Here is a 213587-nt window from a genome sequence, read left to right on the forward strand (position 1 = left end):
ATATTATATATAAATATATATATATATATATATATATATATATATTTGTCAATAATATTTTTATTAACTGTACCAATACTTTTATTGATTGTACTAATATTTTTATAGATACGGTTGTACTTTCACTATTTTACAAAAAAAATTAAAAAAATTAAAAAAAACATTAACTATTTTGCTAGAAGAACTTAAATCATTGACTATTATTATAACAAAATAGTAAGATATTAAGTAAGTAAGCCACCAAAATTTGAAGATTTGCTAGATATATAGTTAATTTTTGTAAATTTTAAGTAAATAGCTATTATGGTGATGTGGTATTGCTTAAACATTTTTAGCATTCCATTTATATCCTTAGAGTCAGATGGTTTATTTACAATTATTAACGATTATTACAACTATTAACGTTTTTCTGACTTTATTAATAAAATCTCGTGGTTATTTACTTAAAATTTATCAAAAATTGATTATATGGCGAAACTTGAATTTTCATATGACTATATATAATTTACTGCACCCTTATTATAATCAATTAATTCCAAATTATTATATTTGTATATGTATATATATATATATATATATATATATAAAATTTGCCCTACGCTTTTCTTTCTATTTGCACTGATTTCTCACATCAATTCCTACACGCCTAGGGTTAGCATCGCACATCAATGGCTGGCTCTCCCCTTGTGTCCTCAATTTTTTTCCCACCCTTGGCCTATGATACTCTCAAGGCCTATTTTGCACTCTAAAGATACTTGGTATTTTCTAAAAATACCATGTCTCCATCAAAGCACAGATAAGTTCTCTCAATTTAGCAATATTGTGGCTCTCTCTTTTATTTTACTTTCTCTCGCTACACACTTTATTTCTCTTACTTTCGAGACGAGTCTTAGACCCTTCACTTCACTTTGTTTATTGGACTAATATTGAGCGTCGAGTTAGAACATGAGATTCTACTATAATTTGATCCATATACGATCAATCCGATCTTAAATCAAACTGTACGGGCTCGATCTAAAATCAGACATTGGCAAAATATATATCCAATTATTGACACTATATGGATCCATCGACAAAAAAACTACACAGGAAAAAAAAAGCTAAAAACAAAAATAAAGCGACGTGGAGTGTGGACAATGTGATACTATTAATTTCATTTTGTATGTACTGAGCTGATTATGGAAGGTTCACGAACGAACGTAATGTAAATTACGTCAGCAGAAGGGTTGCAAAATGTACCTTACTAACAATCATTGTTTTTGTCCTAATTTAATTTTTCAAATATTTGCCCTTTTTATCTCGTATTTGATTGGACAAATGCATTGAATCACGTGGCATATTTCTTTCACGCATTTTTCGTGAGCTTTAAGGTATTTTTTTTTAATAAAAAAAAAAAAGTCGAGGTTAAAAGGCACCAAGTGTATTATAAATATACATTAGCCAGATTAGATACGGTGTTTATATTTTCTTCAAACTAGTTATTCTAGTCAAAGCATTCACACGTGTGGTTAGGTACTTGGACCATTGGATCAAATATATATATATATATATATATATATATATATATATATATATATATATATATATATATATTTGAAGAAGAAGAAGATCAAATATATTCTCCCATTGTTTTAAACATATACAATGGAAGATTCGAAAGTATGATAGAATATGTGTGCACGAGGGTTAATCCACTAAACCAATATAAATAAATATATTGTTGTGGTGCGGTTGAAATATTAAGGCTTTATAATTATGAGTCAATATAGCATATATAGTCTTTTTAATCGCAGTAATATCCAATGTACCGGTGCATTAACCGACACAGTCTAATCAACGTTTCATTAATGGGTCAAATTACGATTCTCTTTGTCTTAGCTAAGCCAATATTCTTTTTTTGCTCCTTGGTCTAAATATAAAAAGTGACGTGGAAAACAAAAAGCTTAGGCAAAGCAAAACCACATATTTTAAAATTGGTAATGTTCACTCGATCATGTACACAATTTTTTTGAATAAAATTATTGACCTAAATTAGCCTAAAAAGAAAGAGAGAGTGCAAAACTTCCAACGAACTTATAAATTATATTTATATGTGGAAAATTCTAAAGTACTTTCGAAACGAAGCACATTTAAAGTTGAACAATAAGAGAAATGAATGAACCCAATTAATTTCGATAAAAAAAAAAAAAGAATGAACCCAATTAATTGCTTTAAATATATTATTCTGAAAATAGTACATGTAGTTCCTGAGTCCTGACAGAAAGTGCTATATCATTTATATAATATGAGCCTAATTTTTAAAACGTCCATGTTGGAAAGAGATTGATCTTTTTGCGAATGATGTGTACAGGTTCACGCACATATCAGAGACGTATTTTAATGGGAGTTAGCCATCGTATCAGAATTCACATATTTTTTGTTTTAATTTATCTATAAAAAAACATTTACATAATTTTGATTTTGATTCATTATATTGTAATAATATAATTTTAGAGGGTTAAAAGTGACACAAAATATAATATATTCTTTATGGCCGGTTCTTGTATTTTGCTAATTGAAATGAATAATTTTTTTTTATTAAAACCAGTGAATAGTCATTTGTCAATAATTTGTCCATATTTGTTAATTAATTTATATACATAAGCAGATATTCTGCATACAATGAATAATTTTATATGCAAACTTTGATTATTTTGTAAAAAAAAGGAAAGTATGAATTATTTCATTAAAAATTTAAAATTACATTAACTATTTTGCTAATTAAATGGTTTGAAATGACTTTTTTACGTAATTTTGTATGGTCCACATAATAATATTATATACGACGGACAATTAAAGGAGAGGGGGAGATTTGACATTTTGTTTTCCTTTGAGATGGGGCAAGATAATTCTATAAGCTCTTTTTTTTTCGGGAGTTCGAGCTAATAATACAAAGGAGTTTTTGAAGAAACATAATGCAAGGATATTAGACATTAGTTTTGAATTTTCACATTGGACAAATTTCTTTTTCATTTTAGATTTTTGGATTTTTCCACTTTAATGTATTTATGATTTGTCTTTTGTAGTAGCGACACATACTATTGATGAAGAAAATAAAATAGAAAATAACTAGATTTTTGGAGGTGGAGTTAGAGAGAGAAATAAAGCAATACTGTCCACTATACAATCTTGCCAATAAAACAATAATGACAGTGCAAGTTGATATAAAAAGTATAAAGGACCTGACTGGATACTTGGAACCAATTTATTATTGCGAACGAGTAACTATATACTTAAGCTATTCATCATAGCAGAGTTACTGTCCATGTCACACTGGTGCACGAGCACTCTTTTGGTGCGTTTATAGTAAATAAAATGGTTAATATATAAGAGAAGAAATAACCAAAGGTTACTTAAAAAGAATATGCATAATTTAAATTCGTGTTCTATTTTTAAAATTATTGCTAGACTACTAAATCCGAATACGGAAAGTGTTTTTTTTATTAGCAGAGAGTTTTTTTACGGGTATAATATTTATAAATACATACATCAAACTCCTTTCAATCTAGAATCGAATGATAATATATCGTGTGTGAGCTTTCGGTTAACAAAAAGACAAAAATACAATACTGAATTTAGAGCAATTCCATGACTCATTCAAAAACTCTCGAAAGTTGATGGATGAAACCATACTCTTGAGAATCACCGGTCTCGAGAAAAGACGTTCAAGTACCTGTACGACTAAAATTCTTGCATAAAAACTTGAAAGATGCCTATTCCATTGTCATGACCAAAACCCACGCCCAAAAAAAAAAAAAAACCTCGAACAACACAAAAAGAAAACAATATTAATATTAACATAAGCACAAAACAATAACTCCGCCTTTCTACATCCCCTACCTTGACCATAACCATAACCATCGCACTCGTACCCACCTATGTCATCCACTTCCGTCACAATTGACGCCTATTGAGGAAGGAAGAGGAAAAGTCAAACTAGTCTTGATACTTACGTGTGGAGACACTCGACGAGCCATACATCGATGTACGATTAAAATTCTCATCACATGGATGGAGTAATTCATGGACATCCAGCTGCTCAACCGCACCTCTACTACTCAGATATGTCGAAATCTTAAAGGCAGCGAAACTACCTATCATTGCAGAGCCTAGTTCCACGAAAGAGGCCTCAGTGCCGATGAATGCCGAAAAGGTGGAAGGATAAGAAACGTCGAGGAGAAACGGAAAGAGAAATCCATTTGCAATTTCTCTCAGGTCTAGGGGCACGCCTAAGGCCAAGACCAGACGATGTCTTTAAATGCCCCAAGAAAAGGTGGCAACACCGATGGCTAAAACCCTACATATAGAAAAGGATGAGACAGCTAAGGTTTTCAGATAATTTATCTAATACGAAAAGCAAGTATATTATGAACACATAAATTTAGAAAAATTCTTCATGAAATGTGGTTGCATCATTTCAAAATTCAAACATATGTATTTCATAAAAATAATGAGTACCTGATTGTTGAAGTGTAAAGCCTAATTGTTCGTCATGACTATAAAGACACTACGACAATGGTGCGTGGATCGACCTGGGATTGGAAGGGGTGGTAAACGTCTTTGCCAGGGACCGTAGAGGCCAGAGTCCCTTGGACGAAAATTATAATGTTAAGGGGCCGTTTGGTTTAGTTTTCTAAACTCGTTTTCTGTTTTTAAATTCTGTTTTATGATTCTAATTTTTAAATTTTAAAAACAGATTTAGAATTACGTTTCAAAATATTTTAAATGTTGTTTGGTTATGTTTTCCATTCAATTGTATAGAGATAAAATAGAAAACAATTTTTCATTGTTTTCTGTTTTCTAAACAAATTTCAAAAAAACAGAAACATGATTCTAAATCTGTTTTCTGAATTTATAACCAAACAGGTTTTCTAAAACTGTTTTCTAGAATTTAGAATCAGAAAACAGAAAACGGTTTTGGAAAAGTTAACCAAACGGCCCCTAAGTGTTTTAGTAAATGGTATTTTGAAAATTTCAAACTTGTCTGTTAGCTCTAGATCTTTTTTCTTTGAATATTGAGTGTGTCTTAGTAATTATTAGAGCGCAAGTAAGGATTGTAAACACATTTATTATATTTGGGTATCAGTAAATTTTGCAACGGTAAAGTGAAAGTATTAAGGCATATATACTAATGTGTGTTTGATTTTGTTATTTGTATTTTAATTGATTTTTTAATTAGATCGTATTTGAGGCTCAAATCTGAGCATGTTCATTATCCGAAGAGTATTTTAACATGCATTATTAAAAAGGCATATATACTAATGTGCCTTGGTCAAGCTTTAGTTTAGTCGTACCATTTCCGAACCTCCCGTAACAATAATACGTACTCCATCTCCATAACGGACATAATAATTCACAATAAAAAAACCGTGGCTTTTAGAAGAAGAAAAAAATACAGTATAAATGAAATAAATTTTATAATATTTTCGTATGCTTGAAAGTTGAAACTATATATGTTTTATTTTAATATACATATAATTCAATTTTACGCTTAAGAGAAATGTAAGTAATGGTCAGGTTCTAATAAGTGGTCTAGAATCTAAATGGTCCTCAGCTAAACATATTATAATACAAGCGTTATGGTCAAGGATTTGGACGTCACTACTGACACAATCAAGGTCAAAATTTGCGAATGAATTTTCTTGAGACCAATTACCAAATTCTCAAAATCAAAAAGTGAGATAGTCAGCATCAAGTGGAATTCAACAAAATATTAAAAAGTTACGTAGCAAAGAAAAAATGTGTATAAACTAAAATATAAATGATAATGTTGGTTTGACGTGGACTCTAAAAGCACTTAAGATAGATATATCTTATAATTTGATTAAAAAAGATGATATATCTTATAATTAACTTATTAAGTTATAAACTTATAATTAAAGATGCGCTGGCATAGCTGTAAAAATTCAAAATAGCCACGTAACAATTTAGGAAGTGGCATATCATATGATTAAACCCACAAGCAAAAATATGTTGGGAATTGATTTTTTTTATTATATATTTTGAAACATGATTCATCAACGTGATTTCAATTTTCACCTAAGAATTTGGACGTCACCACTGACATAATCACAAGTCACACGTCCGTTTTCCTAATTTTACTTTTTTAGATGCAATTTTTTTTTTTTTAAGAATGAAAATTGTATTATTGATAAAAAGCAAATACATATATTCGTAGTAGAGATAAATTCTTAAAGCAACTCCAACCATAACACTATATTTAGTGTTAATTTAATACAATTTTTGTGTTGATTTAGCATCAAATTTTTTTCTAACTCCAATCACAACACCAAATTTCACACTAAAATACTATTCATCATTATTATATTATTAAAATTATACAATTTCTTTATTGATAAATATTTTAATAAATAATTATAATGTTTATATTTTTTAATTAAGTGATTAAAATTATTTATTACTTACCAATATTTAACAAAAACTGAAATAAATAAAATTATGTTATTGTTTTATTTTTTATTTTATTTTGTGTGTTTAATTTAAACTTTTTAATCTATGTTTAAATTTTTATGTATTGTTATTTTGTTTTAATGTATTTTTGTAGTCAATTTATGAATTTTGGTGTTTTATAAATTTATAAATATATATTTATGAATTTTGGTATTTTTAATGTATTTTTGTAGTCAATTTTTGTTTTATAAATATATATATGTATAAATAAGTTAAAAAAAAACAAATAATTTGTCGTGTGAACAGTGCCACGCCAAATTTGGCGCGGCACTGTACAACACTGCAAATTTGGTGTTGGTTTTGCAGTGCGGTTGGAGGAAAAAAAACGGCATATTTTGTGTTTTAGAGTGTGGTTGAAGATGACCTTACAAAATGTTGAAACCGAAAGAACACAAAGTAATATGTAGAGATAATTAAAAATCCTAAGAAGTAAACAGTAACAGAGATAACATAATGCATCTAACGGGATTACTCCTTCGCCCTCCAAAGAAGAGAACTAATTTTTGTTACAGACTAAAGGTTCCACATCGAAGACCATAACGTCAACAAGTTCTTTTTCCAGCTTGCAATTATTACGTTTTCCTCTTGTACCCTTGTACTTCCTATGGGAACGAGCAAGTTTGACTTGACCTGGTTTGTTACCAGACGTAGCAACCCCGGTCAACAAACGACGTTTATTTGTGGACAAGTCGACGAGCAGCGGCACAGGTCCAAAGATTGGGACCGGAATATGGTGATTATTTTCAAGAACCATAACTTGTTCCTTGGGATTTTAAATCCGAGTGGGAGGCAGTGTGGGTAATAGGCTGGTCTACGAGGTCCAGAAGCAGACAGAGCATCAATTGTAAAAACGGACTTATTGAGATGAAAAATTACACAGACTAAGCCACTTTAAACATGGAAATTGCAATCTAACTAACGTTTCACCTAAGTTTCAAACATAGCCACAGTTGATTACGTAGCTTTTATTAGTCATTTAGCAAAGTACATGTTTATCCTTTGTTTAAACGTCGACTGAATATCACATGTTGCCAACATTTGACCGCCGTTAAATATTGAAACTTTAATATGCGTTGTAACCAACGTCTCACAATCAGATCTCATTCTCTCTCTCTCTCTCTCGTCACTCCGACCACGACCACCATCACTTCTTTATCTTTTCACTCCGACCACCACCGGTGCAGACCACCAGACCACTGCTCGCAACTCTCTCCGTCCACCATCAGCGCAGACCACCAGACCGTCGTGCTCTTTCTTTCGCGCGAGACCACAGATCTGCGCGACCACCTAGATCTGCCATAATCGCCTCATCTCCCTCCGCCGTGTATCGAGACCGCCAAAATCGTCTATTTATTTTGGTTTATTTTTGTTTATTTATCACGCGCTATATGAATTTATTCCATCATATTTTTATTTCTTGTTTTGTAGGTCATTAGTTGTTGTGATTTGATGGATTTGATTTTATTGACTTTCTCTTTCAATGCACACAATATATATCCTTAATTAGGGAATACTTATGTTTTTATTTTTTATTTTGAACATATGAAAAATGTTTATAATGGGCATAAAAAATTATAATTGTAACCGTCCTAAAATTTGAAAAATACATACGATTCACAAGTTATTTATTTTAATAAATATTTAATTTATTTCATATATTATATTCATTATTTGAAAAATGCATAATTTATAAATAAAAATTAATAAAAATTTACTGACGATTCATAAGTTACTTATTTTAATAAATATTTAATTTGTTTCTTATATTATATTCATTAATGATTTTCCATCAAATATTCAAATTTGAATTCAAGCGTGTACTAAGTCTGATGACGTTGTTGACTTTCTTATTAGTAGGACTCAAACGTTGGCTACTGTTTTATTTTCACTAATTTAAACCACACAAGTGTATATTCGATATTTCATAATCATAAATTTCAGTAAATGGCTAGATTACAAAATTTACTAAACGTGGGCTAGATCTTAAAAATCACGTTTCGAAATGACTACGTTCCTAGTTTGCCCTATTAATATTAAGCCCAAGTTTGGAATCTCTTGCCAAAACGCAATTGATGCATAAAGTCTCTTCTAAACAGGAGATAACGCCATAATTAGCGGCAATTTCAACACCAGAAATAGGGGCCTTGACTTGAGGAATTTGCAATCCCAAGAACGGCGATGAGATAAGACTCGGAGAGAGAGGTGTTGAGGCGTGAATATCGGCGTTTCGGAGCGAATCTTTCAAGGATGACCCGCTCGTTTTGGATCGCGGAGATGTCGATGGATTTTGGATGCAAAGATCTCGGCGAAGAGGGAATCTCCGTGACTGGACCGTCATCATGGAATTGAAACTTCGGAGAGTGAGCAATCGGCAAGACAGGCCGGTCAAAATAGGAATTGCGTGCAGACTCCGCACGGAGCCAGGGTCCAAAGCTTTGCTTGGATTTCTGTTGGAGTCGAGAACAGTGATTGCTAGAGCAGAGCAAGAGGCGAGGTTGTGGCAGACTCCGGACAGAGCTAGGGTCCGAGAGCTTTGCTTGGATTTTCGTTGGAGTCGAGAACAGTGATTGCTAGAGCAGAGCAAGATGAGAGGTTGTGGCCAATGATTCCGCAACCGTAGTAGAGAAGAGGTCATTTTTTGAATTTGAAAGAAATCCAAAATAATTTCCCTGCTATTAGAATGTAACAGCCGTGGCAAATTGGTTATAAGAGGTTTAGCTCAAGTTTAAACCTGAAGAAATCATTTGGGATGAAACAAAAGAATTGTCCCATTTGAGTTCAGCAATATCGCCTCCTGAGCAGGCAATTCTGATGATGTTCTTCTCGGTTTGGGCTTGGAGCGAAATGCCGTAGAAGTGTGTCTAGAGATTGACTGTGGTAAAAGCGGAATTTCTCCACTGTTTTGAGTCAGGCGATGGCTCGAGGAGGAGGTTGTCACCGTTAAAGCACCATGGGTCTTTCTCGATGAGGCATGCACACTGTTTTGGGTCAGAGAATTCGAAACCAATGAAGCTCCATCAGATTTGTCGAGAAGTTTTCGAATACCATGGAAATTCACTCCACTATAATCGGGAGATGATTGTGATGATCAGCTTGAAGGTGCCAATATGCGGAGCGATGACTTTTTCCCATCGTTGTTGAGGAGTGAGGATGCGATGCAGAGCGATGTCCGTCATCACGGAGGATGTCGTCTCAATCAACCACGTCCATGTTGAGGGAGGTTGTTTGGTCAACGAGGAGACTGACACCAAAATGGGACGGGAGGGAATAAGGTTCATTTTTTTTAGGGTTTTTCGTGAAAAAAATGGTCACATAGACGGCATTTTTTTTGGGTAATCATATATACTAGAGTAATATTAGTTTGGTGTTATATAATATTAGTTTATATTATGCAACCCTTAATACTCATTTGTAAACTAACGCCTACCTAAGTTACATGTCCGGTTATTATACAAATATTACATTAATGTATAGGAAAATTTTATTTCGCAGGTAATTTTTTTTTTTTTTACATTTTGTTTTCTTTATGAATTATCTGTTATCAACAAAGCCGTTTCTTCGTTGATATAAACGATTTACTCGCCGTTTTAGCTTTGATTAGTTTCGAAAACTAGTTACATGTCAATTTGTTAATCAAATTTAAAACAAATTTAACGAGCTTCATAAGTTGGAAAATAGCCAGATATTCATTCTGTTGAGACATAATAAATTTAAGGTTCTTTCTTTAGTTTTTATTCTTTTTTTTTTAATAATTCAGTATTTATTCTCTTTTGGACAATGTCGATAAAAATATATTTGCTATTTTTATAAGTATTTTCACAAGTAATGTGCGCACCCAAAGTATTATAAATTACATTCAGTTTCTCAGATATATGTGCATTGTTACATTTTTCTTTGCATCAAGATATTCATATCTACATATACATTATATACATTTATTGATCGGTCCAAATTGACCAAACCATGCTTGTGTTGAATCTTGACTGTTGTTAACACCTTCTCCATCTTGATCATAATCTACCAAGAACGGATCAACGAAACGAATCAATTGTCTGCCTCCGATAAAATTATGAAGGTGTAAGCTAATAATGTAAACTCAATATTATTCACATAATTGAACCAAAATAGATAGTAAGAAATTTATAAAGAATTTGTTGCAACTAGTAATTCATGCTCTTCTATAATTCTAACTCAACTTTCATTTTATTGAAAAAAACTCACTAGCTCGCAAAAAATCAAATTAAAAAAAAATTAATTAAATTAATTATTTAGTTAATTTAATTACGGGTTGGTGGACTATTTTTGTTAATAAAATGAAATTTGAGCTAATTTTTAAAAGTAGGACGTGCTATTCGACTATTAATTTAATTGTCCCAAAATTTATTCTTATATATATATATATATATATATATATATATATATATATATATATATATATATAGTGCTAGTTTGACATTACTGATTTTTTTTAATAACAATTTGATTGTTGCTTGTAAATTAAAGTGCTTTTAAAAATGCGTTATGCAAATAAAATATTGTTTTAAAAAAAAAAAGAGCACCGATATTTATCGTCGCGCGCTGTTAATATTGATGCAGATGAATCAAACTACCATGTTAACATTGTTAAGTGGAATCAACATGTATTAGTCTCATTGGCGCTCCGATGAATATCGTTTTTCTTACAATATAAAAAAGAGTAATTGTTATTAAAATAAATGTGTCTATAATGTATAAATAAATATCTAACTCCTCTCTCCTAAGGTTATTCACCAAAGTTAAGGCATAGTTCACCCACACTACTGCAATACCTCTCTCCTACTGGGATGGAAAATCAAATTGTGTATCACAATTATAATATTTTTGTATTTAATTTAATTGGTATTCCAAACAAATCGTAAAAATTTAAATTTTCATTTTTACCTACCATTTTCCTACAAGATATTTGTTGCTTCGACAAATATAAATACATAATACATTTCACATGTGTTTACCAATGCATTGGAGGCAATTTTATTCCTTATTATTAGATCGTTGACAGATTTATATGGATACAACTAAATTATTCGGTTTGTAATGTAAATTCCAAGGACGTCAAATAAACTAAGAATGAGTAAGTGTTATGGTCCATAAGAGACTTTTGTAATGAATATATATGAACATCGTTGTTGATTTTCCGTGCTTCTTTTATTATGCTTTGGAAACAAAGGGAAAAAAAACATTTAATGAATCAAGCCACATACAGTATAAGAATTGATCTGTAATTGATAAGTGAAATTTGAATGCCAAAGGCATTTTATGTTTTAAAAAAATATTCAATGCGCTATATTAGGAAAACTATAGTAGGCCCTACTTTAGCGATATATAGCGTTGTTATGTTATAAATATCCAACTGAAATTAAACTCGTCATGGTTTAATTTATTGCAAAATCAAATGGTTTCAACGAATTAAAGTTTAATTGAATTACTTATCCCTTATGAGAGATTCCCTATCTATATGCGTGTATAAAAAAAATAAAAAAAAATTCTAAGTTGTTATTTTTTTTTTAAATGACGACAAAAAATCTAATGTCCCACGCCACAAGTCCGCCATCCCGACACCAACAACGTCTTCAAATATCCTCAGTTCAATGCCGACACGATCCTCATCAACGTTTAGACACAACTGTTTGCCACCAACAGAATTGTTGCGGGTTCGGCGCCATACTTCGCACAAACACAGGTGTTGTCATGGCCTCCCACATTGCCTTGACTCATGCTCTCCTCGCTCCCGACATCGTTGAAGCTAAAGCTATCCTAGAAGATGTCAAGCTCGCTCAGAATCTCCAACTACAACATGTGTCTGTATTATCCGATTGCCTCTCTGTCACTCAACTCATCTCGGCCACCGATTCTCCTACAACAGAACTAGGCCTTCTTATTGATGAGATTCGCCACCTTTGCAATGGTTTCTCGAGTTTTTCGATTTCTCACTGCCTTCGAAACTGCAATAACTCAACGCATTTGCTTGCTAAATTTGCTTTGCCCTTTAATCATTCTGCTACCAGTTGGTTATCTGATGTCCCTCCTTCTATTGTAAAGGCCAATTTGGCTGAAAAACCTTTATTTGATTAATGAAATCAGTTTCCCATAAAAAAAAAAGTACTCAAATTTTAAAAGTTGTGGAAAAAATATCAAAAGTCAATATTTTGTCTCTCCGTTACAATTCCCGGTATTAAATTAGATGATATAACACATATCATCATCTGGTAACTTTGACAATTATAGTAAATTAATCATTAATTTTAATTATATTAATTTTTAATTAAAGAAAAACTATACCTCTCATTTCTTCTTCATCGTGAAATCCACCAATCCTTCATTTCACAGTCTCGTCAACTGGATTTTTCCACCGGCAACCACCATCTTTCACGCAAACTTTCTCTAGCTTCACGTTGGGACGTCTGATATCTAGTAGAATCTCGAACAATGTAAAAAAAAAGTCAAAAACATAATAAAAACAGGGCATGTAGAGGTTCGGAGCTCGGCGAGGTGAGTAGTTGCAGGTTGTGGTTTTGTCTTCATCTCCGGTGATGATCAGGAGACCACTCCCGGTAAGCCATGCCTCTTCGTAGCTCCTCCGTCAAGCGACATTACAACCACCCTTTGCCGCCCAGAACAACAACCAACTACCGACAAGCATGAGTTTTGATTCGATCGGAAAAATTCTTAGTCGTGGGTCTGGTGATTTTTTTGTTTTGTTTTAGACGTGGGTTTATATTTATACGAGAGAGAGGGGTTTTTTTTTTGTTTTTTTTAATTTATATATATATATATATATATATAATTCAAAATTACCATATGATGACACATGTCATAACATCTAATTTAACACCAGGGGTTGTAACCGAGAGACAAAATATTGACCTTGGGTATTTTTTCAACAACTTTTTAAATTCGGGTACTTAAGTGTTATAAATCGTAAATTTCGCCACTATTTTCTCTTTATTTTTCGTGATGAGTTTTCATATTTATATTTCTCTGGGTAAATTATTTTAGAAATGATCTCCTTTTTCGAGGGGTATGTGGTATGGATGTTTTATGAGCTTGTTTAAGCTACTATTTGAAAGTAGGATGTGCTATTCGACTATTGATTTAATTGTCCCAAAATTTATTCATATATATATATATATATATATTGTGCTAGTTTGACATTATTGTTTTTTAATAACAATTTAATTGTTGCTTGTAAATAAAAGTGCTTTTAAATTTGCGCTTTTTTTTTTAAATGCTTTTAAATTTGCGTTGTGTTAATAAAATATTGTTTTTTAAAAAAAGCACACCGATATTTATCGCCACGCGTTGATAATATTGACGCAGATGAATCAAACTACCATGTGTAAATGGGATCGACATGTATTAGTCTCATTAGCACGTCGATGAATATCGTTTTTCTTAGAATATAAAAAGAGTATTAATTATTAAAATAAATGTGTCTATAATGTATAAAAAAAAATATCTAACTCATCTCTCCTAAGGTTATTCACCAAAGTTACGGCATAGTTCACCACTTTCTTTTATTATGCCTGGGAAACAAAAGGGAAAAAACATGTAATGAATCAAGCGACGTACAGTATAAGAATTGATCTGTAATTGATAAGTGAAATTTGAATACCAAAGGCATCATTTTATGTTTTAAAAAAATATTCAATGCGCTATGTTAGGAAAACTATAATAGGCCCTACTTTAGCGATAAATAGTGTTGTTATGTCATAAATATGCAATTGAAATTAAACTCGTCATAGTTTAATTTATTGCAAAATCAAATGGTTTCAACAAATTAAAGTTTAGTTGAATTACTTATCCGGTTATCCCTTATGAGAGATTCGCTAACTATTTAAAAAAAATTATAAGTTATTATTATTATTTTTTTTTAAATGACCACAAAAAATCTCATGTTTACGGTTTGTAACACTTAAGTACTCAAATTTTAAAAGTTGTAGAAAAAATATCAAAAGTCAATATTTTGTCCCTCCGATACAATTCTCATTATTAAATTAGATGATATAACACGTATCATCTGGTAACTTTGACAATTATTATAAATTAATAATTAATTTTAATTATATTTAATTTTTAATTAAAGAAAACTATATCTCTCCTTTCTTCTTCATCGTGAAATCCACCAATCCTCCATTTTACAGTCTCGTCAATTGGATTTTTCCACCGGCAACCACCGTCTTTCAACGCAAACTTTCTCTAGCTTCACGTTGGGATTTCTGATATCTACTAGAATCTCGAACAGTGTAAAAAAAAAAGTCAAAAAACATAATAAAAACAGGGCATGCGGAGGTTCGGAGCTCGACGAGGTGAGTAGTTGCAGGTTGTGGTTTTGCCTTCATCTCCGTGGTGATGATCAGGAGACCCCTCTAGGTAAGCCATGCCTCTTCATAGCTCCTCCGTCAAGCGACATTACAACCACCCTCTGCCGCCCAAAATCACAACCAACTACCGACAAGCATGAGTTTTGATTCGATCGGAAAAATTCTTAGTCGTGAGTCTGGTGATTTTTTTTGTTTTGTTTTAGACGTGAGTTTATATTTATATGAGAGAGAGAGAGGTTTTTTAGTTTTTTTTTTTAACTTTTATATATATTTTTAATTCAAAGTTACCACATGATGATACATGTCATAACATCTAATTTAACATCGGGAGTTATAACGGAGAGATAAAATATTTACCTCGGATATTTTTTTCAACAATTTTTTAAGTTCGGGTACTTAAGTGTTACAAACCGCAAATTTTGTCGCTAGTTTCTCTTTAATTTTCGTGATGAGTTTTCATATTTATATTTCTCTTAGTAAATTATTTTAGAAATGATCTCCTTTTTCGAGGGGTACGTGGTATGGATGTTTTATGAGCTTGTTTGACATGAAAATTGTTATATTAAGTTAGAAATGATTGAAATTTGAATAATATATATGTGTATTTTTTCTCTTTCAAACAAATAGCCTTTGAAAGCAAATAAAGGATATAATTTTTCAGCAGCAACAACAGGATCACAGCGGGTGTTTTGACAAGGAGTAATATGAAATTTTAAGAAAATAAAAATAGCCCCAATGTACTAATTAATATCATTGTCCAGATATGTAATCAACTAAATTGATAAAGATAAAATCGGCTTATTGACAAAATTCAAAATTTATTGTTAAATGAAATCGAAAAAAAGAGTAGTATTTATTTATTTATTTGAAGTGTATTTCTATTTCAAAAAGGTAATCTAGCAACGAAGTCAATTTCAAACATGGTTTTAAAGATATAACCAACGTTTGGTAAATTTTGTAATCTAGCCATTTACAGAAATAAACGGTTAGAAAATATCGAAAATACCCTTATGTAACATAAATCATAGAAACCAAATACTAGCCAACGTTTCAGCCAGCCGAAGTTTATCGTGCGTAAAATAAACGGAAATTAACTGAAATTAACAAAGCAGCGGAGATTAACAAAAAATTAGAAAGAAATAAACGCTCAATAACCAACTTTGCCAAATATAAATTTTTTTAAAAATTCTAAAAATATACACGTGTATTAACTTTGAAAATTCGTATTGAAAATTTGATCGGTTTGTGAATAACACCGTATTAAATGCGTATTAAAGGAAATGAAAGAAATATCAATTGATAACACCATCGACAACTTCAAACTGGTGGGCATTGATCGGCTCTACCTTGACATATGTAAATTTACCATAATTAACAGAAATTAACAAAGCAGCGGAGATTAACAAAAAATTAAAAAGAAATAAACGCTCAATAACAAACTTTGCCAAATATATAATTTTTTTTAAAAATTCTAAATATATACACGTGTATTAACTTCGAAAATTTTGATTGATCAAACGTGGGCTACAAGTTTTGTAAGGAAATTATAGTAGATGATATTATAGTAATTAACATCTTACATAATTAAGACACGTCATCATTTTTTGCTAGAGTGAAAATTTGGACGAAACGTTGGCTAGATTACAATTTCAACGTTTCAGGTGGCTTAGTTCCACTAATTTTTCATTTCAAAATACACAGATAACACATATTTTTGTCAATATTTTTTAATATCATGTTCTATCTCTTTATAATTTGATATTTGTGTAACCAGAGGGTTTAATCGAGTGCAAGCGTTTGTAGCCTCCACGGTGGTAGAACCGTAGAGCAATAAATACGAAATTAAATCATGGCCTTGATTTCAAAGGGAAGAAAGAGTCAGTTTCTGAGGCTGTGTTATTTAGCGACGGCTGAGAGAGCGACGTTTACTGACAAAGACCGGATATTCTCTCTCTCTCTCTCTCGTCGATCAACGCTGTGCTGTGAACGGTATATATGAATCATCAATAATCATATTTGCTGAAAATGATTATCGGCTACCAAGCTAAGCTAACTAGTAAAGCTGCTCCTATTATTAATTATTAGAGATAATCAATATTAGAAAAAAAAAAAAAAAAAAAAAACACCAACTTGGCCAACGAGTAGGCCCATCCATTTCTTAGCGTGACGTCACTTTTCTTACATCACTTTTTGAAAGTCTTCGATGACCTGGCGGCCTCTCACTCTCTCTCTCTCTCTCTCTCTCATCCACGAATTACCCTTTGACTCACGTGCCAATCTCTTCTTAGTTTTTTATGAACCCCATAACAGAACAGAACGACCCAAAAGAGAAAAGAAGAAAGAAAGAAAGAAAAACACTGTACATGTTTCAATCTACAAACGCACACACATATATATACACAAACATACACAATATATAGTTCATCCTCATTACAACATCTCCAAATCACAAACCCAAATTTTAGCACTACTTAATACACAAACTCTGTCAATGGACTATTCTTCATCTAATTCCGCTACTTCTTCTTCCTATTATCCAAACAACTACTATTACTCACCGGAAGACCAAATCTCCTCCGATCAATTCTCGTCCGGCTCTTGGGACACAACCGCCAACGTGCTCGACGAAACGCCGCTCCCTTTCGACGAGAACGATTCCGAGGAGATGCTCCTCTACGGCGTCGTCTCGGCGGCGGCCGACTCCGGCGCGGCGGCGGAGGTCTCCTACAGAGGCGTTCGGAAGCGGCCGTGGGGGAAATTCGCGGCGGAGATTAGGGACTCCACCAGGAACGGCGTTAGGGTTTGGCTCGGGACCTTCGACACGGCCGAGGCGGCGGCGATGGCGTACGATCAGGCGGCGTTCGCAATGCGAGGCTCGCTCGCCGTTCTCAATTTCCCGGCGGAAGAAGTCCGGCGGTCTCTCCGGGAGATGGATTGCCGATTCGACGACGGAACTTCGCCGGTGCTGACACTGAAGAAGACTCATTCGCTGAAGAGGAAATCCAATTCCAAGAAGATGAAGAAAGAGTCCACAGCCCAACACGCCAGCTATAGTAATGATAATAATATGGAAATGGATGATGATAATAATGTGGTGGTTTTGGAAGATTTAGGATCCGATTATCTCGAAGAGCTTCTCAGAATATCGGAGACCAGTCACACCCACAGTAGTACTGTTCATAACCCGCACAATTATGATTATAGTTATCAATATAATTATTCTAGTGTCTGGTAAAAATAAAAAAAAATTAAATACACTGTTTTTTTTGTTTTTTTACGGTTTTTATTTTATTTTATTTTAATGTGAGATGCTGGGAGATCTGTGTACGCCGACAAGTTGACGATCCTTTTTGTTTATTTGTGTAAAATATATATCAAATTCCAACATAATGAAATGATCAATATTTTATGAACTATTTGTTGTGGTGTTTGTGGGGCATGGTTTGTTATCATATTTATTAGGAACAATTTTATGTCCATATCAAAATAATTAATCACCGCGCATCGACGATGATTCCATTGAGGATAAGACTTCGACAATGGCGTAATATAGAAATATATTCATATAATATTGTCCACTACATGAAAAGCCAAAAAAGACCGTACGTGAATATCCCCATTGGATCTCGAAATTAATAATTTATGTCATTCAATGATTCAAGTCCCAAATATTTCATAACCTTAGTTACTTAGTAAAAACAGTTTTAAGTTTCACGATACTTTTGCTAAATAAATTTGAATGCTTTATTTGGTATAAAGGGGTTGATTCAGGCCGCATATCGTATTTTAATCGAAAAGGTTTAGTTGTGTTGTAACAGCTTTTTGCCATTAAAATTCAGTTGGGATATAATATATAGTCTATTTAATGATTTAAAGTTTTAAACCATAACAAGGTACAAATATTGTAACATTAAATATCTAAATATCTATTCATCGAGATATTTAAAAGTTTACATAGACTGTATATTATTTTTTAATGAAACTACTAAAAGCAACTGGCTAAATTAGATATTAATATACGAGACCGCAGACTGATATTAGAGAGCGTATATGACTTGATTTGTTTGAATATAATTGTTGCATCTTATAGATACTCATGCAATTATATACAACCATGCAAAAGTGTAAATTTTCACTTATATTTCATTTGAATTTGATTTTTCTGTATTATCGATAGCTAGATGTCATTCAACTTCATAGTTTTTAGCAGCAAAAAAGTCGGAGTAGCATAATACACCGTTTTAAATCAGCCAATCAGGAGAAAATATGAATCGGACGGTTTCAAGTCCTATCAAAAGTTTGAGATTTTCAAGTCATCCTAAATTGACTGACCTCAAGAAGGACTAAACAAATTTATTTTATTTTCTTCAAAGGGAACAATAATGAGCATATATAAAACCAGAAAATTTAATTAGATAGTGATAGAATACACTTCCACTATTCGTGTATAAATGCTTCCACGTACGACCTAATAGTTTGTTTGCATTCGTCAAGTGGGCATATAAATAATAATTGATATATCGCTCATTTATGGACGAAAGATACTCTGTGTTCGTTTTTTAAGAACTGGGACGTATTTTGAATGGAAAATAAAATTTGAAGGTCCAAAAATGCTGAATGAATAATGCTTGGTCAAATACTTATCCACCTCTTATTAATTAGTCGACACCTAAATTAGAATTTAACAGTGTGATATATATCACAAATTTCGTATGCGACCCATATCAATAATCTATTAGCTATATATAATACCCAGACTTTATTTCTTGTAGCCTCTTGTAAATCTAACCTAACGACTTTAAATGAGAGTTAGAACTAAGAAGAACCAGATTTTGTCAATCCCAAATCAGAAGTAATTATAATGTGATTTAGTGAATCATTCTGACGTTGGGAATATGATGTGTTGTCGCTTCTGTTTGGTCGATGTATTATTTGTCGTTTTCTTGTAGTTGCCAAGATATACGGCTAAGCATTATTGGTGATACCAAAAATAGAGTTCTAAACCCTTCGGCGATTTCTATAGGCTAATTAACTAGAGAATCCTCTTTACAGTTCCTAGCGACCATACCTAATTTGGCGTAGATATTTTTGTTTTTCAAGGCGTTACCAATAATAGATAAAAAAAAATATCCAACTTGAATTTTCACCATCTAAAATGTATTAAGTAGCCATTATCCAAAATTTAAATGTATTATGTAGCCATTAAAAAAAATTAAGACTTAAAAAATTCATATACTAATCTAATAATGAAATACACAACATCATCTCTCTTCCTACTCCTAGTTTCTCTTTTCGAATGAGAGCAATTGTAATTTGTTAGGTGGTGTTAATTTCTCTTTTTAGTTGTAGCGAAACAAAACCTAGCTAATAAATTACAGCAATTGGGATCGATTTTTGGGGTTTCTATACTCATGAAAACCTTAAAAAAAAATAAAAAAAAAACTTAACCGTTATTGGCAAATATCACGAATTCAATGCAAAGAATAGTCGAGGAACAAAGACAAAAAAAAATTCTATATATACATTATAAACTCTCACTAAATATACAGCACCAAGAAGTTTTATTTGTACCTATTCTAGTATCTATATTGAGGAAAATAATGAATAAAGCATGATAATAAAAATAAATATTACAAGAATAACGACACATTCTAATCTAATACGGACAAATGACTCAAAGAAGGAGGTAACTTATTGTAAGAGCCAGTCTTTTAGAAGAACAAAGGCGATCCCTTTGAGTGAGAGAGAGAGAGAGAGAGAAGAGAGAGAGAGAGAGAGAGAGAGAGAGAGAGAGTAAATTAGCTAAAAGCACTTGAATAAAATCAAATATAAATTTTAAAACTTATTTCATAATTGATGCATTGAAAGCTGGGATATTTTGCAATAGTATGGTTTTAAAGGGGTCTAGTCGGTGCGAATCTAAAATAAATCACTTTAACATATAAAAGACGACAAAATAGTCACTGTTCCTGCTAAAACGCTATTTGAGGTATGGATAATCTTATAGTTAGCTAGGTGTATTTAACTTTGTATTAGTTCTATATACTCTATAATGCTTCGTTTGCATATTTCCTTTCTCAAGAGAGTTCTCTCTAGAGTCTAGAGTACTTTTTGTGTAAAAATATCTTGTGGTTAGCTTGTGGCGAGTGTATCCAAATAACTTCATCTCACAGATCCGGTTTTATCTGAAAATAGAGCTTATTAAGGCTCGTGCATTCATTAACAAATAGTCCCTATTAAGTTTGGAAATTGATTTTCGGCCCGATTCACGAGTCCCGAACGATCCACTCACGTGATGACACGTGGCAACAAACTGCCACGTGTCATCACGTGAGTGGATCGTTCAGGCTCGTGAATCGGGCCGAATAGCATCAGCGATTAAGTTTAGTATGAGAGACAGTATACATTGAAGTGAGGAAGATTTCATTGAACAAGATGTGGTGGATCTTGGTCTAGGATTAGTTTTTCCATCTTCGTTCATCGAAGACGCTGAAGACTCTTGCTATATAAGATCATTTAATCCGACCCAATTGTGTTCGTTTTACAATTCCTATTGATTTCTTGCATTCCAAGGTATCGCTGATTCGCCGTTTTGATTTTGTACTTCTTGTTGCTTGGATGTTTTGTTAAGTTCAGTGCGACTCTAACATGATTAATTGGAGGCTTTGCCGATTATCAGTTTCTTCTGTGGACATTTTAGTGAGAATCAGTTGTTTGACTTTTTAACATTAAATAACAACAACTTGGGAGAATATCTTAAGCAGAGCCTCTCGTTAGAATAGCGAGGAAAGCGGATATGAAGGAGACCATTTGGACCAAGTTATAATAGCCATGCGTTGAAGCACCTCCATATCACAGTATTTTACATGAATATTCATGTGGATATCAAGAAAATCATTCAATTCAAAGGAGTTACCACATTTGTAACCCAACACAAAGAAAAAACCAAGACGTCGTAGTGCTCAAAATGAAAAACAGGAAAATTTAAGATCTAAAAAAAAAAAAAAAAACAATAACCACGCCGCCGCTCATAAGACACCTTGCACAGCTTGCACACAAGACAATAGTAAAAATCAATATTATTGAGAAGAACCTTCGTACCGAGTCGGATATTCGTTTAACAAGGTTCCTGCAGCGGCGACAGAGGATGGCGCTGAGGTGGCGAAGGGTCGATGCAGCGGTGGTATGCTCTGAGATGGTGGAGGAGGTCACTGAGGTAATGAAGGAGGTTGCTGAGGTGGCGGAGGAGGTCGCTGAGGTGGCGGAGGAGGAGGTTGCTGAGGTTGCGAACGACATCGCTGCGGTGGCGGAGGAGGGCGCTGAGGTGGCGGAGGAGGTCGCTGAGGTGGCCGAGGAGGGCACTGCGGTGGTGGAGGAGGGTGCTGAGGTGGCGGAGGAGGTCGCTGAGGTCGTGGAGGAGGTTGCTGCGGTGGCGGAGGAGGGCGCTGAGGTGGCGGAGGAGAGAAATATCGGTATCCACGAAAGTTGGACTGAGGGGGCGGAGGCGGGGACAGAAAACGGCGGCGCTTTGGCAGAATTCTGATTTTGTTGGAGAAGAAGAGGGATGGGATTTGTTGATGATCAATATGACCATTAACTTCTGAAGCTTTTTTGGCCACCTGTAGTACTAGAGTTTTTGAGTGACATTGCGGTGATGAAATTGAAAACAGTGAGTAGATCAAAAGGAGACATATAAGCAAGTTGGAATTCACATAAACCATTTGGCTTCTTTTGGTTATGATTGTAATGCTTGTACTGGGGCTCTATTTATATAATATTGAGCTTGTTTATATACTGTGTAGTGGACCTAGTGGTATGTATAAAAACTTAAGAACAAGTTGTAAAAAGGAAACTGTGGCGTTAATCTAATATGATATGATAATTTGTTTGCACATGGCTGTGCAGGAAAATTAAATGCTTGATATTATAGTAATCGAGTATAAATAATAAGCAGGGTTAAAATCGGTGACATGAAGCTTCGCAGAAGTACATACAACCAGTTGTGCACAGATAAACCTTTTTTCTTTTAATAAAGCAAAAAAAAATATATATATATATATATATATAGTACATAGTTGCAAATATAGTACTTTGTAAGGTTTTCTAAATGGACTATTTTATAAGCTATCTAACGCCTATTCGTTTGCGAAAAAACTGGTATCACCTCGATTCGTTCTACAAACACAGCCGTAGGTCTTTGCGAACCACCTTTGTTGTCTTTCTTCTTTCCGTTCAGTCATCATCTGCTTTAAAAAATATATTAAAACTGGAAATTTTGACTAAATTTTGTAAAAATAATTGTATTGCATGTACATACCTGCTTTTAGTGATAAGTGATTAATCTTGTTCTTAGAGATTTGAGAAACGAGCTCGTGAGTTCAAGATACTAGTGAATGAAACACTATTACACCTCCAATTATCTGCAAACCAAGCACACCATTTTAGATACTAGTGAATGAAAGAATCAAATAACAACAAAAGATTAGAGAGACCTGCGCTCTGAAATGTCGTGTTATGGGCATCTTCTTTGAAGCTTCCGAACTGCGGCGAACACTAACATCTCAGTATAAAAAGGATAGAACTGTGTACTTTGTTCACTTTAAGAATATGCAACTTCTTAAGATATCATTCCTTTGTATGTCGCACGACCAGACAAGAAAAATAAACATCATTTTCTGCTAGTGAGTATATAAAACAAACTATCAGTACCCATAATGCAGAACAAATTTAAATAAAGTAATAACCTGCAACTGAATATATCTCATCCTCTTCAGATTTTAAACCTATTGAGTATATAATTATCCTCTTCTTTATTAACATATATATGATAATTAAATAGAAATAAAAAAATCTTGATAGTTTAGAAGAAATAAGTTACGGATTTATTCAATTTTCCTAACAAACAAAGAGACCACTAGAACTGGGAATTTTAAAGAAAGGGATAATTTCTAAAATTTAAAACAGCCTTGGTATAAAACTGAGACTCTGAGATACAAAAATCTGGACAGACCATAGAACTAGGTATTAAGTTAAGGAAATCCTTAAAAATCCAAGATAGTCGAACAATGAAGAGTAGAAAGCACACGAAACAAGAAAAGTACCTGATTTTCTCTTTAAGGTAGCACCGTGATCACTCTATCCATTGAGCTTCTTAGCTGATGCTGAACCCCTAAGCCATGAATTTCGGGTAAATTTATAAAAACTAAGCCAAAAACAGGGCAAAAAGAGAAAGAAATTGCTATTGGAGAAATTCAAACGCGAGATTCCGGCGACGGAGTTCTGGTGGTTGATGAGACAGAGGGGGATCGGCTGGGCAGGGGACCCACGTCGCGACGGCGGACTCGTATCATATGAAACCCTAACCCTAAAACACCGACATTTCTACTATTGGGAATAATATCAGAAAGAACAAAAAAAAAAAAAAACAATATCTTAGTGTCTCAGTCTCCGCACGAGCAAAATTTCTTCAGTCTTCCGCTCGCCGGAACACCGCTAGGCCGGCGCGGTTCTTCCTGGCGCCACCGCCACTGATACCAAACAGAGGCTGTACTCTACCGATGGGTAAACTCGCGCCGTCGAGCTTCTGAGATGGATCGGCGGCGAGATTCCGGCGACGGCGACGTGTCTTCCCGGCGGGACGAGCTGGCGAGTGCGACGGTGGAGTCGAAACCTAGATCAGGACTTTGGACGAAACCCTAAAAAAAATCACAACTGAGAAAAAGCGGGTGTGTTTTGCGCGAGGCGGCCGAGCCCTGTTTATATATGTGGTGTTGGAAATATTACCGTTGCATTTGCGATTCATGCGTTTCGATCAACATTGGGTGTTTTAATCGGACGACTATAAAGATATCAGAAACCATCATGATTCGCATGATCTTGATGAGATATGGGAGATATATTGAGTTTAGTTTTCCGAAATTACTTGCTTGCTTCTAAATTATTTACTAAAATAGAAAACAAAAGCTCAGTTGCTTCCCCCATTTTGTCCGGCAATTATAAATTCATCAATAGCAACGGTCGTAGAAGATTTTTATTACTTGGATTGGAGACCAAGTTTTAGATAAATTTGGAATAAGGGGGTATTATAAATCGTAAAAGACAATTTTTTACAGTATGAATCGAGAGTTGTTTTATGATGAGATTTGTATATTAATAATACAAAATTGAGAGTGAATATATGATGAGATTTGTGTTTGGGATTATTCCTATTCTATGACTTGTACCATGATTTTGGACCAAAATCTACTAAACTCAAATAAATCCTAAACTATGACATAATGAAATGAGTAATTACATATATAGTCATAGTTTAGGATTTATTTGAGTTTAGTAGATTTTGGTCCAAAATCTTGGTACAAGTCATAGAATAAGAATAATTCCTTTGTGTTTTGCTTTCTTAAACAATTCAGTATTTCTGTTTATTTTTTTTTACACAAATGGTAGAAGTATCATGCACACAGATGATCGTATATCTAAGGTCTAAGTAATTTACTATAAAAATAAATTTGGCTATTATTTTTAAATATGTTAATTATATATGACGATTTCGTGATATCTCTCCATTTTTAATAGAGTATTATTAATGATGACATAGATAATATATACCTAAAGCTATATTCCCCTTCTTATTGCCATCTAACACATCGTTGATGGAGATAAATAATTTTGTTCTGATTTTTTCATTTTATAAATCTTGTATTATCTTTCTTGTCTCTCTCTCCCATGAATAATATAGAACGTACTATATATCTATCTTTTCTCGAGGAGAAATTATATTGCCTATATACTCAATAATGTACCAAGTAATTTGCTAAAAAAAATAATGTAAGAAAAAACAAAATCAGATTGAGGGTTGTTCAAATATAACTTATCATTGAATTTAGACCAAAATACATTTTATCTTCAATAATTCATTTTTTTCAACTTTATTTTTAAGTTCAGTCTTTTTTTTATAAATCTCTGTTGATACGTTGTTTTGTTGGCTTTATTTTTTAGTGCAAGTTGTATGGAAAGATGTCGGTTGTTATGTCTTCACTTCTGGTTTGACATCTTTCCTCCTGTATGAAGACCCTTTTTCAGGCAAGTTTCCAGTTTGCTCAGATTGCTTCGCTGGTGTCTTATTGCTGAGTTATTGCCTCGCTACTGTCTTCATTACAAGATATATGCCTCGCTGGTGACTTCATTGCAAGATTTCTCTCGATGCTATCTTCATTGCACGATATTCACCTTGATGGAGTCTTTACTTTGTGATATTCGCTTCAGGCCAGGTAAGGAAACCCGAGATATCTTCCAGGATTGTAAAACTGCTATAAAAGCCGTGTGCTCTCCCTTAGCAGCCTCGACACTCTTGATCAAACACTCAGAGCTCTTAGACGTGCAAGACCGGCGGACTGGGAGGCTGTGTGTTTTGGTTATAAGTGGTGTGTTCTCTCAAACACTATTCCACAAAGATTGAGTGATTGTGAGAGTTGGGTTTTGTGTTTCTCGTGATTGAAGGTTCACGTACTGCTGAAGACTGAAGGTCATCCGAGCCAGGAGGTTGCTCGAAGAGTGGAATTGAGACGGAGCTCAAATTCAGGGGGAGTCCCTGTCTAGGTGATCACTGATAGTAATAGTCTCTAGGTTTTATTGATTTGTTGATTGTAATCAGATATAAACCTTGTGTGTACTATTGACTACAAGATAGTGAAAATTCTTTCCACTGGCACCGTGCCCCCAGATGTAGGTGTGTTTCACCGAACTGGGTAACCATATCGTGTGTACTTTGTTTACTGCACTGTTTTGTTGTTTATCCATATCTGTGTTCAAGCAAGTTGTCAGACACATTGTCAACACATTGTGTGCGACATCTTGCATTTGCAACTAATCAGAATTTCAATCTCCATATCATCTATCTTATACTTCCAAAAATCCAATAACCACATATTTAAAATCATTTTCAAGCTAAAGTTTGATTTTTCCCGGATATTTTGGACGCATGCTGAATATTACTGAAAAGGAAAAGACATTGAATTTTATCAGATTTAATCGGACTTTTGGTGTTGAAAATAGCGGTATAGAACGAATAAAAAAGAAAGATAGATAGATGAGAGAAATAACTGAGACTAAGAATATAGAGTTGAAAATAAATAAAAATAAAATAAATTAAATGAAGTAAAATGATATTTTGGTCTAAATTGCATGTAATAGAAACGAGTATGTCGGGATAGACTACCCTCGAAAAATTTTATCAAAATATTATTGTCTCTGTAATCCTATTAAGACACGACGTAGTAATCGTTATAAGCCCCCATTGTAATAGACATAATTCCCAACTCAAATTATGTAGGAAAACAGAGCGAAGGCTACGCTATATTTTTGTCGTGGGAATTAGTTTTTTGTTTTTTTGTTTTGGCTCGAAGTGGGAATTATAAATTTGTGCAAAGGCTTGGCAATTCGCAACTCAAAAATATATGGCAGCCTTCGTTCGGCTCTTAAAATACTCTTCTTAGTCTTAGGTCTTAACTGGGTGTATATTGTAAATTGAATTTTTGGTGTTTCTGTTAAACTATTTAGCGAAAGTCAACTACTGGGTGGATATATAGGAAACCGTTGACTCAGTTCAGTTTTGACACTCAATAGTATACGCATAAGTCATTCAAATTTCAATTCAAAGGAGCAAGCAAATGAATACATGGCAAACGTGAAAAAAACAAAAAACACTCATTAATCAAATACTACTTTGTAGGAAGACATGAGATTATTATACAAAGCACACCATAATTAAGATCGATATATGCATGTATTATTCACAAGACCCTCCTTTTAAATATTTTTATTTAATCGGAGGAGAGCCTTGAGGCGAAGAGCTCTGATTTTGTTGGAGAAGAAGAGACATGGAATATGTTGATTATGATCAATATGATGATCGACATTTGAAGCCTCTGCCACGTGTACTATTAGAGTTCTCGGATCGTATTGCGTTGATGACATTGAAAACAGTGCGTAGATCAAAAGGAGACTAATTAGCAAGCTGGGATTTACACCACCAACCATTTTTTTTTCTTTTCCTTATGATGATGTGAGGCTTTATATAACGAGTTTATGAGCCGTGTGTACGAAACAACACGTAGCAAATATAATTATCGGTGTTGATAATATAATATGATAGTATTGTTGTTTACGCGTGATTAAGAACGTTGATTAGTGTTGAGTATTGACTATTGGTTATAGGTAAGCGGGTTAAAATCGATGACATGAAGCTTCCGGAAAAAGTATTTTTTTTTTCCTTTTGAGAAAACAAAGAAAAAAAACTCAGAAAGTAAATATATTTGACTGGGAAAAAACGTATATGTGCCTTTCAAAACAGCATATTTGATTAACTCTTGTTGTTTTATTCAATTCCCGACTTCCTTTGAGAGATATATAGACATTTGAAGTTTTGAAGAAAATGAAAAAAAAAAAAAAAACAAAAAAAAACAAAATGAAATGAAAAAACTAATTGAGAAGAGAGATAGGGAGGTGAGAGAGTGACAAAATTGGAAACGAGTGACAGATTTACAAGTCTTGATTGCTACATAAAAGTTGATGCTATAACATTGAGCATGGTGGCCAAGAAAATCAATTTATTGTTTATGTAGCGAACTTTTTATATTTTTTTAAGGTCTTATTTATCACTAACATGTTTACTTTCCATTGTGACTGGTGTATTTGGGTTTAAGACCTTGTGACCTCTACGTTGTATTAAATTTGTATATCCACTGTTTGAGTCTCCAACAATTACTACAATAATTACGTATTCGAATTGACCTATTGCAACGAGATTCTTCAATATCATATTAAGAATAGCTAAAATTTTCAAGCAGATGAGGATAAAAATACGTGAACAAAATAACTAAAGAAACTTGAGTACTAATTAGACTCATTAATACACTAAATAATTTATTTAAAAAAAAGGCTTGATATTTCAAAAGTTATGAACTTTTGAACCATATTTTATAGATCAAAATATCATTATTTTAAAAACTTCATTTTCTTATTTGAAACTCTATTTTCTCTCAATTTTTGATCACTCTCATTTTAACTCTCTATTTCACTTCCAAATGTCAAATGATCACATTTAAAATACTAAAAATTACCTTTTTTTTAATCTTCATACTTTAGGCATGTCTTACAAACTGCTATTGTTGATGTCGAAAACTCAAAAACCACAAATATTATATAAAATATATTTATTTGATTTATTTAATGGGTCTCAGAAGACTTCGTATAAGAAACAAACGATATTAAAAGAAATATTAATACTAAATAATAATAAAAAGTAATCTTTTATTTATATCTGCTGTTTACAAAGGGCGAATTGCCGAACTCAAATGGACTAACTCAACAAATGACCGAGAGAATTTGAATAATAAATAATTATGTTACGTGAGCTTGTGTGTGAAAAATGAATACAACACTTATTATTTATGAGCGAAAAAAAGGATCGTCTCTTGGGCACGTGTCGATCAGCTCGTCCTCGCCACGTCGCGGACTGGTCAAGTCTTAGATCTGATCTTCTCGGCGAGATTGCGAGTTGACCACGACTTCATCAGCACGGACGAACTGGATGACTTCTCTGTGAACTGGGCTTGGACCTTCTCTCATTGAGGCGGACTGGATCATTTATTGGGCCTTTGGTCGAACCGAAGCCCAATAAATAATAAAAAATTATTTTTATACCCCACTTAAAAGATTTTACCCTCCGAAAATTTATCAAAATATTTCCGTCCTTATAACCTTATAAAACCGTCTATAATGTGCCGTTGTAATAGTCTCTATTGTGGTCATAGGCATAATTTGTAATAGGAATTGTGGATTAATTTTGTGCGTGCTTTATCGATAATAGAAGCAAAATGTGAAAGCCTTCTCATTCTCACACTAGTGATCACTAGCTGGAGAGATTCCTGAAACTCAAAAGTATACCCTAGTCTTCTTTGGAGTATTTTTTACAATATTTATGTCGCCACAATTTTTTTTATTTTTGAGATCATCGCCGATCATCTAGATTTATCTTTCAAGAAAGAAATACATGCAAAAAATAAAAATAAAAAACACTCATTTACGTACTACTTTATTGGAACACATATGAGATTATCCACGCATTACACAAAACAGACCGCATAGAGACAACGCAATAGCCAAGGTCGAGATGTATTATTCAGAGCCTTCATACCGAGTCGAGTTGGATATATATATATATATATATATATATATATATATATATATATATATATATATATATTTAATAAGGCGGCGGAGGAGAGCACGGTGGCGGAGTACGCTGCGGCGGCGGCGGCGAGAAACCAATGGGAAAGTTGGATCTAGGCGGCGGCGGTGGAGACCGAACACGGCGGCGCTTTGGAAGAATTCTGATCTTGTTGGAGAAGAAGAGAGATGGGATCATTTGCTGATGATCACCAATATGGGCATCGACTTCTGAACCTTTGGCCACGTGTACTACTAGATTTCTTGAAGCTGAGCCGTATGGCAGTGATGAAAACATTGAGAAGATCAAAAGGAGACTAATTAGCAAGTTGGGATTAATTACATGACCCATATTTTATTTTTCTTGTGATCTATTGTAATGCTTGTTGTTGTACTGAGGCTATACATATATATATTCTTGAGTTTGTGTAGCTGTGTGAAGTAGTAGTGTGTATATATTAACAACTTGTATAGGATAATAGCTGGCGCTAATATAATATGATATTTCTGTTTACGCGTGATCGTGTAGTTGTATATATATATAATATATATAAAGTGATTCCGGTATTGACTATGGAACATATTAGTTAACTTGTTAGGTAAGCGGGTAAAAATCCATGAACATGAAGCTTCGCAGAAGGATATGACGAGTGGGTTTAGCGAAAAACCTTGTCTTTTGAGAGCAAAACAAGTTGAAGGAATATAAAAATATGTCAGCGTTTTTGAGATTTGATTTCTAAGGAACGTACCCACTGAAAAAACATTGACCATTTAGACAAGTGCGTAATAGTTGTAGTCTTGGGCAATTTTTTATTATTAAATTTGTAAGAATGTATAGCTGGTAAAGATAAGATTTCATTATTTCATAACCTTAACACGGTTGGCTGAATGTTGAAAGGCGTATCTAAAAAATGAGAACTTCTTTTTTAAAAAAAAATGAATGGTTTGCAATCCTCGAATTAAGAAGGAATTAAAAACAATTGAGAACTCTCACTCAAAGATGTGGTACCAAATGACCAAAACTTGCCCATAATAAAATATAAAAATATAATATTTATTTCTTGTCCTCCTTCTCGGCCTCTTGAGCCCTCTTGAGCCTCGCACCAAAGTGGCGCTGGTTGGTGCGCTCGAGCCTGAGCTTGTCGTAAGCCTTGAACGACTTCATTTCCGCCGTGATCTTCACGAGCTCAACGCTCGGCTTCTCGGCCACGATCGGCATGAACTCACCGTGGACCTGCGTGGCGTTGCCCAGTTCCTCCGCACCAGAATCGCCCGCCTTTACCAAAAAAATGTATACAAATTAGAAAGGAAAAAAAAAAAAAAAAAAAAAAAACAGCAAAGAATGAAAATGAATCAATCAAGACGACGATATCTTTTATTTTATTTTCTATTTTTTTTTACCTTGGTTTTACGGGCCCGCCTAGGGAAGACGACCAGCTTGGCCTTGTAAGTCTTGAGCCTCTGCACGTTGCTTTGGAGTCCCTCCAGAGACCGATTCCTTCTTCGGTGGTCCACCGATATGCCTATGGTCGGTGCAAGCTTCTTCGGAATTCCAGCTGCCTGAAACATGCCAAAAATTGTTCGAGTTTTTTTTTTTTTTTTTTTAATAGTCGCTGTTATCCAAACTTTGCCTGACTAAGCCCACGAGGCACTGGAAGTTCGATCCGGAGACTTCCAAGCATCTCAACATTCATCCTTACCGGAAGACCCGGGGTGCGACAAAAAAAGCCGATAGGATTTTCTGTTTTTCACCTACGGCTTTCCTGTCTAGCATTTCCAATTCTAACCTATATTCTCAACAAATCTCGCAATGGAAATCAAAGACATTCTCTAGTTCGGAAATCCTTCCCAATTCACCTAATCGGGGCTTTTCTGGTCTCACAATAGAAATCAAAGACATTCTCTAGTTCGGAAATCACTCTCTATTCACCAAATCGAAGTTCTGAAATCACTCTCTATTCACCAAATCGATGCTTTTCTTGTCCCACAATCGAAATCAAAGAAATTCTCTAGTTCTGAAATCATTCCCATATCAGCAAAAATCGAGGTTTTTATCGTCTCGCAGTGGAAATCAAAAGAAAATATTCTATAGTTCTGAAAATCGAGGCTTTTGTCGTCCCGCAATGGAAATCAAATTAGTTCGGAAATCATCCCCAATTCATCTGATCGATGTTTTTCTCGTCTCTCTCGCAATGGAAAACGAAAGACAATATTCTCTAGTTTGGAAAATGAATGAATTACCTTCAACTCCTCGAGGGAAAATCCGCGGCCGTCTCTGAGTTTCATGTTGTACTTCAAAGTCTGTCCGTGGACCACCGGCCGGAGAGCCCCCGCGGTGGGTCTCGGGAAGACTTTCACGGCCTTCTTCTGCCGAGCTGAAGAAGATTAAGAAGAGAAAAACATAGCATTAATATATAATTAATCACAGAAGATCGGCGAAAGTGTCAGTCACCGATTCTTCTACGGGTCTTCCTGGCGGGCTGATCGAACCAGGTCTTGACGTAGTTTTGCCAGTGCTTCTTGAAGTGCCCGTTTGGGATCACGTTGTTGTGCTTCACCATGGCTAATTACCTTTAACCCTATCCAATTACAATCACATTAATATCATTCAAATGATTACAGTCCATTGTGAAAACTTATCACCGTTGTTAACATTTTCAGATACGCTATAACCTCATTTGCAACGAGAAGAACTAACCTCTCGCATCAATATAATTAAAGGAAAGTAAATAGAGAAAATTTCAGAACCGTATGGATTGAGGTTGACGAAATTGATGATGTGAAAGTAGAGATTGAGACGAAGATCGATGCTAACCTGAGATCCGAGTGTCGCAGCGCCGATTAGTTGGAGAGCAGAGAGAGAGATATATATATCGCCAAAACCCTAACTCCTCTCCTTGTCTCGCACTACCTTAGATCACTGCCACGTGTTTAATAGATTTGCCGCGTTTTTATTTTTCATTTTAAGATTTCATATTTTACTTCATAACGTTTTTTTTTTTTCTTGCACTATCAGGGAAAACAATTAATGTATTTATTTTCATCATACTTATCACATCAAAATTAACTATTTTAATTCATTCTTGAAATCTAACGTTTCAACTCGTGTAATTTTCTTTTAATTGTCACACCTACATGTATTTTGATACACACAAATAAAACAAAATTAATTATAAAAAAAGATAGCTTGTTAAACACTCTATGACCTACACCTGAACGGTATTGGACAAATTGCTAAAACAGAATGTATTTCGGATTCGGAACACTTGAACTTCGTTTCTATGGCATAAACAACTTGATTTATGCCACTTATTTTACACATTTTCACAACTGTTCTCAATCTTGAAAGAATCAAATGGGTCCACACACAACATAGACTAGCTTACTGATCTTTCCAAAGTAAATGAAACAAATCAACAGAAGATAGTTGTCCTTCAAAAGCCTTTGTGTGGTTTCTATACAAAGTACATCACCCATGAAGAGTCTATTTCCAGTATCAAGATTGCTTTAGTCCTCTCAACGCCATCGCAAAAATCTGAAGGAAACAAAAAAAACCGAAGAAAAAAAAATTAGTTCAAGCACCATGAAGATACAACACTGTCTTAGAAATTATCCCATTGCTGATAAAAAATAAAAAAATAAAATAAAAGTCCTACACTTGTCCACTTAAAAAACTTGTTCGAATCCAGATCAACAGGAGTGTACCTTCGAAGGTGCATCGGACCGAGGTCTTGAATCTGGACACGGAGGTCGAGCATCGCCGCTGGTTTCCACGTCCACATTTCGACTTCGTTTCTCTTCACTCTCTGACGTAGAAGCGTTCAGACTAACTCCTTCACCGAATTCGGAGGCCAATTTTCCGTTTTCTTCTATTGATTCGCCCATCGTCTGTGTTGTTCTGACCGGACCGGGCGTACTAGTCTGCTCGGTTTGGGAGGTTAGGTTTTGGTCCTTCTTCGAGAACTGAGTCGCCGCAGCTCGTGCCCCGGCTATGGCAGCGTCTAGACTTGAAGACGTGTGAACTTCTGATCCTTTCGATTTGGGAAAGTGCACGGCAACGGAACCAGGCTTCAGCGAGAACCGATCTCTTGGGTCCGGAATCGGAAATTTCACGACTAATGGACATTTCACCGCCGATAGACCTCTAATCGCAGCCTCGTATACCTAACATCAATTTTTAAGCCTCAATAATGAAAAAAAAGAGGGAGCTTTATCGATCAAGAAAACACCTTTTTCTCCAAGTTGTACACGCGTTGATATCCACGCATCTCGAATGGAATCAGCAATTTCTAAAGTTATCCGAAAGAAAGACAGGAAAACGCTTTAGCCATAGTCATACACACTGAGTTGTGGGTAAATCAAGATTCATCAAGAAAGTCTTTGTCGTACCTGAGGTTGCTCACAAAGCCAACAGAAATCAGTCAAAGCTTCGAGCCTCACCTGCGTCGGAGATTAAACTAACAATTAACAACAACAACAACAACACAGAAAGAATAATTAGCAAATATAATCGATAACGCCTTTTTTACCCCTTCGGGAACCATCTCCCAACTGGCAAGCTCTTCGCGTTTAAGACAGCCGACTATTTCAACACAACCTGAATCATCAACCAGGATTAATTATTCTCTCGGATTCGAAAAACTATTGAAGCTTTATATAGAAGTTCATGGTTAGATAAACCAAAGATTTTGCATCGTCGGTTTTGAGTACTACCTAAAAGCCTGGAAACAGGATAGTGATCGGGGAACTTGAGATCGGTAACTCCGTTGATGGCGTAAATCTCTCTGTAGAAATCTTCCATGGCCTTGATCGTTTCCTCGTCCGGGACTTTACTAGCAGCGTGAATCCACAAACGCCCTTCGCTCAAACCAAACACGCGTCACACGCACGCTCAATCAAAATTCGCAAAATCGACGAAAAGGGGTTTCAAATTTGAGTTTTAGGGTTCGTAAAGCTCGAAGCTTTTCAGTGGAAGCGAAGTCAACCAAATAAAGAATGAAAGAAAAATGTGGACGGAGAGAGATCGCGGGATTTTTCGACTGACCTTGAATCGGAGAAGGCCAAGAGCGACCCTCGATTCGCTTGATGCCATGGACGAGAAGAGAAGCCCAAGGCTGGTGCATAGTCAGGCATGGGTTCGTGTAATTCCCTTTCCAGTTCCTCTGATTCATTATGATGATGATTCTCTGCGCTACTCAGATCATTCGTTGATTCACTCTCTTTTTCTTTTTTTTCGTTTACTCAGACTCTTCTGTATTTTCTTTCCCCACGAGTAGAAGCAAAAACAAAAGCCTGGTTAAAGTTCAGAAAAAAAAAATAATAAAAAATAAAAAAAAGCCTAGTTAAAGTCAGTTCGGTGGTTTGATTCGGTAATATGGCTCGATTGAGATCTGACGGTTAGATTTTATGCTAAAATTATCAAGACAACGTTCAGACAAAGCAGTAATCTAGACTAGGGGCTAATGTGCAAACAAAAAAAGTTTAAGAGAGTTGATTTGTTAATTGATGAGGTAAAAAAAATGAAAAAATGAGCAAAAAAAAATAAATTGAGTGAGAGATTGGCTGTGATTTCGTGACAACATTTAGCGAATAATTTCAGTGGTAGTGATAGGTATGTGAGACCATATTTTAACTAACAAATTTTTTAATCTAGCCCAAATTTGATTATATTAGAAAAATAACTCATCTAGTCGAAGTTAATTAAATTAACTATTCAATTATTAATTAATTGAATAATTAATTTAATTAACTTCGTCATGTTGAGCTATTTTTTTAATAAAATGAAACTTTGGTTATTTTTAAAAAGATGGTAAATTATTAGGTTACTGACTAATTGTCCCGAAAATTTAAGTATTTTAGTAGTAACATTTAAATTTTTGTATTTAGTGTAATTTGTATATCAAAGTGTTACACTAAATTTAATATAAAAATTACACTAAATATTTAAGCATTATTAAAATATAATCAATCAATTTTATAAGAGTTAAAGTGTATATATATATATATATATATATATATATATATATATATTTAGAAGACATATTTTTCATTTTTAATAACTCAATTTTTACATCATACATCATATCATGAATTACGTTGAACATTTAAGCATAAATTACAAGATATAATATTCAAACATCAATATTACGTTCATAGGGATTGAACCCTCATCATCTCGCAGATGTCACCTCACAGGCATGAGGTCTTACCACTCTAGCTAAGCCATTGAAGGTATTTTTTATAAGACATATTATTAGTAAATAATTATATTCAATTAATTAAGCTAAAAATATATTATAATAATACTCTCTTTGGTAATATCATCGGAGATAAGTTAAAAATTATTGTAAAAATCACAGTTTAAAATCTCGTGCGAGTTCTGACGTTTATAATTCGCAAAATTATTTGTTTCTCGCGATATCTCGCAGTGTTTTTCGCATTTTGACTGACCACAATTTCTCGTCCGGTTGAAGTTGCAAACTGAAAAAAATCACCCAAAATCAAAACTTATCCTCATATTCAGACGAGAAAAAAGCTTTGCAAATCTGACTTTTTCTATCACAAGATGTGCTTAAATCTCTCATCTTCCCACGCGAGACTTTCATTTTCCATCGCTTATTTGTTCAACTTTGCCCAAATCTCGTGCAATTTCGTCTATCCCGCAAGTTAAGTTTACAAATCTGGGTTTTGAATGATTTTTTTAGATAGATTTCGAGTTTTCTTGTTTCCTTTCCGTGTGTATGACTCAAAATGTGTTTAAACAATGGAAAGTTTCTTTTTGGTAATACGAGGAAGATAGAAAGTTTACAGATCTGGTAAATGTAATATGAGAAAGATAGATTTTTTTTAAATGAGGAAGATAGAAAGGAAAGATGCGTGTGGATTCCAAATTGGAAAACGGAAGCTAGTTGTTTCATTTTTTAATGATTTTTTTTACACGTTTGGGAAGTGGGAACATAGATTTGGGTTTTAGAGAAAAAAGAAAATAAAAAAATTAATAAAATTTTGCGTGCAACTTTTGTGACCATGAGATGAAAAGTGGAAGTGTTGCTAGGGTGAAGATTCACATTGCCGCTGCAGATAATCGAAGAAGTATAAATGTGTGATAAGTGACCTCCAGAAATAAAGGAGGTGATGAGAGAGTGTCTTCTCGTCGTATCCGATACGAAAAAGTCCAAAAGTAATTTTGGAGCGTATCTTCGATCCAAAACCATCAAAGGACTTTGTAGATACGAGTCAGATGAAGATGACGAGGACGATGAGGTCTTAGTCCGATCAACTACGAAGAGAGTGAGATAGCAAGAACTTGTTGAGCAATGGAGGACGGAATGAGAGGAACCCAGTGGATCTTCAGCGGAACCTCGTTTGCAACGATCACATCTCTGGTTCCATCTTATATGACTACATATGCTCACATGATGACTTGCTACGAGTATTTCCAGATGCAAGATCAACAATCTCATACATTTCAGATCCCCAAAAACTCTACATACGAGGAGTGACAGTGACTGTGAACTCTTTTTTATTTTTATTTTTACTATGCTCTGATTCGTATTACATTTATTATATTTTGTGTGGTTTGTGGAGAACTCTCTATTATATGTGTCGTTATTTGTTTTTTTTATTTAGATATCGTAGTGACTTTGTTTGAGAACTCTCTATTATATGCATATTGGTTTGTACTTTGTACTCTATTTAAAACTACGTGTGAAATGTTGAAAACTCTATTTTTAAATTTATTTATGTGTATACTAAATTCTAGCCTAAATCCTAATTGAAAAGTTGCTCAAATATCCCGCGGATTTATTTATTTATTTATTTTGCGATGTACCTCACGAGATGCGGTTTACCATGCAGTACGAGATAGCCCGAAGGTTAATCAAATACCGTGAAATATCATGATACGAGACGAGATATCTCCAAAAATTAAAAGTACGGTTGGACTGCGAGATGCGAAATTTCAATCATTGGTAAAAACTACGTTATATTTATATGTAAAAAATCACATTGTTATTAGGTTAATAATCCATTAATTCATCTTATTTTTTAAAAATAGCAAAAAATTAATTTTATTAAGAAAATAGTCCACAAAATTACAAAATTGACTAGTTACAATAAATTATTCGATTTTTATTGTGAATTAGTGACTTGGAATGAATATATAATTAAGTATATTTTTTTCCCGTGATGTGTAGAGTTGCTCTCTAACCGCAAAATAAACACACACAAACTGACTTCACACGTAAACAAATATTTTCTTTTCTTTTTCATGACAATTGACTTTTCTTTCTTCGATTAATGGGGTCCTACTTGCTTATCACACTCGAAAGTCTTACAAAAAAAAAAAACTTTAGGGGTTTAATTTTCATTACTATACTGTCTAAATTTTATATAATTTAACATTAAACAGAGAAGATTAGAAAACATATATTTATTAGTTTTATATGAATGAATAGTTTAAAATCTTTAGGAGACCTTCTTCACTAACATTTTCTTTAATGAATAGGAAACGTTCATTAATCATCTTGGGTCTTGCAACTTCTTTTTTAAAAGAAATCTCAATAATTTATTTGTTTAAAGAGGCTCAGCTGAGTAATGTCCACTTTTTTTTTTTTTTTTTCCTTCTTCTTTGAATTGAACTCCCAAAAAAAAAAATAACCAACCACACGTATTCGTCTCATTGCTCAAAACGACTTCGTTTTTACAAAAGACGACGAAAAGTCACACCTTTGGCTCTCTCATACTCTTCTTCCTCTTGCCCTTCCTCTTCTTCGTCTCTGTCTCTCAGTCTCACCCAATAAAGCCGTTGACTTTCAAGTCTTTCTCGTCGCCGCGAGAGACCTAAATAACGAATGGACCAATCGCTTTTAGACGACATAATCAAACGGCTTTTGGAAGTCCGTTTTCGACCGGGAAAGCAGGTTCAGTTGTCGGAATCGGAGATCAAACAGCTCTGCGTACACTCCAAGGAGATTTTCTTGCGACAACCCATTCTCTTGGAACTTGACGCACCTGTCAAGATTTGCGGTATCGTTCTAATTCACAACTATTTCCGTCCATTCGAACACCTATATTTGCTAATTTGAGGAACTAGGTTTTTCTTTTCGTGGATGACTGAAATCGGATTCTTTTTAAGCTCCGACGAGACGAACGGAAGATCGCTCTTTAAATATTTTGTATTATTGGGGTTGATTGTGATCAGTATGTTCCATTTCTTCACCTACAGAATTTCTGAGTAAATCTGATTATCTGATTCAGCCACATCAAGTTCAAGATAATTTATTCCTCCGCTCGGATACCTAAAATTGCTAAAATTGACGAACTAGGTTTTCAATTTTCCTGAATTCCTGAACTCGGCTTCTTTGCAAAGCTCAGATAAGATGAATGAAATGTCCCGCGCTTTGAAGTTTAGTCTGATCATCATCATCATCAGCATCATGTTTTAACTTTAATTTTAGTCTATGAATATGATGATCACAAGTCCGAATTGTTCGATTTCTGGTTTTGTAGGTGACATACACGGGCAATACTCGGACCTTTTGAGGCTGTTCGAGTTCGGGGGATTCCCGCCGAAATCCAACTACTTGTTCTTGGGCGACTATGTGGACCGAGGCAAGCAGAGCCTAGAGACGATATGCCTTCTCTTGGCTTACAAGATAAAGCACCCGGAGAATTTCTTCCTCCTTAGGGGAAACCACGAGTGCGCTTCCATAAACCGAATATACGGATTCTACGACGAGTGCAAAAGAAGATTCAACGTGAGGCTCTGGAAGACCTTCACCGAGTGCTTCAACTGCCTCCCCGTCGCGGCCCTCATCGACGAGAAGATTCTCTGCATGCACGGAGGCCTCTCTCCGAACCTCGAAACCTTGGACCAGATTCGGAGTCTCCAACGGCCCACCGACGTGCCCGTCACGGGCCTCCTCTGCGACCTTCTCTGGTCCGACCCGAGCAAAGACGTCAAGGGCTGGGGCGTCAATGACCGGGGAGTCTCCTACACTTTCGGCGCTGACAAGGTCATCGAGTTCCTTCAGAAGCACGACTTGGATCTCGTATGCCGTGCTCACCAGGTTGACCCTCTCGTTGAACTTTTTACAGATCGGTGGTTTGTTTGTTTTTTTTTTGTTTTTTTTCTTTCTAAAAACAGTGATTGCATTTTCGGTTTTACGGAAATGCCCGGGGGCTGATGAGAATGTCAATGAAAATTTAACGAACGACGACATGTTTTGTTCTCTTTTTTAAGAAGAACGCCGGATTTCTCTTTTCTTTTCTTTTTTCTCCGGAATTTAAGCTATGTCTTATTGTTTTTTAAAGAGAAAATGAATCTAATACTTTTTCGAGTAACCCCCGAAAACGGTGTGCCAGAGAAATTTCATCGGCTTTTCCTGGTTTTTTTAATCCTTGGTTTAAAGTACCCATAAGTAGTCCAAGACACCTAACTTTTGTTTTCAAGCCCATAATTGTTTAGATGAGAGCCAAGGTTTAATACCTTTAGTTTCCTTGCCCCAAAGATTGTGGCTTTGGCAGGTGGATAAAAAAAATTATAGAAAAAATACTCAGGATTGTTGCTACACGGAGTCACAGTATTTTGCACTGATTACAGTGGACGGGGTTTAGATTTTTAGTTGATTTTTGCCTCCTGGCTAATAATCAGTTGTTAAAAGTCGAAAGTTACATTTTTCATTATGATTTGAATTTTCAGGTTGTGGAAGACGGATACGAGTTCTTTGCAGACAGACAGCTCGTGACAATATTTTCGGCTCCCAATTACTGCGGCGAGTTTGATAACTCGGGTGCCATGATGAGCGTGGACAGAACTCTGATGTGCTCTTTTCAAATACTCAAAGCGGCGACGTGGGATAGGAAAATGCTGCAAAGTTTTGGGGAGGGCTCAGTTTTAAATATTCCTGAAAACTCTTCTTCCGCGACCACTATATTCAGCAGCACTAGTACCACAAAACCCGGAAACAGTGTACGTCAAAAAACCCGTACTCCAACGTGATACCCTTTAATCTTTGTAAGAGTAAAGCCAAAAAAAAAAAAAAAAAACATTTGGCCTACTTTTGACTTTATTGTTTCTTTCTTGATTCTCAGTCTTTCCTCGGTGCCAAGGTGTGAGTTATCTGGGTTCGGGGAGGGTTAGAGGATGTACTATCAGCCCAGTCGGTGCACGGAACCGTTTCAGGTTTAAGACTAATGTTTAAGCTCATTAAGCATTAATATTCACTTGTAATATTTACAGTTGTAAAATTCGAAAGGAAAATCGTGTTTAGGCGAAGAAATGCAAGAACAAAGTTCGTTTCCCGATATATTGAGGATGAATGATGAAGGTGTCCACTGTATTCAGTTTTGTACCTTCTCTGTACACTACTAGCTGCTATGATATATTATTTCTATCACCTTACTTTGAGACATGAAAAAAAATGTCAAAAAATCTAGTTGAATGTTTTGCTCTCCTTAATCAAGATAAATAGTTGTTATTTATCATTGGGTGGTGTGAGAAAATGATTTTACACATGATCTTTAGTTGCCATATCTTCTGATCATATATCTATTATGAACTTTTTTGCTGTTTAGTATGCTCTAATTTGATTTTTAAAGTAGTGAACTTAATTAGGTATGGACCTATATGGAGAAGCTATCAGGTTTCTAGATATTACTGTTGTTCTTCGAATTTGTTGTATAAAACAGATAAGTATATTTCAGATATGATTCAGTGGACGAAAATCCTTCTGGCCATACAAAGTTAGAATCTTGTCTCCAGAAAGTCAAAAGCTTAGATGTGCAAATAAAAGATGATGGAGGTTTTACAGGAAGTGGTGGAGTGTTACATATAAGATAATGGATTTCATATTCTGAACCCAACTCGCTGACAAAGTTGTCTTATATTGGGATTTGACATCAATCCTGTGCTATTGACACCATTATTGCTCATGGCCCCATGAAAAAAGGCTTAATTTTTGCATTGCATGCAAGTTGTCTCTGAATTATTGTGGTGGCTTTCACTTTGACCACTTTTATTTTTTTATTTTTTTATTTTTTTTAACATCAAAATTGTATGATGTACTTATTTTGTTATTTCATTTTTATTTAAAATCAGAAATGAAAAGTTAGACTTATAGTTGAAATATATGGTCTGGTCTAGCCTATAGCCTTATTTCGATCAGGTGATGATTTAAATCAAGGGGAAAACGTTACACCGCAAGAGTACCCTATATATACATATATATAGGTAAATATATATATATATATATATATATATATATATATGTGTGTGTGTGTGTGTGTGTGTGTGTGTATTGGCTTGAACCTTCGCTAAACCTAGGCATATAAGAAATAATTCTCATGGGATTCTGTTGCGTTCTGCTCGGAACGGAGTATTCCGGTTCCTTGAAAAGTGGCGGAAGGAAATTTCCGCTATGTCCGTCATTGCTTTGGTCTTGCCAGAATTTCGGCCACTTTTTAAAAACAAAACACTTTCTTTCAGTGGTCCGGGAATTTCGGCAAGTACTAAACAAATTTCTTGTTTCGCTTGCCAAAGTTTAATCTCAAGCTTTTTTTTTTTTTTTTTTTTTTTTTACTTCCAAGGGTTTTCTTGTACAGGAGTCATTCAATCTTCTCTTTGAACATTTTTACTTTTTGATAGCGCATTTTGCAGAGCCAAGAAGATGCTATGGAATCTTGATATCCCGTGGCACTTGATAATCCAGTGGTGATTTGGTTGATGATCGTGAGAATTACGGGATTTAAAAAATGTTGAAATAAAGAGCCGAGGGTGACGAAGTGATAAGCCTCTTTCATTGACCGCCCGATACTCCCTTCCGGAAAATTCAAAATTTTGGTAATTCTTCGAAGAGTTCAAAAATTTAAGACTCTGGTGTTATAAGAAACCTTTTTGATGTCCCAGTGCATTACGAAGAGATTACAAGATTTTAGTGGTTGTTTGGCTGATAATCATAATCATTATGATCCACACTCTCTTTGGCCAATTTCGCCTCCCGGCCTTGATGCTAAGAGCAACTCCGAGTGGTGAATGATAATTTGAGTTGCACGTTATATCGTGGCCAACTTAGAGTATCAAAGTTATTATTCTTAAAAGAAAGTATCAAAGTTATTAAGGTAATAGTGTTCACTAATGGCACTATTAATAATAGCACTATCGCCCTACCAATTCTTTATTTTTATAAATGAAATACATGAAGAGATTTGTAAGTAAGTAGCCACTTAATGGGGGTTCCATTAAAATAATAACTAAGATTTGAGTTATATTTAGCAATTAGTCAAAAAAAAAATCAAAGTACCTAAAATACCTCAACGAGACGCTCTACGATGTTGATGTGTCCACAAAATCTTGGCCTATTTCTTGTAACAGAGTTCGGAAGTGACAAACTCTAACGCAGTCCAAAGAGAAGGAGACGACGATGGAATCCAGCCACCGCCATCATTGATGTCAGTGGGGAAGTTGGTCGACGGTTATCTATCGGAAATCGCCGCCGATCGATTTCGAGGGTTTTAGTTTGGCCTAAGTCTCATCGAGGATCGATTTCTCCATCGTCGTTGTGAGCTTCACCGATTCAAAGATGTTGCATAGCCTCTTGACATTCCCTCTGCATCGGAACACTCCTCGGCGAACCCCTCTCACCCCGATGAAGGCAATCGGAGTAGTCTCCTCCGTCCACAGCAACGACAGAAACAGTTAATCTGATAATGGCATCGTACGACATCGTACGTCATTGTATGTCACGATGGTCAAAATGGTATTTTTGTCCAAAAATAAAGATAAAAATAAATTTTTATATATTTTTGAAGTAAGATGTCTAATTTTGATATTTTATTTATTTTTAGGTCAAAATTTCACTTTTGTAACGGGTAAGCGTGCATCTTTTAGAATTTGGAGTTGCTACATCTTTATTTACTTATAAAAATACTATCACCCTTTTTAGTCACTACGAGTTTGTTGGTTAGTTTTTTTTTGTTTTTTTTTTTTTGTTTTAGCAATGCTTAAATATGCTATAAAAACCTAGTAAGTGATAGCTGTACGATTAGAAAACCCGTCGCTCCCAATTGCTCGCCTTCTCCCACCGTATCGCACCGTCTCATCGTCACGACCACCAGGTGATGTTCAAACTCTTTGTTTCAGTTAAATTTTTATTTTATTTTCTTGACGTGTTGATTAGTATTGCTTGAATTCCCTATTTCATTGCGAAAATATATAATTGATGTGTTTTTAGTTTATGTAATTTGAAATCGTCCAAAATTCAAATTCCGTTTTTGGCAAAGGCTAATCAAGATATACCAGGTAGAGCATTCTAGATTTTAGGGCTTAGATGATGGTTTTTGTTCGTGTATTTGGATTTTGGGGGATTTTGTCCTGGGTTTTGACTTAGAAGTTTAGGGTTGCGTTTTTCTTTGTTGAAACTGAATAAAAGTAAATGAAAAAGAAATAGTCTTTATAACAAGTCCAAATCTACAAAGTGGTGTTCAAGCAAGGTCATTTTCCAGACCTAAAACGTACGTTACTGAGGCGTTTTCCGGGCGTTTTACCGTTTCCACGCCTCAGTAAGTACTTTTTTAACGTTTTTTAAAACCTTGATGATAATAGTTGATACTTTTTTGCTATGTTTGACGGTGAATTGCTGTCAAACAATTAGAAGCAATGTTATGAATCACTTACTAGCCACCACTCATTCTATTTAGACCTGCCTTTTTTTGTTCATTTTAGTATTTTTGTTTTAATAGTAATAGCTTGTAGTTATGGAGGATATCATTATCATGTTCATGTGAATGGTCAGTGCCCTTTTTTGATATTTTTTCATCATTCTAGTTTTTCAATTTTATTTCCTAATTTTTTTAACTCTGCGTTTTAAAGTAATTTGTATTGAGAAGAACTATTTTACAACCAAACAAGACGAGTTATCAGTTTTTTTGCTTGATGAAAACTGTTTCTTGAAAAACCATGGCCTAGTACTCATTGTTCTCCGAAAAATACTTAAAATGTATTTTTGTGTCTATTTACAAAACATTTTACTTAAAAGTTAAAACAAGAAACAGAGCCTTAGAAGTTTAACTCCTTTCCTTGGATGTCTTCGGATCTGTTAGAAAATTTGTAGGAAAAAATTAAGCAAATTTACATAGTGAAGACTCTTCAGACTCATTTGTTTTTCTATATTCAAAACATATCTTTTAAAACAAGAAGCATAGCCTCAGTTATTATACTCTTGTTTGCTTGCATGTCATTGGGTTTATACATGTGAGATTCTCAGCTGGGTATTGATTTCCTCAACATTCCGAAAGGATATCGAAATCTCAAATTAAGCTATGATATCAAATTTCAAGTTGAGATTCTCTGCTGGGTTTATACATGTGTGTTTTGCGAAATTATTGATAATTGTTTGACGATCTGTTCTTTTGAACCAGAACCTCAAAAAAAAAAAAAAATGAACTCGGTGATAAGGCAAGCCTCGAGCGTAATGAGACGATCGAGCTGCGAAGCGTTCCAGCAGCGGAGAGGTATACGAGTAAGGGTGACAAATGGGAACGTTGACCAAGCCCTGAGGCTTCTTCAGCGCAAAATGCAGAGCAGTGGAATCGAGAGGCTGATCCGGGACGTGCCGACCCACCACATCAAGAACTCGGAGAAACGAGTCTTGGCCCGAAAGACACTCGAGGCCCGAATCCGCTCCCAGGAGATCGCCCGCAAGATGAAGACCATTCTCATCCACAAAGTCAGGTAACCGCAAAATCATCGACCCGGAAAGATCTCTTAGATATATATGGATCGTCTCAATCGTTCAAAATGGACTTGGTTTCGAATTTTTTCAAACAAATTCCGAAATAACTTGGGGTTGTCCCTTTCAAGGACGGAGCTCGACTCCAAACTTGGGGGCAAAGTGAAAAGAATATTTCAGGGGGGCTAATTTATAAATTTTTAGGGTAAAAATAAGTGAAAAAAATTAAATTTGGGTAAATAATGTTTTTTTTATGGGGGGGGGGGGCTTGACACATTGGTGAACCTTTGTTGCTTCCATCGCTGGTCCCGCGGTTTATGTGTTTAAATCATCCATTTATTCAGAGTCAAAATATCCAGCGTCAATGTAACAATACCTGGTATTATATAGTTTCTACTTTCTAGATCAGTGTTGTATTGAGTGTGCTTAAAGAAAGGTAGAAGTGAGGGTTCTCGTTGTGAATGTTTTGTGCTAGTCGAGCTTGGAAATGGTAGTTCAGTGACTCTTTAAGAAGCTGTTTTTTTTTTTGGGATCTTTTTCTTTTTCTGATTTGTTTTACATTTCGTGGTTTTGGAAAAAAAAAAAAAAAAAAAAACTGCAGGGGTCTTTGAGGTTTGATGTGGATGTGTTTTTGCTGATGGGAGACAGAGACCATGCTTTCTTTAGAGTAAAAGATAAACTTGATTTGTAGTCTTTCTATTTGTATTTTTTTTTTCTTTTTTTCGAATTTATAATCAAGCTCTTTTCAGGGATCTGTGATTTTTGTAATGAATACGACACGTCAGCTGCAAATTGAACACGCTGATAATATAGAGACTGAATAATTGACTAAAACAAGCCGATAATATGCTGACAACTGTAACGCCGATTTATTGCTTCTTCAGACTTCTCTGTGACTTTTCATCGTTCATGCCTGTTCATTTCTTCCCTTCTCTCTCTCTCTCTCTCTCTCTCTCTCTCTCTCTCTCTCTCTCTCCAACAATCCAACCAAACCATCAAATATCTACCGCTAGCACCACTCCATCTCAAGCTTTGATTTCAATTCGAGATCGAGTACAGTCGGTCTGTACCACAGTCCAAAGTAACATCGTTCTGACTCGACCGGGCCTCCATCGACCGGATCTCGAGCTGCCACCACGCAGGTTTTGGTTCATCTCCTTACTCTGTTGGTTCCTCCGCCAAGATGTCTCAGCTCGCCGCTCTTGGTACCTCTTTTCATTTTCGCCGAATAATTTCTTTGATTCATAATTGATTGTAATTTTGAACTGCGATTTCTCGTTGCTCATTGTGGCTATCATTTTTGGAAGCGAATTTCGTAATCCCTATTTATCAATTCTTGATTTGTTTGTTTATCGCGAGTTTTTTTTTTTTTTTTTTTTTCTTCTTTTGGGAGAGCTCGCCTTTCCATGGCTCATTTGTCGTTAACAGACGATACCGATTAAGAAGGCACATTTAGCAACGCGTTGTTGATGTCCATTTGAGCTAAACACCATCCTTTAGCAGCTGTTATTGCCGGGAGCATCTTAACAGTTACCAATTTTGCAACCGCAGAAAAGGTTTCCGTGTAATCCAAGCCTTCTTTTTGTGTGTACCCCTTTTCCATTAGGCGAGCTTTCCTTCTTGCCAAGGTCTCATCAGAATGGAATTTCTTCTTGTAGAGCCATCGACATCCCATTGCTTTCTTGTCTTTATACCATGTCTTGTGTCTTGCATAGCATCCAACTCATCGTCCATTATTGCTATCAATTCTCTGTGTTTCACAGTTTCATGATAAAATTCTGGTTCAAAGGCAGAAGAGAGAGCAAGAATAAGAGAATTGTAGGTTGGATTCAAATTGTCATATGATAAGACTTGACAAAGATGGTCGGGAGAAGTTAGAGATTTAGAGGATGTCGTTACTGTGTGAACCAAATCACGGTGATAATCTAGGGAGTTTTAGATGGCCTCTTGGACTTCCGAACTTCAATAATTTATTGATTAGAATTGTTGATAGGCACAAAGTCTTGTGGATTGATAATAGGCACACAGTTTTGTGAAGTGGATGTTTGTGGTTCTTTTTCCATCATATCAACAACTAACTCTTCTCTATGATGTTCTTCTGTATTAGTGGCATGATGTGATCATTCCTGTTGTTATCATTCATGTTGTTATTAGTGTAACCATGTACATCACTAGCATCATCAAAGTTAGTGAACTTAGGAAGAACAATGTCGCTGAAGGGTTAAGAAGAGTAAGAGTGAGAGTTAGTGTTGTTAGTAGAAGATTATGGAAAAATAAGCTCGTGAAACACTACGTCTCTAGAGATAGATACTTCTTGACTGCTAAGATCAAGAAGCTTGTACCTTTTGACACCATGAGGATAACCGATGAAGGTACATTTTCGTGCTCGAGAATCAAACTTTGACATATTGCCCTTTAAAGTACATGCAAAGGCTTAACAGCCAAAAACCCTCAAGTATGTGTAATCAACCTCTTTATCAAACGGAACGACGTAAGGAATTTTATGATACGAGAACAAGAGGAGTTCTGCTAACATTCAACAGGTGAGAGTGAAATAAGAGTCCTGCCAACATTCAACAGGTATTGGTATTTTCTCCCCACAACAACATTTTGTTGTAGAGTTTCAACGCAAGAATATTGGTGAATTAAAAAAATAACGGTTTAAAATTTTGGACACCTAGATTAATTATTTTGAAATACTGGAAAAATGGATTCACTCAAAGCATTAAGGGTATATTAGTCTTTTTACACTATATGCTGTTATAATGCACTAACTTATGAAACCTTTGCTATTTTGCCAAATACTTAGTTTGAATTAGCTATTTCGGACAAAAAAATACATATGATTAAAAAAAAATTAACGGTTTAAAATTTTGGACACCTATATTAATTATTTTGAAATAGTAAAAAAATGGGTTCATTCAAAGCATTAAGGGTATTTTAGTCTTTTTACACTATATGTTGCTATAATGCACTAACTTATGAAACCTTTGTTAGTTTGCTAAATACTTAGTTTGAATTAGCTATTTTGGACAAAAAAATCCATGTGATTAAGAATGTATATATTTCATATTTTTTTTATTCCAGCATAACTTTATTAAGAAAAGTAATTCGTATTCGTGTTAAGATCCGTGTTAAGAACTTAAGATATACAGATTACTTTTTAACTAGTATGATTAAATTCGTTCGAAACTTCAATGCATGAAGATGTGCAACAATATATATATATATATATATATATATATATATATATATATATATATATATCCTATTCAGTTTTTTTTTTTTAATTTTAAAAAAACTGCCGCATATAATGAGTAAGGGCAAATAAGTAACAAAAAAACTATATATATATATATTGTTGCACATCTTCATGCATTGAAGTTTCGAACGAATTTAATCATAATGAAACCGACGAGATTATGAACTCACCGTGAAGAGGAGCGGAGATGATGTCCGACGATGATGCGCGAGTATTTCACTGACGGCGAAGAGCAACGAAGAAGAAAGAAATATAGAAGAAAGAGTCGCGAAAGAAAAGAGACGAGAGAAAATGGTGAAGCCTACAATGAAACTGTACAAACCCAAACGAACGATGACAAAGTAAAAATAAAAATAAAACGATTTGTATTCAAAGGGAGGTGTGAACAGTTATTTCGGATTTCGGATTGGTGGATCCTTATGAACAGTGATTTCGGATTTGCACTTATTATATTTTAATAGATATATATATATATATATATATATATATATTAAAGATGTCAGGTTCGACATGTGCACCGAATTTATGATTTCAATCTTTCACTAAAGTCAAGCAAACAAAAAAGTCTAAGTTTGACTGCGTGCTTAGAGGTGCGTATTGTGCAGAGAGTTCTAGAGAAGCAAGAAAGTGGTCCAAAGCCGGACCGTACGGTATGCGATAACTTATCGTTCTTAACCACATGTCTGTGTATAATATGATATGTTCTCGATACCAATCTACGGCTATATCTCAACTGCTTTGATCTGCAAATCCACTGATCACTTCTTTTCGCTATAACGTGGACGTGGGACTCTTTCAAAACTTTTAGGAAATTACACCATTTGAGACGTTGATCATATAAGCTAACAATTCTTTTTATTTTGTCTAGAAACATTAATCAAAGTGTTAATTAAGGATATGTACTGTGATTTCGCCAACAACTATGTGTATGCTTTCTGTTGCTTTAGGAGTTTAGCTTGATAGTTTTAAACAATTGATTAACATAATTTTATCGTCGGTGACTTGACATGTATAAGAGGTTTTTTTATCAAAGCAAGCTAAGACTTCGGATCTTTGGATTGATTATATATATATTGTAGAGTTGAATTTAAAAAGAAAGAAAAAAATTATAATATGTTAATTTAATCTTAAAATCAATCATTTTTAACAGTTTAGTTCTTTACGAAACTGAATATATATTTCAAATAAATAAAAAAATATTTATCATAAAATAAAATAAAAACTGTAGCTGTCTGTATGATTTAGCTGTCGATTCGCCTTTAAAAGAATGTGTGGTAGCACCCAAGTTCATGAAAACATGATAGATATTCCTTTTCGTATATTCTCTTTTTTGGTTGAATTGAATTAAACAGTATCAAGCTATCACGTGGAGATGGTCATTTTAGTTGGTGGGTTACCTATGAATATTAAATATATTCAATTTCTTGGGGCAAAAGAAAGAATATTATTATTATTAGCTTCTTCTTCGTTTTCTTTTTCTTTTTTTCTTGAAAGAAGGAATATTATTCCTTCATGAAACATGAGATGTGATGAAAGGCAAATCACATGACTGGGTTGAGATTTCACATGACTGGTGCTTATAGCACAATATATAAACCTTAAAAGCAGGACTACTTTTTATGTATTATAATTTATAATGACGTCTAATAGTAATAATTAAATAAAGCATTTATTGAAAAATATCAGCTAGATCAGTCAGCACAGAAGATATGAAAAAAATTAGTGAATAGTTCCGTGCTTCATGTGGGTTAGTAATCGGCATTCAATTTACAATGTAATTCCATTTGTTATAAAAAAAATATGTTTGAAATTGAAATTAAGTTTGTGATAATTAGTTTGATTTAATGTTAATCTCACATATATTTTGATGGAGAAATCTTGAATTCAAGTCTCATGAGTTACAAAAATGCATACCCACCTGTTACAAGTGGATGATTTATCTTCTTCTAACTTAATGTCTCTGTATTAAATAATGTAATTTTAGTCAATAGTGATACATGCGCTTGCACTGTTAATATATAATGTAATCTTGGCAACTTTTTAAAAAAAAATTGAAATTAATTATGATCTTTTATAATGGACCAGCTACCATACAAAAATTCTTTAAATAATTTAATGTCTTCAAATTGATACTTGGTAAAAAAGAAAGGAAAAAAAAAATTATTTACGGTTAACACTAATATAGACTGTGTTATAGGGATTTTCTTTTGTTACTTTGGGTTAATATGAAAGATAGCAAGATCACTGATTTTCACTCCACCGAAGTTGTCTCTCCTCCGCTTAGAATCCATAGATGACCTACTCCATTATTCACAAGGAAAAAAAACATAGCTTAGAATCAATCAAATTAAAGATCACTTGAACCAAAATAAAATTTACAGTTAATTTTACTTACGAAGAGCTTGTTCAGCGGAGAGCCTTCTAGAAGGATCTCGAAAGATCACCTTCATCATCAATCCTTTGTCGACGAACACAGACCTGAAAACTCTCGTCGAAAACTTAAGATTCCCTCATATCATTGCCTAAAAGATCTTCGTAACAGAATCATTGTAGAAAGGAGGGAATCCGGCGAGCATCATGTAGACAATCACGCCGGCGCTTCAAACATCGACCTTCTCGTCGTAGTCTCTCCCAAGAATCACCTCTGGCGCGACATAGTACGGCGTTCCATGTCTACCAATCTCTATTTTGTTATAAAAATCATATTATTAATGTTTAATTAATTTTTAAAAAATTTAAATCCTATTTAATCTGAGGTTGTCACGTGTATTTTTGTCAAATTTAACTAACTTTATGTAACGGTGCAACTGAAACCCAATATTAGTTATTTTTATCTCGAAAAAAATAAGTATTTAAATGTATGTTTATGAAAATATTAAGTATTTATAACGCTATTTCCTGTCAATAATAATATTAGCTAACATTTTTTACTTTGCTCTGAAATAATAATCAAAGAATTAATTATATATTGTGATTTTACCAACAACTATATGTATGCTCTTGATGCTTAGACTTTAGAGTTTAGCTTTATCGTTTTAAACAATTGTTTGAATTTTCTGTTTGATATAGTTTTCTCGTTAGTGACTTGACATGTATAAGAGTTTTTAACTAGGCAAACTAGGACTTATTCTGGTCTTTGGATATGTGCATTTGAATTTAGATAAACTTTAATTTACATAGAAGTTAATTTAATCTTAAAATTAATCATTCTCGATTTAGTTCCATATGAAAGTTAATAGATTTTTTAAAAATTAATAAATACATGTGATGTATTTTTATAAATAATTTACGTATATTGTCTATATCATAAAAAAATAAAAAAAATAAAAAACTGTAACTGTCTGTATGATTTAGTTGTCCATTCGAATTTGTTGTAGCAACCAAGTTCACGAAACATGAAATATTCCTTTCAAATATTCCTTACAATATCAAGCTATCACGTGGGGATAGTCATTTAAATTAGTGGTTATACTATTATTAATAACTTATTGGGGCGAAAGAAATAATAATATTATTGTTGTTATTTTTGCTTTAAAGAAAGAATATTATTCATTCATGAAACATGAGATGCAATGAAACCAAGTCACATGACCGGCGGGTACGTCGAGATTTCACATGACTGGTGACTTATAGCCGAATATTAAAATCTCAAACGAAGGACTACTTTTTATGTATTAAAAACTCATTTTATGATGACATCTAGTATATAAATAAAAATTTTGTGGAAAAATATCAGCTAGATTAGTCAGCAACATCTATTTAACATTACATCATTTGCTAGTTTTCCTATTTTCTCTTCTTCAGATGATCCCGACAAAAAGGGAAAATAAAATGACATGAATGCGTAAAAGTCTACCCCTCTCCACAAGTTACTATTTTTTTTTCTTTCCTAAACGCGCTTTACTTTTTCTTTATTTCCGTCTTTTTTTTTTCTTGTTGAGAAACCATTTACAAACTAATTTAAGTCAAACTTGGAGTTTAAAATGTTGTTGGGAAGCCAATTAAAATCAATTTCAGAATCAATAATTTAGGAGGTGTTCTGCACAAGACTCGACTTTTTGTTATTAAAAAAAAAGACTTTTTTCCTTCTAGAAGTATTTTTTTGTAGAAGTATATTCTTGACGAATATAAGTATATAACGGCCGAATCAACAATATTCCAATAATTGTAAAAACCTTGTCATCGTTAAATTAAATTCGATTTGTTAAAAAATTATATTTTAAATTTAAACTGAAAATTCAATGTCTTCGAATTGATAAATATAGACCCTTTTTTCTCTTCTGTAAAAGGCTATTAAACCTTATTTCCTCAAAAATTAAACATACGTGTTTAAACAAATTCTCAAATATTCTGCTATACTAAATGTAATGTGTTTGTCTAATGGACCCTTGTATTTAATACTGTAAATTATAAGTTCCCAATATATCCAATTTTGAAATACATAAAGGCCACCACGTCTCCTGCAAAGAGATGCTAATGGGAATCACTTTTGTCGCTTTGCAAAGCAAGACAAATACAGTGAAAGTGATTTTTATTTTTCTTATAATTCGTACCTAAAATAAATGAAAAAGACTACTCTCGCGTTCATAGGCTCATAGCTGGCTTTTCAAAAAGTCGGAACATGCAAACAAATTCTGCTGAAATATGGCGAAGACATTTGTCACTTTATTAGACAGCAAGTTTTGAGAAAACGACAAAAATAAAATATCAAATAATTAGAGCTACCAAGCAATTAGACGTGTTTGTTAGGCTCAGTAGTCAGTATATAAAATGCATTGTACGTGGTCATCTTGTAAACAAACTTCTTTTCAATTTCGATAAAATATATATATATATATATATATCTATATTTTTTATTTGGACTAATGTTGAGCATCAAATGGTGAATTAGGGAGAACTCTAACGCTGCATAGCCTCAATTTTTTATTTTTATTTTACACCCGATAAATACAAATACGCAATGGGTTCAACAATAAGTGAAGAATAGATATGAGAAATTGTCTCATTTGCCATCAATTTCATAATATTTTTTCACTTTTCACCAAAAGACTAATTTGGTCCAAAATGTCACCATCTATGTCAACAATGTTGACATTTATTTTTGCATTTCACTATTAGATGTCAACATTGTTGACATAGATGATGGTATTTTGGGCCAAATTAATCTTTTGGTGGAAAGTGGAAAAATGTTATGAAACTGATGACAAATGAGACAATTTCTCAATAGATATCTCATTAATGCTCATGACATCTTGGATCCATTATTTAAATATGACATGTACGTACTTTTGAGCATCTTGGACGACAAACGATTTAGACGAAAGACGACGATTTTAATTGATTTTTTTTTAGGAAAAGAAAAATTCGTGGGAAATTTAGTTAAAAAGTTAGACTAATAAAGAATAGTTTTTTTTTTATTACTTTGAATGATATTATTGTGTTCAAAACATATAAAATAGTCCTATATAGTATAAACCAGATTTTATACATTTTGATTATTGTTGATGTCAGAAAAAAGATACAATATTTGTCTCGATGATTACTCAACATATACTGATTAGACCTGACAATCTCGTAAGTAAAAAAGATCAAATTGTTCTTATATTATACGAATCTCAATACAAGAAGCAACTGTTACAAGAGATTCAATTTAAAAGTGAAAATAACAATAGAAAATTGTACGGCCTAAGTGTTGTTTGTGAAAATGAGAGTCTAGTCCTCCTCCATTGAGGTATTGTGCTTTTTATAAATGGGATCAAGTGTGAACGTGAGTTGATCAGATCCACGTCCTGAGTGGTTATCCCATAATTGCTATGATTGTATTGTATAACTGCCTGGATAACTGTTAGTAGGTTATCTTGACGGTTATCGATGCTTACGTGGCCAATGTAAGCTTTTGTTCGACTAGTCTTTCATTATACCGAGAGTTTCTCCATCATTCATAATTTTGCTGGTCGAAATTCGGATGTTAGCTTATACTCCTGCTCGTTCTTCACATTGTTACACCTCAAATTACATCTTGTTCGGTGTTTGGTGACTATTCGGTGGTATAAAATTCCAATCTATAAATCCAATTTGATACTTTATCATTCATATCTCATAATCTATGAAGTTCGTCTTGCTAATTGATTAGTCAAGTAATCAAATTCCAATCTATAAATCCAATTTGATACTTTATCATTCATATCTCATAATCTATGAAGTTCGTCTTGCTAGTTGATAAGTCAAGTTCTGCCAACAATCAAGGTCATTACTACGAGTCTATGACTGCGTTCAAACTTCAAATTGAGAAGGGAAAAAAAAATGAATCAGTATTAAACTATAAACTTCTAAGTTCCAACACCCACATTCTAGAAGCATAATTTAAGGACGGCCTAACAAAATAAAACAATGTGACAATGCGTTAGCTTATTAATTATTAGGCGAAGTATAGAAACCCCATTTAACTTATCAAACTAAGCTGACTCCATCACATGGGACCAATTTGACTATCCAACCACTTGTCCTAACAGTAGATAACTTATCAACAAAAAAATCTCTAGCCAACTGTATTCCACTAAAATATATTTATCCCTTATTATTATGATTATTTTGCAACTCCCACTATCATTTTGTTGCCCTACAAAAACCAAGCATTAAAGAGCTTATATTTTTATAAGCTATGCTGCTACAACATGCTACATACATGTCAATCTCTAAAAATATCATACCATATAACAGTGACAGTGAGGCTCCTTAAAAAAACAGTTAAACTACATTATTAATATGTCTATGTGCATTCTTGGTTCTAGCTATTTTTTTACCCAAAAAGTTCCAAGTTTTAACCGCTCTCTTTGGATTTCGAGCTTGGACCTACCAAATAATAAATTAGTGGCAGAGAGTGTAGCCCATTTCAACTACAACGCAATAATAGAGGTAGTTGGTTTTCATTTTAATTCAGCATAGTTTTGATTGCAGATTTTACTTTAAACAAAAATAAAATCCAATAAAAAAATTTGGGGTCCTCAAGATACGGATAATGGGTCGATTCATATGTCAAATGGACAACAAACTCACATGGTGGTGGTTTCTCAGGTAGGGACATCTCTAAGTCTAACACAGTTAAACCATTTACAACCATAACAAAGTTCATAAGCTTATCCAAATCATGAATTATCAATGTTTCAAATTGGTGATCAGTGTGTATAACAACCGTGTGAAAGTGAATGACATGTGGGAGGCAACAAACTTGGTGTGTGCTTTCCGTGTGATTTATTAACCGCACAAAAAAAACGCCTTTCAATACATGTTAAAACAGTGACAGATTTTCACACTGTTTTCGGTTTGAAACAAAGAAACTGTTTGAGAGCATCTCTTTGATTAATTGGGAGAGAAATGTGTAATAGTGGGCCATGGTTAGCTTAAGACTTAAGGCAAATTCGTTTCCCAAAGCATATTTTGATAAGAGAGTTTTCAATGTGTGAAATAAATATAAGAGAATATATATCATTATCAAAGGCATATGCTTCTATGAATATCCAAAATCTCTAATATTTGGCAGAAGTGAATTGCAAGTCAAAGCATCAGGAAAGAATTCACGCAAACTATTCCCAAAAAACATGGGCATATACAGGAAAAAAGAAAAGATCTACCAGAACTAAAGAGCATATCCATATAATATTCTCAGCATTTTCATTTACAAAAACATACTGATTTATTTATTATTAGAAAAGAAAAAGGAAAAACAGCAACATCTAATTCTTTTCTTTCCTCGCTTCCTAATGTCTCTTCAGAGGCCGGGAAAGACAAGACTCCATCTTTCTCACACAACCGTATATCTACAATCTCTAGAGTTTCTCAACTAAAAAACAAACTCAGAAATAAAAATAAAATAAAAACACCCTTCGAAAGAGCTTCACGTGCCATGAAAGTGACTCTTCTTGCATTCGTGTCTTCTTCAGAACTCTTCTTCATGGCTGTGCTCTTGAAATGAAAACTGGGCTTCTTTCTACCAAGACCATCAAAGAAAATGGTACTTGGTAAAAAAGAGAAGAAAAAAAAAACTATTTACGGTTAAAACTAGTATGGACTGTTCTTGGATTTTCTTTTGTTACATTGGGTTAATATGAAACATAACAAGATCACTGATTCACTCCACCGAAGCTGTCTCTCCTCCGCTTAGTATCCATGGATGACCTACATTATTCACAGGAAAAAACAGAGTTTAGAATCAATCAAATTAAAGATCAGTTGAGAAAAAGAAAAAAAAAACTCCATGCATGAATCAAGATAAAATTAAAAAGTTCATTTCACTTACGGAGAGCCTGTTCAGCGGAGAGCCTTCTAGAAGGATCGCGACAGATCATCTTCCTCATCAGATCCTTCGCCGACGAAGACACAGACCTGAAAACTCTCGTCGGAAACCTAAGGTTCCCTCTGATCACCGCCTCGAAGATCTCCGCCGCGGAATCGCCGTAGAAAGGAGGGAATCCAGCGAGCATCGTGTAGAGAATCACGCCGGCGCTCCAAACGTCGACCTTCTCGTTGTATTCCCTTCCGAGAATCACCTCCGGCGCGACATAGTACGGCGTTCCGACGACGCCGCCGACACTTCCGTCGTCGCCGAGCCACTCCGCCGAGCCAAAATCTGCGAGCTTGAGATTCTCTCGCGAATCGAACAAAACATTATCGGGCTTCAGATCGCGATGAACCACGCCGGCGCGGTGGCAGTGCGCGAGCGCCGATAGAAGCTGCCTCATCACCGTCGCGGCTTCCGACTCGGAGAGACTCCGATCGGCGATCCGATCGTAGAGAGTCACCTGAGAACAGAGCTCGAGGACGACGGCGAGAGAGTCTTCATCGTCGAACACGTCAAGAACTCGTAGGACATTTGGGTGATTGGCGAGGAGAGCCATGATCTTCGGCTCGCGATCCAGGCAAGCGCGCTCAAGATCGTCGGAGAGCACGCGCTTGTCGATCACCTTGACCGCCACGAACTCCGACAAGGCGGGGCTGAAGGCCCGGTGGACCGTTCCGAACCGGCCTCGGCCGATCTCCTCGAACACCTGGTACGATTTCTTCAGAGCGTCGCACATTTTTCCTCTAGGGTTTCAAATTTTGGGGGTTTTCGATTTTAAGGGCTTATTATTAGGTTTATCTCTGTGTGTATAAAATATAAATAGAGAGAGAGAGAGAGTAGTTGTGTTTGTTTTTGGGTCTGTATGAGAAAGAGGTTACAGGAAGGAGAGAGAGAGATGTGAGGCTATTTATAAACGAGGAAAGTAATAATAAAATTCCAATAGTAATTGGAATATTCGCTTGTGAGATAGCCAGTAATGATTCTCCACGTTACATGTCACGGAGAAAATTACGGGTTTTATGGTTTCTGTTTTTCGTTTAATACCTTTTTTTCTTTCAATTTGATCCTCCACGTTATTTCTCACGGAGTAAACGACGGGTGTTATGGTTTCTGTTTCTCTTTTCTTTTTCTCTTTTTATTTTTATTTTTATTTTTTTTATATAGTTTATTACCTTCCTTTGTTTGAGTTTGACTCATAATAGACAGGACTTCATTTTGTGTATGGCTTAAGTTAAAACAAGCAAGTTCATATTAATTTGGTTTATGCAGATAATTAAATTATTTATATCAAATCTCTTTCTTCAAAATCAGTAATTATAAGGATTACGTTATTAGTGTGTGTGATTGTGATACTAGAGCATTGTCGTATATAGTCTCTCAAAATATATGGATTTGTTTCACATTAATATCCCAATACGAATTCAACGAGGTCATAAAAACTGCACTAAATGCGTATTAATGTTTCCATTTTGCTTTTACGTATAAGGTAGTTTTATTTATTAATTATCAATGACGAATTGGATGCATTAAACTCTTTAGCATCACCTAAATTGTTTTTAGTAGGATGTTCCGGTGTGCAAGTGTACGTAACCGGCCAATTACTTTAGCATTTATTTAATAAATAATTATCTTAGGTTAGGTTCTATTTCACATCAATTGGGGCAGAGGTGAGTCTTCATTTACAATTATTCATTTGTATTCCGAAATAAGAAAAATGTATATACCTAATTTTAAGGAGGATTTATTAATACTATTAATTTTAAGAAGGATTAAATCATAAGCTTATTAGGAAAATTCTGAATAGGCGCTTATAGCTAAATAGCCTCCTATAAATATACAGTTTTGGATATGGCCAACATTCTGTTAATTTTGGGTAAATGGCCAACCCAATTTATTTACACGTACAAATATACCAAAATGTCCTCATAACCGTTCCCGCCCATACAGCCTACAAAATAAATTAATTAAATCAATATTTCGGCTAATAACTACCGCAGTTATCATTGCCATAATTACGCTCTCCCTTAATTAATACCAAAGATACACAAATATTCTCTCTTATTCAACCACGAATTCAAAACGAAATCCCAAAAAAAAAAAAAAGAGCAGAACCAGAAGAACCAGAGACCGGCGTGGTGGATCCGAAACTGCAATTTCCTAACTTTTCACAGAACGAACACACACAAAAAAAGCCCCAAAATCCCCCGACAATGGCGGTTGCGAATCTCCGTAGAATCGCCGCCCAAATACACCGCCTCCCGCCCCTCTCCGTCCACTCGCAGTTCGTGATCTCCCGGTCCTCGGCCACCGCGGCGTCTCCGGCGTCGTCTTCGAGGAGAACTCGGACCGGATCGTGAAGCCCTTCGCGATCGATCCGGAAGGAAAGAAAAGAAAGGTGATTGGGCTCTCCGGCCACACGCTGCTCAAGGCGCTGATCGACGCGGAGCTGATAGACCCGGCTTCGCACCGGCTGGAGGAAATCGACGCTTGCTCGGCCGAGTGTGAGGTCAGCATCGCTCAGGAGTGGCTCGAAAAGCTACCTCCGAGGACCTACGACGAGGAATACATCCTCAAGCGAAACGCCAGGCCTGAGACCTTTACGAAGCACTCCAGGCTCGGATGCCAGGTCATCCTCACTCCGGAGCTTCAAGGTATGGTCGTCGCGGTCCCTGAAGCCAAGCCCTGGGATATCCCATAAGGTTTTTTTTTTTTTTTTTTTTTTTTTTTTTTTTTTTTTTTTTTTTTTTGTAATCATCTCCTTCGCGTTTGTTTATTGTTGCTTTTTTCTGTGAATTTTCTCAAAATAATTTGTCTTGGTCTTTTGTGGAACCTTCGAAATACACTATTGAGATTTTGGTATAATGATACTGGATGGAATGGCTTCTGTGTAAGACTTTGGAATCAATTTAATGTTATTTTTGTGTTTGGAAGTTGATATAAATTTGGCCTGATCTTTTGTGGAAATATTGGTGTTATGAGACTGGAATGGCTTCTACGTATGATATGTTTATGTTTGGAAGTTGGCTTTTTGTTTTTTTTTTTTACTTTTTCTTGTATACGCTTATATCTGTGAAACTAGTCATGTTAATGGACAATAAATACTAAATTCATTTACAGGTTATTTGTACTGTAAATAAGCTGACAAATCAATTAACGTGAAAATTTCCATTTACACGTCCAGAGTTTCAGGGAATCATTACCATTAATGCCGATATACACAGACCAAAACACACGTCCAGCATAACTAAAATGCAATAACTGCTTTCCAAAAAAAGTTTATTCCGAAAATAAAAACCATTTCGGTACATTTCAAATTTCAAATTAAAACTGCCTCAATTTAAAAATGAATGCGCAATTAATAAGGGCAATTCAGTAACAAAAAAGCAGTTAATTTTCTGCCACGTAGGCGCAATGGCCATTTACAAAAAATTAACCAAACGTTGGCTAAAACACAATTGCCACTGTTTTTAAGGCTTATCTGACCAATTATTTGTTAATAAATTTAGAAGGCCGGACCAAACGAAAATTCATATAGTAAATATCCGCGGAGCTAATATTTATAATTGAATTATCCATAACTCAGTAATTACGATGGTCTCGTGGAGCAATGTCCAAGCATATATATCAAAACTCAATAAAGATATATTTGAGTGATTCATCGTAATCTGTTTTAATTTGAAAAAAAAAATCGCGGGAATGGAATGTACTGTTACGTGGTTAAATTTCTTTATTCAAAAATTAAAAACATTGGGTATGTCAAGGACTTTTATTCAAGTCTAAACTTTAATAGATATATCACAATTAATATGCTTTGCTATAGAAACGTCCAAAACATATGGCGGCTATTTGACATAATAGAGAGTCAGGTTATAAACTTTATGCTATATATATTATAAATGTATTTATCACAGAGTTATCCAATACAATACTCATCATCACTTACCCAAGCTTGCTTGGGCCAAGTGGTAACATCACTCTCCTCCCAAGGAGAAAACGCGGGATCAAATTCCGCCGGACGCAATGTCCACATTTAATTAATTCTGGGGTGTGTTTGTATGGTTTTAGAAATAGATATTTATATTTGTCCAGCCCCCCATATTTATAAATATCCGATCTTGTATCTTTGGCTACTTATAAAGCCCTCCCTAAAAAAAAAAAAAATACTCATCATCACTTTATTACTGTAACTTCTCAATTATCATGAACCTATTGAGTTTAGGAATGACAGTTTAATCCGAAACCCGTTAATCCGTCGGGTATCCGAGCTAAATGGGTTGAGTGATACCCACTCAAATGGGTTAACGGGTAATACTCGTTATTATTTTTAGTGGGTACGGGTCGGGTGGCGGAAATAACATACCCGATCCACTAACCCGTTAATCCGACCCATAAACATTAAAAAAAACCCTAGAATTTTGATATAACTTATACGTACTCCCGCACATATAATTTCAGCTTTTATACTACTATATAACCTATGTAGTAGTGACAATTTTTTCTCATAATATGAGTCAATTTTTTTATTAAAAAAAGCGGGTTAACGGGCTAACGGGTGCATATTTTTGGCACCCCTCATCCGGCGGGTATACCCGTTACCCGTCCCGTTTAAATAGACGGGTTAACGGGTATGGGCTAACGGATATTTTTTTTGACGGGTACGGGTATGATAATGGTGTACCCGCTAAAACCTGTACCGTTGTCATTCCTAATTGAGTTATTGTTCGATTATAACGTCTCGGACCTGCTATTTATTTATTAAGTTTATGCAATGTAATTAGTCGTTTCCAAATAAATCATAAAAATTTATTAAAAAAACAAACTTGCTGGGTAATATTACTAGTCATTTCTCATGCAACAGTGGTAGGTTTATTAACAACCATACACATAACGCTACCATCTTATGGTTATTAACTTATTATGCTTATTAGATTATTTTATTTACATCTCATGACACCAATACAATTGGCTGTTTTTTTTTCTTCCATATTAACAAGCTAACTAACGATCTTTAAAAAACGTTAAAATTAAAAAAAATATATATATTAGGAGATGAGAAGGCAAACTTGTATTGTTACATGTTCAGTACACCTTTCGACTGTTAATATTTAATCGGGTGAGTATATTATATTGTATCATATCATATCATATTATATGTCATGATTGTAAAGTGTTTTGTCTGTGAGAAATAATTGTTGAAGATAGGTGTCCAAATTGCAGAGAAGCTTGATGAGTGAGTCAAGTGAAGTGAATGGCTTCAAATTAATTATGTTATCAGTGTGCGACTGAATAAAATGGTTAATGCTGTGGACCAACCATAGTATTACTATTGCATGCAATTATTTGTCCTAAGCGAAAATGACAGTATTTGTGTCTGTCTCAATCCCTCGTGACACGCTATATATAATTTGTTTTGAATTTGATCAAAAGGTTTAATTAATCACTAATGTTAATTAGTAGAGCCGTTTTAGCCTTTGATTTTGGTTCAAGTTGTGATTGGAATTTGGAATCATGAATCCTTTAAAAAAAAGTTTCCTTTTGGTGGGCCACTATTATTTCACAACTTGCCACGCTTGTCTCTCACCGTACACTATTAAATTCTCTTCTTCTTTTTTTTTTTTTTTTGTAAAAACCTATGATGCTATGATTTTTTTTAATACCTTTAAAATATAGCTTTCTCATTTTCTTTTGAGAAATTGACTCCACTACCGTTATTTTGATAAGTTTTTTTTTATTTCCCAAAAAAAAAATGACCAAAAATTTTACTTAACCATTTATACAAATATAATTTTATCATCAATATATAATTGATGTCAATAATTTATGTTAATTGTTGATATCTATGTTAATAAATAAAGAACTCAAAACTTACAAATGTCAACAATATATGTCCCGATAGTTATGTAATTTCTATTTTCTTTTTCCGTGGATTTATTTTGTAAGGTAGTAGTACGACATGAGTATCTTGATACTTGATTGAATTTAAGTGGCAACGGAACCAACTGATACTGTGGCAATAAAGTAAATAAGAAAGTTAGGAGATTTGATTCTTTTTGGAGCCTTGCGTTTGGAATAAATACTTAATTTTATTAAATTTTAGTTAGTGGGTTCTTTTTCATCCTTTTTTTTTTCTAAATACTTTTAAACTCGCCGGACAGTGCAAAGGTACAGATGTAGGACAATCACTTTATGGACATAAAGTTGGTTTATTGAGCATAAGAATTGTTCTAACTTTACCTAAAAATACTACTATTGGTTTTGCAATTTGATCAAACGAAATTTGTGGTTTTGCTTAGAGCAGATCGTAACAATCATTATATATATATATATATATATATATATATATATATATATATATATATATATATATATAAAGAATAGGTTGACCTAGACAGAAAATATAATTTTATTTTTTTAATGAAAAAGAAAAAAAAAATTAGACTTTAAACACAAATATTATTCATGCGAATTTTTTTTGTAATCATAATGAAAAAAAATATCTTCAAAAAATTTTATATTCAATTTTTCAAACTTAAATATTCATGTATATATCTTCATATATTTTTTTCTTTCAGATTAAAATATATTAATTATTTTACTCCAAAATATACTGTTAGTGAAAAAGATAAGATCAAACATTAACCTTATAATAACTATAAATGCTAAATTTGTTACTTTTTTAAAAAAGATAAGGAATGGTACGGGATAAACTTCAAAAAGAAAAAAGCTAAAGAATTTGTACTGAAAAATGCCGAAGTATATACCTAACAAAAGCCTCGTACTGTTACACCAAACTTAATCAATGAATCAACAATTTGTACACATCATTATTGGCCATGTGATGTTGCCAAAAAAGGAATAATAGTAGGGCATATAACAGGTCATTAGTCAATCAATGCTTGTGTTGCTTTTTCAAGAGGATAAACTTGCATGTCATTCTATAAAACGAAACATGCAACACTAACTCAAAAATCATAACGGTGAGTGGAATGAAACCTTGGTCCGAGCGATATTCGGGAAAGAGGATGTCGATGCTATTCTTGCTATCCTCTCTAGTCGCGGAGGGGCAACCGATATTCTTCGATGGCACTTCTCCGACAACGGGGAGTACACGGTTAAAAGCGGCTATTGGCAAGCTTGTAATGCATTGCCGAGAGCGAGCCCCTCTTCGCCCTCGTCCTCGTCAAAGTGGTGGGACTTTCTTTGAAGGCTCTCGATTCCCCCAAAAATTAAGCTCTTTATATGGAGAGTGTGTAAAGGGTGGATCCCGGCGAAAACTATCCTCCACCGTCGAAAGATCTCCGAAGATTATCGCTGCCCTATTTGCCTCGGAACCCTGGAGACGATCATTCATGCCTTATGGGAGTGTAGGTGGGTCAAAAAAGTGTGGGCTCTCACTAGCTTCGAAGATATCATAAAAACCTACCAAGGGGAGGACGTGGTGGGAACCTTTGCCAACATCTCGGAAGACGTCAAGGTTAGTAATTTTGAATTCCTTATGGTTTTGGTGTGGGAGATTTGGAATCATAGGAACAAAATTACCTCTGGGAATGCGAAATGGTCCCCCGAAGCGCTTGTGGAGTGGGCCGGGGGCTATCTTGACGGTTATAGGAATGCTAACAAAGCTCGGCGTGGCCTCCCCCGAAGCCCGGTATGCACGCGATTAGTGTTGACGCTGCGATTGACGGCACAAGGGGACGCTATGGTATCGGCTGCGTAATTAGAGACCACCAGGGTAGGGTGGTGGCCTCGGAGGTCTCGGTTAGCCACTGTGGGCTCTCGCTGGTGCTTGCAGAGGCAGCGGCTATTCGGCATGGACTTGTTTGTGCGGGTGATTTGGGACTCGGGAGGGTGGTGGTCCAATCCGATTGCCTTCAAGTTGTGAATGCTCTTAACAAGGGAGGTCCTCCACCGACGGAGCTTGGTACGATTTTAGAAGACATCAAGGTGAACTCGTTTTCTTTTGTTGAGACTAGTTTTATCTTTATTCCTCGCTCTTGTAATGGTGTTGCTCATAATTTGGCAAAATATGCTCTTATTATTGATTCGGAGGCGCGGTGGTCGGGGTTTGTCCCGCCTTGTGCCGTCCGTGGTGTCCATAATGATTGTGTCAATTTGTAATCACGGTATTCCTCCGCCATATGTGAGGGCTTTAATTTATTCCCCGTGGTCCCGCCCACGTTTTATAAAAAAAAACACTATAGATTACAACTTCTTGTTTATATGATCGCTTAAACATTTTAGTTGTTTTGTTAAAGTAGTTAACGTTATTGATTATACATACACATATATGTATATATATATGTAGAAGTTTATTGGAAAAACAACCAAATAACATATATCTAGATAGGCAAAAACAAAAATTATAGTTGAGCTAAAACCAATATTTAATGGTTCAAATGTTAAAAAAATAAAATAAAAGGGATTAGGAAAAATAAAAAAATTTGACAAGAAATAATATATAATTTTTTTTAGTATCAGTTACGAATATCATAAAAAAATATATATGAAAACATCAATATTTTAATTTGGTTACATACATATAAAAAATTATAAAAACAAAAAACCAACCTTAAATGCATGAAAGTAAACGACGAAACATTTTTTATAACAAAAAAAAAAATAGTGTACATATATATGAGAGAGCATGTTTAATGCTTTCTTTGTGTGTGTGTGTGTGTGTGTTAGTAATATATTAAGAGATGCTTTCTGAGTAGAATCACACACGCCCCTGCATATTGCTATATTATTAGGAAATCAACTATGATGAAGAAGTATATATATATTGGAAATGTGTGTGTGACACGCACTTGATAGTGTTGTAGAGCATGCCAAATCAGAAGTCACCTTCAAGGTATTTTTGGTTAAGCCATTATATTATTGCCCAAACTTTGAATTTAGGTAGTTAACTTTCAAAATTCAGGTAAGAACTGCTTAATTAATAGTATTTTGAGAATGTTTATTTTATGTATGACGTACGAGTCACCAAACACATACTATAAGAAAATCGAACCATCAAACCTAAATAATTGCAATATTTAAATTTTAAGTAGTAGAATAATACTACGACTTTAATTTATTAATATATGGTGAATATGATCAATATTCATAAAATAAGTAAGAGATTTTTGGTGGTAGGTAGTTTGATTTAATGGTAATCTCACACATATCTCGGTTGAGAGGTCTTAAGTTCAAGACTCACGAGATGTAAAAATACATGTTTTCTTTAATTATCATAAACTATGTAATATTAGTCAATAATGTCATCTACGTTTATCTCTGCTATTATATTATGTGATAAAAAAAATCATTTTTCAACATTATTAGAAAGCGTTAGCTCGGTTGAGAAGACCTTAGTAATATAATAGACACGTATATATTTAGCTCGACCAATTAAGTAATAGTCAAGTAATTATGTAAGAAATAAAGAATTGATTTGAAAATTGATACGTGTAGTTTCTGTTAGGTTTTAGTTTGTCTTTTTCATGATTTCATCCATAAATAAATAACTAGTACATAACATATAGATGCACTGACTAACGAAGCATTATATTATAATACGGGAATATAATAATAATTGGATCAATAAAAACGAAGAGTGTTTGTGTTTTTATTTCGTTGCTTAATGGACATGAAATATGCAATATGATAGAGGTATAACTGCCAATCGCATGCAGTTACGTCAGGTTAAGAGTTATATATTATACGAGCATCAGGTATTAATCCTAGGTTTCGGTCACTCTAATTCTTGATTAACAAGTCATCTTAGATTCATTATGTTCATAATTCTTCTGTTAAAAAAATAAAGATTCTTCTGCCAACATCCAAATTGTTTAATCTAACCAAACCGACCACTTATCATTTGAAAAAGATAATATATAAACAATATCAAATATGCTATGTTCCATAGGAAAAATTGTTTGCGAAGTATAGTAACGTTTAAACCCTTTAAAAATAGTTTTTTTTTTTTCAAACTATTTAATTTAATATTTTTTTTCTTATATATGTTAGTAAACAAATTAAATAACACAAAAAATAAACTATTTTTTTACAATTTGAAAAACATTATTGTTTAATAAAAACTTAGATACGTTATTCTTGCAATAAGTTTTCAAAAAACTTTAGATACGTTATTCTTGCGATAAGTTTTTAAAAAACACTACCATAAGCAATTTCCTCTATTTCTATTCCATATATGACAGAGACAAGCAAAATAAACCGCGCGTTGCGGACTAATTGAATTTTTGAACATATTATTTGATGTGTTTTGGTATTAATAGATTAAGATATATTCAACATATTATTATTAAGTTTTATATTACTATTATATGAAATATGCTTTTATTATTTTATAACTTTTTTTTACATCACAAATATCAAATGGAAAAGCTATTTTTTTTAAATATATCCCTGTTTTTTTCTTAATTAAATTCTATTTACATTACAATTTTGTCACTTTTAAATAATATGCAAATTCCAAATTACAAATTTAACTCAATTCATAAATATGGAATGTAATTAGGAAAAATCAAATTTTTTACTACTGTATTTTCTCAAAATTGAAATATTTGAAGACTATCTCAAAATATAAATTCTCAATTTCATAAAAGTATAAGATAATGCATAGATTTTCAATGTTAATTTATCAAGTCTAGCTAAGCTAGTATTTTGTTTTTTTTTTAAGACATAGCTCTCTTTGTTATGTTTTTAATTTTTTTTTCTATGAATTTTAGTTTTCAAAATGTTTCGAGAACCCATTAAATTTAGGTCCATATATTCGAGCCAGTGTTTTTAACCACAAAAGTGAAGAAACGACATTTATCATTTACAAACGACGATCCTCGTCGAATTTTATATCAAAATACGAACCGTTGGATATTTTGATTTGGACGGTTAGAATAGCAGCAGTGTAAATATTTTAGAAGTATAAATAAAAAAAAAAACACACTTCTCTTCCACACGACTCTCTCTCTTTCTCTCTCCAAACGTCCAAATATAGATTTGTTTTCTAAAATCGGTTGGTTCGGTTTTGATTTCTGTCGAGGTTGGCATCGTGATTCAGCGAAGGAGAAGAAATAATGGCTGATCGTTCTTATCGTCGCCGGAATTTCAGTGAGGTAAACCTCACGTTCTCTCTTCTTCGTTATCCCTTATGCGTTCTTCTTCCTTGTTCTTTTTTTTTTCCCCTGGAATCTTGTTTGATTTCCGTGTTGGACTCTGTTTTGGTGTGTGTGAAGGCTCGCCGTGAGTCCAATGAAGAGGAAAATTGGAACACCGCACCGAGGAGTATTTCGGCCGGAGATTTTGCTTCCTCGTCGGAGCTGTCGAGGCTCATTGTCATTCTGTGAGGAGGCACAAAGTCGAGCGCCGCGCTGGAGTTCGTTCTAGGTAGCTCTTGAGTCCATCTTCGTTTTTCATTGAGTTTCACTCTGGATTTCTAGGGTTGAGATCTGATTTGGGGCTTATTGAATCTTGAAGCTCAACGTAATCTGAGGAAGGAGACGTGGCTGTGTAGTTGTGTTCATTGGAATTAACGTGAAGCCGACGATTTGGGCCCGTGTATACATCCTCACGTCAAGGTAAGAAAAAAATTCTTGATTTGCTTAGTTGTGGGTCCGAGATGTGATGTTGAGATTTCTGAAGTCGAACTTGAATATGCTTTGCTTGATGAGTGAGAATGTATTCTGATTTGAATGAGACTCAGAGTTGTGTTGCTGGGTTTGATTTGATTCTTGGTGTTGGTTGAAAATCAGAGATGAAATTCCATCATCGTATCTTCATTTCTTATTTCTTATGATTTGTTTTCATTCGTATTTTTATTTATCAGACGAACTAAAATGCAAATTTGAGCAAGAGGAGAACGGTGAGAAGACTCGAGCGACTCAAATGTAGCTATGTTTTTATAGGTATCAAAGATCAGAAGAACGGGTGAGGTGCGTTGAAACGAAGGGCATATATGTAAAGCAATTTTAGGATGGTTCTGAAGAGCTTCTGGGAAATCGAGAAATAAAAGTTTCAAAAATATTTGGCTGGGAAAATTGGTTCAAGAGGAAGACTTCTCTAGAAGAATCCAAAGTCCAATCAATGACATCATTTTTATTTTCGTAAAATTATAATAAAGTGACAAATATGTAGTATACGAGCTAATATACCCGCGCGTTGCCGCGGGTTATATTTGTTAAAAAAATATAAGCATAATTGAAGACAAATCATTTTAAGAAAGAATACATAAATAGTCTGAATATATAGAAGAGCGCGATGACGATGAAAACTGAATATATAAAAGTTTAAAAGAAATGCATAAATTATTCCAAAACACTCTACTACGATGCGAAAGCGAACAAAATGAATTTTCTCATCTTAGAATAAGATTCCCTAAAATTTTAACTTCTAGTTTTTCTATTTAAAAGTTAAGTTATTGCTAGTTTAGTTGTACAAATGTTTTCTTTTTTTATTAACCAAAACATTTATTGTTCTTTGGAATTTGTGTGCAAGAATATTCTGTTTTATTTTCACTTGCTTTTTTTTGAAGTTTTAAGGATTTATCATTTTCTACATCTCAGGTTGAAGTGAAGAAAGCCAGAAAAGAAAAGTGTGGGCCTATATGAGATTGCATCGTATAGGTTTGGCTTAGAGAGGTATGCTATTTCAAAACTGCTTAAGATGTGACCTACCAGATTTTAATGGGTCTTTTAGAACATAAGATGTGACCTAGCAGATTTTAATGGGTCTTTTAGAACAGTTACCAAAAAATGTACCAAGATAATTATTTAGTAAGATTTTACGTCCAACAAAAGTCAACTGTTTTCACTGATGCTTAGTAAGTACACACACACATACATACACACATCTGGTACTGTTGCGAAGTTGATAAAATCATATACATATAGATATACTAATATATGTGATTTATCAAAAAACATGTTCGTCATACTGTTGTGAAGTTGTTACCCCATCTGGTACATCATATCAGTGTTATGAGGTCTTTGTAGTCCTGGAAATACATAACATCTAATAAATCAACAAAGCCTCGAAACTAAATTATGTATAGGAAGTTGATAAAATTAACCAGTACTAAATCATACTCAAGTAAAAAATTTGAATGACAAACATTAATTGTCATTCAAATAAATCAAATAGATTGTTTATTTATTGTCAACCCAGTTTGATTCTCCTTAAGAAATTATGTAATTAAAAAAAAAAACAGAAAGAAAAACAAAGCATGGAAGTTTGAAGTTGACAAATGAAGGACGCGAAGGGGTTTTTTTTTTTTTTTTTGTAGGTTCTTTATTTGGTAGAAATATATTAACAGTGGTACAGACCACGTATTTGTAAGCAGTTTTTATATGATATACAAAGATAATTTTATAAAAGAACAAATATTTAAACTAAAGGAAAAATACCTTACTGGAGTGTGCGAAATGGTTGGGTTTGCGTCATTTGCTGCTGCTTGTGACGTACAAAATTTGTTGAGCAGTTGTAGAGATATGTACATATATGTTTATGTATCACTGTGTAGCCAAAAAGAGTATAATACATGCGCCAAAGTATCATCGCCTTAACTTCTTTTGCTCTTTTTCTTCTTCTTCTTCACTGCATGTTAATATTAGAATAAAAAAAAATTCAACCAAATATATTAAATTCTAGTAATATACCTGAAGAGTTTCCGTTTTATAGATGTCGATGATGTTGCTAATTTCTCAACACTGTAGTAGGGAAAAAATCTATTACATCAAAGATTTGTAATTTGGTTAAAAAATAATATGAGAGATTTTATTACCTCAAACTTCTTTGTATTGGTTTTGGAGTTTTGGGGACCAAAGTTGGAGTGGTCAAAGATGGGCCAACAACTTTTTCCATAAGGTTGTCTTCAAATATTTTCGAAACAATGATAGTCATTGTTGCTGCGTGTTTTTTAAAATAAACTTCGAAGATTTTTTGCACTCCTTTCAGTTGTTCGATTGCCGGTGGAATTACTGCTTGGTCAGTGTAACCTTCGTCAAAAATGAGCACAGAACATGGTTTTTTAATTAAAATTTGTGCAGTTCGTCCGAATATGGTGACTTTTGTTTCTCCACTATCATCTTCAATTTGAGTATTAAGCCTATACCTGCAACATAAATAGCACAGTTTAAATCATAATGGTTAATAAGAAAGTGATTTGTTGTTTAAATAGGCAAAGATGAATAAGTAAACGTAAATTTTCAATAAAAAAAAATTATTTTATTTCAGTAAGGAGGATGGGAAATCGTTTTGAATGAATTTAAGTATATGAATAAATTATTTGTTAAGTAAAGAGGGAGAAAAATAGTGCCTGCATATTTTGGCTGATGTTTCCAAAATATCCTGATTTTGCTCTAATGTCCAATATTTCCAAAAAAAAAATTGCTAGTCTTTGTATTTCATTTTATCAATAAAAGGAGATTTAATAGAAATTTGTGGTAAACATCATGTGAATCGGTATCGTATAGATACTCGAAAGTTAAAAAAAAAAAACTTGCAGTGATAAAAAAAAAGTATCGAACAGTTGGGTAGGAAAGATCTGGTGTAATTAATAGTAATAATAATTGAGTATATTTAGGGGAAAAAATATTACCATGGTATTGGGAGAGTTGAAAGATGTCCATGATCATCACACCAACCCTAAACCCAAACCCGTATAAAGACTTACGGCTTGTCTTGTAGAAGGTTGGCTATTGAAGATATTTTCAAGAAAAGGTATGGCTATTTTTTTTGGTTTTTTTTTTTTTTTTGGATTTTTTTTATCTGTACGTGAAAGATAAGATTTATATTTAACAAATGGAGGATTGAACTTAGTGAAGATTTACACAGGAGCATGATTGAGCAGAGATTTTTTTTATTGAATAAGGAAAGAACTGTATTTTAAAAAAAAGGTAATTGATTTGTGTTGGCGGTTGATGAACTTGAGTATAGAACAGTGATGATTTTATTGTATTTTTTCTTTTTCTGTGCGGTAAATATGCGTGGAAATGAGAACAGGTCTATTTATAGGCCTTTCAGATTGTATATTCGTGTAGATGAGGATGTCAATTTGCTCCAGTACGTATCTTACATGTGTAGTCATTGAGAATATCAATTTCCAGGTCCTAGAAACCGGAAGAGTATTTGGACATCGAGAAACACTTAAAATTACTTGCTCTTTAAGTTAACCGATTACCTTTATATTTTTTTTTCTTTAAAGACTTGCATTTTTGCTGTTGTATAACATCAAAACCAGTATTTTTAGCCGACTTACTTTGACTATAAAGACAAAGATATATAATAGATAAAGAACGAAAAATCAGAATGATAAAAGATAAATATTGGAAGCATCAAACCATCATCCCAATTAATAGGGAAATGACAAAAAAAACCATGTTTTAAAAAATACATACTTGTTTTCTTTATTGTTTAACAATACAAAATGGGAATAAATGGAAATAATATAGGCAAAATAGTAATTCAAGTTTGCAAACGCCCAATTAATAGGGAAATGACTATAGAAACCATGTTTTAAAAATACATATTTGTTTTCTTTATTGTTTAACAATACAAAATGAGAATAAATGAAAATAATATAGGCAAAATAGTAATTCAAGTTTGCAAACGCTACTTTAGTTGAATATAGAATGTTAGAGTTACTGTAGACTTAACAGTATTATGAGAGCAACATATTATTTAATAATGAGAGCAACATAATTTATAAATTTATACATGAATATATTAAATTAGTTAATATCAATAATAAACATATAGTCGAATGAATTATAATATATATGTATTCAAATAGTGAAACTATATATTATTTATCTGTGACATAAAAATATATATATATATATGGAACCTATGACTTGATTCATTCCAATGAAAATGAGCTACTTTGAAGTAATTTTTTTTTTTACTGATTAACGGAGAAAGTACTTTCTTGAATCCATAAAATAACATTGCTCCAATTAATACATACTCAAATAAAAAAACTACTAATAATTAAACGGAATTGAAAGCCCAATATTAAGCAAAAAACAGAAGCCCATTTGGTAGAGCCGCATAAAATCTCTGATCTCTCTCTCTCTCTCAATGCCGATTAGGTTTTCTTGGCTTTTTTTCAGTTTCCTTTCTTAGAGTTTCATAAGAGTCGCATAAAATCTCTATCCCTCGCTGATTAGGTTTTATTCTGGGCTTTTTCAGTTGACGCGTTTGTGTTCGGTGAATTGGAAAAGGTAAGATTTTCTTCCTCTCATTTGTTTGCTTCTCTCTGTGTACTTGTTTTCGTCTCTGAATCGAGTTTGTTTTCATTTCTTTGCGATTTCGTTACACCGATCTCATGATCCAAATTATCCAGATCTCAAATCAATTTGGAAGTCTGTCAGGTTCGTTTATATGTTCCTGCTATGAATTATTTTCTTCATTTTTTTCCCGGGGATTAGTAGTGGGTTAAATTTCGGATTTTTTTCCTACGGTTTAGATGTTGTTGACTCTGTTAATCTTGTTGGCTATTCGATCGCTTTGTTAATTTATCACGTTCCCATCCTTCCAGCCCTCGTGGGTGAATGAATCGAAACCATCACACACGAGTTGAATTTGAACAAGTTTTAGGGTCGTGTGTTATATATAAAGGATGTGAAATACATAGTAATGAATTAGTCGCTGTTATAAATCGATGACAAAAATACTACGAGCAGAGGAGATGAATTTCACTATGTCCAAAAACAGGTTACAAGAAGGAATAAGTAAACCGTAGGAAAAAAATTCGAAATTTAACCCACTACTAATTCTCCGGGAAAAAAAATGAGATTTGTTGTACTGCGGGCTTTTCGGGCCCGCGCATAACCGTTCAGGTCACCAACATTAACATGCACAGTCAAGCAAACGAAGGAATTGAATGGCGTGATTGAGCACAGGTATGATCGGAGCCGGGTCGGTTCGGAGCCAAAGAGCGGTGTTGGTTTGGCGTCGGAGTTTCTCGGCGGGCGGTCCGAAATCTAAGAGGGGCGGGAAAGGCGGGGCCAGCGACGGCCCACAAGAGTCGAAGCTGAGCAAAGAGGAAAGGTGTTCGACTGTGGTCGGTGCAAACATACTCAAAGAAGGGACGGACCCGAAAATTCTGCCCGACTCGGAGTACCCGAGCTGGCTCTTCCAACTGCTCGACAAAAGGCCCGCCCTGAGCGAGCTTCGCCGGAAGGACAAAGACTCTCTCTCCTTCGACGAACTCAAGCGCCTCGTCAAGCTCGATACCCGCGCCAGGATCAAGGAGAACAACTTGTCAAAGGCCAAGAACTGAGTCCCTTTTCTGAGCATTCCTTTTCGGTTTATCTTGCTTCTTATTCGTTCATACGGTATTGAGATCGGGAATATGCATCGAGGACACGGAGATAACGATCGCCCCCCCTGGTAATTTGTTGTATTTAAAGCACTGTTCTGGTTTATGGCTTCGCTGGAAAGTAATTCAAGCTTTCATTTTATATGTGCTTTTGTAACGCTTGAAACTTGTGGTCCAAGTAAAAGACCATCGGGGGATTTTTTTTAAGGCTGTATTGTTTGTGCTGGTTTTGAAATGGTTTATTCACTCTGCAATATATTTGTAACCTTCTTAGCTCTCATTATTCATTTTCTGATTCTCATCCACTTGCTCCATAATTCAGTAATCTTATAGTTTTTTTTTTTTTTTTAATAGTATACAGTCCATAATTCAGTAACAATGTAAAAGGAGATACTGTTTCTGCATATGAAATGATATTTTGAACATATCTTTCAGACAGCACGATTTTTTGTCCATGCCGGTCATATTGGATAGATAGCTTTCCCCAATATAATAATTTGATGCCTAGAAAACTGATTGTGAACTAGTTCTTTCTATGCTCGAGAGAACTGAAAAGAAAGTTTGAATTTTGAGACCCCGAAAGACAGGCTTGAATTTTGAGACCCCGAAAGACAGGCGAATGGATAAGTAAATGGTCTAATAGTGGACTTTTGAGTACAAAAGTAGTACTATAAAAATGTGCTCTCTCTCACATTAGTCAAATCAGGATTAGTCTAATAGAAAGGCTATTGAAGTTTTGAAGTAGAAACTCAAGTGGATGTATGTAAGGGTGTAAAGTTTAAGTTGTTTACCATAGATATAGTCTTCTCTGATTAAAGAAAAACTCGTGCTTAGACTTTTTAATTTAAATTGTTTAAATCAATTAGTTTTGTGGCCTAAAATCTAATGTCGGAAAGGCAAGGATTTCGCATATAGCATCTTGTTCAGAAAAGTGGACGTTTTATTTTGGGCAATACTATAATTGAAGATCTTGCTCAAAACACCAAGTCAATATTTGGGTTATCATTATTTCTTGACGTAATCCTTACAATTGCGCCGACATAGATAATCGAGAGAGCCATTTTAGTAATCATGACATAAAAGAAGCACGTGAGAAAAAGAGTAAAAGGTTCAACAAAGTTGAATAAAATACGATGAACCTAAAACCTTTGTTTCTTTGTTCTTTCCATTATAAATACGCTTACGTACAATATATAGTATGCTTTACCTTGTCCCATTAAACAGTAAAAATATAGAAAAATATATATACATTTTGCGTTGTGGCGCATGAAAATTTTGACCACTATGCATCATAAAGTGTCGGATATATATATATATATATATATATATATATATATATATATATATATATATATAAATATGTGTATATTTATGTCATGCGAACAAACTTTTCTTCACTCTTTTTTTCGTTTGTAAGAGAAGCAATTACCTAGAAACTCAACGATGGTAATGGTATACATGACCAAATAATATCGTCACTTGCTTTTCAGCTAAGCATAAAAGTTAAGAGTTGAATATATCACGTCTTGTGCGTGTACACACACACACACGCATATAAAAGAGACGAGAAGTATGGTCTTACAGTTTGAAATGTGGATCCATAAAATGCCATATCTAATGGTCTTGGTGGCTAGATGGGATTGAAATAGAGAGATCATAGGTAAAAAAAGAAAATATTTATAAATAAAAAAATGGTGAGAACGCCTTGTTGTGAGAAGATGGGAGTGAAAAAAGGACCATGGACTCCTGAAGAAGATCACATACTCGTGTCTTACATCCAAAAATATGGCCATGAAAATTGGAGGGCTCTTCCTAAGCAAGCAGGTATGTTATTATAATTTAGACGCTTTCCTTTGTTTCATTTCATACTCGATATATATTCTCTCTTGACATTAGTTAGTAACAAAAAAAAATCCATTTCAATATTTTCGATTAGGCCTTTTGAGGTGTGGTAAAAGTTGTCGGCTTCGGTGGATCAATTACTTGAGACCCGACATCAAACGCGGAAACTTCACCAAAGAAGACGAAGAAGCCATCGTTCATCTTCACCAACTTCTTGGTAATAGGTATGTACAAGATATCTATGTATGTATGTTTATATTTGGTGACCCGAATGCAATTTGGTCGGACCCGAAAAGGCCGTGGTGCGACAATCTGGTTTTTTTTCCCCGAGACTCGGTAGTTGCTTGAGAGAGAGAGGATTGTATAGACTTTCCTAGTTTTCAAATTTCGTCTACAATTTTTTTTTTACTCGAAATCTGTTTTTATTGATTCTTGTACAATTTTTATTGATATGTTTGTATAGTTCTGATTAATTGTGTTGTTTGAGACACAGATGGTCAGCCATAGCAGCGAAGTTACCAGGAAGAACAGACAACGAAATAAAGAACTTTTGGCACACCCACTTGAAGAAGAAGCTTCGACGAACGGTCAATAGTAATCCCATCATGAATGAAGCCATGACTGATCATCATCCCAATCATCTTCATCGTCATGACTCTGTTGCATTGATGTCACATGCAAAAGACGACGATGAACGACAGTCGGAAGATGCCACGTGGGATTCCAAATACTATACTGATCTAGTGATGGAAAATCCGAGGTTGTTGGATGCTAATGATGATCATGATGGAATGTTTTTTGGCGAAAGTAAATTAGCTGTTGATGAAGAAATGGGTTTTTGGTATGACCTGTTTGTTAAATCATCTGGAGAACATTCTTGATCGTCACTGCCTTGGTTTTTGTCGTCATAGTTTGATTATTCTTTTTCTTATATTTTTCATGTGTTAAGAGTTTTTTGTTTTTTTTTTTTCTCTTGGATTCCAAATTTGACTGTTGGATTGGGAAAAGTAAAGCGGGTTGAATTGTAATATTGGAAAATATAGAAATGTAATATTAACCTTTTGACTTTGCGTCTACTTTTCCACCTCTTTTTCTCATGTTTTTTTAATGCGCATAATTCAAATTCGGACAGAAAAAAAAGCCTTAGTAAGTAGTAATAATTTTCCATAAATTAAGTTAAGAATATTAATAATAAAGGACTATGTTGTAGCATTTCCTCGCCGACAAAAAAACGACAACTCATAAAAAAAAAGTCTATTATGTAAAAAAAAAGACTAAGTCAGAATTATACGTCATCTTTATAGCTATTTACCTAAAATTCGCGAAACATTGACTATATAACAATTTCAAACGTTTTAGCTGTTTTTATCTAACTTTAGGCCTACAATGACATTGGGCTTTACATAAACCCAAACTCATTAGTCCCAAAATAAACTCTACCATCAAACGAATAAAGCTCAACATTCCGCCTTTGAGCCCACTCAAAACATCTGTATAGATGCTCGGCGAGGCCCATCAGAAATCGCACTTAGCGAGCTACTCGGTGAGCCTCTCATCAAAGTCCCTTGGCCATCGTACTCGACGAAGCCCCTCGGCCGTCTAGATCAACGGGGCATCTTAAGTTGGCCGCTCGTCACGGCATCTTTGGTCAGTCTTCTTCGACTAGTCTCTCAGCAAGCCATTCTCGTCCATCTTCTCGATAAGGTCCCCACAAAGCTCGAAGCTTTGCGTCCGCTCGAAATGCTTAGTGCTCGTATGCTTGACCTCGGACACTTAAAAGTCTCTAGTCGTCGAGTACACAAACTTCCCGAGTCTTCTTCATGTCAGGCCTCCCCATCTCCAAGCCTTCTATTTGCATATAGGTCCATTTGGTTCCATGACCCTTCAAAGTCTCTCAATCCTTCTCTACTCTTATAAGTATCTCTTTCCACCAAAGTTTGAGATATACTTTTTCAACTTCGCGAAACTTTGTCCCATTTTCACCTTATCTTTCTTTGTAAATTATAGAGACGAGCTTAGATTTACACCCAATCCAACTAATATTGAATCGGAAGATAATCACATACAGCTCAATAACTTAACTCTCTTCTCTTTACTATGGTGGCGGTGGCGTGGAATCAAATTTTTTGGCAAAAGCGACAAAATAAGGAGTCAACGGTCATTTAACCCACGCGTGATCATATGATCTGGCAAATTTTTTAATGCTTACTTGAAAATAGACATAAACACTCAATCACCTTGTATATAATAAGTTAATTATATCTATATGTATAGAAAAAGTGTTTGTATCTCAATAATTAATAGCATATCACGTGTCTTGTATATATAACTTAATTACATAAATATTATTCTTCATTCACATAATCAAACAGTTGATTTTTTTTTTTTTTTTTGGCCCTCTTAATAATTAATTTAGTGAAAAAAGATTTGACCAAAAGTGAGAAACGATCACGATGGGACTCGAACCCATAATCTCCCGCTCCGGAGGCGAGCGCCTTATCCATTAGGCCACGCGACCACTTATGCGTATACTGACAATTGTTTAAAATATAATATAAAAATATTATCCACTATAATTCGTAAAATACCTTTACATTATTAAACCCTCAAAACCCAGACCGTTCTAATTATCCGAGAATCGCAGCGACATAGTTGAAGATCAACAATGGCTTCTTTAGCCATCTCCAATGCCTATCACTTCCCCAACCTGCAGCTTTCTCACACGAACTCTCGTCATAGCTCTTCGCTCACCACTTCACTCCGGTAAACAATCTTCTCTCCAATTACGCTTCTTTTTTGTGTGTATTTACATGTTCATATGTCTGTTGGTGGATAAATAGCAATCGTCAATCTCATTCTCCTTTCTATTGAAATCTATGATTTATCTGTGACCAGATTTCGAATGCCGTTGCGACTGAACGGAAGATTAACTTGCTGCGCAGCTTCAGCTGCTGGAAGTTCTAGTCCCGACAGTGACTTCAATCCATACGATGTTTATCCCTTTATCTTGAGTGAAAAGTGTTCGATACTTGACTGTTTTCATCCAAATTAACCTAGTATTTTTTTTTTTTTTTTTTTTCGGTGTTAGGTTCTTGGGGTTAGTCCGCTTGAGAATTTTGATGCCATAAAATTGAAGTACACAAGAAGGCGAAAGGAAGCCGAAAGGCAGGGCGACGAAGACACTGCCGCTAAAGTGAGTCGTAAAGCCGTTTTTTTAAATATTTTTTTAGTACTGTCTTTTGCTATATATCGTCGGAGATAATGTTCTCGGTTTTGACCTTTCGTGTAGCTAGAGAAGGCGTATGACAAGATCATGATGGCACAGTTGCAAAATCGGAAGAAAGGCGTGACGTTTGGTCAGTTCAAGGTAGGTAAAACCTAGTTGAATTTCGCGGGCTTTCAGTACCGCTTCGGTCTCTTGTATTCGTACCTTGCTTGTTTAGAACATCATGTTGTTATGTAGGTTTCGAAGGATGTGAAGTTTGCTGATAAGCAGCCAATCGTACCATGGGGACCAAGGTTTGTTTCCTTACATCTGAATGATTTCGTGATAGAAGATGTTATCTTATGATTCTACTATATATGCTTGTTTGGTTGCATTTCGTTCTCCCACAGATTCTCCAAGTCCTCTGCGCAAGATATGCAAATCAACCTTGCAATATCAGCTGTCTTTGTAAGAAACGAAGAAGCTATTCATTCTTCGTGTCTATGATCAAATATTGACTTGTTTCACTTTTTACTTTTTATTTTTTCAGGCTGTTTGGATTATCATCATGCGCAGTGCCGAATATAAACCCTTGCAGTTTCTAGGTTTCGCATTCGTTTATCGGTTGTTTGAAAAGCTGAAATCTTTCGAAGCACCTGTATCTCCTACATTTACGGTGAGTAGAATTCCCGCCCTTTGTTAATGTTGGCCCACAGATATAGAAACAGACACTTGGGGGTCAAATTCAATCTAAACCCATTGAGTTTTTCTGTTATGAAACCGAATTGATATTCGCTTCACTACAGGAAGAAGGTGAAGATTCGGGTAGGGGATTGCGGATGGGAAAACGCCTGCTCCGTGCTCTTACACTAGTTTTTGGCTGCATCGCCGTTGCTTCTCTGGTATTACTTACTATCTTGCCCAACTTTTTTTTTGTTTTTTTATTTATCTAGTAATTTATTGTAAGCCATTAAGATATGCCTGCTTTTTGTTTAGCTGCACATTTTCAGTGTGTTAGGAATTCAATTTTGAGGGTATAAATATAATAAGACATATTAGGGGTTAAGTACGTAATACTTCGAAGTTATTTAGCTTAGAAATGGGGATGAAAATGATATGAGAAGTTAGAGAGGAAGAAATTCCCATTTGGGGGGCACGAACCTCTTGAAATTCCGATATCGTACGGTATTTCATTCCGTATGTATTTCAATGGATAAAAAAATAAATAAATAAACATCAGTCATATTACAATGTTCATTGGTGCATAAATATTGATATAAGTCTATTTCTCTCTTGTGATGTATCACTAGTGTTTTTTTTTTTTTTTTTTTTTTTTTTTTGCAGGCATACACAGGTCTTTTGAATTTGATTGAGTTCACAGGTGGTTTCATTCCCGTTTTCCTGTACAATAACCAGGTATTCGCACTCGCTTGGCACAGATTTTTACGATCATAATTTTAGGGTCCTTTGAAAATCGTCCTAATTGTACTAGAAACTCAATATCTTTCAACAATTCGACCCGAGCGATTTGGTTGATTTGGACTTTTTTGGTGTATACGCAGGAACTGTTGATCACCACATCAACGGCTGTCATGCTCTGGATCATGGCGTCCTTTTATCGCTGATGGATCATCGATCGAGTCTCTATCTTTGATATTATCCTGAGATTTTTGTGAAACAAAGGTTTTGCGTGCTCGGCGCTCGTAGGAAGGTTTTTTTGTTTTGTTTTGTAAATGCGATTGGTTGGTTGATCCACATTTTTAATCTAGAAAAGGAGTAGTAATGAACGTTGTTGTCGAGATATTTAAAAAGAATTTGTGACAGGTAATAAATATAGAGAAATATTGTATGCTCATTTTTTTTTCTGATGTATTTTTCTTTTGGGGGATGAAATAAGAAGAATCAACAAAACGACTTTTAAAGAAGTTTAAACTAAAAAAATAATTACGACTTTTGGCTGCTTAACTTTTTTTTAACTGTATTTTGTTCCAAAATATAGATGGAACATGACTAAAAAAATAAGAAATGATGGTTTACCGACCTAAAAGCTATCGGTTATTAAAATTCTAATAATTTCTCATTCATGGTTTACCGACCTAAAAATTATTGACAAATTCAACCGAGTTCTAAAATAGCTTATAGGTCGAGTTTTGGAATAACTTGTATGTCATTAGGCAAACCATAAGAAAAAAAGATTGAAATTTAGACAAATACCAAGATGCGTATAAATTGAAAAGTGTTTCAACTCACAACACTAGTAAAAGAGTAAATCGATAATTTAAAAACAACATTCTTAGAATGAATGAAAGCGTTTGTTGGTATAGAAATTTGCGACTTACCGACCATATAGTAAATTAGGCTTGGATAAGCAAGCAAGTTCAAAAAAATCGAAGATCAAGATCGAAGTAACGATTGACATTAATGAGAGCGTTACGTACGAGATAAACATAAATGCGAGATAGACAGTCAGTGATTCAGATTGTATTGATTCGATTTGTGTATTATATGTAAGGTTGAAAAAGTAATATGAAACTCTAGTCATGGAGTCATCTCTACAATTTATTTATCTGTAATGCGAGCTCGAGCTATTCAATAATATTCATCAAATTCCATTAGCATTTGCTATCTCAAAACTCTTATCAATTGTATTATTATACAATATATTGAATCTCTATAATAAGCTCAATTCAAATTCGATAAGCAAGAATTTGAAACCTATCGTTCATAAATTTAAATCGGTTTTTTATTATTATGAATGTTTGACGAGAGGATTCCCACATCAACATCAATATTCTTAGGATTAAGATTCAAAAATTGGTATGGTAGATAATTGATGAAAAAATTCTTTTTGTGCATACATGTATATTTTATTTATTTTTTAAATTTCTTATAAATGAAATGGTTTATTTATTACTTGGAAAAAAAAATCCACCAAATATTTGGAAGGCAAAAATAAAACAAAGTAATTAAGAATAATTCCACGATAATAATATTTTACAAATGTAATTGTGTTTTGATTTGAAAAGGACCACCACGACACAATAAGAGAGAAAACAACCTCCTCAAAAAAAAAAAAAAAAAAAAAAAAAAAAAAAAAAAAGAGAGAGAAAACAAAAATTAAATCCAATAGCACTGAAGCTGTGTAGCTTAATAGGAATAGAAATAGAGACAGAGACAGAGCGCGAGCGAACCATCTAGGGTTTAACAGCCAAAACTTCGTCACTATTGAATTCCCAAGCTCTTTCACTCTCACCATCGTATCCATGATAAATCTAGGTTTTTCATTTTGCTCGTAGACAAAACCCCTCTTTTTTCATCGTTTTCTTCTTCTTCCTCTTCACATCAGAAGCAGAGACTCGGAGTTACACTAAAAAAAAAAAGAAGCGAAGATGAGGATTATGATTAAGGGCGGTGTTTGGAAGAACACCGAAGATGAGATCTTGAAAGCCGCGGTGATGAAATACGGGAAGAACCAGTGGGCTAGGATTTCTTCGCTTCTCGTTCGCAAATCTGCCAAACAGTGCAAAGCTCGCTGGTACGAGTGGCTCGATCCTTCCATCAAGAAGGTATTTCTTTTGCGCTTTGTCTCTCGAGCTTCTGCTCTTTGTTACTGGGTCTTGTTCAGGTCGAACCATTGTTTTTTTTATATATCCTTTCATTTCGTAAAGGAAGATAATTTATGTTTGGTTTTAGGGTTTTCTGTATTGGAAGCACAATTGCCAAGACTGACTTCTGAAATTTAGTCGTAGAAGTTACACTGTATATATAAGTGCATAAGGCTATGACAAATAAGCTAGAGTTAGCTGGGAAATTTGGCTTATAATAGGTTTGATAAATGTGTTGTATACTGTTTGAGTGTATAGAATGATGATTTTATGCCTGTGAGCTTGTATAGACTGAGTGGACGAGAGAAGAAGATGAGAAACTGCTTCATCTCGCGAAGCTCATGCCCACCCAGTGGAGAACGATTGCTCCGATCGTCGGACGAACCCCATCGCAGTGCCTCGAGCGGTACGAGAAGCTTCTCGACGCGGCCTGCGTCAAGGACGACAATTACGAGCCCGGCGACGACCCGAGAAAGTTGCGGCCCGGGGAGATCGACCCGAACCCCGAATCGAAGCCCGCTCGCCCGGACCCGGTCGACATGGACGAGGACGAGAAGGAGATGCTTTCGGAGGCCCGGGCTCGGCTGGCGAACACGAGGGGAAAGAAGGCGAAGAGGAAAGCGAGGGAGAAACAGCTCGAGGAAGCGAGGAGGCTCGCGTCTCTTCAGAAGAGGAGGGAACTGAAGGCCGCGGGGATCGACAACAGGCATCGGAAGAGGAAGAGGAAGGGAATAGACTACAACGCCGAGATCGCGTTCGAGAAGAGGCCTCCGCCGGGGTTCTTCGACGTCACCGAGGAAGACAGGCCCGTCGAGCAGCCTCAGTTCCCGACCACCATCGAGGAGCTCGAAGGGAAGAGAAGGGCCGATGTGGAGGCGCAGCTGAGGAAACAGGACGTCGCGAAGAACAAGATCTTGGAAAGGCAAGACGCTCCGACGGCGATTCTGCAAGCCAACAAGATGAACGATCCCGAGACGGTCCGGAAGAGGTCGAAGCTGATGCTCCCGGCTCCGCAGATTTCGGACAAAGAGCTGGAAGATATCGCGAAGATGGGTTACGCCAGCGATCTTCTCGCCGGGAGCGATGAGATCTCCGAGGGGAGCGGCGCTACGCGAGCGCTTCTGGCGAATTATTCTCAGACGCCGAAGCCAGGAATGACTCCTTTACGAACCCCGCAAAGAACGCCGTCCGGGAAGGGTGACGCCATCATGATGGAAGCGGAGAATCTAGCTCGGTTGAGGGAATCTCAGACACCGCTTTTGGGCGGAGAGAATCCCGAGTTACATCCTTCGGACTTTTCGGGGGTCACTCCCAAGAAGAGGGAGATTCAGACTCCGAACCCGATGCTGACTCCGTCGGCGACACCGGGAGGAACGCCTGGTCCCACGGGACTTACTCCGAGGATCGGCATGACTCCGACTAGGGACGGTTATTCCTTTGGCATGACCCCGAAGGGCACTCCGATCAGAGACGAGCTTCGTATCAACGAAGATATGGATATACACGACAATGCGAAGTTCGAGCAACGGAGACAAGCTGATTTGAGGAGGAATCTGCGCTCGGGTCTGGGCAATCTACCGCAACCCAAGAACGAGTATCAGGTGGTGATGCAGCCCGTTCCAGAGGATAACGATGAGCCCGATAAACTCATCGAGGAAGATATGTCTGACTTGATGGCCAGAGAAAAAGCTGCCGAAGAAGAACGGGTTCAGGCATTACTCAGGAAAAGATCGAAAGTGCTTCAGAGAGAGCTTCCTAGACCTCCTTCTGCTTCTCTTGAATTGATCAGAAACTCCTTGATGAGATCAGATGGTGACAAGAGCTCCTTTGTTCCACCGACATCGATTGAGCAGGCTGATGAGATGATAAGAAAAGAACTTGTTTCCTTGTTAGAGCACGATAATGCAAAGTATCCACTGGATGAAAAGGCGAATAAAGAGAAAAAGAAAGGTAATAGGCGCTCTGCTAATGGGCCGGTTGTCATTCCTGAGATAGACGATTTTGAAGAAGATGAGATCAAAGAGGTATGTCTATCTTACTCTTTTCTGTTTTTCTATTGCATTTCTTTTCCTTTTTATTTATATATGGTGGTCTCTCTCTCTCTCTCTCTCATGGAAATATATATAGCTGTCTTGCTTTTCTTGTGTGGTGCTATGCGTGGCCATGTTTGGGGATTTTTATGTATTGAAGCAATTGTGCTAGCTTCTTAAAATTGATGAAGTTAAAGAAGCAGGATTGGATTTGTACCAGCATAATTTCATATGCATCAAACTATATAGGAGATAGCCCAAAAACATCACTACCTTTTACCATTCTGCCTTTTATTTTATGATAGTTTCACATGGTTACTTGGTGGGGCCAATTTTTTATTATTAACAACATTTTATGATCTATCAGGCAAATGATCTCATTAAGGAAGAGGCTCACTATCTTCGTGTAGCATTGGGACACGAAGGAGAAGATCTTGATGAGTTTGTTGAGGCGCACAAGACATGCCTCAATGATCTCATGTACTTTCCTACTCGTAGTGCTTACGGTCTATCAAGTGTTGCCGGCAATGCGGAGAAACTCGCTGCGATACAGAGTGAGTTTGAAAATGTGAGAAAAAATGTGGAAGATGATATCAAGAAGGCGGTGAACCTTGAAAAGAAGGTTAAAATTCTCACCGATGGGTATGAGGTATGTTAATCTTCTAAATTGTTTCTGAATCATATCTTCTGTGGTAGTGTTTCGTCGTATGACAGAACAACTTAGTTTTAATAGATAGATCATTATGGACTATGAGGGTATGTACGAGGTCGGAAAACTGAGAATCCATTGTATTTTTCTTGTGTCGTATGAATCTAGGAAAAATTGAATGAAAAATTCGAGGGCAAGTGTATGACTTAAATTAGGATTTCATTTAATGTGTGGAAAACAAAAATCCAAGCACATTTGTATAAGTGGGGGATATTGGTTCTCTCATGTGTCACACGTGACTCTCTCTTCTCACTATCTCCATCCTATTTCCGTAAACAATTCCTCTGACTTCCAAACATAAAGAGAGTTGTTGAATGATCAAGTTGTTGAAACTCGTCTTCCTTTTCCTTTTGCTCATAAGTTATTTATTTCTGGGTTTTGTTCAGGTTGAAACATTGCTTTATAATCTATTTCCTTTCGTAAAGGAAGATATTTTATATTTGGTTTTCTAAGGTTTTATTGTATTGGAAACACAATTGCCAGCTAGGTAGACACTTGGAATTGAGATTTCATTCAATGTGTGAAAAATGAAAATCCAAGCAAATTCACAACAAATGTGGGTGATTTTGGTTTTCCCATGTGTCAAACGTGTCTCTCTAATCCCCCACTATCTCCATCCTCTTTCCCTAAAAATTCATCGACTTCCAAACATAAAATATCAGAGAATTTTGATTTTCCATCGCATTTTCTGTCAATTTCCAAATTCCGGATTCCAAACATGCTCCGAATGAAGAAGGGGATTTTTCTCCCTCGAATAAATGAGCCTAGTTATCTTCATATATTCATGTTTTGGTAGGCCATTGATCTCTACGTTTTTGTTTGTGTGTGCTGTTCAGGTGCGGGCTAAAAAGAGTCTCTGGCCACAAATTGAGGAGACATTAAAGCAGGTGGACACTGCTTCCAAAGAGCTCGAGTGCTTCGAAGCCCTAAAAAGACAAGAGCAATCAGCCTCGACCCATCGCGTAAACAATTTATGGGAAGAAGTTCAGAAGCAGAAGGAGCTCGAGCGAACCCTGCAGAAGCGTTACGGCGATCTCTTGTCGGAGCTTGAAGCGATGAGGCAGCTGATGGATGAGAAAAGAGAGCTAGAAGAAGCCCACAAAAGGCAGGTCGAAGAAACCGAGGCAAAGAGTCGCGAGCTTGTGTTAGCCGAACCAACAGCGAACCAAATCCCTTCGGACGATCCGGAAAGTTCTAAGATCGTCGATCCAATGCTCGAGGATGACACTGCCGTGGGACCCGGCGGTGATGCCACTGCCACAGAGAAGGAGGAAGCGAAACTGGGCACGAACGGGGATGTATTATTACCTGTTGAGACCGATGGTTCAGTCTCTGGGCTTGATAGCTCGGAAAATGCAACAATGGTTGAGGCGGCTCAAGACTCGGCCGAGGCAAAGGAAAACCAGCCAAATGTGAGCAAGCAAGAAACCAGTGCACAAGAAATGAGTGTCGATTCGGAGGAAGTTTCTGGTGGCAACGGGGATGTATAAAAGCTATAAGATCTCTTCTACAAAGACTATAAGCTTGTGAGTCGAGGCATTTGAAACGGACGGTGGCGAGAGCGTTCAACAACGTTCCAATAATTTTTTGCTCGATAGCTGTCCGTGTTTCTGAGAGTTTGATCATTGTTGAAACTGACAATCAGAGTTTGGTTTTATACGGCTGCAAAAATCCCTGTTCAGGGAGATAGATGTTCATTTCAAAGCTGTATGTTGTTTTGTTTTGATCCGAGAGACAAACAAAACTCCCAAGATAAATTCATCATTTTCGTTACTCTGGAATTCAGACTACCAATATGTAACTCTTTTTTTGCTGGATCATCATTCATTATAATTCAAATCGATGTCTAAATTGTCTCAGAAATTCCGGTTTTTCCATTTTAAGGGTAATTTAATTAAATTGTACATCATTTTAGGATATATTCTAAATCAAATTCAGTGTATTTTCACACTTAGTATTCACGAGCCACTGTTAACGTATTATATAAAAAATCAGCCATATATTCCCATTTGGTGTAAAATATCTGCGAGCAACTTTAATAATATGGGAAGCAAAAGTAAGAATTAACAAGGGACTATAAAGGTTCCACTTTCAGAGGTGTGTGGTGTGTCTTATGTGTCAAAAGCTAAAAAAGTTAAATCAGATATCGATGAAGACATGAGTGAGTGGGTTCATATCTGATATAGATAGCAATTCCAAGTAAGCAACAACACAACTAAACACAACAGTACAACACAAAGCCAATTTCAAAATAACTTTTTCTTTTTCCTTCTAGCTTGGTGGATAACGGATAACCACATGCGTAGTCATATATTTCACCCTTGAAATTATAATTGTATATAAACCTTACATTTCCATTCATTTTTATCAAACTCACTCTTCAACTTGCTCTCATTTGATAGGAGGATTTCCATTTCATCAAATATCACCCCACAGTCAGGTATTACCTGTTCACCACTAATGCATTAATTTGTTTGTGTGTGTGGTGACGATAATATGTTCATATGAATGGTTTTCAAAATTAATAAAAACCCTGTTTTCATTGAGACTTTGAGAGTACTATACTACTATTAGTGTTTCATATACTAAAGAATAGTACTTGCGAGTTATGAATCACGATGATGATGATGATGATGATCAAGGAAAAAAATAGTACTCATAAAACGCTTCCTTTACAACCACTACATAATGTCACGTCTAATCTTGTCAGAGAAATTTGGAAAAATAGCCAAAAATAAAAAGCTTCATGTGAAATAGACATGTACCTATAAAGCTCGAGAGAAATAATTGAACGAAAAAAAAAAAATTGGGACATAAGTTTCTTTGACTGACGTGTATATTGTTGAATATTGACAATATCTGTCCTTTAAAAAAAATTGTAATCACGTGTAACAGCCCATGTACTATTAGTATTAATTAAGATGTGCAAATCAAACTTTACATGCAATTAGTATAGATAGTATAGGCAAATTATAATCACAATAATTGCATGCAAAGTTTGATTTGTTGAGTGACACCGCCACTTCAGTTACATTTCATTCTGTTTTTGTCTTTTTTTGGAACTTTTCAGGGCCTTGTCTTTTTTGCATGACCTATTTATTTACCAATAACTCGCCAACTTCTCTCTGCATATTTAATTTTAACATTAATTTATTTTATGTGCTTACAGTGTATTCTTGATTTGAATTTGAAGTGAACCAAAAAGAAGGAAAGATCTTTTTCATCTTCACTCAATCAATACCAGTAAGTCTCTCCTCTCTGGCTTATCTTATTCCTTCGTGATTGAGAATGTTCTTAATTCTGTAGCAGCTGTTATACATTAATACATATGAGTATGTTGTTCTTGTTACCTGGTTGTTCCTCTTTGGTTTTGCATGTATTGATATTGGTGGAGCGATTTGAATTTTATTTTATTTTATTTTATTTTATTTTATTTTTTTACTTTTTCACTCCCTTCTCTGAAAATATTTGAGACTGAAAAACAAGGTCTGAAATTCGGTTCAATAAAATACATTCTAAATTGAATTACATCAGTATCTCAAACTAAAAAAAAAAAAAAAAAATTAAAAATGATTACCGTTACTCTCTCTCTCTCTCACGAACAACAACCACCAGAAGCTTTGAAGGCATTTAATTTCCCTGAAGAATAGCTCAAAGAAAAGGTCACGCGTGTTATTTAGTTTCACTCATAGAAAAACCAAAAAGGTGGCAACAAAATCAGGTCTTTTAAAACACAAGACACACACAAAAAGAAAACCTTCCCTTGAGAACTTGAAATTGGATCAAATAAAGATATAATGAGAGAGTGTGTATCCGAGTCTCAGGGTCGAAAAATGGCGAGAAGAGGAGTGGATCTCCGATCAGACACGGTGACTCAGCCGTCGGAGGCGATGCGGGCGGCGATGGCGGGCGCTGAGGTGGACGACGACGTGCTGGGGCGGGACCCGACAGCTCAGCGGCTGGAGGCTGAGGTGGCGGGTTTGGCGGGAAAAGAGGCGGGGCTTTTCGTGGCTTCGGGGACTATGGGGAACCTGATAAGCGTGCTGGTCCACTGCGAGGTTCGAGGCAGCGAGGTCGTGCTCGGACACGCCTCACACATTCACATCTACGAGAACGGAGGAATCTCCACCCTCGGTGGGGTCCACCCCCGCCCCGTCACCAACAACCCCGACGGGACTATGGACCTCCGTTCCCTTGAGGCCGCGATACGGGACCCGCGCGGCGAGCTCGTGTACCCCACCACCAGGCTCATTTGCTTGGAGAACACGCATGGCAAGTGAGTATTCCTTACAATGTGTTTCTGATGAATTCTTGGTCAAGCCTTTCCCTTCAAATATTTTGTTTTATTTTGGATGAAATAAATTCAAATGAACCCCCCCTTAAAAATTTAAAAAAAAAATATTCAAATGTCAAGCTCCGGTCCAGAAGAAGCATGTATGATGAAATCGTATAATCTCTTGGGCTATGAATGTAAAAAGTGATAAACATTTGGGGTAGAAAATTATAGTTTTGAAAAGTTTACGGAGGCACCCTGGTCCGTAGCTGGCTCCGTCCCCAAATATGTAGACAATGGCGGAGCTTTGCTTCTTTCTTTTGCTGTTGAGACCGACATTATATGATTTTTTTTTCATATGTGCCCCGATAGATGATGTGTTTTCTTACATGCCCCACTTAAAGAATTAATTGATCATTTTTTTCATTATCATATATGCCCCTCCTAGAGTTAACATTCTCACTTCGTGATCGCAAAATGTAGGAATCCTTAACTTTTAAATACCGGTTCTCTTTCCAAATTTGGTCAGATATATTCAAGATCTATGTCTTTTTTTTTTTACGCCATTAGATAGGTTACTCTTCTATGCATTTATGCAGCACCGGCGGAAGAGTTCTGTCAGCAGAGTACACGGACAGAGTGGGAGAGATAGCTCGGAAGCACGGCCTCAAGCTTCATATCGACGGTGCTCGCATTTTCAATGCCTCCGTTGTGAGTACAATAAATTCATCGTCGAATTTGACTACACGGAAACAAAAGGAAGAAAATAAAAATGTTCAACTTATTATGTTGCTATTTCAGGCGCTCGGAGTCCCCGTTCAGAGGCTCGTCCAAGCCGCGGACTCTGTTTCGGTACAAAAAAAATCACCGTTTCAATTTTTTCGACTATCTATTTAATTGGATTTAGGGTCTCTAGTAAATTCCAAGCCTTGAAACTAACTCACCTCACTCTCGAATAACTTGTGATCCAAGATATGTCTGTCGAAAGGCCTTGGAGCTCCGGTTGGAACCGTCATCGTCGGTTCAAAAAGCTTTATCAATAAGGTAATAATAAGCAGAAAAAATACACTATACAAGTAGTGGCAAATCCCGTTTTTTTTTTTCTTTTTTTTTTCGATTCACTCAATGTGTGTGTTTGTGTTCAATTTTTTTTCGATTCACTCAATTCTTTTTCAGGCTCGAAGGCTGAGGAAAACTCTGGGGGGTGGGATGAGACAAGTCGGTGTTCTTTGCGCCGCTGGTTTAATCGCCGTCAAAGAAAATGTCGTGAAACTCGAGGCTGACCACAAAAACGCCAAGTTTCTAGCGGGTTTGTCAGTTGCTTTCTCGCCAAGTTTCTATTTGTTGACTCTTATACTAATCTGAATTTCCTTGCATGAATTTAGATGGATTGAGCAAGGTAAAAGGACTCAGAGTAGACGTTGACTCGGTGGAGACCAACATTGTGAGTGATAGTAATACTATCACTACTAATAATACTAAAACTTGGTTATGAACTCAGGCCAATTCTTTTAATTTCTCTAAACGTTGACCGTGTAATCTTTCAGGTATTCATTGACATAGAAGAGAGCTCCAAGATGACAGCTGAGAGGCTTTGCAAGTATTTAGAGCAACACGGTGTGTTTGTCATGGAAGAGAGCTCATCCAGGTTCGTTTTAAGTATCAAATTTTCAATCATATAATATATTACAAAAATATTAGATTTGACAAAGATATATGGATGCTCTCTCTCTCTCTCTCTCTCAGGGTAAGGGTTGTTCTTCACCACCAAATTTCTTCGGATGACGCTAAGCTCGCGTTGTCGAGCTTTCAGGTGATCAAACCATATCCTGACCCTATATTTTATTTTTTCCATAAATTATGGTCGTTGCTAACATTCCATTGTATTTTACCTTCTGGTTTTTTTTTTTTTTTTTTTTTTTTTTTTGCAGCAAGCAATGATCAATGGAGGCTGTGTTGAGCAGGTTGAGAATGGAAACTATTGAAAAAGTTTGGCTTGATATATATGTTATAAGGATATTGTGGTTATAGACTTGAAAAGCTTTAACTAATGATCCATCAAATCATTTAAAGACGACCAATTGTGCTCACACTGGTTTAATTAAGTATTAGTAATGTAATTTTTAATTAAGCATCTTCGGACATTTCTTCTTATACAAGTTACATGTTCTTTAAGACACATGTCTACATTACTGTAGATCAGTTAAATAAAATGTTGCATTGGCTTACAATGCTGAGAACCACATTTATCATTTTGTTGATTCCGTTCCACAATTCTTACATTTGTAAACTTAATTCCTCAAAAACTTGGTTTATTTTCTTATTCCATACATTCTTTTCTTTACAGTATTTTTTGTTGTTGCTTACGATTTCATTTAGCTTTTCATTTTCTTTTGTATTACGGTTTCATTTAGAATACGGGTAAAATCGACTAAAAATAAAATATAGAGCATTTATAAAAGGTTTAAAAATGTGAAATATTCTACAAATTACCATCTTCAAATAGGGATGTTTGGAATTTCACCTTATTATTTTTCTTTTCAAATAGAGGCTAGTCTCGTAGTGGGTGTAAAAAGGTAAAATTCCATAAATTCTTTGTTTGAAGATTTTGATTCCAATTTTCAAATGTTCAATAAAATATTTCATTATTTGATTTCCAGATAATATTTGAATTCATATTATATGGAATTATTTTTATAATATTTTAAAATAAGTAAACAAAGAACTATTATAATAAGGAAACAGTCCAAATCATAAATAGTCATAGTTGTCATAGTCCCAGTCTATTATAAGAATTAAGAACTATGACCGTTTAAAGTTTTAAACAACTATGACTTCTCATAGTTGTTTAAATGGTCATAGTTTTAGAACTATCACCGAGTAGATCTAAGGAAACAATCCAAATCTATTTGGGCCCATAAATCATGAACACAAATCATGATTCGTAGGAAATTTTGGTCAGATAACATTTGCATTGCATTTAATTTGCATGAACACAAATCATGTATCATAACCGATGAATATCACCAGTACTAAAGAGTTGGACACAATTATCATAAAATATTATTTTAGACATTGTAATCATCATTTTAAGACATATTATCATTATAAAAATCTATGATGATAAAAAAAATATAAGTGAAAATAAATAAAAAGTACAGAACAAGCTTAAGTGACAGTTTTGCTCAACTTTTAGTTATTCAAGTCCAATTCCCTCTATATGTGGTTGAAGACTTTATAAAGCGCACAGTCATAGACTAAGGCAAATATTTTATCCTTATAAGAAACAAAAAAAAAAAAAAAAAAAAAAGCCCTGTAAAGCTGTGCTATATCATGACGTGAAACTAAAAAGATAAACAATAATGAAGACAGCTACTTGAGGGGTTTAGGTTTTTATTTTAAAAGTAAATCAAAAAAAGATGACTCGTACTAGATTGTTATATCGTATAATAGTGTATCCATGTAGCATCAACACTTTAGTTCAACTTCAAACTATGTGACTTATATTCAATCCATTTTGTAACGTGTTACAATGAACATATATTTTCATGTCTAAAGGAAGCCAACATACTATTTTAATATATTTTTGTCACGATACATGCATGCATGTTCACTAATTAAAAAATAAGTATTTCACACACTACCAATAATTCTGACACGTAAGATAATTTACACAACAGAAAATTATGTTAAAAAATATATTGCACAAAATCATTCGGGCTAAGGATATATGCGATAGAATATTTATGTATAAAAACTAATACATTTTTCATACTAATTAATTAAAAAGTAGCCACGAACAGACTCTGTCTATAAATAAAAGTAAAATTTTATGTTTATTCATCGGTTTTCATCGGATTCTAATTTGAGTATCATGTTATTAAGCCTAATATAAATGGACTATAGCAGCCAGAATTCTTGATTATCAACGAAAGAGTTCGAAACCAATTGTAATATTAACGTGCGCTAAGGATTAACATCTTAAAACTCTAAATAACAAGATAATTTATTTAACTTGACGAATATGTTGCCCTATTTAATAAACAAATATTCTCTTATTAAAACACGAACACTAAGATCATTAATGAGATTGTCACTTCATCAAATTTAGATGATTAACTAAGACACAAATGGGTATTTCATTTTTTGTTTAACCTGTTCTTGCAATTTAATCAACTTCAACATCTATGCTTGTTTTTTTGGACAGCGTTAGATAGAAGCGCTCTAAAAGAAGCTGTGATGTGATAATTATAGGTTTCTATATTTAATTTATAGATAAAATTAATTATTTGGCTTTGAGACAGATCATCAAATTATCCTTGCATTAAATTGAGGGTGACATGCATATTTTTTCCACTAAACATATGTGCTTTTTTTAGGCCCCTCAAGAAAATGTTGATTTTTTGTTTTCTATTCTACTCTCTTTAAAGCGTAGCTATAGTAGAAGAACTGTTATTGGGACTGCTTTTCCAATTTGCCAAGAAGTTTGTTATATTATTGAGTACTACTTGTTCTCTTTAATCAGATGTGAGACCCTTTATATGGAGAAATAGTCTGGAAGTAGATTTGGAAGAAAATTTGCCGTGAAGGTTCCCATAATTTGGTGCTTTATGTAGAATCAGAATTTCGTTTTTTTTTTTTTTTTTTGGTTCTAATTGAAACTTTGTGAGTAAATATTTATGTACAGAAAAGAACTCGTGTCCCTTCTTTGTGTCAATGTCAAAACTTTCTATTTTCCATCAAACGAACTTTACTAACTTTAATTCATTTTCTTTTGTAAGATTCCTTAATTTATTTCTTGCCCGTTAATATTTTATAGTGGAAATATGGTCATAATGTCAAGGATAATTGCGGATTAGTCACACTGAACAAGAATAATATCTTTGGCACACTAAGTAGAATATATATAATCTTTATGATATCTAGCACTATCCGCGATGCATTAAAGAAGATTATATATATGACTTACGATGCTTTTGCTTTTATTCTAAAGGGACGATCTTAATCAAATCGTAATTAATTATCACGGTGAGAGAACAAGTGTATATCGTTCAGAATATACAAAATATATATATATATATATATATATATATATATATATATATAAAAATCAATCAAAGAACAAATTGACAAGGATATTTACGTCACAAATTCTACAATATATTTTTATCAAATCAATCAATATATTTGATAATCCAATATCTGTTCAAATAAATGTAACTTGTACTATGAGAGAAAGAAAAAAAAACGATTTTTTCCCCTTTCTCCTATATATCATCACCAATAGTTTACTGTTATGTATGCTTTAAAATCATATGAAGCAAATTAATATCTTATTTCAACTTTTGTTGATTTTAATTTTTCGACAGTCTATAATGCCCTTGTTATTTAAGATATCAATTTAAAGGGAAAAAAAAAACAAAAAAAGGCATTGTCTCTCTCCAAACATAAAACAATCACAACGTCCAAACCCTTATTTCCGTGACTCCCTAATTCACAGAGAGAGAGAGATTTAAATAATTAATAAGGGCATTATAGGGATTTTGAAGTGAACTCGAGTTTAGCTCCGACTATAATGATGAAGTTAAAAATAAAATCAAACCTATTAGCTCCAATGACATTTCTTAAGAAAATGTTTGGAACGTATTTATAATTACGTCACCCAAATGAGATATAACCGGTAACTGCGCCACTCGAATGACATTTCTTCTATACTCGTTTGGAACTTATTTACAACGAAATATGCTCAAAGTCATTTTATGTAATAAACGACAACTTTTGTGCGCGGATGGAACATGCCTCGAGTCGTTTGTGAGCTATTTTCATATATGCCACGTGAATGAGATAAGTTTGAACTCCTCTTTTCTTGGGCCGCACGGATATGATATTCCCAAATTCTATTGTGACTTCATATTGGGCAACATACATTACATTCGATTGGTTTGGTTATATGTGCATACAATGTCTTTTTGCATCAATCGTGATTCATATAAACATATTGAAAATACATTTTCAGTAATCGAACCTATTTTCTTATTTCTCCAAACTCCTCTCTTTGAGACATTACAGGGTTTGAAACATATTTACAATTGCGCTACTCAAATGAGATGTGACCGATAATTACAACTACTACGCCACTCCAAATTGCATTTCTACTGAACTCGTTTCGAACGTATATACATTTGCGTCGCAAGGATGAGATATGCTCGAAGTAGTTTCTTAGTTAAAAATAACATTTTTTTGATGGCGAGGTGAAGAAGATAGGGCGACAAACAAAATGGGGAGGTGGAAGAAATAGGTCGAGGCGACAAGTAAGGTCAAGTGAGGAAGATGGGTAACATAGATGAGGGTGAGGTGGTCGACGGTGCCCAATTGTTGTAGTTGGGGAGATGTAATAGAGAGGGTGGGTGGAAAAAAGGAAATGAGGAAAACAATGAAGACATGGTTTTTTAAAGACTAAGCATGATTGTATTGGGCTCTCGTCGCGACAAAGAATATGTTGTAGCTGTGACGAGAATGCTGGGCTTAACAAAAGATTTATGTAAGTTTAAAGACTCTAAGAGCGAATAATATCATCAGAAAGATCACTAAAAGCTTACCCCGCCAATAATTCAATGTTCTATCTTCTTGAAAATTTAATGGTTCCATCCACCAATATATCCTATTTTCGGAGAGTTCTAATTTTTTTTAAGAAGAGAGAGAGAGAGAGAGAGAGGTTCAAGGGTTTGAACAAAACAACTATTAGATATACAGTGGACTTGACATTTGCCTTATAATCGAGAGTAAATAAGCATATTTAAACCGTGTTGTATATGTGTAATATACAAAATCAACAGTGCAATATTAAAACATTCGCTATTATAAATAATTTCACATTTTTACTATGATTTATTTCTTCTTCTTTTTTTATTTGAATTATATGAACGAATTTCATTACATTTTGTATATCCATAAGTCTATTAACAAAATAAAGAAATAAAAATATAGAAAATGAATGAGACAAGGACACATGTACATTAAAAATGTTAAAAAAAAAATAGTAAAACCAAATCAACGAAATTAAATAATTACGAGTCAAGAACACCAACATATAAAAATATATTTATCTATTATGATTAAAATAGGTTAGCACCGATCAAATACATTAAAAAAAATAATAAATTAGGAAAATAGTCAATTTAAACGTTTGAAATTGCTAAATAGACAACGTTTGGTAAATCTTAGGTAAATAGCCATAAATAATGACGTGATCTAATATATGGAAGCGGATATTTATCTAAGATTTACGTATGTAAATACATGAAAATAAGTATTTACTTAAGATTTAACAAACGTTGCCTATTGAGCAATATGAAACGTTTAAGTTGACTATTTTCTTAATGAATCTTTAATAAAAAAAAAAGTACAAATTTGAAGAGATATATACTGAGTAACGTCCTTAGAAATCAGAGATACTAAGTGGCGCAGTATTAAGAAGAAGAAAAAAAAACGGAAATGCTAAAACCGAAACCGCTCAAGAAATACCAATATTATATTAACTCGTCTATACTAGTTTATCGACCGAACTCAACCATGATAACATGTTATACATCGTGCCATGACATATTACAATTTCCGACTTTCAGACTTGGAATTGGGAGACTTGAATTCTAATACTAGATTTAAAGTATGATTAAAATAAAACATATAAGTCGACGCGAAAAAAAAAATCATGAACTGCAAAAGTATGGCCGAACATTAGCATATGGATTTAGATAATTCATATTTAAATATGTATTTAGTTAAATCATGGATCGGTACAAAAATAGCACAATATATTAGCGTTCAATTAATGACAATCGACAATGCATGTAGAAAACATGTGAATGTTATCATCACCACGAGGAAAAACTGTCTTATGGTCCACTTGAACATTTTGAATCCTTTACGCATGAAATAAAAGAAAATCGCTATGCATATTTGAATGAGCAATGGATAAACACTAGAGAACAAAATTACTAATAGAAAAAAGATAGATACACCAATTATTACGTGTATCTATATCCCTAGAATCTACCAAGACTCAAATTCAGACTAGTAGTAGTAAGACCATCTCCAAATACAAAATGACACGTATGAAATCATTTACTAAATAATATATATTTATTAAAAAAAAGAGAGAGAACAAATAATAAGAGAAGAGGACGAAAATAATAGTAAAGACAAATTTAGTGTGTAAATGAAGAGATATTTTTTTGTAAAAGAGTGTATCATAAAAAAACATATTCAAATTGCTCTTGAAACCATAATATATAATCAAAATTGACCAAAAGTTATAAATGTAATGTTAATTAAAAAAATGTTAGTGAAATAAATTTTTTACTAAAATTGCTCATGTTCTTACTAAATAATCAATTAAAAATAATAGATTTATAAAACTTTTAAATAGTTACAAAAAATTAGAAATATACAAGTATTAGGTGCATGTTCGACATTGATAAATCGCTTACTTGTTTACAGTGGTCAATATACTTACTAATGGTGTAAAAAATGATTTGAACAATGGAATTTGACTATTTTATTAAATATTTTACTACATTTATATATATATATATGTATTAAATACGAACGGCAATAGAAATTTAAGGTAAAAATTAACTTCCACGGATAAATCTAGATTAAAATAGAGCTTAACTGTAGAACTTTGATGTTCTTAAAAGTTAAAAGTATCACGATTTTTTTTTTTTTTTTTTTTTTGTGTGGAAAGAATGTCGATGCTCGATATAATTTAAATATAAAGGGAAAACAGAAAAAAGGAAAAAGAAGAAATAAAAAATTAATTAAAGCGAGATAATAAAATGTGGACGTACTGTAGAATCCTTTTGTCCCCTGAATGTGTTACAGCTCAGACCAGAGAAATTATATAACTTTTTGTCACTGTGCTCTTCCATCTGATATAGAATCTAACATGCCTATGATTTATTTTGCTATATTTTAGATAGCTAGTTAGGAATTCTAAATACACTGGATATAAATTTAATTATTTACATTTATAAATTATCAGATTTGTTCGACCTCATTTGTGGGATTTAGATTCCAAATGCAGGAAGTCTGTTTTCTTACTTTAAGTGGAATGCCTTACAGATTTCCATATTATAAAATATAAATACATTATATGATGTACTTAGTCTAAGACATGATAAATATATATCTGCTATCTATCTATATCCATATATAACTCTACGTACTGTTGAAGAGACGGTTATATTCGTTTTATTAGCTATTTTACGCTGTTCTCATAATTCGGCCCATAAATTTGTTGCCATTTGTAAATAGTCAAGAGTGTAAGTTAAACTGTCTTGTTATACTCCCTATTCTACTGCTAGAAAAAAAAAAAGGAAAAACTAAAAATTGAGGAAGGTAAATATATTTTCGTAGCATTGAAAAATCAACGAAAGTAGGCAGAGGCTGTCACACGCTTAAGTTGACAAGATAGCTGATAGTTCCTTTATTTTTTATTTTCCGTCAAACATAATATTATTTTAAATTTAAGTTCATAACCACTAATTTAATCTTAATTACCCAAAAATGTAATGATCTTGACGTAATAATTATACAACAGAGGTATAATTATTTTTATTAAATAACGAGGTTATAATTTCAAAATAATCGATTCAACCGTCAATCAATTCTTTCAGTTAACTATTAATCAGTAACTTTTTATCTTATTAATTGGATTTTGACCAATTTCTGTAATCGCTCAGTTAAACAAATTGAAATTTCTGGTTAACTTTAGTTTCGGTTTAAAGAATGGATTAGAATAAATCGCGTGTTACTTTCGCGTGTTACTTTTACTGTCAAGGCAAGCTCAAAGCCACAAAACTCTTACTGATGTATAAGTATACTTTCCTTTTAATATCCATGTATATATGCAGTACGCACAATTCTTTATCAAAAGAAATAATTGAGAAGTGAATAATAATTTAACCAGGTGATTTTCAAAACTCCAATCATTATAAATATATGCACGTTGTGGTGTCGTATTCCAGTGACATTTTTCTTAGTTCTTCTTGTAGTTTCTTAGCCAGCGAAGCGATGATTTAAGGGAATATATTATAGGTATCTCTTATGTTTAACTGAATTAGAATTATTATATCTTGATTTTTAAAAATACCATATATTCCTTCACATCATGATATATAAATAGTAAATTTATATCCTAAAAAAATTAGTAAACTCAAATATGACTATTTTTATAACTTTCGGTTGACTCTCGCATGTAATTTTATGTCTGATTGTCTTTGTGAGTAAAATTTTCTGCGAAATTCAACTGAAACTCTTAATTTGACTCAATAAAATTTCTTGAAGCATAAACATGCTAATTATAGTGATATAAAGACATACATTATATGTTTTTAGAAATTAAGAGAATGCAGAAACACCGTGCCATGTCTGTATAGCTATAATAAAAATAAAAATAAATTTCAATTTTGACTTATAAATAAAGTGCTATGAATTGAGGAGTAGAAAAATAAAATAAAAAAACATAAAATGTGAAAGAAGAAAAAAAAGTACAAATGACAAATTATCTCTACATTTATAATGATAAGTTTCTATGCCTTTTTTATTTTTCTATTAATAATATATCATATTGATAATTTTACATCTAAAATGTATTATTTTGAAAAAAATTTAGAATGGTATATAGATATTTATTTCTCAATTAAAAAAGGTAACTATATCTAATTTATGAAGAAAAAAAAGCCTGATATGAGTCGTAAAGTATTAATTTTTCGAAAAAGGTTATAAACCGCGTATATAAGGCAATATGAAAAATGATAAAATCATTGACAAGAACCCTAACCCACTTCTTTAATTCCCGGAAAATTCAAATTATATTAGACCGCGGATTTTTTGTAGGTGACTAAAAAAATTTAGATCACCAAACAATTACATAAAGTAACTTTTATAAATGTCGTGCACATAACTTAAGTATAAATAATACATTTAACTATCAGAGCACTCTCGACTTTAGAAGAGACATATATTTTTTTCTTCTTTTCATGTCTTCGTCTATTTCTGTTAAATCTGTTGTAATGAAGAGCTTCCGATATTCTCACAAGTCACAACTAGTCTCCGTCAAACACACCGACATTCGCCTCTAATGTAGGATTTTTTTTAATATTATAATACTTTTCTCTCGTTTTTATGTTTCAATAAGACATGATTCTAACTTTATTTTATAAATTTGAGATATATACAGGGTTTTTTTTTTTTTTTTTTTTTTGCGAAATCTTAATCGGGCAAAGCTTCCTAGAAAAAACAATCAACCACGGGATTCTTTAAATACTAAACAACAACAAAGTATGGTGTTATCGCAAAACGTCTCCAGCTTCTTACTTAGTAGTTCAGTTGCTTATGATAATACGTAACCGTAAATTGTTAATTAATACCAAAACAATATTGGAAAGTTGGTCTAAATTACGGATGGGAGTTACAGCGGCAATTGCTGTGAAGGTTCCACTGTACGTACAAAGTTACAATCAATTTACAAATATGTATATCCTACCCAAAAATCAGTATTACAAATGTGTATATCCTACCAAAATTTAACACACATGCACAATCACAAGTAAATCAAAGTTGATTAATCTCTATAACTATTTGATTTTCCTTATTCTCATGATTTTGGAAATTTCAGCAAGGGTAAAAAAAATCGTACTTAATGATACATAACACTCAACTTCTTTTTTTATTTTTATTTTGGAGAAGCAAAGTGTCTTGTCACATTTATACGATTGAATACATACCATGATACCAATAGTTTTTATTGTTCACACACCCACAAAACACAAATGCATACATGCATAAATACATACATACATATAGGTACGTATATTATATTATACTTGAAACTTGATTCATTATGTACTACCATGTGACCAATCAACTACAATTGTATATATACAATAAATCTACTCTCTTTAACTACATTTAATTTATTCTATATGCACTAATCAATGCATATATATGAGCTATAAATATAATACAGTAGAAATTACCTGCAGGAAAAAAATTGACTGGTCAATATATAATCACATGTGCGTACAAATCTCTTATAATAACCACTATAACATAGCTGATACCTTACCAACCAAACAGATATATATATATATATATATATATATATATATATATATATATATATACTTTTCCGCAATGAGATAAAAAGGGGAAAAATGAAGATAAATTCACATACTGCATCTGCATAGTCATTTTGTATCTGCAATATTATAGTTTTGTACAAAACGAACATTATTAATTGTTGAAGTCGGAATAAACATCTATATGGATTAAAACTATATATATTATCTTAATTTAGTATTTATATAGATAACTACCCACAATATCGAAAAGATATATCGATAACATTGTTTTCATTTTTAATGTTATTTTATTGTGTTCCATTTAACCGAGTGGGGTAAATAAACATGTGCGGTTGTCGACTATGTTGATACTGCACAAACAGATTGAAATCCCAAAACTATACGCTTCTTCAAAACTGTTTCAGTGAACAAGCTATTGATCATGTACTAATACTTCAATCACAATAAATGTTAAAATAATCCGCGTTGAAGTTTTTTTACACTATGAGTTTTAATATCTAATGTAATAATGCACTATTGTATATGTAAAACGTATAGATTGATTATTGATTTTGAGTCGAAATTAATCCTAATTATACATATTAGCCATATTAGTAATAATATTGACGGAAATAAGACTGTGATGATAAATAAATAATTAAGAAAAATAAGAAAATGAAAATAAAATAAATAATATGGAAAATAAATTACAAGAGGATGAAGTATATATTAAAACTAGTATAAATCTCAACCAATATGTATGAACAAGGTACAAAAAGAAACAAATGATCGTCGAAGCCTATTAGACGGTTTCATTAAAGTCTTTTATCGTCCTCTCACAAGTGCTGGAATACTTGAGTGTGCAAGCCTCCCATAATACAACGACAACGAGATGAGCGCTGCACTACAAGAAACATGTCCGCAGAACTAGAAGCCACGGCCAAAAAAATATTACTGGATTCTAAGGAAAGAAAAACAATTTCGGAAGTTGAGAAGAAAGCGAAGAAACACTTGATTTCGGTTTACAGGAATGAGAGGCTTAGGTTCTTTTTTATAAGGGACATCTACCATGGTTACAACCCGTAACCATCAATGCACATTCTCATTAATGCATGTTGAGGCTCATAATTTATTTTCGAACGTTAGTGTTCATTGCTCATTGGTTTAATTACAAACTAAAATAAACATTAAAAAAAAGAAGTACACAAGTGCACACTTACAACCCATGAAACCGTGAACAATCCGTTTTAAAATTCATTTTTTAAGAAAATAAATTTATGACGGAAGAATCCGGCTTAAAAATTAGACCACGAATAGGCTCAAGCCCGCTCGCCCGATTGTACGGCGTAGACTTTGACGTGCCTGTGAAACACGCCTTCTGTAAAACTGGGTCACTCTTAAAAAAATTACAAATTAGGTTTAACATTTGGCGCCAAAAGTGATCCATGGCTATGTTGTTGAACACTTCTAATCTCCTCATTTTGTTTTTCAAGACTCGCACCTTAGCCGAGATTTGTAATTGTTGCATCAAAGCTTACCGTGCTTGAAGATTAGCATATTTTGAAATTAGTCGGCCTTAAAGTAGAATCTTTAGATCAAAGCTTATAATGATCTTGTAGTTGTCAAGGGCTTGAGTTTCATCAACACAACTATAATATAATCAAATAACTTTTTTTTGTGGTTTTAGTATAGATTTAAAAAAAATTAAGAAAAATAAATAAATTCGAGAAATGTTTTTTTTAGTACGAGTGAATATAGAAATTAGAAAGAAAATCAATTGAAAACAAGAAAATTTGTTGAACAAAAAAAAGTGTAATTAGTTGCGATTTTAATATTTTCCTAATACTTGCAACCGTTATAAATTTATTTATCTAGTTAAAATTTGTAGCTAATATCTCCGTATAATTCAATGGAGTACGTAACTTAATTTTTATCATTAAAATTAAATATATTATTTTGAAAATAATATATATATATATACATATATGTATTTTCTTTTTGCATGGACATTATTATTTATTTGTTTCATTTCACCTTTATGAATAAAACAAGAAAAATAGGAGATAGAAACGAAATGCATACTCAATAATGAATGATATGTTTTTTGATCTAACTAAGCAAGCGTGAATACAATTACGTGACATGACTAGACGCCTGTGGTGGAGACTAGACTAGTTTGGAAAGAGAAGCGAGAGCGAAAGCAGTGGCGACGTGCAAGACACGCGCGAGCGGGAGAGAGTGTGGATGATGTGCACAGACAGAGAGAGAGAGACCCACCAATGGTCAGAATCAACTCTGTTCACTGCCAAACTTGTCCTATTATGGCAAAACACTCGCTTCTCTTCTTTACTTCAACTATAGTCCTTCTTTGCACACAGACAAACTCTCTTCCCTCTCTTGAGTCTTGACTAACCATTTCTGTTCATTTGACTCTCTCTCTCTCTCTCTCTCTCTCTCCAGTTTTCTGTGAGTTAAAAAAAAAAAAAAAAACTTACAGTTGTGTAAGCCCTTTTTCCTGAAAAGAGAAAAAAAATAATATGATGATCTGAAACCCACACACACTCTTACAAACTCAAACTCACCTATTTAATAAAACCTTTTTCCTCCTCAGAAGAGATATAATAAATTCAAACCACAACACCCACCCAATAAGAAACTGCAGTTCTCTCTTTCTCTCTCTATCTCTGAGTATCCACTGTTTGTTTTGTTTATGTTTGTGTTTGCTAAAAAAAAAAAAACCTCTTCCGATTCCAATCCCGATTCCAGATAATAAATAGATAGAAAAATAGAACGATAGTTTCCATAAGTAGTGAACAACTGATCTATGCTCACACAGATTCTTCCTCTTTGAGATCTCTGTAATCATTATTATATATCTTCACTCACCTGACACACACACACAAAAGCAAGCATGCATCAAATACAAAAAAATCCATTCCCAAATTTCCTCTTCTAGCGCTCGCAAATGATCAGCCAAACCCTAGGCAATCACCAACCAAAAGCACAGAAGAAAATAGAGAGAGATCCGATTCAATTTCAATCAAATCAATACATGGATGCATCGGCGAACAGCGCGATGATCCTATCGGGATCATCATCGTCGTCGTCGACGGCGACGGCGGTGGCGGCGACGACGCCGAGCAGGTACGAGAACCAGAAGCGGAGAGACTGGAACACGTTCTGCCAGTACCTCCGGAACCACCGTCCTCCGCTGGCTCTCCCGATGTGCAGCGGAGCTCACGTGCTGGAGTTTCTGCGGTACCTTGACCAGTTCGGGAAGACCAAGGTCCACAACCAGACCTGTCCTTTCTTCGGCCTCCCCAATCCTCCGGCGCCGTGCCCCTGCCCGCTCCGGCAGGCCTGGGGCAGCCTCGACGCCCTCATCGGCCGCCTCCGCGCCGCCTTCGAGGAGCACGGCGGTCGGCCGGAGTCCAATCCGTTCGGAGCTAGGGCCGTGAGGCTCTACCTCCGCGAAGTTAGGGATTTCCAGGCCAAGGCTCGCGGCGTCAGCTACGAGAAGAAGCGGAAGCGTCCCAAGCCTCCGGCGACTAATAACAAGACGATGATCTCCGGCGCCGCTGGAGCCGCTTCTCTTCCTCCGATGCCGTCGCCGGAGGGCGGATCCTCCGCCGCCTCCGCCGCTACTTGATTCTGTCGTCATCGTATGTACTGTGTAATGAATCGGCGATCACGATTCATGAATCATGACCTAGAAAATTAAATATGAATTTGTTTTTCTTTTTTTTAATGAATAAAATATGACCTAAAATGAAAAAATGATTAAATAATGAATTTTGCTTGGTTTAGGGGGACAGTGGAGTTTGTGGTGCTGAGGAGAGCTACAAACGGAGGAAGCCAATAGTGGAATCGACTGTTGTTGTACTTTTACTACTCTTTCAGGCATATCAGTGAAAGAGAAAAAGAAGAAAGGAAAAAAAAAAGTAGTATTAGTGATTAAATTAAGATTCTATATTTATCAAGAATTTGTTATTGTCCTTATTTTCTCTCTGTAACATATGATATTATTGTTATTATTATATATGCTTCTTTTCCTTTCCTTTCTCTCTTCTTAGTATTGCAGGTCTTCGTTGTTGTTGATGATGATTTTGATCCTTATAGCTCTTCATATATACATACATACATGCATGCATGTGTGTGTATAGTTGATCATCGTGGCTTTATTTCTATCTTCTGAACAAAAAGGTAATTACATTTACGGTTATTAATATGATGATTTATGTTAGAATTGGTGATATATATCTATGTTTATGTGGAGATAATAATATCATTGGGTAATATGTTGCTAGTTAGACATCATTGTGAACATGAAATGTATATTAGAATAACACAATATTAAACGCATAGGTTTGGCTCAGAGTAGTAATTTTGTGTCTCCTGGAAATAGGATATTTCCTCTTTTTCTTTCATGCAGAGAGAGAGAGAGATGACTTCTGATGTATATCTATATATGTAACCTGTGATCAGTTCAGTTTTAGGACATGAGAAAATTTGGGGGAAATTGAGGGTCACTATTCACTATAAGTAGTCAAATCTGGGTTAGGTATATTAGTTTATACACAATCTTATGAGATCTACATATAGGAAAAAGGACAAAGCCTAGATGATCTTCAGACGCAATCTGTCTACACAACAACAAAAATAACATCATCTCTTTGAATATATTCTTAATTTGTGAGTTACTGTGATGATGGACAATTGTAACTGGCTTATTAAGGTGTATATGACTAATTAATTATATATATAGTAGCAGCTTATTATTTCAGTTTGAACCACTGTGGAATTGTGAGTACGTAGATTGAACAATATTTATCTTTGTGAATATGTAGAATCTCTGACAGGTCCACTGGCTAGTATAGGGGACTCAGATTCTACATATTTGAAATACTGTGCATGGCTCAATGTTGGAACTTATGGTATATCTCAATTTGTGAAAAATTCATGAAATTTCTTTGGCGTATTGTTTTCAGTGGCTATCGACAGTCAAATTAGAAAAAAAAACACATTTTGTTTTCTAAAAAATTATGTTGGTGATCAGTTTTTTTTTTTTTTTTTGCCAACAAATGACATTTTCTATGATTTGTTAGAAAACGATTTGTGATAGGTGGTTGTAAATTAATTGCTATACTTAGCCTTGTGATAGTTTGAAAATGTGCTCTAAATATATATATTTTCGATTTAGCTGTCAATAATATTTGTGACGTGAAAGCCAAAATTTCGGTAAATTTTATTATAAAATAGTTTTTAATCCATAATTTAGCTATTTTATGTGATACGGTAATCAGCATAAATACTTCTTAAATTCCTAGTGAATTATTAACCAACACTAAACAATAGCATTAACAAACAGTTTTTCCGTCGAAAATCACATTCCATATTTCTCTACGAATTGAGTTCATGTTTTAATCAGTAATAAACATTTTCGTAAAATCAAAATTATGAGCTAACCAGGGCAGTTAAAATTTTGGATACATCCCTTGTAGTTGACTATTATTTAATTAGTTAGTTAAGAGTATTTAACAGCTAACTAGTTCTTACTTCTTAGTATATATATGCTCAAATAATTTTTGTTTGAATGACAGTACTCATTGGGGTTCTAAGCGGTTCCATATACTTCCATTGCATCATTCGAGCTTGCTAATTAATAATGTGGTTATTTGAATGTGGATGCTTAAACTTTATATTAAAAGTCAATAAAGTATATACTATCCGGTACTCGTTAGGTTTAATTTTTAGAATTGTTAAATGATTTTTTCCGCACTTTCCGATACTCCATGACTGGCGTAATATAGACATGGAATAATATGGATCTCAGCAAGAGTCTTAAAATGTGCGCTAAAAAAAAATAATACTCACTCACGTACTTGTTGTGAACTTGTGATGATCATTTTTATATATAATAATAATCGAAATATGCGAAACTCTGACAATTTTCCAATGGATTTGATCCTTTGGATGTTTAAGATTAAGATAACACATCTACAGTACAGACATATTTGGAATGTGTGTTTATGACTTTTTTTATATAAAATTCACTGTGATGGCCTGTTAGAAAATGAGTGGTCAATTGTAATCACAAAAACCCCAAATGAAAAGCTAAGCTAACTAGGTCATGAATAGTGATCACGGTACAAATTTTCATTATCAGTTCAGAATTTGTATATATAATGCCAGGTGTCAGCCAACATTTAGGCGTAGTTTCTGTAGGCTTAGCTAGCCTTAGACATCGCATCAAAAAGCACATCGCCGATCGACGTGTAACAGCCGTGTACATGCACATCTAAATTTAATATACCTATATATTTATTGTGGTTGTTTCTTGATAATGTGCGTAACCAAATCTATGTTAAAAAGCCATGACTGTGATGGGTTTTTTTTTTCAATCCTTTTTGAGATATCAGCTCTACCTAGTCCCGTCTATGAGCGTTAATAAGTAGGTTATAGCTAATTTGATGTTTGACTAACGAAAAGCTTTTGAAAAATGACCTATTTATGATTGCTTATTTTAGAGCATAATTGAGAATTATTGGGCTCTAGAGTCACCACAGTGCAATTAAACACTTGAATATAACAGATTTGGCCCGTCTCTGATCGCACGTCTTTTAATATATTATGAACATATATGCTTTCACACGCAAAGCGTCTCTAGTTCTTATAATCATCATATCAGGATTTATGTAAGCAAAAATCTTAGTTGATTGCATATATAATAATGTTTAGATAGTGCGTGTGAAAAGTTAAATCATAACAAGAAATAAATCAGATATAAGAAGAGGCTAGCTAGTTGGCTTCTTTGATTCTTCAATCTGTAGAGTTGAACAGAATCATAGTATATATATTTTAATTATCTTTCAGTTGGTTTAAAGTTTAAACATTTGTCATCTGGGTAAAAAAAAAAGTTTTGGTCAATCAAACTTTATATTTAAAGCAACGGAGGGATCGCATGAGCAAAGGTATGTGTCTATAATTAAAAAAAAATTATTACTAGCTGTTATAACAAAACTATATAAAAGTAGAACCAGTTGGTTTGAATCATGACTATATTTCCCTAAAAAAAGACGGAAAAATATATTGGATCTCTAGTTAGAGCATCTTTAATGGTTTAGCTAAATGTATTGCTTAGTTAAATAGTATTTTTGCCACATAGATTTTTCTAGAGCTAAATAGTTAAGCAACTAGCTTAAATTAGCTAATTTGTTTAGATTTGCTTAGCTAAATCAATAACCAATATGCAAAACAATGGTTAAGCAACTAGCTAAACATTTTTTATATTTACAAGCAAATCCCTACAATTATTAAGCAAGAAACCATTATATGCCTTTCTCATTTCATAAGCTTAATTATAGCTGACTTTTTTTGTTTGTTATTGATCTCGTTCAGTGAATACCCAATGACCCTTTGGTCAGAAAGTGATTGTTATGTCATAAGTATCCGTTTATTTTAGTTTTAAAAAATGTGAATGATCAACCAATTGAACAGCTATTAATCCCATCGTCAACGAGCACTGTTTGAGTGCAATGATGATTGATGCTTTAGATTAAAATTATAGTGCAATGATTTAACTCTATTATTAGCCTATACGCGTGGTGTAGATGTCCTTGTTCATAAAACAAAACGAACGTCAATAGCATAGAATTTACATTGGAAAAAATAAAGAAAAATGTTTTAATGCTAATTTAAGTTGTCATCACTGAACGCTTACCAACTGATCAACCTATGAATAATAAAAACAATTTCAAATATATATGTATATATATATATATATCCTACTTTCGAATACAATGAACAAATATGACATAATTTAAATAAATTTATTCGCACTCGACAATAAGGCAAATATCAAGTCCATTATGTAACGAATAAATATTTGTTGATACATTTGAACTTTGATTTCTGTCTCTTTCGCCTCAATCTTTGAAAGCTCTCAAAAAATAGGGAATATTGGTGTGTTGAGTTCTTAAACTTTAAGAGAATATATGGAACATTAATTTTTTGTTGGGCTAAGTTTTTAGTCTTATTTCTTTGTTTATTAGTCAATATCTCCTGCCATGTCCATGTGCGTTCGATATCACAAAAATTAGGGTAATTGAAGTTCAGATTGAAAATACAAGTTCTTGTTTCCCGTATATGAAATGCATGATATGGCATTTGAAACATCGAAGCTGGATCACACCAATCATCTCCGCTAATGTAAAATTTGAGAATCACGTGATTATTTTCTGGGCTTGAAAACATGCTTTAACATGATTTGTAAAATTAAACATGATTTGTAAAATTATAAGGCGAATGCGGTATAAAATACGGATTAAATAAGAATGTTGTTCTCCGAGCTCATGGCTAAAAAATGCAGTAACTAAATGAATCAACGTTTTACATACTAAAAACAATAGAAAAGACTCCAAGCATATCTCATCGACATGGCACGATTGGAAATAAGTAATTTAAGCATATCACATCCGGGCGAATCAGCAAGAAAGGAGTTCAAGCATATCTCATCCACGTAGTAAAGTTTTCGTTTGTTAAGAAATATCTCATCCACGTGGCACAGCTGTAAATATGTTCCAACTTGTACATTAGAAATGCCCTATGAGTGATGTACTTGAAATTATTGTTCAAATCTCATTTGAGTGGCACAATTTTAAATACATTCCAAACCTTTTCTTTAAAAAAAAATTCATTCAGACGACGCGATTGTAATTATCGACCCACATGTAATTTGAGTTGCGTAATTGTAATAATTGGCTAATGTTATATCTATTTGACCGGTACATTCGTACAATTTTGGCCTACTTTCAAGTTGCATTTGAATCCATCTCGGTCGTGTCTCAAATACAGAACCTAGTAGAAATCATAAAAGAGATTCCAACAATGAAAATGTAAACTATCTGTTTGTATGAATCAAAACGTATGAACAAATACAAACAAGTAAATACTAAATGTAATGTTTGTTGCCCGAAATGTAATCGCGTTGCGTCCGGACAACCATGGTTTCATTATGGGACTTTCTATATCCGAACATTAAAAAGGCTAAAGGACCCATAAGTATATATAACCTCTTAAGAAAAAAAAATGTATGCAATGCTAATAAACAGCACCGTACATGTAAACTATCGGTTATGAAATTTGGAGCTTAACTCATGAGTTTGGTTTGAGTAGGATTAGGTTACCAAAAAAAATTGCATCCAGTTTTATAAGATTAATAAAGGTCTGTTAAGCGCCTCACGGCTATGTCATAATATATATGAACACTTGCCCCGGATCGATCAGAATTGCTCTAGTGAATAACTAAAGAAAAAAGATATATGTGAGATAGAAGCTAAAAAACTAAGGCTAAACATCTTTCATAGGCTCACTAATTACTTAACTATTGGCGGGTTTCTTTGTATATGTTGTCCGGAAAGAGGAGGACTCAATGATTATTCGTTCGCCGGAACCAGAAACTAAAATTTTGGTAGAGAGAGACCCCGTAAAAACTTCTTTCGAGCAATGGGCCAGACCATATCTTAGTTGTATTCCTCCTTATCATATTAGACGACAATTTTTACATATTTTGTAATTGTCGAAATCTTTAGTCTTTTTTATTTTCGGGCGGAACATTTGTACGTATCTCAACTTCTAAATTAAAAAAAATAAGAATGGAGGAAGAAGATCTATAAGTACTCGCAAAGGTTATTTTATTTTATATTTTTTTTTACTTCGGACACGACCAACATTGTTTTCCACATCTCTAAATAAAATTGTGTTAACTCTAAACTTGAAATAATCGTATGCACCTAATCTCACTCCAAGTTTTTGTGTTCAAAATAGTGTAGTGTTAATTTATGTATAATTCTTATGGTATGTTCCAAAAACTTAATACTCATAGGTACATAAATCTATAAAATTAATATAACCTAATTGCAGTCTAATATAACAGCTTTTGGCGTGCAATTCGTATATAAGATTTTTTTTTAAAATAAAACGATATAATTTCAGGTGAAAATGGAATAATGGTTTCATCCCTTGAGAATTGACGTTGGATATCAGTAATTACATAACAATTTAACATGTTGCTTCAGAATAATAAATTTGTGGGGCCTTAATTATAAATATATAAAATCTATTGTGGTTATACTAATGGATATAGATCGTGCAGTACAGTCTTCTCTGCAAAATATTCAAATTTCTTTTCACAAACTATTTTTAGTTCAATTTTTGAAAGAGAGAGCGATTAAGTTTTCGAACCAAACTGATATGCATGATAAAGATCGTAAGAACATTGGCCGTTCAAGTCCCCTCGAAAAGACGTGCCATTGAATTGTATTATAAAACCAACCCATGGTTTTGTGTAATTAAAACAATATACCATTCCTTTGCCGACAAAACAAATCAAATTAGTTATAGATAGGAAGTTGAATATATTGTTTCATCTTTTATAATTCTATTTCTCCACATTTCATTCTCTTTCAAAAAGAGAGTCACATATATATATATATATATATATATATATATATATATAATAAGTATCCACCTAGCTAAATATAATTTGAGGACAACACACATATTATATAAATCTTTTTCCCCTAAATTTCTCTCAATGAATGTCTCTCTCACTTTCTTTTGCACTCCAAAAGATAATGTTTTTTAGTCACAATGACCTACACGCATATCTCTCTCTCTCTAGATTCTCATTCCTTTCTAACAATTGGTCGTGTCTCATTCACACCCTTACATGAAATATTATATATGATTCTAAATATAATTGGTACTCGAAGAAAAAAAAATATATAAAAAAAATATCAAAGCATACCAACACAAACCACAAAATTACTAAAATAATCACGTCGGCCCCTATAAATAAGCATTATCATAAGTTCATAACGACATTTAATAAAAACAATAAAATAAGTGATGTCAGCCACTAGAAATGTAGGGTGTGTCATGTCAAAGTGCACAAAAAAAAAAACTCACTCCAAAGGGAGGCACGGTGGGCAAGGCTGGCCGTACAAAAAGATCCCGTAATCTACGGGGCCATCAAAGTGGGACCCACATATCTTGACACGTGCGTCTCTCCCGGGCCCCGCCTCCCACGTGCGCTCACGTGGCCGTCCTAACTTCTGTCGTCAAAATTTCAACCGGGACCCCTCTTTGCCAACACACGTGGACGTCTGACAGTGGTTGGATTTTGAAATCCCTCGTGGTCGTGGATGAGCTGGGCCCGTTGATTTTTTTGATGGGATGTTTCGTCCGTACAAAACAGGTAAAGGAATGCATGTGAATAGAGGAAAAATATTAATTTCCATCTTGTGCGGTTACCGTTATTAATATAAGAGGTTTTTTTTTTTTTTTTTAAAATAAATTAATATAAGAGTTTTATTACCAATCAGTTCAATTGAACGGTTGGAATTTCATGTTTGCTAAAGTTTCAATCTCTGTATAAAAAAATAGTTTCAACTATTCTATTATTAATTTATCCCTATTAATTAAGTAATTATGTTTATTTTCGAAAAAAAAATCAATTTCTTAATTAGTAATTATGTTTATTGGTCTTTCTTCTAAAAAATCGTCGTTTGCTCTTTCCAAAAATCGTTAGTTCTCTCTTTGATACAGTACTAAAATAAGACGCGACTTCGGAGTTTCGCAACTAAGTAGTGATTTTTTTAGTGTAAACGGATCAACAAAAACGGTGTTTTTCACTTTTTGTTTGCGTTTATTTACATATTTTTCATAAAATTTTTGTAGAATTCGTTTGTTGTCGTGGTGGTTTTTCATCTTTTCTAACCCCTAATCTAATCACTTTGCCTTAGATGAGTTTGTAAGATTTTTTTTTTCTACAAAATTGCATAGTTAATAATCAGTAATAACAACTAAAGTGACAATATTTTGTCTTCGATTGATTTTTTTTAATAAATTTTCAATTACTTTTTATTAATTATTATTATTAAGTCGCTGATTTAGTATGACTTTTGGTTTTTTTTTTCTTTTGAATAGTCATTAAATTTTCATTAATTATCGCTAATTATCGTTAATAAATTACTGTGTTTTCCGATTTTTGGTCCAATAACAATTCTAATTTTTTTCAAATGAGTGGAAAATTGAAGTGTAACGATTTTTTATTTTATTTTTAGAAATAATTAATTGTGTCTATTTATAAAAGTATTTACTTAATTTGTGGGATTTCTTTTCTTTTCTTTTTTGATTTATGAAAATAAACCACTACGGACATGTAGGTAATAGATTAACATGTCATGGTTAATTAGTTAAAAGTTTTAAAATGTGGACTCTGACTGAAATCTAATGTTTCAAAATGACTAGATTACTAGATTACCTTAATATAATGGGTATATACATATTTCTCAAAACAAAATACATACATATATACGAGATGTATGATTTATATACATATACATATACATATACTGGATATGTATATTTATCTTGAAAATTTGGCACTTAAATATGATATATAAAAAAACGCATAAAAATCATTTTCTTTACAAAAAGTTTTAAATATGATTTGTTGGATTGATATAGAAGAATTTGGTGCTACTAATTATTCCCCTAACTACTTTTAATATTATAGTCAAAGTTTCATTTTATTTGAAAAAAAAAATTCATCGTGCTTCCAAAATCAACTAATTAACTAAAGAGTAAATTATATAGAAGAATTTGTTGCAACTAACCATTCCTTTACCTCTTTATAAGATTCTAACCAAAACTTCATTTTATAAAAACAAAAAACTAGAAAAATAGCCAATTTAAACGTTTCATATTGTTAAATAGTCAAGGCTTGATAAATATTAAGTAAATAGCCATAAATGATGACGTGACTTAATATGGCAGTGGCTATTTACTTAATATTTACGTTTGTGAATATATAAAATTGGTTATCTACCTAATATTTACAAAACATTGGCTATTTAGCAATTCTCAACGTTTAAGTCGGCTATTTTACTAAATTACCCAAAAAAAGTCACTCATGACTCCAAAGTAAATTAAATTAACTAAAGATGATGGGTTATTGAGTTATTTGTCTAATTGTCCCATTAATATATTCTTGATTAATAAAAGGATTATTAATAATTATAAAGTTATAAATAAATAACAAACTATGACACAAATTGGAGAACACAACTTTTAATAAGATTTTTTTTTTTTTTACTGAGCACGGTCTTATGCAATCGTTGTCGAACATTATTTTTGTGTTTGAATTATGTGTGACAGATCATATTATAGTTTCTTATTAATTTTTGTTTTAAGATGTATTTTTTCAATTATTTATATCATGCGGTATTGATTCTATTTTACCAAAGTTTTGATCAAGGATTTAAATATTGTTACTGATCAAATATCGATACTCCAATTTTATTGAGATACCGATTACCGAGAGATATATCGATCAAGATTTAATAGTTATATGAAATACCGCTACCGACTTACCATTCAGGAAAATGTATAGAGATACCGAATACGACGGTGATATCGACGGATCTTTTATAAATATATAATAAAAATAATTATATATATATCGTAGCTTGCAGAAAGTCACAATTCCCTCGTAACTTGACATTAGATTGTGGCAGGTTCATTAATAATTCTAAAAGAAATGAGAATTAGTGTTGAAAAAAAATCAATTTATTAATAAGAAAAAAATTTGCATCGACAATTTATTTTCTGCCGAGTTATAATTTTTTAAACGCTTGATTTTCTTAAACACTTGACGAGATTCTTATGCGATATAATTTGATAACGGCTAGATTTGAAACCTCGGTTTTAGTAGGTGTACGGTGAAGTGAAACGGATATAGACCACCTTTTTCATGTCAATTTTTAATTTAATTTTCTAACTAGTGTTTTTCTTTGTGTAATACACTTTTTTTTATATATGAATTTTGTTATATTATCATGAGAAATTGCATCAGCTACCATCATTTGATAATTTTTTTTCTAATTTTCCAACGAAAGCTTAATTTGGCCAAAAATACTAATAAGCCACTAGTACAAATATAATTTTACTCTCAACATGATGTCAACAATTGATATTTAATTTTGACATAGATGTCAACAATTGACATACTGTTGTATGTGCGTTCCGAGTTCTCTGTTTGTTGAGGATAAAATTGTATTTATACAAGTGTTTTAGTAATATTTTTGGCCATATAAAGCTTTGGTGGGAAATTAGAAAAATCTTATCAAATGGTGATAGTTGAGACAATTTCTCTATTATCATTTAGAGTATTTGGATTTTTGCCAGGGTCATGTGTGAATTAAGTTATGCGAGGCATCACGAACAGACATAAGTCCAGTCCAGTAAGCACATATGTAAAAAAATTTGCTATATATATTAATAATAGTGTTGGAAAAAATGACAAAATTATGAACTTTCGTTTTTAACTTCAATGTCAATGTAGCAATGATTTGCGATCGATTCAAATGGCCCACCAATATAAATATATAACTCCACCTCGTCAAGTTCTACATAACATATATTGAAAATAAGGAATGTAATTTAGATAGGTTAAAGTGCAAAGATTTGCTTGTAAATGAAGAAATTTGAATCAAACACTTAGAATCTGCATGGTCCGATTTATGATCGGACTAATAACAATACTTGAGTCGAATGGTGATGAAATCTTCTCGTTTATCGTCTTTTTTTTTATTAGAAAGTATCTTATCATAAAGTAGTTTTTAACTCTTTCTGACATTCAACATTTAATCATTTGCTAAATGTGAGATGCAGAGTCTCATCTTTTAATAAGAAAAAGTGATGTGATAGAAAAATAGAAATTTACCAAGTTGAGAAAAATTACATCAAGTTGTATGGAATGAGGTCATTATAGGGAATCGAGGTCGTCAAAGAACTAATTATTATCCATTTTCGAAGGGCGAATGATCGGCCTTCCTAGAAAGAGGAGGGCCAACCCTCTTTGAAGAGCCGACGCCAGCCCTTATGGATGCCTCTTATGGAAAATGGGAGAGAGCTTAGGTCCGGTCTTGTGGTTTTCGTCTTTGGACGTGAATTTTGATCTAATGAGTCTGATAAACTCTTTTAGATCTTTATGATAATCTTTTAGTAAGAGTGTCATTTTTTCACAATGAAAAAAAAGGAGGCTAGAACACTTCTTACTAAGGAAAAAAATTAAAGATAAAAAATAGTTCTCAATTACAAGCAATGAACCAAATGAGCTATGAAATCAGTAATCCAAGTTCCAATCAAGTTGTAATTCGGATAAATACGAGTCATCTTCCATAGTTTGACCTTAATAGGAAGCATTACAGCCTAAAATTAATGTGTTAAGACAAAGAAAGTCCAAAGACACTATAAGGCCGTGGAACAATAACTCAGTCTCACGGGCTTGGCCCAATGGGTCATAACCGAGACTCTGCAAATTGTTTTGCCCCAAACTGCATGTTAGAAAGGAGGGGAAATTAGGCAAGTACCTCGTTTGGAAATGGTTATTCCTAAAATATCTTCATCACAAACCTTATATAAACATCTCATAAGTTTAATTTTTTTTCCTTCTAAATGAAACTGTAAGAAAAAAAATACTCAACAAGAAAAAAGACATTTATGTAATAGAACGGTAACTGAATCATTTGAGATATAAAGTTTGGTATTTCACTAGTTTTTCTGCATTTAGAGTCTAGGAGCCCCTTGATTTGGGTTAGAGTGAAAATTCTTCCTCTATGACCATATAGTTTAGTTGATCACCACTTCCAATTGAAATTAAACTATATTCACTTATGCAGTTGTCATTAGTGTTTGTGGTCGAATTTTTATTTTATTTTGTATATTACAAGTTTAACTATCCGAATTTATAGTTCTCTCATTCTTTTTTTAATATATGGTACTAAAAGTGTAAAAACCGAGTCAACCTCTTTTCTAAGTTTTTTAGAGTTCTGAGCCCGCCCCAAACTCTTTTATTGGAGGTCGGACCGGGCCGGACATAAGGAGTAGGACCGTAAGCCCAACCCAAGACCAAACCTCGACTTTTGGGGTCGAGTGTCGGGCTCGGCTTGAAAATGGCTTAATTTGGGCTAAAAAAGTCAAAAATAAAATCATATAAAAAATAACAACTAACTATTTAATATGTTTGGTATGATGTATTATTACTATCATTCAAATAAAAAAATTACTTAAATGTTAATTAAAAAATTACATCATAAATATTAAAATTTAATATATGTTTAGGGACTTAAAGAAAGACTGACTTGCTTGGTCCGACCCCTTTTTACACCTTTAGTACAATAGATTAAAAAAATTAGAAAACTACAAGACTCGGATAATTAAAGTTCTAATATACAAACTTATAAAAATAAAAATCAAAACGAAATCACCATGGATGTGGATTCATAAGTCTTTAAACTCATTTTCTTTCTTTTCTATTAGCTTAGGTAGCTTAACTTAAAAAAAAAAATCCTTTTTTTTATGTTTCTTTCAGATTATTACATTAGATTTTGGCTGAAAACGAACTTTCTTCCACTCATTCCAATCTTGTCGTAGTTCGACTACGACATTATTGCTGGTATGAGGATACTACATGTTCTGAAACTTCTGGTTGAAAAATCACAAATTAGTCGGAGTTCTTCTACTCCTTCAGATCTTGTCGATTATGACATTATTGTTGGTATGGAGGATACTACGGATTCTAAAGATCATACCCTTTATTATATTTAGAATCCGTAGTATCCCCAATACCAATAATAATGTCATAATCGACAGGATCTGAAGATGTAGAAGAACTCCGACTAATTTGTGATTTTTCAACTAGAAGTCTACTATCTTTAATAATCTGAAAGAAAAAAAAATGGAAAAAAGAGTTTGCAGTTAAAGTACGTAAACACGAACTAATAGAAAAGAAAAAAAAAAGTTTAAAGACTTACGAATCCCCATCCATTGTGATTTGATTTTTATTTTATTTTGTAAGTTTGTTACAACTTTATTTATCCGGGTTTTATATGTCTCTAATTTTTTTTTTAAAAAAATTTATTACACTAAAGGTGTAAAAAACGAGTCAGCCTTTTTAACCTTTTAAAGTTCTGGGCCCGCCCCAAACTCTCTTTTATTGGAAGTCGGGCTGAACATAAGGAGTATGACTTTAGGCCCAACCCAAGACAAAGCCTCAATCCTTTGAACGAGTGTCGGGCTCGACTTGAAAATAACTTAATTTAAGCCTTAAAAAATCCAAAGTAAAATCATATAAAAATAACAAATAACTATTTAATATGTTTGTTACGATGTATTATTACTAGCATTCAAATTAAAAACTAGTTAAATGTTAATTAAAAAATTACATCATAAATATTACATATTAAAATATAATATATGTTTCAAAACACTTTTTATACCTAATAATATAAAATTGGAGAAAAAATAAATTTTAATTTAAAAAGAGTTAGACCCTAATTAAACCTAGTATAGTTACAACTTACAAGGGGGCAATACTTAAAAAATATAGGTTCTAAATTGTTGATGACGACAAATATTATCCCAATTGTCCAAAACACACTTATGCATACTCGCCACCTTTTTCACTCATCATGAACCCCTTCAACATTCATTATTTATTTTTCTCCTTCAAACTAGATTCTTCATACAATTATTGTGGCAAATTTTTACGAGCAACAAGTTATATATATATAAATATATTTATATTATATACACACATATATGCCGATTTTTTTTTTTGTTCGTGGGGTGACTTTAACTCAACTTCCTCAAGCAAGTATCTCCTGTCGAATCAGATGAAACATGTATAAATTCCATAATTTATCGATTTTCGGGTGTTCATAATGTACACGTAAAAAAAGGAAACAAATAAAAGGGTCAAACTGAAAAAGAGAAAAGAAATGTAGGGAAATATCTAAAATCTCCAGAAGTTTATAATCGTCGAAGAAGAAATACGAAATCAAAACAAACATCGGACGAAGAATCTCTCTCTCGCCCAAATTCTCAAGAAAGAAGGAAAGAAAAGAAAAGACTCGTCCTTGCTTTATCATCGCATCGTATCTTCCAGTAGAATCCCCAAATATATTGATATTATTCGAAACCCTAAATCTTCAATTCCTTTCTCCCATGGCGAATCCTCCTCCTCCACCATCCTCCGCCTCGTCGTCCTCTTCTCAGTACACTTATCCCAACGGCTCATCATACTTTCCCATGCCGTTTCACCTCCAACAACCCGCCACCGCCTCCCAATACCCCGCCCCCGCTCCGGCGCCTGCTCCGGTGTATCCTTCTCCGGCGCCGGTCGCCGGCGTCTACACTCATCCTCAGTTCCAGCAGGTTCTGCGCCAAACCCTAGATAATTCTATTATGTCCTTGTTGCCTTTTCTTTCTTGAATTTGGCGATTTATTTGTTGTGTTGGTGGAATAGGCACATCAATTGTTCCAGCGAGATGCGCAGACGATTACGCCGGAGGCTCTGGAGAGCGTGAAGGCGGCGCTGGCCAGCAGCGAGATCGAGCACAAGGCGGAGGTGAAGAAGAAGGCCGTTCCTCGCAAAGCCGCTGGACAGTCCTGGGAGGACCCCACTCTTGCCGAGTGGCCCGAAAGTATGTTCCTTTTGCTTGTTTCTTTACTTTCCATGTCCTCTACGACTAGTAGAATTGCTTAGGTTTGGTTTTCTTTGAGTGGATTGAAACTCTATTTATAGTTTAGATAAGCCTTGTTTAGAGCTTGTCTGTGTGAAAAAAAATTAACACCTCTTCACGCCACTTTTGCTTATATAGACTGTTATATACTCGGGTGTTTCAGATTCGGCTTTGCTTATCATAGACAACCATTTGAAATGTCTTCCAGCTTGTAGGAAAGTTACCCAATTTGTTTATGTCAATTTTTTTTTTTTTTTTTTGGCAGATGATTATCGCTTGTTCTGTGGTGATCTCGGTAATGAGGTGAATGACGATGTCATTACAAAAGCTTTTTCTCGATTTCCTTCCTTCAATATGGCTAGGGTAAGTTTCTGCAGCATTCATTTATCCTGCTCCGCTATTTATTTACTGAAAAATTTCCGTTTCTGGTGTGAACTTTTTCGCATTTTGTGTTCAGATATTTGTATGAAGTGCACAGAGCAGTTAGTGGTTTGCATGTACTACAGGGTAGGTATTGTCCAAAATTTATGAAATTATTGGTCTATGAATCTAAAAATAAGTTGCTTTGGAGAAGTTTGCCTGTTTGTGTTTTGTGCATTTATTTCATTTGTTAAAATAAGATGTGTTTAGCAATAAATGCTAGCCCTGTGATGATTATCTGTGGGTATTTTTTTTTTATATCAGACTCAGTAAGACAAGCATTTGGAAGATTTATTATAAACGGACTGTTAGGAAATTTGATGAACTAGATTAAGGCTTCTTCATGTGGTTTCGTGTAGATACGAATTTTTTTTCTTTTATAGTATCTTGTTGTTACTTGTCGCATACTGTAGCTCATTTTGGTGTGTTTATGTTCAACTTTCGTCATGTGTTCTTCATCCCATTTCCATTAGTTTGTGAGACCTAGACTTGTTTTATTGTTTGAATAATCATGTTTTCTTTATAGCGTTGTGTACCGCTAACTTATGTTCCATATCTAGGTTGTTAGAGATAAGAGAACTGGGAAAACCAAGGGCTATGGATTTGTTAGCTTTGCAAACCCTACAGACCTGGCTGCAGCACTTAAAGAAATGAATGGTGAGAAAGCTTTTTATTTTCTTTGAGCTTTTATATTGCGCAAAAGTGAAGAATGAATAATTAGGTAAAAGAATTTATCATAGCTCAAATTGATATGTTATGCGAAGTGTATTAACTTTTTCTTCTTGTGTTCCTCGAGCACAATTAGTCTTCTTGATTTTTCATTTCCACAAACATGAGATATTGTTCTTTGTTTTCAATAAATAGTCTTTTACCTGTCAAGTCTTAGGCTTTCTGTATTAATCGGATATAGTACTATACGCGAGGTCACTTATTAAAAATTTGGTCCCATGGGCAATGATTTAAATGTTGGGATTAAGCTCGTGCAATCTTTTTCCTTCAATAATTAAATTCAAGATAACGATGTTGAGCGACAGTAATTTAGGTTTTGTAGCATGGATATATTATGTTTAATGTCACATGTTCTTGATCAATATTGTTGCAGGTAAATATGTGGGTAACAGACCGATCAAACTTCGTAAGAGCAACTGGAAGGAGAGAACAGATTTGGATGCCTTGTCACGATACAAGGTAATTTTTAGTTACAATAGTGTCGGTTTGATTTTTTTTTTATTCTATGTTTTTGGGTAAACATATTTGAGCTATAAGCGATTGCTTGTCTTGATGTGTCCAACAGAATCATTCACACAAGAGACCAAAGCCTTCAAAGAAGAGTGTACTGCACAAGTAATTACACCAGTGCAACTTGGTGGAAAGTATGATACTTCGGTGTCTGTATCTTTTTCCCTTTATCATTTTGTTTCTCATTGCTGGAATTAAGACTAGAAATATATTGAAGCTGAAGATTTTTATGATTTGACATTCATGCAATAGAGGGTCTTTGACAGTTATATAGAAATTGATGTATTTGAGTTTATGACAGTAATATTCCATTGGTCGTTCTTAAGTGAATATTGAATTAGAGAGAGAGCGTTCATAAAAAAATGTATATATACTAAAGTTATCTATTCTGAAAAAAAATTGAAAATAGGTGGACTGGTAAGCAATTGAAAGAATGAACCAGCGGATCTTGAACTTTAATCAAAATAAGAAAATTTGCGCTCCAGAACTGGCGTTAGCTGATTTGCGCTCGTCAATGTCTGCAATGCGTTTGGCCAGCCTTGATTTCAGCTCCGGATTCGATTGTCGCTCTATCAACTCGTTGCCCAATTTCTGTACCCTGAGCGGGTTAAATAAGCCAGCGTGTAGCCAATCCACGTGCGGTTAGAATTTTCGTTAGACTTGAGTTAACATGACAAGACAAGAAGACCAAAATCAAAAGTTCCTATTGCAAGAGAAAATGCGTCGGGGCTTAGTTGTGCGACTATTTCAGGGTAAACCTCCAACATAATGCGATAGGAGCCCAAAATACTGCAGAAGAATACGACCAATTTGAGCTTTTGAAATTTTTTCTGGTTTTAAGTATTGGAATAAAGTCGATGGAATGATAATCAAATGCATTCCATAGGTCTTGCATCATAACATAGCTTCGGGTATTTCATCAAGGGAGTGATTATGTGGAGACCAAAATAGACAACATTCAATAGAGTGCAACCATACACAAACACCTGCAGAATTATTAAGGGAGTCATTTGTCAATTTATATTAAACTGAAAGAATATATGTATATTTCTAAAAATTGAAGGATGAATTTCTCATTTCAATTAAATACAAGAATACTGTTGATATTTTCACTTAAAAAATAAAGAAAAATTAGATCCTATCGATAAGATATTAAATTGATTTTTTTAAAAGATAAAATTTAATTAATTAAATAAATAAATAAAAATAATAGAGTATAGAAAATATGACATTGTTGTTTATTTGTTACATTTTATAAATTACAGCTGGATTGAAATTAACTTTGAAGTGGCCTAGTTGTTTGATAAAACTCATTTTTCTATTACGTACAATCCAAATCCCTCTCAGGCATCAGTAAATAAAAAACAAATAACAAATAATACCCAAATCTTCTAAACCCTAAAACCTCATCCTTTAATGGCGACGCTGGCAAAAACCCTACAGACTCCCTGAGTATCAACAATCTTCGATTCCGCGCACGCGTAGCATCTCGCGAGGTTCGTCTCTTCTTATATTCCGATTCTCTCTATTAATCGATTCGCGAAACTCCATTCAAATTTGAACGTAGTTCAATTCGCATTTTAACGTCAGATTTTTTTTTTTTTTTTTTTTGGGTTGAACTGTTACAGTGCTTGGGCAAGGTTTTCGTTTATCATCTCTGAAGCCAATGCCATTTTATGCGGTGAGAGTTCGTGACCGTTGTTATCGCCGTCGTAAGCCTTGAAACTACTCTGTTTTAGTTCGGTTGAGGTTGGGAACGAAGAAATGGGCTATACTCTTGCCCAACACAATTGGATTCTCGGTGGAAATCGAATCGCGAAAGCTCAATGTTGTGGCACCACCGATTCCGCGACTGTAAAGCCATCGTCTTTCCGCTTCCAGGGCCCCAAAAGGAGCGCGAATTTCTCGAGCCCGGTCGGTCTCCGCAGAAGAGCCGTCGTTGTCACGACGAGCTCGGACAAACGACAACAACGCGATTCCGATGCGGAAGAGCCTGAGCCGACGATCCGGGAACGGAGGTTCACCGGGAACGACGAGAGGAGGAACAACGAGATTCTGCGGTACTTCTGCGGGGCGGGGAAACTCATGGAAGCTTCGAAGCTGATCGAGATCATGGCGAGGAGAGACCAAATCCCCGATCTCCGTCCCTGCGCGAATCTCATCCGGGGACTCGTCAAGATGGACAGAGTTGAGAAAGCGGCCAAAGTGTTGCAGATCGCTGTGATGTCCGGCGGGGTTTTGGACTCGATCACATACAACATGATGCTCAGCGCTCTCTGCAGAAAAGGACAGCTTGACTCGGCCCTCGATCTCTTGGCCTCGATGGGCCCGAGCGGTTGCCCGCCGGACGTGATATCGTACAACACGATAATCCGATCGCTCTTCGATAATGGGAAGTTCGGCGAGGCCGTCGGGTTCTGGAAGGACCAGCTGAGGAAGGGCTGTCCTCCGTATCTAGTCACGTACACGATCCTCGTCGAGCTCGTCTGCAGAAACGTGGGCACCGTCAAAGCGATCGAGGTGCTCGAAGAAATGGCCGCCGAGGGCTGTTACCCGGACACAGTCACCTACAATTCCTTGGTTAACTTCACGTGCAAGCAAGGGAAATTCGACGAGACGATCTTGGTCCTGCGGAAACTTTTTTCCCACGGGGCCGAGCCCGATTCGGTGACATACAACACGCTCCTCCATTCTCTGTGCAGCCACGGGGTTTGGGACAGGGTCGACGAGATCCTCGAGATCATGGGCAGTACTCCTCACCCTCCGACGGTGATCTCTTACAACATTCTGATCCACGGCCTGTGCAAGTCCGGGCATTTGGACCGTGCCATCGATTTCCTGGCCCAGATGATCGCCGGAAACTGCTCGCCGGACGAGGTCACCTACAACACTCTTCTGGGCCCGCTCTGCAGAGACGGGATGTGCGACGAGGCGGTCCGGGTTCTCGACCTCATGAGCGGGACGACCTGCCCGCCCGGCTTGATCACCTACAACATCGTGATCGACGGGTTTTGCAAGGCGGGCTCGATGGAGAAAGCCAAGGGGTTGTACTTCCGGATGATGGAGAGCGGGGTCGGACCCGACGAGATCACGAACCACTCTCTGATCTACGGGTTTTGCTTGGCCGGGCGGCCCGAGGAGGCCGCGGAGCTCATCGGGGAGATGATCGGGAAAGGCATGTGGGTCAGGACCAGCAGTTACAGGTCGGTGATTCACGGGCTGTGCAAGAGCGAGAAAGTGGACACTGCGATTCAGGTCTTGCAAATGATGGTCTCGAATCGGCGAGTGCCTGACCCGTCGGTCTACACGACGATCATCAGAGGCATCGCGGCCGTCGGGATGTCGAAAGAGGCCGAGGATCTTCGCCGGGATTTGATAAGACTCAAGGTTTTTAAAGAGGACGCCAATCATGTTGGACTAATATGAGTTTTTGTTTTTAAATTTTGTTTTGGATTGTAGGCTAGTTCTTTAGGTAGAAATCAACTTTGGAGTTTTCAAATTAACGGTTTTTGTTCTTATGGTGTTCAATGGAAATACAAAATCTTGAAAAACACAATCGGAAGTGAAGTGAAATCGTGCGAGACCATCAGTGTAAATTCTTTCATTTTTTCAGAATTCAAATTGGTGTGTACTTAGTACTAGTATAATTACAAACTAGTCTTCGATTTCCGCCAAAGTGAGCTCTTTATAAGCATCAAGCAAGGGAAACATCTTTCTCAGCCGGCCGAGGGAAGTCTCCGAGACCGCGCCAATCGCGGCGAGCGAGCCGGCGAGCCCCATCGCCTCGGCCCGGAACCCGGCGAACCCGATGCCCTCGATGAGCACAGCGAAGGTGGTCTCGTTCGGGACTCGGCCCCGGCCGACCATGGCCGCGAGAACCTCGATAGCCTCGTCGATCCGCCGCGCCTTGCAGAGCCCGAGGAGGACGATGTTGAAGCTGATCACCGAGGGCTCGAACGCCCCGGAGGATTCCATGTCCGCCAAAAACCCGATCGCCTCGTCGACCATCCCGTCCCTGCACAGGCACGAGATCAGCGAGTTGTACGTGATCGCGTCCGGGTCGACCCGCTTCTCGATCATCTCCGACACCATCTCCAGAGCCCGAGCCCGTTCCCCGCAGCCCCACAGAGAGCTGAACATCGTGTTGTACGAGCTCGCCGTCGGAGCGCAACCCACTTCCGGAAGCCTCCGGAAGACCTCGATCGCCTGGTCCGCCTCCCCGTGCTTGCACAGCGCGGCCATGATCGTGTTGTAGTTCACTATATCGGGCAAGCTTCCGTCGGAGATCATGTGGTCCATGAACTCGACCGCCAATTCCAATCTCCCTTCTTTGCAGAAGGCCGAGATCAGCGGGTCGTAGCTGTACGAGTCGGGTCTCAGACCTTTCTCCTTCATCGCGGTCAGAGCTTCCACGGCTTCCTCGACCTTCCCGTCCCGGCACAGAGCGCTGATGAGAACGCTGTACGTGACCACGTTGGGCTCGCAGCCCCTCGAGACCATGTGGGCCACGAGCTTCTCTCCCTCGGCCCATTTCCCTTTTCCCAACAGAGCTCTCAACAGAATGTTGTACGAGACCACGTCGGGGCTGCAGCCTCGGGAGTCGAGCCTCTCGACGAACCCGAACGCGCGGTCCACCATGCCTTCCCTGCACATGCCCCGCACGATCGCGTTGTACGTGTACATGTCCGGCAACAGGCCGCGGGACAGCATTTCCTCGAGGAGGCTCATCGCTCGGTCCACGGCGCCATCGCTGATCGTGGCCTCGATCAGGATCGTGTAGGTGATCGTGGACGGCTTGCACTTGTCTCCGACGAGCTCGTCGAACACCTTGAAGGCTTGCTCGATCTTTCTGCGGCTGCACAGGCTTCCGATCATGATGTTGTAGGTGATCGTGTCCGGCGAGAACCCCCGGGATCGCATCCTGTCGAGGACCTGGTTCGCGAGCTCGATCTGGTTCGCCTTGCAGAGTCCGCTGATCATCACGTTGTAGGAAAACAGATCTGGCTCGCTGTGGCTCTCCAGGATCTCCATGACCCTAATCGCTCTCTGCACGTTCCTGGAGCTGAAAAAGCCTCTCATTACCTTCGTGCAGAGAATCACGTCCGGTTTGAAACCTTTGCTCACCATCAGCTCCAGAAAGTAGAGAGCCTCGTTGAAATTCCCGGCCTTGCACGACCAGTTGATGGATTTCATCAAGTGAGACTCGTCGTTGGAGATCTGAGAATGGAATTGCTTCGTGTTTCCGTGAACGCTGGTTCTCTGTTGCTTGTATCTGTTTTTTCCATAGTTGCTCGTTCCTTTTCGGTCGTGGTTCTGACACGTCACCGCATTGCTCTTCGGGGAATAGAGGTGGTAGCTGTGTGGCTGTGGTTGCGGATTGAGCGATGGTTTTGCAGAGAAAGACAGGCTCTGAGTCAAGAACTCGGTAGAGAATATAGTCATCGATAGGTGTGTTTTCACATACTAACAAAGATCCAGAGAACAGTGAAGAAGAAGAAGAAGAGACTAAGAAGTTGTACCTTCGTCCATCTCCAAGAGAAGTTCTGAGAGAGACGAGAGAATAGCACGATATCATTAGGATAAGGATGACGTCACGTGACCCAGAAATTGGGCCCATTACAGAGTCCCACAAGGGAAGCGCTGCAAGGATTTGAGGCCGTTCATTAACAAGAAGCGTCGCGATGACGTGGCACACCGAGGGGTTGTGTGGAGGTGGATATCACGCGCGGAAAGAAACCACCGATAACAGTTTCGCGGTGACCGTCCCATTCGTTGACTATCAATGCTTCCGGGAAGTTTGTAGCGGCGTTTCCTCACTTCCCAAGCACACCTCGTTTTGTTACTAGGCTTCAATTTTTTTTTTTTTTTTTTTCTATATCTAAATTTGATTATTTCCGTAATTCGATAACTCTTAGAAATTCGTAATTATAATATAATAGTTCATGTGTGGACTTACTCTTTCGTATTTAGAAAAAAGGTTATAAATTAAATAAATTATTTTATATTGTTATGAAAAGAATCATATAGTGAAATTAAAATTTGGGTTCTATCAATATTAACATGTATTTAAACATTTAATTTGGGTGACATTACTTCTTCTTGCGTGTGAAGTCTCTTATTATACGAAGATATAGGTTCAATCTCACGAGACATCGATTTGTCCCATATTTAATCTTTACAAAATTTCTTTGTAACATGAACTTAAATGTTTTGTGTAATCAGATATATATGAATGAAAAAGTTTAAAAAAGAACATTCAACCCCATTGGTGGAGCTAGGCACGTGCCTCCTTGGATTAAAGCCCGATCATCTCCTTGCAATTTGACATGTCTCGTAGAAGGAACCGCCTGTTTGTTGCTTCTTTTGTAACTGCGTCGAGATCACATGTGTCGCGACCTAAACGAAGGATGTTAAATCAATGTCTACTTGTCCAAAGAACCCGCATAACATAACCTACCTATAAATATCGAGATCCACAACATAAACGAAATAATCTTTTTCCTTTTTGCTCATCTTTGTAATCTTCCATCATTGACTATGTCAACCTGCTCATCTATTGTACTCTCATTTCACAAATCAATAAGACAATATTATCATTATTATTGTTAATATGTATATCATTTTATACTAGATCAGCCCAAATAATTTATTTAATTATGTTTCAGAACAAATCAAACTCATAACGAAAGTTTAAATCTCATTGTCATAAATTAAAATAGAGCTTTCATTTTTTAGAATCTTAATACTGTTTTAGGTGATTCTCACGTCAACAAGTGCCATTAGTGGTGTTTTTATATTTATTTTTATGTTTCGACAATCTATATTTGATTTGTGTACCACAAAATATTTTATTAGTGCAATTTTTAGTTTTGTTTTTTTTGGATTATTATGATGATTTATTTTTTATGGACACGAACCACAGTCTAAAAAGACTTCGAGAGCGAAGTGCCTTAAGTACGTAATCAATAAGTGAATGCGTAAGTTTATGCAATAGATAAGTGAATGTATAATTATTGTTGTAGCTGCGTTAATTTACTTTTACTCTCTTTGTAAATAATATAAATGTCTGAAAAATATGAAAATCAGTTAATGCTTAGCTTTTTTATTTATTTATTTAATTATATATATTACGTATAATATATAAATAGACATTTCTTAATTAATTTAAAAGTGATATTAATCACTAGTGGTCCGCTGATGTGAGATAAAAGAACTGAGTTTCACTTTATATCTTATATCAGCAATCCACTTATGTTTTCTATTTTTTCCGGTTGAAAGAATCCTTCCGCGTCGCTAATGATCGTAAGTACCGCATATTATGGCTGTACAAAACCGAACCGAAAATCGGATAAAACCGATATCTAAACCGAACCGAAACCGAAATTTGGAGCCACGTCAGCTAACCGAAATTCGGATTCGGATAACCGATCCGGTTTACAAAACTGGACCGGATATCGGATTTGATTTTGGAAAAATCTGGATATCGGTTATTTAACCGATTTTTTTTAATTAAAAATAAATATATATTAAAAAAAAGACTTGACCTAATTTTGAGAGAGATCTAGCGTTTTTATTTTTTTCCCAAATCAGATTTTACTGAAGTGGAAGCACTAAATGGAAGTGGAAATTTTCATTCCACCGGTGAAAATATTTATTTTCAATTGTAGATTAGTTTGGACCGTTGAATTAGTATCCAACGGTCCAAATATACTTAATTTTTTTTCCACGGAATTAAAATGAAACTGGAATTTTCGTGTGCCGTCCAACGCACTACAGAACTGAAATTTCCACTTCTAAATCTAATCACCATAGAATTAAGTTCCATGAAAGTGCACAAGAAGAACCAGAATTCCGTAGTTCCCTTCCAAATCGTCAGATTTATGCCATAATGAATTGATTCTCTCTAGAAAGAAAACTAATATAGGAAAAAAGTTTTAACACAAAACCACAAGTTTGACTATAGGAAAATTAGGAACTTTTGGTCAAATAAATTACCTTGATTTTCTTATTAAAAATATAATTTATCTTCCCTCAACTTGCTCTTAACTATTAATTTTCGTAAACTATATGGACACGTGTACATCTTCGGACCAAAACTTTCAGAAATTCATGTGTTAAACTTAATTTCACAGATCTCTCTCTCTCTCTCTCTTATTTTCGCAGTTCATTCTCTCTGAAAAATTGCATCGATCTCACAAAAAGAAATTCCCTTCTCAATTCCCTGACTCTCTCTCAGATTTTCCATTGGCCCATCTTTCTCTCAATTCCGAAGGACAGAAACAGAAAAGAAAACCGGACGCCATTTCAAGCTCCGAGGAAAGATCTAGGGTTTGATTTCCTTTCACTCCGGCAGCGTTTCAAACCGCGAAGAAAGCAGGCATTGGAGCGAACAATACAAGCTTCGTCCCGATTTTACCAAATTCTAGGGTTTTGTTGATCGATCTGTATATGTGTATCGAATGAGAATGGATATATCCGGAGATTTGGCGTCGTACGACGCCGAGTTGATGCAGCTCTCGGAAGTCTCGCCTCTGGCTCTGAAATCGAATTCGAGTTTCGTCGGGACTCTCTTCGACCACTGGCTCGCGCTTCCGGAGAGTAATCGGCTGGTATAATCGATGTTCTTATTGCTTTTGCGTTTTTTGATTTGTGAATCTTTGCTGTGATTTACTTAGGTTTTTATGAGTGCACCCTGTTTAAGTTTTTTTCTTTGGTTCAATTATTACTGTTTTATGTTTTTGGTGATTGGATTTTTTTAGTATGTCAATTGTGTCTTTGTATGCCGATGTGTCATGTATTCCAATTCTGTAATGATGGAAGCAAAATCGCAATTCGGGTAAGTTTTATCTATGAAAATGCCTATGCTGTTAGGTTAGATTACAAGTATGGAGAGATTTCGGATTTGGTAAGTCGTTATTTGAGTTTTCAATAGAGTTGATAGTGGAGAAATGGTGTTTTTGCCGAGTCATTTATTTGTATACCCATGTACGTTATTTTCTTGATAGGGTAATGAAAGTCACAAGTTAATGAGGTATTGGCGTGTTTTTAAGTTTTCGGATTAGGTTCTAGTTTCATTAGAAGACAGATTAGGTTCTATAAATTCTTATGCTTTTTGATGTCCCAAACATTGTTGAATGGATCAATGTTGGAATAACATCAAGGGGCGGTGAAATTTACTTATTGATAAATGTTATACAGGTTTTGGTAGTGCTGGTGGTTTCTGCTTTTATTTAGTTTTTGCTCGTGATGAATTTTTTTTAGTTCTTTCTTGTTTTATTGCAATCCAGTGGAAGGGTATGGTAATTGTTGGGGTAAAAGTTTCTCATAGAGTGTATTAGGTAGTTTAAAAATGCCATTTCGTTCCCAAACAAGTGAAGTTATCTACTATTTTTTTTTGAAAAAAGGTTAATTTTTGTGCGATTCTTCCTTTGCTATACGTATATCTTCTACAAAGCAAATGACCATATGCTGATTTCTGTGTGCCTTAAATTACATGGGAGTAGGTGACTTCATTGCTGAATGAAGCTAAAGCAGGAGGTCCATTAAATGTCCCCGGAAACTCTTCAAGTCCACATGCCTCTGCAGGCCATTCGCTGCCATCCATGTTCCCCGCGGGCAGTGCACCTCCTTTGTCTCCACGAAGCACTTCGGGCTCTCCTCGTGTGATGAAACAGAGGGCTGGCCCTTCTAATTTAGGTTCTCCTCTGAAACTAATTGGCGAGCCAGTCAAAGAGTTGATACCTCAGGTTTGAGATATGTGGCATCTTCGTTAATCTAATAATTAGTTATAATTTTTTAGTTGTAAGATGGATATCGTTTTGTTTGCAGTTTTACTTTCAGAATGGTCGCCCCCCCACGAATGAGAGAAAGGAGCAGTGTATCTTTAGAGTTAACCAGTTTTTCTATGGCCACTTGGACGGGTTGCAGTTACAGGGTGAGTACACTCGGGTCATCAGTGATGCTCTGCTTCCATACCTGAATTATTGATTTTTATTCTGGCATTACAGACTTTAAATCTGTTACAAAGGAAATTTGCAAGCTGCCATCATTCTTCTCCACGGCTCTTTTCAAAAAGATTGATGTTAACAACACTGGGTTTGTAACAAGGTATTTGGCCTTTTGCCCATGTATTGCTTTTTTGGCTGTTGATGAAAGATATATGAAGTGTGTCATTGTATAGGTTTACGTGTTCGATATATTCTTTTTACGCCCTTAGAATCTTAGTTGTCTTTGTTTCACATGCCTCTCTTTTATGCTCCGGCCACTGTTTTTTACAGGGATGCATTTGTTGATTATTGGATCAATGGAAATCTGTTGACTCTGGATATAGCTACGCAAATATATGCTGTTCTAAAGCAACCGGATCACAAGTACCTGACACAGGTTTTATGTTTGTCTTGTATTTTATCTTTTCACTATTTCTACAATCAATTGGCAACGAGAGCCTACAATCCATAAAGTTCTCGAGAAATTATTATATACATCTTTTCCTGAATATCTCAATCAAAGCTTTGATTTTTTTGTTTTGTTTTTGTTGTTCTTTTAATGCAAGTCAATTCTCATTAACTCATTTGCTTCTAACTGAAACTCATCATTGTTTCTGATATGAAGGATGACTTTAAGCCTATCCTTCAAGAACTTCTGGCTACTCATCCAGGGTTGGAGTTCTTGCAGGGTACACCTGAGTTTCAAGAAAGATACGGTTCGTTATCTTCTTTATCATCTGATTTAAGAGTTTTACTTTTATGCCTATTGCTGAATTTTTCATCAGTTAGTTCTCTTCTTGAACAACGGAAACACTAGTTTTGCTTCACTTTCTCTAGTTTAGTTTCTAGTCTTTATTTACTAAGAATTCTTTTCCTTTAAACTGCAATAGGATCCGAGTATAAATCGTGGTATGACCTTGCAGCTTGTCAAATTACATGTTTTGTAAATTGGGGAGAATATACTGTCTGAAATTCACTCTATCTCTCTCTAACACCTGCGCGTGCATACACGCTTATGTCAGCACGTCTTTTGTAATATGTCTCGCTGGTTTCACTTATGATGCTACATAGCTTTTTTTTTTTTTTGTTTTTGTTTTTGTTTTAAATGTGAATCAATGCTTCGGTAGAGGAAATGAAGCCAGTGACCTAAAATAAAACAGAAGGTTAAAGAAAATAGTTTATGCATGTCATGTTGTTTCTATTGCTCCTTTGGGTTTCTTTTCATGTAAAGCTAATTTATTTACTTATGGGATATAATTGCTGTGGGCCAGCTGAAACTGTTATATACAGAATATTTTACTACATGAATAGAGCGGGGACTGGGCATCTTACCCTCAGGGAGCTGAAACGTGGAAATTTAATTGATGCAATTCAACATGCCGATGAGGAAGAGGATATCAATAAAGTATTGCGGTAGGACATTGATATGTGCTTAACTACTAATGTTGATCAGATTTATATTATTGGTTTTCATTTGATTGGGAATATCCCTGCATCTAGTGCGTGCATCGTTTTATCCATGCCATAATTCTAAGGTATCAAAAAAACTGAAGATTCTTAACCTGTTTTCATATTATTTTGGAACAGGTACTTTTCATATGAACATTTTTATGTCATATACTGCAAGTTTTGGGAGCTGGATACAGACCATGATTTCTTGATTGACAAGGAGAATCTAATTAGATACGGAAACCATGCACTTACGTATCGGATTGTTGATAGAATATTCACCCAGGTTTCTGCTGGTCCCTTTCCTTTACACCAAATTATTGGTTATACCAAGGCCAAAAGAAAAAAAAATTGTTGCTTACATACAATTTTATTTGACTGGGATTCTTATATTCATCTACTTAATAAATATTAAGTCGCTTTCTTTTGTTTTACTATCAGATCCCTAGAAAGTTTACCAGCAAAGTTGAAGGAAAGATGGGATATGAGGATTTTGTTTATTTCATACTCTCGGAAGAGGATAAATCATCTGAGCCTAGCCTTGAGTATTGGTAAATATACATTCTCATTTCATTTTTCTTAAGTTTCCTTCACTGGAGTCTATGTTGTGGCATAGGGAATGTAGCAAGTTAAGGATATTTATGATCACAAATACTATTAGCGTTATCTTATTTGATTTCTTTCGTATTCTGTTAAAGGTCATCCATTTGTCCGTTGTGATAGATTGTTGGCATAAGCTAAACTTACCTTGCCATGCAGTAATCATCTTGTATGCCAGATGTTCTTCTTTTAACTGATCAAATGAAGCATACAATTTCAGATATTATTATAGGACTATCAATCTGTTAATCAGGCAATCTATAACTAATGATAGCACTGTTAATATTATTCCGCTTTGGATCCAAATGAGTCAAGATCTTGCAGAAGTAACTGATATTGCTTATTATTGTAGGTTCAAGTGTATTGATTTGGATGGAAATGGAATTTTGACACGTAATGAACTACAATTTTTCTATGAGGAGCAATTGCATCGAATGGAATGCATGGCTCAGGAACCTGTCCTCTTTGAGGATATATTATGCCAGATAATTGACATGATTGGACCAGAGGTTTTACGTTCTGTACCTTTGTTCTTTTTAATTTTTTTTATTATTAAAGAGGCCTTGATTCAACATTCTGAAAATATTAGAGGCTTGTCGTACATATTTTTTCATCTCCTTAGATTTGACATATGATTTTGATCATAAATCTGAATTAGAGTAATTTTCTTTTGTATATATTTATTCCTTGGAAGGAAATTGAATGTGGGTGAATATTATGGGGGAGATCTTTTTGGGTGCGTTAGGCGGGTTTCTGTAGTTGACATAAAACTCTCACCCACACACAAGCACGAGTAGCTCTGTCGAGTGACGACATCATAAGAGATTTCTGGGAGTTTCTTTTGGTGATTAACAGTGGATACTAATGATGTTCGATGTTGTTGACCTGGAGTTTTTTGGTTCATATTTTTTTTTTCTTTTCAGAATGAAAGCTTCATCGCCCTCCGCGATTTGAAAGACTGTAAACTCTCAGGAAGTGTATTCAATATTCTATTCAACCTTAATAAGTTTATGGCATTTGAAACTCGTGACCCGTTCCTCATTCGTCAGGTAATTTGATTGTACCCCACCTCTAGCAACCAAAAATTTGCAGAAGGCTTTCCACATTCCTGTCATTTGGCATTGTGATGGACGGGTGTGTGATACTTGAACAGGAACGTGAAAACCCGACCTTGACGGAATGGGATCGCTTTGCGCATAGGGAATATATTAGGCTTTCAATGGAAGAAGATGTTGAAGACGCCTCCAATGGAAGTGCTGAAGTTTGGGACGAATCGCTCGAAGCTCCATTTTGAGTTCGTTCAAGTAAGAAATCCCTTCATGCCACTTAAATATTCTGTCACTGTTACTAAACTTGTTATACGGGAGAAAAGAAGTAGTTTTCTAAGGCATAGAAAATGAGCATGATGGAAAAGAAATCGATTTCCGCAAAGCTGTAGAAGGAAAGAAAACACATGATAAAAGATCCAACTTCCCTTTTGCATATTCGGATAAGTAAAATTGATTGGCATACACCTTTTTTTTTCCCCCTTTCCTTCAATAGTCCCCGTTCCACAAAACGAGTGAAAATTGAATTTCCTCGAACAATTTTTTTTCCACTAGTACAAAGGAAGAAAATATAAATGTTCTTTGCCCTTGTAGTATATACACCAGTGTATTGATCATTTGTCAATAATCCTTTATCTTTCTTCTTGTGCAGGTTTCGTTTTAAAAAATTTCCGTCCGTACAAATTCATCGCTTGAAACTGGCCATCACGAAAGGTGAACCGTGGACTCACTAGGATCAGTAACCCAAAGGCACTGTTGCAGTGAACACAGACACACTTAACTGTCTCTCGAAACAACGGTATCGTGGGCCAGCAGTTAAAAATAAAGTATTCAGATCTTGTGCACTCATTGACACATTATTATGAGCCATTTTCATCACTACCAAAGTTTGCACAAAAAAGCGTAGTTGTCTTCTGCTCAGAGGTGATTAAAACAGAGAGAGAGAGAGCCGGACCTAAAAAAAAAAATTTGAGAACATTCATTTCCTACTCTACCCTTTTTTTCCCCTTTCAATATTTTAACCGTCACTTGTAAGTTATCAGCTATGTTAGTTTCATTTTTCTCTCGGTTCTTTTTGAGTTTACAAAAAAAAAAAAAAAAAACATTTTAGTTAGTGCTTTGTTTCGTTAGATACTTTGATTTATAAGTGTCATTGATGGTTCCAGTTCAGTTGTTGTTTCTCACTACAATGGTGGTAGGGAATTTTGGACCGGTGTTTGGTCACCATCTATTTATTTTCAATGTTGAAAGTGCCTTTATATTCCCTTGTGAAATTGAGAACTCGTTCCATACGAACTTCAATCTCCGGAGATAGCAGAATGGCAAGGCAAGGCAAGAAAAATGCTCCTTCGAATTGAACTCTAATGGTCGATAAATCAATTTCGCGCTTATTAGGCTATTGGTTGTAAACTTGTAATGATTCATGTTTCTGTAAAAAAGAAAAAAAGAAGAAGATTAAATTAACATTTAAATTATTAAAGTTGTATGTATGCATTTACATTGTCACTCTTCACGTCACTCACAACCTTCACCTCTCCTTTTTGTCGTTCGATACTTGCTTCTATTAATACCAGAAAAAAAAAAAAACCAATCCCCACTTCAAACTGAACTGTGATTTTGAGACCATTCTTCGTCAAACCTCAAAAGTCAAAACTATTAACTAAGTCAATACTTTTATTGATTCCATAATCTCGCTTTCCCCAAATTTCAGAGGCAACTGTCGAGTTAATACTATTTGTAAATTAGAACAAAAATAAATAAAGATATATATCATTCGCAGCAAAAAAGAAGAAGAAGACGTGATTGCAGGTATACACAGTATATTCCAGTGAATTTTAATATAAAATACAAAGTGCAAAACGCGCCATTAAAGAGTACAAAACTGAGAAAGAAAGCAAACCCTAATACTTTTTGGCGGTTGCAGTTTCAGAATCTGCAGCGATGAAGGTCGTGGCTTTAGTCAGCGGTGGTAAAGACAGCTGTTACGCCATGATCAAGTCCATTCACTTCGGCCACCAGGTCTCTCTCTCTCTCTCTCTGCTAGTTTTCCCGCTAAAATTACGACGAATGCCACTAATCTGATACACGAAGAGCTCTAGTATTTTGCTAATAAATAATAGCCATTGGCACTGAAATTGAATAGATTGTGGCATTGGCGAACTTGATGCCAGCAGATGACTCCATCGACGAGCTCGATAGCTACATGTATCAGACAGTAAGTCTCACTTTTTCAGACCTTGGTCTTTGATCTGAATGCCATTTCTCTATTCACCGAAGAAGTAGTTAAGTCGGTCCGTGCTCTTTCTACTATGATTGTATAAGCTGTATTGTATACGACTGTGTCTTTTTGATTGTTTGGACTATGATTTTATTTTGATTTAGGTTGGGCATCAGATTATTGTCAGCTTCGCAGAATGTATGGGATTGCCACTGTTTAGAAGACGAATCCGAGGATCCGCAAGGCAAGTGTTTTATGCATCGGTTTCTGGTAATCCTTTTTGCGAAGGAAAGACCGAATCTTCGTAGTGTTTTGTTAAAAGGATGTCTATTTACATTGGAAGACTGTAAGAATCAGTCCTTGGGATTTCTCGAACAAAACCTGTGTAGAATTGTGTTGGTATAATTTTGCTTTCTTGTGGATTTGTATCATACTTTGCCGAGAATCTTTTTTAGGTCAGAAAAGAAGGACTCCTTTTAGGTCAAATTATAGGGCTTATGCTAGGTTTAAGTGTGATTCAGGATATATCGAGCCCTCTTGTAGTGGGTCTGAATGTAAGGCTGAATTCAGTTTTTTTTTTTTTTTTTTTTTTTTTTTTTTTTTTTTTTTGTAAGTCTTGTTTTCACATTGTAGTTAAATATGCTTTGATTATATAGGCATCAGAATCTTAGCTATCGATTGACTCCCGGTGATGAAGTCGAAGATATGTTCATGTTGTTAAGTGAAGTGAAGAAACAGATACCCTCTGTCGAAGCAGTTTCTTCTGGGGCCATTGCATCAGATTATCAGAGGCTGCGAGTGGAAAGTGTTTGTTCAAGGTTAGGCCTTGTTTCTCTGGCTTATATGTGGAGACAAGATCAGTCATTGCTTCTTCAGGAAATGGTAATTTATGCAATAGCTTCTGAGTCCTATAACATCAAATTTATTACACCTCACAAGAGAGATCTTTTTTCATTGTAATCAGATAGCACATGGAATTTTGGCTGTTACTGTTAAGGTAACCATAACAACTATTATTTCACTCGTTTAGTTTCTTTCCCATCGTTCTCATAATATTCTTGTGTTTTACTCTCTCCGTACAATATAGGTTGCTGCCATGGGTCTGGACCCCATGAAGCACCTGGGGAAGGATTTGGCTTCATTGAGTTCTTATCTTCATAAGTTGAAAGAGTAAGTGGTTTTCCCCTTGATGTATAATCGGCATTGGAATTGAAATGGTATGTTGATCGTCCATCCTTGGCAGGCAGTACGGAATTAATGTGTGTGGCGAAGGAGGCGAGTATGAGACATTAACACTCGATTGCCCTCTTTTTGTTGTAAGTTATTATCACCTCTTACTCTACGACACAACAAGGAATGTGCGCTTGTATTTCAACATGATATCTGACACAATAAGGAAGCCTTTCCGTAAATCTATCTGGTTTCTTATTTGCCTTCATAAAACTGATGGCTATCAAATCTCCAATTTTTTCACTCTATTGTTTTTGGGTTCCAGAATGCTCGAATTGTGCTGGACGAGTTTCAAGTTATTCTGCACTCTTCAGACTCTATAGCTCCAGTCGGGGTCCTTCACCCTCTGAAATTTCACTTGGAAAGTAAGAAGACAGCACGTGACAGTGACACAGCAGAGATAATCTGTCTGGAGAACAAGGGTTCAGTGATTGAAGTACATGGAGACTCTTCACAAACATGCGATTCTACATCCCAGTCCGTTGCTGAAGTCACCAACTTGATTAAAATTGCCGAAAATAGGCTTCACGTTTCAAAAACGCAGAAGGGTGATCTATTTTCGATGGCTTGCTGGTTGCGGGATTCATCTAAATCCTCGTCAGGTAGTCAATATCTCTACAATCACAAAGTGGTGGCACGCTTTGTTTTTCTCACATTTTTATTTTTAAATTTTACGCATTTATTTTGTGTTTCTCGATTTAATGTTGTATTAGTCCTGCAAGAGGAGCTGACAGCTGTCTTGAGCGAAATCGAGTCGCGTCTTGTGGGATATGGTTTTGGCTGGGAAGATGTTCTGTATATCCATCTTTATGTTGCTGACATGAAGGAGTTTGCTGTGGCAAATGAAACGTACTTGAAATTTATAAAACAAGAGAAGTGCCCATTTGGTGTTCCGTCTCGGAGTACAATTGAACTTCCGTTATCACAAGTGGGTTTAGGTAGTGCATACATGGAAGTTCTAGTGGCAAATGACCACACCAAAAGAGTTCTACACGTACAAAGTATCTCCTCTTGGGCACCCAGTTGCATTGGACCTTATAGCCAGGTACATCTCGTATTTAAGTTGCTAGATCGTCAATGTTGGCTCACAGCTCAGCCAAATGGGATATATGTCTCTAATTCTAGGATTTGTTCACTCATAGGCAACTTTGCACAAGAACATACTTCACATGGCCGGGCAGTTAGGGCTTGACCCTCCGACAATGATCCTGTGTGAAGGAGGTGTTGATGCTGAGTTGGGGAAAGCACTAGAAAACAGTGAAGCTGTGGCAAACTGCTTTAACTGTTCAATATGTACTTCCACTGTCGCGTTTATTGTTTATTGCTCTGCTCACATCCCTACAACTGAGCGATCCCAGGTTCAAGATAAACTAGATGCGCGTATTAAGGAAATGAGGCTTTCTCGTTCTGTTAAAGACAGTTCTTTTGAACCCCTTGACTCCCTTTTTCTCTACATCCTTGTTCCTGATCTGCCAAAAGGGTATTTTTCTTACGCCGTATATCTCCCAACTTCTTGGTGTTCTGGTGAAACTGTTGGAAATCATTTTCCTTTCGTATTGATCAGACCATTGTCACCCCGAGGGATGGGTTATGCGTATACCTTTGCGCATATGTACTCATTAAAGTTACAAAAAAACGAATAATTGTAGAATTTATAGTCTAGAAAAATTTCACTTCTTAAAGTTAAAATCGGCTTATTAATTTCTCAAAACTTCATTTCAATTGACATGTCACAGTTAGTGAACCTGTAAGCACTTGGGTCTCATGTCCAATAAAGTTTAGATCTATCTCAAAAAGCTTGACCGAAGTTAGAATAAGATATTGAGTTAACCGTGTTTTTGGTATTGCAGAGCGCTCGTGGAAATTAAACCCATTCTTTTTGCCCCAGAGGATATTGAAGAAGAAATTGAAACTATGCAAGACACATCTTGCATAAACACCTCTAATTGTTGGGGATTTCAGCATGAAAGCTGGCACGAGGAATGCATTAAAAAATGCCTTATTCGTAGAGAATTATGTTCAGTTCTTTTGTGTGTTACAAATGAACTCAGAACAAAGATCTGTTTTGACCCTTTAGATGCTGGCCAAAGCAAAGGGAACAGTCAAAATTTTACAACCGAGGGGCAAATGGGAGAAGTGTCAAGATTTTGCGTCTATCTTCTCGACAAGGTTGTTATGGAAAATGGTTTCTCATGGAACGACATGATGGTGGGTTCACTTTGTCTGATCATTTCATAGATATTCCTTTGATCATTTCATAATGGTGGTTTTTCTGTTCATGACCTCAGAAATTTCGCATCTTTGATCATTTAAGCTTGATACACGCGGTTTTCTCTTGTTCGGGAATCCTAGTTTTTATTTTTATATTTTACTTTTTTTATATAAATATTACGCAACTATACACTGTAAGCCCTCTGTCTTCTCAAGTGTCTCATTCACTCTCTCTCTCATGCAGTATTTGAGGTTGTATTACCCGTCGAGCCTTCACATGTCTTTTGAGGCACTATCTCTAATGTTCACCAACGCATTTACTGAACTTGCTGCAATGGATCGTCCTATTAAAATCGGTCGTGAGCCCATCTTCAACCTCATTCCAGTCGTCGGTGCCGGTAGCTCTTCCACATCTATGAATGATATAATCACCTGTGAATTATTAGCCCGTAAACATCAAGTCTGACTGCTTTATCTACAAGCATTTATGGGGCTAAATCACGAGCTTTACGAAATGGGTTTTACAAGAACATTTGAAAATTCTTCGAAGGAAAGCAAATATTATCTTGCATGATTTGGTTCAATGATTCAAGAAACGGTTGCTGCATTGCTTCATGAAGTGTTTGTCCTCGCATTTCATGTCACACAAATGGGTAAGTTAGCACTCTATTCAAATCGCTTCAATTTTATTTTTTATGATTGATTTGATTGGTAACAAAACGGGTTTACAAACCGGTTCCTTCTTATCAGGAAACAGATTGTCAATTGCGGGGCCCGAATTAAATGTTTCGATAAACATATATATATCAAAAATGCTAACCATCCCGAATTTTTAATCGGGTTATTCTTACGACTTGACGTGTCCTGCTGACATGGACATTAATTATTATTTAGATTTAGAATTTTTTATTTTGTTAGTTGAGACTTGAGAATTCTAAAAGACATAATTTCAGTAATGTTCACACTTTTTCTCGTTCCTTCCTCTGTTCATTCATTCTCTCTCTCTCTCTCTCTCTCTCTCTCTTTTATAACATCTCAGTTTATCCATTTTTTTAGAGAAAAATCAATTATCTTCATAAAACTATAATAATGGAATCACACTCAATACATAAAGAAAGCCAATCTACTCAGTTTATACTTGTTCGCTCTTGTTCATCTTGTCTTTGCGACTTTGCCTAACAAAAATTTTCATTATTCTTTTAATTTTGCTGTGAACATGTATTTATCTTCTCCTTCCCCTCTCTCTCGAACTGAGATCGATGGTTTCTCCGAAGCGGCGTCGTTTAGGGCTCTAGAATCTTTCCGACCCTATCAAATCTCTCAGATTTCCAACCAAGATAGTCCATATCGGCGTCGGTCCGGTCCATACAGTTAATTAGATTACCTATCTATCACTACAAAGAATATGGATCCGATGCGCCAATATTGCTTCTCCTTTTTTAGTACAGCCGTAGATCAAGAGTACAGCCGTCGTAAATCTACAGTACAGCCGTCGTAAAAGTCCTTTTGGTTTGAATGGAGTGCAACAACCTTTGCCTTGTAAGAGTTTTTCTATTTTTCGTTTTTATTCATGTTTAATTTTACTCTCACTTTCGTCCATATCTCATTGATAGTTTCTGTATGAACTCTCTGTAAATTATTTTTTCTTCTTCACTGCAACGCCTAATTACGTTTGATAGAAAGTTAGGTTTGTAATGGTATTGTGAAGATTATGAACAGACGAGATTACTTCAAATTAACATGCTTTATATAATTGTGCATTGGTATATTATCTTGCAAGTGCTTTTTGGGGACAAAATCAGAATTTTTCATGTTCATTTTTTGTTGAAGCAATACGGATTAAGTGATAGAACAATTATGCATAGTTTGGCAAATGGCATAAAAAATCGAATTAAGAAGAAAACTCTTACCAATAAAACATGACAATTCAACAATTAAGTAATACAGGTAAGTTGAGGCGTAATTTATTACAGATTCAAGATTCATATGCTCTTCGTAATTGATTCAGGTTATAACAATGCCAGTAAATTCATTCTTTCGGTTCAATGTAACCGCTTTTGTCCCCCCTGTGGTGGTTTTCGGTTCTTATGTAACCGCCTCAAATAAAACTCACTCCAAAAGTCATTAAAATTTCCCCCTCTTTCAATTTTAGGGGAATAATCCCCGGAGTTTTTCTTGAGTACCTTGAATCTCAACTCCAAAAAGAATCACAGCAAAACGATCTAGAGCCTCGGCAGTTGCAGCGCTCGTAATCCTTCCGCTAGGCCTGATTTGATTTTTTGTTTTCTATGAGTTGATTAGGTTGGAGTTTCAATGCGTTTTTTCTTTAGTAGTTATAATTGCTTAAGGTTTTTGTTGAAATGTTGCTGATATTTTTGAAAACGAAATGGTGATGTTTCGGGCTTTTGTGATTCAATTTCATGGTTTGCTTTGTTTTTGTAATTTGTGGAATCTAGATCTGTTTTTTAGTGCTATATAGTCATGCTTTATGTTATTTTGCCCAATTGGAATCTAAGATAATCGAAGCCCTAGTCGCCGAGTCTACTATCACTGTAAGTGTTTGTTTTTCTTTATTTTCTCTATGTGTGGTATCTGAGTGCTTTGAAGGGTCGTTTTAGGGATTTCTTTTCCATAACAATCCTTAGAGCTGTTATAATTGGATCGTCTTTGTTAATTGTTTCTGTTTGTTTAAGTTCTGATAAAATAGCGGACCTTTATAGCTCATCTGTTTTTTTCTTTAGATTTGAGGTTTTCGATGTCAGATAATACAAGAACTGCAAGGTGGGTTACGCAGTTTCAGTGTCTGTTGTTTCTTTTTATGTACTGATACTCGAGGATTATAGGTGCTCTTTTCCTTGTATAATCATATCATAGCCAGTGGTATATTGGCTTGGGAAGAAAAAATGTGAATTCCTTTAGTATTCTGCTGGAATATTCTGCTCTTTTTCTTCACATCCTCTGTTGTGACCCGTTTTTTTATTAGTTCTTTTCTTCTTTGGATGTTTTTTTTTTTTTTTTTTTTTTTTTTTTTTTGGGTCCTCTTATCAGGACTATCCCTCTGTCTGTTTGGTTTTCCCTTCTTAGTTTTCTTTACGCATTAGGGAATTCATATGTGCCCACCTAGTCTTTGCTCATATGTGCATAGGATTTTTTTTCTAGCTTATGCCAATTGTCCTTTACTTGTCTTTTTTGCTCCTCTTCTCTTTGGATTTCTTAAGTGTGCTCTTTTCTGATCAGCAATGTAGTTTTTTTCTCCTTGCTATATGCTCTGAACAAATTTTCAACGTGTTTAATAACTCTCATCCTTTGTTCTCATAGACATATAATCACTTTATACGCCAATCTTCTCAAAATTTTGTTATTTACCTAAATAATTAAATATTTACTTATTGATATTAATATTCTCTTTGTCTTTCTTCGGTTCATTTCTGTAACCGCTTTCTCTCCCTCTGTGGAAATTTTTTGGTTCCTTGTAACCGTTTTCAAATAAAACAAATATTATATGATCAAATTCCAAAGATAGTACACAAAAAGATTACAAAGATGATTTTTCTCCTTGCTCACTAATAATAGAACACAAAGATAGTACAAGGCAGCTTTAAAATTCTTTATTTTCTTTGTATAGTGAACAAAAAATATAAAACTTTCTTACGTTACAGTTTTGTTTCCTGAATAATGATTTTTTAAATAGTTAGTTACTCTTTTGCAGTTCTTTTTTGCAGTTTTTCGGGCAGTTTCTTTTTGCAGTTTCCTTTTGCAGTTTTTTAGGCAGTTATTGCAGTTTCTCTTTGCAGTTTTTTTACAGTCACTCTGCAGTTCCATTTCAAGATCGAGATCGTGGCTGTTTTTTCTGGAAACCAACTCTTCTCTTTACTTATAAAACCCGTTCCATACCTGCTCTCCTCAATATCTTAACACCTAAAACTTTCTCTCCCAACCATCATTTCCAACATGTTGCCTCCCTCAAATACCATCAGCCAAACAGACTCATTGTCTCATAGAGAAAAACAAAATCACACTCTCCCAGATAATCAAGATGTACAAAATCTTGATCTCTTAGCCATTGCTTTATTTGTATACGTCTTAGCTCAGAAAAATAATCATAATTGATAGACTCTTTGATGCACTGTCGAAGGCATGGAATCCACGAGAAAATTTCTCCATACAACCTCTTGGAAAGAATATGTTCTGGTTTCATTTTGAAAAGGATGCATATCTGAAAAAAGTTATTCGAGGAGCGCCCTGGCATTTTGACAAAAGTCTCCTAATCATAGACATCCCTACAAATCTCTTTCCACTGCCTAAAGAAGATTACATCTCTCTCCACTTCCCGTTTTTTTACTTCCTAATGTCCTTTGTATCCCCAACATCTCTACTTCATATCAGCACTTCTATTTATACATAGTTAAATCTTGTAATTCAATAGTTTTTATCTTGAAGTTACATGTGTATTTTGTTTAATGATATACTTTCGATGTCCTTGTTTTTGGTACATCTCCTTACGCCCTCTCACACTTTCACCTAGAAATTCTTTAAATAAAATTTCAATTCATAAATATATCATAATTTAAAAGGGTTCAACTTTTGAGTTTTTTCACTCAGATTCTCCTTTGTTAAGGAACAGAACGTAGTCTTATACTTAAAATTGATGGGAACAAATCATGAACAATCTAGTTAAGGAACAAAATGTGGTCTTATATCTATATTTCCTTTATTCCACATTCTGCTTATGTATATTTTTAATTTTTGGCAATATATACACTTTTCTTTTATAAAAAAAAAAGACTTCTCTTTGTTTCTTTGTATCTCCCGGTCTATATGGAATGCAAGGAATAAAATGATCTTTGAAAACATTAAGAAAGACCCTTACCAGATTACCTCGTGGATGTTAAATTTTCTTCTTGAATTTCAGTCTGCCCAATCCAGACGCTCATCTTCTATTAGTTTGCCGAGTGGTCCTGACCCCAAACAGGACCGCTCCCAAGCAAGATGGGTACCCCCAAGTTGCGACCTCTACAAGCTCAACGTCGATGCCTCAATTTCAAAATCTTCTAACTTTATTGGAGTTGGAGCTGTTATTCGCTTTTCTTCTGGACTGGTTATGGCTGCATTGGCTCAAAATCTCCCAGGCAAATTCACGGTCAAAGAAGCTGAAGCTCTCGCTCTCCGCTACGGCTTGTCTTGGGCTTTGGACGTGTTTCTCGCCTATCCACTTTGTGGAGTCAGATGCTAAGACGGTGGTGCAAGCTTTGGAATTGAAACTTTTTTCAAGATTGAGTTTGGTTCCATTCTGTCTGATGTATCTAGTTTATTGTCTAACTTTCCAGGAGTAAAGTTGTCTCACTTTTATAGGGAAGCCAACTTGGCAGCCCATGGGTTAGCAACTTACGCTCTTTTCATAGATGATAAACTCGTTTGGCTGGAGGATTCTCCTCCTTCGATAGAGTCTGTAATTAATCAAGAATGTTTGTGATTAATAATAGATTTCTATTTTTCAAAAAAAAAAAAGAAAGCCACAGAGGGCACAAAATAACCGCCATTTAGACAATGAATGAGATAAACTACCGGACTCGATCAACGCTGTGAGAACTCCCAACCGACCAGCCATTCCGACGAGCAAATCTTGATTCCTCCGACACCGAAAGGCAGCTCGCCAAAAAAATTCCGATTTTTAAATTTATATTTACTTTAAAAAAATACTCCGATTCAAACAAAACTATCTAGTTGGTTCCATAATTCCATATACTCATATAGATTCCAGAGAGCCACGAATGGATGATACTATTTCCAATGATGTTCATATTTATTTTTTATTTGTAATTATTGGTGTTTTTATAAATTTTTTGAATAATTATTATTTGTGATATTTGAGAAATTCAAACTTTTTTTTATGGAAATGTTTACTTGTTATTCTGGCTATGGAGTCTGGTGTAAACTATTTGTATTTAATCGTGGTGGTTTTATATTTTTCTTTTTACTTGGAGGTTTTATGTTCTGTTTGTTTGTTTAAAAAATAGTGTTTTTTTTAAGGAGTTCAAAAATGACGATAAATAGTATAAAATGTAAGATAATAAATGAAGAGAGAGAAATATTATTTTTTAAACATAAATAATAACTCTACGATGATGACATGTAAAAGAGATAACAAGTGTACAATAATGAGTGAGTCGTTACTTTAAGCTCACCACAATTGCTCGTGCTTAATAGCATCCCTCTATATATATTCACCTTGTTGTGTATTATTTTCTTCATTGCCTTCATGAGAAACATTAAATTAACACACTAGAGATAAAAATAGGTGAACCGTGTTTTTCCCATATTCCTATTATATTGATTACCATTTTTATAGAACAACAAGCGGAATAACCCGCACGTTGTTGCGGGATGCTTAATGTGTTATTAATAATTAATTATCTAAATAATTTATTTTTTTGTGATGACAAACATGACATTAAAAAAATTACAAAAAGATTTAAATTATATATAAGCTAATCTTATAAATAAAAAAACTATGTTCATATTAAAAAAATCCACAAATTTCTTTCTATTAAAAAATAAGGTATTTTATAGATTATCATATTCAAAGTATTATATATGTACTGAAATTTGAAAATTAAATATTATTTATCTATGATAGTAAAACATATACAAAATTTATTATGTATAGATTTTGGTCATATAAATTAATGAACTGCAATAATAAATATGTAGTCGGAAGAAATAGAATATATTTATATGTACGTATTCACAGATGCAAATAATATATTATTTAATAATGAGAGCAACATAATTTATAAATTTATACATGGATATATTAAATTAATTAATATCAATAATAAACATATAGTTGAATGAACTATAATATATATGTATTCAAATAGTGAAACTATATATTATTTATATGTGACATAAAAATATGTATATGGAACCTATTACTGAATTAATTCCAATGAAAATGAGCTCCTTTGAAGTAATATATATATATATATATATATATATATATATATATATATATATATATATATATTCTTTTTTTACTGATTAGTGAAAAAAGTACTTTCTTGAATCCATAAAATAACATTGCTCCCATTAATACATACTCAAATAAAAAAACCTACTAATAATTAAACGGAATTGAAAGCCCAATATTAAGCAAAAAACAGAAGCCCCAAATTTGGTAGAGCCGCATAAAATCTCTGATCTCTCTCTCTCAATGCCGATTAGTCTCTCTCTCTCTCGCTGATTAGGTTTTATGCTGGGGTTTTTCAGTTGACGCGTTTGTATTCGGTTAATTGGATAAGGTAAGATTTTCTTCCTCTCATTTGTTTGCTTCTTTATCGATTTAGTTTCTGCTGATTTCCTATTTTACTAAATTCGTTTCGTGTATGTGTTGCACTGTGATTCTAATGAGAAACGCATTGAAATACTGACCTGTGATTTATTTTTTCTTTCTTGTTTGATGCGAAGCTATAAATTATTCCGATCTAACACACAATCCGATTTTTATAGCGGTCTCGACTCTCCTCCGTCTGTCTTTCCCAAATCCATATTATTCCGCTTCGCTTGGCTCCGTTGGAATACTTAATTGGTTGGGGGTTAGATCGGAAAGATGTACGGATTCGAAGCCATGACGTTCAACATCCACGGAGGGTACTTGGAGGCGATCGTCCGCGGGCACCGCGCGGGGCTGCTGACGGCGGCGGATTACAACAACCTGTGCCAGTGCGAGACGCTGGACGACATCAAGATGCACCTGTCGGCCACGGAGTACGGCCCGTACCTCCAAAACGGTGAGTGCGATCTATCCGATCCCATGGAGCTTAGGGTTTGGTTTTGGTTGTTTATAGATCTGAAATCGCAGAGGCGTCGCCGCTGCACACGACTACGATCGTGGAGAAGTGCACTCTCAAATTGGTGGATGAGTACAAGCACATGCTTACCCAGGCGACCGAGCCGCTCTCCACCTTCTTGGAGTACATCACGTGAGTCACCCTCTCTCTCTCTCTCTCTCTCTCTCTTCGATCATACGTATTCATGAATCTCTTCTCTTCTCTCTTCTCTCTGCGCGTAGATATGGTCACATGATCGACAATGTTGTGCTGATTGTGACGGGGACTCTGCACGAGAGAGATGTGCAGGAACTCCTGGAAAAGTGCCACCCCCTCGGCATGTTTGACAGCATTGCCACGCTGGCAGTCGCTCAGAACATGCGCGACCTCTACCGACTCGTCCTTGTCGACACTCCCCTCGCTCCCTACTTCTCCCAGTGCATCACCTCCGAGGTACGCTCCCATTCACCATTCATTCTCTCAATCCGATTCTTGTTTTCTTCATCTTCTTTTCTTTCCTTCTTATTCTGTCAAGGACTTGGACGATATGAACATTGAGATTATGAGAAACACTCTGTACAAGGCATACCTTGAAGATTTTTACAGGTTTTGCCAGGTCAGTTAAGCAACATCAATCATCACATCACATGTCTTCCTATTCTTGTCTAACTTGCTCCTTTCCACAGAAACTAGGCGGAGCCACAGCTGAGATTATGTCTGATCTACTTGCTTTCGAGGCTGACAGGAGAGCTGTGAATATCACCATAAACAGGTATTTTAGCATTAACGGTGCTAGTGATATCTCTTTGAAGTTCAACCATCTGTTTGATTGATACTCGTTTTAATGCTTGCTGTTCCAGCATTGGCACTGAGCTTACCCGAGATGATCGAAGGAAGTTGTACTCCAGTTTTGGCTTGCTGTAAGCGCTCTCGTGTCTTTCATTTGCGGTGTAAAAGAAGACATATGGGCTGATTTATTTGGTGCAGGTACCCATATGGGCATGAGGAACTCGGTATCTGCGAGGACATCGATCAGGTATGAATGTGAATGTTGTGAATGGGAATGTGAATGTTGTGAATGTGAATGTGAATGTGTTGCAGGTGCGGGGCGTGATGGAGAAGTATCCGCCGTATCAGGCGATATTCTCGAAGCTGTCGTACGGAGAGAGCCAGATGCTGGACAAGGCCTTCTACGAAGAGGAAGTCAAACGGCTGTGCTTGGCATTTGAGCAACAGGTTAGCTCAATTACACCAGTCAGGTTAGCAACAGGTTCTCTCTTCTCTGTCTTTTAACTCTCACTCCTCATGTGCAGTTCCACTATGCCGTGTTCTTCGCCTACATGAGGCTGAGGGAGCAGGAGATCAGGAACCTGATGTGGATCTCCGAGTGCGTTGCTCAAAACCAAAAGTCCAGAGTTCACGACAGTGTTGTCTTCATCTTCTAGCCCTAACCTCTGAATCGTTATATCTTTTGTACATCAAAATATCACAGATGGATTCCCTGCGATCTCATCACCCGCAATGACATTGCTTTGGAATGAACTACCTTTTTATATGTTGTATTCGTTTATTTAAATAATAAAATTAAGTTTATATTTGATACAAATGCATGTTGGTTTGTAAGGAGGCATTCGAACTTCTATATTTTGTGATCTCATTAATAAATGTCGCAGATGCGATTGAATTTTAGATATGTCAATATTATGTTTTTTTTTTGTTTTTGGTCTTTCCAAGTCACGAGAATTAATTGCGAGGTTTTAGCGCTTATCTATAGTGGATGATGTTTATAATACTAGAAATGCGCAAAGTGGTTGACCGGTTAAAACTATAACCATTTTAAATGGTTAACAATTAACTATTAACCGTTCAAAACGGTTAAAAGATTTAGTTAGTTAACCGTGTTTTTAAAACAGTTAACCAATTAATCGTTGGTTTCGATAATATTTTTTCTTGATAGTTGGTTAACCGCAATTAATCATGAAATAACTAGTTAAAATTAATCGTTTAGTTAATTTTGACGGTTAAATTTGACCGTTCATTAATTTTAACTAATTAAAATATAGATTAATTTACCTGTTAGAAAATGCACACTTCTACTTCTCATAGTTTCGCCTATCAATAAGAGAACTAGCATCCGTACAAGAAGCCGCCTTATCCATTCTAAGCGATAAGTCGAGATCCATGCAACCAAAAACAATCATCATGTTCTATTTCCAATCCTTAAAGTTGTTACCATTGAGGACCATAACCCAATTAAGTTTATATTTGATACAAATGCATGTTGGTTTGTAAGGAGGCATTCGAACTTCTATATTTTGTGATCTCATTAATAAATGTCGCAGATGCGATTGAATTTTAGATATGTCAATATTATGTTTTTTTTTTGTTTTTGGTCTTTCCAAGTCACGAGAATGAATTGCGAGGTTTTAGCGCTTATCTATAGTGGATAATGTTTATAATACTAGAAATGCGCAAAGTGGTTGACCGGTTAAAACTATAACTATTTTAAATGGTTAACAATTAACTATTAACCGTTCAAAACGGTTAAAAGATTTAATTAGTTAACCGTGTTTTTAAAACAGTTAACCAATTAATCGTTGGTTTCGATAATATTTTTTCTTGATAGTTGGTTAACCGCAATTAATCATGAAATAACTAGTTAAAATTAATCGTTTAGTTAATTTTGACCAAAATGAATGGTTACATTTGACCGTTCATTAATTTTAACTAATTAAAATATAGATTAATTTACCTGTTAGAAAATGCACACTTCTACTTCTCATAGTTTCGTCTATCAATAAGAGAACTAGCATCCGTACAAGAAGCCGTCTTATCCATTCTAAGCGATAAGTCGAGATCCATGCAACCAAAAACAATCATCATGTTCTATTTCCAATCCTTAAAGTTGTTACCATTGAGGGCCATAACCCAATTGAGATTAGCAGATACAACATCAACATAGAACAATGCAATCACATAAACACAAAACCAAATAAAATTAACCTCAATTAGCAATAATATTCAAATAATGGTAAATCTCATCCCAAGATACCTAATGCAACATCAATATCAAGTCTTTGGACAATAATATTAATTCCTAACGGTATTCTTATTGTAATGATCAAACACTAACAATAAGGCTTGTCAAATAATTAATCTATCTCTGGATCGATCAATTATTTACAAGTAAAACTTTATTATTGTTACATGTTTATCATCACAAATGTGTGTATGTAATTTGGTCAGCCACTAATATTCTTTCCCGTCTCCCTCTCTCTCTATCTCTTTGGTAATCGTCTGAAGCTCACCTTCTAATTTTAGTTAATCTCTCTCTCTCTCTCTCTCTCTCTCTCTCTCTCTCTCTCTCTCTCTCTCTCTCTGGTAATCATCTGAAGCGTTCATCCTTGTCTTTGGAGTTCGAACATCTCAGCGTGATCTCTCCTCCTCTTCCATTGCTAATATTGGGTACATTTTTTTCTTCTTTATTTTTCAATGTTTTTATATATACTAGCTTGTACCACGTGCTAACGCTAATTTATATGTATTGAGTTATGATTTCAAGTTTAAAAGATATTTAATTCATTTTGAAAAATTCATAGACGAAAACGCATATCTGTCTGATAACCGATTACTGCCCGGGCGGAGAGCTGTTCTTGCTTCTTGAGATGGATGCTGAGTACGAAGGCAATGTTGAGGTACGCTGTGATTAATTTGTTGTTTTTGTGGTTTGAGGAGTGTGGTCATGCTTTGAAATGGCTGGCAGGCCTCGGGAGAGGACTACTCGGTGGAGCCCGCTGACACGAGGAGGCCGTTCCGTGCCCTCCTTGACGTTGGGCTGATCAGGACCACCACCGGAAACCGCGTGTTTGGTGCTCTCAAGGTACGTGTCTGTCTACGAGAAGGTTGATTGGTATGTATAGAATAGAGAGTGGTGATTGATGGGTGATGATGATGTCAGGGTGCCCTTGACGGAGGACTCGACATTCCGCACAGCGACAAGCGGTTTGCAGGGTTTGGCAAGGACAGCAAGAAGCTGGATGCGGAGGTGCACCGCAAGTACATCTGCCGCCGATATCGTTTGCTTGCAATCCATGATTTATTCATTTGTTTGTTGGTAAACCAACGAAAAGAAATAATCACATAATAGTTATGATAGCTCAACTTGCATAAAGCTGTGTGGTTCTCATGTTTCTCTTTGGTTTTACTTCCAAAACTTAGCTTAAACACGCTCAACAGTGGTTTGTTTTGTTGCATTGCCCACCTTGGGACAAACACTAACGTGATGTCAACTTAATCATGTTGAAACTGTGCATTATATTTATTTTTGTGTGGATTTGTATGCAAGTCATATCATGAATGTCCTTTTCCTTCTAGTTTTCTTTTTGTTGGTCCTAATAATTTCTATTTAGTTGAGCATTACCCACCAGCAATAACTGTCATTAGCCATGGATGACAGTGACATGAGTGAGGTGTCAAGTGTGTGATTGTGTCGCTTTCACATGTCTAAGGTTCGGTAACTATTGAGTTTATGTAAAAGAAAAGTGTCTTGCTCTGTAAGACAACTTATTCAGAAAGCAAGAAGATCAAAATGCTAATTACCTTGCCGGATTTTTAGTTGTGGAGTATCATAAAATTTGGTATTGCCTCTTTTCTTCTTGTTTTGACACAGTCTTCAAGTTCAAGCTGGTTATGATAATTTGCATGAATCGATACGTTTTTTTTTTGGACACCCATGTTTTGTCATCTTTATACAACTGCAAACCCTTTCCCGAGAGAAATATAGCACATCAATTATTCATGATTTGTCTTGAAGCCAACAAACTAGGGTTGATATTGATTTCATCATTTTGAATATGATGTCATCCCATCTTTTACCTCCTGATGGGCAACACATTTTGATAGCGACCTTGTACTAGAAATTACCTTACAAAGAATTTTCTCTTGATTCCATTTTATTGACAAAAGTATACAAAGTGTTAAATTTTCTCTCCCTTTGTTTCCTTTCCAAAGTATTGGGGGACCTTTTTTTTTCTTTCCCTTTTCTTCTTTTGTTTTTCTCTCTATTATGGCAAAAAAAAAAAAAAAAAAAAAAAATATTTGTGACTCACTCACTCCTTGTTTACGCCACATGGTTGAGGGGACCATATCATGGCTGGTTTATAGATGGCATATACGTGTATGGAAAAACAAAAGGAAAATAAGCAAATCACCAACATACGTGTAGTAGAGTTGAGAAAGCTTAATAAATTGTAATTTAAAGCATAGCTCACGCTAGCAATGAAATCATACCGGTCTCACTTGTGGCCCACAACTCCCATGTGAAATATAATTAAAAGGGGTTGTTAAGACTAATTGAGATTAAGAGGATGTATTCTACACGAGAAAAAGAGGCGTGTAATACTATAATGAATATATAGTTGTATTAATTTTTGAGCGTAAGAAGCAAAAAGAGAAAAATTGTTTTGTTCTCATTTTACGTAGACAAGTTGTTTGGTAGCTTTACCCTTGTACTACAACATCTCTAGAAGTGGTTGCTTGAGAGTGATTTTAATCTTAAAACTACGATAAATGGATTAGTGGTATATTAATTTATTAACTAATTCACTAATAAATAAATAAAAATTATGCTAAAATAAAGACAATAAGTAGACAACTCTGAGGCATAGATCATCCACATGTAAATCGTATGTATTGGAATAAAAGTAGAATAAACCAATCACATCTTTCACGTGATGCTTATGTGGTTTAAAGTTTAAACAGAAGTGATTTTTCAATTTCTTAGCCACTAGTCAGAGACTCAGAATAGATACTAAGCAGACTGTCGGTGATGTTTTTTCTTCTGAAATTATCATATATTTTTGCTCATTATTCATTGCCTTTGTTTTTTTTCTTTGCCGTTATATTCGTTTGTAAATTAATGATCTCCCCCATACTGGCAAGTGTATTGATATTCTAGCCCATAACTCCCATATTTATGTAAAAAAGGCTAATTTATTTAATAACTTTGTGTATATATGGATTTCAAATGTACAATTATTATTATATTGAAAAAAATCTCATACTATAGACGAAAAACTTGTGGTTCCTAGCATAACTTTGTTGTTAATTTGACACTGCCTTTAAAGCGGATGTAATTGATTCAATCTTCACTCGCAGCCAAACTGCCTTAAATAAAAAAGACGAAAAACTTCTCATATGAACTCATTAAATTTAGGCCAAAAAAATCCGGTGGATTCCCATTTTTCTTAGATATTATAAAGAAAGAAAAGAAAGTAAATGTTACTCATTATTATTTATATTTGCTCATTTCATTTTAGATTGATTGTGGTTTGGTTAATATTGTTTGATAAATATTGAGATGAATCGTGGTTAGCTTGGTATGGTTTTTTTTTTATTTAATAGCAAAATTAGTTTGATATTGTTGATGCATGCATTTAAGTTTATGTTAAGCTGATTTTTGTATATTAATAAATTATTTCGAATAAATATATATGTATAGCAAATTTTTATTTTAAATGATCTTATTTAATTTACGCCAGCCACCAAATTTTCTATCGATTTATTTTTCTGTTGGTTTTTTTCCCCCTTAATTTTTCGAAACTTTTTGGTGGATATTCTCTTGGTGGGTATTCGGGTAATTTGAGATTATTGGTAAATAATGGACCCAACACAACAGTGTGGTTTATTGGCAGTAATTTATTCCTTGGTTACACTTTTACAGTTACATGGGCGTGAATATGATTGACCTTTTGAATCAAACGCTGCTCTACAGAATCTATAAGACTCTTTCAAAGTCGTACAAACTGACTTTTCTTTGAATTTTTTATAATAATAATGAAAAAAACGGTAGGTGAGCAATTTTGATATTAATCTATGCATGACTATGTGTGTATTTTCAGAAATAAATAAATTCGTATACGATACACTAACACCGTGGATTTGTTTTGCATTTTATTCAAATACCACCAGTCCTTTTTCTAATTTTATTTTATTTTATTTTAAAGGGTAATAGAGCAACTATTCATTTTCTCTTTACTTGAGAAATAAAAGTTTATCAGTTCCATATTTAGCATAACAATTATTCAATAAATTGAACATTATTATAAAAATAAATCAACAATATTCCAATCAAGATTCTGTAGCTTGTTTGTGTGTGGCATGAAAATAACTTCGCTAATAAAAAATTTATTTGTTCTGTATTCTTTTTTTTTTTAATTGTTAATATAATTCCTAGGATTTTGTTACATTTCGCAAAGTAATGGGTTATATTACTATTATATTTTTTTTTTGAAAAGCAAAGTAGTGGATTTGGTGGTAAGACAGAGAGACGAACGACGCAACACAACCGAACTAAAAGATAACTGTAAAAATAACTGTAAAGAAGGGTAAACAAGTAATATAAGACGAAAGTGAAGGGTAATTCCGTATATAAGGTCCAAAATGTTAACAGAGGAAAAAGCAAAAGGGACTGTACCTGCAAATAGCAATTGCAGAGATAAGAGAGTTTATAGAGAGAGAAACAGCCCAGTTTCAAAGAGAGAGAGAAAGAGAAGGAGATCTGAGTCGTTTGAACTGAGTCAGCGAACGAGTGAGATCGCCTTTTCAATTTCGGCCTGAGAATTATCAAAGAAAAAAGGACGATCTTTACCGTTAGATCTCCATCTCCTACAAGGCTACAATCCTTACTGGCCGTTAGATTTCGCTCATCCTCTCTATCTTTGTCTCTCTCTCTCTCATCTTAATCAGAGCTCTTACCCGAAGATTCTGAAAAAAGAAAGAAGCTTTTTCGAGTCAAAATTGCTTGCTTGGTTTCGATTCTCGGGTACTTTTTCTTACTTTCTTGCTTTCGTTTTTCTTGTAATTTTTGTTCTTATGCTATAATGAAGATTGAGAAGGTTAAGTAGAGGAAAAAAATGATAATGAGAAATTGAAGTTCAAGTACTGGTCTTTAATTTTTGTGAGTTATGAGTATAAAAACAATGTTTGAACTAGTTAGATTAGTGACTCGGTTTATTAGTTTTCTTTGAGATCTAAAGATAGTTTACTCAAGTAAAACAAATTCAAATTTTAGCTAATTTTTTTTAAGGTCAATTATACAGCTATTTATTGTTTCATAGGTTTATTCCATTCTAAAGATCGATTCTTTTTAGGGGCTTCGAACTCATTTGATTTTTTTTTTTTTTAATTTACTTGCGTTCGCAGATTTGAAGTTGTGTAGTATCTTAACGACACCGTGATGGAATTTAGGGTTAGGGGTCTGAGTGGAATATCCGTGATTCAGCATCAGAAATGGCTGATTATTTGGCAGTGCTGAAGAATTCTTGGTGTAATTGAGCTTATGATTGAGTTCTTTTGAGTGAATTTGCGTTGAAATTGCTGAGTAGGCGATTTCTTGGGCTGAACTGTTAGAAAGCTCACAGATTTTGTTGAGATTTAATTGGTCTGGAACGATAGTCATCTCTTGGGTTTTGGAGTAAATGGGAAAGGCGTTGGCTTAGAGACGAAACTGTAAATTCAAGCTTACGAATCAAACAGACCACAATGGAAGATTTTTCAAAGTATTCTCACAGCCCCGCACATGTAGCGGTTGCTCGGCGAGACTATGCTGGACTTAGACGGATAATCTCGTCTCTGCCTCGGCTTGCCAAAGCTGGCGAGGTTTGCAATGAGAGTGAATCTGTGGAGGCTGAGCTCCAAGCCGATTCTGTCTCTGCTGTCATCGATCGCCGTGATGTCCCAGGTCGCGAGACGCCTCTCCATCTCTCCGTGCGTCTGAGGGACCCGATTTCGGCGGAGATACTAATGGCAGCCGGTGCAGATTGGAGCCTTCAAAACGAGCATGGTTGGAGTGCTCTCCAAGAAGCCGTTTGCACGAGAGAGGAGACAATCGCTATGATCATCGCACGGCACTACCAACCACTCGCTTGGGCTAAATGGTGTCGGAGACTCCCCAGAATAGTCGCGTCCGCGGCGCGTATACGAGATTTCTACATGGAGATAACGTTCCATTTCGAGAGCTCGGTCATTCCTTTCATCGGAAGAATAGCACCTTCTGATACGTATCGCATTTGGAAGAGGGGTTCGAATCTTCGCGCCGATATGACCCTCGCGGGTTTCGACGGGTTCCGAATTCAGAGGTCGGATCAAACATTCCTGTTCCTCGGGGAAGGATACTCCGCCGAGGACAGTAATCTGAATCTGTCGCCGGGGACTTTGATCGTTCTTTCTCACAAGGAGAAGGAAATCACGAACGCTTTGGAAGGCGCTGGTGCACAACCCACCGAACAAGAAGTTGCCCACGAAGTGGCTTTGATGTCTCAGACTAACATGTATCGCCCGGGTATCGATGTTACTCAGGCTGAGCTCATACCCCATTTAAACTGGAGGAGACAGGAGAGGACCGAGGCGGTTGGAAATTGGAAGGCCAAAGTTTATGACATGCTTCACGTCATGGTCAGCGTGAAATCTAGACGAGTCCCTGGTGCCATGACCGACGAAGAGCTTTTCGCAGCGGACGATGAAGAAAGGATAGCGAACGGTGGCAATGACAACGATGACTATGACGACGTGCTGACGGCAGAGGAAAAAATTCAACTTGATTCGGCACTTCGAATGGGAAATTCAGACAGTGTTTGCGACGATGAGGAACAGGATAATGGCTCTACGGGTGCTTATGAAAACGGAGACTCCAATGGTTGTGTCAAGGATAAGGAGAAGAAGAGTTGGTTCGGTTGGAACAAGAAAGGAGGCTCGAAGGCCAACGGGGATGATTTGGACGATACGAAGATGTTGAAGAAGGTCTCGAAGTCTGGTTCAGAACTAAGCAACCTCAAATCAGTTGACCTTCAAAAGTCATCGTCTGAATTGTCGAGCCGGGAGGACTCGATGGACTCTAGGAAGGGGAAGGAAAAGGGCAGCAAGAAGAAGAAAAAGAAGGGCGGTCCGGGCGAGGTTAAGCACGAGAGCGAGTACAAAAAGGGTCTGAGACCCGTTTTGTGGTTGACGCCGGATTTCCCATTGAAGACGGAGGAGCTTCTGCCTTTGCTAGACATTTTGGCCAACAAGGTCAAGGCCATTAGGAGACTCCGGGAGCTTTTGACGACAAAACTGCCACAGAACACTTTTCCTGTCAAGGTAAATGCTTTGCTCAGTACTTGATTTGGTAACAAGGAAAAAAAGACTCGTGCTTGCTTTGATACGAAGGAAATCAATTGTGTGGTCCGTTTCTTATTCGATATTTTGTATTTTCCAAACCCTTCACGACAAAGTCTGTAACTTTGTTTTCGGTGCGGACAGGTTGCGATTCCCATAGTCCCGACCATAAGAGTACTCGTGACGTTCACGAAGTTCGAGGAGCTACAGCCGGCGGAGGAGTTCTCGACCCCGCTGTCGAGCCCGGCCCATTTCCAGGACGCGAAGTCGAAGGAGTCGGAAGGGTCTTCGTCGTGGATCTCGTGGATGAGAGGAAGCCGAGGCGGCGCCGAGTCCAGCGACAGCCTGCGGTTCAAGGACGGTGGCGAGGCCGACCCGTTCCACATTCCGGCGGACTACGCGTGGATCGATGCCAACGAGAAGAAGCGCCGAATGAAGGCCAAGAAGGCCAAGACCAAGAAGCACAGAAAGCATTCCGGCCCCAGGGCCGCCACCGCCACCGCCGCCGCCGGAGATCACCAGCCCAGCGACGATGCCGAAGAAGAAACTCAGCGTTGAGAAGAAACAGAACAGAGAGAGAGAGAGAGAGAAGCTCTCTCATCATTATTCTTTTTGTGCTCACATTCTGACCGTTTGATTCTTGCTTTTGCCCTGTTACCTGACAGAGCTTATAGGATGAGGGTTTACTGGAATATTTTTCTATGGATGATCAGAAGGCCGGTTAAGAGGGTGGTTAGTGAGTGGGTTATATACTTCATGAAAATTGTTGTATTATGTGATGTGAAATTTGAGAGGAACAAGCTCTCGTTTTTTTGTATTTTCCTTTTTTTTTTGTTCTTCAAATAGCGCTTATTTTCCGCTTCTCATGATGATGATGGTCTTGTCTTTTGGCACCGAATCATTGTATCTAAGTTTTATTGATTGGTAATTCATTTTTTCCCTCTTAACTTTTGGCAAGATTTGGGTTTTGGTGAAAATACAAATATGAAGGATTTGTCTTTTCTCCCGATGACAAGTAAAACGACATAACGGTCAGATAGATTTGATTTGACGAAAACTATAGCAGAAGATAACATCACATATTGGCTCGGTAAAAAAAAAAAAACCAGAATAGTGAATGTAATCTCTGGTAACAAACCATATATACATATGCATTGATATTATTGTGATGTGTGAGTGTTAGATTTACAGGGAGTGATGTGACGTTAGTGTCTCTCTACCAGAACCTGTCTCTGTTGACGCTCAAGTAACCAGCCATGACTTTCCCTCCGGTGTTTCTCATCCCATCAATGAGGAAGCACCACGTGGACCCCAAAGCCCCCACAAAAAAGTCAGCCTCGACCGCCATCAAGAAGTTGACCATCGAGTTCTCTGTCGCAGTCTCTCTCCCCAGACCCGCTTCGTACCCTGCCATTGTCGCGTTCCCCGACTGCCTCTTCACGCCCGTGTGGTAGAATCTCCACTCGCTGTACCTCTTCGACTTGTCTATCACTTCCTGAAATACCAAAATTTGAGAGAGAGAGAGAGAGAGAGCTGAGTTTGAGTTTGAGGTTGACCTGCATTTCGGTGGAGAGCCAAATGGAGTTGAGATGAGGGAATCGGCGCCTGATTCGGGCGGCGATTTGCATGTACTCTTCGAACTCGACGACCTTCATTTCGCAGGCTTTGTCTCCCATTCTCACGTGGACGCTCAGCAACGGCCTCGGAAGCCACGCCCCGTGACTCGACCACACGTACTCTTCCATGTTCATAGCCCTCTCATTTCCCTGCGAATGAACACACACACACACACACTCGTCAGAAAAGAAAAAACAAAGAAAAACCTCGTGTATGCTTTGTCTCTTTTCTTCGTATACTGAACTGTAGGCCATTCTTCGTCGCCGGAGAAGCTCCGGACGACCATCCTCGCGGCTTCCTTCCCGAAAGCGGCGTGACGAACGGCGTTCAACAATCCGCACGTGTGCTCGCTTTGATACCTCATCAGATACCGTACAGCCTGAGTCAAGATTTACCGCCCAAGGAGTTATAATCATAATGACAATGATAACGATGATGGTTATAGAGTTGGTTTGTGATGCGAAATCGCTCCAGCGGTACCTGAGCTCTCCACCAGCGGCGGTCCATTTTGCGGTGACGAGCGATTAAGCTGCCATTGATCTCCGTGGTCGGCTGAAGAAAGCTCCAAGGGTGACCCCATACCCTGGACACACATTCATTCATTCATTCGTTCAATTTCATTTTACCGAAACTTTCTTTCAGAGCTGTAAGGGTGACCCCATACGACTCACCTCGGTGTTGTTCCGGACCATATTTGCTTTGAGCTGTAACTCTGCTTTCCCGTCACGATTCCCTTCTTCCACGCCTCTTTGCTCGCAACAAGCACGAACGCCCTATCTCGACACTCTCTCGACGTCTCCGGGAAAAAGTAGCATGACCAACTAGACCTCGACGACCCTGTCAAAAGCCCAAACAGATATCCGATCCAAAAGATGGTGAGTCATTCGATGAAAAGTCGTAATCTTGACTCCGTGAAAAGAGAATGAGAACTAACATCGGTTTATTAAGGTCTTGCGGTTTTACCTGTACAACCACGGTGATCGGCTCGGTTGTAGTACCCGGTCACCAAAACCCTCTTCTCGTTGACTGCGATGGCGAAAAGCCCGGCCATGCCAGCGATCTGAGCTCCGATTCCGAACCCCGGCTCGGTCTCCCAGTCAGCCACGAGGAACCTCACACTCGAGTCCGAGCAGTCCAGAGGATGCTGATGGAGCCACAAGTCTCTCTGCACTTTCCTGGTCAAAGGGTAGTTCTCCTCATCAGACCCAACCACCTGGTCAAAGTCAAAACAAAAGGTCAACAATCACTGAATCCCGAGCTCAGTTCGGTTCGAGTGCACGTACCCACGGAGGATAAGAGCCCTCGCGGGACGACGAAGAATCCTGGTTCGCAGCACCAGGGAACATATCGAGCTCTCCTCTCCAGCCACTCCACGGAGGAAAAACGCTCGAATCTCCGATTCCTCTGCGATCGAGTCTCTCGTTCCTTTGTCTTCTCAGCCGGCAGTTCTCCAAGTGAGGACCGGCCGGGACGCTCGACTCGTTCACGCCCAGCCTCTTCAGATTCTCCGACGGAGACGAGCTCGTGAGAATCGCCGTCCAAGCCGAATCGAGCAACAACGACTCCGCTTCGCGATCATCGTCGCCGCCGGGTAATAATTTCTCCCCCGATTTCGCCTCCGCATCGATATCGCATTCCGTTCCTAAATCAATTCGTCCCGAAAAAAAAAAAAAAAAAACAGATGTGGTCGTGAGTTTAATTAGTCCTCTGTTTAGTTTCTTCGAGTCTATGAATTCATCAAGAAGCTAACTCTAACTTTGATTACTTTCAACACACTCTTTCATCAAAACCTTTTTTGTCAATATAACTCATGAGTCATGGCAAAGATTTCCTAGGAATTCAAGCAAAGCGAAAGAAAAAAAAAAAAGGTGAGGTCGAAACAGAATTTGATAAATAAGTAAATAAAAGAAAAGAAAATAGAAAACGGACTCACTGATGATATCTGAGGTGGAAAAAGCGGCGAGGTGAAATGGGACGAGCGAAGTGAGAGCAGCGACGAGAAGAGAGGCTAAACAGACTCCGCAGAGGAAACCCACAACGCATATCTTGCACTGAAACGAACTTCCCATTTGCAGAGCCTTCTGTGAAACTATTCTCTCCAAACTCTTCTGTTTTAAAACCTCCATACTCTCTCAAGAACACAATATTTTTTTATTTACAGACCTTTTTTTTTCTTTTCCCGCCTCCCCAACTAAACACATTAACAGAACTCACGAGGGGGAAAAAAAAAAGAACAACTTTTCTCTTCTTTTCTTTGTGGTATTTTTTTAAAAATAAATTATATCTGGAGATATTTAAGCTTCCAAGGAAGGAATGAAGTGAACGAAGTGTAGCCTCTGAACTGTCTTGATCTCTCCAACCAACTCTCTCTCTCTCTCTCTCTCTCCTTTCTACTAAAAAATAAAACCACGTTTCTTCTCAGAAAAAATAAACCAAAAATAATTTATATACGAATAGGTTTTGTTATCAATAAGCATCAAGGAAAGATGACTGAAAGCTCTTTCTTTTTTTATGCTGGAAAGCTCTACGATTCATGGATCAAACCCGGGGATATATTTTCCCCAGAAAAGTCTTGATGGCGTAATCAATGCTTTAGAATTTAGATATATAAAAAGCTTTTTTTGTAAAACATTTTTATGTTTGTGATACACATGCGTTGTATTTGATGACAAATCACAATGACATGATAATTGTGTAAGTACACTTGGAAAACTCAGAGAAAAGGGGTTTTAATTATCAAAAACACCATGCAGAGAGACACATAACACAGACGACAACTTAATACCCGCAAATAAAAACGAGAGCGAAACAAAAGAGAATCTTATGCAAAAACAGTGTTATTTGCGATAAAAGTTTTTTTTTTTCTTTTCGTTTTCTCTTTTTTAGCTTCTCAAGAAGATAACATTATTTGAAAAACTAAACACCCACATAAGTTGTTGTTGCGCTATCTGCAAAAAAAAAATTCACAAATATCACAGCAACTTTCTACAGTGAAGTCTAAATCAATCATTCCAGAGAGAGAGAGAGAGAGAGAGAGATTTTTAGGTGCAGTACAGTTGGAATATAACTGTGGACCCCACTGTGCTCTCTTCTCACCAAAGTCACATATTTTATTCAGTTTTCTGGATAGGAAATTATACGGAAAGAAAGAAATGAAAAATGGACACACAAAGTTATGAGTGCAAATCGGAAAAGGCCAAAACATTTCAGATTTTATATATTTAAGTAATAAATTAAAAAGGCTTTGCGTTTCTCCACTTTCGAATGAAAGCTTATTTTTGTGTTTCATACTTTCATTTGTGAAACGTGTCAGGTAGGTTAAACTTAAAAGTTAAATAATTGTTCACCGCTTATGGGATATTCACTCACCTGCTTATTACTGTATACTATCTAGTATATACTCTAAGTAGGGCAGGGAGGTTCTTTTATTTTTATTTTTTATTGTTTATTTATTTAATACTTTTGAACTTGTTTGTGCGTATTATTTATTATAAGTATGTATAATTTAATTATTTTTGTTAAGATATAAACTTAAATATATACGTGATATTTGGATAGCCGTATCTTATATATAAAGATATTTGATTTTTTTTTTTGGCTGGTTTAAAACAGTACACATACTATACTTTCTTTTTGAGTAAGTAATACGTTTTAAAATATTTAAAAAAGAAGCTTTAGTTTGGTTTTAAATACGCACAAGTTTGAGATGAGAAGCAATAATCGATTACCCATCGAAAGCTTTGAAAACGAGCTCATCTAATCCAAAAGACTGACGTGTTGACAAAACATACTACGAAACCAATGATATATGATATATCATCAAACAAATATATCTATAATATAAATTAATTAAGTTAATCAATAAGAGAGCGATTAAACTTACTTTGGAACATTTTTCAAAAATATAAAAATAGAAAAGAACTCAGTAGGAATACTTTAAATTACATGCTGTGGATGAGAACACTGAAGCAGCATAGAAATCTTAGATCTTGGCTGAATTGACTTTTTTTTTTGTTCGCAAGATAAAATAAATTTTGCCAGTGTATATGTTAGATATATACGACACAAGCAAACATGCTATATACTATATAGTTTATATGCATCGTATTGAGTTTCGAAATATTCGTTATATACGCGATATAAGGAGACTGTTACAGTTGTGTTATTTTTTATTGGATTTAAATTATAATTGATAACCAACTTGAACGTTTTAAATTTATTTTCATGCATTTATTATTATTATTATTAATTTTTAAGTAGTCCTTCCTTCCCTCATGACCAAGATCACATGGTTCTCGTAAATTAGAACTATACCTATATGCTAAGAAAATGTCACACTTGAATTAATAAATTCACAAGGGCTAAAGTTTACCATCCTCGAGAATTTCAAGTTTTTTTTTTAATTTTTAGAAAAATATTTATGGATGAAGATATTTTAGTCTTTCTTTTCTAATAAATTGGTAATTTATCAGTAATCAGTAGGGTGTTTGACTAATAATGTGCACAGAAAACAAGGTAACACATGTGGCATTAGGATGCCAATTATTATCTATCTAAATTGAAGCAAATTAATTCTACATTTTTTTATGGCTTATCTTGAAAAATACTTCAACTTGGTTGGCAAGATTGGATTAGACCAGGAAACAAAAAGTGTGTAAAAAACTTGTCCTACAAAATGTATCTAATTCTATAATACAACCAAAATGTTAATTGCTTTACTCACTTTAGAATTGTATAAATAGTGAAACTCTATAATATATAAGCCTCATTATTCATCCCCTCCAAACTAGAAGGACAGATCAGGTTGGGTTTGAGGATATATACCCAACTCTAATATCTCTCCAATACTCCAAAATGGAGTCAGTTTGAGATGCTGATGCTCTAGAGGATCTACATAAAAAAAGAACAAAATACTATGTTAATTTCATTAAATTAACTAAAATTATTTAGTTAATCAGTAACTGAAAATTATTCTGTTAACTAATTCGTTTTATTATTTGATTAAATTAACTGTAAATAATCGATTTTGTAATTTGAAATGACTTAAGATTCTAAAAATTCAATAATTTTTGCTCTACTTTACAAAATTAATTATATTTTGTATATAAAAAAAACATTGTAGAATAATGTGCGTCTATTTTCCATGGGCCTAGGAGTATAAAGCCTTATCTCAAAAAAAAAAAAAAAAAAAAAAAAAAAAAGAGCCTAGTCTTTTTATTTTTATTTTATTTTTAGAGTAATTAATTATCCTAGTTGAAGAAAAACCCATTGGTATTATTACTAATTAAACATTGCCCTTGTGGCGTGACTACTTTTGTGTCGTTTGTTACCGCCTTCCAATTGTTATTTAATTTTACACTGTCGTTTTTAATCTAATAATGATTTTAGCCATCGAGTAAACTCTTAACGGTCATATTTCAGACCTCAGATTCAGAGCATACCTCACAAGCACAACCCGGTATCAAACAAACCCAATAATAAAGTTCGAGATCCCCAACGGTCACAAGCTCACACCTGCTTTGTATATCAGATAGTCTTAAGTCCTAACCATACGAGAACGAGGAATTTAGAAGAAAAGTGAAAGAAAAGGTCTTTCATTTGAAGAGCAAAAAGGTAAAGCTCAAATAGCAAGAAAGTCGAGAGAAAGAAAGAACTAGGGTTATATCATGGGTTGCTTTCCAGTTTGTTTCACTTGCTCTTCTTCAAAGCGCCGAAAGTCAATACTTTGTAAAGACTATCAAGTAAGTAAAAACCCCAATCAATATATATATATATATATATATATATATATATATATATATATATACACACACATCATCTTCAATTATTTACGGATAAAAAGAAAGCTTTGAGCTTTTGGTATGACTTGTGAGTGAAATTACTGAGGTTATTTCACATTTGAGCAGGAAAAAAGAGAAGAAAGTTTGCTCATCAAACTCATCAGAGAATCAAACTCAAAGTAAGTTGTATTTTGATCTTTATACCACATTATGTTCGTTTCTTACATGGGATTGTCTTTTTTCTGTTTTTCTTTAGTATTGATGATGTTTTATTTGTTCACTAAAAAAAAAACTTCAGGGAGGAGGTGGAAGTGGAAGTAGAAGTAAAGTCTGGTACTAGAAAGAGAGTGACCTTTGATTTGAGTGTCAAGGACCGTGACAAATTGTCAGATGATGCGAAACAAAGGGGAAAAGAAGACGAAGAAACGCAAAAGACAAATGAACCACTTTTGGATACCGACGCAAAGTGCATTGTCTCTTCATCGGCTCCAAATAATAGGTATCAAAATTGCAGAAAGAGTACAGAAGAATGTGAAGATATCGGACTAGAAGTAAGCGATCATGAAGAAGGTGACGAAAACTATGAGCATGTTTTGCGCGAGGAATCTTCCGAGTCGCTGTTTTCTTTATCATTAGATTCTAGGAAACAAACATGTGAAGTGGAAAATGGCGAAAAGGAGGTGAATAGTCCAATGCCCATGAAGGCTATCGAGCTAAGCCCGGATTCGGGGAAAAAGCGTCGGTTTGGCGATTCTGTGTTGACCCCGATTGAAAACCTCGGTCTATGGAATGAGAGCGTTGATCACAAAGAGATGCCATTTTCACGATCTTTTGTCAAGCATGCAGACAAGGAGAATATTCCCCGCCTGGAATCGAAGTTAGGTGACGTAACTACAAAGCTTGTACCGCAAGAAATTGGGGTGGACACTAGTCTATCAAGCTGGTTGGTTGGGTCTGCCAACGCTTCAGAGTCCAACGATGGCGATCAGTCTGTGGAGATGTACGAGGTGTTCGACAAAGAAAACTTGTGCCCTAAGAATGAGAGACCTTTAGGAGAGTCTTCGCCGAGGTCAAGAAGCCAGAGTCCAATGATCGGGACTGTTGGGAGCTTCTGGGCTCATACTGGGCGTCCCCAGGGGAGTGGCTTTAAAACCAAGAGGGAATATAGAGCGATACTTTAACTAGCTCTATACCCTTGTGAAAGTTCATGTCAAGCCTCTATAAAATAGTGCATTGCAACATTGCTTCATTTGTGACCAAATTTCAGTGTGTAAGCATGTTTAGTATAACTGTTTTGAATGTGTTACAAGTCCTGGTAGTTTGGTCCTGGTAGTTTGTGCATATTTACTATTTTGAATATGTTTAGTATAACTGTTTTGAATGTGTTACAAGTCCTGGTAGTTTGTGCATATTTACTATTTTGAATATGTTTAGTATAATCAAATTCTTTTTTTGTTGGAAAATTCTCCACCAACTATTATTTCTGTAAAATGCTGTCCAACAAAGAAATTTCATAATTGGCCAGACTTGGGATTTTGTTATTTTGGCATATAAAAAGAGCCAAAGAAATTGTGTACATTATGGGGTGTGCCCAAAACATAAATTATTACACTACTACAGCAAAGAAGAACAGTTCAAAAGCGAAAATCGCCTTGATGTTTACTATACTTTCTACATATCAAGAAAGAGCCTCCGTACGTGGTCAACACTAGCTGGTAATAATGTGACCGGGCACCGCTTGTGCTGTAGCAATTAAAAAATTCAATAAATTATAGATCATCACGGTGCAATGTAAATGTTCAATATCGGGTAGACATTTTCGGAGACACTCACCTGAGAAACATACTTAAATATGCACGCGTAGCAGAAAACAAACCCTGAAACTGTAACCACGGACGGATTTGCCCGCTTCTGAGAGCACAAAGGACAAAGTGTTCGATTTGATGGCAGTGGAATTCCGTCTTTCGCTACCTGTTTATTTAAACCATGGTTAATTTAATTATTGACATGAAAGAAAATGAAAATAAATCAAAATAAAAAACCCATCAATACAGGACCTGCGGTGGAGGAGGAGGTGGGGGCGGAGGATACACTGTCGGAGCTGACATTCTCTCTTCAGCAGATTGGTACCACCATTCCATCATCTAGTAATAACACAAGTTTAATAAGGGTAGTAGAAGCTAATAGAAAATTCCCACAAGCGATAATGAATATAAGAACAATAGAAAATTTCCTTTGTTTCTTATCACTACGAAAGACATCTACAAAGGAGCTATGCATGACTAATCCTGATTACCTTGAAGAAGAACACTGCCGCGATTAACCCAGTTTGTGCATAGTCGAGCATTGTGTACGTACAGCTGAGGAGCGCTCCTTGCACAGTCTGTATCGTGAATTAGACATAACCACGATGAAAAATGACTTAAAAACTAAGCATGATTTAATTTTATATTCCAAGTTCCAATACCTCAGAATGAATTGATTGTGATTTGCTTACGTAAGTACATGAAACACAAATAAGATTCACATTGACGACTCTATTAATGTGTGTTTTCTAAAATGGATGGCGAATAAGTTGTACCTTCAACCATGGAGGTCCTCGAAGTCTCTCACGATCACGGCTTCTGATCTTTGAAATTCTAGAAGATGTATCCATCTACCTTGACATAAAAAAAAGGTTTATTCAAGATTATTCGGAGAATAAGAAGAATAAAATGAAAAGAAGTGCATGCTTGATAATTTATACACATCCACTACAAAAAACGAATAGCAAAGATTGAATATCATACAAGTTCTTGCCCTGTTGCTCGACAAACATGAAGACCAAGTGCGTGTAATCCTAAGGAATAGAATCCAGTTGCGTCCAACAAATATAGCAGCTGATACGCAAATGATAACCCTACAAAAGCAAATTAGCCCACGATATGGGTATTTTCTCGGTATTACTCCACAGATCTCAAGTATAGTAAAGATCTAAAAATAACCAAAGAGAGCACAATCCACGAAGGATTTTCAGCTATCGGACCAATAAATGGAATGTGAATCGTATTTCGGTGACCAGTAAAAGAAAGTAATCTTCTTTCCACAAAAAAAAAAAGACACATATGATGAACAAAACCAAATCCGTCTTTCGAAAAGGAACACAAAAAATAGAATATATTTATACCTTCATTACTGGCATGTATCCACGGGTAACAAACCCCAACAATTTTCCGAATCTTCTCCGCTAATCGAACCCTAACTGATAACGCCGCATCAGAGGGTTCTCTCGGAACAACAAGTGCAGAGCCCTCATTGAATCCTTCACGATCATCATCCTCGTCCTCATTTCCCCATAAACTAGCCTGAACCCTAGCTTCCCTCTCTCTATTGTACATCGAATTCAACTTCGACTTGAAATACGGTAAAACAACCTACAGAACACTCACCAGAGACAGCAAATTTTTATATAAAAAAAAAAAACTCACCAAATAAATCTCAATCTCGTACAGGCACATCGAAGCAAGCAACGATGACGTATTCCATTACCAGAAAAGCGACGGAAAGAGCTCTCTGTCGCTTTTCCAATCCGGAGTGGGTAACCTCGTCGTCCTTCTTTACTCTGATCTTGACAGCTCTCCGTCGGAGACCGTACAGAGACTCCGCGAAAGAGGCGTCTGAAGAGTGAGAGAGAACAAATAAAAGAAGAGTGAGACTATACACACAAAATTCGAAAGGAACAGAAGGAGGAGGAGAAGAAGAAGAAGATCAAACCTGTGGTGCGCAAGGAGTGAGACTCGAGGACGAGCATGAGGAGAGCGAAGAACTCGTCTTCGAAGTCGAGAAGCTTGTGAAGGAAGGGTCTTCGCATTGCAAACACCTGTTTGTCAAAGAATCGTCCATGATTAGGCCGAGAGAAAGAGAGAGAGATATAGATATATATATATATATATAGAGAGAGAGAGAGGGAGAGTTACGCCGATGGAGTAAGCGAGGGCGGCGCGGAGGCTGGCCGGAAGCTGCTGAGCCGCCGCCATCTCGAAGAAGGTCGGCCGGCTTCCTTGGCCGCCGACCTGGAACAACATCGAATCTCGTTCTTTCTTTCTTTCTCCTTCCAACAGCGTTTTTTTTTTTTTTTTTTTAAGCAGCAATTCTTTCTTTTCATCCTTTGATGATGATCTGATCTTTTATATGTACGTCGTTTATCGTTAAACGACAGAAGAAAGAACGCCCTGTCGTTCACGATAGCAGAAAGAACGTGTCGTTTTCCGATAAACGACAGAAGAAAGAACGCCATGTCATCTTTCGTTAAACGACAGAAGAAAGAACTTCATGTCGTTTTTCTTTGAACGACAGAACAAGAGCACCGTGTCGTTTTTTTGGTTAAACGACAGAAGAAAAACGCCGTGTCGTTTTTAATTAAACGACAGAAAAAGAACGTCCTGTCGTTTTTTGTTAAACGAAAGAAAAATGAACGCCGTGTCGTTTTTAGTTAAACGACAGAAGAAAGAACGCCCTGTCATATCCATTAACTCGTTGAGAAACTTGTTAATACTCCACCTTCATAAGACTGTCTTGTACAAATTAATAATTTATTACACTCGAATAATACCTAGTAGCGATATCACCACCGCAACCACACGAGTCATAAATAGAGTAAACGTTATAATAGGTTCAGAAGAACTGTAGCCAGCCACAAATTTAAATTTTGCCAATGCCAGTCAGTGAGTGCACTGAAAAAGTCTTCAGCCAAAATGAAAAAAAACGTCAGAATTTGTACACATGAATCATAATTTTTTTTTTCTTCAATAAATAACTCTGGGAAAAATCTCCTACAACAATCACAAGTGTTTATTAGAACAGTCACGGTCCCTCTACTCCGTCCGTATCCATGGACAGCATGTCATTTAGCCGCACCGACGTTCGAGAGAAAAGAAATTTGCAGATTTTTATCCGCTCCTCGCTCGTTTCGTTGCCGGGGAATCAGAATCGCTGGTGTCGCTTTCTCGGGCCTTATGCTTTGTGGTTACATCTCGGGAACTCTTGTTTCCTGTTTTGGGATGTTCGGTTTTGCCGTTTTGGGACGCTTTGTGCGCGGAATCGGAAGACGGGGAAGAGGGTTCGCGTTCATGCCCATCGACCTTGTTGTTGAACTTGTTTCCCATGGTTTTGTGCTGCTCAAACATCTTTTGGAGGTACTTCCCTTGCTCTTCTATTTGCAGCTGCAACTTTCTTTGGGTCTGCATAAGCAATGCTATCAGATCGCGGGGCGTTTGAAAAGTATTGAAGATTCAGTAAACCACCGGAATAGCATAACCACACTCTTGCTACTAAACATTTCAATGATGACCTGTGCTATATATCAAAGCTTTTGATCTTAGCACTCTTCAGAATATAGCCCGAATATCACGTTTGACATGTTAGGCTCCATCGGCCTTACCTTTTCAACGTGAGATCAATATAACGCTCCCACTTTGGACTCACTCATTTTTTTTTTTTTCAGAGGCAGTTTGAAACTTTGATTTCATCCCATGTATCACAAGATTTGGTCTCAAAATCAATTGGCGGCGAGAAACATCATATAAGTCCCTTTATTTTATGGTCCGTTTGAAATCATAGGGAAAAGAAAATGGAATCCCTCCTATTTTTCTTGTGTTGTTTGGATGGAGGGAAAATAAAAGGACAACGGAAAATATGAGGGAAAGTAAGTGGAAAATAGAATCCATCAAACATAAAATTTTGATTGACCCTCTTATTTTCCATTCAGTTTTCATATTCCCTCACATTTTCCGGGTTCCAAACGGAGCCTATACTGATGTGGGATCCTTAAACATGGAAGGCCTATACTGAACTCCCATAATCCATTAACTCGTTGAGAAACTTGTATTGGTAAATAACACACATAACAGAGTTAAGGCTGAGTTACCGATTTCATACCTCAAGTTGCTCGTGAAGGCGCTTTTGGAGCTCCACCTGTAACCGCAATGCTTCTGTGATCCCTATACTCCTGTACATACCAAACCGATTCAACCTAACTTCGGTCAACTATGCCGAGACAGTTATACAAGTTATATGAAGCTAAGTAGTCAGATTTCAAAAAGGGTTAATATGCATGAACAATTATAATTATTGGAAAATAAATAAAAAGAGAAAACTTGCATATTGTAGATATCTGAGCTACTTTAGAAGGGGGGGAAAATTACATACGTTTTGACCTCTTCAGATTTCACTTCTTCACAAAGAGTTGTTTTTGTCTCGGAATTTCCTGTCAAAGACAAAATACTGGTAAACAGAAGAAATGCAGAGAGCTTTAATCTTGTTATTTAAAGACAAGTTCTTGGTATTGAGAAATTCAAAAATAGGTGACAGAAAAGGAGAAAACCATTTCAGTTGTTATCATCAAGATATTATTCAACATGAAAAAAAATCAAAAAAGAAGAAGAGCGAAGGATCGAGGTGATCATATCCACAATCATATATTTACCTTCTGACAACTCTGGTTTGAATCTGGCAGTTCTATATTTCTGTAAGTATACAAAAGGGAAGGGACTCCAATAAGACAAACACAAAGAGACATGTAATAAAGACCAGCCGAGCCGGTGTGTGAAGAGGGACAAGTCGGTGTGTACCTGTAAGTGGCTTTTTACATGATAGATTGTCAACCCCGAAACTTTCATCAGAGTTAATATGCCTTTTGGGGTAGCACCTGAGATTATCGCCATTTAACAACCCAATCAATAAACCCCATAAACACAGAAAAAAGGGGGCTAATAGTAATAAGATCACGTTACGCACGTTCACTACCACCAAGCTTGCTAACAGCTTCGACAAAGGCTTCATGTAGCTCTTGAGTCCAACGCATTCTTGATTTGGTCGGTGCCGCCGCCGATGATGGATCGGGACCGGATGAAAACTCCCCCGATTGGGCAGGTTGATGCTGATAATTTTGGGGTGGTTGTTGAGCCACGGCATTGATAGATTGTGTCATCCCCTGTGAGCAATCAGGAAAAACTGCTGCGTAAATATCAAACAAGTTCCATTTCCTTTCATTTAAACCCCAAGAGATTGGTTTAGTTGTAAGGGAAAATGCTGGGATGTGTGGATACACGCACGGTCTCAGGTCAATTCCAGTTAGACTAAAAAAACTATCAGGGTTCACGTGGGTTAGAAGAGCAAAGACCTAAAGCCAACAATTATTAAGTAATAAAAAAATCGTTCTTTAGTTATTGTTTTGTTTTGGGTTATTATGCTTCTAGTCCTAAATCATCCAAGGACTAGATATTTCGTTGAGCCGTGGCAATGATGGATCATTTAGATATCTACGCTTTAACATGTGGTTTTTTTTTTGCCCTTTTTAAACCTTGAAAATTAGGGCTAATGATACGATATGAAGCTGGTGAAGTGCGTACGTACCTCCGGTTTGGAATCCGTTGCATTTCCGTTACTACTGGTCACTGGAAGATCAGGCCAGTATTGGTCCAGGTCACCCTCAATGGAAATCAATGGGTCCCACTCCGTCCAAACAGTCTTCTCGGGGTGGTTCACAGGTGTCAATGCAAGCCTAGAGTCTTCTACCGGAACGCTCTGGATGGGCTCCATTACGGGAAAATCAAGAAGATCCTGAAGCGAATCTTGGCCCCAAGAAATTTCCTTGTTATCTGCCATGGGGTCGATAAACGCCACGGATTGCGGTTCCATGAAGGAAGGTCTTCCAACGGTCGCCTGATTAACGAACGGCGAGGAATTCTGGGGACGCCTTTCGTGTGGCGAGGCCAAAGGTGTTTGGACGGTATTCGAAAACCTGGAAGACGAAGGATAACAATTCCCTGAAGCTCCGGCGGGCCCGGAGCTCAGTGGAGAGGCCTGCCTCGTGGACGGGTTGATCATCATCTTCCTTTGCGGAGAGACCTGAAAAGTATCGGGAAGCTTAGAGTACTTGTCATCGAGAGACGCTGAAGAACCGACCGGAAAAGATATAGACATAGTTTTGGAAGCTCCTCTCGAGCGGCTCAGCTGTTTCGCATCTGATTGCTTTAAACAAATAGGGAAAATGTTTTGATCATTTAAATCAGTTTTAATTTGAACTCAGTCATCCCAAAAACAAAATAATCCAATCCCTTATGCTTGTTAAAGCTTGTGGGATCACTATATAGCAGGAGTTTAAGCTTGTAAGGCAATCAATAAAGCGGAAAACCACCGAAAAGAAGAAACAAAGAAAACTGAAGTTTTTTCGAAATCGAAGAAGACACAGACTTAGAGCATGCTGATAAGAAGTCACTATTGTTTATCGTTTATAAGTTAATCAAGGTGAACCTTCTAAATCATCAATCTACATGACTTGAAAGGGTTCTGGAATTATAAGAGAACCACTACTTCAAGAATTCAATGATTAAAATATGTATATATATATATATATATATATATATATGTATATAAATTAATAAATAAAAAAATATGTTTTGTGTCTTACACATCAAGTACCATAACAATAATTGAATTGACACAACTAACAAATCGCCATCCAAAAGTAAAATTCACATAATGGAAAATAACCAAAATTCTAAAATTCGATTAAAAAAAAGAGAGTCAAAACCAGCACAATCATTACCAGTTTAACCCAAACTTCCAATTACACAGACGATCAGAGTTCATCGTCCCAATCTCAATCGAGTGAAAAAAAACAACATTAAAAGAAACAAACAAAAAAAAGTAGCAAATTAGACTTATTTAGCTCGGCAATCCATGATTCATTTCATATTGTCCCTACCTTAAATTATATGAAGAAAAAAAAAACCCAATCATTGAACTCTACGAAACATGTCAATAAATAGTACACACATATCAAATTCACAAAATCGATTTTATCAAAACAGATCAATTTTACCAGAAATACATACGGGTGTAATAGATTCTCACCTGCGATATTTCGAATCCGAATAAGCTTCGATTCAATTCTGGGGCAAAGGAAAAAAAAAAAAAAAAAAAAAGGCGAAGCGCAAAAAGAATGGGTGGGTTGTGAAAGATTCGGGTTCGTGACTCGGAAAGTCACGGAAAATGGTGTCCGATGAGAAGGAAAAGAGATGAGTCCAAACTCCAAACAACCAAAGGTTACCAAACACTACTTGGCCTAATTTGTTTTCTCTTTTTTTTTTTTTTTATTCCAATGCAATTGGGTTGAGTATGTGTCAGGTTGAACTTAAAAAAGAGGAAAAGAAATATAAAGTATATGTGAGAGAGGGATCAACTTTTGGCCGTTTGATTCAGTTCATGGCCAACGAACGGTATTGAGTTGACTTAACTAAAATATATATTCTTTTTATAAAATTAAAATAAATAAAACTACCCATGAGTTGATTGCAGAATGGCGGCCATATATACTTTTTTTTGTCCTTTTGGTGGGTCCCACTCTCAACTTGTCATTTTTCTCTTAATTTTCCTTTGTTTTTCCAACCTTCTGAATTGTACTCGTGTGTACGCGTAATATATGAATTTCCTTTATTTATTCACGAAAACCATATCGGGTATTTTAATCAAAATGCGTTTATCTCTTCTATTTCTAAAAATATCAGATATATCTTGAGTTTAATATAAATGATATATACCTCTTCTAAAAAAATGTTATATTACAAATACCACTCTTTTTCGTTTATTTTTACAAAAAAATAATTTGAACTCCCAAAATACCCTTAATAGAATAAATATTTATTTACTATTTTATTAAAAAAAAATCAAAATCTCTCTTTATAAAAAAAATCCTTAACTTTTTATAAAGAAATTTTTTAATTTAATTTTTTTGTATATAGAATAGAAAATAAAAAATTATTTCATTAAAGGTATTTTGGGGAGTTTAAATTATTTTTTTATAAAAAATAAACGAAAAATTGTGATATTTGTAATATAACATTTTTTTAGGGGATGTATATATCATTTATATTAAACTGAAGGGATATGTCTGATATTTCTAGAAATAGAATGGATAAATCTCGCATTTCGATTAAACACGAGGGATACTCATGATATTTTTCCTTTATTCATTCATTTTGAAAAAATGTCCTTACTTTCCTACTTTTTCTTTTTTTAAATGGAAAAATAACACATATATACTCTTAATTTTAGTAAAATATCGAGTTTATACCTTCTGTTTAATTAAAATGACAACATTATACCCTAAAATAGATTTCAATGCCACAAATCTTCTTTGTATTGATTTTTCATTGATATTGACATTAATATTTATATGTAAACCTCATTTTTCCCTTATTCATTGGCGCTCTATATATAATTGATTTAAAAACGAAAAAACGAACAACAATAAGTAAATCATGAAGAATATTGACAGAGAAAATAGATCAAAATTGATAGTCGATAGTCATCAAAATCGCTAATTCGAGCGTCAAACTCAGTACTCATAGTTGTAATTCGAACACAGAAAGAATTTATCTCTCATGAGGTATGAGTTTTATTAGTGTATTTCGATATAAGGCTACTTTTTACATTTTAAGTTTTGGTTGAACTGAGATGAGTTTATTAATATTTGTATAAAAAAATCTCAATAAGTTATTACTTTCACTTGATATTAGCCCGGATATCATACTGTTTTTAGTTTATTTATGTTCGGACGGTAATCACGCGTTAACTTCTTCTTTTTTTATCTTTTTTTTGTTTTTTTAAATCATTACTTATAGTTTTGTCTCGGAAGGTATATATGAATATGATAATAGTTTGTGGTTTTTTGTGTTTCATACTTCTAGACCAGGTTAGACCAGAATCTTTGGCTCTTCTTGAGAAGTAAACATAATATGTTTTTCAATTCAATAGTTCATGTTAATAATACTCTTGCGTTTATTTTTTTTATCCTTAATGTAGTTGACCACTGAATTAAAGAAACATTGCTTGTAATTTAACAAAAACAAAATAGAAGTTTTGTTGGTTGATATATCATATATTCATCTCTTTAACTATCTTATCTTGTTTTGTATTGGTGTGCTTGTTCAATTTAACTTGCATCATCTTTTGGGACATTTTATGTACTTAACTTTTAGTATATTACACTCTAACTCCAAGATCAGCCACTCTATGATTTAACTTCATTTTCTACCAAGTTATGGAGAAAATTAATAGTGACAGTCCAAAAATTAAATTACTCAGTCTAAATTAAGAAAAAAAAAACCATTTTTAATTATTTTATCTCTATATCTAATTATAAACGACAAAAGGTAATGGCTATGAAATTATATATGCATAGCTATATATGCTTTGCTTTATAGTTTATACTTCAGTAACTACTTCAGTTAACGTCTAATGCTTTTTACTCATGTCAAGCTCTCAACTAAACGATTCCTTACACCGTTAAAGACCTACTTCTTGTGATATATATAAATTTTTTTTATTTTCAGAACTTATCTCAATTTTTCCTTAAAATAGAAAACGTATATATATTTTCTTTAGTAATATTTATCAAATGGACTTTTATAGAGTTAGCATATATGTAGGGAGCCAAAAGTCACTAAGTGACACATCACCAACCAACACGACGCAACTAGATATGGTCCTTTACCTATATCTGACAAGAATCGATTAGACGATTTATAAGCCCATTTAGTCAAAGGTCAACGATGGAGGTAATGGAAGCCCGTGTGTAAAGCCTCCACTTCAAGCTTCTTTGTCGAGGCTCGACTCACGGACTTCTGGCTCTTATACATCGGTATGTCACCATAGTTCGACGACCGGTCCTCCAAACCAACACGAATATTTCCAGCATGCTGTCCTCACTCGCACAGTTCTTTGAAAAACTTCCCAAGAAGTCACCAATTTTAAACTACACCAAGTCAAGCACGGTTAACTTTGGAGTTCTCAAAGAGACATGCTTTCGAAAAGAATGTACATCTTGTTGGTATAGGTAGTACCTACCAATCCATTTAAACTATTCTTAACTATGTAGTCTTATATGTACCAAATAGTAAGAGATCCCAAACTCGAGCAAGCGGACTCGGAGCTCACAAGAGAAAGATCCTGAAGTGAAAAGCATCAAATTGTCAAATTTGCAAAGTAAAGGAAATCGACTCTTATCAGTTTGCAAGCACATACACAAGATAATAAACCTCAAAATAATATACCATGCTTTTATTGATTAAAGTCACTCTTTCAAAATATAGAGAGGAACCCTCAAGAAATACAATCATCCTCGCACGACTAAACATGATCCCTCCAAGACCATTGGTTAAAAATCGAATGAGAATCGAATATTGAAAACGAAGATTTCCGTCACCCAACATGAATTATGCACGAAAAATTATAAAAAAAATTGACGAACTAAGCCATTTCAAACGTTAAGATTGCTATTTAGGCAACCTTTCATTAAAGTTTTAAATATAGCCACCAATGCTGTCGTGACAAGTTAATCTCGATGACTTTTATGTTAATAACCTTTTTTAATTTTGGTTAATAGTTAAATAAAAAGTAAATTTGCAAAACTTAAATTTGTTATTGACTAGTACTGAACCCAAAAACTATCATACTTGAGAATTGGGATGTAAAGCAAAGTATTTACCGTATTCCTCGCAATTTCCGCACAAAATCCCAAAATCCAAACTATATCTTTGGAACCTAAGGCGTAAAAACCCAAAGTTTTCCAAGTATATACATTTTGAGTTACTGTACAACAAAAAGAAATACAAAGGTCCTAAATTCGCTAGGCGGATGGATCAAATTCAGAAGACGGAGATATTAAAAAAAATATTGGGCTTTTCGCCTCTATGAACTCTTCCCCAGAGAGTTGTATAACAAACAAAAAAACATGTATAATGTTGACGTACTTTTCACAACTGTTTCTACACCCAAAGATATATGAATTCATTCAATGAAAGACGTCAGTCAGTCACAATTGATGCCATACCAATTTCCTGCGAAATAAAATGTACACAGTTATTTGGCAAACAAATGTAGGAGTGTTGACTCTACGTACTTGCTCAAGAGAAGTAACCATTAGCATTATCATCTTTGTTACGTTATTTTTTTTATGTATCCCAACCATTTTTTAAGACCAGTGCTAACTTAAACTCTGTTTGAAGCCAACCTAAATATTACATGATAACATCTCAAAACCAATTAAAATACGACTAATAATTCATGACCTTATAAACCTTGGTAAATCTTATTCTTAACGCAGCCCCCTTAGAAATTCGAAACCACTGTATTTTGAAACATATTATACACATCAATTCAAATTCTAGTTCTCTGTTCCTTTTTCATTGTAATTACAAAGAGCATTCCTCAAAAAAAAATTTAAAATTATAATGCCATCTTTAGCTCAGTTTTGCAACATAGCTAAGGTTTCAATTACTAAAAAAACGTGTCCAACTTAAGCTAAAAAAAAGCTTCAAGTCCATTTGGAACCCGAAAAAGGTGGAAGAAAGTGAAAATTTGAAGGAAAATGAAAATAGTAGAGAAAATGCATGAGAAAATCTAAACTCTTTGTAATGTTATGAAGTGGTGAATATCTTTCTCACTTGTTTTTCTCAATTCAAGGCAGAAAAAATAAAACGGATTCTCATTTTTTTCCCTCACATATTTTAGATTCCAAACAGACCCTCATTAGAAATCAAAATTCTTTATTATATTTAGAAGTGGTAAAACCTCTGTTTGGAACCCAAAAAATGTGAAGAAAAAAAATTAGAATCCAATGTGTTTGAATTAGAAAAATAAGAGAGAAACTTGATTTTTACCACTTCTAAATATAATAAAGAAATTTGATTTCTAATGAATTTTCCTTACTATTTCATTTTCCTTCCAATTATCACTTTCTCTCACATTTTCCGGGTTCTAAGCGGACCTTATACTTAAAATCACACTCATACAACTAATCCACTATGCAATGGAAACCCCAACTACTTTGTAAGAATAACATAATTAATATAGCTATTTTATGATAATTCTTTATGAGCACATGAAAAACATTTATTTCAAGGTCAAACTTAGTGATACTAACCTCGGCACTTGGTACTTCCACAACAGCAACGAAAAGCCTCAATTGGATGATTTATATCATCGAAGTCAATCCCATAATCCTGTAAGCGACTCAGAAGCAAATTTACCGATGAGAAAATATTTCAACTTCGGGCACTCTAACAATCTTGCCATTTTAAAACTTAATATTTAATAAAATGGAGATTTAGTGATATAACCAATTTAAGAAAGTAGTCCAAATACAAACAAGACGATGAGTGCGTAATACTATGGAGACATAAGCATGAGTGCGTAATACTATGGAGACATAAGCATGAATTGAGCTATATGTTTAATATTTGAATAATTAAGTTATAATTTTAATCTGGTTAGTCATTTGTCTAGTTACAACAATTTCTTCTAATAAAACAGCCAATCTTTCACAAAAAATGTTATTAAAAAAAGAAAAAGAAAAAAAAGCTAAACGTGTTCAATGTGCTTTAATAATCTTCAACACATGTCAAAACTATCCAAAATAGGAAGGGAAAAGGAAAAAGCATTTTTTTTAGTTTAAAAAAGGATTTTAAATGTGATTATTGAACTTTTGGAATGTGAAAATATTAGAGACCTTAAGATAAGAGTGATGTAAATGAAAGAAATTGAGTATATAAATGGAGCTTGAAATATTTGCAGATAAGTTAGAGGAAAATCGTTAGGACTTGGGTGAGACTTGAATGCCATTTAGTTGAGGACATTTTAGTCTAAAATAAAAAGAAAAAATTATTTATATGACTTTAAAAGTAACAATTTTTTCTATGTGAGAGGAGTCTATTAGTGGAATCCGGATCTTTTGTTTATTTTTGGTGTCTCCCCTTAGTCTAAGTCCCTCTAATCATTATAAGACATGTCATCATTTTATTTAATTAATTAATTATATTTATTTAAAAATAAATTTAAATGATTAAATCGACTTATTTTGATTGAAAAGACACAAAAAAAAAAAAGACAAAGGACTAGTGAATGAAATGGAACAGGTGAATCGACTCACCCAATTAAGCTCCTCATAAGCAGCCACGTCCCTTGTGGTGAAAAAGGCTAGCTGCATAGAAAGAAACACGGAGCATGCCAGCTTAAGATGTGTCACAAGATTAACAGTCATGCTTTTTTAACAAACCCTCCTTATTAAAAGAAAATAAAAGTCAGAGGGAGAGGGAGGCTAGTGTTACCAAAGAAATTATGTTGTTAGATATATATTGATAATCATAGTGTTTGGGTTAAGACTCGATTAAATCCACGATAGACAACTCTACTCCAGTGGCCTCAAATGGTTGCATCAAACCTGAGACCGGTACGCTTATCCACACATTCCAACTCGTAATTAAATAATTATTATTCTTTCCTTGTACACATCAAAGATTGAGAATATATTTATATAAAGACTGTAGTTTCAAGAAGTTCTGGGTTCATATATTTGTTGGTTTTAAAATTCCAAAAGTTCTGGGTTCAAATAGTTCTGAAAAGATAAAAGCCCGTACGTGGTAATAATGATGATCAGGCGTCTCCACTTCTACCGGAATATCAATCAAGTTTCCATCTGAGCATCTGCAGTGATAGAAAGAGCGGGAAAGAAACAGAAAAAAAAAAAAAAAGATATATCAACCAAACCAAGTTTGAAAGAAAGTGCATTCTTTTACCAAGCTAATTAGCAATAATATATGATTTTTTTGGATTTATCAATACTAGTAGGGCGGTGCAAAAAAACCGTAAAAACCGTAAACCGGACCGGACCGGTGATTTTTAAACCGTCGGTCCGGTTTAAAACGGTTTTTTTTTTCCCCGGTCCGGTTTACTCAATGCAAACCGTCCGGCGTTAAACCGGACCGGACCGGTTTATTTAAAAAAAAATAAAAAAAAAAATAAATTAATGTCCAATTAGCCAAATTAGGCATTTGTGCATGTATTTAACTCCCATATATGACTATATGTTTGTGTTTTGGTGGAAAATTAATGGTTTTTTTTAAAAAAAATTATGTAAAACGGTTCAAAGCGGTCCAACGGTCCAAAACGGTCCGGTTCGGTCCGGTCTAAACGGTTCAAAACGGTCAAACGGTTCAAAACGGTCCGGTCCGGTTTAGATGATTTAAAACGGTCCGGTCCGGTTTGGGTTTTTTTGAACCGTTTTGAACGGTCCGGTCCGGTTTTTTGGCCGGTTTTGGACCGGACCGGACCGTGCACAGGCCTAAATACTAGTATAGATCGTTAAGGATCTCATATCAAAACTAACATATGAAACGATATGCAAAACCCGTAAATTACCTACCTATGATTTATAAATCTGGCAACATTTCCATTATATGTGGCATCCAAGCAAAGTGCTTCTTCATCTTCTAAAATTCCTTCTGAACTCCAATCTGCATCCAAAGTTACCGGATATGTATGCCTGCCATTGCTGATTTTCATGTTCCGTTCATACAACTCGGAATTGGTCAGTACTTCTCCGATGTATTCGCATACGAATGTTCCTCTGGGCAAGGCCTTCAATGGTCTAAGACCCCAGCCTTTTCCTTCACTGGTTAAGAAAACCTGAGACAAAAGTAAACTAATCATGACAATAACGGAGAGCAAAATATTCATATTGTATAATGCCGTTTTTTCCTAACATTTTAACTAGGGTTTTATCCTCCATTTGACCCCGCATACATGATCATGGAACCCGGAAAATGCGAGAGGATAAAAATACCGCATGATAAAGAAAATGAAAGGAAATATATGAGAGAAAATCAAAATTTTATGTTTGTGTTTGAAAATCATGAAAAATGAGAGGGAAGAGAGAGTGGAAAGTGAGAAAATAAACACAAACATGAGCCCGCATGTGAAAATGTGGATGGATTTCGTTTTCCATTATATTTTCGTAGAAAATAAAATCCACTCATCAGTTAAACATTTACTCTTCCATTTTTTTTTCTCTTTTATTTTCCCTCCATTAAAATTTGAATTTCAAACATAACAAAGTAGGAGGGATTTTATTTTTCAAAAAATTAGATAAATAGTCAACTAAAACGTTTGAAATTGCTATATAGACAACGTTTCGAAAATATTAGGTAAGTAGCCATAAAGATGACATGGTCTAATAAATGAAAGTGACTATTTACCTAAGATTTACGTCTTTAAATATATGAAAATTGCTATTTACCTAAGATTTACAAACCATTGGCAATTTAGCAATGTCAAACTGTAAATGTGACTATTTACGTGATGACCCTTAATTTTTCCCCCTCTTATTTTTCAGGCTCCAAATCCAAACACACCCATTAAGTTATATGAAAAAAAAAAAAAAAAAAAACTTGGAATTGAAACTGACTTGCAATTGGCATGATATGCCTCGCTGGACCACTCGATTTCCACATTGCATGTCACATCCACATTTTGTCCAGCATTCTTTGATGAACTTTCTGATCAGGTGTCCCCTGCATTTCCCTTGATTGTAGTCATGCCTCGGCTTCTCAAGTGGACAGTCTTTACAGAAGAAATAATGATCGAATGGGGGGTTCTCTTTCAGGGTCAAACAAGCTCTCAAGAACTTCTCTTTCAAAACGCCGTCTCGCGTGTATGCAAACTCTCCACCTGTCTCGCGAGCACATGCGCACGGTATCGACGAAAGACAATCCCCAGAGCAGCTTGAACAGCAAGCCTCATCCGCGATTCGAGCCAGCGAGATGTTTATATTGGCATTTTGATAGATTATGTTATTGGGAATGTAATTGAATTTCGGAAGCCTCTCGTTCTCGTTGCCTTCTTTTTCTATCACCAATGATATCTTTATTTTTTCGGTTCCTTTTGTGATATCATCCACAAATTTGACTGCCCTTTTCTGATCAAGAACAAGGGGTTTTCTGCGCGCTGAACTACTTGAACCTTGCCCATTTACGTCTTTTGCAGAATGACCTGAATTGGCAGCACAACACAGAGAACTAGCTAAATCAGATCATGAAATAGGGAATGCGACAAGAATGTTTCAGATCATACCTTGCATCCTTGACGGGACAGGTTTTCTTGAAAGCGGCAAGTTCTCAGTCCGTCTGACAGAGCCTGACCTCGGCACTCCATTTATCTGAAGTTCGCTTGGTCCGTTCTCTCTCACGACAATAGAGCTGCAAGGTTCAGTCGGTGGAATATTCTGACGGGGCGCCAAAGACGCTGACTTTCTATCTCCGGGAAGAACGTCAGACGGAGCCGATGTCTCTTTCTTTACTTCGGTCGGCACAAGGGCTAGAGATCCGGAGCCTGGTATGCTATCACTTGATTGCCGTTGAGAAGAGGAGTTCTCAACTTTTCTTTTGGGGATTGATTGATGACTCTTACTCTCTTTACTTAAGTCAATCATTACAGCCTTATTTTTTACTTCTTTACCACCAACACCAACATGCATTCTCTTGGCCTGTCTTGCAGAAGTCCCATCGTTACCTTCCAGGCCTCTACTCTTCTTAGTCTCAAGTTTCCCCTGTACACAAAACATGCAAACTTTTAAACTTTATCTTTTAACAGCCAGGTCAAGTAGAAACTTTGACATCTATTTGTTAGTTTGGCTCATGGCTAAAAAGGTGGTCAGATTGCATAATCATTGCACCAAGAAGTTGCTCATTAAATAGAAAACGAAGTTCAGAACAAGACTAAACAGTGCATAGGCTTGGACCGCCTGTTGATTAGGTGGGTCCCATTAATGAGACCAGCCCACTTTCTGTCTCTTAGCGGAGACGTTAAAGAGCTGAAGTTTTTCTCCAAGAACAATGGAATTTCAGAGTTTCATGAGAAAAAGGAATATTGGAACTCCCTCCAAATGAGCAGCAATTTAGTAGTTCCACCTCCGCTCAATACTTGGTTATGGCATCAAAGCCTGCCCATTAAAAATAACATTAAAAAAACATGATTCTTTATTGGGGCTCTAAATTTTGGGGCCCAGTTTAGCAAGTGGGTCCCTTCATAAGATCTAAGTGTTGATCATCTTTGCAAGAACAACATCTGTCAAAATCTCAGGCAGAAAAAACCAAGAAAGTACACGTTCCTCTAATAAGTGTAAATATATATATATATATATTTATTTATTTATATTTATATATCTAATAGGTGAGCTTCAACAAATCATAGAGGGCATTAATCTATACACAATCATCAATCAATGCCTTTGTTCGGGACTCGAATTTCATAAATGAAAATGAAAATTTGTACATGTAGTCTACATACACAATCATCAATCAAATATATTGGAAACTGAAACACAAATTACAAGAATAAACAATAAACTTCACAATATGGAAGAAATTTATGTTTGTATGATATAAACTCACATTTTTAGGCTCCGTTTGGAGCCCGAAAAATACGAGAGAAAATGAAAATTGAATGAAAAAGAGGGAAAATCAAAATTTATGTCATGTTTGGAAGTCATACATGAATTTAGATGGATTCCACTCATCAGTTGTACATTTTCTCTCATAATTTTCCTATTTTCTTTTCCTTTCTATTATCCCTCCATTCGAACTAGAGAGACTCTCAAAGACGTGAGAATTGGAAAAACAGTCGAGCTCAAATGAAGGCAAGTATATTGAAATTCGATGTCTAATTATTAAAGAGAAGAAAAGAAAGGAAAATCTTTTCATCTTCTTATTCTTGTTATGATGTGTCTCGAAAATTTGAATGGAAAAACTCGGAAATATTGAATGAAAAAAAAAACGTGATTCTTTATTATTTTCGTAAAAAAAATATTAAAAATTAAAAACTAAGAAAGCAAAAAGAAGCATATGGAAAATGGGAATGAAAAAAAAAAGAAAAGAGAAATTGTATTTTTCTTCTGTTCTTTTGAATTTTGATTGACAAATGTTCGAGGGACAATTTGTGAATTTTGATTGTATCTCCTATTTTCACTCAAAATTTGTGAATTTTGGTATTCTCTCACACTAACCTTTAAATGTTCATTTTCCACAGTAAAATTCTAGGCAAAGTAAAACAAAACCAGGAAATTGCTAACGATTTTAGGGTTCCAAAAGGGGGTTAAATGCTGGGGATGTTTTTTTTTTTTCAGCGAATCAACAGTATCGAAATGCTTCGAATCAGATTAAAAAATTCTACTGGAATATTTTAATCAATTTTTAAAGATAGACAACATGACAATGATGACATTGACATAAACGCGTCGATAAGAGAAATACCTTTTCTTCCTTCTCTTCAAAATAAGTGTCGATTAGAACTCTGTAATTGTCCTCTTTAATGATCGCCCAATCTTGACCGTACAATGTCAGCAACTTCTTCAGAACCGGCTTCACTTCTTCCTCTGAAATCCCTAAACCCCTTGCCATTTTCAACGCCCCGGTTTTGAGTTCTTCTACCATTTTAGCTCTCTAAATTCATCACCAGCTTTTTTATTATTTTTTTTATTTCTTCATCTATAATCAAGTATCAAACAGAAAGAAAATCAAATTTCCGATTCTCGGAAAAAAAAAGAAAAAAAAAAACCCTCATGAATTTGCATGTTCTATATATCCAGAGAAATTAAATAACAAACTTCACACCAGATTATGTTAGCCAAAAAGAATAACACCAAATTAAAATGCAAACAAATGTAATTAGGAAAACACGTTTAAAAAAAATTACTTAAAGCATGCAAATACAGACATGTCAATGGGAATATATAAATAGCCTGAAGAACAAAGAAATGGCATTCATGACTGTAAAAATACAAATTAAGAGCCTGATTTTTCCTTCAGATAGTAATGAGAATCGTCTCAAAATAAAACCAAGCCTCTGCTCTCAGATTCTCTTTTATTCTCACGGTGTGTCAGTTGCAAAATACTCTGTTTGGCAACCGAGAAGACGCGACAAAGGAAAACAACATGCTTCTTGAGTAATCCAGGCAAGAATTTACAAATTAATAATAATAATAATAAATCAGTGTATAGTCATCTCATGATTATAAATCTAATGTGTTCAAACAACTTGAGCCTAGCTTGCTTTTTTTTTTTTTTTAAAGAAATAGAAAATGTGAAGAATCGCTTTCGTTTGGCGATTCAGAGAGAGGAAGAGATAGAGAGAGAGTTAATAAGAGCATACGAGTGAGGTTTGAACTTTGGAGTCTGGACGGTGACGGAGAAAATGGGAGCGAGGGAACGAAGAAATGGAATGAAAGGGAGGGTCACGTGAGAATGCACGTGAGTGGTGGTTTTATTTGTTTCTCTTTTTTTTTTTTTTTGTGGGAGTTTTATTTGTTTCTCTGACACGGAGAGAGAGCGTGGAATTTTTGGTGACGGGCTTGGTGGTGTGGTGGCGGTGTGACTCAAATGGTTATGGTACGGTTTTGGCGGAAGTTTATCCGGTGCGGTACGGTCTACGCTAACCCCGAATTGGAATTTTATTGACTTGGAAGAGGAATTTTTGTTGAAATTCCTTAGTACTAATATTGGATCAAATTTGGGTTTTATATCTAAAATGACATAATTTTTTTCCAAATTAATTTTTAATTCTCACTTACATTAGGAATCAGAGTGGACACACGTCAAAGCAAACTTGAGACACAAAAAAGAGATCGTGTATCTCTGAATATATCAAAAATCACTATAACTTATAATTCGGATCCAGAAGAATAATTAGACATCTAATTTCAATATACTTGCCTTCATTTAAGCTCGACTGTTTTTTTGTTCACAGTGCATGTGATATTCTTGCATTTTACTTCACATACATAACTAATGTATTTACATAATGTGTTTTTTTAAGCATATTTTAAATACAATTAATTAGCAAAATAGCCAACTCAAACCTTAAAAATTGCTAAATAGTCAAGGTTTTGTAAATATTAAGTAAATAACCAGTTGTATTTAATTGCACGTCCAAGTTTACGAAAATGCCCAAATTGTTTCCCGCCCAATCTTCATTCTTGCTTAATATTAAAAAAAAATCAAGAAAATCGGGATTTCCGAGAATCGAGGTCATTAAACACATTTATTTGAAAACCGCTCACCTTCATTGCATATCTCTCGGTCATTAAAAAAAAAAAAAAAAAAAAAAAAACTCTCCCGAAATTTTTCCAAAACCGCTACTCTCTTCCACGACGAAAATCTTTTCATCTTCCCCGACGAGCAATTTCGGCAGCTGAATCTAAACCTGGTATGCATGCGTAGAGGTTCTTGCTATTTTAACTCGTATTTACTAATTTTCGTCAAAGATTTACACAAAAATAAAAGAGAAAATATGGTTTTATGGATCGGTTATTGAATAAAATGAATTTTTTCTTGTTCTTCTTCCTCTGGGATAAAGGGCCAGTAGTTAATGTTGTATATTGCTTATTCGTAATCTTAGTTTTTTGCCTTAAACCCTAAACATTTGCATACGAGATTTGGGGGTTCGATTTTAAATGGCTAGATGTGTCAATCTTGTTGTGTATGGTTATACCGAATATACATACAGGTACGCATATATTGATTAGTATTTACTTTATTTTGAAAGAGATTTACTAAAAAAAAAACAAAAATATGGGTTTGTTGATTCGATTATTGAATACCCACAAATAATCTTTGAAGTTTGAGATATTAGGGTTATTTTAATTTTTTACGGTGGTTGTGTAAACCAAACTCATTTTTCAAGTTTTATCATTTTGCGAAGCAACCATTTTTGTACGTTGACTACATTATATTTACATGAGATTTACAATGTTATTTACAGCTATTTACTTGATTCTAGCAAAGAGTTTGGAAATGAGTTGTTTACAAATATTTACACAATCTTCATTTTCTTTGTGTACACAGAATGATAATATGGTGAGGAAAGTTGTCAGAGAAAACGCCGATCAAAATTACCGGACACCTAAGTAGATGTAAAGACATATTAATTAATAAATTTTGTACTCATACGATTTATAGTTCTGTATACTCGTGATGTTGTATTTAATGTGACTTTGTATTTACACAGTTTTTACTGCAAATTTATATATTGTTGACTATAGTATATGGTTATTTACAGTTATTTACTTTATAATTACAAAAAATTTGGAAAAAAGTACCAATTTTACATAATTCAAATTGTGACTTACAAAAAGATTTAAATAGCGTATATGTCTAGTACACGTAATATACTAATATTTGATCAGATATTCTATACCACTAAAGACTAAATACACGTAATCTCATAACTAAATACTAATTAATAGGGAATTATTCTTTTAGATTGACCGAATAATTCAAATTTAAAAGTAAACTGCCTAATATAAAAAGATTTGAATGTGTTAACTGCTTAAAACACGTAATATATCAATATTCAATCTAATTTTAAGTATCATTAAAGACTAAATGGCTTGAATCTCATAACTAAATACGATAAATAGGGAAATATTCTTTAGATTGACCGAATATTCCAGAATTAAAACTAATTTGCCTAAAATATTATCATCATTGTTAAACAATTAAATTCAAAATCAAACAGAATTTTCGAAAAATAAAATTTAAGTTAAAAAAAAAACTGCTGATTATAACTATTTATACTATTATTTACAGTTATTTACAACTGATTACACTATGATTTACAACTATTTACAGATGATTACACAAAGAATCGGATTAAAGAAAAAAGAAATTAATAATGCCAGATATATATATATGGAAACAAAATAAGGAATAAATAACCCACGTAATTATTCAGTTGCTAAAAATATGGATCCAAAATTAACCACTCAATTTTAATCACTCTGAAATTCAGGATATTGGAAAAAAAATTCAAATTTCAAATAATTTCGGATTCAAAAGATAAAAGGACACAAACTGGAATTGAAAAAAATTCTGATTCGTCCACGTCATCCGAGTGGCTATTTACTTAATATTTACAAAACCTTGACTATTTAGCAATTTCTAAGGTTTGAGTTGGCTATTTTGCTAAATTACCCTTTTAAATATCAATTTCTCATTCATTATAACTCTGATTTTGATAAAATTATAATCGATATTATACCCCTTTCCACAAAGAATAATAATACGTCGGAATTAAACAATTCAGTTGAGTAGACCTCACTCAAATATGTTCCAAAAGTCAGCAGCTTGCAAGATAATAAATATTCTTTATTATCCAAAATCTCCATTTATTCCAACACATAATACAGTGAAAAATATAATTGAATTGGAACATATCCAACCTTATTTTATTACTTTCTAGTCCATTATAGAGTAGATTGGAGATGATCTAATTGTCAAAAATAAAATTGATGATAATAATGGGTTGCGCGTGTAATGTTTCATGGGTTTTTTTTTTCCTTATATATGCAGCTCTATCTCTCGTGACTTCTGGTATATTCCTCCATAATAAGATGAGTTTTGTTATATCATAGAAGAAAATTAAGGAGTTGGGAATCCAATAATTTTACATAAATGTCTTAGATTTTAAAAAATAAAAGATGCATTAATTAACAATACATCCTACACTAATATTATATATATATATATATATATATATATATATTATAGAAGAAAAAAGCATAACATACGGTCATACCAAATAGAATGTAAATGAAAATGATGATCAACAGTGAATCAGCGTACATAGTCGTTGATTTGGCAAATTTGTAGAGAGTGATGAGTATGGTGGGACTCACAAATTTTGAGTGTTTATTTCATAACGCTGATCCGCTGATCAACCGTTGAATATCACAGCTCACACGTAAATGCAATTTATTCAAAGTTCTAATCAAATATATTTTCAATTGAGTTAAATTGCACGGAGCGCATTGTTGAGGCTAATCATAGTAAAAAAAAAAAAAAAAAAAGTTACTTCCCTTTTCCAATTAAAAAAAGCCATTTTCTTTTTAGGTCCCTCGAAATTTGAGGGAAAAACATATGAACTAACGGTATTTTCTTTTTCAACTATTATCACATTTGAGGAAAACTTCTAAGAAAAAAATGTATAATTTAAATATTTATTCATTCGTCTTCCTTGAACAAAATTGTTGGAAAATAAAAATCTTAGCAAATTTGCACTAATGGTAGATTTTAGCTTTCTGTTTGAAGTGATTCAACAAGAACTCTATTGTATTTATCAAATTTCTTTGATTTCCAAACACAAAAGAATTTTTTTTAATTTCTTCATATTTATTGTAAACTTCTATTTCCTTCAAATTGTAATTTCCAATACAAAAGAGAAAGAAATATTACGTTTCATATTTTAAGTTTTAACTTGTAATGCGTTGTATGCAAAAGATAATTATAATAAAGTATATTATTATCTAAGCAATTCATCAATTTACTGTTAATTTCGTATTTTAGTTTTTTTACAATGTCTCTCTAATTTAAGACGATTAAGGTAAATCTTACTGGGTTTGGTATGGCCACTTTAATATGTTAATTTAAAAATCTAAAAAAATTAGATTTTAGTTTAAACAATTTAAACAAGTGGAATGAAATTATAACGTTTTCCAAAAACATCTCGCTTCTCATTCCGACTATCAAAATGTCGCAGTTTCATTTAAATTTATATTAGTTTTTTTACATTTCATGAAAAATATCGAGAAAATGATTTGATAATAAAATTAAATGAGGTATTTATAGAAGTTATGAAAATTCGGGGTATTCAAAGAATCATAATCTTCAAACTAGCCACCTGTGGAATTAAACATATACATTACGTACGGAGATGGATCTGTCTTGGGCCTAGGCTGTTTAAGCCCTCTCTCAAATATCAGCTTTTAATTTTTTAACTATTATTTATTTAATTATTTTTATTTACATTGAAAAAAATATTATATTAGCTCCCTTTAAAATAATATTTTTATTTTTTTATTTTAGCCCTCCCTAATATATTGTTCGTCTGATTACATATATGCTACACTATACAACATATAATTTGCAAGTGTTTGCCACAACCTTTTCTTAACTTTTATTATGCAAGTCATAGATGTTCATATTTGAGTTTATGAAAAGAAAATGCTTAAACTTGTTTCTGTAGAAATATGATTTTCTTCTAATTTTCTAATACGTTGAGATGTATTTCGTTCTAATACATTTGGATCTTCACAATCATTCACGCCTATTATTATTGAATTCCTTTGAGAAAAATAGTAATTTTCCTCACTTTTTTCTCGTCTTACCTCTTAAGTAATTTTGGGAGAGTTTTTACTTATTATAAAATGAAGGCATACAACTGTAAAAAGAGATGATTCAGCGAAATGAGTCTATCATTTGATGTCCGAATTTCCATTCAAAACCAAACCTAATGTTTTACCAAAAAATAACATTGCATATGAAATATTCAACGACATTCATTCGATGTTTTTCAATAATGTATTTTATTTTCCATTCAGTCGAGTCGTGCATGTATAAAGAGGATTTGAGTCTAAATGGATCTTCAAATTGGGAAATTATGCTTTTGACCCGATTTAGTGCTACTTCTACAACTAATTTCTCAATCAACAAACTAGTCTTCATGTACAAGTCGTAACCCAATGGATCTATGCAAAATCGCGATAAAAATAAAAATACACGGACCGATATGTCATTTTCTTACAAAGAAAAAATGCCTTCTTCTAACACTCAAACACTCTACCAACCAAAGACATCTCGTTAATTACCCCTCAAATAATATATAATAAAATAATCCCTGGCTTCTTATTTCAATTACAGTGAGAAACATTTTTCGTTTGTAATATCAGGGCGCCCTTGGTAATTGATATATTTATTATATGAAAAAAAAAAAGCAATGTGGACATAAGTAACTATGTGGTGTAATTGTGAGCATTGGAAGATAGAGACATGTTAACTTTCCACTAACTAGTCGGTATTATTTGGACGGCTGAGAGTTGAGTTGCCTCTTTGCGTTTACGAAATTGCTCAATAGTGTTTTTTTAGTGTTTTTTTTTTTTTTAGTGTGGAATCGCCACAATGATTTGGGAATATCCAGAGTGGATAGAGACACCACTATTGAAGGACAACCTAATAAAGCACAGAATATAAATATTTAATAACACCTCGAATCTGACTTCCCAAAGACAGGCATGATCAAGTCGTTAATCTTGAATGTTGTGAAAAAAATTGAATACATGTAGGGTTTGGTACGATGAATCCTAATGAAATTAAGTTTTCATGTCTAAACAATGGTATAAATTCTTAGAATTATATGTATTTTACCAAATGACTTTTAAAACGAATAACTTTTCTCATTGTACTTTATTGCCTCAAAAAACAAAAAATGTTATATACGATGCGATGAAATACCGTCAGAGAATTTATTAATTTTAAGAAAAGACTATATAAAATAGTTAGAAGCTATTGATTAGTAAAATAATTAAAATTTTAAGTTTTCAATAAAATAGCCTAAATTACATTATCAATTTTTGTGTTAATGAAACCATTTATAAAAAAAAAATCATAGGATCAAAAAAATTGTTGAAATGTTGTGCTTAAGACATTTTGATTATATCACTAATTTTAGATAAATTTTAGGTATTATACAAATTTATTAATATCAATTGACTATTGAGCTAAAACACTGTAATTTTAATGATAATTTAGTAAAAATAAACATAATTCTAAAATTTATTTAATATTAGACATAAACCTATAATTTGACCTATTATTACACATACAAATGAAATTTCTCTTAGCTGTTTATAGGCCATTTTCATATATAGGGAGTTAAAAGTGAAAGCTCTTCAATAATGGGATCCCTTCAATAATGGACATGAATATTCCTTTTGGCTCTCTTCATCGTGCATCGCTACTATTTGTAGCCCATCAAAACATAATGAAGTGAGAAGAGAAGGCGTTCAAATGGGCATGTACTATTTGTCCAATACCAATAAGATAAAATAAAAATAAGATATTTTAAAAAAGCTAAAAATTTACCTATTTTTCTTCCAACACAAGCATTATTTATAATTGTGACTAATTTGTTCTAGTGATAATCTCACACATACTTCGACGAAGAGATCTTGAGTTCGAATTCCCTGGATTGCAGAGATACATGCCCTTTTAAAATTTATCATAAATTATATATTTTTGATCAATAATATCAATTGTACTTTGCACTGCTAATATATCATGTCACTCCTAAAAAAAAACATTACTTTTACTCCTTTTAGTCCTAAACTTAGGCAAAGAACATTGAGAATTTGAACCAAGTATAAGTAACTATCACATCTTCCACCTCTCTCTCTAGTTTTGTTTTTGTTTTTTTTGTTTGTTTTGTTTTGTGTCGTTTGTCATCACTAGGGTTTGTCCTTACATTTTTGGTAGCTCAATATTCTTCACTAGAGAAAAAAAAAAAGGAATGGCAAATTCAATTTAGGAAGGTGGTCGGTTCTCACGCCAATACGATAATGTGAAGCGTGGACCGACCCACAATAGTTGTTTCCACTATAACTGTACTCCTACTAAAAGAATAATATATTAAAAAAATAAAATCACTAGCTTTCATTCCAAGTAATGTTTGTGTGTAGTGTAGACTGTAGACCAAGTTGATTCACTATTGCAACTTGTTTTTTTAGTGCTTAGAGTTTAGATTGGTCACAGCACAAACAGGGAAGCTTAGAAAAGTCTTACACTTCTCTGCATTTCCCTATAAAATGCTCAATCCATAGATGATGATATGAGAGAGTGACACAACTCATGCCTAGTAGTCTATATACATACTCTATATAGGATGATATTTAGTGAAACCTTTGCTCTAGAAGCAATAAAGTGCTGAACTCCGAAACAAAATTGCAGCAACAATGTCTAGTGTTTTGCTCTTTTTCTCTTTGAGTTTACTCTTTCTTGCAACGCAAGGCAGGTTAATCAACTACACTTCTCCTCTTGAGAGCTTGTACTCTGAATCAACAATTTCATTCCCACCTTCACCAGCACCAGAGGCCTCAGGTCCTGCCACCGAGCCCGAACCCGAGTCAGAGCCCGAGCCGAAGCCCAAGCCCGAGCCCATGGTCTGTGACGTGAGGTCTTTCGGAGCCGTTGGGGATGGTTTGAGCGACGAAACCCAAGCTTTCAAGATGGCTTGGGACACAGCTTGCCACGCTGAAGAAGAGGCTGTGATCATCTTGGTTCCGAGCGGCCACACTTTCATGATCCAATCCACGATCTTCACCGGCCCTTGTAAAACCTCAAGCCTTACACTTCAGGTACGTAAGATATCTTTGTTTTTGTTTCCTTTTCTTTTTATCGGTCTTGACATAATTCTGTTCGGTTTGTTTTCGCTCGAGAAGATTGAAGGGACCGTGATGCCACCGGACGGGCCAGATTCGTGGCCGAAGAGCAATAGCAAGAGGCAATGGCTGGTTTTCTATAGAGTAAATGGGATGGCAATGCAAGGTGATGGGGTTATCAATGGCAGAGGAGAGAAATGGTGGGACCTTCCTTGCAAGCCTCACAAGGTAATTAGTTAATCAATTGATTAAACCCAATCTTCAATTCTGATCATTATCCGCTAAACGCGTCTCTAATTTGTAATTTTCTTCGGAACATCAGAGCGGATCAACCATTGCCGGTCCATGTGATAGCCCAGTAGTAAGTTCAATTCCTTGTCCCCCAAGAAATGGTGTAGTACTACTAGAGTGGCGATTTTGATTGTTTTTTTTTCTTTCTTTCTTGCAGGCAATTAGGTTCTTCATGAGCTCCAACTTGATAGTGAAAGGACTGAGTGTAAAGAACAGCCCTCAGTTCCACTTCCGATTCGACGGTTGTGAGAACGTACACATCGAATCGCTCACTATAAAAGCGGCTGCTCGGAGCCCCAACACCGATGGGATTCACATAGAAAACACAAACAATGTGGTGATATATAACTCACTCATCTCCAACGGTAATTATCTATGATATCAGTAACTAGAGTCTCTTTCTCGCCGAGTGTTTTTTGTCCAATAAAATCTCGGGTCTTACTGTTCGCAGGAGACGACTGCGTGTCAATTGGTGCTGGGTGCCACAATGTAGACATAAAGAACATTACTTGTGGTCCAAGTCATGGAATAAGGTAACCTTATTTCAAATCATTAAATGAGAAAGAAATAAATGAAGCTGCCTTGTGTCAGCTGAAAACTTGACCAAATCAATTATATATAGGAATAAACAACAAATTTTGCGAGGTAAAAAAAAAAGTAATCAACCTTCCAAAATCCGTAAACTTTCGGGGGCCACAGGAACAAAAAAAAAAAAGTGCAGTGGCTATCCAACTTTAGTGAACCAAAATAATACCAGGGAGAGAGCTAGACAAATAAACTATTCAGATCCTCGTTAAAATTCTAACTTAATTATATAATAATTTAGAAAATAATGCGATAAATACTATAATTTTAATGGTTCAGTGACTATCTAATCATATGAAACGTTAGAAATTTTCAGATAGCCAATGTTTCATTAATTTTTTGTAAATAACTAGCCACGTAAATCTATTTCTAGTAAATATGTATACATAACGTTGGTTACGTAATATTAATGACTATTTACGAAACGTTTTGGTAATTTACGAAAAATTTACAAAACGTTGGCTAAAACACAAACGCTTATGTTTACGTGGATTATATTGCTAAATTTCTGTAGTTTTAATGGAGGATAGTCATCAGACTACTATAATAAGCAAACAGTTTCTTGATAATATTTTTTTTTGTTCATCGCAGCATCGGAAGCCTAGGGATGCGCAACACCCGAGCGTGCGTGTCGAACATCACAGTGAGCGACTCGACGATAAGAAACTCGGACAATGGGGTTCGGATCAAGACGTGGCAAGGAGGGATCGGGTCCGTCTCGGGGGTTTCGTTCCGAAACATACACATGGACTCGGTGCGGAACCCGATCATCATAGACCAGTACTATTGCTCCACCAAGAACTGTCCCAACCAAACCTCGGCCGTGTACGTCTCCGACGTCTCGTACTCCAACATAAGAGGGACTTACGACACGAGAAGCCCCGCGATCCGCTTCGCGTGCAGCGACTCCGTCCCGTGCACCAATCTCACCCTCTCCGAGATCGAGCTTTTTCCCTCTTCTCGCGGCAATTTCGTCTCGACCCCGCTCTGCTGGAACGCCTACGGTGATATGCGGACGCTGACTGTACCGCTCGCCGTTTGCCTTCTCAACGGCTTTCCGGATAGTATGCGAGAGAAGAATATTGATGTGTGTTAAACAGGAAAAAAAAAAAAAAAAGTTTACATAAGAGTTATATGACAACTGCGTACCTTAGAACCGAATTATAGATTACTGATATATATACACACACTAAAGTAATGATGAATAAGGTTTATTGTAATTGGTGATGACTGATGAATTTTAAGGTTGGTGGTGTTTATGTAGCTAAAAAAAATTGATGTATGTGAAGCTTAGTTTATGATGTAAAACTCTGAAACAGCGTGACCAAAAGCTAGTTTACATGGTTTAAGCTGTTTAGTAAACAAATATATTACAGAGTATACACCACTAGCACTAAGTCCTATTTTACACACATACCTTCATGAAGATGGTAATTCTAAGAACATTTCAGATTTTTAAATTTTTTCTAAGTAATTATTTATTTTTTTTATTTTATAATAATGTCTCACATTTACATATAATTTTACATAAAAAAATACATTGCTTCAAAAATAAACTTGACACGGCATAGATATTTAAGCTATCAACACTATTACAAATTTGGTTTTCTAATGCGCATGACTATCAGATGCGACTAGTCGCACCTAAAAGTCGCATCTAAATGATTTTCGAGTGCGACTAGTCGCACCAGACTGTCAACCAGAAGTCCAAAAAATTTCGCTTAAATTATTTTTTCTTTTGAGTATCAGGTGTGACTTTTCGCACCAGATAGTTTAAAAAACTTTTTGGTGCGACCCCTGATTGTTTAAAATTTTAAGCGGGCCAATTCTCCCCCTTCTTTTTTCATTCAGTTCTAACGTGGCTTTTTTCTATTCCTTTCCTTCTTTCTTTCTTTATCTTCCTCGTTTTTCTTCTATTCTTTCTTCCTCTTCATTTCGCTCGGTCAGATGCAGAGAACAAGAAAAAAAAATTCCAGCAACGAGAACCATCCTTCATCACCATCCCGACCACCATCATCCTTTCCTCACCTTCTTCTTCTTCCTATTTGCTCAGCCTTCGCGTGCCATCACAGCTCCACCGCGCGCGCGTCCCAGTCGAGCAGAGCGCCACCGCCGCGAGCTCGCCGTGGCCGCCGCCCGAGAAAGAGATGCCGGGAAAGAGAGAGACCACGCCGAGGAGTCCAAATTCACGGAAATTTTGGTAAGAAAATTAAACCCGAATGGATTTGTGAGAACTAAGATTCGAAATGGGAAAAAAATTGGGGATTTTGATTTTTCTTGTTTGATTCCGTGAATTGATGTGTCTTGTTGTTGTTTGAGATTGATATGAGATGATTATCACCTCAACTTATGGATTCAAGCACGTTCTTTGGAATTTTCTCATGAATTTTGGACGAATTTCAAACAATTAGGGTTTATGAATGTTTGAAATTGGGGGTTTTTTATTTTGAACGTGGTATGGAGATTTTGAGGTTATTTTCATGATTATTGGTTTGATTTGAGGTTGGGTTTGTGTTTGTATTGGATTTTTGGACGAGGTTGGTTTGAATTTTGTTATGTTGGCCGTGAATTGTGCTTGGCCGTACGATGTTGTTCTGAGAATGATTCACTATGATTTTGTTTTGGCTGATTGAGTTGGATTCTAGTTTTGTTTGGAAATTCTAATTTGACGGATTGTTTGACCTCGTTTGTGCGAGTTTTATTATCGAGTGTTTACTTGGCCGTGAGACTTGTTTTGGCTATGTGATTCATTTTGACTCTTTGTAACCGAAAGAGTTGTGAAATAATCAACATAAACGCCGCCGAGCCCGTACGCCGCCACCGCCGCCGAGCCCGTACGCCAACGCCGCCGAACCCGCACGCCACCGCCGCCGAGCCCGTACGCCAACGCCGCCGAGCCCGTTCGCCAACGCCGCCGAGCCCGTACGCCACCGCCGCCGAGCCCGTACGCCACCGCCGCTCCAGATCCGTCGTCCCCGCCGCCGAGCCCGTACGCCAACGCCGCCGAGCCCGTTCGCCAACGCCGCCGAGCCCGTACGCCACCGCCGCCGAGCCCGTACGCCACCGCCGCTCCAGATCCGTCGTCCCCGCCGCCGAGCCCGTACGCCAACGCCGCCGAGCCCGTTCGCCAACGCCGCCGAGCCCGTACGCCACCGCCGCCGAGCTCTCACGGCGCGCGTGTCTCCTCGACCTTCCTCCATCCCCTCCGCGCGACCTGGGTCGGTTCAGCTCGGCCTCGGGTCAGCTCGGCACGGCCTCGGTTCAGCTCGGCCTCGGGTCAACTCGGCTCGGCCTCGGTTCAGCTCGGCCTCGGTTCAGTTCGGCTCGGCCTCGGTTCAGCTCGGCCTCGGTTCAGCTCGGCCTCGGGTCAGCTCGGCTCGGCCTCGGTTCAGCTCGGCCTCGGTTCAGTTCGGCTCGACCTCGGTTCAGCTCGGCTCGGCCTCGGTTCAGCTCGGCTTTGGTTGTGTTGTGCTTCTTGTTTTGTGTTTTATTTAGTTATGCTTTATGTTTTTATGCTAGTTAGCACACGTTGCGTTTTGTTTGACTTGGTTTATCTTGGACACGGATTAGCCGTTGTCCACTATCCCGTTGTGGATTTCCTGTTAGGTTTTGATCTATACAGGTTGGAGATGCATCTTCTTCGTGGTCAGCAAACCGAGGTTGAGTGGATCTTTCCATCAACCTATTTTGGTTTTGTTGAAAGAGCCCTTTGTGTGCTCGATATCTGTGCTCGTCGTTCTTCCACTTGTCGGAAGCATGCACAAAACGTGCGATTACCGGAACTTAGTGTTAGTTTCACTTCGACTTAGGTTTGAGTGTTCCATGTACTAAGGTGTTTTTCTCCTGTTTTGATGGGTTTTTTACCCAATTTTAATGGAAATTCCGTGACTTTCAAAAAAAAAAGAACAAGTACCAAACTATAATTACAACAATATTAAAATAAGAGTGTCAAACATTGGCACATTATACCTACAATAAATACATTCGAGACCTAGTCATCATTCGTCTTTTTTAGTACAAGATTTGATGAACAACATAAAAACTATTCCTAAGCTCAGCGCCGCCGCTCCTCCCACAACAATGGCCACCAATTTCCCGTTAATACCATTACCGCCTTCTTCCTCATCTTCATCCGTTAACATAAAATTCATATCAATAACACATATTTTCAAACGGGTGATTTAACTAAATAACTAATTTAAAATAATAAATTTGCAAATTAGTCAATATTTGTTTAGAATTAACGAAATAGCGAAAATGTAAAATAATCAGTTTTTATTTTTAAGAATAATTTGTTTAAAAGTGATAATAATCATGTTTACCTGGATACAAGTTGGTGGGAACGCCTTGGGGATAGTAAGAGTATCTGAGAAAGCACTTGTCCAAATAAACCTCGCCGGAAACAGCCGAGCCACAGTGTTCCTCGGCGATCCGCGCCGCCTCACTCACGCACTCCCCGCACTCGCACCCCTCCGTTCCTCCCTCGCACTGCGCCGCCGCCGCCACCGACTCAAACACCGCCCTCGCGAACCCTCCGCCGCCGGAGATCTCCTCCTCCAACGCCGCCAACGCCGCCTCTCTCATCGCCTCCAATCCGAACCCTAACCCTAATCCGGCCGCCGCGGCGCTCTCTCCGCAAGTCGTGTGGAGAATCTCGCCAGAAGTGGAGGAGGTGGAGGAGAACTTCTCGCCGGAGAAGATCATCCCTCCGTCGTCGGGCTCGTACCGGAGGTAGCATCGCCGGAGCTGGATCCGAGCGGACTCCGCTCCGCCGCAGACGGAGCGGGAGATCTCGGCGAGCTTAGTCACGCAGCTCCGACACCGCTCGGCGGAGATGTCTTCTCTGCACTGGAACGCGCCGGAGATGGCGGTGTGTTCTTCTTCTTCGTCGCCTTCGCTGGTTTTGAAGAATTTTGAATCGGAAGATCGAGAGACTAGCTCTTGGAAGAGAGCTGAGAGTGTTTTCGAGTGGTGATTCCGTGCGGCTGAGCTCAGAATTGGGCTCTGCGACTGCGAGTGTGACCGATCGGCGCACTTTTTGAATACTAAAGTGAAGTGATTTGGATCGGGTTTCGCGCGTGATGTGGAAATGCACGACAAACTGTAGATTAGCGTCATTAGAAGAAGATTCATCTGTGAGAGAGTTAATTTTGAGGATTAAAATCCAATTAAGGGTAGAAGTGTGAGATCGATAGTGATTGTGTGATGTATATGATCGTCATTTTAATCTTCGTGGTCGCTTAGAAAAAGTGACCATGCATGATTGTTTAAACCTGTGCTCAGTTTTCTAGCCTGTTCTATCTAACGTTGAAGGAATTTGGTTTTGTGAAAATAAATTTTATAGTTTATTGCATATTGTCCAATAAATTATCTCTTGCATTGTTTAGTCGTCTCTGAAAATGAAAAATTGCCTTCGGACTATTTTTTTTCTAAAGTCAACTTTTAGGCGGCACAAGTTTCTGACTCGTGCGACATATTTATTATTCTTTATGGTAAAAAATTATATCTTTTATGTGATTTTCAAGATATAAATGATCAGAATCTCAAGATTGTAATATTGTGTGCAATAAGACAAGTATAATCATAACAATATGTGAATCTCATTTAGTTGAAACAACAATATACGAAGATGGATCGAAAGTAGCCGTTTAATTTTTCATACAATTTCGTCTATAATTAATTTAAAAATTGATAAAAAAAAATCATCTAAATTTTTTATATTCATAAACTATTAACGAAAAAAAATGGAGAGAGTTTGCCAAATTCATATAGTAATTTAAGAAAGATATGTGTGCAAATAAGTCATCTCCGTAAAGTAATTTGGTTTGGTTAATGAATAAATCTGTAGAAAATAAAGTCCGATTATCAATATTTTTTTTAAACGTGGGTGGAACCATGAAGAATTTTATTCATAATTAACCTTCACATGTGACGGAAGAATATGTAATATATTTTTAATTAGCTGTGATTAATTGAAAATACGCTATATTCGTTGAAATATTAGTAAATGAAAAAAATATTATTTAAATTTTAAAATTTGTGTATATTTCCTTGAATAGAAATACTAAATGAACTTGAATCCGGTTAGCCTTAGATTAATTAGTACTTTCAGGTTTTATTTTGTTTTATTGAAATAGTAGTTGGGCCAACATGTGGATAAGGACAAGAAGCGAAGGGAAGTTGTGGCTGGTTAGTTTTTTGTTTTATTTTGTTTTATCAAGATGTAGTACACATCAAACTAGTATGAATTGTTCTGATTAAAAAAAAAAAAAAAAATCATGATGAATTATAGCCGGCATTGAATCCCTATAGTGAGACAAACCAATTCCAATTTGAACAAAATTATAATTTATAAGAATCAATAAGACTACGCAAGACTAATAACGCATGTAAAAATTCATGACCTCGGTTATGAAGCTCTTGATAAAACAAGACGATTATTTTAAAAAAAAATTGGCTACGTAAACCACCTAAACTATAGGAATTGTAAATTAGCAAACCTTTGATAAATAATTTGTAAATAGCCAACTTGCATACGTGGCAGTCAATTAACTACCTAAAATATATGTTTGGTTGTGTTAAATAAGGCTTTTAATTTATTAATTTGTTAATAAGTTTACTTGACTATTTACAAGAAATTAACCAAAGATGGGCTATATCTCAATCCACTATATCCGTGTGGCTATATAACTTAATAACCCTTATTTTAATGGTGAAGACTTACTTTTCAAATATGATATATTTTTAATTAGGTGTGATTAATTAACAATTACGTTATATTAGTTAAAAATATTAGTAAAGGAGAAAAATAGGTCTTATTTAAAATTTAAAATTTCTGTTTAATTTCTTTAATAAAAGTCTTAAATGAATGAACTTGAATCCGGTTAGCCTTTGATTAAATTAGTATTTTCAAGTTTTATTTCGTCTTTTGGATATAGTGGTTGGGCCAAAATACGATAAGGACAAGAAGTGAAAGAAAGTTACCTTTTAATTAGTTGTAACTTCCAAATATATTTATTTAATTTGTTTTCTTAACTCTTTCATGCTTTTTTCATTTTCCCGTTTGCAAAACGACAGGCTAGCTCTGCCGAGACGAGTAATGCATTTTAACCGTTTGAAATAGATTCTCATCCTAGGTAACTGATTTTCTTCTAAAACACAAAAATAATTTTTTTTTTTGTAAAATTGGCTTTTTACTCGTCTCATCACACACAACTCACGACAACATAAAATTGATTATTGATTATATTTTACTCGTTTTTGTCTCAAAAACCATGACTCGTTATTGCCATGGTTTTGTCAGACAAATCGCATGCTGTTCTAAAATTAGCACAACGGCTAACAAACTCCCTCTAAAATAAAAGGCCATTCTATCTTCAATCCCATTTGGGCCTTTTTCTCTCAAACTAGACCCCAAAAAGGCAAAAAACCATAAACCACAGATTCATTAATTTTTTTTATTCAATACCACAAAACACATAATAAATTACTCGCTCGTCGTCATTCAAACGCCGGCGAGTAATTAATAAAGTAATCAATATAAATAATAGAAAATATATATTGATAAACATGCCCAAGGGCGGCTCTCAGCTCCTGGAGCTCACCCTCCTCTCGGCACGTGACCTCGCTCACGTGTCAAAGTCCATGAAGCCATTCGCCGTCGTGTGGATGGACCCGAAGCGGAAGCTCGAGACCCGTCCCGACGCGAAAGGACAGAACAGTCCGACGTGGAACGAGAAGTTCGTCTTCCGGCTCGAAAACGACAACGACGACGACGATGACTCAGCGCTCGTGAACCTCGAGATCTACGCCACGACTCGCCGGAGCGACGGCGCCGCGGTCCCCATCGGCAGCGTCACCGCCCTCGTCTCGAGCCTCTTCCCCTCCGAGCCGTCGGATCGGGATAACAAGACGGGCTATCGACGGTCCAGGACGAGGTTCCTGACCCTCCAGCTCCGCCGGCCCTCGGGGCGGCCCCAGGGAGTCGTCGACCTCGCGGTGGCGCTCCTCGACGCGACTCGCCGGAGCATGCCTCTCTCCGGCAGCGAGATCAGCGCCTCCGACGTCCTCCTCGCCAGCGCCGTCGGAGAAGATCAGCCGGCGTCGAGGAGAGTCTCCGACGTGAGCCGGTACTACCACCAGCAGAGGATGAGGCTCCGGCGATCGAAGAGCGAGAGGTCGATCAGCGAGGTTTACCTGTTGAAGCCGGCCGGGACGGAGAGCGACTCGGTGGTGAGCGATATCGCCGCCAACGGGACCAAAGGACGAGGCTCGGTCTCCTCCGACGTGGGTCCGTCTCCGTCCGTGGTCGCGGCGGCGATCGCGATGGGGGTTTACCCGAAGAAGAGGCTCGTCGACGCCGCCGAGAGCTCGATCCTCGAGGACTGGGTCGAGGAAGACGAGGATAGCGTCGAAGGACTGAAGACAAAGATCGAACGGTGGCGATCGGAGATTCACCCTCTCTACCAGAGTACCAATAACAACAATAATAATAATATGATGATGATCAGACGGTCGACGTACAAGAAGAACAACGTGAGCGGAGACGCAATGGCGGCTCTGGCGGCGACTCCTTCGAAGAGGAGTCACCGGCGGGCGGGTTCGGGGCTGTTCTCGTGCTTCGGGACGGCTTACGGGTGCGAGTTTTCCATCACGTGCGGTGGAAAGAGTGGCCGGAAAAAGAAGTCGAACGGCGGCGATGATGATGGTGATGACGACGGTCCGATCAGTTTGTCGGAGCTGCACTACGGTGATCAGTATGTATAGGCTGAGAGATGGGAGAGAGGGAGGGATTTGAGGTTCGTAATCGCACGTACTTAAAGTACGTGCATGCATGCATGGCTAGCGATGGGCGTGTTATTGATATAAACACTTTATATATTTATTATTTATTTATTATGTATAAGTATAGGAGGACTTCTTGTTGTTGTCATGCATGTGCAAAGTAAAAATTGTGTAACATGACTAGTGATATGAATTTTTCTCTATCCTGGTTGATTCTATTTTGTAATTTATTTATTTTTGGTTCCAACCGTTTTGGTTTATATACTTTATTTTTTTTGCTCGAGGTTTATAGTTTATACTTTATAAATCTCCAGAGCCGGTGATCAAACTCCAATTTCTAGTATGGACCAACGGAATAATTGAAATAGATTTTTTTTTTAACTTATTTATATTTTTGTTGGTTTTTTTTGTTGCTCTGATTAGTTGGTTTATTTGTTGAATTTGTCGTCAATGATTAACTCTTCATCGCTCGGAGTTTGGAGTCCTCTGTTCTCTTCTCACCATATAGGGAGTTTAAATGGATGTATGACTAACTCTCTCTTCGAAAGTTTATATAGGAGTACTATATTATTAGTTTCTGTGATTCGGAGGTTTCTCTCCACATTAAGTTTTCGGAAATTTGTTTTATAATTTTTTTTTGAAACGTGGTAATGAAACAGTCTAACATTATTTGATGGAATTATGATTGTGGAACTAAATCAAGTAAAAAAATAAAAGAATAATTGATCACTATAATTCTGAAAATAATTCAATCATTTAATATTAATTGAATAATTTAAATATTTAATTTAAAATTCAAACATATGTAAAATGAAAAACGCTTAAACTCTATCACGTCATCTTTGTGACTATTTTTCTTTAAAAAAAATAAATTTATATATTTTGACTATATTTAGCAATTCTTATGGTCCAAGTCGTTCACTTATTTATAGAAAAAAAAAAAAAAAAAATTTAAGCCCGAAATTAAAATATCTAATTAGCCTATAAATAAAAGCACTTGTGAAAAATTACATATCTAATTTAAAACGTGCGTCATTTTTCAAATCTCACTGTTTTCAAAACATTTGATAGTTACCGTTTCCCTTTTCTTTAGACAAAAATACCTTGTGTTCTTAATTTGATTAACAGTTTTTGAAATATGCATGTTAATAGTTATTGTATTTTATCAACAATTATTGAAATTCGATCAATATCTAAAATCTGGTCAACAGTTTTTGAAATTTGGTTAATAGTTTTGAAATCTGATTAAAAATATTAGTATATTGATTATGGTTAACATTTATTGAAATTTGATCAACAGTTATTAAAATTTATTAACAATTACTAATGATAAAATTGACACTTTAAAAATAAAAACGGTTATTTATGAAAATTTATGAAATAAATAATTTAACAACTAATATTAAAAAAAATTACAAACTAAAACGGCCATATTGAAAGCTATTTCCACTCTTTTTTGTCTTTTAACTTTAGCGTCTCATCTCACCCTCTAATGTTTAAGATCGGTTACATGTAAAATTATTCTTTATTATTTAGAATATACCGCTAACAGAACAGACGTGGGTCACTTTCAGTAAGCGGGTCAGTTGAATTGATTACACGAAATTCGGATAAATTATTGAAATTAGAAAAATTATATCAACTTTTTTATAATTTAAATAATTATAATAATATGAATGAATAACAAATACCTATTAACAATAACTAAATGACTTTTATCATTCGAGCAACAAAAAAAAAAGACCTTAATCATGATCGCATTTACCTTAGTTATTCGATTTTATTTAGAATACCGAATAGAATTGAAATTAACTGGAATAACTTGGGTATCTTTCAGCGAGCGGGCTAGTTGAATTGATTACATAAAATCAGACTCATTATTGAAATTAGAAAATTATATCAAGTTTTTCATGATTTCATTTTTTTTTTGTGAATAACAAATACCTATTAACAATAACTAAATGACTTATGTCGGGATCGTATTACCTAATAAATCTCCAAGATGTAACCCCTCAATCCGTATAAAATCGTGGCTGGTTTTGAATTCCTATTTGAAACAAATCAAACTCGAAGCAAGAATCAATAAGATTAAGCAAGGCTAATCACGCTTATATCATAATTTTTATCAAGCTGTAACCGCCCCTAATATGCACAAATGTTTTGGCGCTATTGAATCCCCATAACGAGAAAAAGTTTTTCGAAGCGTGGACCACAAGAATAACTTTTAATTTGATGAAAGTTAAATTAGAAACTATCCATAAGATAAATCAAGATTGTCACATATGAAACCGTTATTACCAAGATGTAGTATCGATCCCCCAATGCGTATAAAATCTTAGCCGCTTTTGAATCATTGTCGTTAGACGAAGATTTTGAAGCGTTGGATGATATGAGAACAACTTTTAGTTCAATAACAAGACAAATTAGAAAGTATCCATAAGATTAATCACGATTAGTAACACATGAAATCATTATTACTAAGATGTAATAGCTCATTGGCGTATAAAATCTTAGCCGCTTTTGAATCATTGTCGCGAGACGGAGATTTTCAAGCGTTGGAAACTACGAGACAATTTTTATTTTGATGACAAGACAAACTAAAAAGTATCCATAAGATTAATAACGCATGTAACCGTATATCCGCTTTGTATCGTGAGATAAGATTTTCGAATGTGGATCAAATTATTTGATAGTTAGTCAAATTATCAGAGTATTAATATGACTAATCAAGATTAGTCATATCACATGTATTATCAAGATGGAGTATCCCAATACAAAATATTTCTGTAGCCGATCCTCATTCGCTTAATATGTTAATCATTAGATAAAGGATCAACACGATCTTTGGTTCGTTTTTTATAATTTTTATAATAATTATAATTTTACTTTTAAAAAATTGATGAAGACTAAATCTAGATTAAAATTTCATGAACACAACTTTCTCTTGTTCTCTCTCTCTCTCTCTCTCTCTCTCTCTCATGTACGGTATCAAAACCCAAAAAAATATCGCTGCAAAAATAGTACGGGTTCTAAATTGCGAATGGGTTGGTTTTGAAGACACAAAATGGGGCAAAAAGGGATAAATTATTTTCCATTATTTTACGTGTTTTAAAACTAGGTTACAATAATCAATTGATGAATTTATTTGTTTGTTACTAATTTGATTACCCCAAATGATTTGTATAATTGTTCTAAATTATGTTGACTTGGGATTCTCGTATTTTTATGATATTTTTTTTAATTAGCTGTGACTCAAACTCATCTCTTGGATAAATGCTAACCACTAAACCAATTTTTCTTATAAAGTAGTTTTGATAAGTGGAAAATGAGTTAAATAACTTGGTTGTTGTTCCAAGAATCTATAGCTATTTAATAAACTAATAAATAAAAAACCTGAGAGAGAATAACTTCTGAAATTTATGAAATTGAGAAAACTTCCATTCTCAAGTAATAAATTTAACTTTGATGAGACTTTTGGAAATTTAAGTTTACCTCGAGTTACACAAAAAAAATAAATAAATAAATAAATAAATAAAAACGTTCACCTTCACACAGTGAAACAAACAGTGCCATAAAAAGACGACGAGGGAGAGAGCGTTTCACCTTACTTTCTCTCTCTCTCTACACACCATTTACACAAGCCAAAACTCTCTCTCTCTCTCTCTCTCTCTCTGAAACAAGAGAGAGAGAGAGTAGTAGAGGAAGAAAAACGGACGAGTTGAAATGAAAACGGTGTAGAAGATGGTGTCTCAACGTAACATATGAACAAACTTTTCATAGCTGTAAAATAAACATCCTCAGCCATAACATAACACTCTCTCTCTCTCTCTCTCTCTCTCTCTCTCTCTCTCTCTCTCTCTCTCTCTTTGTGTCAGGACAAAAACAAAAACCCTTCTGTCACCCCTTCACGAAATAAACCAGTGTCACACCCTCATTTGGGCACTATAAATACCACCCAAACCCTACTCCTCTTTCATCACCACAACAACAACAACAACACATAGACTCTCTCTCTCTCTCTCTCTCTCTCTCTCTCTATATATATATATATATATATATATTTGCAGTATGGCAGGTGAGAACAACAATGGGAGTGCGGAGGCGGAGGAGAGGGAGAGCAGGTACATGGAGTGCCGGCGCAACCACGCGATAGCGGTGGGAGGGCACGCCGTGGACGGCTGCCGGGAATTCTCTCCGAAAGGGCCGCCGGGGACGGAGGAGGCTTTGCACTGCGAGGCCTGCGGCTGCCACCGCAGCTTCCACCGCAGCTTCCACCGCCACGAGCAGCTCGCCCACCGCGTCCCACCGCCGCCCGAAAACGTCAACGGCGAGATCGACTTTGAGCGCAAGGCCGTCCCGCCCAAGAGGGCCAAGAGAACCTAATTCCTTTCTTTCTTTCTCTTCTCTGTCTTTCTATTTATTTATCATTTCATGTACTTGTTCTGTGTTTTCTTTTTTTCTTCTTCTTCGTATCCATGCCTGTACCTCTCTCTCTCTCTCTGTCTCTCTCTTTTCATATCATGCATGTATTTCTCTCTCTCGATGGCAATGATCGACCGTTTATGTTATATATATATGTCCAATATTTGAAAATTATATATTTATATATTCGGCTGATAAGAGAAAGAAATGAGCATATATATATACATATCATCGTATTCGTATCATGACTCTGATGTATATTATATATATATATATATATATATATATGTGTGTGTGTGTGTGTATGTATGAGACTTACGACCGAGGGATATGTGAAAAGATAAATTATTTAATATATATTTTTGTGTAAACCGTTAATAGCATCTTTAATGGTTTCTTGTTTAACAATTATAGGGATTTGCTTGTAAATATCACAAATGTTTAGCTAGTTGCTTAACCATTGTTTTGCATATTGGCTATTGATTTAGCTAAGCAAATTAGCTAATTTAAGCTAGTTGCTTAACTATTTAGCTCTAGAAAAATCTATGTGACAAAAATACTATTTAGCTAAGCAATACATTTAGCTAAACCATTAAAGATGCTCTAAGTTCTAAGTGAGATAAATGATAACGCATATCTACAAGATAACGAGTCAGAATATGGAAGAGAGTTATCAAATAATGTTTTAAGTTAAACCCTCATCAGCACATGAATTAAATTAAGGAGGCCCAATGTCCTAAAAAAAAAAAATTGGGGTAAGAACAATTTTTTATTTTTTTATTTTAAAAGGATAATAACCGTTATAATATTTTATTATACGAAATCAGTAGAACCATAATTTCGACTCCGGAGGGATATATACAACTAAAAAAATATAATTTAAATATTTTAACAAAAATTAGTAAAATAGTCAACTTAAACGTTTGAGTTTAACAAAATAGTAAACGTTTCGTAAATCTCATGTAAATAGCCGCTGTATTTTATTTACAAGTTTATTTGTACAAAAATACCTATAAATAAGTTCAAAATATTTTGGGTATTTATGAGTATTTTTGTAAATATACGTTTGTTAAATAGAGATCTTTTGTAAATAAGCGTAAATAAAATCGCATATTAAATCCAAAGTCATTCACCGACAATAATTGATTGCATATATAAATATGAAAAGAAAATTGATTTTTTTAATTCAATGTATTTAAATGAAAGATAAAAACAAAATTTTGATCAGCTATTAACACATCATTGTGATGGTTATATCTTTAAATTTTTTGAAACGTTGGCCAAATTAAAATTACAACGTTTCAATATTGCTACTTTGCTAGAGTGCCGATAAAAGTATGTATTTGTGAAATAAATAAAAATGAAGAAAATGCTTGAGAGATTAAGTTTGAAAAGAAGATATTAGAAGCAATTCCACATTCTTTGTGGACTGTATATCGAGTTGTGGGGCCATTTTAGAGCATGAAATGGGCCTCATATAATGAATGATGGCCCAAAATCCCAATTAAGAAGCCTTATCTCGAAGTGGTTTTGTCCCTTTTGTTGTAAGCTATAGCTTGATTTCGTTGATTAATATTTTGTTACTCTTAGCTACACAAGATAGCTTCTTGTTTCCATGTCTATACTCTATATTTGTATTTATTCGATGCTATTTGATAAGAGTATTTTAAAACAACAATCAGATTACAGTATAACATTGTAAAACTTACATATACATATAGTTTTTCTTTCCCTTTTCTTATAAGCATGAAGATATTTTATAGATCATGCCACGCAAGCATTGCCATTTCGTTATCATGGACTACGTAGGACTTCACATTATCATACCAATGAAACCAATACCGACCTACTAACATATGATAATGCAATTTCACAAAAACACGTTTTCTTTCCATCATCAATTTGTATTTTTATGGGCTTTGAAAATTCTCATGGCTTTTGTGCTTTGGGAGACTTGGAAGATTTTTCAGATTGAGACCTTGGATTTGGACAAAATTAGTTTTCAAGTTTCAACTTTGATTTATTTATTTATTTAAGGTTTTTTATTATTATTATTATTAAAAAGATCTGCAGGTATTCAACGAAAGGAATCTCCATTTATAAATCTTTAAACATAAAACATCATTTACTGATTCCAAAATGTCGACTAAGTTGTAAAATATCTTATCTTGAAATTAACTTCTTGTTAGATAAATTGCTAGAAAAATATTTATTTTTCTGGAAAATAAAACCAACAGCTTGAGGAAAGAAATAAAAATTACAACACAACAGTATTATGAACAAAAGAAATTAAAACTAGATTAAAGCAACGTCGAGGACCGTTCGACGGTCTCCTTAAAGTAATATTGCCCTCCCCGTGGGTGCCGGAAACGACGAGCAATTTACCTCCCAGGATACAACGGCGGAATGAGAAGAGGTTGCACCAAACTGACTTCTCCGGCGAACTGAACCTGTAACCGACCTGAACACCGACTACAAAAGGAAAAACAATTTCTGGGAGAGATAAGGAACTGAGAGAAGCAGTAAAAACCCCTTGTGAGTTTTCTGTGTGTCTTCGAATGAGAAAAACCAAGCCTCAATATATAAAGGCCAAGGCTAAGTTGTTTGAAGTTCCAAAACTGTCCAGCCTTCAAGGCAATTACTTGCAGGTTAGAACAACCATTTAATACACAGTCTTCAACTCACGGCCAAGTGAACAGTCAAACGTTTTCAGCCTTAATGACATTATTACACAGCCATAAGGAGTACTTAATGCTCAAAGAACCATTGGATTGAAGAATCCAAACAGTTGGCTTTAAGTCTCAAACGTACGCTCTGTCTTTTCGTCTGGTCGAGCTCGTCTAGTCGAGCTCGTCCAATCGAACTGACTTCGTCACTAAGTCCAGTCGAGCTCGTCCGGTCGAGCTCGTCCTGTCGAGCTGGAGAGACTTCGACACTTAGACCAGTCGAGCTCTTCCAGTCCAGCTCGTCCAGTCGAACTGACTTCGCCACTAAGTCCAGTCGAGCTCGTCCAGTCGAGCTCGTCTAGTAGAGCTCGCCTCGTCAAGTCGAGCTGGACCAGTCGAGCTCGTCCAATTGAGCTCACCTCGTCCAGTCGAGCTGGACTAGTCGAGCTCGTCCAATTGAGCTCGCCTCGTCTAGTCGAGCTGGATTGACTTAGTCAGTTCGTCCATTGTGACATAAAGCATACTACACACATCAATTTCTCATTCATTCTAGCTCCGTTTTTGGCAAAATTATAATCGATATTATACCCCATTCCGCAAGGAAGAATAATACGAAAGAATTATCAAATTCCATTGAGTGGACCCCACTCAAAATTTTGCCTAAACTCAGCAGCTTAATAGACAATACATACTCAATATTGTCCATTTTCTCTCTAATATTCCAACACTTCTTAAATATACTTTTTTTGATCATTTTTGTAGAGTCTTGTTATGGATATATTGAACTTTGAAGAAGTATGGAATTTGGTTTATGATGTGGGTAAGCTAAAACCTCAAAGGATAATTTAAATGTGTAATTATTC

General features: G+C 35.3%; 29 protein-coding genes, 1 long non-coding RNA gene, 1 other non-coding gene and 2 pseudogenes across 50 annotated transcripts; 22 read left to right on the top strand and 11 right to left on the bottom strand.

Annotated features, from left to right (window-relative positions):
- Positions 1 to 17196: 17196 nt before the first annotated feature.
- On the top strand, positions 17197 to 18263 carry LOC149382371 (ethylene-response factor C3 pseudogene; annotated as a pseudogene).
- A 3441-nt stretch (positions 18264 to 21704) lies between these two features.
- On the bottom strand, positions 21705 to 24623 carry LOC149382372 (uncharacterized). Of its 8 annotated transcripts, none has more exons than XM_089629935.1 (6): positions 24324 to 24623; positions 23972 to 24234; positions 23363 to 23545; positions 23188 to 23290; positions 23035 to 23113; positions 21705 to 22489 (listed from the first exon to the last, which is right to left on the bottom strand). In XM_089629935.1, exon 6 carries the CDS (start codon positions 22462 to 22464, stop codon positions 21988 to 21990), a length of 477 nt encoding a protein of 158 aa, XP_089486061.1. In that variant the 5' UTR covers positions 22465 to 22489; positions 23035 to 23113; positions 23188 to 23290; positions 23363 to 23545; positions 23972 to 24234; positions 24324 to 24623; the 3' UTR covers positions 21705 to 21987. The 8 variants fall into 8 exon arrangements, with proteins under 8 accessions (XP_089486061.1, XP_089486065.1, XP_089486064.1 ...); XM_089629939.1 differs by having other exon boundaries at positions 23972 to 24031; positions 24128 to 24623; XM_089629938.1 differs by having other exon boundaries at positions 23363 to 23411; positions 23972 to 24039; positions 24128 to 24623.
- Positions 24624 to 31065: 6442 nt separating this feature from the next.
- On the bottom strand, positions 31066 to 33039 carry LOC149382373 (large ribosomal subunit protein eL13y). Of its 2 annotated transcripts, none has more exons than XM_089600983.1 (5): positions 32911 to 33039; positions 32548 to 32666; positions 32337 to 32470; positions 31497 to 31655; positions 31066 to 31371 (listed from the first exon to the last, which is right to left on the bottom strand). In XM_089600983.1, exons 2-5 carry the CDS (start codon positions 32654 to 32656, stop codon positions 31150 to 31152), a joined length of 624 nt encoding a protein of 207 aa, XP_089457109.1. In that variant the 5' UTR covers positions 32657 to 32666; positions 32911 to 33039; the 3' UTR covers positions 31066 to 31149. The 2 variants fall into 2 exon arrangements, with proteins under 2 accessions (XP_089457109.1, XP_089457108.1); XM_089600982.1 differs by having other exon boundaries at positions 32548 to 32674; positions 32911 to 33014.
- A 285-nt stretch (positions 33040 to 33324) lies between these two features.
- Positions 33325 to 35409, bottom strand: LOC149382374 (RNA-binding ASCH domain protein). Its single transcript, XM_089629714.1, has 7 exons — positions 35140 to 35409; positions 34809 to 34952; positions 34625 to 34692; positions 34485 to 34535; positions 34325 to 34384; positions 33801 to 34259; positions 33325 to 33630 (listed from the first exon to the last, which is right to left on the bottom strand). Exons 1-7 carry the CDS (start codon positions 35264 to 35266, stop codon positions 33592 to 33594), a joined length of 948 nt encoding a protein of 315 aa, XP_089485840.1. The 5' UTR covers positions 35267 to 35409; the 3' UTR covers positions 33325 to 33591.
- Positions 35410 to 38804: 3395 nt separating this feature from the next.
- LOC149382375 (serine/threonine-protein phosphatase PP1-like) lies at positions 38805 to 41582 on the top strand. Its single transcript, XM_089630362.1, has 4 exons — positions 38805 to 39122; positions 39606 to 40165; positions 40798 to 41067; positions 41190 to 41582. The coding sequence occupies exons 1-4, from the start codon at positions 38948 to 38950 to the stop codon at positions 41211 to 41213; spliced, it is 1029 nt and encodes a 342-aa protein (XP_089486488.1). The 5' UTR covers positions 38805 to 38947; the 3' UTR covers positions 41214 to 41582.
- Positions 41583 to 44061: 2479 nt separating this feature from the next.
- Positions 44062 to 46660, top strand: LOC149382376 (Ribosomal protein S21 family protein). Its single transcript, XM_089602102.1, has 3 exons — positions 44062 to 44210; positions 45513 to 45825; positions 46425 to 46660. The coding sequence occupies exons 2-3, from the start codon at positions 45533 to 45535 to the stop codon at positions 46432 to 46434; spliced, it is 303 nt and encodes a 100-aa protein (XP_089458228.1). The 5' UTR covers positions 44062 to 44210; positions 45513 to 45532; the 3' UTR covers positions 46435 to 46660.
- Positions 46661 to 56715: 10055 nt separating this feature from the next.
- On the bottom strand, positions 56716 to 58321 carry LOC149382377 (phosphoenolpyruvate carboxylase kinase 1-like). The gene is made up of 2 exons (XM_089600939.1): positions 57382 to 58321; positions 56716 to 57260 (listed from the first exon to the last, which is right to left on the bottom strand). Exons 1-2 carry the CDS (start codon positions 58157 to 58159, stop codon positions 57214 to 57216), a joined length of 825 nt encoding a protein of 274 aa, XP_089457065.1. The 5' UTR covers positions 58160 to 58321; the 3' UTR covers positions 56716 to 57213.
- A 6124-nt stretch (positions 58322 to 64445) lies between these two features.
- On the top strand, positions 64446 to 65541 carry LOC149382378 (uncharacterized). The gene is made up of 3 exons (XM_089601487.1): positions 64446 to 64551; positions 64680 to 64897; positions 65068 to 65541. The coding sequence occupies exons 1-3, from the start codon at positions 64446 to 64448 to the stop codon at positions 65539 to 65541; spliced, it is 798 nt and encodes a 265-aa protein (XP_089457613.1).
- A 2842-nt stretch (positions 65542 to 68383) lies between these two features.
- On the top strand, positions 68384 to 72145 carry LOC149382379 (uncharacterized). 4 transcript variants are annotated; one of them, XR_016301983.1, is made up of 6 exons: positions 68384 to 68537; positions 68658 to 68808; positions 68899 to 68999; positions 69248 to 69353; positions 69984 to 70058; positions 70628 to 70651. It is a non-coding gene; the product is annotated as an uncharacterized LOC149382379 (long non-coding RNA). The 4 variants fall into 4 exon arrangements; XR_016301981.1 differs by having other exon boundaries at positions 69984 to 72145; XR_016301982.1 differs by lacking the exons at positions 69984 to 70058; positions 70628 to 70651 and having other exon boundaries at positions 68384 to 68532; positions 69248 to 69787.
- A 1312-nt stretch (positions 72146 to 73457) lies between these two features.
- On the top strand, positions 73458 to 75041 carry LOC149382380 (Mitochondrial ribosomal protein L37). Of its 6 annotated transcripts, none has more exons than XM_089601700.1 (3): positions 73458 to 73640; positions 73763 to 73790; positions 74282 to 75041. In XM_089601700.1, exon 3 carries the CDS (start codon positions 74324 to 74326, stop codon positions 74699 to 74701), a length of 378 nt encoding a protein of 125 aa, XP_089457826.1. In that variant the 5' UTR covers positions 73458 to 73640; positions 73763 to 73790; positions 74282 to 74323; the 3' UTR covers positions 74702 to 75041. The 6 variants fall into 6 exon arrangements, with proteins under 6 accessions (XP_089457826.1, XP_089457827.1, XP_089457824.1 ...); XM_089601701.1 differs by having other exon boundaries at positions 74322 to 75041; XM_089601698.1 differs by having other exon boundaries at positions 73466 to 73639; positions 73747 to 73790; positions 74259 to 75041.
- Positions 75042 to 76212: 1171 nt separating this feature from the next.
- LOC149382381 (transcription factor MYB14-like) lies at positions 76213 to 77652 on the top strand. Its single transcript, XM_089630555.1, has 3 exons — positions 76213 to 76564; positions 76677 to 76806; positions 77076 to 77652. Exons 1-3 carry the CDS (start codon positions 76432 to 76434, stop codon positions 77461 to 77463), a joined length of 651 nt encoding a protein of 216 aa, XP_089486681.1. The 5' UTR covers positions 76213 to 76431; the 3' UTR covers positions 77464 to 77652.
- A 1375-nt stretch (positions 77653 to 79027) lies between these two features.
- Positions 79028 to 79100, bottom strand: TRNAR-CCG (transfer RNA arginine (anticodon CCG)). The gene has a single exon. It is a non-coding gene; the product is annotated as a tRNA-Arg (tRNA).
- Positions 79101 to 79193: 93 nt separating this feature from the next.
- CJD1 (Chloroplast J-like domain 1) lies at positions 79194 to 81640 on the top strand. The gene is made up of 10 exons (XM_089630554.1): positions 79194 to 79345; positions 79478 to 79574; positions 79671 to 79775; positions 79872 to 79949; positions 80046 to 80101; positions 80198 to 80255; positions 80338 to 80463; positions 80594 to 80689; positions 81132 to 81203; positions 81350 to 81640. Exons 1-10 carry the CDS (start codon positions 79248 to 79250, stop codon positions 81410 to 81412), a joined length of 849 nt encoding a protein of 282 aa, XP_089486680.1. The 5' UTR covers positions 79194 to 79247; the 3' UTR covers positions 81413 to 81640.
- A 1230-nt stretch (positions 81641 to 82870) lies between these two features.
- Positions 82871 to 88006, top strand: CDC5 (cell division cycle 5). Its single transcript, XM_089630553.1, has 4 exons — positions 82871 to 83353; positions 83683 to 85416; positions 85790 to 86071; positions 86968 to 88006. The coding sequence occupies exons 1-4, from the start codon at positions 83177 to 83179 to the stop codon at positions 87619 to 87621; spliced, it is 2847 nt and encodes a 948-aa protein (XP_089486679.1). The 5' UTR covers positions 82871 to 83176; the 3' UTR covers positions 87622 to 88006.
- A 428-nt stretch (positions 88007 to 88434) lies between these two features.
- On the top strand, positions 88435 to 92730 carry LOC149382385 (low-specificity L-threonine aldolase 1-like). Of its 2 annotated transcripts, XM_089629795.1 has the most exons (11): positions 88435 to 88571; positions 89301 to 89374; positions 89956 to 90407; positions 91004 to 91115; positions 91206 to 91256; positions 91377 to 91448; positions 91581 to 91713; positions 91790 to 91848; positions 91952 to 92052; positions 92151 to 92217; positions 92336 to 92730. In XM_089629795.1, the coding sequence occupies exons 3-11, from the start codon at positions 89965 to 89967 to the stop codon at positions 92387 to 92389; spliced, it is 1092 nt and encodes a 363-aa protein (XP_089485921.1). In that variant the 5' UTR covers positions 88435 to 88571; positions 89301 to 89374; positions 89956 to 89964; the 3' UTR covers positions 92390 to 92730. The 2 variants fall into 2 exon arrangements, with proteins under 2 accessions (XP_089485921.1, XP_089485920.1); XM_089629794.1 differs by lacking the exon at positions 88435 to 88571 and having other exon boundaries at positions 89222 to 89374.
- A 12173-nt stretch (positions 92731 to 104903) lies between these two features.
- Positions 104904 to 106586, top strand: LSH2 (LIGHT-DEPENDENT SHORT HYPOCOTYLS-like protein (DUF640)). Its single transcript, XM_089629796.1, has 2 exons — positions 104904 to 106191; positions 106337 to 106586. The coding sequence occupies exon 1, from the start codon at positions 105495 to 105497 to the stop codon at positions 106176 to 106178; it is 684 nt and encodes a 227-aa protein (XP_089485922.1). The 5' UTR covers positions 104904 to 105494; the 3' UTR covers positions 106179 to 106191; positions 106337 to 106586.
- A 13824-nt stretch (positions 106587 to 120410) lies between these two features.
- Positions 120411 to 123103, top strand: LOC149382387 (RNA-binding (RRM/RBD/RNP motifs) family protein). The gene is made up of 6 exons (XM_089602142.1): positions 120411 to 120811; positions 120903 to 121080; positions 121385 to 121482; positions 122100 to 122196; positions 122642 to 122727; positions 122834 to 123103. Exons 1-6 carry the CDS (start codon positions 120602 to 120604, stop codon positions 122885 to 122887), a joined length of 723 nt encoding a protein of 240 aa, XP_089458268.1. The 5' UTR covers positions 120411 to 120601; the 3' UTR covers positions 122888 to 123103.
- Positions 123104 to 124129: 1026 nt separating this feature from the next.
- LOC149382388 (Pentatricopeptide repeat (PPR) superfamily protein) lies at positions 124130 to 126364 on the top strand. Its single transcript, XM_089630329.1, has 2 exons — positions 124130 to 124274; positions 124407 to 126364. The coding sequence occupies exon 2, from the start codon at positions 124543 to 124545 to the stop codon at positions 126202 to 126204; it is 1662 nt and encodes a 553-aa protein (XP_089486455.1). The 5' UTR covers positions 124130 to 124274; positions 124407 to 124542; the 3' UTR covers positions 126205 to 126364.
- On the bottom strand, positions 126347 to 128642 carry LOC149382389 (Pentatricopeptide repeat (PPR-like) superfamily protein). Its single transcript, XM_089630328.1, has one exon. The coding sequence runs from the start codon at positions 128218 to 128220 to the stop codon at positions 126433 to 126435; it is 1788 nt and encodes a 595-aa protein (XP_089486454.1). The 5' UTR covers positions 128221 to 128642; the 3' UTR covers positions 126347 to 126432.
- Positions 128643 to 130892: 2250 nt separating this feature from the next.
- Positions 130893 to 137133, top strand: LOC149382390 (putative serine/threonine protein phosphatase 2A regulatory subunit B''delta). The gene is made up of 13 exons (XM_089602006.1): positions 130893 to 131387; positions 132282 to 132524; positions 132607 to 132712; positions 132786 to 132885; positions 133056 to 133161; positions 133390 to 133480; positions 134036 to 134177; positions 134352 to 134499; positions 134655 to 134764; positions 135166 to 135322; positions 135737 to 135862; positions 135967 to 136117; positions 136512 to 137133. The coding sequence occupies exons 1-12, from the start codon at positions 131238 to 131240 to the stop codon at positions 136105 to 136107; spliced, it is 1620 nt and encodes a 539-aa protein (XP_089458132.1). The 5' UTR covers positions 130893 to 131237; the 3' UTR covers positions 136108 to 136117; positions 136512 to 137133.
- A 328-nt stretch (positions 137134 to 137461) lies between these two features.
- LOC149382391 (endoribonuclease) lies at positions 137462 to 142495 on the top strand. Of its 3 annotated transcripts, XR_016293933.1 has the most exons (14): positions 137462 to 137668; positions 137784 to 137878; positions 138003 to 138074; positions 138242 to 138321; positions 138734 to 138959; positions 139042 to 139074; positions 139165 to 139247; positions 139321 to 139393; positions 139573 to 139909; positions 140021 to 140352; positions 140450 to 140787; positions 141158 to 141515; positions 141763 to 142171; positions 142269 to 142495. XR_016293933.1 is itself a non-coding variant. In XM_089602005.1 (12 exons), exons 1-12 carry the CDS (start codon positions 137801 to 137803, stop codon positions 141982 to 141984), a joined length of 2232 nt encoding a protein of 743 aa, XP_089458131.1. In that variant the 5' UTR covers positions 137462 to 137800; the 3' UTR covers positions 141985 to 142495. The 3 variants fall into 3 exon arrangements, 1 of the variants encoding a protein (XP_089458131.1); XR_016293934.1 differs by having other exon boundaries at positions 137462 to 137878; positions 142276 to 142495; XM_089602005.1 differs by having other exon boundaries at positions 137462 to 137878; positions 141763 to 142495.
- A 6154-nt stretch (positions 142496 to 148649) lies between these two features.
- On the top strand, positions 148650 to 151036 carry LOC149382392 (V-type proton ATPase subunit d2). Its single transcript, XM_089600815.1, has 10 exons — positions 148650 to 148819; positions 149028 to 149308; positions 149380 to 149500; positions 149590 to 149800; positions 149883 to 149963; positions 150034 to 150119; positions 150208 to 150267; positions 150335 to 150383; positions 150449 to 150583; positions 150661 to 151036. The coding sequence occupies exons 2-10, from the start codon at positions 149128 to 149130 to the stop codon at positions 150790 to 150792; spliced, it is 1056 nt and encodes a 351-aa protein (XP_089456941.1). The 5' UTR covers positions 148650 to 148819; positions 149028 to 149127; the 3' UTR covers positions 150793 to 151036.
- A 1973-nt stretch (positions 151037 to 153009) lies between these two features.
- LOC149382393 (large ribosomal subunit protein uL18-like) lies at positions 153010 to 153625 on the top strand. The gene is made up of 4 exons (XM_089601488.1): positions 153010 to 153042; positions 153111 to 153227; positions 153306 to 153461; positions 153566 to 153625. The coding sequence occupies exons 1-4, from the start codon at positions 153013 to 153015 to the stop codon at positions 153623 to 153625; spliced, it is 363 nt and encodes a 120-aa protein (XP_089457614.1). The 5' UTR covers positions 153010 to 153012.
- A 3175-nt stretch (positions 153626 to 156800) lies between these two features.
- LOC149382394 (Ankyrin repeat family protein) lies at positions 156801 to 160444 on the top strand. The gene is made up of 3 exons (XM_089601974.1): positions 156801 to 157169; positions 157550 to 159481; positions 159644 to 160444. Exons 2-3 carry the CDS (start codon positions 157889 to 157891, stop codon positions 160055 to 160057), a joined length of 2007 nt encoding a protein of 668 aa, XP_089458100.1. The 5' UTR covers positions 156801 to 157169; positions 157550 to 157888; the 3' UTR covers positions 160058 to 160444.
- Positions 160445 to 160521: 77 nt separating this feature from the next.
- On the bottom strand, positions 160522 to 163977 carry LOC149382395 (uncharacterized). The gene is made up of 8 exons (XM_089601975.1): positions 163050 to 163977; positions 162400 to 162758; positions 162080 to 162329; positions 161788 to 161953; positions 161597 to 161699; positions 161323 to 161495; positions 161056 to 161254; positions 160522 to 160994 (listed from the first exon to the last, which is right to left on the bottom strand). Exons 1-8 carry the CDS (start codon positions 163240 to 163242, stop codon positions 160716 to 160718), a joined length of 1722 nt encoding a protein of 573 aa, XP_089458101.1. The 5' UTR covers positions 163243 to 163977; the 3' UTR covers positions 160522 to 160715.
- Positions 163978 to 166572: 2595 nt separating this feature from the next.
- On the top strand, positions 166573 to 168164 carry LOC149382396 (uncharacterized). Its single transcript, XM_089600986.1, has 3 exons — positions 166573 to 166857; positions 167023 to 167075; positions 167195 to 168164. Exons 1-3 carry the CDS (start codon positions 166783 to 166785, stop codon positions 168075 to 168077), a joined length of 1011 nt encoding a protein of 336 aa, XP_089457112.1. The 5' UTR covers positions 166573 to 166782; the 3' UTR covers positions 168078 to 168164.
- Positions 168165 to 168387: 223 nt separating this feature from the next.
- On the bottom strand, positions 168388 to 171028 carry PEX12 (peroxin-12). Its single transcript, XM_089602137.1, has 10 exons — positions 170853 to 171028; positions 170650 to 170755; positions 170425 to 170552; positions 170063 to 170309; positions 169686 to 169795; positions 169478 to 169552; positions 169193 to 169279; positions 168954 to 169040; positions 168730 to 168867; positions 168388 to 168639 (listed from the first exon to the last, which is right to left on the bottom strand). The coding sequence occupies exons 1-10, from the start codon at positions 170958 to 170960 to the stop codon at positions 168568 to 168570; spliced, it is 1158 nt and encodes a 385-aa protein (XP_089458263.1). The 5' UTR covers positions 170961 to 171028; the 3' UTR covers positions 168388 to 168567.
- A 499-nt stretch (positions 171029 to 171527) lies between these two features.
- LOC149382398 (Homeodomain-like superfamily protein) lies at positions 171528 to 175827 on the bottom strand. Its single transcript, XM_089630232.1, has 9 exons — positions 175792 to 175827; positions 174857 to 174906; positions 174289 to 174783; positions 173671 to 173866; positions 173505 to 173581; positions 173360 to 173399; positions 173083 to 173140; positions 172813 to 172882; positions 171528 to 172115 (listed from the first exon to the last, which is right to left on the bottom strand). The coding sequence occupies exons 3-9, from the start codon at positions 174763 to 174765 to the stop codon at positions 171825 to 171827; spliced, it is 1209 nt and encodes a 402-aa protein (XP_089486358.1). The 5' UTR covers positions 174766 to 174783; positions 174857 to 174906; positions 175792 to 175827; the 3' UTR covers positions 171528 to 171824.
- Positions 175828 to 179437: 3610 nt separating this feature from the next.
- SUVR4 (SET-domain containing protein lysine methyltransferase family protein) lies at positions 179438 to 187975 on the bottom strand. Its single transcript, XM_089630231.1, has 9 exons — positions 187921 to 187975; positions 187023 to 187256; positions 184846 to 185320; positions 184181 to 184764; positions 183140 to 183402; positions 182355 to 182421; positions 181868 to 181918; positions 180863 to 180941; positions 179438 to 179777 (listed from the first exon to the last, which is right to left on the bottom strand). The coding sequence occupies exons 2-9, from the start codon at positions 187200 to 187202 to the stop codon at positions 179749 to 179751; spliced, it is 1728 nt and encodes a 575-aa protein (XP_089486357.1). The 5' UTR covers positions 187203 to 187256; positions 187921 to 187975; the 3' UTR covers positions 179438 to 179748.
- Positions 187976 to 195375: 7400 nt separating this feature from the next.
- Positions 195376 to 198183, top strand: LOC149382400 (polygalacturonase At1g48100-like). The gene is made up of 6 exons (XM_089630745.1): positions 195376 to 195952; positions 196037 to 196204; positions 196299 to 196337; positions 196425 to 196632; positions 196719 to 196800; positions 197444 to 198183. The coding sequence occupies exons 1-6, from the start codon at positions 195551 to 195553 to the stop codon at positions 197946 to 197948; spliced, it is 1404 nt and encodes a 467-aa protein (XP_089486871.1). The 5' UTR covers positions 195376 to 195550; the 3' UTR covers positions 197949 to 198183.
- Positions 198184 to 200805: 2622 nt separating this feature from the next.
- PDLP4 (plasmodesmata-located protein 4) lies at positions 200806 to 201985 on the bottom strand. Its single transcript, XM_089601489.1, has 2 exons — positions 201172 to 201985; positions 200806 to 200990 (listed from the first exon to the last, which is right to left on the bottom strand). Exons 1-2 carry the CDS (start codon positions 201983 to 201985, stop codon positions 200851 to 200853), a joined length of 954 nt encoding a protein of 317 aa, XP_089457615.1. The 3' UTR covers positions 200806 to 200850.
- A 2436-nt stretch (positions 201986 to 204421) lies between these two features.
- On the top strand, positions 204422 to 205618 carry LOC149382402 (Calcium-dependent lipid-binding (CaLB domain) family protein). The gene has a single exon (XM_089601490.1). The coding sequence runs from the start codon at positions 204422 to 204424 to the stop codon at positions 205616 to 205618; it is 1197 nt and encodes a 398-aa protein (XP_089457616.1).
- A 4047-nt stretch (positions 205619 to 209665) lies between these two features.
- Positions 209666 to 210112, top strand: LOC149382403 (mini zinc finger protein 3 pseudogene; annotated as a pseudogene).
- The last annotated feature ends 3475 nt before the right edge of the window (positions 210113 to 213587 follow it).

This window comes from Urtica dioica, chromosome 11 (assembly GCF_054948205.1).
Source record: "Urtica dioica subsp. dioica isolate 48M chromosome 11, U.dioica_male_clone48M_v1_H2, whole genome shotgun sequence".
Lineage (NCBI taxonomy): Eukaryota > Viridiplantae > Streptophyta > Magnoliopsida > Rosales > Urticaceae > Urtica > Urtica dioica.

Excerpts from the sequence above, each read along its gene's own strand:
- LOC149382390 (XM_089602006.1), top strand. The coding sequence starts at position 131,238 with ATGAGAATGGATATATCCGGAGATTTGGCGTCGTACGACGCCGAGTTG. Across the intron at positions 133,162-133,389 it reads ATCACAAGTACCTGACACAG|GATGACTTTAAGCCTATCCT; the intron begins GTTTTATGTTTG and ends TCTGATATGAAG. Across the intron at positions 134,500-134,654 it reads TTGATAGAATATTCACCCAG|ATCCCTAGAAAGTTTACCAG; the intron begins GTTTCTGCTGGT and ends TTTTACTATCAG.
- LOC149382375 (XM_089630362.1), top strand. The coding sequence starts at position 38,948 with ATGGACCAATCGCTTTTAGACGACATAATCAAACGGCTTTTGGAAGTC. Across the intron at positions 39,123-39,605 it reads CGCACCTGTCAAGATTTGCG|GTGACATACACGGGCAATAC; the intron begins GTATCGTTCTAA and ends CTGGTTTTGTAG. Across the intron at positions 41,068-41,189 it reads CCACAAAACCCGGAAACAGT|TCTTTCCTCGGTGCCAAGGT; the intron begins GTACGTCAAAAA and ends CTTGATTCTCAG.
- LOC149382393 (XM_089601488.1), top strand. The coding sequence starts at position 153,013 with ATGGATGCTGAGTACGAAGGCAATGTTGAG. Across the intron at positions 153,043-153,110 it reads AGTACGAAGGCAATGTTGAG|GCCTCGGGAGAGGACTACTC; the intron begins GTACGCTGTGAT and ends AATGGCTGGCAG. Across the intron at positions 153,462-153,565 it reads ATTTATTCATTTGTTTGTTG|CTTAAACACGCTCAACAGTG; the intron begins GTAAACCAACGA and ends TCCAAAACTTAG.
- LOC149382398 (XM_089630232.1), bottom strand. The coding sequence starts at position 174,765 with ATGATGATCAACCCGTCCACGAGGCAGGCCTCTCCACTGAGCTCCGGG. Across the intron at positions 173,582-173,670 it reads CAAGCTTGGTGGTAGTGAAC|GTGCTACCCCAAAAGGCATA; the intron begins GTGCGTAACGTG and ends CGATAATCTCAG. Across the intron at positions 173,400-173,504 it reads ATGTAAAAAGCCACTTACAG|AAATATAGAACTGCCAGATT; the intron begins GTACACACCGAC and ends GTATACTTACAG.
- LOC149382396 (XM_089600986.1), top strand. The coding sequence starts at position 166,783 with ATGGGTTGCTTTCCAGTTTGTTTCACTTGCTCTTCTTCAAAGCGCCGA. Across the intron at positions 166,858-167,022 it reads TACTTTGTAAAGACTATCAA|GAAAAAAGAGAAGAAAGTTT; the intron begins GTAAGTAAAAAC and ends ACATTTGAGCAG. Across the intron at positions 167,076-167,194 it reads ATCAGAGAATCAAACTCAAA|GGAGGAGGTGGAAGTGGAAG; the intron begins GTAAGTTGTATT and ends AAAAAACTTCAG.
- LOC149382395 (XM_089601975.1), bottom strand. The coding sequence starts at position 163,242 with ATGGAGGTTTTAAAACAGAAGAGTTTGGAGAGAATAGTTTCACAGAAG. Across the intron at positions 162,759-163,049 it reads TTCCACCTCAGATATCATCA|GAACGGAATGCGATATCGAT; the intron begins GTGAGTCCGTTT and ends GAATTGATTTAG. Across the intron at positions 162,330-162,399 it reads AGGGCTCTTATCCTCCGTGG|GTGGTTGGGTCTGATGAGGA; the intron begins GTACGTGCACTC and ends GACTTTGACCAG.
- PEX12 (XM_089602137.1), bottom strand. The coding sequence starts at position 170,960 with ATGTTGTTCCAGGTCGGCGGCCAAGGAAGCCGGCCGACCTTCTTCGAG. Across the intron at positions 170,756-170,852 it reads CCCTCGCTTACTCCATCGGC|GTGTTTGCAATGCGAAGACC; the intron begins GTAACTCTCCCT and ends TTTGACAAACAG. Across the intron at positions 170,310-170,424 it reads CTCTTTCCGTCGCTTTTCTG|GTTGTTTTACCGTATTTCAA; the intron begins GTAATGGAATAC and ends AGTGTTCTGTAG.
- CJD1 (XM_089630554.1), top strand. The coding sequence starts at position 79,248 with ATGGCTTCTTTAGCCATCTCCAATGCCTATCACTTCCCCAACCTGCAG. Across the intron at positions 79,575-79,670 it reads GTGACTTCAATCCATACGAT|GTTCTTGGGGTTAGTCCGCT; the intron begins GTTTATCCCTTT and ends TTTCGGTGTTAG. Across the intron at positions 81,204-81,349 it reads TTTTCCTGTACAATAACCAG|GAACTGTTGATCACCACATC; the intron begins GTATTCGCACTC and ends GTGTATACGCAG.
- LOC149382378 (XM_089601487.1), top strand. The coding sequence starts at position 64,446 with ATGTCGATGCTATTCTTGCTATCCTCTCTAGTCGCGGAGGGGCAACCG. Across the intron at positions 64,552-64,679 it reads ACGGTTAAAAGCGGCTATTG|GGTGGATCCCGGCGAAAACT; the intron begins GCAAGCTTGTAA and ends GAGTGTGTAAAG. Across the intron at positions 64,898-65,067 it reads ACATCTCGGAAGACGTCAAG|CCCGGTATGCACGCGATTAG; the intron begins GTTAGTAATTTT and ends CCTCCCCCGAAG.
- LOC149382389 (XM_089630328.1), bottom strand. The coding sequence starts at position 128,220 with ATGACTATATTCTCTACCGAGTTCTTGACTCAGAGCCTGTCTTTCTCT.
- LOC149382400 (XM_089630745.1), top strand. The coding sequence starts at position 195,551 with ATGTCTAGTGTTTTGCTCTTTTTCTCTTTGAGTTTACTCTTTCTTGCA. Across the intron at positions 195,953-196,036 it reads CCTCAAGCCTTACACTTCAG|ATTGAAGGGACCGTGATGCC; the intron begins GTACGTAAGATA and ends TCGCTCGAGAAG. Across the intron at positions 196,633-196,718 it reads TAACTCACTCATCTCCAACG|GAGACGACTGCGTGTCAATT; the intron begins GTAATTATCTAT and ends TACTGTTCGCAG.
- LOC149382391 (XM_089602005.1), top strand. The coding sequence starts at position 137,801 with ATGAAGGTCGTGGCTTTAGTCAGCGGTGGTAAAGACAGCTGTTACGCC. Across the intron at positions 139,248-139,320 it reads TATCTTCATAAGTTGAAAGA|GCAGTACGGAATTAATGTGT; the intron begins GTAAGTGGTTTT and ends CATCCTTGGCAG. Across the intron at positions 140,788-141,157 it reads GTTCCTGATCTGCCAAAAGG|AGCGCTCGTGGAAATTAAAC; the intron begins GTATTTTTCTTA and ends TTGGTATTGCAG.
- LOC149382380 (XM_089601700.1), top strand. The coding sequence starts at position 74,324 with ATGATCGGAGCCGGGTCGGTTCGGAGCCAAAGAGCGGTGTTGGTTTGG.
- LOC149382377 (XM_089600939.1), bottom strand. The coding sequence starts at position 58,159 with ATGTGCGACGCTCTGAAGAAATCGTACCAGGTGTTCGAGGAGATCGGC. Across the intron at positions 57,261-57,381 it reads CTCCGCTGAACAGGCTCTCC|GTCATCCATGGATACTAAGC; the intron begins GTAAGTGAAATG and ends TGAATAATGTAG.
- CDC5 (XM_089630553.1), top strand. The coding sequence starts at position 83,177 with ATGAGGATTATGATTAAGGGCGGTGTTTGGAAGAACACCGAAGATGAG. Across the intron at positions 85,417-85,789 it reads AAGAAGATGAGATCAAAGAG|GCAAATGATCTCATTAAGGA; the intron begins GTATGTCTATCT and ends ATGATCTATCAG. Across the intron at positions 86,072-86,967 it reads TTCTCACCGATGGGTATGAG|GTGCGGGCTAAAAAGAGTCT; the intron begins GTATGTTAATCT and ends TGTGCTGTTCAG.
- LOC149382372 (XM_089629935.1), bottom strand. The coding sequence starts at position 22,464 with ATGGTCATATTGATCATCAACAAATCCCATCCCTCTTCTTCTCCAACA.
- LOC149382385 (XM_089629795.1), top strand. The coding sequence starts at position 89,965 with ATGGCGAGAAGAGGAGTGGATCTCCGATCAGACACGGTGACTCAGCCG. Across the intron at positions 91,116-91,205 it reads GCATTTTCAATGCCTCCGTT|GCGCTCGGAGTCCCCGTTCA; the intron begins GTGAGTACAATA and ends TTGCTATTTCAG. Across the intron at positions 92,218-92,335 it reads TCGCGTTGTCGAGCTTTCAG|CAAGCAATGATCAATGGAGG; the intron begins GTGATCAAACCA and ends TTTTTTTTGCAG.
- LSH2 (XM_089629796.1), top strand. The coding sequence starts at position 105,495 with ATGATCAGCCAAACCCTAGGCAATCACCAACCAAAAGCACAGAAGAAA.
- LOC149382374 (XM_089629714.1), bottom strand. The coding sequence starts at position 35,266 with ATGAATCAGAGGAACTGGAAAGGGAATTACACGAACCCATGCCTGACT. Across the intron at positions 34,693-34,808 it reads TCCTGTTTCCAGGCTTTTAG|GTTGTGTTGAAATAGTCGGC; the intron begins GTAGTACTCAAA and ends TTGATGATTCAG. Across the intron at positions 33,631-33,800 it reads GGTCCGATGCACCTTCGAAG|ATTTTTGCGATGGCGTTGAG; the intron begins GTACACTCCTGT and ends TGTTTCCTTCAG.
- LOC149382376 (XM_089602102.1), top strand. The coding sequence starts at position 45,533 with ATGAACTCGGTGATAAGGCAAGCCTCGAGCGTAATGAGACGATCGAGC.
- LOC149382388 (XM_089630329.1), top strand. The coding sequence starts at position 124,543 with ATGGGCTATACTCTTGCCCAACACAATTGGATTCTCGGTGGAAATCGA.
- SUVR4 (XM_089630231.1), bottom strand. The coding sequence starts at position 187,202 with ATGGTAGAAGAACTCAAAACCGGGGCGTTGAAAATGGCAAGGGGTTTA. Across the intron at positions 184,765-184,845 it reads TGTCCCGTCAAGGATGCAAG|GTCATTCTGCAAAAGACGTA; the intron begins GTATGATCTGAA and ends CTGCCAATTCAG. Across the intron at positions 180,942-181,867 it reads CTTATGAGGAGCTTAATTGG|GATTATGGGATTGACTTCGA; the intron begins GTGAGTCGATTC and ends AGTCGCTTACAG.
- LOC149382402 (XM_089601490.1), top strand. The coding sequence starts at position 204,422 with ATGCCCAAGGGCGGCTCTCAGCTCCTGGAGCTCACCCTCCTCTCGGCA.
- PDLP4 (XM_089601489.1), bottom strand. The coding sequence starts at position 201,985 with ATGAATCTTCTTCTAATGACGCTAATCTACAGTTTGTCGTGCATTTCC. Across the intron at positions 200,991-201,171 it reads CACCAACTTGTATCCAGGTA|TAACGGATGAAGATGAGGAA; the intron begins AACATGATTATT and ends TGAATTTTATGT.
- LOC149382392 (XM_089600815.1), top strand. The coding sequence starts at position 149,128 with ATGTACGGATTCGAAGCCATGACGTTCAACATCCACGGAGGGTACTTG. Across the intron at positions 149,501-149,589 it reads ACCTTCTTGGAGTACATCAC|ATATGGTCACATGATCGACA; the intron begins GTGAGTCACCCT and ends CTCTGCGCGTAG. Across the intron at positions 149,801-149,882 it reads CCCAGTGCATCACCTCCGAG|GACTTGGACGATATGAACAT; the intron begins GTACGCTCCCAT and ends TATTCTGTCAAG.
- LOC149382394 (XM_089601974.1), top strand. The coding sequence starts at position 157,889 with ATGGAAGATTTTTCAAAGTATTCTCACAGCCCCGCACATGTAGCGGTT. Across the intron at positions 159,482-159,643 it reads AGAACACTTTTCCTGTCAAG|GTTGCGATTCCCATAGTCCC; the intron begins GTAAATGCTTTG and ends CGGTGCGGACAG.
- LOC149382381 (XM_089630555.1), top strand. The coding sequence starts at position 76,432 with ATGGTGAGAACGCCTTGTTGTGAGAAGATGGGAGTGAAAAAAGGACCA. Across the intron at positions 76,565-76,676 it reads GGCTCTTCCTAAGCAAGCAG|GCCTTTTGAGGTGTGGTAAA; the intron begins GTATGTTATTAT and ends ATTTTCGATTAG. Across the intron at positions 76,807-77,075 it reads CACCAACTTCTTGGTAATAG|ATGGTCAGCCATAGCAGCGA; the intron begins GTATGTACAAGA and ends TTTGAGACACAG.
- LOC149382373 (XM_089600983.1), bottom strand. The coding sequence starts at position 32,656 with ATGGTGAAGCACAACAACGTGATCCCAAACGGGCACTTCAAGAAGCAC. Across the intron at positions 31,656-32,336 it reads TTTCCCTCGAGGAGTTGAAG|GCAGCTGGAATTCCGAAGAA; the intron begins GTAATTCATTCA and ends GGCATGTTTCAG. Across the intron at positions 31,372-31,496 it reads GGCGGGCCCGTAAAACCAAG|GCGGGCGATTCTGGTGCGGA; the intron begins GTAAAAAAAAAT and ends TTTTTGGTAAAG.
- LOC149382387 (XM_089602142.1), top strand. The coding sequence starts at position 120,602 with ATGGCGAATCCTCCTCCTCCACCATCCTCCGCCTCGTCGTCCTCTTCT. Across the intron at positions 120,812-120,902 it reads CTCATCCTCAGTTCCAGCAG|GCACATCAATTGTTCCAGCG; the intron begins GTTCTGCGCCAA and ends TTGGTGGAATAG. Across the intron at positions 121,081-121,384 it reads TCTTGCCGAGTGGCCCGAAA|ATGATTATCGCTTGTTCTGT; the intron begins GTATGTTCCTTT and ends TTTTTTTGGCAG.